This window comes from Macaca fascicularis, chromosome 3 (assembly GCF_037993035.2).
Source record: "Macaca fascicularis isolate 582-1 chromosome 3, T2T-MFA8v1.1".
Classification (NCBI taxonomy): domain Eukaryota; kingdom Metazoa; phylum Chordata; class Mammalia; order Primates; family Cercopithecidae; genus Macaca; species Macaca fascicularis.
The window spans coordinates 3,360,930-3,583,423 of NC_088377.1; the positions used below are offsets into that span (position 1 = coordinate 3,360,930).

At 47.3% G+C, this 222,494-nt stretch overlaps 2 protein-coding genes across 9 annotated transcripts; one reads left to right on the plus strand and one right to left on the minus strand.

Moving 5' to 3' along the window:
- Positions 1–24,419: 24,419 nt before the first annotated feature.
- Positions 24,420–63,411, minus strand: RRP1B (ribosomal RNA processing 1B). The gene is made up of 16 exons (XM_005548578.4): positions 63,181–63,411; positions 52,248–52,330; positions 49,520–49,577; positions 47,953–48,038; positions 46,889–46,950; positions 46,420–46,549; positions 45,276–45,340; positions 44,602–44,783; positions 37,439–37,533; positions 36,415–36,512; positions 35,271–35,290; positions 33,867–33,998; positions 32,544–33,268; positions 30,026–30,178; positions 28,963–29,026; positions 24,420–27,333 (listed from the first exon to the last, which is right to left on the minus strand). Exons 1-16 carry the CDS (start codon positions 63,308–63,310, stop codon positions 27,140–27,142), a joined length of 2,277 nt encoding a protein of 758 aa, XP_005548635.3. The 5' UTR covers positions 63,311–63,411; the 3' UTR covers positions 24,420–27,139.
- Positions 63,412–63,477: 66 nt separating this feature from the next.
- HSF2BP (heat shock transcription factor 2 binding protein) lies at positions 63,478–185,175 on the plus strand. Of its 8 annotated transcripts, none has more exons than XM_005548579.4 (9): positions 63,478–63,586; positions 64,649–64,915; positions 66,559–66,709; positions 75,451–75,554; positions 87,027–87,185; positions 90,383–90,515; positions 104,591–104,708; positions 127,718–127,821; positions 184,400–185,175. In XM_005548579.4, the coding sequence occupies exons 2-9, from the start codon at positions 64,880–64,882 to the stop codon at positions 184,606–184,608; spliced, it is 1,014 nt and encodes a 337-aa protein (XP_005548636.1). In that variant the 5' UTR covers positions 63,478–63,586; positions 64,649–64,879; the 3' UTR covers positions 184,609–185,175. The 8 variants fall into 8 exon arrangements, with proteins under 8 accessions (XP_005548636.1, XP_005548637.1, XP_073890040.1 ...); XM_005548580.4 differs by having other exon boundaries at positions 87,027–87,176; XM_074033939.1 differs by lacking the exon at positions 127,718–127,821 and having other exon boundaries at positions 87,027–87,176.
- The last annotated feature ends 37,319 nt before the right edge of the window (positions 185,176–222,494 follow it).

A 222,494-nucleotide genomic window follows, 5' to 3' on the forward strand; every position in this document is an offset into this window, starting at 1 on the left:
ACCTCCGGGCGCGACATTCTCACCACCCGGAGAACCACGAGAGGGCACGCGGGCGTGGGAAGAGTGCCGAGGCGCGGAAGTGACCCCAGACCCCGGATCCCCAAGGGAACCACGCTCTCAACTGCCTGCAGGGTCCGGAGCCCGCATCCAATCCACGTCCCCTCCCACGGGCCGCGGGAGCTGACAAACACGGGGCCGATGGGACCCAGTCTCCCCCCCACCGGCCTGGGGTGGCGGGCTTCTCCGGGGCGCCCCAGACCCTTGCGGACCCTGAGTACCCCCTCCGGTGGCCCGGCCTGCAGAGGCGCCCAGCCCCCGGCCACATGCCCGGCCCTACATCCACAGGTGCCCGGGCCTGGGCCGCGTGTCCGATCCCAGTCCAACCCAGTCTTCCTGTGGAGGGCCTGCCTTCCACGAACCTGACCCCCTAGGGGATCCCACAGCCTTCACTTCCCCCCCCTGCGCTCTCCACAGACACACTCCCTGCGGCTTCCCTGCACCACCCCAGGGAACAGAGGCCTTTGGGTTCCAGACTTGCAGACATGGTGATTTGGGTCTCTGGGGTCAGTATCACCAGACTAAAGTCTTGGTGACCTAACACAGTGCACTTGCGGCTCTGCAGCTTGGTGAGACCCGATGCCCGACCAGGCGGTGCTGAGGACTGAGGGAGGAGGACATTTTAGAGATCCAGGTTTTAAAAAGAAAGTACATCGTGAATAGTAATAATCGTCCATTAATAATAGCTAACATTGGCCAGACACGGTGGCTCATGCCTGTAATCCCAGGACTTTGGGAGGCTGAGGTGAGCGGATCACCACAGCAAGCGATCTAGACCATCCTGGCCAACATGCTGTCTCTAGTAAAAATACAAAAATTAGCCGGAAATGGTGGTGCGTGCCTGTAGTCGCAGCTACGTGGGAGACTGAGGCAGGAGAATCACTTGAACCCAGAAGGCGGAGGTTGCAGTGAGCCAAGATCACGCTACTGCACTCTAGCCTGATGACAGAGTGATACTCCGCCTCAAAAAATAATAATAATAGCTAACATTTAAGCAGTGCATGGTGGCTTATGCCTGCAGTCCCAGCTACTAAGGAGGCTGAGGAGGGAGGATTGCTTGAGCCCAGGAGGTGGAGGCCAGCCTGGACAATATAAGGTAAACGATCTCTGAAAAATAATAGGCCAGGTGTGGTGGCTCACGCCTGTAATGCCAGCACTTTGGGAGGCCAAGACGGGTGGATCACTTGAGGTTAGGAGTTCAAGACCAGCCTGGCCAACATGGTGAAACCCCGACTCTACTAAAAATACAAACATTAGGCCAGGTGCGGTGACTCACACCTGTAATTCCAGCACTTTGGGAGGCCGAGGTGGGCGGATCTTGCAGTCAGGAGTTTGAGACCAGCCTGGCCAACATGGCGAAACCCAATCTCTGCTAAAAATACAAAAATTAGCCAGATGTAGTGGCACGCACCTGTAATCCCAGCTACTTGGGAGGCTGAGGCAGGAGAATCACTGAAACCCGGGAGGCAGAGGTTGCAGTCAGCGAAGATCACACCACTGCACTCCACCCTGGGTGACAAGGTAAGACTCCATCCCCCACCCCCCCCCAAAAAAAAAAAAAAAAAGCCAGGCGTGGTGGTGCCTGTAATCTCAGCTACTCCAGGGGTCTGAGGCAGGAGAATCACTTGAACCCGAGAGACAGGGGTTGCAGTGAGCCAATATCATGCCACTGCACTCCAGCCTGGGCGACAGAACGAAAGTCTGTCTCAAAAAATAATAGAAATAATAATAACAGCTAACATTGAGCACGTACTGTGCGCTGAGCATATTTCATGCATTAACACATTGAATCTTCACACTACTTTACAGAAGAGTGTAAACTAAAATAAAATCCTAAGCCTCCCTCCACCAAGGAAGGGAACACCAGAAAAACCCTAAAACTGAGTTCCTGGTCATGAGGGAACGGGAGGTCAGCTGCATCTTTTTACTCCCTCCCTTTAGGGTTTACACACAACACTGAACAGCACTAAAGTTAAAATAGAAGCCTTAAGACCCACAGAACAGACTCTGTGGCAATAAGATATCAAATTACAAACAGGCCCTCAGGCCACAGCAGGCAAGGGTCAGCCTTGTACCCTACAGTGAGAGAACGGATTCTGCCCTCACGCCACAGCTGCTTTTTCTCCAGCAGCTAAACACACACTGGCCCGGCCATGAGCAAGATTCAAATGACTGCAGCTCATCCACCCGCAGACGCAAACTGACCACGTTCCACAGCCATGACCACAGCTCTGACTGGGCAGAAGCCTGACTTCAGGAACCTCCTCCTGATAAGGGACCCCCGACCATGGACCGGCTCTGGCTGATTTACAGAGGCTGTGCACTGGAGTGCCTTTGTGTCCTGATTAGACCTCTGACATTTAGGGCCTCATTGCGACACATTGACATGTTAAGACTCCACACCAGAGTGAACACAGGTCGTATGCAACATGCATGTTTGTTTAGTACGTGTGCAGCCAGACCCCCTTCATGAATATTCACCACTCCTCCTGTAACCTGCTGCATATGTATATTTAGCCAGCCCTTTCAGCATAGAGCTCCTTCCCCAACCTCTCCTCCCTTGAAGTACCTGTCTCTTTGGGAGGGCCACTGATACAGACAGGAGGCAGGGAAATACTGCATAGAAGAGGCAGTTCCCCAGCAAAGGCCCCTAAAAAAGAACTTCACATCCCTGTTTTCCCACCTGAATGGTGCTTTTTCCAAAACCACCCTGGCCTGCCGCATCCCCATCTTGTACCCATAAAAACCCAAAACGTCACTGACAGAGGAATGCAGTGGCACAGCAGAGAAGGAGAGAAAGAAGCATCTGAACGTGAAGAGGAGTTCGACCAGGGAGGATTATCTTCTCACTCCATCCCCTTTCCAGCTCCCCATCCTGCTGACAGCCACCTCCATCCCTCAATAAAACCTCCACTTTCACCATTCTTCAAGTCCATGTGACCTGATTCTTCCTGGATGCCAGACAAGGACCTGAGTACCAAAAGGACGGGGTGTAAAAGGCTGTCACTCTGACTCTTCACTAAACTGGTTAACACTTAGCAATCCATGGATGACAATTGCTAGAAGAGAATTAATTGGCCAGGCACGGTGGCTCACGCCTGTAATCCCAGCACTTTGGGAGGCCGTGGCAGGTGGATCATGAAGTCAGGAGTTCAAGACCAGCCTGGTGAATATAGTGAAACTCCATCTCTACTAAAAATACAAAAAATTAGCTGGGTATGGTGGTGTGTGCCTGTAATCCCAGCTACTTGGGAGGCTGAGGCAGGAGAATTGCATGAACCCAGGAAGCAGAGGTTGCAGTGAGCCAAGATCGCGCCATTGCACTCCAGCCCAGGTGACAGTGTGAGACTCCATCTCAAAAAAATAAAATAAAATAAAGAGAAATAATTGTAACACAACCCTAGATGCTACCATGAGGCTGGAGTCCAAAAGTGCTTGCCCTGGCCCTCACACCCACTCACCTGCATGCTCCCCCTGCCATAAGGAGTTTGTGACAGGTAAGCAAGCCACAAACTTGTTTGTGAGTCCCGCAAAAGGCTCCAGGGAACTCTCCTGTCACAGCACCTTGAAGGCTGTAACACTTTGTAAGAAATAAAGTCTCCTCTCCTTTCCCAAACTTATAGATTATGAAGTTAATAAACTAAGGAGAAGTCAGAGGTTACAGAGTCGGTGACAAGCAGTGCTGGGTGAGAGCCCCAGGAATCCACAGAGGCAGCACCAGCCACTGCCATTACTACCCTTTGCTCATCCTACTCTGTGAGTCTCTCGCCCTTGGCTCTTAGGAGCACCTGATGAATCTCTCTCTCTCTCTGCAGTGGATTTCATCCTTCTGCACTTTGATCCATCACCCGTGGTCCCCTCCCCATCCTCAGCCCCCGCCCTCCCATCCTATCACACCTTTGGTCCCAGGCACTAAGAGGAAAGAGCAGGGGAGACATGGAAGAGAGCTGACCAGCCTCCAGGCCCGTGGGCTCCAAGAACCTCCTTCTTGACAGAGGGCCCTGATCAAAACTCTAAAAATGACATTGTGGTGAGTACATTTTTGCCTGTGGTTTCTTGGGCTTTAGAAAGATCTGGTTGCCCATTCCCAGCTGTTGTGCAGATGGCCAGTGCCTGTGGTTCTCACACTGGTCATTTTAGAGTCACCCAGGGAACTGGATACACACACCTAGGCCTAGCCCTGTCCTACCTCATTGAGCCTTGCCCTGAACTTCCTTTTAGCTCTGCAGGTGCTTCTGAGACCACCCAAGGGTGAAAGGCACTGTGTGGGCAGATGAGCTAATTTGCTGTTTTTATGAGCACATGTCAGTTGGCACTAATTATCAGTCCAAGAGCAAAGCTTTTTCCTTGATGACTCAGATAGTAAAGACCTTCTAGACACTATGAGTCTACTGAAAAGATGCCCAGTCCTGGCTAGCCAGGAGATGAATGGGATGCCCTGCTTCGACTGGGTGGGCTGCCACCCCATCCTGTACCCCTAGGTCAGCCTTTCCAGGAAGAGGGCTCTGGAGGGGTGGCCCTCAGCTGGGTGGTGCCCAGGGAGGCTCCCCTAGGGAAGCTGGAGAGACCCAGAGCTGAGCTCTGCCTGGGGAGGCAAATGGATGGGGTCCCGGAGATAGTCAGAAAGTCATTCACTGAGAAAGAAAAGAGGGGACCCAAGAGAACTGACACCAAGCTTGTCTTCCACCAGAGCATTCCAGGCATGACCAGTTGAGTTACGGTGGCAACACAGTGTGCCCTCAAAGGACGGTGAACCTTGGAAAATGTCAACAAAAAGAGTCAAAGTCTGTAAAATATTGAAAGAAATTTATTCTAAGCCAAATATGAGTGACCATGGCCCATGACACTGAAATGGTAGAGTTCCCTGATCCCCCTTGTAGGATGTGCAACAGGGGTACAGCTTGTCTATTGAGCCACCATGCATGTTCAAACCCCTTACGGGAGGGGGAGCACACAGATGGGCAGGTGCAGGAGCAGGGGCGAGTGCCCCGGGTTCCAGCCCCACAGCAGCATCCAGGGGGTGTCTGTGACTGCTAAAGCCCAAGTGGGCATGGGTTACAGTGCACTCTTTAGTCATGCCATCTGCAGATGGCTTAAGTCTGAACCAGCCAGTGCCCTCTTGGTACCCAGGTCCTTGTCCAGCATCTAGGAAGAACCAGGTCACACACAGACTTGAAGGATGAATGTGGGGGTTTTATCGAGTGGTGGAGGTGGCTCTCGGCGGGATGGATGGGGAGCTGGAGAGGGGATGGAGTGGGAAGATGATCTTCCCTTGGAGTTTGGCCGTCCAGCGGCTGATTTCCTCTCTGACCATCCCCCAGCTGAACTCGTCTTGGTGTTCAGACACTCCTCTCTGCCCCACCATTCTGCTGTCCTGCTCTTCTGTTTGTCTCCTCGTGGGGATTTGGGGTTTATATGGGTAAGGACAGGGGGACATGGCAGACCAAAAGGCAACTTTTGGGTAAAACCAGGAATGCGTGTTCCCATTTAGGGCTGTGGGTTTCCAGACTTGAGGGTGGAGGCTTTCCCAGGGAACTGCCCTCTTCTACCCGGTATTTCCCTGTCTCCTATCTGTATCAACACGGGCCTCAGGAGGTCGAGAACATGTGCCAAGGTGGTCAGGGTGCAGCTTGGTTTTAGACATTTTAGGGAAACATGAAACTTCAATCAAATACATTTAAGAAATACATCAGTTTTGGGCTGGGCACGGTGGTTCACACCTGTAATCCCAGCACTCCAGCCTGGGCAACAGAGCAAGACTCCATCTCAAAAAAAAAAAAAAAAAAAAATTAACCGGGTGAGGTGGCGGGCGCCTGTAGTCCCAGCTACTTGGGAGGCTGAGGCAGGAGAATGGCGGGAACCTGGGAGGCAGAGCTTGCAGTGAACTAAGATTGCACCACTGCACTCCAGCCTGGGCAACAGAGCAAGACACCTCTCAAAAAAAAAAAAAAACAAAAAAACAAAAAAACAAAAAAACCTGGTATCAATAGAAAGGAAGGTCTGCCTTAAGATCAAGGATTGTAGAGACTGAAGCTCTTATTTGCAAAGAAAGTCTTCAGGTAGCAGACTTCAGAGAGAATGGGTTGTCACATGTTTCTTATCACACTTAAAGTCTGCATTGATGTTAATGCTGGAGAGGTAGAATAAGGCACATCCCATCCCCACTTCCCATCATGGCCTGAACCAGTCTCTCAGGTTAAATTTTCAGAGTTCCTTGGCTGAGGAGGAAGTCCGTTCAGATGGCTGGGGGGCCTCAGAATTTTATTTTTATTTTACATGACCCATGGTTATGTTGACCACATGTCATGTGATCAATACTTTTTTTAAAAACTAGCTTTTGCCTGGCATGGTGGCTCATGCCTATAATCCCAGCACTTTGGGAGGCTGAGGTGTGCAGAGCACGAGGTGAGGAGTTTGAGACCAGCCTGGCCAACATGGTGAAACCCCATCTCTACTAAAGATACAAAAAATTAGCTGGGTGTGGTGGTGTGTGCCTGTAATCCCACCTACTTGGGAGGCTGAGGCAGGAGAATTGGTTGAACCAGGGAGGCAGAGGTTGCAGTGAGCTGAGATCGTACCATTGCACTCTAGCCTGGGCAACAGGGTGAGACTCCATCTCTAAAAAAATAAAAATAAAAATAAAATAAAATAAAATAAATAAAAAAGTTTGCCTTCAGCCAGTGATAGTAGTTCATGGCTGCAATCCTAGAACTTTGGGAGGCTGAGGCAGAAGGATTGCTTGAGCCCAGTAATTTAAGACCAGCCTGGGCAATATAGTGACACCCCATCTCTGCTGGAAAAAAAAAAAAATTAGCCAGGCGTGGTGGCACGGGCCTATGGTTCCAGCTACTTGGGAGGCTGATGCAGGAAAATCCCTTCAGCCCAGGAGACTGAGGTTGCAGTGAGCCATAACTGCGCCACTGTACTCCAGCCTGGGTGACAGAGCAAGACCCTGTCTCAAAAAATAAAATAAGGCCGGGCGCGGTGGCTCAAGCCTGTAATCCCAGCACTTTGGGAGGCCGAGACGGGCGGATCACGAGGTCAGGAGATCGAGACCATTGTGGTTAACACGGTGAAACCCCGTCTCTACTAAAAAATACAAAAAACTAGGCCGGGCACGGTGGCTCAAGCCTGTAATCCCAGCACTTTGGGAGGCCGAGACGGGCGGATCACGAGGTCAGGAGATCGAGACCATCCTGGCTAATATGGTGAAACCCCGTCTCTACTAAAAAATGCAAAAAACTAGCCGGGCGAGGTGGTGGGCGCCTGTAGTCCCAGCTACTCGGGAGGCTGAGGCAGGAGAATGGCGTAAACCTGGGAGGCGGAACTTGCAGTGAGCTGAGATCCGGCCACTGCACTCCAGCCTGGGCGACAGAGCGAGACTCCGTCTCAAAAAAAATAAATAAATAAATAAAATAAAATAAAATAAAATAAAATAAAATAAGGCCGGGCACGGTGGCTCAAGCCTGTAATCCCAGCACTTTGGGAGGCCGAGACGGGCGGATCACGAGGTCAGGAGATCGAGACCATTGTGGCTAACATGGTGAAACCCCGTCTCTACTAAAAAATACAAAAAACTAGCCGGGGGAGGTGGCGGGCGCCTGCAGTCCCAGCTACTCGGGAGTCTGAGGCAGGAGAATGGCGTAAACCCGGGAGGCGGAGCTTGCAGTGAGCCGAGATTGCGCCACTGCACTCCAGCCTGGGCGACAGAGCGAGACTCCGTCTCAAAAAAAAAAAAAATAATAAAATAAAATAAAATGCAAAACAAAATAGAAAGCTTTCCGTTTGGACACAGGAATGGATATGTTACCAACCATGAGTTCCTGGGCTCTCAATGCAATGAAAATTGACAGGGGGCCAAAGGCTTCATTGGAGCTTATGTCCAGGCATAAGGGAGGCAGCTCAAGGGAGAGAAAGAATCCCTGACTGAGTCCTAGAAAGGAACTGGTTGGGACTTTTTGTCAGGCAAAGGGTGGAAACTGATATCAGGGTAGGGTGTGCAGGCTGGGCTAGGGAAGGCCTCCGAGGCCTGGGACAGGCTGGTCAGCACGTCTGGTTGCAATGGTTATTTTGAGTCACAGGCCAGCTGGCTGTCTGACTGGGGCGGCAAGGCGGTAAATCTGTGGCTCAGCATTCCTTCCCAAGGTGGGGACCCTCTACAACCTTGGTTGATATTCTGGATCTTTTAAAGCCAGTTCCTGAAATTGTTTAAGTAAAAGGCCTAGTTAAATATTACAAGAGCACAGAAGAGCAATATAAATGGCTGTTTTCTTTGAACGACCAAAGTCTCAGGGTTAGCGAGTTTGGTGTCAAGCCAGGTAGTGGGGTGGGGTGTGTGATCCGTGCAAGGCATACACTGGAGAGAATGCTCTAGTGGGGGGTGAACTGAGCCAGCCCTGTCCCCACTCGTCTCAGGTATAACTGTGTAAATAAATGGCCGTTCACACCCTGGCAGCGAATGAAATCCCCTCGCCAGGAGACCACGCCCAGAGGATGTTTGAGCGACTGCTTCCCAGCACCACAGGGTTCCTTAATTACCATAAAGGATGTTAAAAGTCATTCAGGATTTGCTTTTGGCCAGAAGTTTGAGCGGTGTCTTCTCTTTTTTTTTTTTTTTTTGAGACGGAGTTTCGCTGTTGTTGCGCAGAGGCTGGAGTGCAATAGCGCCATCTTGGCTTACCGCAACTTCTGCCTCCTGGGTTCAAGTGATTCTCCTGCCTCAACCTCCTGAGTAGTCGGGATTATAGGCATGCGCCACCACACCTGGCTAATTTTTTTTTTTTTTTTGTATTTTTGGTAGAGATGGGGTTTCTCCATGTTGGCCAGGCTGGTCTCGAACTCCCGACCTCAGGTGAGCCACCTGCCTCGGCCTCTGAAAGTTCTGGGATTACAGGTGTGAGCCACTGCGCCCGACCCTGAGTACTGTCTTAGTTAGCTGGGGATGCTTTAAGAAAATGTCATAGCCTGAGTGGCTTTAAGCCAACAGAAAGTGTTTCTTGCTGTTCTGGAGGCGGAAAATCCAAGTTCAGGTGCCAGCCGATTCGGTCACTGGTGAGGGCCTCTTCCTGGTCCACAGATGCTGCCTTCCAGCGCTGTCTTCACAGAACCTCTTCTTCGTGTGTCCCGGGGTGAGGGTGCTTGTCTCTCCTCTTCTTCTGCCCAGGCTGGAGTGCAGTGGTGCAATCTCATCTCACTGCAACCTCTACCTCCCGGGTTCAAGCGATTCTCCTGCCTCAGCCTCTTGAGTAGCTGGTACTACAGGCATCCACCACCACGCCTGGCTAATTTTAGTATTTTTAGTAGAGACAGTTTCACCATATTGGCCAGGCTGGTCTCGAACTCCTGACCTCAGGTGATCTGCCCACCTCAGCCTCCCAAAGTGCTGAGTGTAATTACAGGCGTGAGCCATCGCACTGGCCTCTCCTCTTCTTATAAGGACATGAATCCCATTCCGGGGGGCTCCACCCTCTGACTTCTGTTAAACCATTCCCCTCCCAAAGGCCCCACCTCCAAATGCCACCATCACACTGGGGTTAGGCCTTCAACATATGAATTTTAGGGGGACACAGACACTCAGTCCATAACAGGTGAGCACCTCTGCCAGACCAGCCTGTGAGCCCTGTGGCCAAACACCGTCAGAGCAGCACCCTGGGCTGGGTGCCCCTACTTCACTGGGGTGCTGCCACCTGGCCTAGGAGGACTCTAGTTGGGCCTTTCTCCCATCAGCGTCACTTTGGCTCCGAGGAACATTGCATGTGAGTGGCTCTTACGGCTGAATTATGTCTTCCCTCCAAATGCGTATGTTGAAGTCCTAACCTCCAGCACCTCCGAGTGTGGCCTTATCTGGAAATAGGGTCTCTGCCGTTGTAATCACTTAAAGTGAGGTCATTAGGATGGACCGTCATCCAGCACGACTGGTGTCCTTATCAAAAGGAAGAAAATGTGGGCCAGGTGCAGTGACTCACACCTGTAATCCCAGCATTTTGGGAGGCAGAGGCAGGCAGATCACCTGAGGTCAGGAGTTGGAGACCAGCCTGGCCAACATGCTGAAAACCCTGTCTCCACTAAAAATATATAAATCAGCTGGGCGTCGTGGTGCACGCTTTCAATCCCAGCCGCTCAGCAGGCTGAGGCAGGAGAATCGCTTGAACCCGGGAGGCAGAGGTTTCAGTGCGCCAAGATCATGCCACTGCACTCGAGCCTGGGCGACAGAGCGAAACTCCATCTCAAAAAAAAAAAAAAAAAAAAAAAGGTAAAAAAACAAAATGTGAAGACATGGGAAAAATCTACAAGCCAAGGACAGAGTCCTAGAACAGATTTTCACTCACAGCCCTCAGAAGGCACCAACCTTGCTGATGCCTTTATGTTATACTCTGGCCTCCAGAACCGTCAGAAAATGCATTTCTGTTGTTTAAACCACTCAGCAGTGGTACTTTCTTTTTTTTTTTTTTTGAGACGGAGTCTCGCTCTGTCACCCAGGCTGGAGTGCGGTGGCCGGATCTCAGCTCACTGCAAGCTCCGCCTCCCGGGTTCACGCCATTCTCCTGCCTCAGCCTCCCGAGTAGCTGGGACTATAGGCGCCCGCCACCTCGCCCGGCTAGTTTTTTGTATTTTTTAGTAGAGACGGGGTTTCACCGTGTTAGCCAGGATGGTCTCGATCTCCTGACCTCGTGATCCGCCCGTCTCGGCCTCCCAAAGTGCTGGGATTACAGGCGTGAGCCACCGCGCCCGGCCAGCAGTGGTACTTTCTTATGGCAGCCGCAGCAAACTCAACCTCCACCTCCCAGGTTCAAGTGATTCTCCTGCTTCAGCCTCCTAAGTAGCTGTGATTACAGGCACGTGCCACTACACCTGGCTAATTTTGTATTTTTAGTAGAGACAGGGTTTCACCATGTTGGTCAGGCTGGTCTCCAACTCCTGACCTCAGGTGATCTGCCCACCTCAGCCTCCCAAAGTTCTGGGATTACAGGCATGAGCCACCGTGCCTGGCCGGAATTTCTTACTACTGGCCTGACAGCAAGAAAAAAATAACTTAAAATCAAGGACTTTTCTTAGATCCGTTAGAGCACTGAGGTCACATGACACATGCCACCCTTTAGATCTGGGGAGACAGGTGAGCAGAGTCACAGCCCAGATCTGCGGTGGGCGACACCCCTCTGGAGCCCGGAACTGGTGGGAACTTTTTTTTTTTTTTGAGACGGAGTCTTGCTCTGTCACCCAGGCTGGAGTGCAGTGGCCGGATCTCAGCTCACTGCAAGCTCCGCCTCCCGGGTTTACGCCATTCTCCTGCCTCAGCCTCCTGAGTAGCTGGGACTACAGGCATCCGCCACCTCGCCCGGCTAGTTTTTTGTATTTTTTAGTAGAGACGGGGTTTCACCATGTTAACCAGGATGGTCTCGATCTCCTGACCTCATGATCCGCCCGTCTCGGCCTCCCAAAGTGCTGGGATTATAGGCATGAGCCACCGCGCCCGGCACTGGTGGGAACTTTTAAACCATAACTGACAAGTTGCTGGAGGCTGCCCCTGGCTAGTCTGAGGGTTAAAACCCTCTGGGGGCCCAGCCTTGTAGAGGGGCACGCTTCCTTCCATACATTTTACCTGCTGAAGCCCCACCAGGTTCTAGCACAGAAGGGTGGAGAAAAATCCGCAGTGCTTGGGGAAGGGTAAGTAACTGCAGTTGGCCCTTGGTGCTCCCGAGTTTTGCATTCTCAGATTCAACCAGGATCAAAGCTATTCAGAGACCCCTCCCTCCCCTCCACCAGAATTTCAGGCAAAGGGCGGCCGGCAGGGCCAAAACACCACAAGGCCGGCTCTGCTGAGGCTGTCAGATGACCTTCTGGCCAATTACGACGGGCGGGTGGCCGGTGCGGGACTGGAGGAAGCCAACGCCGTATCACTGACGTCACTGCCTACGCCAAGCTTGTCCAACCTGCAGTGCAAGACAGCTTCGAATGTGGCCCAACACAAATTCATAAACTTTATTAAAACATTTATGAGATTTTACTGTGATTTTTTTTTTTTAGTCCATTAGTATTATTAATGTTAATGTATTCTATAGGTGGCTCAAGACACTTCTTCCAATGTGGGCCAGGGAAGCCAAAAGACTGGACACCCGTGGTCTACACCATCCTCAGCAGGGATGAGAAAAAGCAGGTACCGGCCACTGACCCAGAATCTGGCCCTGGCAGTGCTGGACTGGTGAGTTTCTCCAGTGGAATCCTGATGACTTGGACATCACCAAGTTTTCCATCCTCACGGATGTGGGTCCCAGACACTCTCATCAATGAGTCTGTGGACGTTGGGAAGTCTCCAAATACCCCGTACGTGTACATCCGGTATCAAGGTGAGGTCCGGAACTACAAGCCCCTCCAGGTAGTGGCCGCCTGTAGCCTTGACGTCTGTAACTTCCCCTTCGATGTCCGAGCTGCTCGCTGACCTTCAGCAGCCGCCCCACATCGTCCGTGAAATCAGCATCTCCCTGTGGCGCTTGCCAGAAAAGGGGAAGTTTGACAGGAGCGTCTTTACGAACCGGGGAGCATGGGAGCTGCTGGGGTGCCGCCCTGCTTCCCGGAGTTCATCGTGGAGTCAGTGCCTGCTGTGTAGGAGTGAGGTCCTGCGTGGTCATCGCCGGTGGCCGTCCTCTGTGTGGTCGGCCTGCTGCTGCCCCTCGTCTTCCTCACCGTCATGGACATCATGGGCTCCCACCTGGCCCCCGACAGTGGCGAGAGGTTCTCCTTCAAGATCACCCTCCTCTTGCGCTACCCAGTCTCCCCGATCCTTGTGCGCGACACACTGCCGGCCACGGCCATCAGCGCTCCCCTCAGGGGTGTCTGCTTTGTGGCGTGCATGGCTGTGCTGGTGATAAGTTTGGATGAGACCATCTTCATCTTGCCACTGGTGCACAAGCAAGACCTGTGGCCACAGCAGCGGCAGCAGTTCCTGTCTGGCTGTGTCACCGCATTCTGGAGAGAATCGCCAGCTACTTTGTCTCAGGGAACAACGTTCCCGCAGGCTCCCAGCCACCTTCTGTTACCTGATAAAGTTGTCCAGGTTCTTGGCATGTTGAACAAAGAATTGAACAAAATGTGCAAAGTAACAAAAGAGCCAAGCCATGAAAGAGAAAGAAACAGGAGAAGCAAGGAAAGCACAGATTTACTGAAGACACTTCAGTGTGGGAGCAGGCTCAAGCAAGCGGCTCAGGTGCCTCTTCTTTAGGGTTTTGTTTTGTTTTGAGATGGAGTCTCTGTCGCCCAGGCTGGAGTGCAGTGGCGCGATCTTGGCTCACTGCAAGCTCTGCCTCCCGGGTTCACGCCATTCTCCTGCCTCAGCCTCCCACGTAGCTGGGACTATGGGTGCATGCCACCACGCCCGGCTAACTTTTTGTATATTTAGTAGAGATGGGGTTTCACCGTGTTAGCCAGGAGGGCTCGGCCTCCCAAAGTGCTGGGATTACAGGCGTGAGCCACCGCGCCCAGCCTATCTTTTAAAGAATGTGGTGACTCAGGCAAGAGACATGGGCACCATGTGCTCCATCCTATTTTGTCTTCAAAGCATCTGTCTGGAGAGCCGCACAGTCAGAGCCAGGGGCTCTGTGACGTTTTGCAGGCAAGTGAGCACGCACGGCTCCTTCCGTCTGCTGCTTGTCTCTCAGATAACTCAAGACACCTCTAACCTTCCTTTCTGTCTCAGGTAAGGGGCCGGGGGAGAAAACACTAAGAAATGTTTCTAAGGGTCACCGCCCAGGGAGCACTCCTTTTAACATTTCTTTTTTTTTTTTTTGAGATGGAGTTTCGCTCTTTTTGCCCAGGCTGGAGTGCAATGGTGCGATCTCGGCTAACCGCAACCTCCGCCTCCTCGGTTCAAGCGATTCTCCTGCCTCAGCCTCCCGAGTAGCTAGGATTACAGGCATGCACCACCATGCCTGGCTAATTTTGTATTGTTAGTAGAGACGGGGTTTCTCCACGTTGGTCAGGCTGGTCTTGAACTCCCGACCTCAGGTGATCCACCCGCCTCGGCCTCCCAATAGTGCTGGGATTACAGGCGTGAGCCACCGCGCCTGGCCTCCTTTTAACATTTCTTACAAGGTTGGTCTACTGATAACAAATTCCCTGAGTGAGTTTTTGTTTGTTGAAGAACATTTTATTTCTCTCTCTCTTTTTTTGAGACAGAGTCTCACTCTGTTGCCCAGGCTGGAGTGCAGTAGTGTGATCTTGGCTCACTGCAACCTCCGCCTTCCAGGTTCAAGTGATTCTCCTGCCTCAGCCTCAGTAGCTGGGATTACAGGCGTGCGCCACCATGCCCAGCTAATTTTTGTATTTTTAGTAGAGACGGGGTTTCACCATGTTGGCCAGGCTGGTCTCGAACTCTTGACCTTGTGATCCGCCCACCTTGGCCTCCCAAAGTGTTGGGATTACAGTGTGAGCCACTGTGCCTGGCCGGCACTTTATTTTTTTATTTTTATTTTTTTGTTGTTGTTGAGACAGAGTCTTGCTCTGCCGCCCAGGCTGGAGTGCAGTGGCCAGATCTCAGCTCACTGCAAGCTCCGCCTCCCGGGTTTACGCCATTCTCCTGCCTCAGCCTCCTGAGTAGCTGGGACTACAGGCGCCCGCCACCTCGCCCGGCTAGTTTTTTGTATTTTTTTAGTAGAGATGGGGTTTCACTGTGTTCGCCAGGATGGTCTCGATCTCCTGACCTCGTGATCCGCCCGTCTCGGCCTCCCAAAGTGCTGGGATTACAGGCTTGAGCCACCGCGCCCGGCCGGCACTTTATTTTTTACACCTTTTTCGTATTTAGATACACAATGTCCCACCGCTGTGTCACAGCGGCCCACAGTTTTTGGTGCAGTGACATGCTCTGCAGGTGTGTAGCCTGGGAGAAGCAGGTTACAGCACGGGGCCCAAGTGTGTCGCGGACTGTGCCAGCCAGGTTTGTGTGAGTGCACTCTGTGATGTCAGCACGACAGTAATATCGCCCGAGGGTGCATTTCTCAGGACAGGTCTCCTCACTAGGCAACCGTGACTGTGCTTGCTATAGCAGCCAGCACAAATCGTGACTGTACCAGCACAAATCAAGCCACTTCTGGGAAACTCCATCGCCAAATACCATCCCTCTGGGGATTAGGTTTCGACACAAGCATTTGGAGGCCTCAGACATTCGGCCTCTAACAGCCTCCACGTGGCAGGTCTGGGGGCCCTTCCAGGACCAGAGCTGGGCAGGAAGGGGGAAGGGGGGAAGGGGGAAAGGCCTTCTGGCTGAAGGGTCCTCACAAAGAGGCCAAGGAGCGGGTCAACAGCGTGGAGGTTTGGGGAACTAAAGATAAGCCCGGGGGAGGTGGGGCTGTGACTGGGACTGAGCAGGCAGAGTGGGGACTTTGTCCAGCAGGTTCAGAAAAAGCTATCACACAGCACACACCTGGCTGCCACCCCTGCCCATGCCCATCTTACAGCGTTTTCATCAGCAGATTTCAGCACATAATCATTGAAGATAAAGTTGCCTACTCCACTGTGTTAAAAATAAATAGCACTGCCTGCAGTTGCTTGTGGGGAACAGAAGCAATGTCTCCTTTCACCCGCAGGGAGCCCGTGATGGGGCGGGGCTGAGCGTCAGGGCTGCGCCTCTCCTGAGTGCTCAAGGTCGGCGTGAACGATTTGCCAGGACGTGGCGCTGCGGTGGCGATCAGGGCCACTCGTGGAAGGTACGAATCGAGTAGGAATCAAATCCGGTAGCTGTCAGTTCAGTACATTTTCAACTTTTATTCTTAAAAACCTGGGTGGAGAAATAATGATAGGATTTAAAGATTGACGGACTGAAGGCTTAGTCACCAGGCAGTGGCTAACGCCAGAAAGAGCTGCAGCAATTTTTAGACTGGGTTCAGAAAGGCACCGAGTCCTAGGAACAAAACGCCTGCACAGGGCCCTCGGGGAAAACACAGGGACTGAATCACAACAAGACGCAGGTGACTCACCGTTCTCTCCACCCAGACTCTACTGCCTAAAAGGGAATTGCAGCAGCATAATCTGCAGAGAAGGGGCTTCAGCTGCCGTCTGCGGACCCCCCCACACCCCCAGTCAATGCTACCTCCAGCACCCAGGTAGGGCTGGCCTCCCTGCCTCAGCCCCCACCAGAAACCCGGGGCTGCCCTTTCCTGCAGCCGGGCCTGTCCTCCTGAGACAGCTGCCTGCTGGGCAGCGGCGGCGTGCTGGCCGTGGAGGCAATGTCTCTTCTGGCGTGTGCTCTGAAGAAGCAGTGGAGAGAAAGTCAGAGGCTGCAGTGTGCCAAACCCCAGGGGGCTGGCCCTGGAAGCCTGGGACGCCTGCAAGGGCCAAGTTAGTGGAGGTGAGGACAGAGGTCCTGACTGGCTTCCCAGCTCTTCTCAGAAGGAAAATGTGCCCTTGGAGATGACGTGGGTCAGAAAACGAGGTGGAGAGAGGCCGACACACTCTGGAAGCCTCCCTGTGTTCTTTTCCCCATTCTCCCTGGGCCCTCCCCACATCAACCAGAAGCCCGTCCTCCTCCACTCCTGCCCGCTGAGCTCAGGTGTGGGCCCTGGGCCCGCTGCCCTCCCGCCTCTGGTCGGTCTTGGCCTCTGACCCTTCCTGCCCCTGCTGCCTGGTGGGTGCCCTCCAGTGGCTCCTGAAGTGTGCACAGGACAAAGCCCAAACCCTCCCCACGGCCCCCACAGCCCTCCCTGGCTGGCCCACCTGCACCCTGGCTGCACTGGCTGTTCCCTCCTCTGTGCCTCACTCAGGTGCAGTTCCCTCTACTGAGATCCCCACCCCAACTTGTTCTCTGGACATACTTCCTCTCAGCTGTAGAATTGCCATGGCTAATATCATAGCTGCAACCACATGGGACTCCAGAGTGCCAGGCGACGTGGGCCATCAGCATACACGCCTGGTTTTGGAAACTTACTACAGAACAAAAGCCTGAAAAATATCTCAATACTTTTTCATATTAATTACATGTTGAAATTATATTTTGGAAATTATTTTAAAAGACTGACAGTTTTTTCTTTTTTTTGAGACGGAATCTCGCTCTGTCGCCCAAGCTGGAGTGCAGTGGCCGGATCTCGGCTCACTGCAAGCTCAGCCTCCCAGGTTTACGCCATTCTCCTGCCTTAGCCTCCCGAGTAGCTGGGACTACAGGTGCCCGCCACCTCGCCCGGCTAGTTTTTTGTATTTTTTAGTAGAGATGGGGTTTCACCATATTAGCCAGGATGGTCTCGATCTCCTGACCTCATGATCCGCCCGTCTCGGCCTCCCAAAGTGCTGGGATTACAGGCTTGAGCCACCGCGCCCGGCCTCTTTTTCTCTTTTAAAAAAAACGTGTCTACAGCTGGGTGCAGTGGCTCACGCCTGTAATCCTAGCACTTTGGGAAGCCAAGGCGGGTGCATCACGAGGTCAGGAGATCGAGACTATCTTGGCCAACATGGTGAAACCCCGTCTCTACTAAAACACACATACAAAAATTAGCCGGGTGTGGTGGCGGGCACCTGTAATCCCAGCTACTCAGGAGGCTGAGGCAGGGGGATCGCTGGAACCTGGGAGGCAGAGGTTGCAGTGAGCCGAGATCGCACCACTGCACTCCAGCCTGGCAACAGAGCAAGACTCAGTCTCAAAAACAAAACAAAAAGTGTGCAAGGAAATCGAAAATGACAGCTGTGGCTTGCATGGTGTTGCGGGTTCCTCCATCTCATCTCCTCTCTGGTCCCTGGACTCCAAGCAGTCCCTGTTATCTTTCTGGCCTGTATCCCAGTGCCTGGCATTGCCTGGGCACTCAGTGGGGGTGCCAAGCATGTTTATCAAAGGAGTACCTGGGACTCCTTGATCTTCACCCACCTTCAGTGAGTCAGTGTGTGGGTGCGTCCGAGGATGGGGCCCTCACCTGGCTGCAGCTGTTTGTGCATTTTTGGGGTTTTATTTTTTATTTTATGAGATAGGGTCTTGGTCTGTCACCCAGGCTGGAGTGTAGTGGTGTGATCTTGGCTCACTGCAACCTCTGCCTGCTGGGCTCAAGCAATCCTCCCGCCTTAGCTTCCCGAGGAGCTGGGACTACAGGTGCGCACCACCACGCCCAGCTAATTTTTTGTTATTTTTGGTAGAGTAGGGGTTTCACCATGTTGCCCAGGCTGGTCTAGAACTTCTGAGCTCAAGCGATCCGCCCTCCTCAGCCTCCCAGAGTGCTGGGATTGCAGGAGGAGCCACTGCGCCTGGCCGGCTGCAGCTGACGCATGTGAGTGTGCACGTGCGTGCTGGTCGGGGCACGGGGGGTGGGCGTTCTCCAGCTTTGCAGGCAGCCCCTCCTTTCCAGACTCCCTGGGAACTTCAAAGCAGGAATGGAACATTCAGAGGCAGCAGCAATGTCCTGGTTCCTGCAGGCTTTGTAGGCTCGGAAAACAAACCTAAATCCAGTCATGTTTCTGCAGTCAGCGTCATGTTTTTAAACAAAACTTTGGCTTGGCTCATGTGTCATTTGTAGAAAAGGGGTATGGAGCTGGGGAGGTGGTACAATAATAATTTATTCTCAGGCGCTGCACAAACCAGCCATGTGTCTGCTGCCTGCTGTGCTAACCCTGGAATTTGTTGATCTCTGGGGTCCTAGGTAGATCCACAGCGTAGAGACTAAAGTTAGATGACAGTGTGCGCTTGTGAAGAAGCAGGAGCTCTGGGGAGAAGACGATGTCTTCTTGGAGTCTGCTGTGTCCCCACGGTGCCAGCTCAGCACCCTGGCTGGGTGAGAACAGGCCGCCTCAGGCTGCCCGCCTGGACACACAGGAAGACGCCAGCCCGTGTGCTGCCCTGAGCTGCACTAGGCCCCAGTCAGGGGAACCAGCCTGTGAGCTCTGGATTTGGGTCCTGAGGCTGGGCCGGGGGGTTATCCCTTCCCAGAGAAAGCTGGAAAGCTGAGGTTGGAGTTGTCATAGCAACCAGGCTGTCAATCACCTGGCTGAGCGCCTGTCAGGGGCGTCGGATATCCAGGACTTCCCACACAGGGGTCCCTGTGACAGAGTGGACAGGCCACAACCCTGCTAGACCATCCCCAGTGCCATCAGAGGTAACCCACTGGGCTGTGGGGTCAAAGTGAGACACACTTTTCAAGAATACAATATTAGAAGAAATGAGGGGCAGACGCTCTGGAAGAGAAGCTTTAGACAAGAATCACTGCACATCCTTGGTTATTTCCTGGTGAGGAAAAATGTTTTGAGAACAACTAGGGGGAAATTTGAACATGAACTTGTGTGACGATCTCCTTGATCTAAGTTGGTTTCCTATAACCGTGGTGATGTAGTTACAGAGAGGAATGTCACCTGGTAATGCAGGCTGGAGTGTTTGAGGACAATGCCATGTTGTCCATAAATTTTTAAAATTTTTTCCTTTGAGACAGGGTCTCGCTCTGTCGCCCAGGCTGGAGTGCAGTGGTGCAGTCATGGCTCGCTGCAGCCTTAACCTCCTGGGCTCAAGTGATCCTCCCACCTCAGCCTCCTGAGTAGCTGGGGCTATAGGCACGTGCCACCACGGCCAGCTAATTTTTGTATTTTTAGTAGAGACGGGTTTCAACATGTTGGCCAGGATGGTCTCGATCTCCTGATCTTGTGATCTGCTCGCCTCGGCCTCCCAAAGTGCTGGGATGACAGGCGTGAGCCACCGCACTTGGCCGGGAACGGGACCTTCTAAAACGAAACATGCACATCCTCTGTCAGCCCGGTCTCTCAGGAACCTGAGGGACATCCTTACACCGGGAGGGCAGGGGCGTGTTTGGCCAAACATTAATCCACACAGAGCACGAGTCCACACTCCTGAAATATTTAGAAACACAAAGTGCTGGCTGCCAGGTGCTGGCGGGAAGGGGAGCAGGGCTGACTGCTCAGTAAGTGCAGGCCTTCTCTTGGGGTGATGAAATGCCTGCCGTAGATGGAGGTGTGGTCTCACAACACTGTGAATATACTAAATGTTGGGGACCAGCCTCAAGACCACCCGTAGGGTACCTGAAGTCCAGTGGCAACAAAAGAATGAGAAAAGACAGGTTAAGAGTTCATAAAGGTGGGAGCCAGGGGGCCAGTTGCAAAATGGAGGCTGTGAAAGGCACCGAGCTCTGGTGTCCATGCTATTTATTGAGTACAATCACTTAGATCTAAGAAGCAGATGTTCAGGGCGAAACGGTATGTCACAGGCGTAATCTATAGCAATAGTGGTTTAAAGGAATCTCCTTTGTGCTCAAACAGCGTATCTTTAACTTATCAGAGAGTAGCTAGTGGGAGCGGCTCGGCTTAACCAGGAGCCTGCACGTCTGTCCACATTCCAGCGCTTTCTCCTTGAACACCGTGTTTACAGATAAGAGAGCGGGTCTCGCGGCCGGGCGCGGTGGCTCAAGCCTGTAATCCCAGCACTTTGGGAGGCCGAGACGGGCGGATCATGAGGTCAGGAGATCGAGACCATCCTGGCTAACACGGTGAAACCCCGTCTCTACTAAAAAATACAAAAAACTAGCTGGGCGAGGTGGCGGGCGCCTGTAGTCCCAGTTACTTGGGAGGCTGAGGCAGGAGAATGGCGTGAACCCGGGAGGAGGAGCTTGCAGTGAGCTGAGATCCAGCCACTGCACTCCAGCCTGGGTGACAGAGCAAGACTCCGTCTAAAAAAAAAAAAAAAAAAAAAAAAAAAAAAAAAAAAAAGAGAGAGAGAGAGCGGGTCTCGCTCTGAGCATGGGAACATGATGGCAACTAGGAGGCTTTCCTCCTCAGAGGCCTCTTGTGGCTTTCCACAACTTATTGTCCCATATTTTTATGGCCAGTTTATATAGGAACCCTACAGGCCCTTTTCCCAACACTAAATGCCACTAAACTGTACACTTTAAACAATGATTATGCCACTGGGCATGGCAGCTCACGCCTGTAACCCCAGCACTTTGGGAGGCTGAGGCGGGCAGATCACTTGAGGCCAGGAGTTCGAGACCAGCCTGGCCAACATGGCAAAACCCAGTCTCTACTAAAAATACAAAAATTAGCTGGGCGTAGTGGCACATGCCTGCAATCTCAGCTTCTTGGGAGGCCAAGGCACGAGAATTGCTTGAACCTGGGAGGTGGAAGTTGCAGTAAGCCGAGATCATACCACCTCACTCCAGCCTGCGTGACAAAGGCTGTCTCAGAAAATAAATTTAAAAAAAGTTATGTGAATTTCACTTCAATTTAAGAAAGGTTCTTGGCTTTTTTCTTTCAGCATTTTGAGTATCTCATCCCCGCCTTCAGCCTTTTTTTTTTTGAGACGGAGTCTCGCTCTGTCTCCCAGGCTGGAGTGCAGTGGCCGGATCTCAGCTCACTGCAAGCTCCGCCTCCCAGGTTCACGCCATTCTCCGGCCTCAGCCTCCCGAGTAGCTGGGACTACAGGCGCCCGCCACCTCGCCCGGCTAGTTTTTTGTATTTCTTAAATAGAGACGGGGTTTCACCGTGTTAGCCAGGATGGTTTTGATCCCCTGACCTCGTGATCCGCCCGTCTCGGCCTCCCAAAGTGCTGGGATTACAGGCTTGAGCCACCGCGCCCGGCCTTTTTTTTTTTTTTCTGATGCGAAGTCAGAAAAAATACTTGAATCAGGTTTAAAAAAAATCTTAATCTTACTGGGGTTCTCTTGTGTGTGATGATGAGTCCTTCTTCTCTGGCTGCTTTGAGGTTTTGTCTTTCAACATTTTGGGTGTCATCATTTCAGCTGTGTTTGGGTGTTGGAGGGTGTGGAGTTACTTAGATGTGTGCCGTTTTTGATCAGTGTACACATCTAAGAAACTCCACACGCTCCAAGGAAGATAAACTTAAAGCTGGCAAGTTTTTGGCCATTGAGTATTTTTTCTCCTGCAGTGTGCGCGCTGGGGCATTTGGCGATCCTGCATTTCTGAGGCTCTGTTCATCAAGAAAAATTTTTTTTTTTTCAAAGCACATAATTTCTATTAATCTACAAGTTTGCTGATTCTTTCTTCTACTCCCTCAAATGTACAGTAACTGAAATAAAAACTTCACTAGAGGGACTCAAGTCTAGTGAAGTTTTGGTTTCTCTTACTGTGCTTTTTAACATCTATATCTCTATTTGGTTCTTTTTAAAAATACCTATTGGTATTATTTGATGAGACACTGTCATCATATTATCTTTCATTTATTTTTATTTTTGAGACGGGAGTTTCGCTCTTGTTGCCCAGGCTGGAATGCAGTGGTGCAATCTCAGCTCACTGTAACCTCTGCCTCCCAGGTTCACGTGATTTTCCTGCCTCAGCCTCCCTGGCTAATTTTTGTATTTTTATTTTATTTATTATTTATTTATTTATTTATTTTTTTGAGACAGAGTCTCACTCTGTAGCCCAGGCTGGAGTGCAGTGGCCGGATCTCAGCTCACTGCAAGCTCTGCCTCCCGGGTTCACACCATTCTCCGGCCTCAGCCTCCCGAGTAGCTGGGACTACAGGCGCCCGCCACCTCGCCCGGCTAGTTTTTTGTATTTCTTAGTAGAGACGGGGTTTCACCGTGTTAGCCAGGATGGTCTCGATCTCCTGACCTCGTGATCCACCCGTCTCGGCCTCCCAAAGTGCTGGGATTACAGGCTTGAGCCACCGTGCCCGGCCAATTTTTGTATTTTTAGTAGAGACGGGGTTTCATCATGTTGGCCAGGCTGGTGTTGAACTCCTGACCTCAAGTGATCCACCTGCCTTGTCCTCCCAAAGTGCAGGGATTACAGGCGTGAGCCACCGCGCCCGACCCCATCTTGTATTTCTTTAAATATGATTTCCTTCAGTGATGTGAACATATTAATAATGGCTGTTTGAAGTTTGTCTACTAAGATTGGCACCTGGGCACCCTCCAAGCCAGTGTCTATTGCCTTTCTGCTCCTTGTAAGTCTGCTAAGACCGGCACCCGGGCGCCCTCCAAGCCAGTGTCTATTGCCTCTGCTCCTTGTAAGTCCGTCTGCTAAGACCGGTGCCTGGGCACCCTCCAAGCCAGTGTCTATTGCCTCTCTGCTGCTCCTTGTGTATGTGACACTCTTTTGTTTCCCTGAATGTCTTAACTTTGTTGAAAACTGGACATTTTTAATAATACAACAGATTTCCTTCTTTCCCTAGGGTTTTTTTCTTTTTTCTTTTTTAAAGACAGGGTCTCATTTTGTCACCCAGGCTGGAGTGCAGTGGTATAATCATAGCTCACTGAAGCCTTGACCTCCCAGGGTCAAGCAATCCTCCTGCCTCAGCCCCCTAAGTAGCGGGGACTATAGGTGCACGCCACCACGCCTGGTTATTTGTATTTTTTTTTTTTTTTTTTGAGACGGAGTCTCGCCCTGTCGCCCAGGCTGGAGTTCAGTTGCGCAATCTCGGCTCACTGCAAGCTCCGCCTCCCGGGTTCACGCCATTCTCCTGCCTCAGCCTCCCGAGTAGCTGGGACCACAGGCGCCCGCCCCTGCGCCCGGCTAATTTTTTCTATTCTTAGTAGAGACGGGGTTTCACCATGGTCTCGATCTCCTGACCTTGTGATCCGCCCACCTCGGCCTCCCAAAGTGCTGGGATTACAGGCGTGAGCCACCACGCCCGGCCTGTATTTTTTTTTAAATGTAGAGACAGGGTTTTGCCATGTCACCCAGGCTGGTCTCAAACTCTTGGACTCAAGCGACTTGCCCACCTAGGCCTCCCAAAGTGCTGAGATTACTGGCGTGAGCTGCCGCGCCCGGCCCAGGGGTTGTTTTTGTTTGCTTGCTTGTTCAGTGTGTGGACTTGTCTGGGATCCAAAGTACAGGTGGAAAAGTTGTTTCAGGGAACGTGTGCCTATAAAGACTGCACCATGCCTGTACTCTGCTTGCCCGATACTGACCACACCCACTGCCAACACCCAGAACAGGCTGTGTGCTGGGTACCAGCCCCCCCGTGCCCGCCTCACCCTAACTGCAGCCCCCTATGCCCGCATCACCCTAGCTGCAGTCACCCGTGCCCACCTCACCCTAGCTGCAGCCCCCCTGTGCCCACCTCACCCTGGCTGCAGCCCCCCTGTGCCCGCCTCGCCCTGGCTGTAGCCCCCTGTGCCCGCCTCAGTTTCCGGGCTGCAGTGGGGGATCTCCACCCAGGACACTGGCACTTCTCCACTCCTCGTCACAAGCGCAGGCCTGTGGGTGATGTTTTAGACACAATGATGAGCATGTGTGTGCAGTCAGGCCTTCTTCAAGCACTCAGAGAAGATCCGCCGAGCAGTGCCCCACCGACTCTGGCAGCAGCAGATAGTGATGAAGAGAATGGTACCCAGAGTCTTGTTTTCAAACCCGACCAACACCTTCCGAACTCTGCTGCTCTGGAACAGCTCCCAGAGGCCTGTTTTTGGCGCATACTGAAAGTCAACATCAAACACAAATTGGAGGGCAAAGACTTTTTTTTTTTAATTGGACTTGGCTTTGACGAGTACTGACAAACCCTGCAGACACTAGTACAATTTGATCGTAAACAAAGCCCTTGCCAGCACAGTCCAGCAAATTCGGAGAAAACACATACAAAAGTTAAAAGACAGCTCGATTTTATCGTCCTCCCAACACTTGCAACTGTTTCCAGATTTTCTGTGCAGTCTTCTTTGTGCTTTCAGTTCAGTCAAAATTAGAAAGAACAACAAACTTGTAAAGTCAGACGCCTAACTGTGCAAAACTGACCAGACCATGGAGAAGGGGGAGGCACCATTTTACAAAATATTATTAAGATCACCAGCATTAATTTAAATTATTTTCTTTTCTGGACTTCCAAGTCCACTTGGCAATTTTACTTAGGAAAATATCATGCTTAAATAGAAAACTGGTATTCTAAACACATTTTCTTTATGTGACATATTCTTGTGTGTCTATGTAATGAGAATTTTTAAAAAATTGTTTTCTTCCTGCTGTCAAAACTTCGGCATTAAAAATAAGGGACTGTAAACCTAGTTGACTTACCCATAAAAAGGAGTAAGTTCGGAGAATGAGAGAAGGACCAACAGAATCCAAGCACCCTGTCACTCCCAGCCCGGACCTCTCAGGCGTGGTTTTGACAGGAGGTGCGTTTATGGGGCATTCACTGGCTCCTCAGAATGGACAGATAATATAGAAATGCTAGGAAGAAACATTCCTGCAACAGTCTGCAGAACAAATGTGCCAGTTTTGCCTTAGAATGTCTTAAGACATCTCAGCAATGTTGGATCATATGGCCCCTTTGGCTATATGACCCATCTTTAAAGCTGAAATAAAAATTGTTAGAAAAATATTCTAGGAGGAATGAAACTAAAAAAAAAAAAAAAAAAAAAAAAAAAAAAGAAAAGTTAAAAATATGTGCTCACCTTAATTGTTTCACTGTGTCAGTTTTGGTTCTGAATGTGACGTGAGGATCCTATCCAATGCAGCTATTAAACCATGCAGCCACCACAGGTATGTCGTACGTAAGACCTCATTACAGTGACGATTTAACAGCACAAGTTAATTTTTTCATGGCTCATCATGACAAAACGATTACAGAGTAGGCGAAGAACAGAGTGAGTGCTTTCTTCTCACCAGGGCCTTCATCAGTGAGTCAACTGCTCTTGACGCCAGCAAGTCAGTCTGATGTTCCCAGGTGAAACCCGCCCTTGGCTCCGTGAGCGAATGAGACCGAGGTAAACCCAATGCAGCTCTGCAACCCCAGGGACTGAAGCCACGTTGTCCAAAGCCATAGCTGGGACCTTGGAGAACCTGGGGCCCTCTGCTGGGAGGCAGCAGTGAAGGGGACTGGCCGGCTTTTGGTGAAAAACCAGGACTCCTGTATGGGGCGCATAACGGGAGGCAGGCGGCTTTCACCTCCAGGCCTGAGCAGAGCGCGGCTGGCTGGGAGAGCAGCATGCCAGCCCAAACCGTGCGCCCGTGCCCTCTTGCTGCGCAGGCGGGAGCTGCGGGAGCTGCGGGAGCTGCGGGAGCATGGAGAAGGCGCGCAGCCTTGGCGGCTCTCCTCCGCAGCCGCTCACTCTGAATCTGCAGCTTCTCCAGCTCTCAGGCCCAGGTCAGACGCTTTCTCAAACAGATCGAGCAATCGCTGCTCAAAAGAAGGCCTCATTTCTGTTTCCCCAACGAAAGCCTGAGTGCCTTCCGCCCGTGTTTGTCACGAATTTACAGGAGAATTGTCTAAACTCTTAAGCGCTCGCTTCCGCGTTTGAGAGGAAAGGTCGCGGAGCGGGAGCGCAGGCTCCAGATACGCACGGCAGCCTCCAGGGAAGATGGGGAGCTGCCCTGGAGCCGGTCAGGCAGTGACTCGGCTGGAACGTGGACGGAGAGAGAGAGAGACGCAAGGGCTTGGAGGAATGAGTGTGCTCCACGCGAGGACCTCAGCAGAGGGCTCAGCACGGGGCGGGGTCCTGGGTAAGAGCTGGGGGCTGCGCTGGCCTCCCGAGAAGACACTTTGGGCTTGCCGTAGAGGTAGGAAAACAGGGAGGGAAACCGGGTAGCGGGGAGGAGAAGAAAAAGCCCCCCGAACACAGAGCCTCTTCTTTCCTCACCCCTACCTGTCCACACCCCCAGCTGAGCACATGTAGAAAAACTATGGTATTGCTGATTCTGTGACAAGAATCTTCCCATCGGTAACCTGCCGAACACCCACAGAACATGGCAATCAAGCCCCACATGCTTTGAAAAGAAAACAGATTGTTCAGACTAACAGAAACCAACTTAGTACAGCAAATACAGGAATGAGGACCAAATTCCGCAGAACTGGGAGCTCAACAGGAAGTGCAATTCCACCTCTCATGTACCAACAGCACTGACTGATTTAAAGTTCCGACCAACGCGCTCTCCTCAGCTTCAGGGAGGGTCTCACTTCCCACACCAACGGGAATCACTGAGGTTACCCAAAAATGTAACATCCTGGAGAGCTCGAACACAAACATGGTTTGTAGCAAAAGATTCAACCAAGACGCCCGCAGCCGCTACAGAGGGGCCAGGACGCAGCAGCCCGCGGGCACGTTCAGAACCTCGTGCACACAACTTAGGGGAACGTAGAAAACCATAAAAAAGGCCCCACATTCGGAAAGGTATAATTTATAGCGTATTCTGTACAAAAGCAGTCTTTTACAAGGGACTCTGCTGCCCCTCAGAAGAAATCCACAGCCCTGGGCCGTCTCCTCGGTGTGGCGGTCAAGGGCTTCTTGGCCACCAGGGGCGAGCTGGCCGGTGAGCTGGCGGGGGTCTTCAGCACCCCGTGGAGGGGCCTCTGCTCAGGGTCGAAGGCCACTCGGGAAGGGCCCGTGGGACTGACCAAGATACTCTTGTCTGTCTTCTTGAATTCTGTCCCAAATGAGAGCAAGGCCCCATGTTAAGCAGGTCCAACAGCTGTCCCTCCAACAGCTCGGACAGTGTCCTGCCTGGGTGCCAACCCTGCCCATTTGCTAGGACGAAGCAGGGCCATCTCAAGGCCCTGCAGACAGCAGGCCTGGGAGCCTTCTGAGGGAAGGAGGGCAGTGAGGCCATGTCCCCTGCCTCAACTCACCCTCCCAAGGCCGCCTGTACAGACCAAGCGGAGCTGCTGGTAGGGTGGCTCCTGGAAGGGTGAACATTGAGGGTGGGGGTGTTTTGGACAATGAGTGAACTAGGCATTTGAGTCTGGGACGAATCTGCTATGTGGAGGGCAGGATTCGTCCTGCTCATCCAGTTGTAAAGGCTAGGTGAGCTCCTCAGGCTCTCTGAGAGTCTCTTTTCCCTAAACATACACGCTCACACTTGTGCATGCACACGCACACACACACATACTGGCACATGTACACACACTCACACATACACACACACACAATTATTTGCAGTTCCCAACAAGAGTCAGGTCCTAAACTCGTTATAATACCTTTTTTTTTTTTTTTGCGATGATGGAGTCTCACCCAGTCTGTCACCCAGGCTGGAGTGCAGTGGCATGATCTCGGCTCACTGCAACCTCTGTCTCCTGGGTTCAAGCAATTCTCCTGCCTCAGCCTCTTGAGTAGCTGGGACTACAGGCTCTTGCCACGACGCCCAGCTAATTTTTATATTTTTAGTAGAGATGGGGTTTCACCATGTTGGCCAGGCTGGTCTGGAACTCCTGACCTCGTGATCCGCCCACCTTGGCGTCCCAAAGTGCTAGGATTACGGGCATGAGCCACTGCGCCTGGCCTATAATACTTTTTAAAACTTTGGTTTCCTTTGTAAAAGCAACTCGAATGGATGGCACCGATATGAAAAGTATCAAGATAGGGGTTACCCTTCTCCGTCCCCCAGGAAGCAAGTTGTTCCGAAGTTTCTCAGAGAGACAGCTACAGCTGATGGACCACTACAATCTCAAATGGCCTCTCTGTGGGACGGCTTTCAGTATTTAGAAAGACACTTGGGAGAACGGCTTTTTGGATCACGTCTCTCCGGGTAGCCTCTCTTAAGAGGTCCCAGGCAACTGGCTGCCCGCTCACCATTGGCACCCCACTCACAGCCCTTTGAGGACGAGGGACACACAGGTGCTTCCTTCTGACTCAGAAATGGGCAGTGAGGGGTGGGCTCGGTGGCTGATGTCTGTAATCCCAGCTCTTTAGGAGGCTGAGGCAGGCGGATCACCTGAGGTCAGGAGTTTGAGACCAGCCCGGCCGACATGGTGAAAAAAGACAAAAATTAGCTGGGCGTGATGGCATGCGCCTGTGATTCCAGCTACCTGGCAGGCTGAGGCAGGAGAATCGCTTGAACCCGGCGGGGGACGGAGGTTGCAGTGAGCCAAGATCTTGCCACTGCACTGCAGCCTGGTTGACAGAGCGGTGAGACTCTGTCTCAAAAAAAAAAAAGAAATGGGCAGTGAGGAGCTCGGACCCCACCTCTCTCCTCAGCGCCTGTGGAACCAGGCTGCGAGCCTCGCCAGGAGCCGCAGCTGTGCTCCAGAGAAACCTGCCGCCGGCAAAACCCACTTACCTGCAGTCATGTTTCTGTTCAGCCCGAAGGTGACTTTCTTGGAGCTGGACGGTGTCTTGTTTAGCTGCAGAAGAGAAATAACAGGAACAAAAGGAGTAATGCAAGTACAACAGAGGCACTTAATTTCCCTGTCAGGTTTTTTTGGAGAACCTGCCCTGGAGGGGACGTCGCCCACACTGCTGCTTACTGAGTGGCACATATAGGGAGAGGCCAAAGGGACCACGGCCAAGACTGAAACCAACCCTGCTGTCCGGCTTCACCAGGACCGCCCTCTGTCTTTCCCAGTGTCCCACGCGCCTCCCCCAGCCCAGGGTCAGTGGTGCTGGCACTCTTGGCCCATCTGCTGCGGTCACAGCCTCATCACCACCACAGGGTTCTACGATCCAGGGAAGAAAGGCAACAGTGAAGATGCCTGAACTGTCCAGAAACAGTTCACCACTGAGAACCCATGAGGAAAAATGCCAAGACCCCCCTGTCTTTGGCTGGAGAGTTCTGAAGTTCTAGCTTGAAGACCATGACATCGATGAGACGATGCCTACAATGGAATCTCACTTTAGTGGACAATGGACACAGTTCCCAGCTTCTCGTGCACAAGGACTCCAAGCTATCTGCACATTCTAACCGTTCACCACAATCAACGATCTTCTTCCTACTCACATTCCCGGAAGCGGATCCAGCCTACGTTAGGAAGCACTTCCTCAAGTTCCTGCTCTGACCCACATTTCTAGAAGTGTGGACCTCCTGCTGCTGACCTGTACCACCTACGTATTAACACTGACATTTCACGAGAAAACTGGTTTCTGCACACCCTGAGCTGGAAGCCCTGGGAGGCAGAATGTGTGGATCAGCCGTCCCTCAAAGTCCCCTTTCTGACTGCGATCCCTCAGGGTGGGTCCCAGACCACCCAGACCTCATGCTACCCTGGCTGCGGAACCTGTCTGCTGTGGGCAGGCTCAGAGGGCCACAGTGGGACTCCAGGCCTGGCATGGGAAGCACTGTCAGCTCAAGCCCATCTGTGCCCTTGTGGTGAAACGTGCTTTGTCACTCTGGGGAGGGTGCACACCTGGACGGCTGAGCCTGGGGGGTGGGTGGCAGGGCTGCTCTTGGCTCTTCTGAAGAACAGGGGCTTTGGTAAGAAGGGGGTGTCAAACTTCACAAAGTCGCTTTCTGCCCTCAGCTTCTGCTTCTTCAGGGAACTGAAAGTCCCACTGCTTCCCTATGTGAGCGAGGGGTGAGAAGCAGAGAGGAGGGGTCAGACAACAGAGCCTGCTGTGTTGCCCACGCACACAGCAGGGGAAGGCCGAGCCCCACAGCGGATCCAGCCCACCCCAGAGCCTGCAGTTTTCTGCACTGCGCTTGCAGACAGCCCTTCCATTCGGCAGAGCTCAGGCTTCACATACAACACGACCACCTATCATGGCACCATGCCAAGAGGGGCGATGAAAACGCCTTCTCAGAGTAAGGACCCACTTTTATCTTCATCTTCAAATTGAGGATTTCAGCCTTTCAAAGCCAATCTGTTAGAGAATAATTCACTCTCCCATTTGTAGCTGAATCGTCACTGCCCTGGCAGCCTGGTGTGGAGGGCAGTGATGCCCATATGGGGGCTGTGGGTCCCTCACAGGCAGGCCCAGGACACTCACTGGGTGTGCAGCGACTCACAGCCACCCAGAGAGAGACCGGGTCTCGTTCTGGGCTCTCAGACGTGTAGGAAACCCAGTGCCACTGATGACACACGGGTGGCTCTGGCAGGAGCAAGTGTGCCGCCTGGAGGGCAGGGAAGCCTGAGGAGCTTCTCCTGTGTGCCTTCCCTCCGCCGGGAGAGGTGGCAGGGGAAAGCTTCCCTCGACCCTGGGACTGACTGAGCAACACCCCATCCTCTTTACAACAAGCTGCCAGGGGCCTGAGAAGACGGCAAGAAAGGCAATATCTCTGGCCCTCTTGGTGAGGAAGCAGCACTGAGGGCATGAGGGACAGGCTGCAGTCCAGGGAGATGAAGGCAGTGTGAGGTAGGAGAGACTCGAGGCTAGAAATGGGCCTCCTGCCGTCTGGCTCAGTGCACTGCTTCCCCTGGGTAAGGCTTTCCTGACCATAAACTAACTCACTAGCCACTTGCAGACACTGTTAGCCCCAAACCAGTACTTAACCAGGTCCACACGTGTCCACTTCAACAAAGGAGATGTCACAACCTCCGCAAAGCGGTGTCTGCAAAGCAAGATCTGACCAAGGTGTGCAAACTCTGTGAAGGGCAGAGTTACTTTCTGCTTTGCAAACCACAGGTCCCTGTCTCTACCGCTTGCCCCTGCCGCTGCAGTGTGAAAGTGGCCATGGACCTGCCCATACGAGTGCATGTGGCTTTGTTCCAGTGAAACTACGTTTGCTGGCCCTGGCCTGGAAGCCCAGTGCACCCACAGGTGGTGTGAAAAGCGGATCAGGGCCAAGCGCAGGGGCTCACACCTGTAATCCCAGCACTTTGGGAGGCCGAGGCTGGTGGACTGCTTGAGCCCAGCCTGGGCAACAAGGCAAAACGCCGTCTCTACAAAAATAACAAAAAATTAGCTGAGCATGGTGATGTTGTCTGTAATTCCAGCTACTTGGGAGGCTGAGGCAGAAGAATCACTTGAACCTGGGAGGTGGAGGTTGCAGTGAGCCGAGATTGCACCACTGCACTCCAACCTGGGTGACAGAGCCAGACCCAAAACCAGATCAACAGCTTGGTTCCTCATTTCTATCTGGCTCTAGAGATCCAAGGGGAAGGAAAGTCTCTCCATTAAGAAGATAAGTGGTCCGGCTAGTGAAGTTTCTTTGGCAGGGAAGTGGGGTGGTGGGGCGGGGAGCTAACAAAAGAAAAGAATATAGAAAAGAAGGTAAGTGAGGCAAGAGAATTTTGGGTTTCCTCTTTTGCCAAAGGGGCCTGGACTGGCCATGGGCTGATGAAGAAAACCAGACCCGCCTTCAACAGAGGCCTAGACTGGCCTGAACACGCTGGGGCAGCAGTGCCTGGCCCATGGATAACCTTCCCAGCTCAGAGCGGGCCCTCCCGAACCCAAACATGTGGTCTAGGGGAGTGAAGGTGACCGATGAGGAGAACCGAAGTACTGGTCACCTGTGATTTCCTCCTCAGTGAAGGCTGTTGTGAACATGCCCTATTCTTTTTTTTTTGGCGGAGTCTCGCTCTGTCGCCCAGGCTGGAGTGCAGTGGCGCGATCTCGGCTCACTGCAAGCTCCGCCTCCCGGGTTCACGCCATTCTCCTGCCTCAGCCTCCTGAGTAGCTGGGACTACAGGCGCCCGCCACCTCGCCCGGCTAGTTTTTTGTATTTTTAGTATAGACGGGGTTTCTCTGTGTTAGCCAGGATGGTCTCGATCTCCTGACCTCGTGATCCGCCCGTCTCGGCCTCCCAAAGTGCTGGGATTACAGGCTTGAGCCACCGTGCCCGGCCGAACATGCCCTATTCTAACTGCTGCTGAGTCCAGAGACCTGGCTGCCAGCCCCCACCCTTCCTCTCAGGAGGCAGTGGAGCCCCCCGGACGCGTTTGAGCGCCTCTGCGGCGAGCTGGCCTGCGGGTGCTCCCACCTTACCAGAGCCTGGGCTTGCCTGGCTTCGGACTCCAGCGCCCCGTTGTGCTCTACCAGGTCTGACATCGCTCTCATTTTCCTCCTCTTTTTCAAGCTTGCTGTTTTCTGGCTGGACAGGCCACAGAGCTCCAGGCTGCCAGGCCCTGCCTTCTTCTTCTGCAGCCTCCTGCACTGGGGCAGGGTGGTGTGGCTGTTCGCCCTCTCCGCGGGGCCTGTGGGAGGGCCTCCCTGCTGCAGTGGAGGCCAGGCAGGCGTGGACAGGCCACTGCCATTGACAGGGACAACTCCAAGCTTCCGCTTCCTTTTTAGGAGTTGGGCTCCACCTGTTGGGGACCCTCTAGGTCCCTGAGGATGACTGCCACTGGGGCCACTCTGAGACATGTCCTCTGGGGGCAACCCTGCTGATGCCGACATTTCCCTGTGGGCCCTTGGACTCTTCTTCCGTGGTCGTTTCCTTTTATTGTGCATGGGGACGGCTGGAGGATGCTCGGAGCCACTCTCCTCCCCGGTGCTGGACGTGGCCTCTGCGCCTGGCTCGGCCACACGTGCCTTCAGGGCTTTCGGCTCAGCGGCCTCAGACTCCCTGCCCCTGTTCTGTTCCAGGGACGGGGCTGCATCCCCTGGGCCTGGACTTTCAGGCTGCAGGTGGTGCTTCTTCTTCTTCTTCCTTCTTCTCTTTTGAAGACTGCTTTCACTGTCCTCTTCCTCTGCACAAAACACTCTGCTTCCTAAAAACACAGAAACCCATCAATAAGCCTCCCAGTGCCGGCTGGGCCAGAGTCCTGCTGGTGATTCTGAGACAGTATGATTGGCGGACACAATTTCCTGACATTCTACCACCAGGAGAGTTTCTGTCTCCCTTGAGGTACTCAGTGTGCCCACTACCTTTGTCGTCTGGTCCTACTTCCTCCACTCCCAACTGTGACTGGAAGCCCTCCTTTTGTCCATTTATAAACACACATAGAACTGAAATAGTCCGATTTCCACTAATTTTAGGGCCCAAAGGTAAAAACCATAGATCTAGACTGGTCATCAAACAGCTGCCCCCCTTGTGCTCCTTGCAGCTCCTGCTTCCCTGCAGAGGTGCCCTGGGGAGCAGGCGGACGTGAGCGGGGTGAGGTGGGGACATGGTTCCACCGAAACAGCAGAACACTTGGTAAACCACCTTTACCTCTCAGCCATTACAAACCGAAGCTTTGGGCTCTGCTAATGCTTTGTGACGGCATGAGCTCCAGTCTCTGATGCCTCCGTGGTGCACGCCGCTCCCCAAGGGCTCAGTCATGAGCCCTCAAGAGAAGGGCCCTTCTCTTCAGCTTCACAGCTTACCTTTCTCCTTTTCCAAGTTAGTTTTCTCTAAAAGTTTATTTCCTTTCTTCTTATGCTTTCCTTGACGGAGGATTTGGTCATCTTCATCAGCAGAAATGTCCTCCGCAAAACTCAGTTGAGATATACTGCTTCCTAGATGCCAGAGTGACACACTGTCAGCTTCCCCAGGCGCTCGAGAGTCTGCCCCAGGGGCCTAAGAGCCCCCTCCCAATTTCTGCCTCATCATGATCGTTCCTCACTGTTTCTCCCACCCAAACCTGAGCGCCGCTGACACAGGAATTACAGACTTAAAAAAGCTTTGTGGGTTTCTCAACCAAGGCAAGGGATCACAAGCCCTCGGTGACACCCTCCATGGCTGGACTCTGGGGGCCTGGCTAATGTGGTCTCTGCATTCCAACCAGCTCACTGGTGCCCTTCCCAATTCCAAGTGTCCCTAGTGCATGAGGGGTATGGGGTGACTTCACTGACTTGTCCAAACGTAACAGCAAATGAAAGGGATCCTGAGAAATTACATTTTACCTTCACAGAGTATCCAATTAAAACCTTCCTAGGCCACTGCAAATCCATCTAGTTAAAACAATAAAAACCAAACCAAAACATCGCAGTATCCACACATGAGAGCAGTCTGCCCTCTCACTTTGGCGGTTAGGGGAGAGCCCAGGATAGGAAGGTGGGCAAGCTGCAGGGGGCCCTAGGCTTGTGTCACTTCCCATGGCTGTACTGTGGTATGACTAGGTAAGGGCTAGTCTTTCTTTCTTAAAAGCTGGGGTCTTGGCCGGGCGCGGTGGCTCAAGCCTGTAATCCCAGCACTTTGGGAGGCCGAGATGGGCGGATCATGAGGTCAGGAGATCGAGACCATCCTGGCTAACGCAGTGAAACGCCATCTCTACTAAAAAAAAATGCAAAAAACTAGCCGGGCGTGGTGGCAGGCGCCTGTCGTCCCAGCTACGCTGGAGGCTGAGGCAGGAGAATGGCGTAAACCCGGGAGGCGGAGCTTGCAGTGACCTGAGATCCGGCCACTGCACTCCAGCCTGGGTGACAGAGTGAGACTCTGTCTCAAAAAAAAAAAAAAAAAAGTTGGGGTCTTGCTCTGTCACCAAGGCTGGAGTGCAGTGGCGTGATTACAACTTACTGTATCCTGGACCTCCTGGGCTCAAGTGATCCTCCCCTCTTAGCCTCCCAAGTGCTGGGACTACAGGCTCATGCCACCATGCCTGGCTAATTTTTTCATTTTTAGTAGATATGAGGCCTCGCTATTTTGCCTGGGCTAAGGACTATTATTTCTTATTAGAGGTTTTCAGTAAAGTTCTTTCAATCTTGTTTCTCAGCATTTGGCATCAACGCCCCCAGTGGGGTCCATATTCATGAAAAACACCGTGAATGATGATTCTCGGAGCACCTCACCTTCAGAGAGGTCTTGGAATCTAAAAATAAAAAATAAAAATAAAAAAAATTAAAAAAAAGTATCAAATGTTCATAAAGAAATCCCTTCTGTCTTCTGTAGACATATGTATTTAATTTTTAAAATACAAGCCATAGTTAAATATTTGTTAGTTCACGTTCTCCTCCAGGAGGGGAGGCTAGACAGGAAATTCCGTGAGGGAAAGGTGGTGCAATACAAAGGCCAAAAAGCTCAAGGCCAGTGCCGCCCTCGGTTACTGTCAATACCAGCAAGGACATGGCAGGCCAACGATGCACCTTGGCACACCCAAATCAAACTAAGAAATGCAATTTTTTGTTTTGGAAGGCAGAAGTAGCTTAGATCTCTGCTTATGTTCAATTCTCCAGTGGAGAAAGGCAAAGCTGTGTTTTGCTTTACACAATTTTTGTGCATTAGAACAAACAAGAAGCATCGAAGCGCAGTGTGGGCAGGTGCACGGGGGAGGAGACACTGGATGGCAGGGACCTCGGGCAAGCTAGGACCACCCTGTGCCCTGGGAACCCAGCTGGGAAATGGGCAGAACTACAGGAGTTACTTTCTGGGGGCTTAACATGGAATACTTGAATGTATGCAAAGTGCTCAGAGTAGTGCCCGGCTCCTAGAGTGTGATCAGACAGTTGTCACTGATGACAGCAAGCCACGCATGAGGCCCTCCGTGAATTCCAGGTCATCATGTCACTATGGTCAGAGTGATGTCAACACTGACAGCTGAATTAACTAACACTTTTGGCATAGCCACATGGGAGGGAGGGGAGAGGTAAAGAATTAAGCCTATCTATCTCAGTAGCACACCAGCAGAAGACACCTAAATAGCAGCTTCACATCAGTTTCTGGTTGGTTCATTTCACACATGAATAGACTTCACATCACTCTAAGGCAGCTAAGAGATGAGTATGGCTGCACTGGAAGAATGGAACCTGAGGGGTGGGACTGCTGTTTCCATTAAGCTTTTCAGTTTACATGTGTCTATTACATTGCTATGCACAAATGCATTAAAGGACAAAAAAAGAAGAAAGAAAAAAGATAAGCATGCAGATGGCTTGTCCCACACCAGGAGATGGGAACTAAAGGAATGATGATGTCAGAACCCTCCCTCCAGTCACTGACTTCTTGATGAGTTTGGAGAGGCGCTTCCTGTTGAAGGGGGGCGTGTTCTTCCTGCTGGTCATTTCCAGGAGTCGATCAGCAACAGCCTTATAGTCAAACTAGGCAGGAAGAGAAACTAAACATAAGTCTGCAGCCAAACAACACTGCCTGACTTGGACATTTACATCTGCTAGTAAGAGAAGCCCCTACTGAAGCATTTGGCAACAGACAGGCTAAACAAGCATATGCTGGGACTTGGCCACCAGGAGCACAAGCACTACCTTTGAAAAATGCGTGTTCTGTTTATTCTTGGGAGAAGCTGGGTAAGTAATTCTTTTTTTTTTTTTTTTTTTTTTTTTTTTAATTGTGATAGAGTACCCACAACAAAATTTACCTGGGTGTGCTTTTTTTTTTTTTTTTTTGAGGCGCAGTCTCTGTCACTCAGCCTGGAGTGCAGTGGCATGATCTCGGTTCACTGCAACCTCAGCCTCCCGGGTTCAAGTGATTCTCCTGCCTCAGCCTCCTGAGTAGCTGGGATTACAGGTGCGCGTGGCTGCGTTTTTGTATTTGTTTTTGAATTTGTAGTAGAGACGGGGTTTCACTGTGTTGGCCAGGCTGGTCTCAAACTCCTAACCTAAGGTGATCTGCCCACCTTGGCCTCCCAAAATGCTGGGATTACAGGTGTGAGCCAGTGCACCCGGCCGGAGGGTATGCTTCTTTTTAAACTGAAGCTAGATTTGCAATCTGTACTTGGCAAACTTTTTTTTATTTGACAAGTGCCACTAGAGCTGGCTCCGTGGTAGAGAACAGAGCAAAGCTTAGCCATTCAAAATAAGTGCTACTATCTCTTTCAAAACCCCATTGTATTTACATTTCCTTGTCTCCAATAAGGTTATTCTCAGGAAGGTGACATTTAGTGACTGAAGGGATTAAAAAGGAGTTTACATTTCAGGCCTTACAGCTTAACTAGCTGTGACCCTAATTCTGTAGTCAGGCTACTCCATAGCAAATCCATATTCTATAAAAAGCAACAACTGCCACCCACCTGGAGAAGGGGTCCTGTGTCCTCAAAGGTTCCGCAGTCATCTCTTCCTCTTTCATCACTGAGTCCATCTTTTCTGGAATGATTTTTGCCCAGTGCTGTCAAAATATACCCAGAGACCAAATTCTTGACATATCAAATACATAGAAGTGACTACTTCCACAGAAGCCACTGTCTAATTAGGTGTCTCTTAACAAAAAAGAAGGTTGGGCATGGTGGCTCACGCCTGTAATTCCAGCACCTTGGGAGTTGAGGTGGGTGGATCACTTGAGGCCAGGAATTCTAGATCAGCCTGGGCAACACGGCGAAAACCCATCTCCACTAAAAATACAAAAACTAGCTGGGCGTGGTTGCGGGTGCCTGTAATCCCAGCTACTCAGGAGGCTGAGGCATGAGAATCGCTTGAACCCAGGAGGCAGGGGTTGCAGTGAGCCGAGATCGCGCCACTGCACTCCAGCCTGGGTGACAGCGAGACTCCGTCTCAAAAAAATAAAAAACGAAAGAAAATTTCCTTCAGGAGAAAAACTCTGCAAAGACATTTATAATTTCCCAGGACATTTTGATTGTTCAGGCTATGGGAATGGAAATAAGTCTGGGAAAAAGCACATGTTTTGCCTTTTGTACCCATAAAACCCCAATTCCCTGCTGCCTTCGATGATTCCCTCCCCCACACACTGTCCGGTTAGGACGAAGGCTGTGGTGAATGGGAAGCTCCTGTCCAGGGACGCAGGCAAGCGGATTGGACACTGTATCGCCCTGGACCACCAGGGGTAGGAGCATGGATGCAGGAGTCTGGCCCTAGTCTCAGGTCAGTTTAGGGCCTTGGTGAGAACCTGTCACAGCAGTACGGTCACTTCATGAGCACGCTTCAGGAAACACAAGTCAATATTAACGCAACTTTTAGCACTTAAAACATTCAGAGTGTTACAGCTTATGAAGAAGCAGATTAAACAGACTCAGGAGAACTCAAAATTATCTTAAACATGTACTGTTTCTGGAACCCTCTAAGCTTATTAGTGGTGTGGCATCAGGGCGAGGCCTGGGGAGGATGGGGCAGGTGCAGCACGCATTTGATGAACGTAACTGGGAGGGAACGTCTGGAACTGCACTCGGAAGAGAGTCTGTGTCCAGGTTAGGCTGACAGAAATGTGGGGAGCAGAGGGACCCAGAGACTACTCCCATGTGGTCCCATGACCACGTAACACTTGCTCCAGGTCCTTAGTCAACTCTGTTATCTACACCAAACTTAAAATCAGACTATTTCTTTTTTTATTATTTTGTTTTAGAGATGGGGGGTCTCGTTATGTGGCCCAAGCTGGTCTCAAATTCCTGGGCTCAAGTGATCTTCCCATTTTGGCCTTCCAAAGTACTAGGATTATAGGCATGAGCCCCCACACCCAGACTAGACTATTTCTTTTATTCTTTCTTTTTTGAGACAGGGGCGCTGGTAGCTCTGTTGCCCAGGATGCAGTGCAGTGACATGATCATGATTCACGGCAGCCTCAACCTCCCAGGTTCAACTGATCCTCCCAGCTCAGCCTTCTGAGTAGCTGAGACCACAGGTATGTGCCACCATGCTTGGCTAATTGTAAAATTTTTATAGAGTCAGAGTCTTGTTATGTTGCCCAAGCTGGTCTCCAACTCCTAGGTTCAAGCGATCCTCCCACCTCAGGCTCCTAAAGTGTTGGGATTATGGGTGTGAGCCACCATGCCTGGCCAGAGTATTTTTTCTTTCTTTTAAAGATTCTTGGCTGGGCACAGTGGCTCACGCTTGTAATCCCAACACTTTGGGAAGCCCAGGCGGGTGGAATACCTGAGGTCGGGAGTTCGAGACCAGCCTGACCAACAGGGAGATAAAAATTTTGCCGGGCATGGTATGGTGGTGCATGTCTGTAATCCCAGCTACTCGGGAGGCTGAGGCAGGAGAATCGCTTGAACCCAGGAGGCGGAGGTTGCAGTGAGCCGAGATTGCACCATTGCACTCCAGCCTGGGCGACAAGAACGAAACTCCGTCTCAAAAAAAAAAAAAAAAAAAAAAAAATAAATAAATAAATTTAATTCCTGAAATTACTTCCTGTTGACAAGGTCTAAAAATTAAAAAGAAAAAAGAAATAGATTCTTTATTCTATCTATCTAGCTATCCGTTTATTTATTTTTTGAGACAGGGTTTTGCTTGGTTGCCCAGGCTAGAGTGCAGTGGCACGATCTCAGCTCACTTCAGCCTCTGCTTCCTGGGTTCAAGTGATTCTCCCGCCTCAGCCTCCCAAGTAGCTGGAACTACAGGCACACGCTACCATACCTGGCTAATTTTTTTTTTTTTTTTTTTTGGAGACGGAGTCTTGCTCTGTCGCCCAGGCTGGAGTGCAGTGGCCGGATCTCAGCTCACTGCAAGCTCCGCCTCCCGGGTTTACGCCATTCTCCTGCCTCAGCCTCCCGAGTAGCTGGGACTACAGGCGCCCGCCACCTCGCCCGGCTAGTTTTTTTTTTTTTGTATTTTTTAGTAGAGACGGGGTTTCACTGTGTTAGCCAGGATGGTCTCGATCTCCTGACCTTGTGATCCGCCCGTCTCGGCCTCCCAAAGTGCTGGGATTACAGGCTTGAGCCACTGCGCCCGGCCACCTGGCTAATTTTTGTACTTTTTGGTAGAGACTTGGTTTCACCATGTTGGCCAGGCTGGTCTTGAACTCCTGACCTCAAGTTATCCAACTGCCTGGGCTTCCCAAAGTGCTGGGATTACAGGCCCGAGCCACTGCACCTGGCCAACCCTGTCTCTAAATAAATAAATAAAACATTTTGGTTTATTCTTCCAGATTTTTAAAAAGCACAAACAGTCCTAGCCAGAGCAATCACACAAAAGAAATAAATAAATGGCATCCAAACTGGTAACAAGGAAGTCAAAGTCGGTGTTTGCCGATGATACAATCATATACCTAGAAAACCCTAAAGACTCATCCGAAAAGCTCCTAGAACTGGCAAATGAATTCAGCAAAGTTTCAGGATACAAAATCAATGTACACCAATCAGTAGCACTGCTATACACCAACAACGACCAAGCTGAGAATCATATCAAGAACTCAATCCCTTCTTTTTTTTTTTTTGAGACGGAGTCTCGCTCTGTCGCCCAGACTGGAGTGTAGTGGTGCGATCTCGGCTCACTGCAAGCTCCGCCTCCCGGGTTCACGCCATTCTCCTGCCTCAGCCTCCCAAGTAGCTGGGACTACAGGCGCCCGCCACCTCGCCCGGCTAGTTTTTTGTATTTTTTAGTAGAGACGGGGTTTCACCGTGTTAGCCAGGATGGTCTCGATCTCCTGACCTCGTGATCCGCCCATCTCGGCCTCCCAAAGTGCTGGGACTACAGGCTTGAGCCACCGCGCCCGGCCAAACTCAGTCCCTTCTACAACAGCTGCAAAAAACCCCCCACCAAAACAACAACAACAAAAAACAAAACAAACAACAAAACCTCAAAAACCTTAGGAATATACCTAACCAAGGATGCAGAAGATCTCTACAGGAAAACTACAAAACACCGCTGAAAGAAGTCACTGATGACACAAACTAATGGAAACACAGAAGCACATCCCGTGCTCACGGATGGGTAGAATCAATATTGTGAAAACGACCACACTGGCAAAAGCAATCTACAGATTCAATGCAATTCCCATAAAAATATCATCATCGGCCGGGCGCGGTGGCTCACGCCTGTAATCCCAGCGCTTTGGGAGGCCGAGGCGGGCGGATCACAAGGTCAGGAGATCGAGACCACGGTGAAACCCCGTCTCTACTAAAAATACAAAAAAAAATTAGCCGGGCGCGGTTGTGGGCGCCTGTAGTCCCAGCTACTCAGGAGGCTGAGGCAGGAGAATGGCGTGAACCCGGGAGGCGGAGCTTGCAGTGAGCCGAGATCGCGCCACTGCACTCCAGCCTGGGCGACAGAGCGAGACTCCGTCTCAAAAAAAAAAAAAAAAATATTATCATCATTCTTCACAGAACTAGAAAAAACAATCCTAAAATTCATGTGGAACCAAAAAAGAGCCTGCATAGCCAAAGCAAGACTAAGAAAAATAATAAATCTGGAGGCTGGGAGTAGTGGCTCATGCCTGTAATCCCAGCACTTTGGGAGGCTGAGGCTGGTGGATCACTTGAGGTCAGGAGTTCGAGATCAGCCTGGTCAGCATGGTGAAACCCTATCTCTACTAAAAATACAAAGACATATTAGCCAGGTGTGGTTGCGCCCACCTATAATTCCAGCTACTAGGGAGGTTGGGGCATGAGAATTGCTTGAACATGGGAGGCAGAGGCTGCAGTGAGCTGAGATCGCACCATTGCACTCCAGCCTGGCTGACACAGCAAGACTCTGTCCCCACCCTGCAAAAAAACAAAAAACCCAAAAAAACCCAGAGACATCAGAATACCCAATTTCAAACTATACTGTAAAGCTATAGTCACCATAATGGCATGGTATTGGTACTGGTATAAAAACAGGCACATAGACCAATGGAACAGGAGAACCCAGAAATAAACCCAAATACTTACACTCAATCGATCTTCAACCAAGCAAACAAACACAAAGTGTAAGGAAAGGACACCCTATTCAAAAATGGTGCTGGGATAATTGTGAAGCCATATGTAGAAGAATGAAACTGGATCCTCATCTCTCACCTTACAGAAAAATCAGCTCGGCCGGGCGCGGTGGCTCATGCCTGTAATCCCAGCACTTTGAGAGGCTGAGGCGGGCGGATCACGAGGTCAGGAGTTTGAGACCATCCTGGTTAACACAGTGAAACCTCGTCTCTACTAAAAATACAAAAAATTAGCTGGGCGTGGTGGCGGGCGCCTGTAGTCCCAGCTACTTGGGAGGCTGAGGCAGGAGAATGGCGTGAACCCGGGAGGCGGAGCTTGCAGTGAGCCGAGATCGCGCCACTGCACTCCAGCCTGGGCAACAGAGTGAGACTCTGTCTCCAAAAAGAAAAATCCAAAAGCAAATGCAATGAAAACAAAAATAGATGGGACCTAATTAAATTAGAAATCTTCTGCACAGCAAAAGAAATAATCAGCAGAATAAAACAGAATAGGAGGAAATATTTGCCAATTATGCAGCCAACAAAGGACTAATACCCAGAATCTACAAGGAACTCAAACAAATCAGTAAGAAAAAAAAAAATCCCATCAAAAAGTGGGCTAAGGACATAAACAGACAATTCTCAAAAGAAGATATACAAATGGTCAACAGACATATGGAAATGCAAATGAAAACCATAATGAGATACCACCTTACTCCAGCAAGAATGGCCATAATTAAAAAAATCAAAAAATAATAGATGTTGGTGGCTAGGCATGGTGGCTCATGCCTGTAATCCCTGCACTTTGGGAGGCAGAGGTGGGTGTATCACCTGAGGTCAGGAGTTTGAGACCAGCCTGGCCAACATGATGAAACCCATCTCTATTAAAATGCAAAAAATTAGCTGGGCCTGGTGGCAGGTGTCTGTAATCCCAGTTACTTAGGAGGCTGAGGCAGGAGAATCGCTTGAACCTGGGAGGTGGAGGTTGCAGTGAGCTGAGATGGCACCACTGCACTCCAGCCTGGGCAACAAGAAGCAAAACTCAGTCTCAAAAAAAAAAAAAAAAAAAAAGATGTTGGCACAGATGTGGTGAAAAGGGAAGACTTTTACACTGCTGGTGGGAATGCAAACTAGTACAGCCACTATGGAAAACAGTATGGAGATTCCTTAAAGAACTAAAGGTAAATCTATCATTGATCCAGCAATCCCACTGCCGGGTATCTACCCAGAGGAAAAGAAGTCACTATATGAAACAGACACTTGCACACGCATGTTCATAGCTGTGAAAACATGGAACCAGCCTGAATGTCCATTGATCAGTGAGTGGATAAAGAAAATGTGGTATATATACCGTGGAATACTACTCAGCCATAAAAAGGAATGAAATAATGGTATCCACAGCAACCTGGACAGAGTTGGAGACCATTATTCTAAGTGAAGTAACTCAGGAATGGAAAACCAGAACATTTTATGTTCTTACTTAAAAGTGGGAGCTAAGCTATGAGGATGCAAAGGCTGAAGAATGATACAATGGGCTTTGGGGACTCAGGGGAAGGGGTGGGAGGCGGGTGAGGGATAAAAGACTACACATTGGGTACAGTGTACACTGCTCGGGTGACGGGTGCACCAAAATCTCAGAAATCACCACTAAAGAACTTATCCATGTAACCCAAACCACCTGTTCCCCCTAAATTATCAAAATAAATAAAATAACCTTTTATGAAAAAAAAAATAAAAGCACAAAAATAAACGTTTAAAAACAAATCTGATGCACAACTATTATATAGCCATAATAATTAAAGAAAACCCAAACAACAAATCAGGCTCCTTCTCCATAAAGTTGGTGCTGCGCTTTAAAAAATACATATATATGTATATTAATATTCCTTCGGTCCTTAGTTTTTAGGAACTTTGCTTTCAAATGGTTATATAACACTTCAAAAGCAGGTAAACTGTGACCTAACCATTCCCCTCATTTTGTGCATTCAGGTAAAGCACTGAGAGTTTGGACAGGTCTGCAACTTCAAAAGCATATTCTACCTTAAGTCTGCAGACACAAAACAGTAGTAAGAACGATGCCAGTCCACAGTGGGCATGTAAACATCCCAAGAAAAAGAACCTTGAAGGAAGTCGTGAGTTGAGAAAGGACAGCCACAGAAACAAGCATACGTCCCTTGAGTAACCGGTAGGAATGAGGCCACGCTAAAGTGTTGAAATACGTCAAACAAAACAACAAAGCAAACAAAAAGCACCAGAAAGCACTAGCAGCGACAATGTAAAATCCTTGAGGACAGTCCTGAGATCCTGGGAGGTACAGAAAGCACTAGCAGTGACAATGGTAAAATCCTTGAGGAGAGTCCTGAGATCCTGGGAGGTACAGAAATGTGCGTATGCCACATGGGACAGGTCTCAGGTCTCCCTATAGCCCTGCTAGGCACCCTCCAGGCACAATGAACCCACCTCTGCTGCTTCTCTTGGGAAGGGCTGAGGCAGAGTCATCAACTCTAGGTTGCATTCAGTAAGATGCCAACAAATATATTAAGAACTGTTTGTCTGAGGAGGATTTTACCAGAAAGAAAGCTAGACTGACCAAGAACATCCTCCTACCTGTCTTCTTTTTACTGACAGCTCTTCTCATGGACACCTCATTTTCAGGTATCTCCTCAGCAGAGAGGTCACCATCGCCCACTTTTGTCTTCTGTTCCTCCATCGTCTCCTCAGGCACAAAAGGAGACTGATCTACGATAGCTTCGAAGACGCCCCGAGCTATGGTCTGCACCAGGGTGTGGCTGAGGGTAGAAGCACAGTAGAGAGCATGAGATTAGAACGAACGGCCTGGCCTTCTGGCTTCAGGAGCGCAGAGGGAAGCCCTGCACACATGGCTGTGGTCTGGAGTGACCCCTACGGGCCAGCAAGCATCTTCGAGGAACTGCCTAAGTGCCACCCAACAGGCATGGGATGCCCAGCAGTCAGATCTTTGGGCGTGGGAGGGCATTCCTGGAATGAGTGAGTCAAATACTGAAGCTAGAAGAGCCAAATCACTGCTCAAAGCTTCGGCCGCCTTCTCCAGCTGCTCTCTGCTGTGAAGCACTGTCCTGGGTACCCGGTGCCAGGATGCATGATGGCAAGCAACTCCCCATGAGCAAGTGCCCGGAGCAGTGGGGACCAAGTGCCACGGAGCAGTGGGGACTAAGTGCCATGGAGCAGTGGGGACTAAGTGCCACGGAGCAGTGGGGACCAAGTGCCACGGAGCAGTGGGAACCAACACGGGGATCACTTACTCCTTAGTCTTCGCAGCGATCTTGCAGAATGGATCAATAAACTTGAGATTCTGATCTGCTAAAAGCTGTAGTTTAGAAAAAGGGAAAAATTGAGAACAGCCTTGCCCTTCTTGACATGTCCTTGAAAAAGGGACCATTCACATCTTTGACAAAGGTGGAGTTAGACCAAGCAATGCCTGTCTCACACAGCCCCAAGGAGCCCCTAGGGAATGTCACAGAAGCCGGGAGCCAGGCTGAAGATCGAGGCCGCCCTCCAGCTACTTGGTATCTCAGTGCAGTGGCTGGAGAAAGGCACCCAGCCCAACATGCACGATCCTATCCGCCCAACACATAGAACAAGGGTGCCCAATCCTGTGACTTCACCGAGCCACGCTGGAAGAATTGTCCTGGGCCACACATAAAATACACAAACACTAACAATAGCTGATGAGCTAAAAATAAAATAAAATGGAAAAAAAAAAAGAAAAAAAATCTCATAATATTTTAAGAAAGTTTATGAATTTGTGTTGGGCCACATTCAAAGCTGCCCTGGGCCCCATGCAGCTCTCAGGCGGCGGGCTGGACAAACCTGATATAGGACATACGTACACTTCCTCTACAAGAGGGGTCACAGGGACAGTGCCTCCACGTGTGAGACAAAATTATTATTGTTTTGAATATAACATATTTTCTTTTAACTAAAAAAAAAATACCTGTTCCCTGCAAAACATCTGTGAAAGAAAAGCAAAATTTGTGCATATTCCCACATCCAGAGAATCATTTGCATACTAAAAAATGTATGTTTCCTTTCCAGCCTTTTGTTTCTTTATGAGTATATACCTTAAAAATGTCTACCATTTGCATAGCTTTTCCTATGGCTTTATAAGCTCCCTAGATCCTGAGCACTCCCGTGTTAGTGAGTTCTTCATTGGAGTCTGTAGCTTGCTTTCAATTCTATTTTACAGGTAAGACTGTCATGTACATCCTCAGTGCACAAATCCCGCCCCACCAGCTGCTTAGGACACATTCCTGGACAGGACTGAAGCAATTCACACTGCTACAGTCGCTGGTCATGCGAAGTGCCACCCCACAGCAATTCACTGGCAACTACTGCAAACACTGGTGGCCCTCTCACCCCATGGGCAGCCTGTCGGCAGCTGCTTACCTCCTTCCCCCCAACTTTGGAGAGTTCATCCAGGTAAATATCAATGAAGTGGAATCTCACTCCATTAGGAGACTGACTCTCAGGACACAGGATCTCCTTCATCAGGACATCCAAGAAAACCTTGATTCGGCTAAAGAACCAAACACATGCTTCTGTTAATGACAGTACGCCAACACTTCTCACTTCCCAAAGAGAAACAAAAATACTCGGTCTGGTACCTACATAGCATAGCAATCAATGCAAGACTAAAATCATTTTACAAGGAAAAAAGCAATCACTTAAATCGGTATAAAATGTTAATTGTCATATATACTTAACTATTTTATGCCTTCTACTGGATTTAAATTCTCTGTAGGTAACAACGCATCGAGCTTCTCATGGTTTTCTACAAGTTCAGAAAACTTGACAGACACTCTACTACCTTTTAAGTTTTAAGGCTACCAGATGCTAACTCGAATAGTTTACTGACCTTTCTTCCCAGCCATTTCGCTTCAAGACTTCAAAGGACTGCCTCAGGACCAGACGAATCAGCTAAAGTTAGGCAATTTTTGTAAAAAAAAAAAAAAAAAAAAAAAAAAAAAAAAAAAAAAAAAGGTAAGAAATATTTATCAGCTCAGCAGAATGAGGGGACCAATGAAATTGGTATGGCCTGGTTCCCAAAAGTAAAAAAACATTCACAACACTCATATTTAACTTCTAGATCAAAAAACATATTCAGAGCCAGGAGCAGTGGCTCACGCCTGTAACCCCAGCATTTTGGGAGGCTGAGGTGGGCAGATCATTTGAGGCCAGGAGTTCAAGACCACCCTGGCCAACATGGCAAACCCTCATCTCTACTAAAAATAGAAAAATTAGCCGGCCGTGGTGGTGGGCGTCTGTAGTCCCAGCTACTCAGGAGGCCGAGGCATGAGAATCACCGGAACCCAGGAGGTGGAGGTCGCAGTGAGCTGAGATCGCGCCACTGCACTCCAGCCTGGGGAACAGAGCGAGAGAGACTCTATCTCAAAAAATACCCAACATATTCACTAACGCTCCCCAAACTCATCCTTAAGAGCTGCAAAAGCTAAAACAGAGAAGCTTTCCAGGACACATTCAAATTCTTCCTTCACACTAAGCCTGTGGCGTGTTTTGCTTCACACATAAACCTTTCCATTGCTTTTAAGATAAAGGACATTCTTTTCTTCCCCAGAGTTTTTTTTTTTTTTTTTTTTTGAGACGGAGTCTCGCTCTGTCGCCCAGGCTGGAGTGCAGTGGCCGGATCTCAGCTCACTGCAAGCTCCGCCCCCCGGGTTCATGCCATTCTCCTGCCTCAGCCTCCCAAGTAGCTGGGACTACAGGCGTCTGCCACCTCGCCCGGCTAGTTTTTTGTATTTTTTAGTAGAGACGGGGTTTCACCATGTTAGCCAGGATGGTCTCGATCTCCTGACCTTGTGATCCGCCCGTCTCGGCTTCCCAAAGTGCTGGGATTACAGGCTTGAGCCACCGTGCCCGGCCCTTCCCCGGAGTTTTTGAAGTAACTGTGGCAGATCTTACCATATAGTATTTGTCCAGGCGCAGCCTGTCTATTCCTTTCCATTCTCGATTCATGGTTTGCCAAAAGGTCTGAATGAACAGGTGTTCTGCAGTGAACAAAAGGCTCTAAATACTTGACTTCCACATCAACATATTAACATATAGCAAGAAAATAATGAAGAGGAACAAACTAGCATTATTTATTATTCACTTTTCTCAGTAATTCTTGGGCAGCTAGAAAATGTTTGATAATTAAAAATACTCAATCATTTCTTTTACATTTATTTTTAAACATCACTTGGACTGTGTAGATCTTTCACTTTTTCATTTTTTAATTTTTGAGACAGGGTCCCACTCTGTGGCCCAGGCTGGAGTGCAATGGCGAGATCTCAGCTCATTGCAACCTCTGCCTCCTGGGTTCAAGTGATTCTCCTGCCTCAGCCTCCCGAGTAGCTGGGATTACAGGTGAGCACCACCACACCTGGCTAATCTTCGTATTTTTAGTAAAGACGGGGTTTAACCATGTTGGCCAGGCTGGTCTCAAACTCCTAACCTCAGGTGATCCATCCACCTCGGCCTCCCAAAGTGCTGGGATTACAGGCATGAGCCACCGTGCCTGGCCTTGATCTTTTGCATTTAAATAAAAACAGAATAATAGGAAGGGCTGGCAACCTTGTAATGTTAGATTTGAATGTTCTCTGGAGCATTTTTCCTTTATCCACTGCAAAGCCACGTTCCTTTCAAAATAAAAAGATTCCTTGTTCTACTTCTAGTGACTCTTCCGACTGCATTGGTACCTAACAATCAGTCCAAAACCATTAATTCTGACACTTATGTAATCCATATAGAAACTCATATTTTTGTCTGATGAGAGGTGTCGTCTGGGTGAGCTACAGCACAAAGCACTCAATTTTTCTCTTCTGACCCACAAAACTGGCACTTTTTTATTCAAAAACAATTTTTGTTGAGTTTTTGGTTTTATTTCTTTTTGCCTAATTCTTTTTTTATCTGTGCAAATCCATTATACATCATATGTAGAATTTTGTTCAATGTGAGTCAGTCAATATTCAGAGCACCACTAGGGGCTGTTGAAATCATTAGGATGGTTTTCCGAAGAGCGTTACGCAGAACAAACAAAGTCTGCTGCCTTTTTCTTCCTTTGTAAGCAATCAATGCCTGACACAGAAGCGCCCTAACTCTTTTCTCTTTGGTTGAGACACCAGGAGCGGTGTCTTCTGTGTATTTATTTATTACCAGTGACGCCTCTGTTCTTGCGGAAGATGAACCTGGCATCCAGAGGTCACCATGGACCCTGCATCTGGCTCTCCAGGCTGCAAGTTAAAGTAACTCAGAATTTGAAGATTCTGGAGGATTGTTATTTCTAGAAGCATTTTCTGAAATCTCTGAGATGTCAAATCGATTCTCCCCAAGACACTCGCCCTCTCACCAAGTCAATGACTAAGTTTATCACAGCTCTGAAAAACAGGAACGGCTTGTCCACTGACATCTACATAATACCGGCGCAAGGTTCCCATTAAACTAGCAGTCGGAAAACTCGGAAGGAAGGAGAAGAAATAACAGGACTCACGAGCTGCTGAGTTGTTAACAGCATGGACTAGCTGTGCGATGGTGTTGGCGAGCTCTTCCTGCAGAGGCGGGGTTGGGGAGAAAAATGGGGGTTATCCTGGGCCAACATGAGATGCTCGTGCCGCGGCCTGCTTCCTCCTCCCACTTCTGCTGGCGGGAAGGTCTGCGCCTCTTGTCACTTCCACTAAGAAGTATGTATCTGAATATCTGAATTTTACCAAATGTGTGATTTCTAATGCTGATGGACTGTCATGCTAACTTGGTATGTCTGCAAGAACTGTGTTAAGCTACATGTTTAAAAAAGCATCTCTAGTTATCGGTTCAAATGAACTAGAAATGAAATAATTTAGTTATCAGTTCTTGGCTTTATAACTATATCTGGCCATGTGCGGTGGCTCACGCCTGTGATCCCAGTACTTTGGGAGGCCGAGGCAGGTGGATCACCTGAGGTCAGGAGTTCAAGACCAGCCTGACCAAGATGGCACCCCCACAGCTCTACTAAAACTTCAAAAATTAGCCAGGCGTGCTGGCGTGTGCCTCTAGTTCCAGCTACTCGGGAGGCTGGGACAGAATTGCTTGAACTCGGAGGTAGACAGTGAGCCAAGATCGCGCCATTGCACTCCAGCCTGGGCCACAGAGCGAGACTCTGTCTCAAAACAACAACAACTAAAAAACCCACATCTAAGCTGGGCATGGCAGCTCATGCCTGTAATGCGAGCCCGAGCACTTTGGCAGGCCAAGGCAGGCGGATCGCTCGAGTCTAGGAGTTCAACGCCAGCCTAGGCAACACAATGAGATCCAGTCTCTACAAAAAAATACAAAAATTAGCCAGGCATGGAGGTGTGCACCTGTAGTCCCAGCTACTCGGGTGGCTGAGGCAGGAGGATCAGCTGAGCAATAGGGAGGCTGGGGCTGTAGTGAGCCATGATTACACCACTGCACATCAGCCTGGGCAACAGAGTGAGACTGTCAAAAACACAAAAACAAAAACAAAAACAGGCCAGGCGTGGTGGCTCACGCCTGTAATCCCAGCACTTTGGGAGGCCGAGGCGGGCGGATCATGAGGTCAGGAGATCGAGACCATCCTGACTAACATGGTGAAACCCCGTCTCTACTAAAAATACAAAAAATTAGCCGGGCATGGTGGCGAGCGCCTGTAATCCCAGCCACTGGGAGGCTGAGGCAGGAGAATGGCATGAACCCAGGAGGCGGAGCTTGCAGTGAGCCCAGATCGCACCACTGCACTCCTGCCTGGGCAACAGGGCGAGACTCCATCTCAAAAAAAAAAACCAAAAAAAAAAAAAAACCAAAAAAACCCCAAAAACAAACAAAAAAACCACTTCACCATAATCCCAGAAATCCTGTGAAACACAAAGACAGCAGGGCAGACCCCACAGAGGTTAGATGCTGGGATGCTCACTGCACACCACGGGAAAGGCCTCCCCCGGCCTGGTCAGAGACAAGGTGGAATGTGAAGGTAAACCCAGCCTTCTGGGCTCTGTCCTGGGTGAAGGGGTCCCTGGAAACGCATGCCCTGCTGAGGTGCAGCAGGCTCACTCTGGGGAGATGCCCCCTGTTCCTGAGGTTTCGTGAGAAAAGCACACTCCTCATCGGTCTCACTCACACGGCACCCGGTCTGTTTTCCTTTGTGGGAGAATGAGGTTCCTGTCCGTTGGTTTTCTTCCTCCACTAAAGCTGTTGGTTGTTACTTTTGAATGTAATATAGAAATATTTTGCCCTGCTCCTACTCAAAATATGTTCAGTAAAATAAAAATAAATTAAAACAAGTTATTACGCAGCATGGGAGAAATGGCAAGGCTGCACATTAAAACCCAGAAAAGTAAAATCTCGCCCTGAGGACTTGTCATCTGCATCAGAGACCTGCAAGCACTTCTCCTCAAGGCTGGTTCTTCTACCTCAGGGGTATCCAGTCTTTTGCCTCCTCTGAGCCACACTGGAAGAACTGTCTTGGGCCACACACAGAACACACTAACACTAATGATAGTGATGAGCTTAAAAAAAAAATCTCACAAGGTCCTAAGAAAGTTTACGAATTTGTGTGGGGCTGCATTCAAAGCCATCCTGGGCCGCATGTGGCCCGCGGGTGGACAAGCTTCCTCTACCTCTACAGAGGCAGATCTGATCTACGTTCATGGGTCAGAACAAAGCTTTTAAAAAGTGAAAGTCACTTCTTTAGTGTTGGCTTTGGTGGTGGGCTCAGCAGGCCCTGCAGAGAGAGACCGAGCCTGCTGCATGTTTGGATGACTGCGCAGGCACACTCGGCTTTAACAGGGAGGCTTTTGCGGAGCGCCTACCGCCTGCTCTCCGTGGAACCCGAAGCCCAGAGAAGCGGCTGCCTTGTCCTGGGTTTCACAGGGTCTTCACTAGTTAGTGCCCCTGTCATGCCATCCCTGACCACAAAAAATAAACTTACCAGAAGACAGAAACTTTAAGTAACGTAAAACCTAGCATGGAACCTATGAAATTTTACAGAGAAATAGTAAATTGACAATGAATGCACATCTTTCATTTTATTTGAAAAGACAATTCACCTAACTGTGTTGACACTGCATCCCTTTCTGTTTGGACAAGAGGTAAGAAAATGACTCCTTGAAGCATGACCGTCAGTGTGCGTCAGTGTATTGGGGGACTGGCACAGTGTGAGTGCTCAAGTCTCTTATCCAGCCACAGCAAGAACCAGGGAGCATGACAAAGGGAATGCACGTTACCTGTAGAAGGGGTTCATCCTGCACCCACATGCAGTAGAAGAGCCCCTTCCAGATTTTTAGAAGTTCTTCCTGACTGAAACCTCCTGGAAGGCAAAACAGCACAAACATCTTAAGAGTCTATGCATCTCCTTTCTTAAAGTTTAGAAAGTGGTGAAGTACCACATACATTTTAATTCTCTTTCATTTGCACGTCTTTGTAAAAAATGGAAGCAAACATTTCCTTATTATTATAAAAGAAACACAAATAAATTACTATTGTACCTGCAGCTTTATCAGCTACAGGGTAGGGTGGCAGTGGTGGCCTGGCCTCAGCGTGAGGAAGCAAATGTCATCACAACACAAAATTCATGAACAAAGTGGCCACTTAGGAAATCAGCTCCCCCTCAAGGCCCTCCCTGCCCACCACGTGCAGCCATCCTGCACAATGACATTTTCGCTGGTCTTGTGAAGTAAAACTGCAAATCTTACAAGAGATGCGGGGGATTTGCTCATATGAAGCCCCAGCAATGGGCAGCCCCACTTCCGAGGAACAGAAAACCAGCCAGGCTGAGGACACAGGAGCTCCGAACAGTACATCTGAAAGTCAAAGGCCTAGGAAAGGGCCTGGGGACACTGACACTACTTTGGAACATTTTTGCAAAAATGACTTTTTAAGGATCCTAGTATAAGGTCAAAAGTGGCTGCCTCCCAATCACCCTCCCTGTAATCGTGATCATTTACTGCAGCATCACCAGGGTTGGCTTTGTTCTGACTCTAGTTACTTAGGGATCTACCTCTGCTTTCATGATCTATGACTAAATGACCAGTCTCGTTCAGCCTTAGATCTCCTGAGTAGATCCCAGGTGTCATAAAGTAGTTGCTGACTGACATAAAGAATCACAAAATGATAAGGTAGGTGTACACTCTTGGAGTTTCCGAGCCTATGGACCATGAAATTCGAACACAAACAGAAACCTCAAGTCTTGATGTGTGTTACAAATGGTCTTTATGAGGATTTTACTAGGAGATCCTAGGAGAAATCTTTTGGAGCAACAAAGTGCTTAAATTAGATGAATGCAAACAAATATTTAGAATCAATGTGATCTTAATACTCCAAAAGATGCTTAAAAAGTGACAAAAAGGGTCGGGCACAGTGGCTCACGCCTGTAATCCCAGCACTTTGGGAGGCCGAGGCGGGCGGATCATGAGGTCAGAAGATTGAGACCATTCTGGCTAACACGGTGAAACCACATCTCTACTAAAAATAAAAAAAAAATTAGCCAGGCGTGATGGCGGGCACCTGTAGTCCTAGCTACTCCGGAGGCTGAGGCAGGAGAATGGCGTGAACCCAGGAGGCGGAGCTTGCAGTGAGCCAAGATTGCGCCACTGCACTCCAGCCTGGGCGACAGAGCGAGACTTTGTCTCTTAAAAAAAAAAAAAAAAGTGACAAAAAGACCTTTTTTGATGGACCAAAGTTTATTTAGTGTATCCAGAGTGCCTTTACCTTAATTTATAGGTATTGATTTCCACTTTACTAAGGGTCTTTCTCCCATCAACAATTTTATAATGGTACATTTCGATTCTTTTTTTTTTTTTTTTTTTGGGACAGAATCTTGCTCTGTTGCCCAGGCTGGAGTGCTGTGGCACAATCTAGGCTCACTGCAACCTCCGCCTCCCGGGGTCAAGCAATTCTCCCGCCTCAGCCTCAAGAGTAGTTGGGATTACTGGCGTAAGCCACCACGTCCGGCCTGCATTTTGATTCTGATAGTTTTCCATGTAAAACCAAGATATCAGAAACTAACATAAAACTAGTTTATTAAAGTGTATTTCCTTTCGCAGTTGGAAAGATGTACCAACTGGTTCTCTTGCCCTCTTGTTATGAACAAATCACGCCTGGGGATCCTCACATGGCTAATGTAAGTATGGTATGAGTGATAAACCCCACTAGAGCTGAGCCAACTGTGGTCATGATTGCAATAACTTTTTTCTTGGTCACAGTGACCTGCACTTATATTTAATCATGTTCAAAGACCACATATATCCCCAGTGAATTAAAGGCTTTGGGCAAGATCATAAATGGCTTCATAAAACATTAGATGAAAAGATATCACCCAGGCGTGGCGGCTCACTTGTGCTTAGGAGTTTGAGACCAGCCTGGGCAACACAGCAAAACCCAGTCTCTACAACACTGTACTCCAGTTGGGCAACAGAGCAAGACCCTGTCTTAAACACACACACACACACACACACCCCAACAACAAAACCAAAAATTGGCAGGGCATGGTGGCATGTGCCTGTAGTCCCAAGTACTCAGGTGGCTGAGGTGGGAGGATGACCTGAGCCCAGGAATTTGAGGCTGCAGTAAGCTATAATCGTGCCACTGCACTCCAACCTGGGCAACAGAGCAACTCTGTCTCACGAACAAACAAACAAACAAACAAACAAACAAACAATATTAAGAAACTTGAAAATGGATGTGTCAGACCATCAACACCCAAACCCACTGACTGATCATTAACATGCACAGGCAATCACTCATCAGATGCCAGAGGTGGTGCCAACAGGAAGAACGCTGCACCAACCTGTGAAGTATTCTTACAAAAGTAAAACAAAACAAAAAAACAAAAACCCAACTGTGTCAAATCTTAACTTTTTTTTTTTTTTTTTTTTTTTTTTGAGATGGAGTCTGGCTCTGTTGCCCAGGCTGGAATGCAGTGGCCGGATCTCAGCTCACTGCAAGCCCCGCCTCCCGGGTTCACGCCATTCTCCTGCCTCAGCCTCCCGAGTAGCTGGGAGTACAGGCGCCCGCCACCTCGCCCGGCTAATTTTTTTTTTTTTTTGAGACGGAGTCTCGCTCTGTCGCCCAGGCTGGAGTGCAGTGGCCGGATCTCAGCTCACTGCAAGCTCCGCCTCCCGGGTTCACGCCATTCTCCTGCCTCAGCCTCCCGAGTGGCTGGGACTACAGGCGCCCGCCACCTCGCCCGGCTAGTTTTTTGTATTTTTTAGTAGAGACGGAGTTTCACTGGGTTAGCCAGGATGGTCTCGATCTCCTGACCTCATGATCCGCCCGTCTCGGCCTCCCAAAGTGCTGGGATTACAGGCTTGAGCCACCGCGCCCGGCCCCGGCTAATTTTTTTTGTATTTTTAGTAGAGATGGGGTTTCACCATGTTAGCCAGGATGGTCTCGATCTCTTGACCTCATGATCCGCTCGTCTCAGCCTCCCAAAGTGCTGGGATTACAGGCTTGAGCCACCACGCCCGGCCAAATCTTAACTATTAATACTAGTTTATAGGAAATACAGGGGACAGAGGAACATGGTAAGTGAGACAACAGGATGCAGTCAACAAACCCCAAATATGTGAAACTCTACAAAGCATATGACCTATGTCCTCCAACAAATAAACTGTACAGAAAAAAAAGATGTAAGAACTGTTAGAATTTAAGAGAGTCTTGGCAGACACATTAACCAAATGCAACGGGTGGTCCTCATTTGGATTGGTCATAAAAAACATTTGAGATGATGAGAAAAACTAAACAGATTGGATATTTCATGCTATTAAGGATTTTTTTTTTTTTTTTGAGACAGTCTCACTCTGTCACCCAGGCTGGAGTGCAATGGCGCAATGGCGCAACCTTGGCTCACTGTAACCTCTGCCGTCTGGGTTCAAGTGATTCTCCTGCCTCAGCCTCCCAAGTAGCTGGGATTACAGGGACCTGCCACCGCGCCCAGCTATGTTTTGTAGTTTTTAGTAGAGATGGGGTTTTGCCATGTTGGCCAGGATGGTCTCAGTCTCTTCATCTTGTGATCCGCCCGCCTCGGCCTCCCAAAGTGCTGGGATTGCAGGCGTGAACTACCACGCCTGGCTGCCACGCTAGTTTTAAGGGGGAAAGTGAAGCACAGCTTTGTGCAGAAGCTCAACTGCTGGTGCCAGAACTTTGTTTTTCTCCACTGCAACCTCTGCTGCCCCAAAGACTGTCTCTATTCTCAGACAGGATCCACTTGTGTTACAAGGTGGCTGGGAGCAGGTACAAACTGTGTGTTCTCTTCAAGTCCAGTAAGGAGAGAGCTAGAGACTCCTAAGGACTGAGCAAGAAGATTTTTACCTGCAGAGGGTCGCTTGGCTTTCCTTGAACCTGTCCTGTGGCCAACGGAATTCTGCTGACTTGGCGGAAGCCGCCTCCTCTCCATGTGGGGTAAGCCCCACCCAGACCACAGAGTCCCTCCGCACCCTGCTTGAAGGTGGAGAGCCTTGGAGAGGAATCACAACGTAGCTGCCCAGCAAGGACAAGGAGTGCCCCGAGCCTGACCCCACACAGTCACCTGGGTCCTTTAAATCCTCTTTTTGTGTTTAAGTTGATTAACGCTCCTGCCCTTCCAGTTACATCATTGTCTTAGTCTGATGCATTGCTACAAAGGAATACCTGACGCTAAGAGGTTTATTTGGCTCAGGGCTCTGCAGGCTGTACAAGCATGGCTCCAGCATCTGCTTCCGGTGAGGACCTCAGGGAGCGTCCTGTCTTGGCTGGAGGGGAAAGGGAGTTGTCATGTCACATAGCAAGAGAGGAGGAAGGTGCCAGGCTCTTTAACAGTCAGATCCCACAGGAACTAGGAGTGAGCACTCACTTAATCCCAGGAGAATGGCACCAAGATTCTCCATGAGGCAGGAGAATTGCTGGAACCTGGGAGGTGGAGGTTTCAGTGAGCCAAGATCGCACCACTGCACTCCAGCCTGAGCGACACAGCGTGACTCTCCATCTCAAAAAATAAATAAACAAATAAATAAATAAAATAACTCTAGCGTGGTGTGGATGTTCTGTCAAGTTGCAACTGAAAGAGTCCTAATTAATAAAAACACGTTTATTGCAAAGAACCTTACCACCACCAAAGTGATATAATCACAAGCTTGTCTTGCTCCCTGCCTCCTGAATCCCAGGCTCTGAACCAGAGGGACTGATGCAACCTGTCTGATGTGCATCTTTCCAGATCTTTCCTGTGCATTTATTTACAGAACAGTTACATGTAGTGCAGAAAAGCACAGTTGTGTGTGTGACCTAAATGGCAAAATATTCTGTATTCTGGTCTTTCTCACTTAAAAACAGCACATTTATCTCCAGATGGTTTTGTAAGTAGACCATTGGGTCAAGCCAACGGTAAGTGATAATGTGGTCTGCCCAGTATCTACTATGGACAGCCCACACCTATAACAGGCAAAGGCACAGTATGATGTGCTACAGAGGCGTTCATAATGGAAAACAGTAGATTCTGACAGTGACAATAGATCCTGGACAGTGGGCAGCAAAGTGGGCTGGGTGAGTAATATGGGTTGGCTATGTCCCCACCCAAATCTCACCTTGAATTGTAATAATCCCCACATGTGGTGGGAGGGACCCAGTGGGAGGTAACTGAATCACGGGGATGGGTTTTTCTCATGCTGTTCTCATGAGAATGAATAAGTCTCATGAGATCTAACGGTTTTATAAAGGGGAGCTCTCCTGCACATACCCTCTCGCCTGGCTGCCATGGATGATGTGCCTTTGCTTTGCTTTTCCTTTGCTGTCTGCCATGATTGTGAGGCCTCCCCAGCCATGTAGAACTGTGAGTCCATTAAACCTCTTTCCTTTATAAAGTGCCCAGTATCCGGTATGTCTTTATTAGCAGCGTAAGAACAGGCTAATACAATGAGAAAAGATATTCTGATTGTCTCTTTTCTAGGAGGCAACAGAGTAGCACGGAAACAAACCTTAGCTCAGGCCCCAGCTTCCTACCAACAAGTGCCCAGTATCAGAAAACTGTCAACTGACTTTTGGGCCTCAGTTCTATCACCTATACTATATGAAAGATTTATCGTTAGGGTCAAGCCCAAGATGTGTGAAACACTGTAAGAATAAAGCACTATTCAGTTGGTGAGATATTACAATAATAATTGTCTTACTTTCTATTCCTAGGGTCTATTTACATTTTGTTCCCTTTTTTCTTTTTCTTTTTTTTTTTTTTTTTGAGACGGAGTCTCGCTCTGTCGCCCAGGCTGGAGTGCAGTGGTGCAGTCTCGGCTCACTGCAAGCTCTGCCTCCCGGGTTAGCGCCATTCTCCTGCCTCAGCCTCCCGTGTTGCTGGGACTACAGGCGCCCGCCACTGTACCCGGCTAGTTTTTTTTTTTTTTTTTTTGTATTTTAAGTAGAGACGGGGTTTCACTGTGTTAGCCAGGATGGTCTCGATCTCCTGACCTCGTGATCCGCCCGTCTCGGCCTCCCAAAGTGCTGGGATTACAGGTGTGAGCCACCGCGCCCGGCTCTTTTTCTTTTTTTTTGAGATGGAGTTTTGCTCTTGTTGCCCAGGCTGCAGCGCAATGGTACGTTCTTGGTTCACTGCAACCTCCAACTCCTGGGTTCAAGCAATTCTCCTGCCTCAGCCTCCTGAGTAGCTGGGATTACAGGCATGTGCCACCACACCTGGCTAATTTTGTACTTTTAGTAGAGACGGGGTTTCTCCATGTTGATCAGGCTGGTCTTGAACTCCCAACCTCAGGTGATCCACCTGCCTTGGCCTCCTGAAGTGTTGGGATTACAGGCGTGAGCCACCACACCCCACATTATTTGGTTCCCTTTTAAAACATCTATTTTCCATTTATGTGTGTGTGTGTGTATGTGTATGTGTTCACTTAGGAATTTAATAAAAACAAGCCACCAATTTTTGAAGTATTCAAAGTAAAAGAGAGAAATACTCATTACTGAATTACTTTCAAAACTCTGAAAGGCAAAGTACATTATCTGAAGCAGTTTGGTTTCACCAGTCTTTTCTTCTCTATTTTCTTCTTGGGGCTAAATGACTGAAACTTAATACAATTACGTTTTTACAACAATACAATATAGGTTTAGTTATTTCAAAATGAATGAGGTAGGCCAGGTGCAGTGACTCACTCCTGTAATCCCAGCACTTTGGGAGGCCGAGGTGGGCAGATCACCTGAGGTCAGGAGTTCAAGAGCAGCCTGGCCAACATAGAGTGAAACCTCGTCTCTACTAAAAAAATACAAAAATTAGCTGGGCGTGGTGGTGCACGCCTGTAGTCCCAGCTACTTGGGAAGCTGAGGCAGGAGAATCGCTTGAACCTGGGAGGTGAAGGTTGCAGTGAGCCGAGGCTGTGCCACTGCACTCCAGCCTGGGCAACAGAGCAAGTCTCTGTCTCTCAAAAAAACAAAAACAAAGGCCGCGTGCGGTGTGGCTCACACTTGTAATCCCAGCACTTTGGGAGGCAGAGGCGGGCCGGATCACGAGGTCAGGAGCTCAAGACCAGCCTGGCCAACATGGTGAAACCCTGTCTCTACTAAAATTACAAAAATTAGCCAGGCGTGGTGGTGGGTGCTCCCAGCTACTCAGGAGGGTGAGGCAGGAGAATCGCTTGAAACTGGAAGGTGGAGGTTGTAGTTAGCAGAGATCGTGCTATTGCACTCCAGCCTGGGTGAAAGCACGAAACTCTCTCTCAAAAAACAAACACACACAAAACAAATGAGGTGAACATCAAAGTGAGACATGTAGACATGTGAAATATCAGTAGGTTTTGAAATCAGCAAATCCAACAGCTACTCTCACCATGTAATGAGCCCAGGAGCCATTTTAGATGGGGGTAAAGTGTTATACTTGAACACGCCCCAGGGTCAGAACATCCACAACTCCTATTTATTATAACTCTTGGGCGGAGAGAACCCTAACCCCATCATTACAAAAAAACACTTTCTTACTGAATCGAATATAGCATTAACCATAAGATGTACTGTTATTTTGTATGTTGCCAAAAAGAAAGCAATGATGCAAATTAAATTGTCACCAGGTTGATTTTAGGATGCCTCTCCATTTTAGTTTAGTTTACTCCCTCTTTATTTTTAAAGTCGCAGAACTGGTAAGATAGGCAGGGACTGTTTTGTCCACTGCTATATTCCCAGTGCCAAGAGTAGCGTACATAATAGTACACGGTTGGCACTCCATAAATGTTTGCTAAATATATGAATGAATGAATGAATTGGGACAAATAAGCTCTTATGAATGAAAGCCATGGAGAGTGATCACTTTAGGACTGTGAGTACCTAACTTGAACAGTTAAAGCATGAGCTCAACATTCTGTTACTTAAAGTAATACAAAGATTTCCAATTTATTTTTAAAATTACAAAGCTATCTATTTATGTTGCTGCAGAACAGCTCATGTTTCAGGAAGAGTGAAATCTCAGATTTCCTTTATGATGCCTAAGACAAGATGCAAAAAAGTTTGAGCCTGTCAATGGGAGTCAAATGTCAGGCCAAGTTATTTCCAAATTTGTGTTTTAATTGTGGTGGGGCATAGCTGTGGCGGAGACCGTGTGTTTTCTTGTCCCATTATCACTGTCCATGACGTTCACGCTGCAGAGTTATTTTTTGAAGGCCCAGTGTACTCCATGCCATGTGGTGGTGAACAAGACGTACAAGACAAGAAACTCTGGGTGTGACAGGCACTAACCAGACAGGACTCTGGAGCACTGGTGTAAACTGGTCTTAGGCCCCCCGCGTAACCTCAGCATCTGCAAATCCTGGGCTGGCTCACCAAAGGGTTTGAGCAAAAGGCTCTGTCTAGGCTGTTTTAGCACCATAAGTATTGCTTCTTGTCTTCTACTTTTGTATAGGCCAAGACCTTTCATGGCTGCATGTACTCCCACTTCTGGCTAAGAAAACAGATGGAAGCTTACACTGTTTTGGGAGTAGAATGGCACATTGATAATTAAGCAGCAATGTAGCTAAGTGCTGCAACAGAGACACAATGGATGTTTTAGACCCTGGAGGAGTAGGGCGAGATGCTAGGGGAGGCTTTTTGAAGGAAGTGATACTGAACTGAATGCTGGGAGTGAAGAAGGTGTGGGATTCTTTGCAGAGTGAACAGGAGAAGCAAAGGCAGAGAGGTGAGAAATTGTGTGCTATACACCAAGATCCATGACTGGTTCTATTGACAGAACATGAAGCAGTCACATGGGGCTTAGGGAGGAAGAGCACCTGAGGACAGATCATGACTTGCAGACACTGAATTTCAAAAAATATTGGTGATGTGGGATCAGATTTGTTTTAGGAAGATGACCCTGGGCTGGTCTGTGGAGGACAGATTCGGGGGGACACAAATGAAGTTAAGGAGACCAGTTAGGGAATATGCAGGTGCAGAAGTTTGGGTGAGATGCAAAGGGCCCACAGTCAGAGAATTTATTTCACCAGGAGGCGAAGGAGGGAGGACTGAGGGACACTGGATGTGGGCCAGGGGAAGAGGATGAGGAAGACAGAGGAGTCCAGGACAATCCCCTGCGTCCAGCTGGAATCCGAATGGCTGGTGGGAACTAGCAACCAAAAGAAGAGAAAACAGGTGGTAGAGGAGCAGCAGCAGACAACAGGCTTTCGGGGAAAGAAAATATGATGTTTTTTGGCATCCTGAGTGTGAGGTGCCAGGTAGAGAAGCCAGGCTAGCAAGGCACATCCCAGTTGCAAGTAGGAAAGGGCTGGGTCAACAATTTAGGTTTAGAAACCACCAGCATATATGGACTACCTGGAACTGTAAGAGTAAACAAAATCTCTTAGGGACATCCCTAACAGAATCAAAGTCAGGAATTTTGGTCTTCATTCCTTTTTCTACCAGACTTCCCAGGAAAGTTTATTTTCTTTTTTTGGGTAGTCTGGTGATTTTTCTTAAAACAAACTGAGAATGCCAGTAATGGGGGAGATAATATCTGTTCTTTTAAGCAGATTCTAAATGTATTAGTACCATCAGTAACTAAATCAAACTTTATCTTAAAACCTCTGTCACACATCGTAGTTCATATCGTATGGGCTCACTCAAGAGTTTACAGAAAATATTCTTGGATCAGGTAAATGAAATCATTCAACAGCAGTGCCGTTAAAATCTACACTACAAAGCCCTGTGTGATCTGGCCACTGCCTACAATCTCCAACTTCATCTCATCACACTCTCCCCGCCCACCCACAACTTAATTGGTCTTTCAAACCACTCCTAGGGCACGTGAAGCTCTTTCCTGCCTCTGCATAGGCGCTTTCCGCTCATCTCTCTTCAGATTTCAGCTGAACATCACCCGAGAGGCCTTCCCAGAACAGTCTATCAAGAAGAGCAACCTCCTTCACTTCTTGCTATTACCTGGTTTTCTTTCTTTCTCTCTTTCTTTCTTTTTTTGAGACGGAGTTTCGCTCTTGTTGCCCAGGTTGGAGTGCAATCGTGCGATCTCGGCTCACCGCAACGTCCGCCTCCCAGGTTCAAGCGATTCTCCTGCCTCAGCCTCTCGAGTACTGAGATTACAGGCATGCGCCACCATGCCCGGCTAATTTTGTATTTTTAGTAGAGCCGGGGTTTCACCATGTTGGATTGGCCAGGCTGGTCTCGAACTCCCGACCTCCGGTCATCCGCCCGCCTCGGCTTCCCAAAGTGCTGGGATTACATGCGTGAGACACCGCGCCCGGCCTACTACCTGGTTTTCATTTCCTTTACTACACTTACACAAGGTCTACTTTATTTGCCTGTTTGCCTCCTTGCTTTATTACTAACAAATCCTCGAGAGTAGTGCTTCTGTCTTCTCTCCTCCAGCCCCGGCACGTAAAGGTGCTGGTCAAAGAAAGGCGGCAATCACCGACCGGACACCAGGGCAAATGAGGGCAGCCCAGTGATTCGAGATGCCGGCTGGGGAATCGGACCCATTGGGTCTTTTCTCAGCTTTCCCGCTTACTGTGACTTTCACAAGTAACGGAACACCCTCAACCCGTTTCCTCAAGTGTAAAAAGGCACTAGACACAGCAAGAAGCGGTTCTGGCAGCGCGGAAACCTAAGCACACGCTGGGTGTCACGACAACACGTGGAAGCCGCGTTCCGTGCCAGGGCCCTGGCCCCAGCCCCGGCCCCCGGCCCGCCATGTGGCGCGGCTGACCGCCGCCGTGCGCCCACCTGTCTCCCTCTGCGTCTTCACGCTGATGTACTGGCGCAGCTTCTTCACCGCCCGGTCCCGAATGCCCTTCTCGCTGGACGCCAGCCGCTGGGCAAACTGGATCTCGGCCGGCTGCATGGCGGGGGCCATCGCGCCCGCTGGAGCATCCCCGGCCGCGCAACCCGCGGTGCAGATGCCGCCAGCCGAGCGCCGCGGAGCAGCCAGCCGCCGTCCGCCAGGGCCTCGACTGCACAGAAGTCGGCGACGGCGCGCGAGTTGATGGCGTCACAAAGGCGCCGCGGCTCGCAGCGCGCTCTGGGAGTGAGCGCGGCCGTGGCCCTGGCAGCGGGCGGAGCGGCCCATCTCTTGTGCGAGTGGCGCCGGCGCTGCCTTTCGGTTGCCAAAATTCAGGCTGTACACGGCGAGGTTAGCCAGGGTTAGGACTTGGCCAGGAAGAGACGGACGGCTGTTTGTAAACGGTCTAGGATTTTTTGTTTTTGAGACAGGGTCTCCCTCTGTCGCCCAGGCTGGAGTGCAGGGGCGCGATCTTGGCGGTGATCTTGGCTCACTGCAGCCTCGACCACCCAGACTCAAGCGATCCTCCCATGTCGACCACCCAAGTAGCTGAGACTACAGGCGCGCGCTATCACGCCCCACTACTTTTTATTTTTGTAGAGATGGGGTCTCGCTATGTTGTCCAGGCTGGTCTCAAACTCCTGGGCTTAAGCAATCCTCCCGCCTCGGCCTCCCTGAGCGCTGGGATTAAGGGATTGAACCACGGCGCCTGGCCACAGTCTAGGATCTTTAATCCCATTTAGCACACCCCGTTGAGCCAGCAGCTCACCTGCGATCTCCGTGGCACGGAGTTTTTAACTGTGGAGCCCCCGGGCCCCAGGGTGGAGTTGAGACTGGAAGGAAAGGCCGGCACTGGGGCCTGTTGAGCGGGTGAAGGGCTCACCTTCCGCCAGCGCCTGCAGAGGCTCGGGCAGGTCGGCGCGCCCCTTACTCTGGAGCCCTAGTGCCAGTGCTGGGGCACCCGCGCCGGCGTCCCGAAGCCTGGAGAGCACGCGCGCTTCCAGGGGAGTTGGGCAGGGCGGGCTGCTTGCTAACTCCAGAGAGGGAAGAAATCTTAGCTTTGGGTTCATCTAAAACCCAAGAACATCCTATATTTTGCGGACTCAGCGGGCGTGCCGGGGCAAGCTAATGGACTAGGTCACTCCACACGTAGCGGGGGTTATCTCAGTTGCTCCGCTCAGTTATGTGGGCGACCTCCCGAGGTGCCTGTTGACACAAAAATTCAACCCTTAACATAAAAGCGCCTGAATCCGAGCGAGGGAAGGCGAACCGCGGAGGCGAGGTTTCCAGCAAAGACTGCCAGTTTGAAACGGTCCCCCTTAGTGTAGCATTCCTCGCCAAACAGGAAAGGACTCTTCCGATTTATTTTACTTGACACTTACATCAGGGGCTGACTTTCCTTCTGCTTTGCAGATAACCCCGGCTAAATTTAAAACCCGGGCTAAGCCAGAAGAGCCAAAGTGGGACCTCGCCAAGACCACTCCTCGCGCTCTCGGCCGAGAATACTGCGCAAATTCTGCGAGGTTTGAGCCTCGCGCCTCTCCGTTCCCGACCCCCGGCGTGGACACGTTCCCGCGCTTTCTGGCGTCAGGGGTCAGAGGGCACGCCGCCGCGCAGGAGAACGGAGCCGAGGCCGCGGCTGCTATGGGCGAAGCGGGCGGTGCTGAGAAGGCCTGCAGGGTCAGTGAGGAAGCCCTGCCCACCGCCAGCGTGTTTGAGCCGTCGCCATTCGCTCCCCTCAGGGCCGCTCCCAGTGCGCTCGGAGACGGCCTGCTGTCGTGTGCTTGGGGGAGGCCTGGAGACTTCCTCCCCGGACAGCGTGAGCTGGGCCGGAGCGGGGCGAAGACGTGGGTGGGAGGCGACTTTCGCCTCCAAACCCACGCGGGGACCCGGTCTGTGAGGCTGCGCGCGGTGGGGGCACTCAATGGCGCCAAAGTGGGCATGGGAGCGTGGGATGGATGGTCACCTCTCTCTGCCCTGTGGAAGCCCAGTTCCCTTCCGAAGGCCCTGGCCCCGTGCTCCGGGACTTAGCGAGACAGCGTCAGTCTCAGAATCTGCCCTCCATCGATTTTTTATTTATTTTATTTTATTTTTTTTTTTTGAGACGGAGTCTCGCTCTGTCGCCCAGGCTGGAGTGCAGTGGCCGGATCTTAGCTCACTGCAAGCTCCGCCTCCCGGGTTCAAGCCATTCTCCTGCCTCAGCCTCCCGAGTAGCTGTGACTACAGGCGCCCGCTACCTCGCCCGGCTAGTTTTTTGTATTTTTTAGTAGAGACGGGGTTTCACCGTGTAGGCCAGGACGGTCTCGATCTCCTGACCTCGTGATCCGCCCGTCTCGGCCTCCCAAAGTGCTGGGATTACACTGCGCCCGGCCCCTCCATCGATTTTATAACTAACTGATTGCATGCGATGGAGAAGGCGCTTGGACTCTGGGGCCAGACCCGTGTTCACATCCTGCTTCCACTCCTTATTATTTGTGCTGCATTGAGAGTCACCAAGCTCCCGTGCCTTAATTTCCATCTGGACGATCTTGGAGGCTTGGGGTGAATAGATGAGATCACGGGCAGAAGGCTTAGCAAACCCAGTGGGAAACCAGTCTAGATGACTTCCTTTTTCTCCTGATTAGTTTGGTGCTGCAATGATAAAAAGTTGCAGGCGTTTTCTTTGACTTTTAGGAATAGAGCTCTTGTATGACTTTTGTTTTTCGTGTTCTTGCTCTGTTGCCCAGACTGGAGGGCAGTGGCATGATCATAGCTCACTGCAGCCTCCAACTCCTGGACTCAAACCTTCTTCCCGCATCAGCCTGCTGAGTAGCTGAGATTACAGGTGCATGCCACCACGCCTGGCTAATTTTTGTATTTTTAGTAGAGATGGAGTTTCACCATATTGGCCAGGCTGGTCTTGAACTCCTGATCTCAGGTGATCCACACGCCTCGGCCTCCCAAAGTACTGGGATTACAGGCGTGAGCCATCGCGCCCGGCATCCTGGGCACGTTTTCATATTTTTGTAGTGACAGGGTCTCTCTATGTTGCTCAGACTGGTGTTGAACTCCTGGCCTCCCAAATTCCTGGGATTTCAAGTGTAAGCCACCATGCCTGGCCTGTTTTCTCTTTATTATTTCTAACGTGAAGCTTTCACGTTAGAAAGCTCCAGCTTTCAAAATGTTTACATATACATAAAATAGATCTATAGCAGAACATACAGTAGGTAGAGACATGATTTGAAATAACAATGAACATAAGAGGTGTGAAAGAAAAGCAGGTTGACTTGGGCTGTTTTTTTTTGTCATGTGAAGAGAAATAAAAGATCTGCTTGTTCTTTTAGCACATAGGTACTAAAGAGGAATTTGTTAAAGTCAGAAAGAAGGACCTGGAACGGCTGACAACTGAAGTGATGCAAATACGGGACTTCTTACCCAGAATACTAAATGGGGAGGTGCTGGAGAGCTTCCAGAAATTAAAGATTGTAGAAAAAAGTGAGTCTTCATTTTCAACAGTCATTGGTGGTAACAGTAATTTGTTCTAGCAGATTTACCTTAGGTAAATAATTGTAAACCAATTTTAAGGTACTCTTGCAGTCCTTGCGATGATACTTGGGAGAGTCTGATGACCTAAGAAAGGGAGGTTTCCTCAATGTAGTGACTTGGACATATGTAAGTTGGTATAAGTTGGTTGCCAGTTTCCTGAGCATCTATTATCAGCTTCTATTTCTCTCTCACTTTCTTCATTGGCAGAAGAATTTTATACTTTTGATAACTGAAAAGCGCTATTCTGAAAATTAAGTACTTACTGTCATAAGTCAAGGTTCTTGCCATCTGGAAACCTTGCATGGAGTTTACTTGTCAGTACAGAGAGCTGGAATTGTGTTCATTTATCTTTAGGTAGATGGGTGAGCCAGTTTCTAGAACTGATTGAAATGTAGGCTTTCAGCCGGGCGCGGTGGCTCAAGCCTGTAATCCCAGCACTTTGGGAGGCTGAGACGGGCGGACACAAGGTCAGGAGATCGAGACCATCCTGGCTAACACGGTGAAACCCCGTCTCTACTAAAAAATACAAAAAGCTAGCTGGGCGAGGTGGCGGGCGCCTGTAGTCCCAGCTACTCGGGAGGCTGAGGCAGGAGAATGGCGTGAACCCGGGAGGCGGAGCTTGCAGTGAGCTGAGATCCGGCCACTGCACTCCAGCCCGGGTGACAGAGCGAGACTCCGTCTCAAAAAAAAAAAAAAAAAAAAATTTAGGCTTTCTGGTGTCCATTCAGACTTTTGAGATTTGAGCTGAGCCATTGTGTTGAATACCAGTTTAGGAGCCTATTGAAGTTCCTGGAGATATTCTGAGATTGTCTCAGCACTTGCCTGATTGAGGCCAAGTCACGATTAAATCAGCCTTTGATGGTTAAGGCCAATTTACTGCATGACATTTGGTTGTTAGCCCTCACTGTGTGCCCTCTAGAAAAGGTGCATCCAGGGGGCCCAGGTAGGTCTAGCACTCATCCAGACAAGAAGATAGGTCACCCCAAGAATATGAGTTTCTGGCATGTGCAAATGTGTCTGGTCAGTGGGCCAGCCATATCCAGTTAGAAGGGACAGTTCTCATGGTTACCGCAGTGCCTCGCCCTGTTTGTATTCTCTCCGAAGTCCTCGGATCCGTTCTTCTCTGCCCTGTGGTGTGCTCTGGGAGGTAGATTTCTGAAGACGGGATTTCCCTGGTTCCCTTGCTGGCTGCCAGTGGGGCTCACCAATGGAAGGTATTGCTGGGTGGAGAGAGAGGTTGGAGTGTTTCTTCCCGCTCCCTCCCTGCTTTGCTACTGTTCTGTGGCAGTAGCTGCATCCCTCCAGAACAAATACTCCTGTCTAGAGGCCTCCTCCATAGTCCTAGCTCTTGCTGGACTCCAGGAATGCTGTTTTCTTCCCCTGCTGCTTTGGCTGTAGGGCTGTTGCTGGTCCCTGGGTACCTCAGTGTCTCTTGATGGTTCCGTTATCTCTGCTCTCCCCTCTGTAAGTGGTCCTTTCAGAAAAGTCTCAACATCTGAGTTGATTTCTCTTTCCCACTGGGACCCTGCCAGATGTATGCCATGTCATTGGTTGCCAAAATGTCAGGTCACTGACTTCTAAATACTTTCCCTAGTTTTGATTTCATGCTCATCCAGCAACTTTCTGAGATTAGTCATTCCTTGTGCATTTGTCTTCAGGAAAGGAAGATAAATAGGCACACACCAGTAGCGGTGCATGTTATAGTCTCACTGTAAATTAATAAACTGGCATTCTAAAAAGTACATCAGGGTCTCATGAGTTAGTTAACATGAATGTCTTTAGTGATCAGTCCCCCTGCCAAAATCAAACTGAGTGAGGGCCACAAACAAATCTGTGGTCACTTGATCACGGTGGGACTTTGGGAGATCTTATCTCATAGTCCTGGCCTCCCCCAGGCTATAGAGTCACCTTTTCCCCCATAATCTCTCTGGCAATTCCTGCTTATTCCGCTTTGCTGAAATTTATCCTTCTGTTTAGCAGCCTTCAAATAGAGCTTGAGGCTCAGGCCTAGGCCCCCCTTCTTGCCTCACCCCATGGCTTCTCTCTAGGCAGTCTCATGTACACTCATAGCTTCAGTTACCATCCTGATGCCAGTGGCTGCTGGATTTAGTCTCTAGCCCAGAACTCTCCAAGCTCAAGGCCTTGTGCCTGACTCCTACTTGGCATTTCTTCCTGCTTATTTCATGATTATTTCAAATTCTAAATGTTTGCCCTAGCCTAATCAGTCTAAGGTCACCAGGAACAGACCCACAGTCTGACAGAGTGAGGTTTATGACTCTGCAATGAGGAAAACCATACCAGAACACCAAGAAACTGGGGGGGCATCTCAACGAAGAAGAAGATAGAGTTGTTATAGGACTTAGAGAGAGAGTGGTATTAGGTGAAGCATAAATGAAGCAAAATAGAACTGTGTCTAAAGGGACCATTATCAAGTCTGACTGTGAAGTGGACCCAGGTCCTGTTTCCTTGAAAACTACAAAGTTCAAATAGACGTGGAACATTGTTCTAGAAATCCCTTACTTGAAGCTCTGCAGTAGCTGGAAATAGGGTTCTTTTCTGTGTCACAGTGACTTAGATCCTGCAGGCAAGAGTGGGATCTTCTTTCTTGTATAATTTCAAACAACAAAATTTCTGCGAGTCTGGTATTTTACAGAATCAGGCTTCTCGGTGAATAAGAAGTAGGCAGTCATTCGAAGAAGAGGTCATTATGACACTTTACGGTTGCATCGTCTTTGAGAGAGATTTTCTGTTAACTTGGCACCTGACTTTATCTGTGTGTGTTATTCCAGCCGGACAGGAGTCAGGACAGACTTTTGCTTTCTCGGTGCAGGCTAATGTTTACTTCCTGTTGTCATGTCTGCCTCATGCTATCCATCCTCTGCCCCTGTCTTACACTGGCCTGTCTCGGTCTCCTCAGAGCACCCCACCCAGACTAGAGACCCAGGAGTCTTCCTTGTTACCTGTCTCTCTTCCTCACCACTCCCCATGAAACCTGTCCACTGGTAAGTCTTGTGAGTGTTACTTCATGGATGCATCCTGAATCGTCAGCCTGCGTCTGTCTCCACTGCTGTGTTCTGTCTTCTACTGGCAGTCTCCTCACTGCCACTCTCCAGTCACTCGGATACACTGTAGCCTGAGTAGTTTGTGACAGTTCAATCTGATGATGCTATTCACCGCGTAAGTCTTCAGAAGCTTCTCTTTGTTTTTCGGATAAAGAACAAAAACCTAAAAAACCCACCCAAACTCACTATCATCCAAAAACCTAAACAAAACCATGCTACAGCTTAAAAACCTTTATATTACTGGGCACAGCCTTGGCCCAGAGTCACTGCCTAATCTGACTACCTTGATGTGATCCATCTTCCTTTGAAATGTTGTCATGGTACCCTATGCTTCTCCTTCAGACACATGGTTTTATTTCCATTTTACTTTATAAGTTGTTGGGAGTGCAGGGCCCCTGATTTTGTCTATCATTATCTCCCTGGCTGATTATAGGGAGCACCCTACTGCATCTGCATGCCCTTCTTTCTTTCTCTCTTTTCCTTCCTTCCTTCTCCCTTCTCCCTTCCCTTCCCTCTCCCTCCCCTCTCCTTCCCTTCCCTCTCCCTCCTTTCCCTCTCCCTCCCTTCCCTCTCCCTTCCCTCCCTCTCCCTTCCCCCTCCCTCTCCCTTCCCCCTCCCTCTCCTTTCCCCCTCCCTCTCCCTTCCCTCTCCCTCTCCCGAGTAGCTGGGACTACAGGTGTGCACCATCATGCCCGGCTCATTTTTGTATTTAACATTTTTTTTCAAAAAAAAAAAAAGCAAACTCCCAAAAAACAAAAACAAACAAAAGGCCAGGTGCTGTCAGCACACCTGTAATCTCAGCTACTCTACTCAGGAGGCTGAGGCAAGAGAGTCGCTTGAGCCCGGGAGGCAGAAGTGACAGTGAGTCGAGATCGTGCCACTGTACTCTAGCCTGGGCAACAGAGGGAAGCTCCATCTCTAAAAAAAATTTTTTTAAAATTAAATAAATGATGAGCAAATGAGGCAAACAAAATGTTAATGGTAGGTAAGTCTGGGTAAAGAGATATATGGGCATTTTTTTTTCTGTATTAGTTTTTGTGAATTTGAAATTACTTCCAAATAAAAAGTTTAAATAACATTGTAAAATAGGGTATTAATTAAATGTTTATGAGACTGTAATTGTTCCCCGGGTACTGTTAGATTCTTAGCAGTAGGATTTGAAAACCACTGCACTATGTTATTTCTAAAGTGTTTGTAGGATATTTTGAGATTAATTTACAGAGTTTGATATGAGGTACCCCCATTTCAGTTCTGGGAAGAATTATTTGTAGTCTGTAGAAATAAGAACTTGAGAAATGTCCATGAAGAGTGGAACCAAAGAGTGAGCACCAAAAAAGGATTATTACTTTGACTCAGAGTTTATTGTGGCCCAAATGAAAGAACATCAAGAGTTTGTCACATCCATATCTTGGCAGGGAACAAAAGGAGTAAACAGTAAAGTGAAGAGATTAAAGTGTGATCAGGGTTCAGGGAACCAGTGCCTGGAGAAAGAAGCATCCAGGAACTGACGAGTGGAGCGCCATCGCCTCCCCTAGGTTGAAGGAGCAGGAGAAGGGAGAGAGGTACCAGACTTGGTGAGAGGCGTTGCTCTGGACAAGATGCTTGACAGCACCTGTGGCCTCACTCAGAAGGATGAAGCCCAGCAGGGAGGATGGAGTGGGGAGACAGGTCCCACCCTTAGTCATCTCCTCCTGTCCTCCAGTTTCCTGCAGGGCTGCTACTGCATCCAACAAGAAGCCATAGGACGAGGGAGCCCTGTTGCTATGGGACTTCACATCCGCCTCTTGGGGCACAGATCAGGGTGGAGATTATCTAGAACACAGGAAAGTAGAGAAAAAAACACTTGGGGAGCTTATGGACAGAGGAGGTGGAAAGGTGGTCAAGATGGAGGGGGAAGAGGCGTGTAGTGCTTGAATATCACCCCTGACCACCCTACTATTCATGTCATGTATGTATGTGTGTCAGTGAATGGAAAGCAAAGTTCCCTGACTCTGGTTTGGGAAATCAACAGAATTAATTTGAGTTCAAGATTGATCTTAGTTTTTTTTTTTTTTTTTTTTTTTTAAATGAGATGAAGTCTTGCTCTGTCGCCCAGGCTGAAGTGCAATGGCATGATCTTGGCTCACTGCAACATCCGCCTCCCAGGTTCAAGCAGTCCTCACAACTCAGCCTCCCGAGTAGCTGGGACTATAGGCATGTACCACCATGCTGGGCTAATTTTTGTATTTCTAGTAGAGATGGGGTTTCACCATGTTGTCTAGGCTGCTCTTGAACTCCCAACCTCACATACCAGGTGATAAAGAAATAGTAAGATAAATTGATGCCGTTTGTGCAGTTTTCTTTGATTAGTGTTTTAGAAACCCTTCTTTTCATTTCTAGCTTTCTGTACCCTCCCTGTGAATAAGTTGAGTATTAAGAGATACAGCCATTCTCATGTTATTAGACCTGTATTAAGAAATGATTATCAGCTGCTTGCAGCAGCTCACGCCTGTAATCTCAGCACTTTGGGAGGCCAAGATGGGCAGATCACTTGAGGTCAGGAGTTCAAGACTAGCCTGGCCAACATGGTGAAACCCCATCTCTACTAAAAATACAAAAATTAGCCAGGCGTGGTGGCGGGTGCCTGTAGCCCTAGCTACTCAGGAGGCTGAGTTGGGAGGATCGCTTGAACCTGGGAGATGTTGGTTGCAGTGAGCTGAGATCGTGCCATCTCCCCACTGCACTCTAGCCTGGGCAACAGAGCAACTCCGTCTCAAAAAAAAAAAAATGTTGTTTCAGAAGATACATAGATGTTTTAATGGTCTATGATTTAGGTTGTTTGTAATATTCACTGTTCATATTATTTCTGTCTCTTGGGTTTAAAAAAATTACAAAAGTAATATATTCTTATTGTGTAAGAATGAGACATACAGATAACCAAAGTAGCTGTGTGTTTTTATTGGTTCAAAGATTAGCAGAAGGAATGTATAAAGAAGTGAAATAAATTTATGTGACAAATATTTTTGTATTGCCTACTATGTTCCATATAGACATTTGGAGGGTAGGCATAGAAGAAAACGTATGCAAATCCCTGCCTTCAGGGTGCTTTTAGGTAGCAGGCACACAGCGGGCCAAGTTGAAAATGCAAGGTCAGAGTTGTGTTCCAAGGCAGCAGCAATGTTCCCATCTGGCCACAAGGCGGCGGCCTCACACAGCAGAAGAGCACTTGCCACCTCCCCAGGAGCCTAGCGTGGATGGGTGTGGCCTCCCTGACTGACCGGAATTCTGAGATTGCCTACCGTAGAGTCCTAGAGTCGGATGTTTTAACCCTGTCCTTTTGGTGTGTTAACTTACACTAGGGTTGCGTACAGCTGTCTAGAACAAGTGATTATGAAATTACCATAATGCAAGAGAGCCCTTTTGGGTGGTCACAGTTAATTCCCACAGGTTTTTATACATAATAAGGCTTGTAGAGATTTCCTATCTCCTTTATCATGTTTGAGTAATATATAGTTTAATAGTAGAAGCCAAATTTAACAGTTAAATGCAAAGAAAAATTTTAAATCACAGAAATTTCGTCTTAGTTTTTCAGTTTGTTCTTTTTTGTCTATGACTGTAGGTGGTATTTCATATATGATGATTGTAGTGTGTATGTGTATAAATAATGTATTTCCATTTGACATTGTTACAAATAATACAAGTATGTAGTTTTTAAAGCATAGTGCTTGCTAGTTGATTTTTTTGGCCAGGATTAGGATAAAATCAAGAATTCCAGTAAAAGTCATTGTGGCATAATATTTCTTAAAAGAGCAGAAGATGAAACTGTGATTTGAGGGAGAGGATATAGTCCAATGGCACTTTGCTCTATTTCTGAGAAACACTTTTTTTTTTTTTTTGAGAGATGGGGTTCTTACCCTGGCTGGTCTCGAACTCCCGGCCTCAAGCGATCCTCCCACCTCGGCTTTCCGAAGCCCTGGAATTACACAGGCGTAAGCCACCGAGCCTGGCCCCTGAGAAACACATTTTATAAGAAGCTTTGCCAGCCAATTGTATACTGTTTAGCTGGTCTGAATATTTACTTTTAGGTTCTAATCTTTCTTCTGGGACAGGGTCTCTAGAAAATTTAGAGACTAGCTTTATTTCTTCCTTCCTTTATTAAAGTTTCCTTTAGGGCTTTGGGGATACACATGTGTTCTAAGCAGTCCCCATAAGTTTCTTATTCGGGCTTCCTCTTGTCCTCTCGGATCCCTAGATTCGAAAGCCCTACCCCTTCTCGTTTGTTTGCACATAATTGAGGAAGTGTTTGTGAGCTTTTTCTCCTCTAGGGTGGAGTAATGTTCCGTTTTCCAGGCGCCTGGCTCTTTGAGGCTTTCTCACTCATCCCAAGTGAGAGTATAAGAATGAGACAGATAAGCAGAGTTGCCTTGTGTTTTTCTCGGTTCAAGGATTAGGAGAGGGAATGTGTAAAGAAGTGAAATTCCTTCATGTGACAAATAATAGGTAGCTGCCTTCCATTACTCTTCATTTTTTTTGCTCTTTCACATTCCTGTGGATGGATTCCCTTGTTTGCTGTTGCTGGTCATGTGTTGCATGTTCATTTTATTTAATTGGTGATGAGAGACCAGGTTATTGCCCAGAAGTAGTTCTTAAAATGTGGGTCCCAGACAGGCAGCATGAGTCTTACCTGGGAACTTGTTAGAAATGTAAATTCTCAGGCTCACCTCAGGGGTTCCAAATTGGAAACTGTGGGTGGGACCCAGCCGACACCGTATTATCAGGTCCTCCAGGGATTCTGATGTACACTGAAGTTTGAGAATCACTGTCCTAAAGCATTGCTACTTTAATCAGAGAAGTTAGACCATTAGCTCTTAGCACCCTCAAATCTTGGTATATGTTGGCATAAAAACTGATGATTTCCTAGCTCTTGAGATCAAACACTTAAAACTTTGTATTATGTATTTGATTTTTTTGAATGTCAGTATTTCTGCAACATAATATTTTAAATTTAAAGTTGATAATGCTTTTACTTGGTTTATTGACATGGATTTTTTTGGGATTTTTGTTGGTTGTTGTTGACTCATCAACTAAATGAATGTGGTGGAGAGGAAGTACTATGTAGTTCCCACTCTTTCACTGTAGCATTTTTTCTTTTTTATCACTGTTATTTCCCTCCTCCAGTGCCGACTACTGCAGTTGTTCCCATTGAGTCAGTCTGCCAGTGGGTGACACTAGCTTTGTGAATCAGCCTGTGCTGGCGCCGTGCACTCCCTGAGCTGCCTTCTGCTTTTCATGGAGTAGCGACAAGTCTGTGCCATGAGACAGTCGGGCTTCTCAGCTCTGCTTTCAATCCTTTAAATAACACATTTTCTTGAAGCCTTGAGTACTGTCTGGCAGTAAAGCGAAGCCTTAAAAACACAGAACAGAAAACCAAAGTCCTTTGTGCTATGGGCTAAAAACTGAGATGAATTTAGAGAACAAGACTTTTAGAATATTGATTATTCAAGAACAGGTTAGAAGTCAAGAAATGCAGATGTTCTTACCCAAGTAATTAGTGCATGTTTTAATAAGTCAAGACTGGGCAAAATAGGTGCTTAGGGAGAGATTAGTGACTTGAAATATCTTAAGAAGTTTTATGTCTCTTTCTCCTAGACCTGGAAAGGAAAGAGCAAGAACTAGAGCAGCTGAAAATGGATTGTGAGCACTTTAAAGCCCGCCTGGAAACCGTGCAGGCCGACAGCATAAGAGACAAGAAGGTACCATGCTTAGGGACAGGCTCTCACCATGCCAGAAAGTGGGATTGGTTTACAGCCTTTCACTTATGATAAGCAGTGGGTCTGAATTTTTTACTCTTAATCCTCAATAAATTGTATTTGTAAATGTGTGTATTCTGAGTGTGTTGGAATGTAGTTGAACAGATGGATTTTGTAAACATTTAACACATAGGTTATTCACTTGGTATGTTTTAACTTTTATGTTTAAAAATCTGCCCTACAACATAAAGGTTCATAATTATCTGAGTTCATTTTGTGTTGCTGTAACAAAATATCTGAGACTGAGTAACTTATACAGAAAAGAGGTTTATTTATGTCGAGATTTTGGTGGCTGGAAGGTTCAAGATTGGGCATCTTTTTCTGGTGAGGGCCTCAGGCTGCTTCAAATGATGACAGAAGGGGAGCGGGCTGTGTGACGAGATCACATGATGAGAGAAAGCAAGAGAGAGAAACTGAGGAAGCCAGACTCTTTACCAGCCTGCTCTCAGGGAAACTAATCCATTCCTGTGAGAGCAAGAACTCACTCACCCTCTAGAGAGCACATTAATCGATTCATGAGGAATCCACTCCCATGACCCATACACCTCCCACTAGGCCCCACCTCTCAAGAGTGCCACATTGGGGATCAAATTTCAACATGGTTTAGATGGGGACAAACCACATCCAAACCATAGCAATAAGAATCTTGAGGGAAAAAAATGTACATAATATCTTATAGTTGGAGATAGGTGTATTAAATCAGAAGTACATGTAATTAATTTGGGGATTATTATATTTTAGCCAGTTATATTTTATATAAATATTAGATAAACTAATATTTCTTAAAAATTGCTTAACTTTTTGTGTGGCATAACTTCCTTTTCCATACAACTAGAAATATTCCGACACTATAAAATTTGGGGCCTGGATATATTTTTGTTTTGAATAATAATGGTACTAACAGGCCAAGTGCAGTGGCTCAAGCCTGTAATCCCAGCACTTTGTGAGGCCAGGGTGGGCAGTTCGCTTGCGGTCAGGAGTTCGAGACCAGCCTGGCCAACATGATCAAACCCGGTCTCTACTAAAAATACAAAAATTAGCCGGGCATAGTAGCAGGTGCCTGTAATCCCAGCTACTTGGGAGGCTGAGGCAGGAGAATTGCCTGAACCCGGGAGGTGGAGGTTGCAGTGAGCCGAAATCGTGCCACTGCACTCCAGCCTGGATGACAAAGCGAGACTCCATCTCAAAAAAAAAAAAAAAAAAAAGAAGCCATTCGAGTAAATGCATACTGAGAAGGAGGAAACAGCCACGGTAAAGTAGCTTGAAATCACTAGGGTTTTGTTGCCCTGGAACTTTGACCTTAAAATGTGGGAATATTTCACCCAGCTATTCCCTATGTATAGTTAAAAATCTTGTTCAGTAGTCCAATTTAATACAGAGGGAAGCTCCTGCAAGGTGAATACAGAGAAGCTCCTGCAAGGTGCCTACAGAGGGAAGCACCTGCAAGGTGAATACAGAGGGAAGCCCCTGCAAGGTGAATACAGAGAAGCCCCTGCAAGGTGAATACAGAGAAGCCCCTGCAAGGTGAATATGGAGAAGCCCCTGCAAGGTAAATACAGAGGGAAGCCCCTGCAAGGTGCATACAGAGGGAAGCCCCTGCAAGGTGAATACAGAGAAGCCCCTGCAAGGTGCCTACAGAGGGAAGCCCCTGCAAGGTGAATACAGAGAAGCCCCTGCAAGGTGAATACAGAGGGAAGCCCCTGCAAGGTGAACACAGAGGGAAGCCCCTGCAAGGTGAATACAGAGAAGCCCTTGCAAGGTGAATACAGAGGGAGGCCCCTGCAAGGTGAATACAGAGGGAAGCCCCCTGCAAGGTGGATACAAGAAGGAAGCTCCTGCAAGGTGAACACAGAGGGAAGCCCCTGCAAGGTGAATACAGAGGGAGGCCCCTGCAAGGTGAATACAGAGGGAAGCCCCCTGCAAGGTGGATACAAGAGGGAAGCTCCTGCAAGGTGAACACAGAGGGAAGCCCCTGCAAGGTGAATACAGAGAAGCCCCTGCAAGATGGATACAGATGGAAGCCCCTGCAAGGTGAATACAGAGGGAAGCCCCTGCAAGGTAAATACAGAGAAGCCCCTGCAAGGTGAACACAGAGGGAAGCCCCTGCAAGGTAAATACAGAGAAGCCCCTGCAAGGTGAACACAGAGGGAAGCCCCTGCAAGGTGAACACAGAGGAAAGCCCCTGCAAGGTGAATACAGAGAAGCCCCTGCAAGGTGAACACAGAGGGAAGCTCCTGCAAGGTGAACACAGAGGGAAGCCCCTGCAAGGTGAATACAGAGAAGCTCCTGCAAGGTGAACACAGAGGGAAGCCCCTGCAAGGTGAACACAGAGGGAAGCCCCTGCAAGGTGAACACAGAGGGAAGCTCCTGCAAGGTGAATACAGAGAAGCTCCTGCAAGGTGGACACAGAGGGAAGCCCCTGCAAGGTGAACACAGAGGGAAGCCCCTGCAAGGTGAACACAGAGGGAGGCTCCTGCAAGGTGAACACAGAGGGAAGCCCCTGCAAGGTGAACACAGAGAGAAGCCCCTGCAAGGTGAATACAGAGGGAAGCCCTTGCAAGGTGGACACAGAGGGAAGCTCCTGCAAGGTGAATACAGAGGGAGGCTCCTGCAAGGTTGCTGTAACAAGGCCATTTCTCTTCTAGCAGCTGCCTTATCTGTAGCCTTTGCTGTAGTCTCTGTCCAGGCCTGTACAGATCATAAGGAAGGACTCTAGAAACTTATTTTATTATTTTTATTTTTTTTGAGTCAGGATCTTGCTCTATTGCCAGGCTGGAGTGTAGTGGTGCAATAATAGTTGCGGTAGCCTCGACCTCCTGGGCTTAAGCGATCCTCCTCCTTGACCTCCAGAGTGGCTGGGACTACAGAGATGTGCCATGATACCCAGCTAAATAAATTTAATTAATTAATAAATTTTTATTTTTTACAAGAACAATTCTATTGAAGTACAATTTTTAAAACAATTTTAAAAATTTTTTATAGAGATGGGGTCTCACTATGTTGCCCAGGTTGGTCTTGAACTCCTGGGCTCAAGTGATCCTCCTGCTTTGGGCCTCCCAAAGTGCTGGGATTACAGGCATGGGCCACTGCACCTGGCTCTGGAAACTTATAGAATTGAGGACCCAGGAAAGAATCCAGGGACTAGATCCTAAGTTAAATTATTGCTAGAAAGTACTTTTTTTTTTTTTTTGAGACAGAGTCTTGCTCTGTCGTCCAGGCTGGAGAGCAGTGGCGCAATCTCAGCTCACCACAACCTCCACCACCTGGATAGCTGGGATTACAGGCGCATGCCACTACTCCTGGCTGATTTTTGTATCTTTTTAGTAGAGATGAGGTTTCGCCATGTTGGCCAGGCTGGTCTTGAACTCCTGACCTCAGGTGATCTGTCCACCCTGGCCTCCCAAAGTGCTGGGATTACAGGCGTGAGCCACTGTGCCTGGCTGCTAGTAAGTACTTCTGTATGAGTGAAAAATCACTAGGAAAAGGCATAAAGTATTGAGTTCAATATGTGAGAAAAGGTCAGAAACAAAGTATGGAACCAAAATCATAAAGTGTGATGTATGAGCAAGCAGCTTCCGAACCCCTAGAGAAAGGCTACTCAAACAAGGAAGACTTTGTTCCTGGCCATGGTGGAGATGTTTCCTCCACAGAGATTTTGTAGGGTCAGTGGAGGAGGTGCACTGGGTCTTGATACCTGCTTATGATGTGAGGAGGCTAGGCCAGGAAAGAGTCCTGGCAGTAGCAATGTTTGGACTCTCGAGGGAAAAGATCCCAGCTTCCTGGTGAAGGCAAAACAGTTGCAGAATATTGGCCAGGTGTGGTGGCTCATGCCTGTAATCCCAGCACTTTGGGAGGCCGAGGTAGGCGAATCACAAGGTCAGGAGATCGAGACCATCTTGGCTAACACAGTGAAACCCCGTCTCTACAAAAAAAAAAAAAAAAAATATATATATATATATACACACACACACACATACACACACACAAAATTAGCTGGGCGTGGTGGTGGGCACCTGTAGTCCCAGCTACTTGGGAGGCTGAGGCAGGAGAATGGCGTGAACCCGGAAGGCAGAGCTTACAGTGAGCCAAGAAACTTTTAAAAGAAAAATTGTGGTTAAGCTAAAATAAGAAATGAACTACAGAAAGATATTGAAGAAATCTTGGGAGTTTTGTGCTTGATAAACTTGTTATGTATGAGTATTCCATTAAACTGGAAAATATACCAGGGTTTGATTATTGTTTCTTTAAAACAGGATTATTGAGGTATATTTTGTACAACAACGTTTTTTCCATTGTAATTGTATATATTGTAATTGTATAGTTTGATAGTTTTTAGTAAATTTATATGACTTTTTTTTTTTGGTTAAAATTTTTGGTCCAATCCCACTGGAAACAAAATAAATTTTTGTATATACTTACAGATTCACTAGAAGTTGCAAAAAGTCCAGGGAAGTTACCTATACCCTTCACCCAGTTTCCCCTAGTGGTGACATCTTGCATAACTGTAGTAGAAGATAAAAACTAGGAAATTGGAATTGGTACAATTAACAGAGCTTTCAAGTTTCACTAGTTTTCACCTGCACTTCTTTGTATTTCATCATTCCTGTATGTACTCATTTGTGTGTGTACATATGTACATAATTCTGTGCAATTTTATGACATTTGTAGATTCATGTAGCTACGACCACACTCACAGAACTGTTCCATCACCATAAGGCTCCTTGGTGCTACCCCTTTATGGCCACATCCACCCCATTCCCTCTGCGTAGCCCCTGGCAATCACTAGTACATTTTCCATCTCTCTAATTTTCTTATCTCAAGAATGTCATAACGTGGAATAACCTTTTGAGACTGACTTTTCCTTGAGACAGGGTCTCACTGTGTCACTCAGGCAGTGACATGCAGTGGCAAGATCATGGCTCGCTGCATCCTCAACCTCTTGGGCCCAAGCAATCCTCCCGTGTCAGCCTCCCAAGTAGCTAGGTCCACAGGCACATGCCACCATGCCCAGCTAATTTTTTTTTTTTTTTTTTTTTTTTTTTTGAGACAGAGTCTCGCTCTGTCACCCAGGCTGGAGTGCAGTGGCCGGATCTCAGCTCACTGCAAGCTCCGCCTCCCGGGTTCACGCCATTCTCCGGCCTCAGCCTCCCAAGTAGCTGGGACTACAGGCGCCCGCCACCTCGCCCGGCTAGTTTTTTTTTGTATTTCTTAATAGAGACGGGGTTTCACCGTGTTAGCCAGGATGGTCTCGATCTCCTGACCTCGTGATCCGCCCGTCTCGGCCTCCCAAAGTGCTGGGATTACAGGCTTGAGCCACTGCGCCCGGCCTGCCCAGCTAATTTTTAATTTTTTTGTGGAGACAGGTTCGCTATGTTGCTCAGGCTTGTCTTGAACCCCTGGGCTCAATTGATCCTTTGGCCTTGTCCTCCCAAAGTGCTGAGATTACAGGCATGAGCCAAGGGTGTCTGGCAGAGACTGACTTTCACTCAGATACATCCAAGTTGCATGTATTGTTAGTTTCTTTCTTTTTATTGCCTCATATTCCATGGTATGTATATGTTGCGATTTGTTTGCAATATGTTGCAATTCCTCCACTGAAAGAAGTTTGAATAGTTTCTACGTTTTTTTTTTTCTACTACTGATAAAGACACTAGTAACATCCATGTATAGGTTTTTGCGTGAATGTGTGTCTTTATTTTTGTGTGATAAATGCCTGAGAGTACAGTTACTGGGTTGTATGGTAAGTGGGCATTTAGTTTTGAAAGAAATTGCCAAATTGTTCTCCCGAGTGGCTGTACCATTTTATATTCTCACCAAAAATATATAAGTGATTCACTTTCTTCATGTCCTAACCAGCATTTGGTGTTATCTCTATTTTGAATCTTAGTCATTTTGATAGGTGTGTTTTGGTTTTAATTTGCATTTCCCTAATAGCTAATGATGTTATGTTGAACATCATTTCGTGCATTTATTTTCTGTCTGTGTATTCTTTTTTATGAAATGTTTTTTTCATGTCTTTTATCCGTGTTCTAATTGGATTTTTTCCCTTTTCGCTTTTGCGTTTGAGCTCTTGATATATTCTAGACACAAGTCCTTTGCTGAATACATGTTTTGCAAGTCTTTTCTCCCAGTCTGTAGCTGCTCTTTTCATCTTCACAGCTTCTTTCAAAAAGCAAATGTTTTAAATTTTGATGAAGTCCAATTTACTGATTTCTCCTTTTTATAGACTATTTTCTTGTTGTTATATCTAAGAATTTTTCACATAGCTCTAGGTCCCCACAATTTTCTCCTGTTCTTTTTTCTTAATAGTTTTATAGTTTTACATTTTGCATTTAAGTCTATGATTTATTTTGAGTTAATTTTTGTAGAAAGTATGAGGGTTAAGTCCAGGTTAATATTTTCTTCTTTGGCTTATCATTGTCCAGTTGCTTCAGCACTATTGCTCAAAAAGACTCTCCTTCGTTGAATTGCTTTGGCACCTTTGTCAAAATTCAGTCATACCGACCTGGGTCTGTTGTAGGTTCTCTACTCAGGTGCTTTGATCTGTTCCTCCACCAATGATACATTGTTTTGATTACTGTAGCGACATAGTAAGCCTTGACACTGGATAAAATGATTCTTCCCATTTCATTCCTCTGTTTCAGAGTTGCCTTAACTATTCTAGCTCCTTTGCTTTTCCACATACATTTTAGAGTCATCTTGTTTGTGTCTACAAAAGCCTTGCTGGAATTTTAATAGAAATTGTGGTGTATTTGTAGATCAGTTTGTAGAGAATTGATATCTTTACTATATTGAATCTTCCAATTCATAAACATAGCATGTCTCTCCTTTTCTTTAAGTTGTCTTTAATTTCTTTCATCAGCAGTTTATAATTATTTTCAGCATCTAGATTTGTGTTAGATTTTTACCTAGTTATTTTCAGCATAAACATTTGTATTAGATTTTTACCTAAGTATTTAATTTTATTTGGAGTAACTGTAAATGGTATTGTGTTTTTAATTTTGGTTTCCATTTTTTAGTTAGTACATAGAAATGTGATTGCTTTTTGTTTGTTTATCTTGTCCCCCAGGCTGCAGTGCAGTGGTGTGATCTCGGCTCACTACAACCTCCACCTCTCAGGTTCAGGCAATTCTCCTGCCTCAGCCTCTTGAGTAGCTGGAATTACAGGTGCACGCCTCCATGCCCGGGTAATTTTTGCGTTTTTAGTACAGACACGATTTCACCATGTTGGCCAGGCTGGTCTTGAACTCCTGACCTCCAGTGATCCGCCCGCCTTGGCCTCTCAGAGTGCTGGGATTACAGGCGTGAGCCACCGCGCCCAGCCCCTGTGGTCTTTTTGAACTCATTTATGACTTCTAGGAGTTCTTTTATAGATTTCTTGAGATTTTCTACGTGGACAGTCATGTCATCTACAAATAGGGGCTGTTCTAGTTCTTCATTCTGCTTTGTATACCTTTTATTTCTTCCTCTTGCCTTCTTGCATGGCCAGAACTTCCAGCACTATAGCACTGTGCTGAATAACAGTGGTGAGAGTAGATGTCTTTGCCTTATTCCTGATCTCAGGGGAAAGTATTCAGTCTTTTAGCATTAATTATGATTTTAGCTGTAGGTTTTTGCAGATGCATTTATAAAATTGAGAAAGTCGGCCGGGCGCGGTGGCTCAAGCCTGTAATCCCAGCACTTTGGGAGGCCGAGACGGGCGGATCACGAGGTCAGGAGATTGAGACCATCCTGGCTAACATGGTGAAACCCCATCTCTACAAAAAAATACAAAAAACTAGCCGGGCGAGGTGGCAGGCGTCTGTAGTCCCAGCTACTCGGGAGACTGAGGCAGGAGAATGGCGTAAACCCGGGAGGCGGAGCTTGCAGTGAGCTGAGATCCAGCCACTGCACTCCAGCCTGGGCGACAGAGCGAGATTCCGTCTCAAAAAAAAAAAAAAAAAAATTGAGAAAGTTCCCCTCTATTCCTAGTTTGCTGAGTTCCTTTTTTCTTTTTTTTTTCTTTTTCCCCAGAGACAGGGCCTCACTCTGCAGCCCAGGCTGGAGTGCAGTAGTGTGATCATAGCTCACTGCAGCCTTGAACTCCTGAGCTCATAGGATCCAGTTGCCTGAACCTCCTGAGTCTATAGGCATATGCCACCATGGCCAGCTAATTTTTTTTTTTTTTTGAGTTTTTGTAGAGATAGGGTCTTACTGTGTTGCCAAGGCTGGTCTCTACCTCCTCTCTCTTGTCAAGTGAACCTCCTACCTTGGTTCCTTAAAGCGCTGGGATTACAGTCATGAGCCACTGGTCCTGACTGAGAATTTTTTTTTTTTTTTTTTTAATCATGAGTGATTGTTGGATTTTGTCCAATAAACTTTTAGAACATTTCCATCACATATCTGTTGCAGTTAGTCCGTGCTCTCTTGCACAGCCCCAGGCAAACACTGATTCACTTTCTGTCTCTTTAGATTTGCCTTTTCTGAATATTTTGTAGGAACAGAATTATATAATATGTAGTCTTTTGCATCTGGCATACTGTTCTGAAGGTTTATTCGTGTTATAGCATACATCATTTATTCTTTTTTATTGCAGAACAAGATTCCATTGGGTAGATGTATCACATTTTCTTCATCCATTCACCACTTGATGGCCGTTTAGATTGTTTGCAGTTTTCTTTTTTTCTTTTCTTTTTCTTTTTTATTTTATAGATATAGGGTTTCGCCATGTTGGCCAGGCTGGTCTCGAACTCCTGGCCCCAAGTGATCTGCTCGCCTTGGCCTTCCAAAGTGCTGGGATTACAGGTGTGAGCCACCTTGCCTGGCCTATTCCAGTTTTTGACTGTTATGAATAATGCCACTACAAACATTTGTGTACAAGTTTTTCTGTGGTCATATGTTTTCATTTTTCTTTTCTTTCTTTTTTTTTTTTTTTTTTTTGAGACAGGATTTCGCTTGGTCACCCAGGCTGGAGTGCAGTGGTGTGATCTCCACTCACTGCAGCCTCCACCTCCCAGGTTCAAGCAATTCTTCTGCCTCAACCTCCTGAGTAGCTGGGATTACAGGCGCGCGCCACCATGCCAGCTAATTTTTGTATTTTTAGTAGAGACGGGGTTTCACCATGTTTGTCAGGCTAGTTTTGAGCTCCTGACCTCAAGCAATCCACCTACCTCCACCTCCCAGAATGCTAGGATTACAGGTGTGAGCCACCACATCCGGCCCTGTGATTCATTTTGAATTAACTTTTTTTTGCATATGAATATTCAGTTGTTTTAGCATCAGTTGTTGAAAAGACTATCCTTTTTCCATTGAATTGCATTGGCACCTTTGTTAAAATCAATTTTTTCAGTGTTTCACTGATCTATACGTCCATCTTTAATACCAATGCCACACTGGTTCTATTTTGGTAGTTTTATAATTAGTTTGTTTTTTCCTCTAAATCAGGCACTGTTAGTCTTCTAACATTGTTCTTCTTTTTCAGACAATTTTTTAGATATTCTGAATCTTTTGCATTTCCATAGAAATTTTAGAATCAGATTATCACTTTGTACAGAAGTCGGCTGAGATTTTGATAGAGATTGTGTTGATCGGTTTGGGAAGAATTGACATCCTACCAATTTTTGAACATGGTATATCTATTTAGCCTCTTCTTTACTTTCTCTCAGTAATGCTGTGTAGTTTTCATTGTATAGGTCTTGCACTTTAAAAAATTATTCTTATTTTTGATGTTACTGGGAATGCTATGATTTTGAGTTTTTTTGTTTTTTTGTTTTTTTTTTTATATTATTGTACTGTGTGTGGAACCCTGCATTGGGGAATATCCTCCTGCACCTACCAAATGTGACTGTAGTGAGGAAAGTCCTGCCTGGTTATTCTCAGTAGTCATTTTGTGGTCGTGCAGAAGAACCACCATACCCTGACTAATTGAGATGCAGACTGCTTAAGTTGTGGGAAAAGCTAGAATTCCAAAAGGAAGTGCTGTGACATAGTTTTCTTGATGTGTCACCATGATTTGTGTTCAGCTACATACACTGGAAGGATGAATCTAGGAGTCCAGATTGTTGTTATAATGAAGACATTAAAAACTCAGAGTTGACAGGTCACATGATGCAGTATTAGCATGTGCCAGAGGTTCAGTGGCCGTTTTTTTCTTAAATACATGTGTGTATATATGTATGAATGTGTATGAATCTCTGTGTGTCAAATGCATTGTCTCCAGGTAACTATGAGCGGGCCACCCTAATCCAAGTTACGAGGTCAACAGTATTGATTTGTGGCCCCAAAGCTCTCTCTTTCCTCCAGGGGGTGAAAAGCCCCCTCTATTTTTGTCTTGTATTCATCTCTGTAAAAGAAAATCTACAACATTTAATATACTTTAACTTTGTGGTTTATGTAACTCATTATATTTGGTATACATGAATTTGACTAGGGTTTTGTATTTTTCAGTTTTTGTCTTATTAAATCAGGAAATGCTATCACCTTTTGAGGGAATTTTAGGTACCTGGTGCTGGTGGTTGGAGAGGACAGAAAGCCCCACATCACTCCAGTAGTGCACTCAAGGTGAATCCTCCAAGTGTGCTTGTGTTGTTCAGGAGGGCCATCAGGATGGCCATTCCCCGTGTTTCCCCTGTGAAGAGAGCCATGGCGGAGACTTACCCAGCTACAGGTCACCTCAGACACTGCTGGTGGGAGAGTAGGAAACTCTTCCTAGCCTCCATCTTCTTGTTAGACTGGCACTGGCTTGCTGCACCAGGGCATGAATAGGACTCCCAGACTTCACAATTCTTTTTGCCCCTCCTCCCATCTTTCCTACCTGGTCTTAGGTTTTAGGTTTTCTTTCCCTGTTTAGCTTCACAGATTATATTTTATGTTTACTGGCACTTGTGGCAATATTCTCATGAGGACTTAAGGATATGTTTATATAGAATGAGTTTTTCTAAAGTACTTTTTTTTACAAATCCTGATGTCCAAGTGCCTTTTATTTGGCGTCTGCCTCTGGCAGATGGTGTTTTTTCAGTGGAGTGAGCCATTTGGAGGAGGCAGTCTCCTGTCTTAGAAATGTTGCTCTCTGGGTAAACTGCTTTGTGAGGTTGTTTTTGTTCAGAAGCCTCGGTTGGTGCTGGTTCTGAGTATAGTCACTTGGGGCTTGAGATATTTCATGTAGTTACTTAAAGCAGATGAATTCAGCTCTGTGGGTTTATCAACCAGAATATAGTAGTATGTTCTTTCCTCAGATATTTCTCAGATGTTTTTGCCTTTGAAATTTCTTCTGTAGATATAGATTATGGCTCTCTTAGGACTGGCTTTCATTTGCAACTATTTTCTATAATTATACATGCATTTCTTTAATAAATACCTTTGTGAAAGAGGAAATGTAATAAAGATATGTCACGGTTGAATGCTATTATTTATTTTTCGATTTTGTTTTGCTTTCAGGAGAAACTGGCTCTTCGACAGCAGCTGAATGAAGCGAAGCAGCAACTTCTGCAGCAGGCAGAGTATTGTACAGAAATGGGAGCAGCAGCTTGTACCCTCTTGTGGGGCGTCTCCAGCAGCGAGGAAGTCGTCAAGGCCATTTTGGGAGGAGTAAGTATGGTCAGTGGGCTCTCTAGATATTGTTGATTAATGCTTGTATAACTTAGAGCATATAGCTTATTAAGGCATTTAAAGACTAAGTCCCTATCTTTCCATTTTCTTGTGTTCGTTCATCAGCTAGTTATTGAATACCTGTCGTATGTGGTTCATTGTAACCTGATGCAAAGTGAATGAAATAAGCCCCCTTCTCTCCAGGAGACCTTGTGGTATATGTGGACATATTACCACTTCAGTATTAATACTTTATATGTGTTTAATAAGATCAAAAGTGCTTTTATATATATTATCTCATGGTTAATATAGTATTTAATTTATTGAATATATGTTCTCTAACATATATACATGTATGTAGATGTGTGTGTGTGTACACACACACACGTACATATAGATGCAGTTGAACCTTGAGCAACATGGAGGTTAGGGGCGCTGACCTCCTGTGCAGTCGAAAACCACATAGAACTTTTGACTCTACGGTTGGCTGGAAGCCTTACTGATAACATAAATAGTTGATTAACACATTTTTTGTATGTTAGATCATCATAAAGATCTTCACCCTCATCATCTTCAAATTGAGTACATTGAAGAGGAGGAGGAAGAGTTGTTGGGTTGGCCTTGCTGTCTAAGGGGTGGTAGAGGTGGAGGAGGTGGAAGGGGAGGCTGGAGTAGCAGACACACTCAGTGTAACTTTTACTGAAGAAAATTCTTGTGTAAGTGGACCTGTGCAGTTCAAACCCTTGTTTTCAAGGTTCAGCTCTGTGTGTGTGTGTGTGTGTGAGCGTGTGTGTGAGACTGTGTGTGTGAGCGTGTGTGTGTGACCGTGTGTGTGGGAGCATGTGTGTGTGACTGTGTGTGGGAGCATATGTGTGTGTGAGTGTGTGTGTGTGTGTGAGACCGTGTGTGTGGTAGTGTGTGTGTGAGAGACTGGAAGCCTGTGTGTGTGTGACCATGTATGAGGGTGTGTGCGTGAGCTTGTGTGTATGTGAATGTGTGTGTGTGGGTGTGTTTGTGGGAACGTGTGTGTGAGAGGACGTGTGTGTGTGTGGAGCGTGTATGTGTGTGAGGAGTGTGTGTGTGAGCGTGTGTGTGTGAGTGTGTGTGTGTGTGAGCGTGTGTCTGTGTGGGGGCATGTGTGGGAGCACCTGTGTGTGTGTGGGGAGCATGTGTGTGTGTGTGGGGGGAGCGTGTGTGTGTGTGAGACCATGTGTGTGTGTGGCCGTGTGTGTGGGAGCATGTGTGTGGGAGTGTGTGGGCGTGTGTGTGTGGGAGCGTGTATGTGTGGGAGCATGTGTGTGGGGGAGCGTATGTGTGTTTGTGTATGTGGGAGCATATGTATGTGTGGGAGTGTGTGTGTGAGAGCATGTGTGGGTGGGTGGGAGTGTGTCGGAGAGCGTGTGTGTGGGTGCGTGTCTGGGGAGGAGCCTGTGTGTGTGTGAGCGTGCGCACGCACATGTATGCATGCGAGCGGGTGTTTATCAGGGAACTTCACGGAAGGGGATATATTTGAAATGGGCCTTGATGAATAGGTGGAAATGGCAGAAAGTGGGTGGGTTTGTTTTAGGACAGTGAGTACGTCAGTTGACACAGTGGAGAGTTAATGTAGTAGAGTAGTGGGGAGATAAAGCTTAGACGTAGGTTGGGATGTGACTTTGGGACTTTGAATACCGCGTTGATGATTCATCCTGTAGGTGGTAAGACTGGATTTTCCCTAAGGGTTTTTCAGTAAAAGAGTGATAGGATAAGAGCAGAATTTTAGGAAGATTCATCTGACAGTGAGTGAGGATGGATTAGGAGGTGGGGTTGTGGCACATCGGGTCTAGACAGGATGACTGATGAGGTGGTCATTCTGGCTGGTCTGGCTGGAGTAAGCTCGGCCCTCTGCAGGGGAGATGGGAAAGAAGGAACATGTATGAGAGCCATGGCAGTTGAGGCAGATGTGATGGCCGGGCAGAGTGTGTACCTGGAGGGGACAAGAGGAGCCAAAAAAGATTGGTGTTTGACTCTGGGAGCACGGCGTGATCATGACTGGAAATGAAGGTGAAGGGGGGGTGTGTGGCAGGAAACCAGTGGGAAATTACTTACTGCTAATAGAAATAACAGTTGTGTTTGACTTTAGGTGGAAAGACTAAATGTGTTTTTAAAAGTTTGTTGAGCTTTATTAGGTTTAATTTACATACTGTAAGACTATAAATACACAATTTAGTGGTTTTTAGCAAATTTCTAGAGTTGCATTAACCATCACCACAACCCAGTTTTAGATTATTTGATCATCTATGAAGTTTTCTTGTATCATTTGTAAATGCAAATATTTCCATTTTTTTAACTGGGTTAAAATGTGCATTGGTTTTAAAATTCTTCTTCAGAACTCTAGCACCCCGAAGGAAGTATCACAAAGGTTCAAACCTGGAAATGCTTTTTGCCAAGTGATGAAGATTTAAACTACCAGAGGAGCTAGTCTTTATCTCTTTTACATGTTTCCATTAAGATTTTGTTTTTGAAAAAAATTATGCTAAAGGTTTGAACACCTCTGGTTTAATGCCCAGAACAAATAGACAGCATGTTTTTCTAGTATATTTTTAATTACATTTTGAGTGAATTCTTCCCATTTTCTTTCATTATCATGTACGTTTGTCCTGTTTCATGTATCTGCATATGAAGAGCCCACCAATCTTCAGGGTAGTTTTTGTTGCTCCTGCATGCCTCAAGCTGCTTTCTCTGTTCTTTTATTTTTATTATTTATTTATTTATTTATTTATTTATTTATTTATTTGAGACGGAGTCTCGCTCTGTCGCCCAGGCTGGAGTGCAGTGGCCGGATCTCGGCTCACTGCAAGCTCCGCCTCCCGGGTTCACGCCATTCTCCTGCCTCAGCCTCCCGAGTAGCTGGGACTACAGGCACCCGCCACCACGCCTGGCTATTTTTTATATCTTTAGTAGAGACGGGGTTTCATCGTGTTAGCCAGGATGGTCTCGATCTCCTGACCTCGTGATCCACCCGTCTCGGCCTCCCAAAGTGCTGGGATTACAGGCTTGAACCACCGCGCCCGGCCTCTCTGTTCTTTTAATGGGAACTTTTAATGAGGGAATAGATTTTATAATATTCTATAATTAAAACTAGAATCTTCTGTATCCTGAACTTTTAAAATGTTTTCACACTGTGTCTGTAAAAGGATATGACACTTTGATTTCCAAACTTTCAGGATAAAGCTTTGAAGTTTTTCAGCATCACTGGTCAAACAATGGAGAGTTTTGTGAAGTCACTGGATGGTGATATCAAGGAGCTTGATTCGGATGAAAATCAGTTTGTTTTTGCTCTGGCTGGAATTGTAACAAGTAAGTGCAAGCATACCTTAGAGATATTGCATGTTTGGTTCCAGACCACTGCAATAAAGGAAATACTGCAATAACAAACGAGTCATATGAATTGTTTTGCTTTCCCAGTGTATATACAAATTATGTTTATACTGTAGTCTGTTATATGTGCAATAGCATTATGTCTAATAAACAATGTACAAACTTTAATTAGAAAATTCTTTATTGCTGAAAATGCTAATGATCATCTGAGCCTTCAGCGAGTTACAAGTTTTTGCTGGTAGAGGGTCTTGCCGTGATATTGGTGACTGCTAACTGATCAAGGTGGTAGTTACTGAAGGTTGGGGTGGCTGTGGAAATTTCTTAAAATGAGGCAACAATGAAGTTTGCCACATCGATTAACTCTTCCTTTCATGTAAGATTTCTATGTAGCGTGTGATGCTATTTGATAGCATTTTTTCCACAGCAGAACATCTTTCAAAATTGGAGTCAGCCTTCTCAAACTTGTCAACTAGGTTTATGTAATATTTTGAATCCTTTGTTCTCATTTCAATGATGTCTTAGCATCTTCACCAAGAGTAGATTCCAACTCAAGAAACCACTTTCTTTGTTCTTCCATAAGAAGCAACTCATCCGTCGTTTCTGTCACCACGTCTGTAGTTACTTACTCACACTGAAGTCATGAACCCTTCAAAGTCATCCATGAGGATTGAAATCAACTTCTGGCAAACTCCTGTTAATGTTGTTATATTGACTTCCTCCCATGAATCATGAATATTCTTTTTTGTTTTTCTGTTTTTTTGAGATGGAATTTTCACTCTTGTTGCCCAGGCTGGAGTGCAATGGTGCGATCTTGGCTCATGGCAACCTCTGCCTCCTTGGTTCAAGTGATTCTCCTGCCTCAGCCTCCTGAGTGGCTGGGATTACAGGCGTGTGCCACCATGCCCGGCTAATTTTCTATTTTTAGTGGAGATGGGGTTTCTCCATGTTGGCCAGGCTGGTCTCGAACTCCTGACCTTAGGTGATCCGCCTGCCTTAGCCTGCCAAAGTGCTGGGATTACAGGCATGAGCCACTGCGCCCGGCCGAATCATTAATATTCTTAATGGCATCTAGAATGGTGAATCTTTTTTAGAAGGTTTTCAGTTGACTTCATCCAGATCCGTCAGAGGAATCACTGTTTATGGCAGCTGTAGCCTTATGAAATGTAGTTCTTAAAAAAATAGGACTTGAAAGTTGAAATTTCTTTTTGATGTATGAGCTGAAGAATAGATCTTGTTTTAGCAGGCATGGAGTCAACATTACTCTCTTTGCACCTCTCCGTCATGGCTCCTGATTGACCAGGTGCATTATCAATGAACAGTAGTATTTGGAACGAAGTCTTTTTTTCTGAGCAGTAGGTCTCAACAGTGGGCTTAAAATATTCAGAAAACCATGCTGTGAACAGGTGTGCTGTCATCCAGGCTTTGTTTTTCTATTTCTAGAGCATAGGCAAGAGTAGATTTAGCATAATTCTTAAGGGCTGTAGTATTTTCGGAATGGTTAAATGAGCATTGACTTTAAATGAGCATTGACTTCAATTAAAGTCACCAGCACCTTTTGCCCCTAACAAGAGAGTCAGCCTGTCTTTTGATACTTTAAAGTCAGGCATTGACTTTTCTGTAGCAGTGAAAGTCCTAGATGGCATCTTCTTCCAATAGAAAGCTATTTTGTCTACATTGAAAATCTCTTGTTTAGTGCAACCACCCTCGGCAATGATCTTAGCTAGATCTTCTGGATAACTTGTTGCAGCTTCTCCATCAGCACTTGCTGCTGCATGTTGTACCTTTATGTTATAGAGACAACTTTTTTCCTTAAACCTCATGAAGCAAGCTGTACTAGCTTTCAGCTTTTCTTCTGCAGCTTCCTCACCCATGTCAGCCTTCATAGAATTGAAGAGCATTAGGGCTTTTCTCTGGATTAGGCTTTGGCTTAAGGGATTTTTGATGATTTTTGATCTTCTATCTAGAATACTTGGGCTTTCTCCATATCAGCAATAAGGCTGTTTTGCTTTCTTATCATTCATATGTTCACTGGAATAGAGCTTTTAATTTCTATCAAGAACTTTGCAATTATAGTCGTAACTTGGCTGTTTCGTGCAAGAAGTCTTAACTTTCAGCAGGTCTCAGCTTTGGCCATGCCTTCTTCACTAAGCTTAATCATTTCTAGCTTTTTCTTTCAGACGTGTACCTCTTTCTTTTGCTTGAACATTTAGAGGTCATTGTAGGGTTATTAACTGACCTAATTTCAATATTGTTGTGTCTCAGGGAATAGCAAGGTCCTAGGAGAGGGAGAGAGATGGGAATGGCCAGTCATTGGAACAGTCAGAAGATTAGTAACATGTATTGATTAAATTTGCTGTCTTATGTGGGTGTGGTTCATGGTGCCCCAAAACAATTACAGTGGTAACATCAAAGATCATTGATCGTGGATGACCATAACAGATGTAATAATAATGAAAAGTTTAAACTATTGCAAGAATTACCAAAATGTGGCACAGAGGCATGAAGTAAGCACATACTGTTGGAAAAATGGCACCAACGGACTTGCTCAGTGCCGGGTTGCCACATTCCTTCAATTTGTAAAAAAACAGTGTCTGCAAAGCACAATAAAGCGAATGTAATAAAATGAAGTGTGCCTGTAATTCTTTTCAGCTATAGTGACTGTTGTAGAGACTGGTGTTTACAGTCAGGGTTGAGAGTGTGTAAACATCTCTGGAGTGTTTTCAGATATTAATGCTGGGGAGCACCCTGGAGAATCTGATTCCATAGATCTGGGATAGGTACCAAGAGGTACCAGGTGTGTTTATTTTGGAAAATCACCCCAGGTGATTCTGATAAATATCAGTTATTAAGAATGAATGATCTGAAGGAAACAGATGAGTTTGCATGTTCTGCATAGTTACGTACCTTGACAGAAAAAAACAACTAAGTTTAGCTGCTTTTATTCAGAATCATAATTTTACTGTCTAGCTAGCTAAAGTAAAAGCTGTAAGCTAAGCGGAAACTGAGCTCTTTGCTATTGTTTTAGTATAATAATTATATAATCTCAAAAACCGAAATTGCCTCTTCAGCAAAATTCTCCTAAAAGATAATAAAGTAAACCTTTCCCTGAGAGTTATGATAAAATTCCATATCAGAACTGTCATAAGGGATAAAGTCCAGGGACTAAATAATTTCTTAGTATAGAGGCCAGGCACAGTGGCTTATGCCTGTAATCCCAGCATTTTGGGAGGCTTGAGGTGAGTGGATCACTTAAAGTCAGGAGGAGTTCGGGAGCAGCCTGGCCAACATGGAGAAACCCTGTCTCTACTAAAAATACAAAAAAATTAGCCAGGCGTGGTGGTGGGCACCTGTAATCTGAGCTACTCGGGAGGCTGAGGCAAGAGAATCGCTTGAACCTGGGAGGTAGAGGTTGTAGTGAGCTGAGATCGCGCCACTGCACTCCAGCCTAGGTGACAGAGCAAGACTCCGTCTCAAAAAAAAAAAAAAAAAAAAAAAAAATGGGTATAGAAAGGTGGAATGTACTAGTGAGTGTTGAGACTCTTTGTTCTGAAGTCAGTGAAATGGTTCAATACATTGCTGTGACTTATCAGCCTTAAATAATGAGATTCAGAAAATAAGACGAAGTACAGAGTTTATTTGTGCACAGAGCTTGACAGTGGCCACTCAGAAACACTGACTTCAAACCAGTGGGGTCAGGGTTCCAAGGTGAAGAAGATTTCACTGATATAGGCAGAGACAGAGAAGTTCCAGCAGGATTAGAACATTTTCCATACAAGACCAGTGTGTGTGCCACAGTGATTTGACTGTTTACAGATTGCTACATTCCAAGGAGGGTTATCTGAGGAAGTCTTATTTCCAGCAGTGTGGTCTTAATTATTTACAGGAAAGAAAAAGACAGAATTTGCAGCTGCATAGCTACATTCCTCACAAGGGTTGGGATAATTTAAAGTCCCAACAGCTTTAAGTTTGAATTATTTAATTTCAGACTGTTTATTTTTTACATTGATCTTTAATCTCTGCTTTATTATTATTTTCCCATGCTGTTCTTAAGAAAATCCTCTGCTGTTAAAGAGAGAGAAAATTTTATTTTCCTTATGGTATTATCCTTCTTTTATTGAAATCCTAATGGGGCAGATCCTGTGTAGACATTTGTTTCTTAACCCCTTAAAACTTGATGATAGTTCTTGCGGGGCGGGTGCTGAGATCGTGATGTTTTCTGGCTCTTACTCCAGTGCAGGGCAGCATTCTGCACGTTCATCTTGGCACCTACAGTTGTAGCAGGCTTGCGTTGCCCTCCCTGTAAAACAATTGTTTGAAGGCTGTCTTTTAACAGAAGGCATTTGCAAATTTAATGATTTGCATTTTCTTCTCTTTGCAAGTGACCCCAAAGGCTTATGACCTATGCGACTTGTCGTTTTGCTGGTTGTGAATTTGAGCTGCCTGAATTGCTGGCTGGCGTGCTGGTGAGGCGGTGGACTGAGAGTGAAGCTGCTCTGTTGCCCAGCATTCAAGCTCAGCGTGGCTTTGTTTTCCTGTGCTTGTGGTGGTTTACATAGGCACTCTTAGGAAGAGTTGGATAGTGGGCACTTGTATTTGCACGTTAATGAATTTGACTGGGAAGAATGTTTTATTAAAGTGCTGATTTGCAGAGGCCTTGGGGGCTTATGAGTCTCAAATACCAAGACTGTTCTGTGGGGATAGGTAATAGAGACCATGGGTTAGCTGTCAAATGGATTCTTTTTAAAATTTTACATACAGTGAATTCATTCTTTAGTTGTTTTTTTTTTTTTTTTAACTTTTTGCCATTCTATAAATTTCTACAAAAGTGTACAGTCATTTGCCTACCACAATTAGGTTGTGGAACTCCTATTCCTTCCCCCAGACTGCCTGCACCACATCTTTCTGTAGTCCAGTTCTCCACTCATCACCAGCCCGAGGCAACCACTGATTTTGTGATTTGTTCAATATTTTAGCTGGATTTTTTTTTTTCTACCTTGTATGGTGTCCAGCGTATGCTCCAGGTGAGCAAGTGCTTGCTTCATGTATCTGCTTGGAGGCTGCTGCCTTTCCTTATTTTTCAGATTGGTTGGCTGATGTCCAGCCTTAGCTCTCTAGTATATTCAAGAAAACCTGTGATTTTGGTAAATTATCTCTCCCTCTGCCCCCAGAAAGAATGGGGTAGCTATCACCAGTTTTTCGTATCCTAAGCTGAAGCTGGAAATCAGGAATTTATGTAAACATTGAAATTGTTAAATTTCCACCCAACTGTAGTCACTTGTTTAGTGATAGGTTAGCGTAGTGCGGAGGAGGTTTTGCCCAGCAGATTTGCTTCCCAGGATGTCAGTTCTCTGGACATCTGCAAGGTGGTATAGTAACATCTGCTCTAATTACTTTACATATTGTGAATTTTCTACTGAACCGTGATGAACGATAGCACATTGACAGCAATGTGATTGTTTCCAGTAACTTGGATAAGAGGGCAAATGAAGAGCATGAAAGAGATGGAAATCTTTACAATCCTGTGAAGATTAACTGCTTAACTTGCTAGTGAAAACTTTTCTAAATGGTTTTTCTGCTTTTCAGTGATTTGAAAATCATGATTGTATTCCTTGTCTGTGGTTCATGTATTCAAATAATATTAGATAATAACTGTAGCATCAAAATTACTTTTTGATGATTGATACTTTGGGGGCAGGACTGGATCCAGCTTAGTCTTCCAGGGACCTTCCTAGTTACAAAGTTACCAGCAGAGCACCTTCGTGTCAGTGACCATGGCTGTTCTTGGTCTGCCGATCCTTCCTCCTCCACACACTCACACCAACACGTGGAGGCAGTGTGGTGTGCAGAAAAGGCCAGGTGGGACTTGAGGCCCCACGTCCACTGCTGCTTCTGCCACTGACTAACCCTGTATTCTTGAATATATGACCTTCGGTTTTTGTGTTCTGAGAAGAGTCTGACACTAGATGACAATTATGGTATCCCTGTCCTAGAATTGTGTGACTCTGCCTGTGGAAGAATAAGGTGCCAGTTTTGACCTTCAACTTACTGGTCTTCTGTAGAGTCTAAGTCAGCAGTGAAGGGTCAATAAACAGGCATTTGGGTTGTTCCCACCTTTTGGCTGTTATGGATAATGCTGATATGAGCATTCGTATACAAGTTTATGTGTGGATGTATGTTTCAGTTTTTCTTGGTATCTACCTTGGGGTCAGAATAGCAGGGTGTGGTAACTCTGTTTAGCTTTTTGAGGAACGGCTAGACAGGTTTCCACAGTGACTGTACCATTTTATGTGCTGGTGGCTGCCTTTCCCCATGTCTTCCGAACAGCCCATCTTTTTCTAGGTGTGCAGGAGTCCTTGTTGCTGTTTTTGGTTCTTTGAGCACCCATTTGTTTCTCATGTACCTTGAACTCTAGGAGAGATCATTAGCGTGGTCCTGGTTTCCCCATTGTGGTTGAACCTCCTGAAAGGTAAGGTTGGTTTGGAGAGAGTTGATTTACAACTTGAGCACTGATCAACATGATTTTTTCCTCTTTTTTTTTGGAATCATCCGTTGAATCATCTGTCAGGACAATAGCTGAACAGAAACTTTTAAGACTCTAGGCAACAGGTAGCAAACAAATATAATTTGAGGCACTATAAGAAGGAAGACCGCTCTGGAACCTTGACTCAGGTGACTGCATCACCAGCCTGGTATTGACTCCGTACTTTTAACATAAGACCCTCTCAACAAACAGCATGAAGTCAGGCTTTTGTATGGGAGTGTCGTCTACAAGATCTCTTCTGGGCATGGACACTTGTTGGACTATGGAGATAACCTCGAGGCTCTCTGGCATCAGGCAGGTGTAATAAAGGGCTGGGGTGAGAGTATTACGTTGATGTACTGTCATGAGAAGGAAAAAGTAATGCTGCTTCATAATCAGTTGACTAGAAGAAAAGTGTCAGGTTCAATTAGCAACAGGGATTATCTGGTTTGTGGTGCCATTAGGTTTCAAGGTGATCTACTACGAGGCCTGAAGACTTTTTTGAGTGTAGCTGAGCTGCAGTGGCTCTGAGACAAGGCAGCTGTACATCCTGGCTCCTGGATCCAGGGACAGGCTGATGGGCAGTGGACTTTTCAGGTGTGCCCTGGAGCAGCATGGCTCACCCTTGACACCATAATTCTCTGTTTTGGGGCCTGTCCTATGCGTTGTAGGTTGTTTGGCAGCATCCCTGGTCTCTCCCCATTAGAGGCATCCCCTAAGTGTGGCAGCCAAAAATGTCTCCAAATACTGCTTGGGGCAGAATCATCTCCCTTCCTCCTCCCATGCCACTTTGAGAACCACTGCCCCAGAGCATGGCATAATCTTTCATGTGTGTAGATGGAAAGATTTATGATAGTCTGGGATATTAGAGGCCGTCATTGAGAGGATTTTGAAAGCACCGAAGGTTTTTAGGTCTCCGTTTTCCATGGATGTGGTTCTTACATTTTCAATGTAGTCTAATCATATAGCAGTCTTCGTAATTCAGAAAAATTGGATATCTATTATCTACAATATCCAATAACTCACAGAAGTTTTCTTAATTGTCTTTCAGTGATTGGTCTTGGAAAATTTGTAGTCTTTCCTTAGATAAGGTCCTTCCTTCTGTTGACAGAGTATAGATTCGATACAGGTCATTGTTCTGTGGAATTGGAGTTTTTCCTTAAAAACATGCTTCTTTTTAGGTAGCTCAGTGAGAAGATAAACACAGCGTTACAGGTTTCCAGATTAATGGAATGTAAGAAGAGATCATGTGTGTTTTAGGTGAGAATGACCCCATGGGGCTCTAGGTGTCCTTTGCATGGGTATAGCTGGATTTAAGACTTGAGAGAAGTAGGCCTGGTGTGATGACTCACACCTATAATCCCAGCAGTTTAGGAGGCCGAGGCAAGTGGATCACCTGAGGTTAGGAGTTTGAGACCAGCCTGACCAACATGGTGAAATCCCATCTCTACTAAAAATACAAAAATCAGCCAGGCGTGGTGGCGGGCGCCTGTAATCCCAGCTACTCAGGAGTCTGAAGCAGGAGAATCACTTGAACCTGGGAGGCGGAGGTTGCAGCGAGCCAAGATTGTGCCACTGCACTCCAACCTGGGTGACAGAGCGAGACTCCATCTTAAAAAAAATACTTGAGAGAAGTAGAATAGAATTCCAGTGAGTGATATAACTTCCTGGGTAATCGTTGATTTTTCCAGGTAAAGGCAAATAAGTTTGCCATCTGTTTTTTTTTTTGTTTTTTTGAGACACAGTCTCACTCTGTCACCCAGGCTGGCATGCACCACCATGCCCAGCTAATTTTTGTATTTTTAATAGAGACGAGGTTTTGCCATGTTGGCCAGGCTGGTCTCAAACTCCTGACCTCAGGTGATCTGCCCACCTCTGCCTCCCAAAGTGCTGGGTTTACAGGCGTGAGCTACTGCGCCTTGCCAAGTTTGCCATCTTTATAGAATGGGACACTAAAGAAACCTGAGCACCACTCTATTCTGTAAAGAATTAGGCTTCAGGTGGGGTGAAGAGAGGATGGTGTTTGGGTAAGATATGACATTGAAGTGCAGAATGATTATTTTGCTGCTTGTTTGTAGATCTTGGACAAATCAATATCCCTGACCACTAGTTTTTTTTTTATTTTTATTTATTTATTTTTTTTTTTTAACAGGTAATGTTAGGTGATTGCAGGGACTGGTAAAAGGAATGATTAGTCCTTTTTTTATTAAGCTGGTCACAGCTGGCCTAAGAGCTTCCATAGCTTTAGTTCTAGATGGTATCAAGGTAGTTCAGGCAAGCTGGGCATGGTGGTACATGCCTTTAGTCCCAGATACTCAGGAGCCTGAGGTGGGAGGACCACTTGAGCCCAGGAGTTCAATCCTACCTTGAGCTATGATTGCACCTGCATTCCAGCCTGGGCAACAGAGTGAGGCCCTGTCTCTTAACAATAACAACAAAGTAGTTTAGGTAAAGATGTAGAAGACTCCATCTGGACTCTTTTGGGCTTTGCTCCAGTTATTCGTGTATGTCCATAGAATCTTTTCCTCGTAGGGATTCTGGGACCATAGGTAAATCTTCGGTTATTTCTTGAATCATACATAGTGTGGGCAAATTAACGTTCAGATCAGCTATACTTTGTATATTTGAGAATTTTCTGTAATTTCTTAAAATCATCTTTCTATAGTACCATTTATCTGCCAATTCCATTTGCAAAATAAATTTGTATCTATTAAATTTTGCAGGGGTTGTGTCCCGGAGAAGGAAGAAATATTCTTCTAATAACGGCCCAGAGTAACAGTTACAGGTTGGGAGAGATGAGTGGGATCTTGCTCTGTCACCCAGGCTGGAGTGCAGTGGTACAATTCTAGCTCACTGCAACCTTGATCTCCTGGGCTTAAGCAATGCTTCCACCTCAGCCTCCCGAGTAGGTAAGACTACAGGCGATCACCACAGTGCTTGGTTAATTTTTTATGTTTTTTGTAGAGATGGGATATTGCTATGTTGCTGAGGCTGTTCTTAAACTCCTGGCCCCAAGGCCCCTACCTCAGCCTCCCACAGTGTTGGGATTACAGGCATGAGCCACTGTGCCCAGCAGTTTGATTGTTTTAAGTTTCAATCTCTTTATTAAATTTCTCTGACAAATTTCTGAATTACTTTTCTATGTTGTCTTGGAAATCACCGAATTTCCTTAAAACTATTGTTTTGAATTCTTGGTCAGAGAGCTCACGTATTGCCATCTTGTTAGAGACAGTCACTGGTTCCTGGCTTTGTCTGTTTGGGGAGGCCATGGTTCCTTGTTTCCTGTTGTTTCTTATGGGTATATGTCTATGTCTTTGCATTGAAAGAGTATTTATTCCAGTCTTGTCTGTCTGGGTTATTTTGGTTTTTATTGGATATGTTTTCTTAGAGATTCTTTGTAATTTACTTGTTGAATTTCTTCCTTTTTTTTCTGCAAGGTTGCTGCCTCTTTATAGGCACTAGATGGTGCCTTAAGCCCAGGTTTACCTTGGCTGTAGAAAACCATCAGAGTGTTGCCCATCCCGAATAGGGGAGGTCACAAAGAGGATAACCTGGCAGTGTGGAAATACTGGCAAGGTGTCTGTGCCCAGGGGACTTGTGGGACATACCTTGTACTGTGTGCATCTGCTGAACGACCACTCTGATTTGGTGTCTTCTCTGGCCAAGTTACAGAGCAGAGTTTCCAGGGCCGGGAATGGTAGTTCTGCTTCCCCACTTTGCCTCTGGCTATCCTCAGGGATAGTTTCCCTTCAGGTACTTACAGTGCTTCCCGTGGGTTGAAGCAGGGACAGGTCTTCTGCCAGGGAACCTAAGATGGTGGGGACAGTAGTTGTTCACCTCCTTCTGACTTTTTCCAGTGTAGAAACTGAGTTGGGGAAATTTTCCTCACGCTTGGTGCTGGGCACATTATGGAGAGGGGTGTCACAGATATGAAAGTCCAGTTGTCTTACTGTGTGTTCGGAGTTTTTTTCACTTGTCTGTTGCCATGGGAGCTGTCTGATCCTCATATTTGAGTTCCGGGATATTGCTGCTGATAATCTTGGAGCTGCTGTATGTTGGTTTTTGGTTTTCTGTTGGGAAGCAGTGAAGCCAACTTACTTCTATGCCACCATTTGGAACCAGAAACTCCTGGTTGCCCATATTTTAATTGGGTTATTTTCCTTTCTGTTACTGAGTGGTAAGAAGTATTTGTAATATGCTAGTACCTTATCAGAGATAGGATTTTCAAATGCAGCCATACCTCAGAGATCCTGTAGGTTTGGTTCCAGATTACTGCAATAAAGCAAATAGCACAATAAAGTGAGTCACATGAATTTTTTGGTTTCCCAGCATATATAAAAGTTATGTTTACAGTGTACTTTAGTCTGTTAAGTATGAAATTAGCTAGGTGTGGTGGTGCAGACCTGTAGTCCCAGCTACTCAGGAGGTTGAGGGTGCAGTGAACTGTGATTGTGCCACTTCACTCCAGCCCGGGTGACAGAGTAAGATACAATCTCAAAAAAATGAAAAAAGAATTTTATAGGTTTAATTTTTTTTTTTTTGAGACGGAGTCTCGCTCTGTCGCCCAGGCTGGAGTGCAGTGGCGCGATCTTGACTCACTGCAAGCTCCGCCTCCCAGGTTCACGCCATTCTCCTGCCTCAGCCTCCCGAGTACCTGGGACTACAGGCACCCACCACCATGCCCGGCTAATTTTTTTTTTTTTTTGTATTTTTAATAGAGATGGGGTTTCATTATATTAGCCAGGATGGTCTTGATCTCTTGACCTTGTGATCCTCCCGCCTTAGCCTCTCAAAGTGCTGGGATTACAGGTGTGAGCCACTGCACCTAGCCAGCTTTAATTCTTATATTCAGATCTTAGATCCATTTTGAGTTAATATTTGTATATGGTATGTGGTAGGTATCCAGCTTCCTTCCTTTGCATGTGGATATCCAGTTGTTTTAGCATCATTTATTCAAAAGATTATTGTTTTATCATTTTTCCATTGATTTGTCTTGGTACTTTTGTTGGAATTCAGTTGACCATAAATGTGAGGATTTATTTCTGTACTCTCAATTCTACCATTGATTTATATGACTATCATTCTGCCAATACCCTATTATTACTTTTATTGCTGAAAATAAGGTGAAATTATTACAGTCTAAAGCAAAAGTATCAGATATAGTACGTCTCAACTCTGTATATCCTTTTCAGCATAAATAATTGACACCAGAATCTTTTTTTTTTTTAATGGGGTCTCACTCTAATCGCCCAGGCTGGAGTACAGTGGCGTGATCATAATTCACTGTAGCCTCAAGCCCCTGGGTTCAAGCAATCCTCCCACCTCAGCCTGGGTAGCTGGGACTATAGGCATGAGCCACTACACCTAGCTAATTTTTATTTATTTTTTTGTAGAGACAGGGTCTCACTATGTTGCCTAAGACTCATCTCAAACTTCTAGGTTCAAGTGATCCTCCTACCTTGGCCTCCAAAAGTATTGGGATTATAGGTGTGAGCCACTGTGCTTGGCCCAGATTCATTTCCTTTTTTTTTTGAGATTGAGTTTTGTTCTGTTGCCCAGGCTGGAGTGCAGTGGCACCATCTCGGCTCACTGCAACCTCCACCTCCTGGGTTCAAGTGATTCTTCTGCCTCAGCCTCCTAAGTAGCTGGGATTACAGGTGCATGCCACCACATTTGGCTAATTTTTGTATTTTTAGTAGAGACGGGGTTTCTCCGTGTTGGCCAGGCTGGTCTCAAACTCTTGACCTCAGGTGATCCACCGTCCTTGGCTTCCGAAAGTACTGGGATTACAGGTGGGAGCCACTGTACCTGGCCCCATTTCTTAAATTATGTAATTACTGTGCTAACCTCTAGAATTACCTATAAACACTTTTAATGAAAAATGAACCTAGAAAAACCATTTTAACAGAAAAATTAACTGGCAGTGTTTTAGTTTTGGTAGATGGTAACAAAGTCAATTCTATAGGCCTTGAATTGACTCACAGGCATTCTAGATAGATTAAATATCAGTAAGCAAAGTACAAATTACCATGTAAAACAAACAAATTCCAACAGATTGACAAGTACTGAAGCTGTCTGTGTAGGAATTTATTCACATTTATTTTACTTTGTAGTTCATGTTTTAGTGGTATTTAGTGAAATGCAGCATTGGCATTTGCAGTTACAATACTGGATATATGATACAGACTTCATTTACCAGTACATTTGTTGTGTTGGGCATTGTTGCTTGCTATTTTTTATATATATATATATATATATTTTTTTTTTTTTTCTTCAGCAATGTATTAGTAATGTTTTTGTTTTCTGTTGCTGTGTAACAAACCTACTCAAAATATAAAGTCTTAACATTTATTTTGCTCATGGGTCTGCAGTTTGGTCAGGCTTGGCAGGGACAGTTTGCTGCTCTCCAGCGTCTGGAGGTGTCTGCAGCGCTGCCCATTGGGAGCAGTGTAATTACTTGGTCTGGTCTTCAGGCCGATTTGCAGGGTCTCAGGCATGAGGAAATGGGATACTTGCTGATCCACAGTGGGACATAAAATTGAGAAAATAAGTTTTCTTCAAAATCAGTTTTCATACTATTTTTTGACTACATATAATTTCAGTTTTGTATCATGGCTAAAAGTTACTAGCAAATACAGATTGAATATTCTTTATCTGAAATGCCTGGGACCAGAAGTGTTTTGGATTTTGGAATACTTGCATTATACCTGCTGGTTCAACACTCTAATTCAAAAATCTGAAATCTGCAATGCTCTGTGAGCATGACCTTTGTGCATCTTTGTCAGTGCCCAAAAATTTTTAGATTTTGGAGCATTTTGGATTTTGGGTTTTCAGATTATGGATCTTATTAAAAGTGAATTTTCACATCCTCAGTCCCAGATAAGACAGTTAGCCCCCACCTTATGTTTGGACTCTGCCTGCCCACAGCTGGTTAATGCAGCACTCCGGAGCATAGTGACTGCAGACATGGTTAGATTCCAGGGCTCTGTTTCACTCTTTAGGTGCTTGCTAATTACAGTGCACATTACTTAATATTTCAGTAACTCTTATGGTTGTCAGTGATTCTTTCTGGGCTGTCACTTTTGTTATAATACTTTTTTTTTTTTTTGAGACAGAGCTTTGCTCTGTCACCCAGGCTGGAGTGCAGTGATGTGATCATGGCTCACTGCAGCCTCTACCTCCTGGGCTCAAGCAATCCTTCTGCCTCCACCTCCTGAAAAGCTAGGACTACAGGTGCACACACCATGCCCAGCTAATTTTTAAATTTTTTGTAGAGATAGGGTCTTGCTATGTTGCCCAGGCTGGTCTTGCACTTGTGGACTCAAGCAGTCCTCCCACCTCAGTCTCTCAAAATGTTGGGATTACAGGTGTGAATCATCATGCCTAGCAGTTTCATTTTTATATGTCTCATTGTCAGCTGTGTTTTCATTAGGTCTTTTGGAAGAAAAACAGCAACAAATACTCTGTTCTGCACAAAATTGTCTAGGTTCTGAAGTCATCTGATCTTGATGCTTTGTTTCATTTTCTGTTGCAGATGTTGCTGCCATAGCATGTGGTCGTGAATTCTTGGTTAATTCAAGCCGGGTGCTCTTGGACACCATATTGCAGCTTCTGGGAGACTTGAAGCCAGGACAGTGTACCAAACTCAAAGTGTATGGTGGATAATGTTAACAAGTTAATTCTATGTACATATTAATTAGACTATGCTGATTGGGCCTCTCTTCAAGTAAACACAGTTAATTTTGGTGGTAGTTCTAAATACTCGAAGAAATAAATTGACTGGAGAAATTAAGGGAGTATACTGTCCCTTAAATAGCATTTTAGAAAATAAATTTAAGGAAGGAATGTTCTTACCTTAGAGCAATCAGTGAGTCCCAAATACTATTGCATGATACTTCATGGTTATGTCAAAATGACTTTAAATAGGTATTTGTGGTGGTAGCACCCCACTTCCAGGTACTAAAATCTGTATTTGTTTTCTATTTTTTATGTAACAAATTATCACCAACTTGATGGCTAAAACACCACCATTTATTATTGCATAGTTTGGTCAGTCAGAAGTCTGAGTGGGGTTGAGAGTTTCTCTGCACAGGTCAAAAGTGAGGTGTTTTCCAGGGCGGGATCTTTTCAGAGACTCTGTGGGAGGAATCTACTTCTGGGCACTTTGAAGTTGCTGGCAGAGTCCAGTGTCTTGGTTTCTAGGACCAAGTTCCCTGTTTCCTGGCTGGCTGGTCAGCTGTGGGTCAGCTGCTGAGGCAGCTTGCATTGCTTCTCACAGGGGCCCCATCTTCACGCCACAGTCACTCATTGAATCCTTCCCACGTTTCCAGTCTCTGAGACTTCCTCTTCGTCTACCAGCAAGGTGAAACTCTCTCTGCTTTTATTCTTTTGTTAAAAAATTCACTTCAAGAAGGCAAAAACTCTGCTTCTTATTTGTGTGTTTAGGCATACCTGGATAAACTCCTTCTGATAACTCTTGAGTCAGTGTACCTTAATTACATCTACAGAATCCCCCTTTCCAGGCAATGACATCATCAGCGTGTGGTAATTTATAGTCCCAGAGATTAGGGCAGGAAATCTTGGGGAGAGGGGCAGTGTAAGATTCTGCCACTCACACCGTTCGTTCTGAGTGTTGCCTTTGACTTCTTAGAGCATCTTTACGTTTTAATTTTTTTTTTTTTTTTTTAAAGAGACCGAGTCTCTACATACATTGCCCAGGCTGGCCTCAAACTCCTAGGCATTCAAGTAATCCTTCCACCTCAGCCTCCTGAGTAGCTGGGACTACAGGCATGTGCCACAATGCCCTGCTGTGGAGCACTTTTTAAAAGTAAGAGCTTCTGTCAAGTCTGTGCCAGGTGCTTCCGACATCTGTGTCATCCTGGCCGCGATGTCTCTTGGTTGTTTTTCCCATGTGAGTTTAGATTTTCCTGTTTCTTCACATGCCAAGTAATTTGGATTTATCCTGGACATTTATGTGATCACTGGTCTTGTTTAAATCCTCGGGAAATGCTGGTGTTTATATTTTCACAGGCAGTCAACCCCTTCGGGTCAGATTCCAGCCAGCCTTTTCTCTGTTTGCTTTGAGTGTGTTGTCCTGTTTTCAGAGTCTTTACAGTGCTATTGGAACTGCCCCTTGTGAGTGCCGCCCAGTGGCCAACAGTTAAGAGTCTTTCAGATGCTGTTTGTGATCAGATCCACACAGGCACAACTTGGGATGAGGCCAGGAATTTATAAACAACTTTGTGGGGTCACTTTTCTGAGCTGTTAACTCTCGGGTACATTTTGGTTGTCTGGGACTGCCTTTTTCAGTCCCCCACCTGCAATGCTGGGGTTTCATATACCCTGCTGTGTCTAAGTGCCTGCAACTGTGCCTTCATCCTGCCCTGCAGCAGGACTTGAGAAGCTCTTAGAGCTTTCAAGTGTAAGGAAAAGATGCCTTTCTCACAGCGTTTGAGTTACCTGGGGGATGCCCCCACTGCCACCGTGCTTGGTTGCTGCCAGGAGACTCCTTTCCCACTCCTTGAGCCTCACTAGAGACCTTCTTCTGGTGCTGTCTGTGTGGCTCAGGGCTACTTCTGGGTTTGGAGCTCCCTTGAGTCCAGGCCAAGGACACTAGAGGAAAAAGTGGTAAACTCACTGCTGGTTTAGTGGTTCTTAAAATTTTCATCATCTTCCCCTATCTGCCTGCTACTGTTTACTTTTCAGAGTCCTCAAATAGCTGCTTCATGTATTCTCTTTGGAATTTATAGCTGCGTTCAGTGGAAGCGAGAATGGAGGGTGTGTTCAGGCCATCTTATCCAGAACCAAGCTTTCTAGTCCATTTCAATATTTTGTACTAACAAATATATTTACATAAATAATACATATATACATATATGCAATTTTTTTTTTTTTTAAAGACAGAGTCTTGCTTTGTAACCCAGGCTGGAGCATAGTGGTGTGAACATGGCTGACTGCAGCCTTGACCTCTTAGGCTTAAGTTATCCTGCCAGCTCAGCCTCCTGAGTAGCTGGGACCATTGGTGCACGCCACTATGCCTGGCTAATTGTTAAATTAAAAAAAAATTTTTTTTTTTTTTGAAATGGAGTCTCGCTCTGTCGCCTAGGCTGGAGTGTAGTGGCGCGATCTCGGCTCACTGCAGGCTCCGCCTTCCGGGTTCACGCTGTTCTCCTGCCTCAGCCTCCCGAGTAGCTGGGACTACAGGCGTCCACCACCACACCCGGCTAATTTTTTATTTTTATTTTTTTAGTAGAGATGGGGTTTCACTGTGTTAGGCAGGATGATCTTGATCTCCTGACCTTGTGATCCACCTGCCTTGGCCTCCCAAAGTGCTGGGATTACAGGGTGAGCCACCGCGCCTGGCCAAATTAAAAAAAATTTTTTTGTAGAGACTAGGTCTCTCCATGTGGCCCAGGCTGGCATGGAGGGTTTTGTTTGGGGGTATAATTTTACCAATTGCTTGTGGATCTAGTTCATTCCTTTTAAGTACCTTGCATCAAAGGAGATGTAATATTTGGATTATCCTTCCCTGACTTTAAGGTTTTACTTGACAAATATAATGCTGTAGTGAACATCCTTGATAAAGTATTTGCTAACCTGAGAGTTCCTCTAGGAGTTTTCCCAGAAGAAAGATTTGAGAAGTAGGACATGGACATTTTCAGTTTGATAAGATACTGCCAAACTGGTCACCATAGTGTACATTTCTACCTGCACCATGTCACTATTCATGTTTCCCACGTCCTTGTCAGCACTTCGCTATTTATTATATTCCTCTAAAGAAAAAAGAAAAAAAAAAATATATATATATGGAAAGAGGGAGAGGTGCGGGGGGAAGAAGGTGAGAGACCGGGTCTTGCTGTGTCACCCAGGCTGGAGTGCAGTGGTGCAATCATGGCTCACTGCAGCCCCGACCTCTGGGGCTCAAGTGATCCTCCCATCTGAGCCTCCTGAGTAACTGGGGTCCCGGCTACTTGGCATGCCACCATGCCCAGCTAATTTTTTTTTTTTTTTTTTTTGAGACGTAGTCTCACTTTGTCATCCAGGCTGGAATCCAATGGCACGATCTCACTCACTGCAAGCTCCGCCTCCTGGGTTCCCACCATTCTCCTGCCTCAGCCTCCCGAGTAGCTGGGACTACAGGCGCCCGCCACCATGCCTGGCTAATTTTTTGTATTTTTAGTAGAGATGGGGTTTCATCATGTTAGCCGGGATGGTCTTGGTCTCCCGACCTTGTGATCCGCCCGCCTCGGCCTCCCAAAGTGCTGGGATTACAGGCGTGAACCACCGTGCCTGGACTTTTTTTTGTATTTTTTGTAGAGACAGGGTCTCATCTTGTTGCCCAGGCTGGTCTCAAACTCCTAAGCTCAAGTGATCCACCTACCTCGGCCTCCCAGAGTGCTGGGATTATGGCGTGAGCCACTGCACCTGGCCTTAAAGAGTATTTTTATCATCCGCCTATCATCTGTGTGTCTTTGTCCTTCTCTCCCTTCCTTCAGATTTAGATTGCCAGTGAGGTTGAGACTCTTCACATGTTTGTACCATTCCAGTTTTTCCTTTGAGTCGCCCGTCTGTGTCTTGTGCCCACTTTCCTGTTGGGCTGCATTTTTCTTAGTGATGTGCTGTAGTTGTGTGTTCTGGATACTAATCCATTGCCTCTTTTGTTTCTGTGGTCTGTACAAGGTCCATATTTATGGGCCAGCTAAAGTCCCCCCTTCAACTTCCAAGGTGAAGCTGTGTGTGAGGGCTGGGTCACTTCTAGCCTCTCTGGTTCCAGTCCCTAGGGCTTTGTGCCTTTGGGTCCTGCTGAGCTCTTGTTGATTTCAGTGGGAAATGGGGAGAATTGCCTTCTGAGCCATTCACTGACTTTCTTGGCAGTCTTCCATTTGGCCACTGAGCAAAGCCGCGTGTTTAGCCTCTATCCTGACTCGGGATCTCAGCATGCACCAGCCTGAGAGAGGCCTTCCCGCTGGGATCTTTGGCTGCCTTCCAACATGCTCATGGCTTGTTCCCTCTCACTCTCATCTCCAAGGCACTGTTCTCTCCTCTTTTCACCTCCCCCACTTCACTAACGCCCACCCTTGAGTCCTCTGGAGCCCCAGGACCTCCTTTCTCCTGCTATAAATCAGCCTCTTTTCTTCCTGGCTGCCCCCTGCCTTCGGTATAGCGTCTCGCTCTCTGGAGAACTATACTTTCACTGCCACTTTTGTGATCGAAGGTTACTAATTTTCAGCAGTTAGTACCTTAGACCCAGAGATAGGGGTTATTTTTTTCCTAGTTGCTCATTTAAAAAAAAAATTTTAATTTTAATTTTAAATTCACGGGGTACATGTGCAGGTTTGTTACAAGAGTATATCGCATGATGCCGAGGTTTGGGCTTCTGTTGAATCTGTCACTCAGATAGTAAACATAGTACCCAACAGGAGGTTTTTCAGTCCTTGTTCCTCTCCCTCCCTCTCTCCTTTTGGAGTCTTCAGTGTCTCTTGTTCCCATCTTTATGTCCATGTATACCAAGGGTTTAGCTCCCACTTACAAGTGAGAACATGCAATATTTGGTTTTCTACTTCTGGATTAATTCATTTAGAATAAATGTTGCTGCAAAGGACATGGTGTTGTTCTTTTTTTTTCTGCCTGTGTAGTATTCCATGACTTATATGTACCAGATTTTCTTTATCCAATCCACTATTGATGGACACCTCAGTTGATTCTATGCCTTTGCTATTTTTGTTTTGTTTAGTTTTGTTTTTGAGACAGGGTCTGGGTGTTCCATCCACACTGGAATGCAGTGGTGCTGTCTTATCTCACTGCAGTCTGAAACTCCTGGGCTCAAGCAGTCCTTCTGCCTCAGCCTCCCAAGTACCTGGGTACCTGGGATTACAGGCATGTGACATAACACCTGGCTAATTTAAATTTTTTTTTTTTTTTGGTAGTGATAGCGGTCTCACTTTCTTGCCCAGGCTAGTCTTGAACTCCTGGACTCAAGTGATCCTTTCACCCCAGCCTCCCAAAGTGCTGGGGTTTCAGGCATGAATCACCACTTATCTTTGCTATTGTGAGCAGTGTTGTGATAAACGTATAAGGGCAGGTGTCTTTTTGGTGGAACAATTTTATTTTCCTTTGGCTATTTACCAAGTAACGGGATTGCTGGGTTGAATGCTAGGTCTATTTTTAGTTCTTTGAGAAATCTCCAAACTGCTTTCCATAGGTGCTGAATTAATTTACATTCCCACCAACAGTGTATAAGAGTTCCTTTTTTTCCATAGTTTTGCCAACATGTTGTTTTTTGACTTTCTAATAAGAGCCATTCTGATTGTTGTGAGATGGTATCTCATTGTGGTTTTGATTTGCATTTCCCTGATGACTAGTGATGTTGGGCATTTGTTCTTTTTGTTGGCTGCTTATATATCTTCTTTTAAGAAGTGTCTGTTCTTGCTCTTTGCCCGCTTTTTAATGAGGTTATGTGTTTTTTTCTTGTTGATTTGTTTAACTTAACTTCCCTATAGATTCTGGGTATTAGACTTTTGTTGGATCCATAGTTTGTGAATATTTTCTCCCATTCTGTAGGTTGTCTGTTTACTCTGTTGATAGTTTCTTTTGCTGTGGAGAAGTTCTTTAGTTTAATTAGGTCCCAACTGTTAATTTTTGGTTTTTGTTGCAATTGCTTTTGAGGACTTAGTCAAATTCTTTGCCTAGCCCGATGTCCAGAAGACTATTTCCTAGATTTTGTTCTAGGACTTTTATAGTTTGAGGTCTTACATTTAAGTTCTTAATCCATCTTGAGTTAATTTTTATCTGTGGTTAGAGGTAGGGGTCCAGTTTCATTTGTATGCATATGGTTAGCCATTTTTCCCAGCACCATTTATTGAACAGGGAGTCCTTTCCTCATTGCTTATTTTTGTCAATTTTGTCAAAGATCAATTGGCTGTAGGTGTGCAGCTTTAATTTCTGGGTTCTGTATTCTGTTTCATTGGTCTATGTGTTTATTTATTTTATTTTATTTTATTTTTTTTGAGACGGAGTCTCGCTGTGTCTCCCAGGCTGGAGTGCAGTGGCGTGATCTCGGCTCACTGCAAGCTCCGCCTCCTGGGTTCATGCCATTCTCCTGCCTCAGCCTCCCAAGTAGCTGAGACTACAGGCGCCCGCCACCACGCCCGGCTAGTTTTTTCTTTTTTTTTTTTTTGAGACGGAGTCTCGCTCTGTCGCCCAGGCTGGAGTGCAGTGGCCGGATCTCAGCTCACTGCAAGCTCCGCCTCCCGGGTTCGGGCCATTCTCCTGTCTCAGCCTCCTGAGTAGCTGGGACTACAGGCGCCCGCCACCTCGCCCGGCTAGTTTTTTGTATTTTTTAGTAGAGACGGGGTTTCACCGTGTTAGCCAGGATGGTCTCAATCTCCTGACCTAGTGATCCGCCCGTCTCGGCCTCCCAAAGTGCTGGGATTACAGGCTTGAGCCACCGCGCCCGGCCTCGGCTAGTTTTTTGTATTTTTAGTAGAGACAGGGTTTCACCATGTTAGCCAGGATAGTCCATTCTCCTGTCTCAGCCTCCTGAGTAGCTGGGACTACAGGCGCCCGCCACCTCGCCCGGCTAGTTTTTTGTATTTTTTAGTAGAGACGGGGTTTCACCGTGTTAGCCAGGATGGTCTCAATCTCCTGACCTCGTGATCCACCCGCCTCGGCCTCCTAAAGTGCTGGGATTACAGGCTTGAGCCACCGCGCCCGGCCTATGTGTTTATTTTTGTACCAATGTCATGCTGTTTTAGTTAGTGTAGCCTGGTAGTATAGTTTGAAGATGGGCAATGTGATGGCTCTGGCTTTGTTCTTTTTTCTTAGGGTTGCTTTGGCTATTTGGGCTCTTTTTTGGTTCTATAAGAATTTTAGAAGAGTTTATTCTAATTCTATGAAAAATGATGTTGGCAATTGAATAGCAATAGCATTGAATCTGTAGATTGCTTTGGGCAGTATGGACATTTTCATGATATTCATTCTTCCAGTCTATGAACATGGAATGTTTTTCCAGTTGTGCCATCTATGATACTTCTTTCAGCAGTGTTTCGTAGTTCTTCTTGAAGAGCTCTTTCACCTCCTTGGTTAGATGTATTCCTAGGTTATTTTTTTGTGTGTGGCTGTTGTAAATAGGATTGTGTTCTTGAGGACTGGCTCTCAGCTTGAACCTTTTTTTTTTTTTGAGACAGGATCTCACTCTTTTACCCAGGCTATGGTGCAGTAGCATGACCACGACTCCCTGCAGCCTCGACCTCCTGATCTCAAGCGATTCTCCTGCCTGAGCATCCTGAGTAGCTGGGACTACAGGTGTGTGCCATCACACCTGACTAATTTCTGTATTTTTTTGTAGAGACAGGGTTTCGCCATGTTGCGCAGGGTGGTCTCGAACTCCTGAGCTCAAGTGATCTGCCTTCCTTGGCTCTTCCAAAAGTGCTGGGACTACGAGTGCGAGCCACCACACCTGGCCTTCAGTTCTGTGTTGAATAGGTGCGGTAAGAGTGGATATCTCTGTCTTATTCCAGTTCTTAGGGGAAGTGTTTCTTCTAGCTGCCCATTTTTATTTTTAATGAAATGTCCCAGAATGCTCTTTAAAAGGCTCTTTCTCTTCCAATCTCATACAAAAATTTTTCCTCCTTGAAAATTCAAGCAACCAGTTGGCTCTCTTCACATCCAGCCTTTCTCATCACTGCTCTTTTCTGACCACCCAGGCATTTCCCTTGTTCACTGACTACTGGCTTGTTGGTGTCCCCCTCCCCATTTCCCGCTATCTTGAATGACTTGAACATGTTTAGGAGTGATTCATTCAACAATCTAATTTCAAGGTCACATGCCTTTCTCAGCTGCCAAGATTTGCTGTGCCCTTCACTGTGGCAATAGTCTGCCTTGGGCCAGACCCTGCACATGGTCATCACGTGGACTGTCTGGTAAACACTGCTCTAGCACTCAGGCAGTACCTCCTCTCCTCCCTGCCTCCTTTTCCTACCATTGTTCCCTCTAAACTGCAAGACCTCCTGCTCCTCCTCCTTCCTCCTGCTGACACCATTGCCTCCATGGCCTCCCCTCCCACTAGCTCACCCAGCCCCAGTGTCCATTACATTTCCTGATGCTTTCAACGTTGGACCAGCCCAGCCATCCTCCTTCTCTGTTCCTACAGCTGGGGCTGCTTAGTGAGGTTTGGGAAGAAGCTTTCCTGTGTGCACGGACTCTTGTCATTTCTCCTGGTTTCCAGCACCTTGGGATCCTCCTCTATGTCCTTACTTATCTCCCACTCATTTCCATAGTGGTGGAGGCAGACCTCGGGTGTGACCCTCACGGCCTCCCTGCTCTGCTCTTCCTCTGCAGGTGGGTGTCCCAGCAGGCGGCTTTACTTCCTGCTGTACGGAGTCAAGGGTATGAGTGTGGCCACCTCAGCTTGGCCCTCCCTTGTTTATGCCACTCACCTTTGCTTTTTCCTTTTACATGTCAGAGGCACATATGGCCTGGATGTGTGTGTGTATGGTGTGGGTGTGGATGTGTGTATGTGGGGGGGGTTGGGGGGTTGGGATGTATTTTGTGTGTGGTGTATGTGTATGTGGGTGTTTTTTGGGGTGTCTGGTGTGTATGGTGTGTATGTGTTTGGGGCATGTTTATGGTGTGAGTGTGAGGGAATGTGTGGTGTGTGTGTGTATATGGTGGGGGAGGTGGGTGTCATGTGATGTGTGTGACTGTGGTGTGTCTGTATATGTGGGACTATGGGGGATTGGGATGTGTGTATTTTGTGTGTGGGGGGAGATGTGGGTGTGGTGTGCTTGGTGTGTGTGGCTGTATGAGGGGGATGTGTGTGTGTGGTATGTGTATGTTGGGGGATGTTTGTGGTATGTATATATATGTGGAGGGTATGGGGTATGTGTGTGTGTGGAAGGTGTGTGGGGGGATATGTGTGGGCATGTGTGGTGTGTGTGTGGTGTGTGTGTGGGTGTGGTGTGTGGGGGTGTGTGGGCTGCATATGTGGGGGTGTGTGTATGTGTGTTGGAGTGTGTGTGGGGTGTGTGTGGTGTGTGTGTTAGGTGGGTGATGTGTGTTTGTGGGCTCTGTCAGTCAAGGCTGGAGCAGTTGGTGCAGTCAGCTGGTGTGTTGTGTATGGTGTGTGGGGTGTGGTGTGTGTGTGATCTGTGGTGTGTGATGTGTGGTGTGTGTGTGGTGTGTGATGTGGGTGTGTGGTGTGTGGTGTGGGTGTGTGGGCTCTGTCAGGCAAGGCTGGGGCAGTTAGTGCAGTCAGCTGGTGTGTGTGTGGTGTATGTGGTCTGTGGTATGTGGTGTGTGTGTGTGTGGTGTGTGTGATGTGTGTGTGGTGTCTGGTGTGTGTGTGGTGTGTGATGTGTAGTGTGTGGTGTATGGTGTGTGGTGTGTGTGGCGTATGTGTGATATGTGTGGTGTGATGTGTGTGGTGTGCGATGTGTGTATGGTGTGTGGTGTGTGTGCAGTGTGTGTGGTGTGCACAGTGTGCAAGTGGTCTGCATATGGTGTGTGTGTGGTGTGAGAGATGTGCGTGTGGTGTGTGTGTGTGCAGTGTGTGGTATGTGTGGTGTGTGTATGGTGTGGGGTGTGGTATGTGTGTGGTGCAGTGTGTGGTGTGTGTGTGGTGTATGATTGTGTGTGTGTGGTGTATGATGTGTGTGTTGTGTGTGTGTGGTATGTGTGGTGTGTTTATGGTGGTCTGTGTGGTGTGTGGTGTATGATTGTGTGTGGTGTGGTGTGTGTGTGGTGTGTACGTATGGTGCAAATGCTGTGTGGTGTGTGTGTGGTGTGTGATGTGAGTGGTGTGTGGTGTGACCGGTGTGTGGTGTATGATTGTGTGTGGTGTGGTGTGTGTGTGGTGTGTACGTATGGTGCAAATGCTGTGTGGTGTGTGTGTGGTGGGTGTGTTGTGTGTGTGGTGTGTGATGTGAGTGGTGTGTGGTGTGACCGGTGTGTGACTGGTGTGTGTGGCGTGGTGTGTGTGATGTGTGCGACAGGTGTGTGTAACGTGTGTGTGGCGTGGCGTGTGTGATGTGTGTGACGGATGTGTGTGACTGGTGTGTGTGGTGTGGTGTGGAGTGTGTGCTGTGGGGTGTGTGTGTGTAATCTTCCTGCCTCTGTATTGAGCCTTCCTCTGGGATGTGCCCTGTTGCCTGTCACCTCTTGCTCCAGTATTTCTAGCACTCCTGCTCCACTGGCTCCTGTTCAGCCTTTTGTCTCCCAGGCCATGGCTGCCCTTTCAAACCACTAGCCACCCTGGGTTTATCATGACATGTTGCATTTTCCCAGAATGCAGAGCTGGCTCATGGTGTATTCCTTCTGCTTCCACCTGAAATCCCTGTGGGCCCTGTAGGTCAGTGGTGGATCAGACTCGATTCTGCCATTGGGCCACATGTCCATCTCTTTTGTGGCAAACACTCATAGGGTTGTACATGGGACATTGTTGCGACTCGGCCTCTGTGAGTTCTTTCAGTGGCATAGCCTCCCCAGCCATATGGTTTCAGGCTGTTGCTAGTTTATCTACCTTTTTAATGAAGACCCTGTTTGTTACTCTCCAAATCTAGGAACTTCCAGCATATGGTGGCCAGACACACCAGCTGACCTTGGAGACCCCTCAAGGTGGTTGGTGCTGCTAGCAGGCTGGCTGGATTCTGTTTACTGTAGTGGTTGTAGCTTTTCAATCTTGACAGCCATACCTCACGGGTAATTTTCCCCATTCCCGTCAACCTCTCAGGTGTCTGCTGGAAATGGCCACTTGACAGAACTGTGTGCAGGGTGAGCTGTGTCAGCCAAGGCTGGGGCAGTTCAGTGCAGTCCGCTGGTGGCATGCCCCCGGCAGGGCCCTGTCTGTTTCTTCTCTGTGTATTTCTCCTTAGTCATTCAGCCATGGGATGACACATGTCAGGAGCGTCCCGCATCGTCACTGCCTCAGTCCCTTTCCTTCCCCTCTGGCCACTGGTCACCCAGGCTTGTGCTCCCAGGGCCTGGTGTGGGCAGGATTTGTGCTGTGCCTGGACCTTGGATTGCAGGGGACCCTGAGTGCTGTCCTGGCACTGAGCTGCATGTGGAGGGCCCAAAGTCTCCTTTCTGTGGCTGTTTCTCCACTGCTGCCACGTGACACTGGCGTTTCCATTCGCCTTGACACTTGGTAACACTTAGGCAACTGCAATTATTATTATTTTTTATATTAGATTTGTGGATTTCTCCAGCCTTTAAAGTTTCCCTCCCTTTTTTTGTACTTCCTTATGGAGGCCAGGTTATTTTTTTTCCTCACTGCCCATGCTGCCTATGATTTTACCAGTCCTTGTTGAGTAGGCCATGAAAGGCCTTTTCACATCTTTGCTAGTGGCTCCTCAGGTCGGACCTGCTGGAGGTGTTATTGAAGGGGATGGCGGAAGGCCCAGAGTTTAAGGTGGTTCTTCACCTGGAGTGAGGAGAGAGGCCTCCAGGGCGGGAGCTACCCACATTCCTAAATGGTCACTTGGTTCTCAGGATGACGCTCTCCCTGGATTTGCAGTTGGGGTGCAGTGTCTATGACGAGACCACCTCTACTTTTACCAAGCCGAGGTAACTGACATAGTGGATTTCACTGTCAGGGGCCGGGGAGTATTTGGCCTGTGTGGGACAACAGTGGCTCAGCAAGGTTGTCTCATCCAGGCACAGGGTGGAGGGTTACAGAAATGCCTCTTGGAGTTTGGGCTCTATACGGTTCCTGTTTCTTGAAGTTACTATTGGTTTATCCTCGCCCAGCATCTTCCCCAGGTGTCACCAGTAGGATGTCTGATCAGTGTGAGTATGGCTTGTGAGAAGTTTCTGGGTTCTTTGTGCAGTTGACTTCAGAAGCAGCTGTGAGCTGTGCAGGAAAAGCAGCTCACCTCTGTGGGCAAATCAGGGTGATGGTATTGTCCCACCTCTCTGTGGAGTAGATGTGTGGCTGCATCTGCAGGGCGGAGCCACCCACAAGCTCCTGTTTTCCAAAGAATTCGTCTGGAATAGTCACAGTGCAGATTGTATTTTTCAAAGATGCTTCCAGAAGTGTTTCCGCAAAATGTCTTAAGACAACAGCAGCCTTTTAGAACTAAGTGTGGAGAGGAAGCTGTAAAGCTTGTACCACACTTTGTTCACTGGTTGCTTTGTGTGTCTGTCTCCCATTTCCTGTAAACTTCTGGAGAGCGTCGAGTCCAGGACAGAGAAAACGCTCAGTAAATGTTACATGATGAGTGAGAGCAAATCACCACTTTCTGGGTGTGGTTCTCCCTTGTTTGTTATTAAAAGTTCTACAGAATGTTACTGTGCATTTTGGTGGCCCAGTCCCTTTTTCACATATGTATTGGCTGAAAAGAAATCTTCAAACATGATGGAGTTTCTAAACAGTTTCCAGTCAAAGCTTTAGTAATTCTAGATAGGAAAGTTATCATCAGGAATCTTGTAAGATAATTTTAAGACATTGCATTACCGTTAATTGTTCTGATGAAGGAAGTATGTTTTCAAGACAAACTCTATCTAGATAATGTTCAAATTCCTAAGTTTAGAGTCCTCATCATTTCCAGATATTAACAAAAGTCAATATCTGGAAGTCATATGGGGCCTGTGAACTAATGTGTATTATTTCCAGGTGGTACAGCTTTCAGCTGCAGTGTGCTTACCCGTCACTGAATTGGTCTCTGTTGAGTTATAAATTGGTAGATGGTACTGTGAACATCAGCTCTTCTGAAAGGCATTTTTGGGTTTTACCCTTTCTAGTTTGGTCATTCTGTGTACGTTAAAAAAAACTCGTATAACTAAGTCATTTGCTTATTTGGCCTTTTCAATAAGGAAAAGGCAAATAACCAAATACACAAATAGGCAAAAGAGAAAATCAGGCAATTTACAGAATAAAACACGCAGCAGCTTCATAAACACGAGAAAGATTCTTGCTCTCCATAGTAATCAGGGGAAAGCAAATTATAACCCATAAGATGCCTTTTCAGTGCCTCTCATTGAAAAAAATCACAGTCTGATGATTACAAGCTTCCGACTGGACGTGAAGCTACAGTGAAGCTTACACCTGTCCATGTGCTGCTGGAGGGTATGTGGAGCCAGCTGGCCTGCGTCTGTGGAGGCTATGTCTGCACATGCCGAGGACAGAGTCCCCGTCTGCATGTGTACTTCAGAGAACGTTTTCCATAGGACACCGGGATGCTTGTACAGAAAATGTTATAGCAGTGGTGTTTATAATAGCACAAACTAGGAAGTTACCTAAATGTCCAGAAGCTGGAGAATAGATAGATAAATTGTGATTAGTTAAAAAGTTGGCATATATCAGTGGAAATAGGTTGGAGCTATAGAAATCAACATAAACGGATCTCGCCATGGTGTGGAAGGTTGCCTGCAGTATGCTGCTGTTGATGCAGACATACAAAGAAAAATGATTCTGCACCTAAAGTATTAGCACTGCATGGCTAGTTTAAATATCAGACGTAGCTGTGGTTACACCTCCCTGAAGCACACCTTTGGGTAGCGTTCACAAAGGGAATTCAACTCTGGTTACAGGGTTTCTTTCTTAACCAGGGGGGTGAGTATTGTATTATTCTTTTTTTTTTTGAGACGGAGTCTCGCTGTGTCGCCCAGGCTGGTGTGCAGTGGCCGGATCTCAGCTCACTGCAAGCTCTGCTTCCCGGGTTTTTACGCCATTCTCCTGCCTCAGCCTCCCGAGTAGCCGGGACTACAGGCGCCCGCCACCTCGCCCGGCTAGTTTTTTGTATTTTTTAGTAGAGACGGGGTTTCACCGTGTTAGCCAGGATGGTCTCGAACTCCTGACCTCGTGATCCGCCCGTCTCGGCCTCCCAAAGTGCTGGGATTACAGGCTTGAGCCACCGCGCCCGGCCTATATTATTCTTTATCTCCTTTTGTATGTCTTCATTGTAACATAATATATACGAATTAACATACAGACATTTGAGGATGACGTGGTAGAGACCACAGGTTTTTAGGTTCTAACTTGACTGAGGAAAGAGTCACAGAATCTAAGTCTGTTAGGTCATTAGTTACTGTATTCGGTCTAATGAAAAATTGGTAGGCCTCTTAAGTGTCTGTCAAGAATAATTTGGTCTAAAAATGTAGTATTGCTGTGCCAGTTGCTTTCTCAAATTACATGCAGTCTTTTGTAGGAATTTTATTACTTATTGTACTGTAGAATTACTTTATGGTGCTAATTTGGCTCTCTTAGGTTTTGGTCAGTTTAGCATGACTGACTGGCTTGTTTCTGGGCAGTGAACTTCACAGATACTACTTTTTCTTGCTTATTTTTATTGCTAGTTTGTTTTGAAGTACTGGGTGTGTTTATTCTGTTACTCGTAGGTTACAAGTTATATTTTCTTTCAAGATGAAGAATAAGGTGGTCAAGTTGTCACTTTTACCTTTAGTGACTCAGTTGTGTTGGCCTATGGAGGAGTGCTGTCTTGCTTTTCACACTTTGAGCTTGTTCAGCCCTGAGACCTTGTGTATTTAGGTAAAGAGAATTTGCTTTTTATTGAAGATGAGTTACTCGTGTTGCTTATGTAGCATTTCGAGTTCACCAGTACTTTTATTTTAGCCATCTTTTCAGTTCTTTTAAATGTCAGATGGATCTGAGATGATCGAGACTGCAGAGACTGGGAAGTTGCTCTTTTGGAGCCCATTAGCCCCATTTATAACAGGCTTTCTGCTGAGGTTTGTGGTAGGAAGCAGAATTTGCCTACTTTTTTTTTTGTCATTGGAAGGAAAAGCCTAACTCTTAGTACACTAGTTTGAGAAGTAACATTTTCTTTCTTTCTTTCTTTTTTTTTTTTTTTTTTTTGAGACTGAGTCTCACTTTATTGCCCAGGCTGGAGTGCAGTGGTGCCATCTTGGCTCACTGCAACCTCTGCCTCCCGAGTTCAAGTGATTCTCCTGCCTCAGCCTCCTATAGCTGGGACTACAGGAATGTGCCACCATGCCCAGCTAATTTTTGTGCTTTTAGTAGAGATGAGGTTTCACCATGTTGGCCAGGCTGGTCTCGAACTCCTGACCTCAAGTGATCTGCCCGCCTCAGCCTCCCAAAGTGCTGGGATTACAGACCTGAGCCACTGCACGTGGCCAAGAAATGACATTTAATATTTCAATACTAGAAGAGTAAAATGAATGGGCAGTCTCTTTAGACTTGATAATTGGAAACTCGATACACTATTTACAGATATTTTTGGTTGGAATAGAAATATTATATTAGACAAAACACTTGCATAAGAAACAGAATCTTTTGGGTTTATTTTTTTGCTAACTCTTGTGTGACCTAGTGTGACCCAGAAGTCTTTGGTCTTCTGTGAGATGTATCTTGGCAGTGACGTGAGGTCTCAGGTGGCGACATGGTTGTTGTAAGTATGTGTTTCGTTTTAGCTTCTTAAGGATAACTGATTTTGACCAAATATAAAAATGTAAAGACCTCTGCCAACTTGGGGGTTGTTTTTGCCACCTTAAATCTAAATGGCAGTCAGCAAAGAATTTCAACTGGCCATCTTTTCAGAAGGTTGCCCTACATTACAGTTATTACCAGATGCTAGCTTTGCTTTTTAAGACATACAAAAGATTGGTTTATCTTATTTTCATGCTGTAAGGCAGAGGTCAGCAGACTTTTTCCATAAAGTGTCAGACAGAAAATATTTTAGGCTCTTGGGGTCATATGATATCTGTTGCAGTGACTCAGTTCTGCTGTTACTGCCTGTGTGAAAGCAGCCATGGGCAATATATTTAATTCTAAGGAATTCCACCTCTCTGGGTTTGTGATCTGAAGCAGGAAGTTTTCTCTTCTTGGAACACTGGATTCGACACCTCACTAAATTCTAGTTAAGGTCCTAAATTTTCCTCATGAACACTACATTTGAGTAGCCCTTACTACCTCATTAAACAGGTTACTAGTGAGTAGCTTTTGAATGCGTGTAAAAATTGTCAGTGAAACTTGGAAGAACTTGCAGTGTGGCTTATTTTGTAGCCCGCTGGGATGCTGAGGACCTTGTTTTGAGAACTGAGCACCCTGCTCTGGAGGGTGCTTGCATAGCTCTGTCTTTTCTGGCTCCATAGCATTGCCAGGGACTTTGAAAGTGCCCATGGTCAGCCAGGGACGGTGGCTCACACCTGTAATCCCAGTACTTTGGGAAGCCAAGGCAGGCGTGTCACCTGAGGTCAGGAGTTTGAGACCAGCCTGGCCAACATGGTGAAACCCTGTCTCTACTAAAAAAAAAAAGTACAGAAATTAGCCGGGTGTGGTGGCACAGGCCTGTAGTCCCAGCTACTCACGAGGCCGAGGCAGGAGAATTGCTGGAACCCGGGAGGCAGAGGTTGCAGGGAGCCAAGATTGCACCACTGCACTCCAGCCTGTCTGTCTCACTTGGCCACAGAGCGAGACCCTGTCTCAAAAAAAACAGCAACAGAAAAAGAAAGTGCCTATGGTCACATGGGAGAGAAGGAAGACCTTGGCTTTTATATATTTTGATCTTAATCACTGGCAGTTGATTCACTTTTCAGTAAAAAATTTGAGTCCTTATTGCATCCAGTCTTACTATACTAGTTTATGAGATGATAAAGACAAGGCCGGGAGCTTGCTTTTGACAAAATTTAGTGGGGAAACCAGAGACTTTAATAGAAAACTATAATAGAAATTTTCCATGGCACGCATGTGTTACATGTACCATAGTATGTTTAGTTAGTCCCTTAACAATGAACTTGGTCAGTGTTATGATTTTTTCCTTTTGCCTTAGGCTCCAGTATGTCTTGGCATGGCACTGTTAACCAGTTCCATCTTTATTTAAAAATTTGGACTGGGCACAGTGGCTTGTGCCTGTAATCCCAGCACTTTGGGAGGCTGACGTGGGAAAATTGCCTGAGGCCAAGAATTCAAGACCAGCGCTGGCAAGATGGCAAGACCTCATCTCTACAAAAAATTGAAAAATTAGCTGGGTATGGTGGCACGTGCCTGTAGTCTCAGCTACTCAGGAGGCTGAGGCAGGAGGATTGCTTGAGCCTAGGAATTCTAGGTGGCAGTGAACAATGACTGTGCCACTGCACTCCAGCCTGGGTGACAAAGTGAGACCCTAGCTGTAGGAAAAAAAAGTAAAACATTAAAGTTTTGCTTATTAGGGCATTTTTTATATATTTTTTAAAATATTGAATTACAGTGTTAAAAAATATGGGCTACTGGGTATTTTGATACTCCCTTAAATTTACACCCAAAGCAAGTGGCTTACTCTCCTCATCCTAGCCGGCAGTGCTAGTTCAGTGTTTATTTGATAGCATGTGTAGTGGAGGTGGCAGAAGGTAGGTTGTGGGGGCTCTGGACTCTGTTATCTTTTCCTGAAGAGAATTATGTGTGTTCTAGCTGGTCGTCAGCTTTGCCTGACTCATACCTGAGCTCTGGCTCCCTGGACATGGTCTGAAGCAGAGCTGTGCCTCATTCCTCTGCCTTGCAGCTGTCCCTCTTTCTCTGCCTTACACTTGTGTCATTTAGAGGTCGGAACCTTAGAGGGTTTTCGTGCACCTTTAGTGCTCACTTGTTCTGAAACCCTCCTTTCTAGGTGTCTTCTTCCCTTTCTTTCCACCCTGGTGACCCTGGACTCTGGTTTTACTTTTGAAACTGGGCATCCCTAGCCGGGCGCGGTGGCTCAAGCCTGTAATCCCAGCACTTTGGGAGGCCGAGACGGGCGGATCACGAGGTCAGGAGGTCGAGACCATCCTGGCTAATATGGTGAAACCCCGTCTCTACTAAAAATACAAAAAACTAGCCGGGCGAGGTGGTGGGCGCCTGTAGTCCCAGCTACTCGGGAGGCTGAGGCAGGAGAATGGCGGGAACCCGGGAGGCGGAGCTTGCAGTGAGCTGAGATCCGGCCACTGCACTCCAGCCTGGGCGACAAAGCGAGACTCCGTCTCAAAAAAAAAAAAAAAAAAAAAGAAACTGGGCATCCCCAGGTTTCTGATTGAGGGCTGGCTGCCTGGTGCTGTGTAGCCCTGCCTAAACCTCAATATATTTGCCCTCTTTATCTAAAAAAAAAATTCTTTTTTTTTTTTTTTTTTTTGGGACAGGATACTGCTCTGTCATGCAGGCCGGAGTGCAGTGGCTGGCACCATCACAACCCTGCAGCCCTTGACGGCCCCGGGCTCAAGTGATTCTCTTGCCTCAGCCTTTCGGGTAGCTGAGACTATAGGCATGTGCCACCATGCCTGTCTAATGTTTTTTTTTCCTGTTGTTGTTTGTTTTTTAATGAAGTGATGGGATCTTTTTGTGTTGCCCAAGCTGGTTTTGAACTCCTGGGCTCAAGCAGTCTTCCCATATTGGCCTCCCGAAGTGCTGGGATTACAGGCATGAGCCACCCCTCTTCTTTCAAGGGGGCACTTCTCTTCATTTTCTGCCTGCCTTTGGCTGCTTTCCATTCCCCTTAAATGGTTCCTATATTTTGTTCAGAATTTGTGATTCTTACTAGTGGGACGGTTAGTCCAATGCAAGTTATTCTGCCATTGCTGCAGCTATTTTTTTCTGGAATAAGTATTTAAGGCTGTGTGTGTGTGTGTGTGTGTGTATATATTTCACTAGCATCACAAGTTTTATTTTTGTATATTCATTCTTGTTCAGTTGCCCAATTTTCCTCATAATTTCTTTGACTTACTCTTATAGAAGTGTACTTTTAATTTTCTTTTTTCGTTTTTTTTTTTTTTTTTTTTTGAGACAGAGCCTCCCTCTGTCACTCAGGCTGGAGTGCAGTGGCGCGATCTCAGCTCACTGCAAGCTCCGCTTCCCGGGTTTACGCCATTCTCCTGCCTCAGTCTCCCGAGTAGCTGGGACGACAGGCGCCCGCCAACGCACCCAGCTAATTTTTTGTATTTTTAGTAGAGACGGGGTTTCACCGTTTTGGCCCGGATCGTCTTGATCTCCTGACCTCATGATCCGCCCACCTCAGCCTCCCAAAGTGCCGGGATTACAGGCATGAGCCATCGCGCCTGGCCACTTTTCTTTCTTTTAAAATTATTATTATTTTTAATTATTATTTTTGACATAGGGTCTTGCTCTGTCACCCAGGCTGGAGTGTAGTAGCACTATCACAGCTCACTGCAGCCTTGACCTCCTGGGCTCAAGCGATCCTCCCACCTCATCTGCTCCAGTAGCTGGGACCACAGGGGTGTGCCATCACGCCCAGCTGTTTTTATATTTTTTGCAGAGACGGGGTCTTGCCATGTTGCCCAGGCTGGCCTCCAACTCTTGAACTCAAGCCATCTGCCCACCTCAGCCTCTGAAAGTGTTGTGATTATAAGTGTGAGTCACTGCACTTAGTCTATTTTCTTTTCTGTTAATGTAGCTACCTCAGCCTTCTCTTTCTTCTTTTTTCATTAGTATTTGATATATCTTTTCCCATTCTTTTACTTTCAACTTTCCACAAACTTTTTTTTTTTAGAGTCTCACTCTGTTGCCCAGGCTGGAATGCACTGGTGCAATCTCGCTTCATTACAACCTCCGCCTCCTGCGTTCAAGAGATTCTCCTGCCTCAGCCTCCCTAGTAGTTGGGACTACAGGTGCACATCACCACATCTGGCTATTTTTTTCGTATTTTTAGTAGAGACAGGGTTTTGCCACGTTGGCCAGGGTGGTCTTGAACTCCTGGCCTCAAGTAATCTGCCCGCCCTGGCCTCCCAAAGTGCTAGAATTACAGGTGTGAGCCACCACTCCTGGCCCCTTTCTGGAGACTTTTGTTTCAGGTGTGTTTCTTTGAAACAGTCCATGGTTGCATTTTGTTTTTCCTTTAACAATCTATAATCTATGCCTTTTAATAGGAATATCCTGTTCATTAACATTTGTGATTAATGAAGTAATTGGATTTATTTATTCTGTCATATTTTGTTTTTCTTTTTATGTTTTTTCTGTTATCTTTCCCTCCCTACTTCCCTTTCTCCCTCGCTTCCTGCCTTCTTCCCTTCCTCCCACCCTCTTTCTTCCTTCTGTCTCTCCCTTCTTCTTACTCTTTTTGTTCCTTTTTTATTCTTTCTTTCAACAGGGTCTTACTCTGTTATCTTTCTTTCAAAGTCACTAAGTTCTGAGTTCATTTTATTCTTCTAGTGTCTCGAAAGTTTACCCTTGTTTCTTTCAGTGATAGCCCCTGTTTTACAGCATGATTTGATGCATTTGGTATACGTGAAAGTAATTAACGTCTTTCTCACCTAAACAGTTGAAAGATCTTAGAATGCTCTAATATTTACATCCTGGATTACATGGATTCATGGACTGTATCTTAGCTCTGTTGAAAAGTTTCAGAAATCCCATAGAGTAGACATTTCAATGACTGCTTTTACCCCCCAGTGTTTACTTCTGTACACTCACATCCCGTTACTTACTCCCTCCTGGTATCTCAGAACATTCTTCTGACGTCATTTTCCTTTTTCCGAAGTCTGTCCTTCAAATTCTTTCAGTTCAGATCTGTTTGTTTAAAAATGTCTGAGATTTTCTTTGACAGTATTTTTACCTCTTTTGTTGAAACTCTTTTTGCTGGGTTTACAATTCTGTGTATTATTTTCTCTTTATACTTGGTAGATATAGAGAGCCTAGCTTTTGGTGTAATTACTCTTTTATTGGTAATATATCCTTTCTCTCTGGCTGTTTTACAAAATTCGTCTTTAATTTTCTAAAGTTTGATTGTGATGTGTGTAGATTTGTATTTATTTTGTATCTTTCTTGAGATTTATTTGTGCCTCCTGAATCTGAGGGTTTATATTTACTCATTTCTGGAAAATATTTTTGAAATATTTTTTTCCTTCATTCTTTCTGTTCTTTCTTTGTGGACCGTATTTGGAAGAATATTGAACTTTTCATCTTCCTCTCCTTGTACTTTAACCTCTCTTTCATCTGTTTTTCTTTCTTGCTGTAGTTTCTTAAGGTCTATTTTTCTGTTTAGTATTTCTGCTTTTCCATGTGTCTAATTATCCTTGAGTTTTACATTTTAATTATTGTTTTCCTTTTTTGTAAATTCTGTTGTTATTTTTGAATTGGCTGGTCATTCATAATAGTAATCCTAGCTTCTTGATTATATTTTTACTTTCTTTTAAAATTATCTTCACCCATTAAACGTATCAGTTTTCTCTTCTGCAGTTGATACTTCTAGTATCTGAAAAATTTTTGGTTCTAGCCCTGTTATTGGTTCTTTGCGCTGGCTGTTACTCAGCTGGTCTTCTTTTTCTCATGAGTCAGATTATGATTTTTGTTATGAACTCTCATTTGCTAGTATGTATTTGGGGGAATTATTTGAAGACCAGGTTGAGGATCCTTTCCTTTAATGTCCAGGAAGCTGGGGGAGCTTCTTTCCCACTCTGTTTTATGTTAGAATTACTGGCCTGGGGATTTTGAGGCCTGCCAGAAAGTGAATTCCTGCTAAGCTTGAAAGTTCTGTCTCTTCTGGTGTCTGCGGGGCCTGTGAACTGAATGCCCATGTCTCTCTGAGGCTTTTCCCTCTGTCCCTCTGCGTGAAGCCACTGTAACTGAAGCTCTGGTCTTTTGGAATCGTAGCATCTTTTGCACTTTCCTCTGAGATTTTGTGCTCTTACTTTGTTCCTGATCAGAGATGTTTTCCTTTCATTTCTTGCAAACTCATTCTTTATTTCAAAGGCTTTACAAAAATATTTGTCTAGCCTTTTTATTGCTCTGCAGTGTAAAGTGTTTGGGTTCTCTGTATTTTGCAGTATTTGCAGAAACCGAAGTCCTGTAGTTTCTGGCTTTCACTAGACTCTGCATTGCCAGCCATGGTTCAGTCCTGAAACAGCTTGTAAAGTCCTGTCCTATTCAGTAAACTGCTCTGTTGGTTTGAGGGATGGTTGGGTTGTAGTACTCTTCGTTCCTTGTACTGTGATTATGCAGTCCTGTGGCCTGACCTGGCTACCTGGATGTCATGCGTGATGTTCGTTGAATGAAAATATGTCATTAGGTTTTAGATGGCTGAATTGAACTTTGAGAGTACAGTACTCTTACAAATTGAGAGTAACCTGTATATTAATGCAGGATTGGTCATAAAAGAGATGAATCATGGCCGGGCGCGGTGGCTCAAGCCTGTAATCCCAGCACTTTGGGAGGCCGAGGCGGGCGGATCACAAGGTCAGGAGATCGAGACCACAGTGAAACCCCGTCTCTACTAAAAATACAAAAAATTAGCCGGGCGCGGTGGCGGGCGCCTGTAGTCCTAGCTACTCGGGAGGCTGAGGCAGGAGAATGGCGTGAACCCAGGAGGCGGAGCTTACAGTGAGCCGAGATCGCGCCACTGCACTCCAGCCTGGGCAACAGCGTGAGACTCCGTCTCAAAAAAAAAAAAAAAAAAAAAAAAAAAAAAAAAAGAGATGAATCAATAAATATGGTTTGTGAAGTTTCCCGTGGGACCCTCTCTGCGTTCGAGACTCTGGATTATGTGAGCGTATGAAAGGCGGTATTATGTGATATCATTGCTGAAGTTTCCCATTTTCCTGTAGCCTCACATAGACAGATATTACTTCACATACGTTATATTACAATGCTCATTATCCAGATTGTAGAATTGGACATCTAAAATGTGAGGGAATAACTAAATATGTTAAGTTCCTCTTAACTAGGAGATATGTTTAGGGTGAAATGTAGTGTGGATGGAGCATTCCAACACCTTTTTCTTTTACATTTCAGGCTGATGCTGATGTCCCTGTACAATGTAAGCATCAATTTGAAAGGCCTGAAATACATCAGCGAGAGTCCAGGGTTCATCCCGTTGCTGTGGTGGCTTTTGAGTGGTAAGCAGGGTGGTTATCTCTACAGCTGCTTGTATGGTTTATGCAGTAGTCTTCCCTTATCCACGGGGGATACGCTCCAAGCTTCCTAGCAAGCTTCCTAGCAGATGCCTGAAACCAGAGATAGCACCAAACCCTCTATGTATACTGTATTTTTAAACATTCATACATCTGTATGATAAAGTTTAATTTATAATTAGGCATAGAGATTATCAACAACAATAAAATAGAACAATTATAATAATAAGCCAGCACCGCTACTCCTGTGCTTTAGGGCCATTATTAAGTAAAATGAGGGTTACTTGAACACCGTTGCTGTGGTACTACAGCAGTTGACCTGATAACCTAGATAGCTACTGAGTGACCTAAAGGGCGCATAGCATATGCTGGACAAAGGGATGATTCATGTCCCTGATGGGATGGAGTGGGATGGCAGCATGAGATTTCATCATACTATGCAGAATGGTTTGCAATTTAAAACTTAAGAATTGTTTATTTCTGGATTTTTCCATTTGGTATTTCCAGACTTTGGTTGACTGTGGCTAACTGAAACTGTGGAAAGTGAAACTACAGATAAGAGGGGCCTACTGTATACCTGTTCTTCTGTAGCTGAAGGAAATTTTTTTTGTTTGTTTGTTTGGTTTTTGAGACGGAGTCTCGCTTTGTCTCCCAGGCTGGAGTGCAGTGGCCGGATCTCAGCTCACTGCAAGCTCCGCCTCCCGGGTTCACGCCATTCTCCTGCCTCAGCCTCCCGAGTAGCTGGGACTACAGGCGCCCACCACCTCGCCCGACTAGTTTTTTGTATTTCTTAGTAGAGACGGGGTTTCACCATGTTAGCCAGGATGATCTCGATCTCCTGACCTCGTGATCCACCCGTCTCGGCCTCCCAAAGTGCTGGGATTACAGGCTTGAGCCACCGCGCCCGGCCTGCTGAAGGAAATTTTAAAGTATTAGAAAGTAGGATTGATTATAAGATGTTATTTCTTTTTAAAGAAGTCAAATTTTAGAAAATTCCTTGGTATGTTAGGTTTACTCTAGTTCTGTTTCTGAAGTATTGCTTTCAATTTGGATATGATTTACTGGTGTCCCTACAACACAAAGAAAAATTGTCTTATAAAACAGCTGATAAACAGCATTAGCGTATCCCATTCTCTATTAACAGCACAGTACTATATGTGGGTATGTGGCTCTATCAGATAAAATAGAAGACCCATTGTTAAATAAGTTGGGTAAAAAGAAATTGGAAAGACACCGCAGCTCTGAAGGGAAGTACACATGTAGAGTGTGTATGTGTTTTAAACTTTCTTTAAAAAGCTGTCTTTACTGCAACCTTTCCTCTTCACCCTGAACTACCACTCTAACCTAAAGTTCTGTCCCAATTTCATCATAATTTTTAACACTGTATGTTGTTTAATGAGTATATATTTGACCCATGTATAAAAATAAATTAATTTTCCTTATTTTTTCATAATTCAAATTAACCTCTAATTTTTAGAGTCAGTTCCATTTGGTGGTGATTGCTTTTTTAAAATAATAGCTTTATTGATATATAATCAACATGTAATAAGTTGCATATATTTAAAGTGAACAATTGATAAGTGTTGATATAAATGTCCACCTGTAAAATTATTATCACAATCAAGGTAATACACAAACCCATGACCTCCAAAGGCACTTTGTGCCCCTTCGTGGTCCCTCCTCCCTGCTCCTCTCCCTGCCTTCCGGAGAGAGACTTGCCTTCTTTCTGCGCTGTAGTTAGTTTTCATTTTCTTTGATTTTATATAAGTGGAATCATAGTTTGTATTCTTTTTTGCCGAGCTGCTTTCACTCAGCATAATTATTTTGAGATCCATCCATGTTGATTTTGAGATCCATCCGTGTGTCTATTAATAGTTCATTACTTTTTATTGCTAAATAATATTCCATGTTATGGATATACCACAATTGGTGTATTCATTCAGCTAGTGATGGGCATTTGGGTTGTCCCCAGCTTTTGACTACTGTTCATAAAGCTGCTGGGAGCATTCTTGTACACGTCTTTGCATGGGCATATGCTTTTGTTTCTCTTGGGTAAATTCCTAGAAGTGGGATCTCTGGGACATGTGGTAGGCGCATGTTAGTTTTTATGAAACTGCCACCTTTTTCCAAAGTGCTTGTACCATCTTACATTCCCAGCAGCAGTGTGTTAGTGTATGGTCATTCTCTTAAATTTTAGACATTCCAGTAGGGATACTGTGGTACTTCACTCTGGTTTTAATTTGTATTTTTGTTATAACTAATGATGTTGAGTACCTTCTCATGTTTTGCCATTCATGTAACTTCTTTGATGATAGCTGTTCATATATTTTACTTATTTTTTAAAAATTGCATAGATTCTTACTGAATATTGAGAGTTCTTTGTGTTTTCGGTTTGTGTCCTTTGACAAATGTGTTGGAAAAATAATTTTTCCCAGCTTGTGGCTTGTCTTTCATTCTCTTAAGAGCATCTTCTGAAGAGCAGAAGACCTATCTTAATTGTAATAAAGTTTATAATTCTTTTTCTTCGAAGAATCATGCTTTTGTTTTAGAAATTTTTTCCTAGATCAGTGTCACAAAGATTTTCTAATGTGTTTTCTCCTGGTAGCTTTATAGTTTTGCATTTCACGTTTAGTTACATGATTCGTTTTTAATTGGTATCTGTTTGTGTGAGAGTTTTTTTGTTGTTGTTTTTATTTTTATTTTTTGGTTTGTTTTTTGCATAAAGTTTTCTATCTAGTTGATCCAGTACCATTTGTTTTGAAGACTTTATTCTCCAGGGAATTGCCTTTGCACCTTGTCGACAATCAGTTGACAATACATGTGAAGGTCATTTTGGATTCTGTTCTGTTCCAGTCATCTATTTTTGGATCATTATGCCAATACCATGCTTTATAATAAATCTTGATAGCTTTATAATAAATCTTAAAGTCAGGTAGTATAAATCCTCCAACTTTGTTCTTCTTTTTCAAGGTTGTTTTGGCTATTTTTAAACCTTTGGCCTTTCCATATGAATTTAAAAATCAGCTCGTCACTGGCTACCGAAAAGAATCCTGTTGGAATTTTTATTGGGATTGTGTTGAGTCAACAGTTCATTTTGAGGGAGAATGGACACTTTAGCAATATTGAGACTTACAATCCATGAACACAAGTGTATATCTTCATTTATTTAGATATTGTCGAGACACAAGGGTCTGTCCTGTTTCTTCATGTGTTAAGAGCAGAGGAACTGACCTTTGTTTCTGGCTAGCTTTTAAAGGATGTGTGTATAGCAGACATCCTTAGAGGACAGAGATGCAGTTTCCTTCCAGAGCAAAAAGGGTACGTTTGTTTATATCTATCTAGTAGAGATAATGTTTCCCTCTAGGGCAAAGTTCAGCCAGAGCTTGGGGTTCCTCTCCTGTGACACAGCCACACAGCATGTGTGTGGCCTTGTGGAACTGGATCTTAAACTGGCATAAATGCTGCTGCTCTGGCTATGGTTGTTGCTGTAACAAGTTCTTAGTCTCAGACTCAAGAGTTTGTGTCTTCTGCCAGCGTCTGTAAGACTCTAGCATGCTAGCTTGTTAGCTTGCAAGTAGGGTAAAGCCCTAGACCTTCCATAGTTTGAGGGCAGGTCCAGGGGGCTATGCTTGTACTCCGTTGATAACACTTACCCACCAGGGTTGGATACTTGACCAGACAGCTTTTTTCCTCTCAAGAATCGTAGAATCAGAGGTGATTCCTAGACCTGACCTATAAGGTAACTATCCGGGCTGGCTGTTATGGGCCATGAGCCAGCAGACATTGCCAGTTTATGGGAGAGGATAATTAAATAAGAATACCTAGTACTTCTTGAGTACCAGTCATGGTTTTAAGTGCATTATGTTTGTTACATTTATGTCTCTCGGTACCCCGTAAGGTAAGTATTGTTTCTGTATCATAGATGAAGAAACTGAGGCACATAGAGGTGAGTAAGGCGCCAGGGTTATATAGCTATGGGGTGGCGGTGGTGGAGCTGGGATCTGAGACCCCGACTGCCTGGCTCCAGACCCTGTTTCCCAACCATTCTATAGGACTGCTGCTCAGCAGGACACATCTCCGGGGTGGAAGCCTTAGTGCTGGATGACTTCTTATTTTACTTTATTTTTTTTTAGATAGAGTTTCGTTGTTGCCCAGGCTGGAGTGCAGCGATGCAATCTCGGCTCACTGCAACTTCTGCCTCCTGGGTTCAAGCGATTCTCCTGCCTCAGCCTCCCAAGTAGCTGGAATTACAGGTGCCTGCCACTACACCTGACTAATTTTTGTAATTTTAGTAGAGACTGGGTTTCACCATGTTGGCCAGGCTGGTTTCAAACTCCTGACCTTAGGTGATCCACCCGCCTCGGCGTCTCAGAGTGCTGGGATTACAGGTGTGAGCCACTGTGCTGGGCCAGTGCTGGGTGACTTCTCATGTTTAGTTGACATTAGGTCTGGCTTTGCTTGACTTCTGAGTCAGTTGCCCTGAAACAATATGCCCATCTCTACTTAGGCTAATTTGTACCCAGTAATCCTATTTTCTCATAGAAAGAGGAGTTGAGGCTAAATATTCTCGATGGCCCTTTTAGCTCTGGTCCTCTGGAAGTTTCTGGGGCTGAGTGAAAATTGTGATGAGTTTAATCTTAATTTATGCAGCTCTGTCTGTGGCAAGCAACCCAAGTTCCTGCCACTCATCAGAGATTGTGTTCTTTGACTCAGGTGGGCTTTTCCTGCTTAAGCTTTGGGTTATGGATAATATGAGGTGTTTGTTAAGTTGTGTTAATGCAATTTTTTTTGCTTCTGGGACATCATCCCAGGCTTTCTTTTCCTTTCTTTCTTTCTTTCTTTTTTTTTTTTGAGACAGAATTTCACTCTTGTTGCCCAGGCTGGAGTGCAATGGTGTGATCTCTGCTCACCACAACCTCCACCCCCCGGGGTCAAGCAATTCTCCTGCCTCAGCCTCCTGAGTAGCTGGGATTACAGGCACGCACCACCACGCCCGGCTAATTTTGTAGTTTTAGTAGAGAAGCGGTTTCTCCATGTTGGTCATGTTGGTCTTGAACTCCCGACCTCAGGTGATCTGCCCGCCTTAGCCTCCCAAAGTGCTGGGATTATAGGTGTGAGCCACCATGCCCAGCCATCCCAGGCTTTCTTATCCGTGAAGATAATTACTGGTTCTTTCAACACAGTGAGCACAGCCCAACCCTCATAAATTCATTTCTAGGTCTTACTTTAGAATCATTTGTTCTAAAGTCAAACAAAACAAGATGTGTTTAAGCCTAGGATGTTTGACTCCTGAGTTATGTATGGGATTACTTTAAATTTTAAATGATAGAATTTCATATGTGTTTTAGAAGGTGAATATACAGTTTACTATAGAATAGGAAAATAGGAACAAAAATAGTTCTTGGTGCTTGGTGGTGGTGCTGGTGGTAGTGGGACTGTTCTCAGAATTTAGACTGTTTTCAGAATCTAGACTGTTTTCAGAATCTAGAATCATAACTGCTTAGGACTGAGAGATAATTTGAAAACTGGCTTCCTCTATTCCTTTGCTTTTAGATAGATCTGGTTTATGAGAATATACTGGACAGATAAGAATCTCTAATAATTTTTAAAAGATCGAGGAAAAGGAGAATTGTTTGAACCCAGGAGGCGGAGGTTGCAGTGAGCCAAAATCATGCCACTGTACTTCAGCCTGGGCAACAAGAGTGAAACTTCGTTTAAAAAAGATCAAGGAAAAAAAAGATCTCATTATCCTTTTCAGTAATCAGTTCCTACTTGTATCAATTTCTGTTAAGAAATTTGATATATTTTAATAAGAATATGAGCTTTGGACTCATTCGACCCAGATTTGAATTGCAGCTTTCCTGCTTGTGAACTTACCTAAACTTTTAGAATCCTGCTTTTCTCATCTATAAAATGAGAATTTCTACCTCAAAGATCTTAATGTATATTAAAATGCAATAGTGTTTAGGCCAACACCTAATGTCGTAGGTGTCACATAGGTGCTAGTTTTCCTCTTTTATTTCTAATCTAAATATCTCATGCTTTTGGGATAAAAGACTTGAAATGAAAAAAAGAAATCTCATGCTGCAGTGAAAGCTCATTTTCTTTTGTTTGCTTGCTCTAAAGGTGGCAGGTTACTTTCAAGTATCTAGACTTCTCTGATTCAGAGTATGAGACCAGTTGCTATTAATCATCCCTGACTAAATCGTCTTGTTTCCTTTAACCTTTGCTAGATTTCATTTGTCTTCCCTTTGTTCAACTACATGGCTGGCTTTTTCCCAGGCTTTGTCCACATTCTTCACATTCCTCTTCAGCCACAGAACTGGCATAGAACTCTAGCAAATAGCTGATGAGAACAGAGTGTATCGAGATGGTGGCCACATGTTATGTAACTGTTAATGCAGACTAGTATTGTGATCACAGGAAACTGCACTTCCTACCATGTTTTCAATGCTAAAAAGGCAGATAGGCGGTTATTTCCATCTTACATCTATTTGGCTTGTCTGAGTAACACGAAGCATTGATCAGGTTCTACCAGATTTGTGTCTTCAACCCAGACCTCTGTCCCAAGCTCTAGCCTCATAGATTGAACTGTCTACTTGATATCTCCACATGAACATCTAATAAATGTTCACATTCAGTGTGTTCAGACTAAACCCCTAATCTTCCCTCACACCAAATTCTAATCTCTGTTGATTACAATTCTGTTTTTCTAGTGTCTCAGACTTTTAAAAAACCTTTGAATGATTCTTGACTCCTTTTAATCTCTTACACCTACGTTCAATTTGTTAGGAAGTCCTGATGGCTCTGCTTTCAAAACATCTCCAGAATCTAGAATCTGGTCATCAGCTAGCATTCCCACTGAGCGTTTCTTTCTTTTCTTTTTTTTTTTTTTTCTGAGACAGAGTCTCGGTCAGTCACCCAGGCTGGAGTGCAGTGGCGTGATCTTGGCTCACTGCAACCCTCCGCCTCCTGGGTTCTAGCGATTCTCCTGTCTCAGCCCCCCAGTAGCTGGGATTACAGGTGCCTGCCACCACGCCCAGCTAATTTTCTCACCTGGTTTTGAGCCACCATCACCTTGGGTTGAGAGCTTCCTCTAAGTCTCCCTATATTCCATCCTTCCAGGCCATGAATTGGGAGCCAGGGTTATGATAGAAAAATTCCTGACCACCTCTCCTTACTGAACATTCAAAATGCTGGGTGAGACGCAAAAAAATTTTTACTTATTTGATAGTGTCTTACAGTGTCACCCAGGCTGGACTGTAGTGGAGTGATGCTAGCTTACTGTAAAGTCAAATTCCTGGGCTCACGGGATCCTCCTGCTCCAGCCTCCTGAGTAACTAGGACTACAGGCATGCACCACCATACTTGGCTAGTTTTTAAAACATTTTTGGTAGAGACGAGGTTTCACTGTGTTCCCCAGGCTGGTCTTGAACTCCTGGTCTCAAGTGATCCTCCTGCCTTGGCTTCCCAAAGTGCTGGGATTACAGGTGTGAGCCACTGTGCTTGGCCGCAAAAAAAAAAACCAAAAAACTATCTATATATAAAATATATATTATATGCAATATATAATATGTAATATATATATTATATGTAGCATATATTACATGCAATATATGTGATATATGCAACATATATTAGATGTAATATATGTAATATATATTATATATAATATATACAGTATGTAATACATATTACATATATAATATATATAATAGATTACATGTGATATATATGCAATATATGTAATATATCACATGTAATATACACACACACATACCTAGAACATGAAAGTCAAGTGAAAGTGGGAGGACAGAGAGGTTAACAGAGAAATTAGCTTCTTGCTTTGAGGGTATTTTTCAAACTTGTCCTTTAGTTTCAATGGCTCCCAGGGTGTGGGGAATAGGAGACAAAGCCCCGGTCCCACCCTCAGGTGAGTAGCCTGAGAGGAAACTCCCAAGGGTATTTCCCAACAGTGTAGGGGTAAACTGAAGATACTCGCTTAATCCTGAGGTTTTTTTAGGAAAATTGTTTTGACTTTTGGCATTGAGTGTAGTGGTGGAAAAATCTCTTCTGAGAATTAGTAGGCTGGTTTTCATGCAGGTTTGAAGCTTTTATTCAAACCACCTAGGTGGTCCCTAAGAGAGTTAATTTTTGTTATCAACTTGATTGGACTACGAGATGCCCAGACATTTGGCCAAACATTAACTCTGGGTATGTCTGTGAGGATGTTCTGGATAAGATTAACATTTTAACCAGGAGGCTGAGTAAGCAGATTGCCTTCAGCTAGGTGTGTGGCTCTCATCCAGTCAGTTGGAGCCCCAATAGAATAAAAAGGCTGAATAAGCTTACTGTTTGAGGTGGGATGTGGGCCTTTTCCTGCCTTTGGGCTCAAACTGAAACACCACCTCTTGGGTCTTGAGCCTGCTGACTTTCACACTGGCACTACACATTAGCTGTCCTGAGTCTCCAGTGCATGGACTGCAGATACTAGGACTCCCTCATCTCCCTCAGCAGGCCCTTCATCTCCCTCTGCAGGCCCTCATCTCCCACAGCAGGCCCTTATCCCCCACAGCAGGCCCTCATCTCCCACAACAGGCCCTTATCCCCCACAGCAGGCCCTCATCTCCCACAGCAGGCCCTCATCTCCCTCAGCAGGCCCTCATCTCCCGCAGCAGGCCCTCATCTCCCACAACAGGCCCTCATCTCCCACAACAGGCCCTCATCTCCCTCAGCAGGCCCTCATCTCCCACAACAGGCCCTCATCTCCCTCAGCAGGCCCTCATCTCCCTCAGGAGGCCCTCATCTCCCTCACCAGGCCTTCATCCCCCACAGCAGGCTCTCATCTCCCAGAGCAGGTCTTGATCTCCCTCAGCAGGCCCTCATCTCCCTCAGCAGGCCCTCATCTCCCACAACAGGCCCTTATCCCCCACAACAGGCCCTCATCTACCACAACAGGCCCTTATCCCCCACAACAGGCCCTTATCTACCACAACAAGCCCTTATCCCCCACAGCAGGCACTCATCTACCTCCGCAAGCCTTCATCTCCCACAGCAGGCCCTCATCTCCCACAGCAGGCCCTCAATTCCCAGAACAGGCCCTTATCCCCCACAGCAGGCCCTCATCTACCACAACAGGCCCTTATCCCCCACAGCAGGCCCTCATCTCCCACAACAGGCCCTTATCCCCCACAGCAGGCCCTCATCTACCACAACAGGCCCTTATCCCCCACAGCAGGCCCTCATCTCCCTCAGCAGACCCTCATCTCCCACAACAGGCCCTTATCCCCCACAACAGGCGCTCATCTACCACAGCAGGCCCTCATCTCCCTCAGCAGACCCTCATCTCCCACAGCAGGCCCTCATCTCCCTCAGCAGGCCCTCATCTCCCACAGCAGGCCCTCATCTACCTCTGCAGGCCTTCATCTCCCACAGCAGGCCCTCATCTCCCACAACAGGCCCTCATCTACCACAACAGGCCCTCATCTACCACAACAGGCCGTCATCTACTACAACAGGCCCTTATCCCCCACAACAGGCCCTCATCTCCCTCAGCAGGCCCCTCATCTCCCTCAGCAGGCCCTTCATCTCCCTCAGCAGGCCCCCATCTCCCACAACAGGCCCTCATCTCCCTCAGCAGGCTCCCATTTCCCTCAGCAGGCTCCCATTTCCCTCAGCAGGCCCCCCATCTCCCTCAGCAGGGCCCCCGTCTCCCTCAGCAGGCCCTTCATCTCCCTCAGCAGGCCCTCATCTCCCTCAGCAGGCCCTTCATCTCCCTCAGCAGGCCCCCATCTCCCGCAACAGGCCCTCATCTCCCACAGCAGGCCCTCATCTCCCTCAGCAGGCCTTCATCCCCCACAGCAGGCTCTCATCTCCCAGATCAGATCTTGATCTCCCCCAGCAGGCCCTCATCTCCGTCAGCAGGCTCCCATTTCCCTCAGCAGGCCCCCCGTCTCCCTCAGCAGGCCCTTCATCTCCCTCAGCAGGCCCCCATCTCCCGCAACAGGCCCTCATCTCCCTCAGCAGGCCCTCATCTCCCGCAAGAGGCCCTTATCCCCCACAGCAGGCTCTCATCTCCCATAACAGGCCCTTATCCCCTACAGCAGGCCCTCATCTCCCTCAGCAGGCCTTCATTTCCTAAAGCAAGCACTCATCGCCCACAGCAGGCTCTCATCTCCCAGAGCAGGTCTTGATCTCCCCCAGCAGGCCCTCATCTCCCGCAGGAGGCCCTCATCTTCCCCAGCAGGTCCTCATCTCCCTCAGCAGGCCCCCCTCTCCCTCAGCAGGCCCTTCATCTCCCTCAGCAGGCCCCCTCTCCCTCAGCAGGCCCCCCATCTCCCTCAGCAGGCCCCCCATCTCCCTCAGCAGGCCCTTCATCTCCCTCAGCAGGCACTCATCTCCCTCAGCAGGCCCTCGTCTCCCACAACAGGCCCTTATCCCCCATAGCAGGCTCTCATCTCCCTCGGCAGGCCCTCATCTCCCTCCGCAGACCCTCATCCCCCACAGCAGGATCTCATCTCCCACAACAGGCCCATATCCCCTACAGGAGGCCCCCATCTCCCTCAGCAGGCCCTCATCTCCCTCAGCAGGCCCCCCATCTCCCTCAGCAGGCCCCCCATCTCCCTCAGCAGGCCCTTCATCCCCCACAACAGGCTCTCATCTCCCAGATCAGGTCTTGATCTCCCCCAGCAGGCCCCTATCTCCCTCAACAGACCCTCATCTCCCACAGCAGCCTCTCATCTCCCTCAACAGACCCTCATCTCCCACAGCAGGCTCTCATCTCCCTCAACAGGCCCTCATCTCCCTCAGCACACCCTCATCCCCCACAGCAGGCCCTCATCTCCCACAACAGGCCTCCATCTCCCACAACAGGCCCTTATCCCCCACACAGGCCCCCATCTCCTGCAGCAGGCCCTTATCCCCCACAGCAGACCCTCATCCCCCACAGCAGGCCCTCATCTCCCTCAGTAGGCCTTCATCCCCCACAGCAGGCTCTCATCTCCCACAACAGGCCCTATCCCCCACAGCAGGCCCTCATCTCCTGCAAGAGACCCTTATCCCACAGAGCGGACCCTCATCTCCCTCAGCAGGCCTTCATCTCCCAAAGCAAGCACTCATCCCCCACAGCAGGCTCTCATCTCCCAGATCAGGTCTTGATCTCCCCCAGCAGGCCCTCATCTCCCGCAGGAGGCCCTCATCATCCCCAGCAGGTCCTCATCTCCCTCTTCAGGCCCTCGTCTCCCTCAGCAGGCCCCCGTCTCCCTCAGCAGGCCCCCCATCTCCCTCAGCAGGCCCCCCATCTCCCTCAGCAGGCTCCCATCTCCCTCAGCAGGCCCCCCATCTCCCTCAGCAGGGCCCCCGTCTCCCTCAGCAGGCCTTCATCTCCCTCAGCAGGCCTTCATCTCCCTCAGCAGGCCCTTCATCTCCCTCAGCAGACCTCCATCTCCTGCAGCAGGCCCCCATCTCCTGCAGCAGGCCTCCATCTCCCTCAGCAGGCCTTCATCTCCCTCAGCAGGCCCTTCATCTCCCTCAGCAGGCCTCCATCTCCCACAGCAGGCCCTCATCTCCCACAACAGGCCAATATCCCCGACAGGAGGCCCCCATCTCCCTCAGCAGACCCTCATCCCCCACAACAGGCCCTTATCCCCCACAGCAGGCCCCCATCTCCCTCAGCAGGCCCTCATCTCCCACAACAGGCCCTTATTCCACAAAGCAGGCCCTCCATCTCCCTCAGCAGACCCTCATCCCCCACAGGAGGCCCTCATCTCCCTCAGTAGGCCTTCATCCCCCACAGCAGGCTCTCATCTCCCACAACAGGCCCCCATATCCCACAACAGGCCCTTATCCCCCTCAGCAGGCCCTTATCCCCCACAGCAGGCCCTTATCCCCCACAGCAGACCCTCATACCCCACAGCAGGCCCTCATCTCCCTCAGTAGGCCTTCATCCCCCACAGCAGGCTCTCATCTCCCACAACAGGCCCTTATCCCCCACAGCAGGCCCTCATCTCCCTCAGTAGGCCCTCATCTCCCTCAGCAGGCCTTCATCCCCCACAGCAGGCTCTCATCTCCCAGATCAGATCTTGATCTCCCCCAGCAGGCCCTCATCTCCGTCAGCAGGCTCCCGTTTCCCTCAGCAGGCTCCCATTTCCCTCAGCAGGCCCCCCGTCTCCCTCAGCAGGCCCTTCATCTCCCTCAGCAGGCCCTCATCTCCCTCAGCAGGCCCTCATCTCCCTCAGCAGGCCCTTCATTTCCCTCAGCAGGCCCCCATCTCCCGCAACAGGCCCTCATCTCCCACAGCAGGCCCCCATCTCCCTCAGCAGGCCCTCATCTCCCGCAAGAGGCCCTTATCCCCCACAGCAGGCTCTCATCTCCCATAACAGGCCCTTATCCCCTACAGCAGGCCCTCATTTCCCAAAGCAAGCACTCATCGCCCACAGCAGGCTCTCATCTCCCAGAGCAGGTCTTGATCTCCCCCAGCAGGCCCTCATCTCCCGCAGGAGGCCCTCATCTTCCCCAGCAGGTCCTCATCTCCCTCTGCAGGCCCTCGTCTCCCTCAGCAGGCCCCCCATCTCCCTCAGCAGGCCCCCATCTCCCTCACCAGGCCCCCCTCTCCCTCAGCAGGCCCTTCATCTCCCTCAGCAGGCCCTCATCTCCCTCAGCAGGCCCCCTCTCCCTCAGCAGGCCCCCCATCTCCCTCAGCAGGCCCCCCATCTCCCTCAGCAGGCCCCCCATCTCCCTCAGCAGGCCCCCCTCTCCCTCAGCAGGCCCTTCATCTCCCTCAGCAGGCCCTCATCTCCTTCAGCAGGCCCTCGTCTCCCACAACAGGCCCTTATCCCCCATAGCAGGCTCTCATCTCCCTCAGCAGGCCCTCATCTCCCTCCGCAGACCCTCATCCCCCACAGCAGGCTCTCATCTCCCACAACAGGCCCATATCCCCGACAGGAGGACCCCATCTCCCTCAGCAGGCCCTCATCTCCCTCAGCAGGCCCCCCATCTCCCTCAGCAGGCCCTTCATCTCCCTCAGCAGGCCTTCATCCCCCACAACAGGCTCTCATCTCCCAGATCAGGTCTTGATCTCCCCCAGCAGGCCCCTATCTCCCTCAACAGACCCTCATCTCCCACAGCAGCCTCTCATCTCCCTCAACAGACCCTCATCTCCCACAGCAGGCTCTCATCTCCCTCAACAGGCCCTCATCTCCCTCAGCACACCCTCATCCCCCACAGCAGGCCCTCATCTCCCACAACAGGCCTCCATCTCCCACAACAGGCCCTTATCCCCCACACAGGCCCCCATCTCCTGCAGCAGGCCCTTATCCCCCACAGCAGACCCTCATCCCCCACAGCAGGCCCTATCCCCCACAGCAGGCCCTCATCTCCCTCAGCAGTCCCTCATCTCCTGCAAGAGACCCTTATCCCACACAGCAGGCCCTCATCTCCCTCAGCAGGCCTTCATCTCCCAAAGCAAGCACTCATCCCCCACAGCAGGCTCTCATCTCCCAGATCAGGTCTTGATCTCCCCCAGCAGGCCCTCATCTCCCGCAGGAGGCCCTCATCATCCCCAGCAGGTCCTCATCTCCCTCTGCAGGCCCTCGTCTCCCTCAGCAGGCCCCCCGTCTCCCTCAGCAGGCCTTCATCTCCCTCAGCAGGCCCTTCATCTCCCTCAGCAGGCCTCCATCTCCTGCAGCAGGCCCCCATCTCCTGCAGCAGGCCTCCATCTTCCTCAGCAGGCCTTCATCTCCCTCAGCAGGCCCTTCATCTCCCTCAGCAGGCCCTTCATCTCCCTCAGCAGGCCCCCATCTCCCGCAGCAGGCCCTCATCTCCCACAACAGGCCCATATCCCCGACAGGAGGCCCCCATCTCCCTCAGCAGACCCTCATCCCCCACAACAGGCCCTTATCCCCCACAGCAGGCCCCCATCTCCCTCAGCAGGCCCTCATCTCCCATAACAGGCCCTTATTCCACAAAGCAGGCCCTCCATCTCCCTCAGCAGACCCTCATCCCCCACAGGAGGCCCTCATCTCCCTCAGTAGGCCTTCATTCCCCACAGCAGGCTCTCATCTCCCACAACAGGCCCCCATATCCCACAACAGGCCCTTATCCCCCTCAGCAGGCCCTTATCCCCCACAGCAGGCCCTTATCCCCCACAGCAGACCCTCATCCCCCACAGCAGGCCCTCATCTCCCTCAGTAGGCCTTCATCTCCCACAGCAAGCACTCATCCCCCACAGCAGGCTCTCATCTCCCAGATCAGTTCCTCATCTCCCTCAGCAGGCCCCCACTCCCTCAGCAGGCCCCCATTTCCCTCAGCAGGACCCCCATCTCCCTCAGCAGGCCCCCCATCTCCCTCAGCAGGCCCTCATCTCCCTCAGCAGGCCCTTATCCCCCATAGCAGGCTCTCATCTCCCTCAACAGACCCTCATCTCCCTCAGCAGGCCCTCATCTCCCTCAAAGGTCCTCATCTCCCTCCGCAGACCATCATCCCCCACAGCAGGCCCTCATCTCCCTCAGCAGGCCCTCATCTCCCTCAGCAGGCCCTCATCTCCCTCGACAGACCCTCATCTCCCACAGCAGCCTCTCATCTCCCTCAACAGACCCTCATCTCCCACAGCAGGCTCTCATCTCCCTCAACAGGCCCTCGTCTCCCTCCGCAGACCCTCATCCCCCACAGCAGGCCCTCATCTCCCTCAGCAGGCCTTCATCCCCGACAGCAGGCCCTCATCTCCCACAACAGGCCCCCATCTCCCACAACAGGTTCTTATCCCACACAGCAGGCCCTCATCTCCCTCAGCAGGCCCCCCATCTCCCTCAGCAGGCCCCCCATCTCCCTCAGCAGGCCCCCCATCTCCCTCAGCAGGCCCTTATTCCACACAGCAGGCCCTCCATCTCCCTCAGCAGACCCTCATCCCCCACAGGAGGCCCTCATCTCCCTCAGTAGGCCTTCATCCCCCACAGCAGGCTCTCATCTCCCACAACAGGCCCTCATCTCCCACAACAGGCCCCCATATCCCACAACAGGCCCTTATTCCCCTCAGCAGGCCCTTATCCCCCACAGCAGGCCCTTATCCCCCACAGCAGACCCTCATACCCCACAGCAGGCCCTCATCTCCCTCAGTAGGCCTTCATCCCCCACAGCAGGCTCTCATCTCCCACAACAGGCCCTTATCCCCGACAGCAGGCCCTCATCTCCCTCAGCAGGCCTTCATCTCCCACAGCAAGCACTCATCCCCCACAGCAGGCTCTCATCTCCCAGATCAGTTCCTCATCTCCCTCAGCAGGCCCCCACTCCCTCAGCAGGCCCCCATTTCCCTCAGCAGGCCCCCCCATCTCCCTCAGCAGGCCCCCCATCTCCCTCAGCAGGCCCTCATCTCCCTCAGCAGGCCCTTATCCCCCATAGCAGGCTGTCATCTCCCTCAACAGACCCTCATCTCCCTCAGCAGGCCCTCATCTCCCTCAAAGGCCCTCATCTCCCTCCGCAGACCCTCATCCCCCACAGCAGGCCCTCATCTCCCTCAGCAGGCCCTCATCTCCCTCGACAGACCCTCATCTCCCTCAACAGACCCTCATCTCCCTCAACAGACCCTCATCTCCCACAGCAGCCTCTCATCTCCCTCAACAGACCCTCATCTCCCACAGCAGGCTCTCATCTCCCTCAACAGGCCCTCATCTCCCTCCGCAGACCCTCATCCCCCACAGCAGGCCCTCATCTCCCTCAGCAGGCCTTCATCCCCGACAGCAGGCCCTCATCTCCCACAACAGGCCCCCATCTCCCACAACAGGTTCTTATCCCACACAGCAGGCCCTCATCTCCCTCAGCAGGCCCCCCATCTCCCTCAGCAGGCCTTCATCCCCCACAACAGGCCCTCATCTCCCAAATCAGGTCTTGATCTCCCCCAGCAGGCCCTCATCTCCTGCAGCAGGCCCCCATCTCCCTCAGCAGGACCTCATCTTCCACAACAGGCCCTTATCCCACACAGCAGGCCCTCCATCTCCCTCAGCAGGCCTTCATCCCCCACAACAGGCTCTCATCTCCCAGATCAGGTCTTGATATCCCCCAGCAGGCCCCCATCTCCCTCAGCAGGACCTCATCTCCCTCAGGCTCCCATCTCCCTCAGCAGGTCCCCACTCCCTCAGCAGGACCCCATCTCCCTCAGCAGGACCTCATCTCCCTCAGGCTCCCATCTCCCTCAGCAGGTCCCCACTCCCTCAGCAGGCCCCCATCTCCCTCAGCAGACCCCCATCTCCCTCAGCAGACCCTCATCCTCCACAGCAGGCCCTCATCTCCCTCAGCAGGCCTTCATCCCCCACAGCAGGCTCTCATCTCACAGAGCAGTTCTTGATCTCCCTCAGCAGGCCCTCATCTCCCGCAACAGGCCCTTATCCCCCACAGCAGGCCCCCATCCCCCACAGCAGGCCCCCATCTCCCACAATAGGCCCTCATCCCCCACAGCAGGCCCTCATCTGCCTCAGCAGGCCCTCATCTCCCGCAACAGGCCCTTATCCCCCACAGCAGGCCCTCATCTCCCACAATAGGCCCTCATCCCCCACAGCAGGCCCTCATCCCCCACAGCAGGCCCTCATCTGCCTCAGCAGGCACTCATCCCCTACAGCAGGCTCTCATCTCCCAGAGCAGGTCTTGATCTCCCTCAGCCGGCCCTCATCTCCTGCAGCAGGTCCTCCATCTCCCGCAACAGGCCCTCATCTCCCTCAGCAGGCCCTCCACCTCCCTCAGCAGGCCCTCATCTCCCTCAGCAGGCCCCCCATCTCCCTCAGCAGGCCCTTCATCTCCCTCAGCAGGCCCTCATCTCCCGGAGGAGGTCTTCATCTCCTTCAGCAGGCCATCATCTCCTGCAACAGGCCCTTCTGATCACTGGCCCAAGATGAGACTTGGCAGTGCCAGCTATGTAGCTGTGACCACAGTGGTGATTTTAGTGGTGGGTTTGTGCTCTGAGCTAGGCCAGAGTCTTTCTCCAGGAATTGTCTGACTTGAGCTGCTGAAGAACAGTGTTTTTTCCCCATTTTTGGGCCATGGAACTATTGAATGTGACTCTAGAGCTGCCTGTGGCCATGTTCCTGGCCACCTGGAGAAAATTTATCTGTGTTCTCAGTTGCTGATGCCAAGACATAAATGCTGACCTGAGATGCAGAGGAGCCCTATGGCTTGCAGTCAGCTTCATCCCTGCCCAGGCTGTGCTGTTTAGCTTTTCCTCAGATTTTGAGTTACTCCAGCATCTTTCATAAGTGACTCCTTTGATCTTTCTTTCTTTTTTTTTTTTTTTGAGATGGAGTCTCACTCTGTCGCCAAGGCTGGAGTGCAGTGGCACGATCTTGGCTCACTGCAAGCTCCGCCTCCCAGGTTCACGCCATTCTCCTGCCTCAGCCTCCTGAGTAGCTGGGACTATAGGTACACGCCACCACACCTGGCTAATTTTTTGTTTTTTTAGTGGAGATAGGGTTTCACCATGTTAGCCAGAATGGTCTTAATCTCCTGACCTCGTGATCTGCCCGCCTTGGCCTCGCAAAGTGCTGAGATTACAGGTGTAAGCCACTGCGCCCGGCCCCCTTTTACCTTTCTTAAGCTAATTTAAGCATCATTTTCCTTCCCATGAGGGCAGTGTGCCCACTTGCCCAACTTTGATTCCACATATTTTCCATGGCACCAATTGCCTTTGATAATGGCATCTGAATCCCTTGAGTGTCTGGAATTTGGCTATATCACATAACAGAGAAAGGCTGAGGGGTTTAGTAACTAGTGAATATTCAGCAATGTGTTGTCATAATTCTTTTCAACCCAAGTACGTGGCATTGTCAGTGTATTGTATATGTTATGATTCTATTAAGCAACTTCTTTATTCCACGAGCTGTGGATGGCCATTTGATAGAAAAGCAAAATATTTAATATCAGATCTTCACCGACAAAGAATTTTACATGTAAATGTTTTATTATGTTGGTCAAGTGTTTCTCTTAATACTTTTGTATTAGCCCAGTGTTTAGACTAACAGACACTGTGGGCTAATACGAGATGTGATTTGTATCTTTTAAAAAATTTCTCAAACATTGTTGTCTTGAAACTTGTCCTTCAGAAGGTCCAATAGAACAAAGATGTCAGCCTTTCCACAAGAGAGTGCTGGGACTGTTTTCTTTGATTAATCAACGCTTACATGATAGCTTTAATAAGAAACATAATTTAAATGTTTGATTTTTCACTGTTGATATAATTGAGTGGTCAAATGGCCACTTTGTATGTCAAAGGATGTCAAAAAACATTTGGCTTGCATATGTCCAGTCCAAGCTGAGCGCAACTGAAACTTTACTGTAGTCTGGTCAGGATACAGTTAACTCATAGGCACGTTGAGAAAGGGGAGTGAGTTTACATGAAGATGAATTTAGTGTGTGACATGGTCAGTTTGATGTCATGGTAAAACAAAAATCCAAATGGAAATGTCTAAAAAGTAGTTGGAGACAAGAAGCTTAGAGTTCACAAGAAACTTGCTATTGACATGGGTTTGGGAGTCATTCTGAAAAAAAGTGACAAACAGAGAGACTGGCAGTGTAGGGAACATCACACAGCCAGGCTGGCAAAGAGGCCTGAGCAGAGGGATGGAGGGCTCATCAGAGCCCTGAGCTAGGAGACACAGGTCGAGGCATCAGAAGGCAGGCTGGCCCCTCTTCTCCTGTGTTCTGGTTTGTGGTTCTGGGTGAGTCCCTTCACTTCCGTGATATTCTGTCATCCACAAAATAGAGATAGAAACACTGTTCCTATCTCTATTTGGAACAGGGTGGCTGTGAGAATTTAGTGGAATAGCAAGTGGAAATGCTTTATACTTTTTAAGAAGAGAGACAAAAACCATTTCTTTGAGAAGAATACTATGGTTGTTAGAGTCAGAACTCAAAGAAAACAAGAATGAGGACAAGCCTTTGGCAACAGAGAATTATCAATGAACTCTGAAAAGGTTTCCCAGAGAGCACAGGGTCAGGCACAAGGGCGGCTTAGGAGGAATGGGCGGAGAAGAAAGAGGGGTGGGTAGTAAGGGTGATGCTGCTTTGGGGATTTGTTGGTGAAAGGAGAGTTTTGGGTGTTTGTATTAAGGGTAATCAGATTCTAATTTTCAGCATTTCAGTCTAAAATGAAAAATAAGAACAAGAGTTAACTATTTTACTTCAAAATACACTGTGACTTTCTTCATACTTTCTTGGGCTAGGAGTTCACTGTCCCCTGCAGTTCATCTTTAGACAGTGGCATCTGTGGCATCAAAGTAGGTTACTAAAAGGTAATGCTTGCTCCATTTTTGTTGTTTGTTTTACTGTAAGCCACAAATATTGGAATAATTTTTACAATGATTCTTTCTGCATGAATTCTTCATTATTCTTTAAGAAAAGATGTCATCGAATGTTCTTCAGTAACTCATTGATGAAGGATCCGTGTGCTTAGGATTATTGTTCTTTGTGAGATTAGAAAACCACAGCTAATGAAATCTTCTGTATGGTTTGTAAGTCTTCCAGCTGTGCACACAGTCAACTGATGACAATCTTAGTTACATAATGTCTTGGAAACCCTTTCTATTCAGATGTCAAGGGAAATCCTTTAGGAGATGAAAATTGGGGAGTTAGCATTTGTCAAATATTTGTGGATTATGTTTCTTGGACACAAATATACCATATGTGTAAGTGCTAAAATTGTTAAGAAAAACTTGGACATCCTGAGCCCTGTCAAAGTCCTGATATCCCAGAGGCAGTCCCGGACGGCTGGAAGGCACACAACTAGTCTTCTCTTCTGGCTCATGCCCCTCCTAAGCCAGAGTGCCCTGCCAGGCCACAGAGACCTGGGTGGAGCAGACTGCCATAGCCCTGGACAGTCACACAGCTTCAGCCCAGAAACAGCACAGGGTGGGGGCCCCAGCACCATCTCATCTGGGAGGCTGTGCGGGAGAGCTCTGCTTACATTCTCTGGGGCTGTAGGACCCTTCAGAGGCTTTCTTACAGTGTCAGGTGACAGCACGCTGAGGTTATCATCTATGCGTTGCGCAACACTGAGCCATCCATGAGAGAGTGGTAAAGGTGGTATGGTGCCTGAGCCCGTCACAGCATAGAGAAGGACCTATGTTGCCTTTCTTCATGATTGATTTGGTTGCATCTGTGTAGAATGGACACCATGAATGGCTTATCCCTCACCCTTTTTCCCTTTCTTCATTTCTAACAGAACCCCAACTTTATTCAGGGCTCCATCCTCTCTTTCTGGGTCGTATGGATCATATGACTCAGGGAAAGAGAAAGGGGTTTCAGAGAGAAAAAATAGAGAATGCACACAGACACACACATCCATCTCTAGGGAATCTGCATCCCTCTAGGGAATCAGCATCACCCTTACTACCCGCCCCTCTTTCTTCTCTGCCCATTCCTCCTAAGCCGCCCTCGTGCCTGACCCTGTGCTCTATGGGAAACCTTTTCAGAGTTCATCAATTCTCTGTTGCCGAAGGCTTCTCTTCATTCTTGTTTTCTTTGAGTTCTGACTCTTAACAACCATTGTATTCTTCTCAAGGATTCTAATACGTGAGACAGGGTTGAAAATGAATGGTCTGAGCCAGCTAGCCATCTTACTGTGTGCCAGTGATGGGTTTAGGGTTCAAGGCATAAGGTTGTCAGTACATCGCATCCTTCTGCCAACAGTACATGGTCCATGTCACGCTTGTTCGTGTGAAGACAGTCCACCAAACAGGCTTTATGTGAGCATCAAGGCTGTTTATTTCACCTGGTTGCAGGCAGGCTGAGGCTGAAAAAGGAGTCAGCAAAGCATGGTGGGATTATCATTAGTTCTTCCAGGTTTGGGGTAGGTGGTGGAGTTAGGAGCAATTTTTTGTGGGCAGGGGGTGGATCTCACAAAGTACATTCTCAAGGGCGAGGAGAATATTACATACTGCCTTCTTAAGGGTGGGGGAATATCACAGAGTCCATTATCGCAAGGGCGGGGAGGGTGTATTGTCATAAGGTCAGTTGATCAGTTAGGGTGGGGCAGGAACAGATCACAATGGTGGAATGTCATCGGTTAAGGCAGGACCTGGCTACTTTCACTTCTTTTGTGGATCTTCACTTGCTTCAGGCCATCTGGATGTATACGTGCAGGTCACAGGGGATATGATGGCTTAGTTTGGGCTCAGAGGCCTGACGGTCCAGAGGTGGGTACATGACCTGAGTAGCTACATCTCCCGAGGGATCAGGTAGAGACTTCTTCGCTGGAGATGAATAAGGAAGCCTGTGGCCCTGAATGCCAGCCTTACAGTTGATGCTGTCGGGGCAAGCAGAGAACATAACCCAGGCCTTCCCTAACATAATCAAGACATTGGATACATCCCTGGACTTCTTGTTATAAAAAATAATACATGTGATTACATTTAAGCCACTTTGAGTTGCAGTTTTGTACTTTCAGCTGAAGTACTTTGTATTTTTAGTTGAAGTATTTTGGCTGTTTCTGTAGTAATACAGTCACGAAGTGTCCTAAATCAATTCCAAGTTTCTTGATATGCAGAATAGAGGGAAATAAAGAAGGCGTGATAATTGGAGGTAACACCTTCATTTTCTTAAAAACATATCCTGCCAGCACCAACTTACTTGCTTTGCTTTTCTTAAAATATGAAGACACCAAATGCAAATAGAGAGGTGAACAGAGCCCCCCGCATGTGGTTGAGAAGTGGAGGTCGAGGGATGGGGTGCTGGAGTGCCAACCTGCATGTCAGCTGTGGGTTTGGGGCAAGCTCCTTGACCACCTGAAGAATGATGTCGCTGACATCACTTCAGAGCAATTATGAGAATTAAATTCGTTGACCTACATAGAGCACCCAGTCCAGGCACTGGTGATAGGCTTAGGTTGAACCACATGAAATTGCTAGTATTTATTCATTTTAGACTTATGAAAATGACAATTTCACGTGGTTTAGCTGAATAATTTCATTAATAATGATAGCTGTTATTAATAGTAAGTGAAATTGGGAATTGAGGATGTCCGTGAGCATAACCAAAGCATTAATTTAGCTTCAAATAATGTTTGGTGAAAGTTTTTAAAAACTGAAATTCTCCATGTTTCACCTCACTTTGCATGTTTTAAGACCTTAGTCAAAGAACCTACAAATTTAATTTTTCAAGACTATGCAGAGTATTTAATTCGTAGGAATATGGAAGGTTATAACTGTGTCATTCTTTAAAATGCTTAGTGTTACCAAGGCAAGCTTTTCATCGATGTGCTAGTGGAGGGTTGCCTTCTGTATAGGGCTGTGCAGACTGTACATGACTGGTGCTTTGTCGTGAACAGCAGTGGAAGCAAACGTGAATATATCACATTCACTTGTGTATTTACTATGTGACAGCCCCTGGACTAGAGCCTTTCCTTATGGGATTGGTGTAATCTTTATGCCAGACATATTTTATATGTGGGGACACTGAGGCTTAGTAGTGTAGAGGCTCTGTGTGACAACTAGTTATGACTAGTAAGAGGTGAAGATGACTTAAATTCATGGTTATAGACAAGTTTAAGGCTTGCAGACAATCAGGAAGTCACAAAACAAATAGGAAACCATTAACTTCTTTTACCCTTAGAAATTGAAGTCACTGAGGTCTTGGCCCAGGAGGATGGCCTCACATCTGAGATTGATATCATTACATACTATTGAATATGAGAATTGATGCCATTACATACTATTGAATATGAGAATTTGGAAATGACTTTTTTTTTTTTTTTTTTTTTTTTTGAGACAAAGTCTTGCTCTGTCATCCAGGCTGGAGTGCAGTGGCACGATCTCAGCTCACTGCACCCTCTGCTTCCCGAGTTCAAGAGATTCTCCTGCCTCAGCCTCCTGAGTAGCTGGGATTACAGGCGCCCACCACTATGCCCGGCTAATTTTTGTATTTTCAGTAGAGATAGGGTTTCGCCATGTTGGCCAGGCTGATCTCAAACTCCTAGCCTCAGTGAGCCACCCACCCTAGCCTCGCAGAGTGCTGGGATTACAGGTGTGAGCCACTGCGCCTGTCTGACTTTTGAATGATATTTTAAATATTCTTAGCACTAATCTTGGCTATTCTTTTAACTATAAATAGGAAGAAAGCTAGCTTTAGGAGTTTTTTAGTCTATAGTGGGATCCTAACATTAGCTCCCGCTGTTGTCCGGCTGGGTTTGTTAAGATGCACTTCCTATTTATTTGGCAGGATTACTTAACAGTAGTGTGTTTCATTTTCTTTTGGGCTAAAGACTTCCCTCCCAAAGTAAAAACGCAGTAATATGTGTGAAAGTAGTTTGTAAGTGGTAAATTGCTAGTCAAGTGTAAGTTATTTTTATCATCCTCTCCTTCTGTAAAGAATCAGGCCTTCAGAGGGTGCCGGCAGTTTGTCCCACAGTGTTAGGTATTGGCTCCCCACTTCTTGCAGTTGAATAGCTACAGTATCTTCTAAAGTTTTTAAAGGGAGTCTGAAAGCTTAGGTGGCGGGTGTAAATCTCTGTGACAGGTTTATGAGTTTTTCCACGGAGATGTGCAGGCTTCACAATAAATTGCCCTTGTTGTCCGCATTGAAAGGATGAGGCTGCGTCACCCCGAAAGGTGAGCGTGCTTGTGCGGCCCAGTGGAGCCTCGTGTTTTCATATTCTGTAACTTTTGTGGCTGACTTAGTGCACCTGTTATCAGAACTGTGACATAAATATCCTGTAACATTTGAGAAATTCCAAACCCCGGAGGTCCAAACATTTTGAGTTCCATTTCTTAAAACAGGAAGAAGACATGAAGGAGCTGCCTGAAAAGCACAGCAGGAGCCCTGTGAGCAGCAGGAAGGGGAGGGAAGGTCCTACTGCTCCTGTGCCCTGGTCGCCTGTGCGCATGCGGTGAGCCCTGCGGGTTCTATCGGGCCTGGGAGTGGAAGGAAGCAGAGCCTGAGGCCCTGAGCTGTGTGTCCGCCGTGGCTTGTCCTGCTGGCACTTTTGAGCCATCCCCTCATTGGGAGAGAAGAGGAAGCAGCTGGGTTGACGGCACCCCCTGTCCCTAGGAGGCTGAGCCGTGAGGAAGCCATTGCAGAGGAGGGAAAAGCAAGATCAGCCTCAAGGACAGCTGCTCCCCACGGAGGGTGGCCCTGTGTGCTCTGGGGTCTCAGTGTGCATGGATGTTGGGGTTGGGGAGGACTGGGCCCCAGCTTTTACTGGAATTGAAAAAGGGCTTAAACTCAAAAAGAGGTTTAAGAACCATTGCTCCCAATATAATCACCCAACGTGTAGATTTGCTGTCTTCAGAGGAGTCAGCTAGTGCATGGCAACTGATTGATTTTTTTTATTGTTTCAAATTTAAGTGCTAAATTGAATAGTTACAGGTTGAAAGAGCGAGATGACATAGTTGTGCTGTTTTCCAGGGGAAGGCAGGATGCTGGCAGTCTGGTAAGAGATCCTGCTGGGCCTGTGGTCTGGCCTCCTCTCCCTGTGAGGGCCCCACGGTGGTCTTGGTCATGAAAGGCTGTCCCGGCCCTGCTCTCACAGAGTCTCATGGAGCAGAAGCCCGTTGATGGCTTGACCTCGAGGCTGCTTTGCTAGTGACTGGGATGCTCTTGTCCCATGTAGACAAGATGACTTCTTCCTAGTTTCCAGCGACTTAGCAAATGAAGCTACTCATCATGAGGTTGCCCCAAAAGGATGGGAATTGGGCAAAGTGGAAGGATGTGGGGAGCCAGATGCAGATGAGCCCCGAGATGCCCAGCTGTCACCCTCCCCCAGCACAGTGCCCACTCCAATGATGGCCCCTTCCCGTGCTGTCCTCCACGCCCTCCCCCATGCTGCAAGGTTTCCCTTCAGTTCACAGGGCCTTCCCCCCAGGGCGCCACCAGCACAGTTTCTCTGTCCCCTGTGAGGGAGAGGGCAGAGACTGAGTCCTGGTCGTTGCCCTGTGCTCCGCTGTGACCCGGAGCTGGGGAAGTAGCAGTGTTTCATCTGTACTTATCACATGAACGAAGGGATTTTGGTCTGGCCTTCTGAAGGTTACAGCAGGGTCATTTTGATTGGAGTTTTGGGTAATTCAGGACTCTTCATATGTTACCGGTTGGATATCTAATTTATTTTCCAAGATTTCTAATTATGTACCTTCTAAGTTTGTGGGTTTTCCTAATTTCACTCTGAGATGGTAGCATCGTTGACAGGTTCTCAGGGGGAGCCTTGTGCTCCTCTGGGCTGTGCCTGTAGCTCTGTGAATGGAGCACCCCCACATGGGCCCACCACACAGCTGGCTCGGCAGTACAGCTGCAATGGGGAGTGGGCAGCGTCAGCCCCCCTGTCACACTGGGTAGCAGCAATGGAAAGGTGGCTTTTCGGTAGAGCTAGTAGGCTCTAGCCTTTCCCTTCACTCCCACCATGCAAGTCCAGTCAGGCCATGTGTCCTCTTGCTCCTGGCTGTTGTAACTTCCAGAATGTCTCCTGTGTCCTGCAGACTCTGACTGGGTCCAGACTGTGAGCATTTCTTGTTGAGTTACCATGGGATCTGTTGGTGGTTCCCTTGGCTTTGGTCCTAGTCGCTCTGATTCAGCCCTCTCTCTCCCCTGGCAGGGGAGCCAGGATCAGCCCTGCTTTTCTGACTCCAGAGCACCATGCTTGGCTCACCCATGCAGAGCCGTGGCAGCGGACAGCTGGGGGACACACGTTCTTTCATTCACTCACTCATGGGCTGATTCGTGGATTCACCAAACACTTAGTGCCTCGTAAGGACCAAGTGCGCCGCTAGTGTTGTAGAACAAGGGAAACTTCTTAACGCTCACAGATTTAACGTCTGTTCATTGGTGTACTCCAACCTAAGTGTGTTTTGTTATTGTTTAGCATTGTGAAAGTGGAATTGATTTGGGTCTAATCCAAGAGTTTTATAGCATAGAGAAGAAAAGTCAAAGATATCAAGAACATCTAAGCCCCGATGTCCAATTTATCCAAAGACTGGAACTTTTTCACTTTGCTAAACTTTCAAATATAGGAAAACGTGTGTGTGTTTCAGAGGGCTCTGACTCTGAAGACAGCTCATTGGAAAAGGCAGCATCTGCAGCTGTCATTTTTGCCAGACGTCGTTGGTTAGTTTTCCAGCAGAGAGGAGAGAGCTCAGCAGCACTCGTCCTTGTCCTCTCAGACACCTGAGTGCCAGGGAGCAGCTCGAGAGGAGGCGTCGCTGCTGAAGCCCTGAGGGAGTTCTGTCCACTGGCTTTGTGGTGGGCCTTCCCTGTGTGCTCTTGTGCTGGGTGTAGGAAATGTGGGTGACTTCGCATGCTCCCTCTCTGCTGCACTGCACATCTCTGTTTCTCTCTCACCTGCTTTCCTGAGGGTGCGTCTTGCCCCAGGCTCCTGTCCACAGCAGGCCTCTTCTCCAAGGCTACGTGTTCTCTGGGCAGATCTTTCTCCCAAGCTCTGGGCTAGCACGTCCAGTGCCTGTGCCTTTCCTTCACGTGGATGTCCCACAGCGACCTCATGACTCCCAGAGCTGGACGTGTTGTGTTTCCCCTGGGGCTCGCCCTGTGCTCTCTCTTCTACATCCTGGCTAATGGTGTCCCCTCTCCTCCCCCAGGCCTGGCCTTTCCCTTCACTCCCATCATGCGGGTCCAGTCAGGCCATGCGTCCTTTTGCTCCTGGCTGTTGTAACTTCCAGAATGTCTCCTGTGTCCTGCAGACTCTAACTGGGTCCAGACTATGAGCATTTCCTGTTGGGCTACCAGGGGATCTGTTGGTGGTTCCCTCGACTTCGGGCCTAGTCACTCTGATTCAGCCCTCTCTCTCCCCGCCGTTTTGTTAGACCGATCTTTCACAGTCAGATCACATCACTGACATCCCTACTGAAAACCAGAAGGGGCTCTGATCAGAGTCCATGATCCGGCCTCCTCTGGCCTCACCCCTGGGCATCCTACACAGGCTGTGGTCACACATGACCACATCCTCATCACCATGTCTCTTTGCTCACACTCCTCAGATCGCCTTGTTGGGTTTGGACTCAGAAAGGTGAGAGCTTTTCAGGAGAGAAACACTCAAAATGTGAATTTGAGAGAGCTCTATTTTGAGCTGTGATATGGAGCAGAATTGATTCCATCTTCAGGGTAGAGCATGAGCGTGGCAATGAATGGAGGAGGCTGAGCTGCCACACACTCCTACTGGCCTGTAGAAAGGGAAGGCAGAGTTGCTGAGGGGTTCGGAGTTGCTCAGTGAAGGGAGAGCCTGGAAAAGGAGGGGAAAACAAGACCAAGAGGCTGAGGACTGAGTAGAGGCCCCGAGAGCCAGTGTCCAGATGTCCGGGTTCCTTGAAGAAAGCAGAATCAGTGGCATCGTGGTGCTAGAAGCCGTATTGAAGGAAGGCTAGGGATGACAAGCACGGAGGGAGGGCCCCGCGAGGTATGCAGTGGCAGCAGGCAGGAGGGAAATGACCCAGTGGCAGGGCAAAGCTGCGTGGACAGAGGGTGGAGGGGCTGCCCAGGTGTGAGTCAAAGCAGAGGGACTTCCACAGATGCTGTGGGGTGGGAGAGGCTTTGTGGACTTTGTGGGACAGCATTTGTATCTGGGTACCTCTGGAGGATTTCTGATCCAATTTGCAATAAAGAGAATGCTTATGTGTCTTTGTTTTAAATATACACAAATAATTCAGTATACGTGACTAATCTAGCATATGTACATATATTTAAAGTGAGGGATATAAGTATTGCTTTGCCCTGCATTGTGTTACCACAATAAACAGAAACATATTTGCTGACACAAACTCTAATATTTAAAACGTATTCTCCACAAACTAAACTTCCCAGAAAACCAAACCAAAAGGTAATTCTTGAAAAGATAATTATTGCAGGCCATAAGTATGTGATAATCTGCATGGCCAAAGGAAGCAGAGTAGCCAATGAGAGCCCTAATAGTTACTATTAAATTTCTACCTGTTTTACGTGTATTATCCAATGTGCTATATAAAACTCTTTGAGATGGATGTACTTTGTATTATATTGACAAGGAAACAGGTTCAGAGAATGTAAAAGCTTTGCTTGCCAAGGCCAGTTAGTTAGGCAGTACCCCATTTGGCATTCATATCCTGGCCCCTGATCATAAACCCTCTACCTCAGCTTGTGTGTTTTCTCCTATGCCATGCCGAATTTATAAATTAAACCTACATTTAATTTGAAATGTAAAAATTATATATTGCCTTCATTTTAATAGATGATATACCATTCTGAGAATTCTGCTTGCCAGTGGTATTTCTGTTATGGTTACTGACATCTGCTTACTTTAATGTATTTTGACGTGTGGAAGTGGGACTAATCTGGTAGTGGCTCAGGCTCTGCATATGTATCAGGGCTGACCCATCTGCCGTGCAAGTGTGTTTTAGAAAAGGAGCAAATTCCTGGCTGGGCCAAGTAACACCTTTTCCACTTCTCCTCTGTGTGTGATCTGTTGTCTACAGTATCATGTTGAAAAAGTTGAGAAGCGATTTTGGAAAGAGGGAAGTGAGGAATCTGTTGCCAGAGTGTAATTGAGAAACAGATGAGCTAATGGAAGAAGCCAAGATGTTACATTCCATTATAAGGGAGTTTTAATTTACTGTAAAGGTTGAGGGAATAGCATCTTTTTGGAAAGAAAAAGTCAGAAATATAAAATAGCCTACTATATAAAGTTTTACGAGTCCATCTCATAATCATTTAAATGGGTAAATACTTTATGTTCCTAGACCTTCAAAAGCCAACTTGAAACCACTTCCCGGAGAACCTTTTCAGATTTCACATCCTCAAGTTTGATCATTCCTTCTTCTGTATCCCATGGTGAATATTACAAATAGAGTCGTAGTTATACCTTCTGAAATGGTTTCATTGGAAAATCCCTTGCTGGGCCTGGTAGCTCATGCTTGTAATCCCAGCAGTTTGAGAGGCCGATGCAGGCGGATCACCTGAGGTCAGGAGTTCGAGACTAGCCTGGCCAACATGGTGAAACTCTGTCTCTACTAAAAATACCAAAATTAGCCAGGCGTGGTAGCGAGTGCCTGTAGTTGCAGCTACTCGGGAGGCTGAGGCAGGAGAATCGCTTGAACCCGGGATGCGGAGATTGCAGTGAGCTGAGATCATGCCACTACTGCACTCCAGCCTGGGCGACAGAGGGAGACTTGGTCTCAAAAAAAAAAAAAAAAAAAAAGAAAAGTCCCTAACTAGGTAAGAAAGTAAGGATTCGGTAAGGGAGTAGTTGTGTTTCTTTTCTGTCTTCCACAAAATACGCTGAGGGAGCTTTGTGTCCCCCCTTCAGACAATGCTGCTGAGCCAGGCAGGGGCTGAACCTGCCCTGGTCGGGGGTGGTGCCATGGGAGGGTGCACTTCAGCTTGGAGCACACTCACGAGAGTTAGTCTGCAGGGAGTGGGCCCGCCTGTTTATTACCATTGTTGTCGAGCTCCCAGCACTTGGGTGGGTCAGAATGCAGGGAGGGAAGCACCCCCATTTGTTGTAGTTGTCAGGCTCAGAAGTGAGCGAGACAGAGTTCTTTCCCTATGGAACTTATATTCAGGTAAGGGGACTTGACAGTAAACACATGTAATGGCATATATCATATAGTAATGCAAATAAAAATGGAGTGTCGTGAGGAACAGGCTAGAGAGTGTTGGGCGGAGCTGCTGTTTTGGATATTTGAGTGGATACCTGAATGAAGTGAAGGGCAGCCTGTGCCGAGATCTTTGAGCAGAGCATCACAGGCCAAGGGTGGCAGGGGAAGGGTCTGAGGCAGCTATGGGCAAAGGAATATTGTAGGAGTGACTAAAGGCCAGTGTTGCTGGAGGGGATAAAGAGGGAATTTCAGGAGTCGGGGCCAGAGGAATAGCTGGTGCTGGGAATCATCATGGTCTAGAAGGTATTTGTAGCCATGGCAGGGGACTGCATTGCTGAGGGAGTGATATGGGGCTGAGGATGAAGCTGTGGGGCCAGCATTTTCAGTGCAGATGAAAATGATGAGGGAGCACAGAACAGCCAGGTGAGGTCGGAGGAAAGCCAGGAAGATGCAGTGTCCTCCAGGGCTAAATGGAAATGGTGTTTCCACACGCAGCTAGGGACTGTCTTATGCTCCTGAGCTGGGCAGGTAAGCCTACAGGCGGGCAGGTGAGAGGGCCCAGCTGTGTGAGTGGGGCTCAAGGCAGCCACTTGGTCTCTTCACCTTCATTAGTGACTCATAAATGAAACTCACAGTAGCCAGCATGACTTTTATTTTTTATTTTATTTTTTTGAGATGGAGTCTCACTGTGTTGCCCAGGCTGGAGTGCAATGGTGCGATCTTGGCTCGCTACAAACTCTGCCTCCTGGGTTCAAGCGATTCTTCTGTCTCAGCCTCCTGAGTACTTAGGACTATAGGCATGTGTCACCATGCCCGGCAAATTTTTTTTTTGTATTTTTAGTAGAGGCAGGGTTTCCGTATGTTGGCCAGGCTGGTCTCGAACTCCTGACCTCCTGGCCTCCCAAAGTGCTGGGATTATAGGCGTTGCACCGCCCCTGGCCACCAACGTGACTTTTAAGTAACACTCTCAGTCTTAGAATCCTGATGGGGAGGTGGTGTCAGAATCTAAGATGGTAACACTGATGTTTGTGTGTGGCTCACAGATTGAAGGCTATTCTAGGAGGAGTTCCAAAAATGTTCTGAATAATGACAGTATTTTGTGTGTACTTATCACACACACAGCTGAGTGCCTTGAAGGGGAGAGCAAACTTTGGTTTTCTGTGAGTTCTGGTACTCTGGTGAACGTGTAGTGCTCTGGAGACCTCCTAGGCCGTTTCCATTTCGGATGTTGGTCATCGGGCAGGACTCTGTGGAAGGAAGAGGCAGTTTTCACAGCAAGGAAGGGATAGCCGCCAGCCCACACTCTCTTCTGCCGCATTGAATTATTGAGGGAGAGACCGGTTTTCTTCTGGATGGTGTTATTTTGTTTAGCAGATTCTTGATGAATATTTGATTTTGGTAGAGAGAAATTTTCTTCTGTAGAGGACTTTTCAGTTTATTATTACTTGTTCTCTTCATCCTTCTTAGTTCCACACAATGGCAACTACCTATTCTTTTTTTTGAGAAGATTGGCTGGAATTCTTTTTGTAATCTCTAAATTCTTTTTTAAGAATTAGCTAGATAATTTTTCTCCAGGGAAGGGATTCTTTTGTTTTGCATAAGCGTATCTTAATATATATGACTTTAAAAATCAAATTATGTTCTAATTGTAATTTAACATCTTTTTTTTTTATTATACTTTAAGTTCTAGGGTACATGTGCACAACGTGCAAGTTTGTCACATATGTATACATGTGCCATGTTAGTGTGCTGCACCCATTAACTCGTCATTTACATTAGGTATATTCCTAATTGTATCCCTCCCACCTCCCCCCACCCCACGACAGGCCCTGGTGTGTGATGTTCCCCACCCTTAACAGGGTCTTGTGGTTAGTACTTTTGTTAATTTGCCTTGAAATTGATCTGTTTTATCAAGCGCCCTTTTTATAGTTTAAATGTTCTCCAAGAACAGGCTGAAAGCACACCTGCTCTCCCATTTCCCATGCTTGTGTGTCAAGGATTATTGTCGATTTCCACAGGCATGTTGCCTTTTTGTGTTAGTTTCACTGTTTGTCAGCTCTTTTAGATAAGACAGGGTAAGGTGTTGAACCGTCCAGAACCTCATTGCAGATGGCAGCAGCAAGACCAGTGCACTTCGGTGAGGGTCACTCATAAAAAGAGCAGAAGTAAACATCATCTATGAAAGTATTATTCTTACATGATAGCACTAAATCTACTCAAATTGCTACTTTAATACAAAGGTTCCTATGGCAATATTAAATGTGAATCTTATTGGTTTTAATATTTAAAGCTCAATAACTCTTTTTTGGTTAGAGAATCAAATAATTAGTTTTGGTTGGTAATATGGTTTGGCTCTGTGTCCCCACCCAAATCTCATCTTGTAGCTCCCATAATTCCCATGTGTTGTGGGAGTGAACTGGTGGGAGATTATTAAATCATGGGGGCAGGTCTTTCCTGTGCTGTTCTCCTGATAGTGAATAAGTCTCATGAGGTCTGATGGTTTTAAAAATGGGAGTTTCCCTGCACAAGCTCTCTCTTTTCCTGCCGCCATCCATGTAAGATGTGACTTGCTCCTCCTTACCTCCTGCCATGATTGTGAGGCCTTCCCAGCCATGCATAACTTATAGTCCCTTAAACCTGTTTTTCAGCAGTGTGAAAATGGACTAATACAGTAAGTTGGTACCAGGAGTGGGGTGCTGCTGAAAAGATACCCAAAAATGTGGACGTGACTTTGGAACTGGGTTACAGGCAGATGTTGGAACAGTTTGGAGGGCTCAGAAGAAGACAGGAAAATGAGGGAAAATTTGGAACTTCCTAGAGACTTGGTGAATGGCCGTGACCAAAATGCTGATAACGATATGGACAGTAAAGTCTAGGCTGAGGTGGTCTCAGATGGAGATGAGGAACTTGTTGGGAACTGGAGCAAAGGTGACTCTTGTTATGTTTTAGCAAAGAGACTGGTGGCATTTTGCCCCTGCTTTAGAGGTCTGTGGAACTTTGAACTTGAGAGAGATGATTTAGGGTATCCGGTGGAAGAAATTTCTAAGCAACAAAGCATTCAAGAGGTAACTTGGGTGCTGTTAAAGGCATTCAGTTTTATAAGGGAAGCAGACCATAAAAGTTTGGAAAATTTGCAGCCTGACAATGCGATAGAAAATAAAATCCTATTTTCTGAGGAGAAATTCAGACCAGCTACAGAAATTTGCATAAGTAACAAGGAGCTGAATGTTAAGCCCTAAGACAGTAGAGAAAATGTCTCCAGGCATGTCAGAGACTTTTGCAGCAGCCACTCCCATCATAGGCCTAGAGGCCTAGGAGGAAAAAGTGGTTTTGTGGGCCAGGCCCAGGGTCCCTGTGCTTTGTGCAGCCTAGGGACTCAGTGCTCTGTGTCACAGTCACTCCAACCATGGCTGAAAGGGGCCAGTACAGAGCTTGGGCCATGGCTTCAGAAGGTGCAAGCCTCAAGCCTTGGGTGCTTCCATGTGGTATTGAGCCTGTCAGTGCACAGAAGTCAACAATTGGGTTTTGGGAACCTCTGCCTAGATTTTAGAGGATGTGTGGAAATGCCAGATTGTCCAGGCAGAAGTTTACTGCAGGGATGGGGCTCTCATGGAGAACCTCTCCTAGGGCAGTGCAGAAAGGAAATGTGGGGTCAGATCCCTCACACAGAGTCCCTACTGGGGCATTACCTAGGGGAACTGTGAGAAGTGTGCCACCATCCTCCAGACCCCAGAATGGTAGATCCACCGACAGCTTGCACCATGCACCTGGAAAAGCTGCAGACCCTCCACACCAGCCCATGAAAGCAGCCAGGAGAGGGGCTATACCTCACAAAGCCACAGGGGTGGAGCTACCCAAGGCCAGATGTGAAACATGGAATCAAAGGAGATCATTTTGGAACTTTAAGATTTGACTGCCCTGCTGGATTTTGGACTTGCATGGGACCTGTAGCCCCTCTGTTTTGGCCAATTTCTCCCATTCAGAATGGCTATATTTACCCAATTCCTGTACCCCCATTGTATCTAGGAAGTAACTACCTTACTTTTGATTTTACAGGCTCGTAGGCAGAAGGGACTTGCCTTGTCGCAGATGAGACTTTGGACTGTGACTTTTGAGTTAATGCTGAAATGAGTTAAGACTTTAGGGGACTGTTGGGAAGGCATGATTGGTTTTGAAATGTGAAGACATGAGATTTTGGAGGGACCGGGGCAGAATGATATGGATTGACTCTGTGTCCCCACTCAAATCTCATCTTGTAGTTCCCATAATTCCTATGTGTTGTGGGAGGGAGCTGGTGGGAGATAATTGAATCATGGGGCGAGTCTTTCCTGTACTGTTCTCATGATAGTGAATAAGTCTCACAAGATCTGATGGTTTTAAAAATGGGAATTTCCCTGCACAAGGTCTCTCTTTGCGTGCTGCCATCCATGTAAGGTGTGACTTGTTCCTCCTTACCTTCCACCATATTGTGAGTCCTCTGTAGCCATGTGAAACTGTAAGTCCATTAAACCTCTTTTTCTTCCCAGTCTTAGGTACGTCTTTATCAGGAACGTGAAAATGGACTAATATAGTTGGTTTATAAAAGTAGTTTTAAAAAATTCAATGGGATTTTTTTTCTTGACCCATTGAATTTTTTCTTCTTTACTGCAGAGAAGTGTTGTAGAGATGTCCTTCATGTTGTTTCCAGAGTAACACACATTGATATTTATGTGTAAGAGCTGGTGGGTACGGTAATCATCTGAGAGAAATAATCAGATGTCAGTGTAGGGCAAGGGCAGCTGCCATCAGAAGAAACAACACTGTGAAAGGCCAAAAAGATTTATGAAGAACTTGACAGAAATAAGAGATTTTTTAAAATGCTTGCTGGTCACTTGGAACAAATAGCAGTGTACAAGGTGTGATTTGAATGAATACTTCTTAGATTGTAGTTGAGAACATTGGTGGCTTTCAGGATATTTTAAAATTATAGTTTGATGCTCAAGGCACCTATTTCTTTAGCTTAAAGGAAAAGAATCTGCAAGGAGCAGAGGAAAACCAAGTAGATTTTATTGTTTGACTGAGTGTGCTGTGGCAGATGACATGTAGCTTATTTCAAATATGTTTGGCATTGTTTATTTTTAGAATTTACCTGATATTAGATCTTAGTCTACTAGACAGTGTGGGAGCACGGCATTGATAGACAGCCTGGGCTGGCACACCCCATGAACAGTAGTCCCTGATGCAGGGTATGGACAGCAACTCCTACCTGACTGGGAAACTCCACGCACTCCACATGCATTAGGCCTCACTGTGTTGCAGGCACATCTCAATGGGTCCAGCCAACCCTGCTCACCACAGTGGTATGTGTTCAGGTGCAATGGCAGCCGGGAGTGTACACAGCACTGGTTTGGATCTGTGAGGGTTACTGCCTTACATAACTAGATTCAGACAGTACAAAGTACTTGATGAGATGATAGTTGTGATCATGAGCAGTTCTCAGTGCTTCCTCTGTGCTGAACCCTATTAGAGCACTTTCCACGCAGTAACTCGCCAGCCCTGCCAGGTCAGTGCTGATTCACCCAGGGAGCAAGTGGCAGAGCAGGATGTGAGCCCAGGCAGTGAGGATCCTGGTAGAGCCAGGAATCGGAGTGGACATGTCAGTAAGGGCTAGGATGGGTGGGCAGGGGTTGCTGAACCGTGTTGCCAAGTTCATGGGTCTGGGAACACGAGTGCAGTTGACCAGGAGATATGGGAAGGACTTCGGCAAATCTTTCTTTTTCTTTCTCCTTTCTTCTCTCTGTCCTCCCCTTCTATCATCCTTCTCTTCCTTTATCCTTCCCTTCATTCTGTTCTCAGACTTTTAAAATATATAATATTTTACATATTTATGGGGTGATATGTGATATTTTGTTACACACATAGAATATATACTGATCAAGCTGATCAAGTCAGGGTATTTGGAGTATCCATCACCTTGAGTATTTATCATTTCTTTGTAATGAGAACATTTCACATTCTTCTAGCTACTTTGAAATACAGTATACATTGTTGTTAACTATCATCACTCTACTCTCAAACATTAGTACTTACACCTTCTATCTAACTGTGTTTGTGTTGACCAACGTCTCTCATCCCCCTTCAACCCACAGACCCTTCCCAGCCTCTGCTGTCAGTCACTCTGCCTTCATGAGATCCCTTTTTAGTTTCCACATATGAGTGAGAACATGCAAAATTTGTCTTTCTGTACCTGGCTTATTTCACTTAATGACCTGCAGTTCTATCCATGTTGCTGTAAATGACGTGATTTCATTCTTTTCTAAGCCTGAATAGTATCCCACTGTGTATATATACCACGTTTTCTTTATCCATTCACCTGTTGACAGACACTTGTAGGTTGACACTCTTGGCTGTTATGAACAGTGCTGCAATAAACTTGGGGGTATCCCTTTAACATATTGATTACTTTTCCTTTGGATAAATATCCAGAAGTGGAATTGCTGGATCACATGGTAGTTCTATTTCCAGTTTGTTGAGAAATCTCGTACTGTTTTCCGTAGTAGCTATACTGATTTACATGCCTATCAACAATGTGTGAAAGTTCCCTTTTCTCCATATCCTCACCAGCATCTGTTTTTTGTCTTTTTAGTGATAGCCATTCTAACTGGGGTAAGATGATATCTCATTGTGATTTTGGTTTGCATTTCCCTGATGATTAGTGATATTGAGCATTTTTAATATACTTATTGGCCATTTGTATGGCTTATTTTGAGGAATAACTGTTCAAATCGTTTGCTCACTTTTTAATGGGATTATTTGTTCTTTTATTTGAGTTGAGTTCCTTTTAGATAGATACCCTTTCAGAGGAATAGTTTGAAAATATTTTCTCCCATTCAGCACATTGTCTCTTCATTCTGTTGTTTCTTTTGCTGTGCAGAAGGTTTTTAGTTCAATATCATCCCATTTATCTATTTTTGTTTGTTGTCTGTGCTTTCGAGGTCTTAGCCATAAAATATTTGCCTATACCAAATGTCCTGAAGTGTATTCCCTATATTTTCTTCTAGTAGTTTTTAGTTTTGGGTCTCTAACATTTAAGCTTTAATACATCTTTAGTTGCTTTTTAAATATTTGGTGAGAGATAGGGATCAAGTTTCATTCTTCTGCATATGGATATCCAATTTTCCCAGCACCGTTTATCAAAGAGACTGTCCTTTCCCCAAGGTATGTTCTTGGCATCTTTGTTGTAAATAGTCGGATTTATTTCTGGATTCTAGATTCTGTTCCATTGGTGTGTGTGTCTGTTTTTATACCAGTACCATGCTATTTTGGTTACTAAAGCTTTGTAATCTGTTTTGAAGTCAGGTAATACGATGCCTCCTGCTTTTATGTTTTCTTTTTTTTTTTTCTTCTCACAATTGCATTGGCTATTTGGATTCTTTTGGTTCCATGCAAATTTTAGATTTTTTTTTCAACTTCCGTGAAAAATGACATTGGTATTTTGATAGAGACTACATTGAATCTGTAGATGGCTTTGGGCAGTATGATGATTTTGATGCTATTAATTCTTCCAATCTTTGAACATGGGATGTCTTTTTGTTTGTGTCCTATTCAGTTTCTTTCGTCAGTGTTTTGTCATTTTCCTTGTAGAGATCTTTCACCTCCTAGGATAAATTTATTCCTAGGTATTTTAATTTTTTGGTAGCTGTTGTAAATGCGATTTCATTCTTTATTTCTTTCTCAGCTTGTTCATTATTGGTATATAGAAACACCGCTGATTTTTGTATATTGATTTTGTATCCTGCAGCTTCACTGGATTTATCAGTTCTAACAGTTTTTTGGTGGACTCTTCAGATTTTTCTAGGTAGAAGATCATATCTTTAGCAAAGAAGGACAGTTTGACTTCTTTTCCAATTTTGCTGCCTTTTATTTGTTTATCTTGTCTATTGCTCTGTCTAAGACTTCCAGTACTGTGTTGGATAAGAGTGGTGAAAGTGGGCATCTTGTGTTGTTGCAGTTCTTGGGTGAAGGGATTTCAGCATTTCTCACTTAGTATGATGTTAGCTGTGGATTTGTCATATGTGGCCTTTATTTTGTTGAGGTATATTCCTTCTATCCTTAGTTTTTTAAAGGTTTTTATCATAAAAGGATGTTGAATTTTACCAAATGCTTTTTCAGCATCTGTTGAATGATCATATGGTTTTGTCCTTTGTTTTGTTGATGTAATGTATCATGTTTATTGATTTGCATATGTTGAGCCATCTTTGAATCCCTGGGATAAGTTCCATTTGATAATGATGTGTTATTTTTCTGATGTGCAGTTGGATTCAGTTTGCTAGTATTTTGTTGAGAATTTGTAAGTCTATATTCATTAGGAATGTTAGCCTATAAGTTTCTTTTCCTTTCCTTTTCCTCTTCCTCTTCCCCTTCCCCTTCCCTTTCCTTTCCTTGTTGATGGAGTTTTGCTCTGTCACCCAGGCTGGAGTGTAGTGGTGCTATCTTGGCTCACTGCAACCTCCACCTTCCAGGTTCAAGCAGTTCTCCTGCCTCAGCCTTCCAAGTAGCTGGGATTACAGATGTGTGCCACCACACCCAGCTAATTTTTGTATTTTTAGTAGAGACGGGGTTTCACCATATTGGCCAGGCTGGTCTTGAATTCCTGACCTCATAATCCACCCGCCTCGGCCTCCCAAAGTGTTGGGATTACAGGCGTGAGCCACTGCGCCTGGCCTAGCATATAATTTTCTTTTTTTGTTGCATCCGTGTCTGGTTTTACTGTCAGGATAATGCTGACCTCATAGAGTGAGTTAGGGAGAATCCCTTTCTCTTCATTTTTTGGGAATAGTTTTAGGAGAATTGGTGTTAGTTCTTTAAAAGTTTGGTAGAATTTGGTAGTGAAGCTATCCAGTGTTGGACTTCATTGGGAGACTTTTTATTACTGATTCAATTTCATTTCTTGTTATTGATCTGTTCAGGTATTCTATTTCTTCCTGATTCAATCTAGTAGATTGTATGTGCTTAGGAATTTATCCATTTCCTCTAGGTTTTCTAGGTTGTTAGTGTATAGTTGTTCATAATAGACTCTGGTGATCTTTTGTATTTCCATGGTATCAGTTGTAATGTGTTCTTTTTAATTTCTGATTTTGTTTATTTGTGTCTTCTCTTTCTTGGTTAGTCTAGGAAGTGCTTTATCAAGTTTATCTTGTCAAAAAAACAACTTTTTTTGTTTTGTTGATCCTTTGTGGGTTTTTCTTTTCTTTTTTTCTTTTTTCTTTTTTTTTGCTCTGATCTTTATTATTTGTTTCTGCTAATTTTGGGTTTGGTTGATTTTTGTTTTTCCAGTACCTCGAGGTGCACTGCTAGATTATTTATTTGAAATCATTCTACTTTTTTTTTTTTTTTTTTTGAGACAGAGTCTCACTCTGTCGCCCAGGCTGGAGTGCAGTGGCCGGATCTCAGCTCACTGCAAGCTCCGCCTCCCGGGTTTACGCCATTCTCCTGCCTCAGCCTCCCGAGTAGCTGGGACTACAGGCGCCCGCCACCTCGCCCGGCTAGTTTTTTGTATTTTTTAGTAGAGACGGGGTTTCACCATGTTAGCCAGGATGGTCTCGATCTCCTGATCTTGTGATCCGCCCGTCTCGGCCTCCCAAAGTGCTGGGATTACAGGCTTGAGCCACCGCGCCCGGCCGAAATCATTCTACTTTTTCTGATGTAGGCATTTGTTACTATAAACTTCCATCTTAGCATTGTTTTTGCTGTATTCTATAGGTTTTGGTATGTGTTTCAATTTTCATTTGTTTTCAAGACTTTTTAAAAATTTCCTTCTTAATTTCTTTCTTGACTCAGTGGTCAGTCAGGAGCATATTATTTAATTTTTATGCATTTGTAATTCCAAAGTTCCTCTTGTTATTGATTTCTAATTATATTCCACTGTGGTCTGAGAAGAGACTTGATATGATTTTGATTTTCAAAAATTTGTTGTTGCTTGTTTTGTGTCCTAACATATGGTCTATCCTGGAGAATGTTCTATGTGCTAATGAGAAGAATGTGTATTCTGTAACTGTTGGATGAAATAGTTCTGTAACATCTGCTAGGCTTATTTGGTCTAATGTGCAGTTTCAATCCAATGTTTCTTTGTTAACTTTTTGTCTGGGTGGTCCAATGCCAAGAGTGGGGTGTTGAAGTCTTCAACTATTATTGTATTGGCTTCTGGCTTTCCCTTTAGATCTAATAGTATGTGCTCTATCTGGTGCTCTGGTGTTGGGTGCATATATGTTTAGAATTGTTATATCCTCTTGCTGAATTGATTTTTTAACATTATATAATGACCTTCTTTGTCTCTTTTTATAGTTTTTGACATAAAGTCTATTTTAACTCATATAAATAAAGCTACCTTTGCTTGCTTTTGGTGTTCATTCGTGTGGAATATCTTTTCTTTATCCCTTTGCTTTCGGTCTATATGTGTCTTTACAAGTAACATGAGTTACATGTAGGAAATACGTAGTTTCCTTTTCATTGGGGTCTGTTACTAGAGAGTTAGTATTTTTTAAAATTAATTCAGCTAGTCTATATCTTTTAAGTGGAGGAATCTAATCTGTTTATATTTAATTTTATTAGTGATAGGTAAGGACTTAACTCCTGTCATTTTGTTGTTTTGCAGTTGTTTTGTATAGTCTTTGTTTCCTTCTTCCTATCTTGTTTTTTATCATTGAGGTTTAGTGTGTTTTTTTAGTGAAATAAGGCTTGATTCTTTTCTCTTTCTCCCTTGTGTATCTGCTGTACCAGTATGTTTTATACTTTTGTGAGTTTTTAAGAGAGTGTTTATCATCTTTTCACTTTCAGATGTAGGATTTCCTTGAGCATTTCTTGTAAGGCCAGTCTAGTAGTGATGAATTCCTTTAAGTTTTTGCTTGTCTGGGAAAGACTTTATGTCTCCCTCATTTCTGAAGGATAGCTTTGCTGGGTATAATAATCTTGCCTGCCAATTTTTTTTTTTTTTTTTTTTTTTTTGAGACGGAGTCTCACGCTGTTGCCCAGGCTGGAGTGCAGTGGCGCGATCTCGGCTCACTGCAAGCTCCGCCTCCCGGGTTCCCGCCATTCTCCTGCCTCAGCCTCCTGAGTAGCTGGGACTACAGGCGCTCGCCACCGCGCCCGGCTAATTTTTTGTATTTTTAGTAGAGACGGGGTTTCACTGTGGTCTTGATCTCCTGACCTTGTGATCCGCCCGCCTCGGCCTCCCAAAGTGCTGGGATTACAGGCTTGAGCCACCGCGCCCGGCCTTGCCTGCCAATTTTATTCTGCCTTCACTTTGAATATTACATCCCCTTTTCTTCTGGTCTGTAAGGTTTTTGTGGAGAATTTTCTGCTAGTCTAATGAAGATTCCTTTTTATGTGACTTGCTGCTTTTATCTTGCTGCTTTTATAATTTTATCTTTGTGTTTGATTTTTGACAATTTGACTACAGTGTGCCTGGGGAATAATTTTTTTTTTTTTGGTTGAATCTATTTGGGGACCTTTAAACTTCCTGGACCTGGATGTCCATATGTCTTCCCAGACTTTTGAAGTTTTTCGCTATTATTTAAGTAGGATTTCTATACCTCTTCCCTTATCTGTCTTCTCCTTCTATAATTCTCATTATATGAAATTCATTTGCTTAATAGTGTCCCATAAGTCTTGTAGACTTTCTTCACTCTTTTTCCTTCTTATTTCTTTCTTTCTTTCTCCCCTCTTGACTGGGCAGTTTCAAGTGACCTGTCTTCATATTTAGAGATTCTTTCTTCTGCTTGATCAAGTCTGCTGTTGAAGCTCTCTATTGTATTTTAAATGCAATTCATTGAATTCTTCAGCTTCAGGATTTGTTTAGTACTTTCTTATGATTTCTGTCTTTTTGTTGAATTTCTTGTTTAGATCATGAATTCCAGATTTTGTTGAATTGTCTATATGTATTTTCTTATGTCTCATTGAATTTCCTTAAGATCATTTGGAATTTTTCTTTTTGGCAATTCACTGATTTTCTCTTTGTTGCAGTCTTCTGTTCCTAGAAAGTTATTATGTTCCTTTGGTGGTGTCCTATTTCCTTGCTTTTTGATGTTTCCTGTGTCCCTGCATTGGTATCTGTACATGTGGTAGAACAATTGCCTTTTCCAAATTTTCTAGCATGGTTTTTGTAGAGAGAGACTTTTACCTGCAGTTGGGTTTTAGTGTGCCGTTTAGGAAGGGTGTAGTGACTGTTTCTGGTTAGGTGCAGTGGTATAGTTTCCATGAACCTTTTTCAGCTGTGTTCAGCGTTAGCCTCAGTGGCCCAGGCTATAGAAGTTTGTTATAATGGTGGTGACTGTGTAAGTTGTCGATGTCCTTGGTATCAAGGACTTTTGGGGTCATCCTAGTCTCATTTTCCCTGCAATGGGGACACTTAGCTGAGGGGAATCCCTTTGATGTCAGCTCTGACATGGCCTACAAGCAGCTGCCCTGGTGCTGGGTTCCAGGTGTAGGTGCTTGTAATGGTTGCAGGGCTGGGTCACAACCCCTGTTGTGGCATGTGGGTCTTGGGGTACAGGTTTGCTTTCTACAGCAGGGTTGGGTGTAGGTGGCCCTCAGAGCCAGGATCTGTGACTCTGAGGCACCCTCTAGCAGCTTGGGCCCAGGGAGCCAGATTGTAACTATGACTCCACCCCAGGGGGCAGGGCAGGGTACAGCACTGGCCGAACTCTGAGGAAGAAGGGGTGCTCTAGGGGCTTGGGCCTAGGGAGCAGGGTGTGGCTGCAGTTCCGGAACCTAAGCCAACAGGTCCCAGGGGATGTGACACTGTGTAACGATGACTCAAGACCCTGGGATGGTGGGGCTTGTGAGTATCCCAGACTCTGTAAGGCCATGTGTGGCAGGAGAACGTACCCCAGAATGACAGAGCACAGTTGCCATTGGGGCCCTGAGGAGGGTGGGAAGCAGTGTATCCATGATTCCACTCTGTAGGGGGAGAGGTGTCTCAGCAGCTCAGACTGGGGTTGGGGCTAGTTCAGCTCCAGGGAAACAGGCGATTGAGTTGTTTGGCCTGTAAGGTGGGATGTCTGGGTTCAGCTACTTCTGTTTCTCTGGGATGTAGGGCACTGCCTCAGCTCAGCCCTGGGGTGTGCAGCTGCTCCGCTCAGCCAGGGCTCTGATTCCCCTTGGGGTGGTTTGTTGCTTCCGCTCGGGCCTGAGGGACGGGACTGTCCTGGGTGGCCCAGGCATCATTTTCCTGGATGCAGAGTGCTTCTTCAACTTGGGTTCCAGGAGGTACAACTGCTCTGAGCAACCAAGGTATTGTTTTCCCCGAGGCAGTTTATGGCTTTAGCTCCAGCCTGAGGGGGCGAGAGCGGGTAGTGGAGTGATCCCACCTTTGCTTGGCCCCACAGAGAAGGTGTAACAGCTGCCTGCAGCTTGGCTGGGGGATGTGGGGCCACTGGGCTGGGGTGGCTGGGCAGCGGGTTAGCCTCAGGGGTGAAGGGGAGCTGGGGCTGCTCCCCCAGGAACAAGACACTCCACGGTAGTTCCAGTTCCAGGAGGGCACCGCGAGGGCCATGGGGGCAGACACAGTGTCGATTCCTTCTCCGGTGGGAGCACCGTCGTGTGGCCTCCAGGCAGCTCACTCCACCCTGGGCTTCGTGCCTGTGAGGACTGCAGGGGACCCCAAGGGTGAGGGTGGTGGGTGTCCACGGTGTTGGTGGGGGCTGCTGGGGTCCTCTTGATTACCTCCTCACTGAAGGGAGATATTTTCCTGGCTTCTAGCTGACCCTGGTTAGGGGATGGGGTGGCAGGGTTCCGGCGTTTCCTTATGTTCTTTTTGTGACTCTCATGAATTTCTGGGCTCGCCAGGGTTTCCATCACTCCTCTAATGCACTTTAGCATTCTCCCTCAGTTGTTTCTCTTAACATGTAGTTGTGTATTCATTGTTCTGGCTGTCTCTGTGAGGGGATGAGTGCCAGGCACTTCTAGTCGGCTATCTTGATGATGTTACCCAGATTGGGTAGTTTTGATTGTCCTATCTTCCAATTTATTGATTTATTTATTTTTAGTTTTTGCCTCTGTCCCCTCCATTTGGTCTTCACCAAGATTTTAATTTAAGTTATTTTACTTTTTCCGTTTTAATTTTTCCATTTTGGTTTTCTTTATATGTTGTTTTTTTCTCATTGGTTTCCAGCATAGTTGCTCACTAAAGAAATTTTATGAGGGCCGATTTAAAACCACCATAAATAATATCGGATAATGTGAACATCTGTGTCATCTCCGCTGGTGTCAGGCAGTTTTCTTTTTCATTTAAGTTGCCTCATGTGTCTTTAAACTCAAAGTTCAGCCATGACTATTGTAAATGTTCTCAGTCTCAAGTAATGAGGTTTTTCATGATTAGACCTGAGCTCTGTGTTATTCTCCTGCCTATGTTATGAGCAGAGTTTTGGTGCATATCAGCCATTGACATCCTTTTCATCTGTGTTCTCCTCAAAGGCTGTCACCCTGCTGCTGTGTTTTCCTTAGGATGATGTCCTCATGAGGTTGTTCCATTTGGGTTGTGCCCTTGACAGCATTTGTCTTATGGCTAAAGTGGCCTGTTTTATTTTACCCTTTCATGGGGCTCACCTAGCTATCTCTTCAGCTTGACTAGTGATTCGATTTGTCCAGAAATTTCCTTATCATTTGTATACCGTGCATCCCAACAGCCTTAGCCACATAAAATAAATCCTTTCTATTCATTTAGCAAATATTTACTGAGCCCTTACTGTAAGGTGGTGAACAACGCAGCCAGTGTTCCGCTTTCATGAAGCTTTCAGCCTAAGGAAGAATACTTTTTTTTTTTTTTTTGAGACGGAGTCTCGCTCTGTCGCCCAGGCTGGAGTGCAGTGGCCGGATCTCAGCTCACTGCAAGCTCCGCCTCCCGGGTTTATGCCATTCTCCTGCCTCAGCCTCCCGAGTAGCTGGGACTACAGGCACCCGCCACCTCGCCCGGCTAGTTTTTTGTATTTTTTAGTAGAGACGGGGTTTCACCGGGTTAGCCAGGATGGTCTTGATCTCCTGACCTCGTGATCCGCCCGTCTCGGCCTCCCAAAGTGCTGGGATTACAGGCTTGAGCCACCACGCCCGGCCTAAGGAAGAACACTTATTCCTATTTCATAGAATAATTATTATTGAGAGAACTAAAATAGGTTAATGGGCCTGACAGTGAGTGAGTGATAAGAGACGGCCTCTCTGAGGAGAGAATATGTAAGCTGAAATTTGATTCTTTTTTGGAATTTCCATTTCTGTTTATATTACACATCTGTTCTTGCATATTTTCTACTTTGCCATTAGAATTTGTTATATATTGAATAATATTCTCCCCCTCCCCACCCCCCGTTTATATGTTGAGGTTCTAACCCTCAGTCTCTCAGATTGTTAATGTATTTAGAGATAGAGCCTTTTCATTAAAGTAAAATTGGGCCATTAGGGTGGACCCTAGTCCAGTCAGACTGGTATCTTTATAGGAAGAGAAGATGAAGACACATGGAGAAACCCCAGGGGCCTGTGTGCCCGGAGGGACGGTCACATGAAGAGGCAGCAAGAGGGTGGCATCTGCAAGCCAAGGAGGGAGGTCTCAGAGGAAAGCAGGCCTTCTGAGAGCTTGATCTCAGACTTCCAACCTCTAGAGACTGTGAGAAAATAAATTCCTGTTGTTAAGCCACCCAGTTTGTGGTATTTTGTTATGGCAGGCTGGGCAAACTAATAGCCATTAACATATTAATCATAGTTATTTTAACTTCCCTATCCGATACTTCTAAAATCTGACATCTCTGCAGCTGGTTCGGATGCTTAGCTTGTCTCGTCAGACTGTGATTTTTCTTTCCTTTTAGAATGCCTTGCAATTTCTGGTTGAAAGCTGGACATGATTTATTGGGTAATGGGAACTGAGGAAAACAGGCCTTTAGTGTGAGGTGTTTTGGTAATCTGGCTAGGAGTTGGGCTGTGTTTACTGTAGGGGACAGAGGTTTTATACTCTTCTAGCATCCTTGTTTATGCTCCCCTGTTCCCTTTAGGTTTCCCTCAAATTCCTCCTTAGATAGAATTGGTGTCTTTCAGCTGTCTCAGCTGTAACCCCCTGTTTTAAAAATCCCTGTTGTGTGTTATTATGCTCTCTCATCTCTGTTGGTATGATTCAAAGTGTGTGTGGGGAGGAGAAGTATTTATCATCTCAGTCTTTTAGTGGGCCTGTGTCTCTGGGCTTTGATCTTCAAAAGTGTTTCTTAACCCCCTCTCCTGCTTAGGTAAGTCAGGGATGGCAGAGAGGCCTGGAGTGGGAGAAAAGCCCTTCCCTTTAGGTGAGATAAGGCTCTGGTGAGGCCTTTCCCTGGAAACAGGGTGTATTCGTAATGGCTGCTCTGCCTTTCCCCCTGTCAGAGCCATGAGGGAACTTTCTTGGCACTTTACTTTGAGAACCTCATGGGATTCCTAGAGACAAAATCCACAGAAATATGGGGGCCCCTTAAGGTCGTGACCCCCAGGAGTTCCTGATTCTCATGGTTGTCTACCCTCAGCTTCCAACAATTTGTCATTTAAATGTTCCCACCAGTATGACTACAGCAGCTTTCTCTCCAGGGAAGCAGATCTTGTTGTGACTCTCCGGATTTCATGGTGGCATGATTTCATGGTAATTCTGTGGCTTAATTTTTTGATGGGTCCAAGAAAAGTCATTGATTTGTTTGTTCTGCTTTTCTTAGTGTAAGGATTGAAGTGCTGATTTCTAAACTCTTTGCATTGTTGACAAAAAGTGTCAAACTCTGTAAAATATTTGAAGGGATTTATTCTGAGCTAATTATGAGTGACTGTGGCCTGTGACACAGCCCTCTGGAGGTCCTGAGAACATTCAGCTCAAGGTGGTTGGGGTATAGCTTGGTTTTAGGTATTTTAGGAAGGCCTGAGACATCAATCAAATATATTTAAGACTTACATTGGTTTAGTTTAGAAAGGTGGACAACCCAAAGCGGGGGCTTTCAAGCAATAGGTAAATTTAAACATTTTCTGGGTGACAATTGGTTGAGGTTGTCTGAAGACCTAGGATCAACAGAAAGGAATGTTCAGGTTAAAGATAAAGGATTGCGGAGACCAAGTTTTATTGTGCAGAGGAAGCCGTTAGATAGCAGACTTTAGAGAGAGCAGGTTGTAAATTGTTTTTTTATCAGACCTAAAAGGGTACCTGGCTCTTAGTTGATTATCTCCTGGATCTGCAAAGAAATGAAGGAAAACAAAGTGGGAAGGGGATTCTCTGTAGAATGTGGATTTTTCCCACAAAAGACTTTGCAGGGCAATTTCAGGGCATGGCAAGGAAATATATTTTGGGGTTAAGTATTTTGTCCTTGTCTCATAATGTTATGCCAGAGTCAGAATGAAAAGTAAGTCACAATACACAGGGTCAAATAAAACTCATCTGCTGAGAATCCATGGTTGGTAGGGCATGACTCCCCACACCCCTTAGGCAGGAATTTGGGCAAGATTAAAAAAATCAGAGCTTAGTCCTCAGCATGTGGGAGTTGGAATTGCTGCACTGCGTGAGATTTGAAAGGAGCAAGACATGTGAAGATTGGGGCAGGAACATTCTGGTTAAGAAAATGGAGAGCAGGCTGGCGCTCCTGGGGCATGGTGCAGATAGATGAGTGATGTGATGGGAGCGCTGGGAAGCAGCAGGGCTGGATCTGGCGGGGCTTCATCAGCCAGGACGAGGACTTGGGGCTCCATCCTGAGTGCAGTGAGGATCTGTGGGAGAGCAGGGAAGGTATATATTCTGATTTCTGTTTAAAAAGTTTAAAATACAAAAATTAGCTGGGTGTGGCGGCACATGCCTCTAGTCCCAGCTACTCGGGAGGCTGAGGCAAGAGAAATCACTTGAACCTGGGAGGCGGAGGTTGCAGTGAGCTGAGATCGTGCCACTGCACTCCAGCCTGGGCAACAGAACCAGACTCTGTCTCAAACAGACAAGCAGTTGAATTCTGGCTGCAGCATGGCAGATGGATAGGGGTAGGAAGAGGCAAGAATGCAAGATTAAATAAGCATACCACCGAGAAGACTATTACAGTAGGGGAAGCAGAATAGCTTAGACTAGGGTGGTGGTTATGGGCTTAGGGCGTGTTGGGAGGTAGAGTTGATAAGATATGATGTGAGAGGAGAAGAGATGAATCAATAACAATACCTGCATCTTTGGGTGGGCAAATGGTAATGTTGTTTACTGAGATGGGGAAGATGAGGGACAAGCACAGAGATTCAGGAGTTGGGGGTTGGCCTTGTGAAACCTGAGTTGGCAGTACATTCCCAAGGGGAGTTGTCCAGGCAGGTTTTTGTGGCTATGAAGTCTGGAATTCCAGGGAAAGGCCGCAGTTGGAGACATGGTTTTGAGAGTCACTGGTAGATATATGGGATTTGAAGTCACGGAGTAGACGAAGTCACCTAAGGAGAGTAGAAAGATAAGGAAGCCTAGGACAGAGCCCTGGGCTAGCATCTAAAGGAGAAGTATAAGGAGGAAATGGCGAAGAAGGAGTTCTACGGAAGCCAAGAAAAGCCAGAGGAGTCAAGTGAGATGAAAGCTGAACAGTGGCAACATGGAAGACATTGGTGACCTTGAGAGAAGCTGTCTCAGGAGTGAGCAGATGGTAGCATGACTGAAGGGTGAAGGTGAGGTGGGGCGGTAGCAACAAGAGACAACTCTTGGAATATTTCTGGGAAGGGAGTCAAAAACTGGGCAGAACTGGAGAACAGTCTGGGGTCAAGGAAGATTTTTTTTTTTTTTTTTTTTTTGCCTTCTTGTTCTTTGAAGCTTGGAGGAATGGGCTTATGTTGCTGCTGGATGACTCCATGTTCCTAGGTCCTAGGGAGCATGGGGCATTGCCTCAGATGTGGCTGACATGCTCTGGAATCCATACATGCTTTGGAGGTGGCCAGGGAGCCCACAGGAGGAGAGAATGCTCAGTGTGTGCCCTGAGAGCTTTGCCACTGTCAGGAAGCACCTGACAGGAACAAGTTTGATTGTATTTGACACATGCTGGCATTACCACAGAAAGTTTTAGCAACAGGTAAGAGGGAAAATCTGTACTCTCAACTTCTTTTTTCATACTTCCTATTGAAGTTTTCATCTCTGCTCTCAGGCATGTAATTTCTAAGACTACTGGTTGTTTTTTAATTGTCTTAAAAAATAGCATCCCATTCTTGTTTAACAGATGATATAGCTTCTTTTACCTCCTTGAGGAAGATATTAATAATAGTTTTTTAAAACTTTTCTTCTCACTGCACAATCTTTTCTTTGTCCTCCTTTTGTTCTTGTTTAAAATGATAGCCATCTATCTTTTTCTCAGGTGTCTGGCAATGTGTGGTTGTCTGGTCATGTTTAACAGTGGGGTTTATAATGCTGATTGGAAGCTGTGAGCATATGGGTGGAGCTTCTGAATTTTTCTGCAGTGTGAGCTGGTGCATCAATTAATTGGGAACCCATAGGTCAGTATCTTTGACTGTGTTGTCTTGGATTGTTCAGATTGTCCAGAGAAGACTCACCTACCTTTCTTTCTGGAGGGATGAAGGCCTATAAACTCTGGAAACAAAGTAGGGATAGAGGGAATGTCCTAGAGCTTGTAGGTATGTGTTTATCTAATCCATGTGTTTTCCAGACAGAACCTCCATCCTCAATTGTGCCTGATATTTCATCTCCAGAAATTCTTTAGAAAATAAATGTCCAGGCCGGGTGGGGTGGTTCACACCTATAATCCCAGCACTTTGGGAGGCCAGGGTGGGCGGATCACCTGAGGTCAGGAGTTCGAGACCAGCCTGGCCAACATGGCGAAACCCCGTCTCTACTAAAAATATAAAAATTAGCCGGGCATGGTGGCAGGTGCCTGTAATCCCAGCTACTCGGGATGCTGAGGCAGAAGAATCACTTGAACAGGGAGGCAGAGGTTGCAGTGAGCTGAGGTTGCGTCACTGCACTCCAGCCTGGGTGACGGAGTGAGACTCCATCTCACACACACAAAAAAAAAGAAAGAAAGAAATGTCCAGTCTCTACTAGGGAAGGGGCATTTGTCCAGAGGCAGGGAGTAGGGGAGAGAGTCCAAGGATCTAATTTCTTATTATTTTTATTTTTTAATTTTTTTTTTTAAATTTTTGAGATGCAGTCTTACTCTGTCGCCCAGGCTGCAGTGCAATGGTGTGATCTCAGCTCACTGCAACCTCTGCCTCTGGGGTTCAAGTGATTCTCCTGCCTCAGCCTCCCAAGTAGCTGGGATTACAGGCGCCTGCCACGACACCTGGCTAATTTTTGTATTTTTAGTAGAGACAGGGTTTCACCATGTTTTTCAGGCTGGTCTGGAACTCCTGACCTTAGGTGATCTACCAACCTTGGCCTCGCAAAGTGCTGGGATTACAGGTGTGAGCCACCATGCCTGGCCACCTTCTTATTTTTAATATAAAGCCAGATTTGTTGAGTTATAATTTACATAGAACAAAATTCACTTGTTAGTAGACAGTTCTGTGAGTTGTGACATAAAACTGTCTCAGCATATAACTCATATGTTGAGTTACATGGTAAGTATGTGTTTAAATGTATAGGAAATTGCCAAATTGTTTTCTCAGGTGGTTGTACTATTTTATTTTATTATTTTATTTTTATTTTTATCATTTTATTTTATTTTATTTTATTTTATTTTTTAATTTTTGAGACAGAGTCTCGCTCTGTTGCCCAGGCTGGAGTGCAGTGGCACGATCTCAGCTCACTGCAACCTCCACCTCCCGAATTCAAATGATTCTCCTGCCTCAGCCTCCCAAGTAGCTGGGATTACAGGCGTGCACCACCACGCCCAGCTAATTTTTGTATTTTTAGTAGAGATGGGGTTTCGCCATGTAGGCCAGGCTGGTCTCAAGCTCCTGATCTCAGGTCATCTGCCCGCCTCGGCCTCCCAAAGTGTTGGGATTACAGGCGTAAGCCACTGCGCCTGGCGTGGCTGCACCATTTTAAATTTTCACCAGTAATCTATGAGCATTCCAGTTGTTCCTCATTCTTGTCAACACTTGGTATTTTCAGGTTTTTATTTTTTAATTTTACCCATTCTAATAGGTGTGGATTTAATTTCCATTTTTCTAGTAGCCATGATGCTGAGCATCTTTTTGTGTGCTTGCCATTTATGTATCTCCTTTGGTGAAGTGTCTTTTCAAACACTTTGCCTATTTTTATTGGGCTCTTTTGTTGCTGAGTTTTCAGAGGTGTATGTGTATTCTGGATTCAGGTCCTTTATCAGATACGTATTTTGCAAATGTTTTGTCCTCATCTGGTGGCTTGGCTTTTCATTGTAACTATCTTTTGAAGAGCAGATTTTAAAAATTTTGGTGTGGTTAATACATTTTTTGGTTGTGTGGCTTATGCTTTTGGTTTTGTGTCTAGGAAATCTTTACCTAATTCAAGGTCACAAAGATTTTTCTCCTGTTGTCTTCTAGAAGTTTTAAAATTTGGGGTTTTACATTTAGGTCTGTTATTATTTTTTGTATAATTTTTGTATGTTAGGCAAGGTATAGATTGAAGTTCTTTGTTTTTGCATATGGATGTTCAATTTTTTCCAGTACCATTTGTTGTAAAGGTTATTCTTTCTTGATTGAATTGAATGTATACCTTCGTTGAGAGTTCACAAAGCTGTGGTTCATTTTTGGATCCTCTAACTTTATTTCACTTATCTCTTTGTCTGTCACTTGACCAGTACCACATTCTTGATGACTGTAAATGTTGAAATCTGGCACTGTGATTCCTCCAACATTTCTCTTTCTCTAAATTGTTTTGTCTGGCCTAGTTCCTTTGCTTTTCCAAATAAATTTGAGAATCACTTGTTGATTGCTGCTAAAATTTCAACTTGGATTTTGGTTGGCATTGCATTGATTATATAGATGAATTTGGGGAGATCTGACATTTTAACAATATTGAGTCTTCTGCTCCATAAATATGGCATATTCTCTCCATTTGTATGTCTGTGGATCCTTATATCTGTTTTGTCATTTTTCAGCATAGAAATCTTGCACATAATTTCATGAGATTTATACTTAAGTGTTTCATGTTTTGGTGCTATTATGTAATACATGGTAGTTTTTAAAAAGCATTAGATTTTCAATTTTTTTTATTACAAGTATGTGGATACAATTGACCTTTGTATGTGTAATTTGTGTTCTGTGACCTTGCTAAACTCAATTAGTTCTGATAACTTTTTTTGTAGTTTCTTTGAGATTTTCTGTATAGACAGTCATGTCATCTGCAAATAGAGACAGTTTTATTTCTGCCTTTCTAATCAATAAATCTTTTATTTCTTTTTCTTGCCTTACTGCACAGGCTAGGATCTCTACTATGATTTTTGAATAGGGGTGTGGTAGGATATTCTTGCATTGTACTTCATCTTAGGAAAGAAGCATTCAGTCTTCTACCATTAAGTATGATGTTAGGCTGGGCGCGGTGGCTCAAGCCTGTAATCCCAGCACTTTGGGAGGCCGAGACGGGCGGATCACGAGGTCAGGAGATCGAGACCATCCTGGCTAACACAATGAAACCCCGTCTCCACTAAAAATACAAAAACATTAGCCGAGCGTGGTGGCGGCGCCTGTAGTCCCAGCTACTTGGGAGGCTGAGGCAGGAGAATGGCGGGAACCCGGGAGGCGGAGCTTGCAGTGAGCCGAGATCGCGCCACTGCACTCCAGCCTGGGCGACAGAGCGAGACTCCGCCTCAAAAAAAAAAAAAAAAAAAAAAAGTATGATGTTAGCTGTGTGTTTTTTGTAGATGCCCCTAATCTGGTTCAGGATGTTCCTTTTTATTCCTGGTTTGCTGAGGGTTTATTATAATTATTATTATTATTATTATTATGAACAGGTGTTGAATTTTGTCAAAAGACTTTTCTGCGTTTATTGAAGAGATAATTTTTTTTCATCTTTAGTCTCTTGTTATGGTAGGTGACATTGACTGATTTGCAAATAATGAGCCAGCCTTCGATTCCTAGAATAAGTATCTATTGGCTGTGAAGTATTATCCTTTTTATATATTGCTGAATGCAATTTGCTATTTTTTTGTTTAGGATTTTTGTGTCTTTGTTTATGAGGGATATTGGTCTGTTCTTTATTTTAACATCTTTATCTAGTTTTGGTGTCAGTGTAATTCTGGCCTCATAAAAAAGTTGACTTATTTCCCCCTTTTCTGTTTTCTGGAAGACTTGTTTAAAATTTCTATTATTTCTTTTTTAATTGTTTGATAGAATTTGAGAATGAAGCCCTCTGAAATGTTATGCATTGCATGACTGTTTACCTTTAAATAATAGTCTGCTGCTTCAGGTATAGTGTAAGTACCTTAAAACAGTGTTTTCCCATCTATTAATCATATTTATTTCCGATTCTTTTTCTGAAATTCGTGTATTATTATTCCAGGTTATCTGTGTGTCTGCTTCTGTTGATTGTCACTTGACAATGAGCCTTTTGTTTCCTTTGCCTTCTTGTTTTGTTTGTTTTTGAGACGGAGTCTCACTCTGTCGCTCAGGCTGGAGTGCAGTGGCACAATCTTGGCTCACTGCAACCTCCTCCTCCTGGGTGTCTTAATTTAATTTAATTTAATTTGGGAGAGCTAAATAGTTAAACATGAGGCCAAAGTACATAACAAAGCAGCAGCCTTTTATTGCAAATATGCACACACTCTCGGGCGAGGTCCTCCGGTCCTCAGGTATGGGGCCAGGGAAGTCGAGCTGGCGTTCTCGGGTGAGGTTCTCCGGTCCACAAGTAGGAGGGGCCGAAGAAATCACGCCGGCTCCTGCGGGTGGCAGACTTTTATGCATTGGTACTGGAAGGGGGAGGGCAGTGGGCAGGATAAGGGCGTCATAGGGGCATCTCCGTAGGCGTGGCCGGGTAAGTTTCGATCTCTTCGGGTTGACGTCACCTGGCGCATGCTTGGTTGTCCTGCACTTTCCTGGGCACGGGAAAGTTGGTGATGAAGAACCCGGAAGCAATCGGGACTGTGCCATCTTGTTCACTTTCCTCCATTTTGTCCCTTCTCCCTCACCCAAACACTGGGTTCAAGTGATTCTCCTGCCTCAGCCTCCTGAGTAGGTGGGATTACAGGTATGTGCCACAACACCCAGCTAATTTTTGTATTTTTAGTAGAGATGGGGTTTCACCATGTTGACCAGGCTGGTCTCAAACTCCTGACCTTATGATCCACCCGCCTCGGCCTCCCAAAGTGCTGGGATTACAGGCATGAGCCACTGCGCCTGGCCTCCATTGCCTTTTCATTGTAATTTTTGATTTCAGTGTTGGACATTGTGTGGAGGGCTGTAGGCAAGGTCAACAAACGTTTTCTGTAATGGGCCAAATAAATATTTCGAGTTTTGAGGGCCACATGTAGTCCCTGTTGCATATTGTTCTTCTGGTTTTTACTTTTAAAAAATTACCCTTAAAAAATGTAAAACCTGGCAGGGTGCAATGGTTCATGCCTGTAATTCTGGCCCTTTGGGAGACTGAGGTAGGAGGATTGCTTGAGCCCAGGGGTTTGAGACCAGCTTTGGCAATGTGGTGAGACACCATCTCTACAAAAAAATACAAAAAATTAACTGGGCGTGGCCACATGTACTGTGGTCCCGCTTTCTTGGGAGGCCGAGGTGGGAGGATGGCTTGAGCCCAGGAGATTGAGACTGCAGTGAGCTATGATCGTACCACAGTACTCCAGCCTGGCAGACAGAGCAAGAACCTGTCTCCAGAAAAAAGAAGAAAAAAAGTAAAGCCATTCTTAGCTTGCAGCCTGTACAGAAACAGGTCATGGGCTACATTTGGCCTCTGGGCCATAGCGTACCCTCTCTGTAGGGGGGAATGAGGTGGGTAGATGGTGTTATACTCAGGAATGGCCACTCCTCTTGTTCTGCGGGGCTGTCGTTGTTGGGGAGTTGAGGTGGGTCTGGGTTTTGTTGTTGTGTATGTACCTTCCATCCCACTGGCTTCAAATTCCTCTAACCTTTCCTTGAGCTTAGGATGAGGGCTCAGTTGCCAAAGCGTCTTCACCCATGGCTTTTGGCCTTGCCTCTGTGTCTGCCTTAGCTGCCCCTTATCTTTGGCAGGTCTCTACTAGAGAAAGTTCCTCTCCCTTCCCCCAAAGTAGGAGGACTCTAACAGTCTGACTTAAGATGGCTCCTAGACCCTCCCTGAGGGCTAGAGCAGATTGCCTTTTAGCTTCCCTGGCCACAGCAGTCTTCTGATTCTGTAGGTGAGAAGCTTCTTGTTAGGGCTTAGTGCTGTGGCGGCTCCCACTGAGAGACTGTTCAGTCTGCTCTTTCAGTCTACGTCTTAAAAGGTTTTTCTTTCTTTCTTTCTTTCTTTTTTTGTTAAGTAAATGTGCTAAGAAAGAGGTGCTGATTTTGAGCCTGGTTCCAATTACAGTACCCAGTCAAGAAGTGAATTTACAGCATTGTAAAGGCTGCCAGTAGAGAGGAATGGTAAGGAAAGTTGGCTCCACTCTGGTGATGAATTGAAGCTTCTAGTGGGTTGTCTAGCTATTTTTTAGTGGTTGCTACAATGTATGCAAAGCTACCAGATTCTATGACTCCTGGGGCCATTCCCATGGAAAATAAACAATGTGAATTTTATATACCCAGTGACATTGTGTAAACTCAGTGGCCCTGATACGTGCTGCATGTGTATGTGGCCCCCGAGGGACGTGCTGCAGTTGGAGTGAAAAAGAAGTAATACTTTTTAAAACAATGTTATAAGTGGACAGAATGCTAGTGTCAACAGAGTAAACTCTGTAAAATAATTGAAGAGATTTGTTCTAAGCCAAATATGAGTGAGGTCGTCAGAACATGTGCCCAAGGTGGTTGGGGTGCAGCTTGGTTTTATACATTTTAGAGAGGTGTGAGACATCCATCAAAAACGTTTAAGAAGTACATTGGTTTGGTCCAGAAAAGTGGGACAACTCAAAGCCGGGGGGTGTGGGGCTTTCAGGCTGTAGGTGAATTTAAACATTTTCTGATTGATAAAGACCTGGGATTGATAGAAAGGGAATGTTCAGGTTAAAGTAAAGATTGTGAACATCAAAGTGCTTTTTGAATTCTTATAGTGGCTGCCTTAGAGACAATAGATGACAAATGTTTCTTATTCAGATCTTAATCTCTTTAGGACTGGGAGGGTCTCAAAGAAAAAGATCTAGCTATGTTAGTAGAGATTCTTTACAAATGCAGATTTTCCCCCACAAAGAACAGCTTTGCAGGGCCATTTCAGAATATGGCAAAGAAACATATTTTGGGGTAAAATATTATTATTTTCTTCCTTGTCTCATACTGTTATGCCAGAGTCAGGTTGGAGAGTCACGATATATAGGGTTAAATAAAACCCATCTGATGAGAATTTATGATTTGTAGGACATGACTCCCCAGACCCCTTAGATAGGAATTTGGGCAAGATTTAAAAAAATCAGAGTTTAGTCCTTACTAGCAAACGTAGAAAGCCCTCATCTTTCTAGTTTAGCACTTTAAAATTGTATGACTGTAGTATTTGAAGATGATGGTTATTAGACTATTGAGTTTTTTGATGCTGCTTTTATGAGCTAAGCTTTTATATCATTGACTCTGTTTCTAGATTAGCCTGTAGTTTTCTAAACTGTCAAACCTGTTATTCAGAAAGGCCAGGAACCCCTTGAGGGGTAGATTGCAGTAGAAAATTTTATTCTAGGCCGGGCGTGGTGGCTCACGCCTGTAATCCCAGCACTTTGGGAGGCCGAGGAGGGTGGATCACTTGAGGTCAGGAGTTTGAGACCAGCCTGACCAACATGATGAAACTCCATCTCTACTAAAAATACAAAAAATTAGGGAGGCATGGTGGCACACACCTGTTATCCCAGTTACTTGGGAGGCTAAGGCAGGAGAGTCTCTTGAGCCTGGGAGGCGGAGGTTGCAGTGAGCAGAGATCATGCCACGGTACTGCAGCCTGGGTGACAGAGCGAGACTCTGTCTCAAAAAATAAAGCAAAAAGAAAAAATAAAATTTTATTCTAACCGGAATCATTACCTTCCCCCTAGACCCAGATGCAGAGGTGTGCCTTCATGTACTGAGGCTTGTCCAGTCTGTGGTTCTGGAACCTGAAGTCTTCTCCAAGTCGGCCTCTGAGTTCCGGAGCTCCCTGCCCCTGCAACGCATCCTGGCGATGTCCAAGAGCCGCAACCCCCGCCTGCAAACCGCAGCCCAGGAGCTCCTGGAAGACCTCCGCACCCTGCAGCGTGATGTGTAGGTGCGCTCGGCCGCCAGGGTTTTGGTGACAATGCCGGTGTCCCTTCTCCTCCCCAGATCCCTCATTTGACACTGCAAAACCGTCACATGTGCCATGTGTTAGAGTTGGCAAAATGTGATTGGCTAGAGATGGACCTGAATTGATATGTATCCCACATAACTTGCCTTGGAAGTGAGAGTACTTGTAGGTGGTTGGTTAAGCCTGCCAAGGAAGAGGCCATGAAAGAACCTGGCCTTCCAGGAAAGTGGTCCATGTCTGCTGGCTGGAAGAGGGCTTGCTTAGGGCAGTTTCTTGCTACTCAAAAGACCATGACTGATAGGTTCACCTATAAAACAGGGAAATTAAATAACCATCTACCCCATTGGTCAGCATTTTCCTGAGATACATTTCTTTGAAAAGCAATTCATTCTCTCTCTAGTAATTGTAATCAATCACCCCAAAATGTAAGTTTACTTTTATAACCTTTTGGTGAACCTGCTATTTCGGATGACACTGGACATTTTAGTTCTATATTTTTTGTGCCTGTTTTATTTTTGAATAAAGAAAGTCAGAAGAGTTGTATTACAACCCCTGCTGTCTAAAATCTAAACTTGATACTAGGAAGTTGATCTTTGCATGTTACTATGTTACTCTTGGTTGGTGGAAAAAAAACTCTCCTTAAACTGTTCCGGGCCCTCTGGCTATAAACTTAGAAGTCCTATTTTTCTTACAACAAATACTGTAAAAACAACTTGTATAATAGATTAGAACACATGCAGTTAGTTGAGATTCTGTAAATGAAATGATAGTTCCAGCTCCGTTTTTGTGCATGGGTGTGCCTGTATGCCAGGGCCCTGCCGTATCTGTCTTATCTACCTACTGGTTGCCATCCAGCTTGTTTTCTAGGCCACTGGCAGAGAACAAGGGAGAATGCACTTCATTTCTCACGGATACCATGATTGGTGAGAGTTGCCATTTGTATTAGTCTGTTTCATGCTGCTGTAAAGAAATGCCTGAGACTTGGTAATTTATAGAGGAATGAGGTTTAATTGACTCACAGTTCACTGTGGCTGGGGAGGTCTCAGGAAACTTACAATCATGGTTGAAGGGGAAGCAAGGCACCTTCTTCTCAAGGTGGCAGGAAGGAGAATGAATGCAGGAGAACCTACCGAATATTTATAAAACCATCAGCTCTCTTGAGAACTCACTATCTTGAGAACAGCATGGGGGAAACCACCCCCATAATTCAGTCACTTCCACCTGGTCTCTCCCTCGACACATGGGAGTTACGGGGATTATAATTCAGGCTGCGTTGTGGGTGGGACACAAAGCCTCACCACATCACCATTTAAATCAATCCTTAGAGTCACGTTAGTGAACACATTCCCTCCTTTTCCTGGGCCGCTTCCTTCGGTGTGATGCTGAAGGGCTGCTGGGCTCTGGGCATGCTGTAAGAGCAAAACAAATGCAGGTGCACTCCACCAGTGGCAGCCCCATCTACAAGAATAAGCTGTTTGGTTGCATATGGCATTTAGAGTAACTTCATTTTTCTTTTAAGTAGATTTTTATAGGCAGTGTGCAATTTAAGGCTGAGGCTGAGTGAAGAAGTGTAGAGGAAGGCACAGTTGCTTGGATTTCACGAGCCAGCATATTGTGGAACACTAGCTCATCTGAGCCAGGGGAATGTTGCAAAAGGCAATTTAAAATTCATGGAGGCAGAAATCGATCCATCTGTGCTGTGTGCTTCTGTAGGTCCTGATTATTGGTGAATAAAATTGAGAATGTTGTGTTTCTATGCTTAATAGCATGGTACTATCTTCTTTTTGATTGCTGTTTATTTAATAAAGTAATGAGAGATGCTGCCTCTAGAACTACAGGACCTTTTCCCGCCAAAGATGGGGTCAACAGTGTATAGAGAGGAGTGAGCGTTGGCCAGACTCTTGGATGTTGTGTAGTTTGGCTAATTAGTGGATGGATGTGATTAAGAAGGATCATTGATTTTCTCCTGATTTTGAGGTGCTAAGAATAGCGAGAGTTCTCATGAAAACTCTCTCAGGAAGAAACATACAACAAATCCGTATTTTGAATGTATGTCCCAGGAAAAGTACATAAGGCCAGTTTTAAGGAGTGACCTGCCTCCAGCTCTTCATATGAAGGTCAACAGGAATACATAGGTTCTTTAATTTTTCTACAACTAGTGATCTAAAGAAAATGTCAGTTTTTGAAAAGGTATTCATAAAAGCATGTGCTTTGCAGAACTTGTGAATTTTAAAATCAAAGTGAAATAGTGCATATATTTTGAAATGTTTGTTTGTTTGTTTTAGACGGAGTTTCCCTCTTGTTGCCCAGGCTGGAAGTGCAATGGCGTGATCTTGGCTCACTGCAACCTCCGCCTCCTGGGTTCAAGCGATTCTCCTGCCTTAGCCTCCTGAGTCACTGGGATTATAGGCACCTGCCACCACGCCCAGCTAATTTGTGTTACTTTTAGTAGAGACAGGGTTTCACCATGTTGGCCAAGCTGGTCTTGAACTCCTGACCTCAGGTGATCCACCCACCTCGGCCTCCCAAAGTACTGGATTACAGGCATGAGCCACGGCGCCTGGCCTATATTTTTATTTTTTATTTTTATTTTTGGAGACAAGAGTCTTGCTTTGTCGCCCAGGCTGGAGTACAGTGGCGCCATCTCGGCTCACTGCAGCCTCTGCCTCCTCGTTCAAGTGATTCTCCTGCCTCAGCCTCCTGAGTAGCTGGGATTACAGGCTTGTACCACCATGCCTGGCTAATTTTTGTACTTTCAGTAGAGACGTGTTTTCACCATGTTGTCCAGCCTGGTCTAAATTCCAGATCTCAAGTGATCCGCCTGCCTCGGTCTCCCAAAGTGCTGGGATTACAGGCGTGAGCCACTGTGCCCAACCTTGAAATGTAATTTTAACAGAATTCCTCTTACGTTTATTAAGTTAAGGAACTATTTTTCTCCTTGGCACCGTCAGTTTGTATGTAAAGATGTGAAACCTGGCAGGCCAGACGTCAGACTTGACTCCCTCCTTCCTCACCCCTTCCCCCACACAAGAGGCTCTGAGCAGGCCTCTTGCTGTCTGGCAGCTCATTAACCATCAGTGCTGCTTTCTCTTCAGTCTGAAAAGAGCAAACCCTTGTTCTGACTGTGAGCAATATGGAGACTTTTTGTGTGGCTTTGGAGACCTATGCCTCCTCATGGCATAGCTTGGGATAAGCCTCATGCCACAGAGTTCTTCTTGTTCCATACAGTTATATCGCCTGTGCCATTCACTCATTCCAGAGGATTTTAAAGTTATAGTACCAAGCATAGGATCACAGGTCTGGAGCCTGAAGAAAATTAGAATAAGGCTGGAAGTCAGGCCGTGGTCAAGGAAGTGTTGACGAAAAGAGTCAAACTCTGTAAAATATTTGAAGAGACTTATTCTGAGCCGAATGTGAGTGACCAGTGGCCTGTGACACAGCCCCAGGAAGTTCTGGAAACATGTGTCCAAGGTGGACGGGCCACAGTTTGGTTTTATGCATTGTAGGAAGACATAAAACATCAATCAATAGATGTGAGATGTATAATACATTTGTTTTGTCTGGAAAGGCGGGACAATTGGAGGGGGCGGGTGGTGTGTTCCAGGTCACAGGCAGATTCAAAGATTTTCTAATTAGCAATTGATTAAAAGAGTTATTATCAGAAGACCTGGAATCCCTAGGAGGGAGTATCTGTTGTGGGGACCAAGGTTTTTATTATGCAGATGAAGCCTTCAGGTAGCAGGCTTCAGAGAGAATAGATTGGAAATGTTTCTTATCAGACTTAAAAAGGTACCAGACTCTTAGTTAATTCTCTCCTGGATCAGAGAAGAGGAAAAGAATTCTCTACAGAATGTAAATTTTTCCCCACAAGAGACAGCTTTGCAGGGCCATTTCAAAGTATGTCGAAGAAATATATTTTTGGGTAAAATATTTTGATTTCTTTCAGGGCCTGGTATCTGTCATGTGATGCTATACTAGAGTCAGGCTAGAATTTGGTGTCTTATTGCAACAAAAAGTCTCAAGATCTCTGTTTTAATGTTTATACCAGTCAGTTGTACCTGGATTCCAGAGGGCGGAGGGCATAATGAGGCATGTCTGACCTCCACTTCCCATCATGACATAATGAGGCTTGTCTGACCTCCACGTCCCATCACGGCCTAAACTAGTTTTTCAGGCCAACTTTGGAATGCCCTTGGCTGAGAGGAGGGGTCCATTTGGATGGTTGAGGGACTTAGAATTGTATTTTTGGTTTACAGAGTTTTTGAATAAAGCTTGTAAATGTGCCTGCTCATTCCATTGATTTGGCTGGACCTGCCATTAGCTATTTTGCCACACATTAATATAAATGGAAAAGGTTGATAAAAACTTTTGCAGACTTACTAATTTTCTGAGAAGTCCTGAAGTTTGCTTTGCTGTCTTCCATGGCATAGATGCTGAGAATGCCTCAGAACTTCTCCAGCTAGTGTAGGATCCTGAGTAGAGACCCTGATACAGTGTAGGATGTGGCATCCTGTAGGGCATTGCAGGGTCTTTGGATGCTTTTTGAGTCCAGGCTCAGGTAAGAAGGGCAAGAGATAACTGTACACCTCTGTCTTCACAAACTCTCTCTTTAAGAGCTATGGCTGCCTCTCTGCTCTGAGAACGCACACATTTAAATTTATCTCCAGATGTAGAATAAGAAATCGGAGTCTTTGAATGTGCTAATTAGTGCATCTACAAAATGAAAACTGTTGTTACTGTCCTTTTTAATTTGTAATTTAAAAAGTTTTAAAATTGTTAAGTATGCCTAACATAAAATTTATGTTTTAACCATTTTAAAGTGAAGAATCAGTGGCATTAAATATGTCACAGTGTTTTATAATCATTACCATTATCTGTTTCTGAAACTTTTCTTCATTCCAAACAGAAACTCTGTACCCATTATATAACAACCCGTTCCCTAAACCTTTCTCCCCTGGCCCCTAGTATCTGCTCTTCTCTGTCTCCATGCATTTGACTACTCCACGCACCTCATAGAAGTGGAGTCATACGATCTGTGTTCTTTTGGGTCTGGCATATTTCACTTAGCATCGTGTCCTCAAGGTTCACCCGTGTTGTAGTGTGTGTCAGAACTCATTCCCTCTTACGGCTGTATCATCCAGTGTGTGGACGCAGCACCTGTCGTTCATATATCCATCTGTTGAGGGACCCTTGGCTTGTTTTCACCTTTTGGCTGTTGTGAATAGTATTGCTGTGAACACTGGGGTACAGGTATCTGTTTGAATTTCTGCTTTCAATCTTTTGGGGTGTGTACTTAGGAGTGAAATTGCTGAATCACATGGTAATTCTTTGTGTAACTCTCTGAGGAACTGCCACCTGCTTTCCACAGCAGCCGCACCACTTTCCATCCCCACCAGCAGCAGTGCTCGAGGGCTCTGGTTTCTCCACGTGTTCATCAACATTTGTTATTTTCTGTTTTATTGATAATAGCCATTGATAATGGGTGTGAAATGCATCTTATTGAGGTTTTCATTTTCATTTCCCTAATGATGAATAATGTTGAGCATCTTTCCTTGTACTTATTGGCCGTTTGTATCTCTTCTTTGGAGAAAAGTCTATTCAAGGCCTTTGCCCATTTTTGAGTTGGATTGTTTGCTTTCTGTTGTTGAGTTACAGAAGCGAACGCCTTATCAGATGTGGGATTTGCAGGTATTAACTCCCATTTTCTGGGCTTCTGCATTCTATTAATAGTGTCCTTTGATGTGCAAGAGTTCATTTTGGTTAAGTCTAGTTTATTGATTTTTTTCTTTTATTGCCTATCTTTTGGTGTCATATCCAAGAAGTCATTATCAAATGATTTGGTCACAAGAATTTTCTCCTGTGTTTTTTTCTTCATTTTGTAGTTTTATCTCTTCATTTTAGATCTTTGATCCATTTTGAGTCAATTGTTACATACCATTAAGCTAAGGGTCTAGCATCATTCTTTTACATGTGGATATTTCAGTTTTCTCACCACCACTTGCTGAATTTTATAATTATTATTTGAAAATGTTATTACAAATGTGATTTTCAAAACTCAAACACTTATGAATACTATGCTCATATGCTCGCCATATTTTTAAATTATTTGGTTTCATGAATAGCCTTTTTTTTTTTTTTTTTTTGAGATAGGATCTCATTCTGTCACCAAGGCTGGAGTGCAGTGGAGTGATCTCGGCTCAATGCAGCCTCTGCCTCCTGGGCTCAAGTGATCTCCTGCCTCAGCCTCCAGAGCAGCTGGGACTCTAGGTGTGTGCCACAATACCTGGCTAATTTTCTGTATTTTTTGGGGGAGATGGGGTTTCACCATGTTGTCCAGGCTGGTCTCTAACTCCTAGACTCAAGTGACCCACCTGCCTCAGCTCCCCAAAGTGCTGGGATTATGGGCATGAGCTACTGCACCCGGCCATGAATAGCCTTTATTATAGGATTTTATATTGTTCTAGTGGAGCTCCCTAAGTTGCTGCTTTTCCCACCATAAATGTGTGTTTAATGCTCTTGGATCATACTCAGCACAAAATGACTGTTAGCTGGAAAAAATGACTCCCACTCACATAGTCTTTTTTAATCGAAGTCATACTTGCAGCCCAACTTTTCAGAGTAAATGGTATTATGCAAAATATTACTGTTTCGATGTCTGAGAGCAGTGCAGGCTTTGGGAAGAAGTGCAGAGGCCCTGTAAATGTGGGCTTGGTGTATGTTTGAAGGGCAGCAGAGAGTGCTCGGGTGCGGGTTGGGAGACCTCTCGCCTTGCTCTGTGCGATGGCTATAGGGCCTGGGGCAGGAGCAGCCTCTGATTCACACTTAAAAATGTAAAAAATAAAAAAAAAATTAAAAAAGTAGAATCTGCCCTTAAGATTGTCTGATGACCACACTGTCAGCCTCTAGTCATTGCTACCCTCCTGACCCCTAGCACCTCAAATGGCAAAAGTCCTGGAGACTGCTGAAGTGAGTTTGTTTCCAAACGTGCCTCCCCAGGGTAAAGCTTTCACTCTCCCCACAGACTCCAGCCACACCCAGATCTGAGGCCCAAGTGTGCACGTTCTCACTGGACACTGTGCCCAGCTGCCATACACACACTTGGTCCTGCATAGCGTGGGCTGACGTGAAGGTGATAGGTCCCTGCTGGAGTGGGGCCTGCCACCTGCCCACCGGGGAGGAAAGCATCTCCTCTGCCATCCCGTGCCTTCATGCTCAGTCACTGGCACCAGCAGCCTTTCTTCTGGCCATGACTCGTACCTACTCTCTTTTTGGATCATAAGCCCTAGAACTGTGGTTCTTAGCTGTTATAGGGTCATGGGCCACTCGGAGAATCTGAGAAACCTTCTCTATACAAAAATATATGGACATGCTTATCTGATGTTTCATCTGCAATTTCTGGGGGTTTGTGGGATTCCCCTCAGGATCATTTACTTTTTGATAAGGAGCCCTTTGCCCTGGGCTTGTGGAATTTGTGTGGCTTAGTGTAGTACCAGGCACATAACCAGGCACTGGAACATTGAAAGCATTTAATGATGTCTACGATACTGTAAGGCGTCCCACATTAACGGCAGTCCCATAGCTGAAAACAAAGCATTGGCTTCCTGGTGGCAGTTCAGAACCTCTGCCTGATATCCTTCAGCTCAGTCAGTCCTCACAGCCATCCCGCGAGGTCGGCATCACCAGCCACACACTGCAGGTGAGGACACTGGACTCGAGTGACAGGATGCGGTTAGATCTGCGCCTCTTGGTGTCACCTCCCTTTCCCTGGGCCCATAACCTTATCTAGGGTCCTTTGCCTCCAGGCCAGTGTCTGTCCTGCGCCTGGGCATTTGCAGTTCTGGCGATGAGCTGCTTCACCCCCTGGGAGAGGGTCTGCAGCCACTCTGGCCAGTGTGCTGCTCCGTTTCCACCAGCAGGCCCATGGGGTCAAGAGGGAGGGAACAGAATGGGGAGTAGATGATGTGGTGGGGGGCAGTAACCCTTGCTCCCCACCAGGCTGGTGTTGAGACAAGATGTGCTGATACATGACAGGTTCTTGTGGCTGCCTGATCACACAGGAACATTTAGAAAGAAGAGGGAGAGTTGGCCAGGTGCGGTGGCTCACGCCTGTCATCCCAGCACTTTGGGAGGCTGATGCTGGTGAATCACTTGAGGCCAGGAGTCCAAAACCAGCCTGGCCAACAAGGGGAAACCCCATCTCTACTAAAAATGCAAAAATTAGGTGGGCATGGTGGCATATGCCTGTTGTCCCAGCTACTCAGGAGGCAGAGGCAGGAGAATCGCTTGCACTGTGGAGGCAGAGGTGGCACTGAGCTGAGATCACAGTACTGAACTTCAGCCTGGGCAACAGAGCAAGACTTCATCTCAGAAAAAAAGGGAGAGGCCGGGCGCGGTGGCTCACGCCTGTAATCCCAGCACTTTGGGAGGCCGAGGCGGGCGGATCACAAGGTCAGGAGATCGAGACCACGGTGAAACCCCGTCTCTACTAAAAATACAAAAAAAAAAAAATTAGCCGGGCGCGGTTGTGGGCACCTGTAGTCCCAGCTACTCGGGAGGCTGAGGCAGGAGAATGGCGTGAACCCGGGAGGCGGAGCTTGCAGTGAGCCGAGATCGCGCCACTGCACTCCAGCCTGGGCGACAGAGCGAGACTCCGTCTCAAAAAAAAAAAAAAAAAAAGAAAAGAAAAAAAGGGAGAGACAGAGATTAATTATCAGTATCAAAAGCCTTGATTTTTAAAAGGTTCTGTTCAGTATCTACAGCAGTTTATAAAATTATCATTCCTGTCTCCATGAACTGCATGCTCAGGGATCACTACAACCTGTCTTACCTTGCTTAGAATCATTGAGTAGTCCTCTCTTTCAGCCTTTCTTTTAGATTCCACAGAGCTGAGACAAACTAGGGCAGGAGCAGGACAAATTCTCCTCCCTGCTCTAGGCCAGAAAGCCAGCACAGGACATCACTAGGCTTAGAGTTAACAGGACCTCTCCCTTCGAGATGTCCCCTGCTCTGGGCAGGTGGGTGGTTGCAGCCCAGGGCTGACATGACCAAGCCAGAGCGGGTGGGGAGAGGGGTGGGTAAGAGCATACCTTGCAATAGCAGGTGCTTCTGCTCTGTTCTTTTTTTTTTTTTTTTTTTTTTAATCCAAATACTGATAGAAGAGAAATAAAGAGGCATCTGAAACTTAGACGAGGTTAAGATTACTTAAGGACAGAGTGGAGTGAGCATACAATTCACAAAGTGTGCATTTTTCCTGGGAGCTGAAGCTCACCGCTTAGGCATCAGAGCTGTTTTTTGAAAGAACCATTTTAATGGAAATTCTTAAAAAATATATCGCGGCCGGGCACGGTGGCTCACGCCTGTAATCCCAGCACTTTGGGAGGCCGAGGCGGGCGGATCACAAGGTCAGGAGATCGAGACCACGGTGAAACCCCGTCTCTACTAAAAATACGAAAAATTAGCCGGGCGCAGTTGTGGGCGCCTGTAGTCCCAGCTACTCGGGAGGCTGAGGCAGGAGAATGGCGTGAACCCGGGAGGCAGAGCTTGCAGTGAGCCGAGATCGCGCCACTGCACTCCAGCCTGGGCGACAGAGCGAGACTCCGTCTCAAAAAAAAAAAAAAAAAAAAATATATATATATATATATCGCATGCTTACTTTTTATACACTGTACTTGGAACATTTTCCTCTTCTTGATGAATCAGTGTCCTTCCCTCCACCACCCTCAGCCAGGGAAGTAAGTTTTCCAGAAACTTAGTGCTACACTTTGGCATTTGAGCACACTTCCTTCAATTATGAGAGTAGAAGGCTGTTTTCTCACATTTGGATGAAGTTTCTTACCTCTGTGTACCTAAGGTTCTGTGAAACTCATTGTAAAGGGGCTGGGGGTGCATGTGTTGGCTTAGGTACCTGTTCCTTCGAGGTAGTTTTGGTTTGGTCCTGAGCCCAGGACAGGGAGGCAGCACCTGAATGTTCCATGAGCTATTCTGCTGCTTGGAGCAGTAGCCTGTGTGTGTGCTGTGTTGGGGTATGTGTGCTGTATTTAGGGGCATGTGGGTGTGCTATGTTGAGGGTGGCAATCAGCAGACTGGGGCCTTTCTGTTCTCTCATCAGGTTGTGAACCCAAAAGTATCTGAGACTTGCCTCAATCAATTGAGAAAGCTAATTTTGCCAAGGTTAAGGATGAACCCGTGACACAGCCCTGGGAGGTCCTGATGACATGCGTCCAAGGTGGTCGGGCCACATCTTGCTTTTATACATTTTAGAGAGATATGAGTCATCAGTCAATGTGTGTAAGATGTACATTGGTTCAGTCCAGAAAGATGGGAGACTGGAAGCTGGGAGGAGTGGGAGGGCATTCCAGAGCATAGGTAAACAAGAGACAGAAGGTTGCATTCTTTTGGGTCTTTGATCAGCCTTTCACTGAATATACAATTTACATGTGAGAGGCAGGTAGAGGAATAATCACTTATGCCTAAGTCTGGCTCAGTGAATCTGCACTTTTTTTTTTTTTTTTTTTGGAGATGGAGTTTTACACTGTTGTTGCCCAGGCTGGAGTGCAGTGGCACAATCTCGGCTCACTGCAACTTCTGCCTCCTGGGTTCAAGTGATTCTCCTGCCTCAGCCTCCCGAGTAGTTGGGATTACAGGCACGCACCACCATGCCCAGCTAATTTTAAAAATATTTTTAGTAGACACAGGTTTCAACATGTTAGCCAAGCTGGTCTCGAACTCCTGACCTCAGGGGATCCACCCGCCTCAGCTTCCCAAAGTGCTGGGATTACAGGTGTGAACAACTGTGCCAGGCCAAATCTGCATTTTTATACATAAACAATAGGGCAGAGGAAGCCATCAGATATGCATTTGTCTCAGGTGACCAGAGGGATGACTTTGAGTCCTGTCCTTTGTCCCACACCTGTGAAGATAACTTACCAATTGACATTGCAAGGGTGAAAATCAACAGAACTGTTTTAGGGTATAGATCTTGAGGCAAATTGTGAAGGAGGTATGTAGCTTTTTTTTTTTTTTTTATCTTTGTAGCTATCTCATTTAGGAATAAAATGGGAGGCCTGACGCAGTTCCAGTGTCGACTAAAAGAGTCAAACTATCTAAAATATTTGAATAGATTTATTCTGAGCCAAATATGAGTGACCAGTGGCCCGTGACACAACCCCAGGAGGCTCTAAGATCATGTATCCAAGGTAGATGGGGTACAGCTTGTACATTTTAGGGAGACATGAGACATCAAGTACATGTAAATGTACTTTGGTTCTGTCTGGAAAAGTGGGACAACTGGAAGGTGGGGGCTTCCAGGTCTTAGGTAGATTCAAAGCTTTTCTGATTGGCAGTTGGTTGGAAGAGTTAAGTTATTGTTTAAAGACTTAGGAATGTCTGGGTTAAGATAAGGGTTTGTGGAGACCCTAGGTGAAGCCTCCAGGTAGCACGCTTCCAAGACAATAGATTGTAAATGTTTCTTATCAGACTTAAAGACCCTGTTCTAACAGTAATTCCAAAAGGGAAGAGGGTATAATGAGTCATGCCTGACTTCCCTTCTCATCATGGCCTGAACAAGTTTTTCAGGTTAGCTTTGGAATGCCCTTGCTGAGAGGAGGGGTCCGTTCTGGTCAGGGGACTTAGAATTTCATTTTTGGTTTACACCAGCTTGACTTTTCCCTTTGGCTTAGTGATTTTGGGGTCCCGAGATTTATTTTCTTTCACAAAGTCTTCCTGGTCTTCAAGAAGGTGCCTTGAGAGCCCTTCCTTGTGCCGCTTTCTCCTCGGGGACCCCTGCCCCTGTGGCTGCGGTTTACCCTGGGTGGAAAAGGCACCCATGCCCAGGCTGGCTAGAGCCCCTGCCACTCAACTGGCTGGGCCCCAGTATTCCTTGGGTGTGCTTTCACTACCTGTCCAAGTCACCCGCCAGGGCCCCAGACTCCCCTAGCACATCTCCTGGGCTGTGTCCTTCCCTGGAGGCTGCTGAGCTGCCCTGGACTCTCCCCACAGTCACACCGTGGTGGGATCCACCCACAACCCCGGCCCTGACCCACAGACACTTATTGCCTGAATCAGGTGTGGACAGAGTTAAGTTGTTTCAGTGATGTTCCTGGCAATTCAGTGGAGATGGCCACAGATCTGTGTGTGTGTCTCTGTGTGTATGTGTCTGTCTTTGTGTGTGACTGTGCCTGTGTGTGTGCCTATCTGTATGAGTCTGCATGTATGTGTGCATGTATGTCTGCATGACTGTGTCTGAGTGTTGTTTCTGTGTCTTGTCTGTATGTTTCTGTGTGTCTCTGTGTGCATATCTCTCTCTGTGTCTGCGTCTCCGTGTGTGGGGACTGCCATACCTTCCTTCCCATGCTAAACATACCTGCGTCTTGACTCTAGTCCGGCAGGCTTCCCTCGCTACACCTCTGCCTCAACCCTAAGGAATCTGGCTGACACGCATACTAAGGTTTTCTAAGGGAGTCGGCTTTTGGCAGTGTGGGCTGGAACTAGGGTTTAGGGGAATGTTTCTCTCCCATTTGCTTCTGGCTCTGCACCCCTGTGTATGAGGGGACAGGAGGGCGCTGTGACTGCATCCCTCCCATGAGCCCAGAGGATACATTTTACCCTGTGGGCATTGAAGACAGGACCAGGTTTCTAGGGCTGTATACATCTTTTTAACTGTTTTTGGCTACAGGTCAAGTGTAGATGTGTCAGGGGTCAGAGACCTCTGGGTCCTGCAGGACAAACCTGAAGCTGTCTGCTTATGGGAGTGAAATGTTCATCAGATTTGCATTTCTCTCTTAAAACCCAACAACCTTGTCACTGGAAACCTGAGTGGAAGTCTGGCTCAATGCAGAAGCCACCATGCTCTCCTGCCAGCTCCGGAGGCTGTCTTAGGATCCAAAGCCCCTTGCTTAATCCTGTTTTCTCTGCTGTGCTGGGAGAAAATCCCCTTCCTGGGAAATTACCAGAAGAAAAGCTCCGTCTTAAGGTTAAAGGAACTAGAATCACAAGGGGAATCAGTAAACCCCGCTCCCAGGCCAGGGACGCAGGCTTTGGGATGAGCGATCTGGTCTTCAAGGCCAAACGCTTGCTCACCAGCCTTCTTTCTCCTCCGCACTCTGTCCAGGTTTGGGGACACTGTCTTAGGCCCCTTTGACGTCATCAGCACAAGAGACTCAGAGCAAGGAACAAAACTGCCTGTACTCGCCAGGGCTCCTGATGCTATCGTCTCGTAGGAAACCCTGAATGAGGTCTGGGCAGGTGAAAAGCCTTCCTGTTTGTCCTCTCAATTAGTCACACTTGGTTCTGAGCCAAGCCGTCTGCTCCCGTGTTAATCCCCAGCCTGGGAGGGCAGGCTGCAGCCGGCAGGGTTTGCACAGCCCACACTGCAGGTTGCAAGGTGGCTTCTCTTCCCTGTGTTTTGCAGACCCTGCCCTTATTCAGCACATACTTTCTTGTTTCTGAGTCCTTCCGAAACATTCTGGTCTGGGCTGCACTTTGTGCTGTTTGGGAGAGACAGCCCTCACCTCAGAGGGCAGCTGGAGACCTCCTGTGTGAGGAGGGCTTGGCCTCCTTCCCGGGGTCTCTGCTGCTCAGGCAGGGGGGCTCCCTCTCCCTCTCCATGTGCTTGTGGGTGGGGGCAGAGCTCCCGTCCTTGCCTCATGTAGAAGAGATGGTTCCAGGCCACATAGGCCTGAGCTCGTCTGCAGCATGGAGTGGCCTGACCACCAAGCAGAGAGCAGGAGAGGCAGAGGCAGCGCTTGTGCTTCGGGGTTTTTAGGGATTTATGAATGTGCACACCAAGAACAACAAACAAACCAAAGTTCAAGTTATTTCTCTTTATTACAAATCTCCATGTAATATAGTCTCTTTCAGAGGAAGTTGATTAAACTCTATTGCACCAGCTTCTGAAGAATGCATTGTACGAAATAGCAGAGCATTTCTTGTGGCTCCCAGATCTGCCACCTGCAGTGGGGCCAGGCTACCCCACAGCTCCCAGGCCTCTGGGCACCATAGCTGTCTTCAGGTGCTCCAGCTCAGGACGTGGCCATTCAGAGGCGAGATTCAGCAAGCTCCTTCCAGGCTGGGGCACATCCTGAAGCCCCATCAGAGTAGCCCCATGACAGTGGCTTAGGGGTGTGGGCTTGTGTCCTCCGCATGGAGGAGGGGAGCATGTTTTCCCAGCAGCTCAGGTTTCCAGGGCCCCTCACCTGCCAGGTGTGACAGTTTTTCGTACTTAAAACATCACTTAACTATCAGAGCGGTATACTGGGGCAAGGCAGGGCTGTGACAGAGAGCTGAAGTGATGTGCGATAGTTACAAACAGTGTTCACCTTTGACCTTGGGACATGTGACATGTTTTGCCCAAGTTTTCATTTCTCCCTGATTGCATTTAGCTTGGGATCCTGTTAGAATTCATCTGCATTTCCATAGCACACCCTGAGCCCTCGAGAGGCAGGACGAGGGGTTCTAGCCAGGGACTCAGATGTTCCTGCAGACACTGCACGCTGGAGGCAAGCGACACCACCAGGGTGAGCCTGTCCTGATGCAGTGTCCCCAGAGAGGCTGGGCCAGGGCAGCAGATTTCCCCTGCAACAAGGCATGGGGCCCCTCCTGTCCCCTGCCCCTTGGGCCTGGGCCTCACAGTGTGAACTTGTCTGGAGTTTACCTGGTGCTCTGTGGCGGCATGGAAGCCTGTTCCTCAGGTGTCTCTGCCATTTACCCCTCTGTCCTCTAGAGAGCGCCCACTGGGTGACAGGCCGACAAGGGTCTTGCAGAGTCTTTGGTCAGGCACCCTGAGAGCTTGGAGCCCTAGGGTCTTTCTCCACATGACACCAACAGGCCTGTCTCTTGTGGAGTGATGGGTCTGGGCACTGGACACTTCTTATACCTCCTCACAGCTTCCAGGCCTATCTTTGCGCCAGCCACTGCTGTATGCAGGTATCACCAACAGCCCCGTTTGCCCTCTCCTGGGCTTCTCAGATCGGGCAGGGTAGGATACCAGGACCATACCAGGCCAGTACTCCTATGAGCAGAGCATGTGCAGACAAGCTCCATTCTCCCCAGCTCCTCAGAGGGTCCCTGAGGGACAGAGCCTCAGTTGTCCACAGAGGAGACCAACTCAAGAATGCAACTTTGGGGCTGACATTTCCTCCTTTCTGCTCCCCTGGCCATTCCTCTTCCTGGGGGTGGTTTCTAAAAACCACAACAGAGCTTTCTGCATAGGAGGAGCCCTGCCTTGGGCTCTGCTCTGGTGGAAGCCAGGTCCAGGAGGAAGTCCTGTTCCTGCCCCAGTGCAGGTCAAACAAAGTATGTATCCCTGATCATTCGTGCACTTGCTACATAATTTACACTTATCGAGCCCAAACAACCTGAGGAAGGAAATGCACAAGCCAGTAAGCACATGCGGCAGCGACCCAGCTCTCCACAGAGCAGTCCCCCTCCTCCTCCCCTGCAGGGTTCTCCAAAATGCTGGGCACAGTGAGTGTGACAGATCAATATCAGAACCTCTGTGCTCTGGCCCTGGGTCAGACCCTACAGATTCAGGGATCCACAGCTCAGGGGGTTGAACTCAAACCAGTCATCAGAATACTCAGCAGATGTTTTCTAAGCGCTAGTGTGTGCACGTACCACACATGGCCTGTTATCTGAATGGTCTCACGTGCGCCTCCCTATACACATACTCAAGTTCAGTTGAATACAGATGTTCAGCTTAGCAACCATTATTATTCTGTAGATGAGGACACAGATTTTGAGGTTAAATTTTAGAAAGAGTGGCTGGGGTTTGAATTGGGCAGTTGATGGTAGATGCTGGCCATAATGGAAGGATTTTGGGGCTTGGAGTGAAGCACAGATGCAGAGGGGACACTTTTGGTACGAAGAGGCTCTGGCAGTTGCGGTGATGTCTGAGCTGGACTTGGAAGGACACACACGCTCTGCCAAGGAGTCAGAGAAGGAGCTGTGGTGGGAAGAGGGGCTTCTGGGCAGAGGGATAGGATGTGCACCGTCAGGGTGTCACTTGGAGGGGAGGTTGGGGCCAGCAGACTGGGAGGGCCAGCGTGGCCTCATGGTTTCTCTACCTTGTGCCCCCACCAGGCTGTGTTCTTTACGTCCCCAGTGTCTGGACCAAATAAGTGCCATGTCCAATAAATGTTGCCGAACTCAAGTGAAGGCCACTTTCCAAGAGGACAGAAAGTTCTAGAGGGAGGCCATCGCAGAGGGAAGTTGGGGAAACAGGAGGATATCTAGCTTTGGTCTTGTTCTGTTGGGGTTGGATTTTTCTTTTCTTTATTTTTTTGTTTGTTTTTTTCTTTTTTAGAGACAGGGTCTCACTCTGTCATGCAGGCTGGCGTGCAGTACCACAATCATAGCTCACTGCAGCCTTGAACTTCTTGGCTCCAGTGATCCTCCCACCTCAGCCGCCCAAGTAGCTGGCACTACAGGTGTATGCCATCACACCTGGGTAATTTTAATTTTTTTTTATAGAGACGGGGGTCTCACTGTGTTGCCCAGGCTGGTCTCAAGCTCCTAGCTAGGCCTCCCAGAGTACTAAGATTACAGGCTGACTTTTTCTTGTTTTTTTTTTTTTTTTTTTTTTTTGAGACGGAGTCTCGCTCTGTCGCCCAGGCTGGAGTGCAGTGGCCGGATCTCAGCTCACTGCAAGCTCCGCCTCCCGGGTTCACGCCATTCTCCTGCCTCAGCCTCCCGAGTAGCTGGGACTACAGGCGCCCACCACCTCGCCCGGCTAGTTTTTTGTATTTTTTTAGTAGAGACGGGGTTTCACCGTGTTAGCCAGGATGGTCTCGATCTCCCGACCTCGTGATCCGCCCGTCTCGGCCTCCCAAAGTGCTGGGATTACAGGCTTGAGCCACCGCGCCCGGCCCAGGCTGACTTTTTCTTTTCTTTCCTATCTTTTTAGAACGTCTGAGATGTATGTCACAATGGATGGCCAGATAAATTGCTCTGGTGAGGCTTAATTTTTTGGATAATTACCCGGCCTCCATTGGTCACCCAGTGTGGATGCCTCACCACCACATTGTGGAAGAATGATTGTGTGTGTTGAGGTTGTGAGCCCAGAAAAGGGAGAAGAGCAAGGCCTCCAAGTTCTCGCTCCAGAAATTCAAGGTCATTGGACCAGCTTCTCAACCCAGCATTTCTTGTCTTGCCACCTGGGAAGCAATGGCTGTCACACTTTGACAGGGTTAGTGCAGCGGGAATGACGGAAACAAGCCCATGGTTGCCTTCTTTCTTGGCAAAAATCACCTTGGCATAAATGCTTTTTCTTTCAATATGGCCGGATATAAAGGGCTGGGCAACCCTGGCCCCGTGTGTGGGAGAAACTGGCTGGATGTGAAGAATGGGGAGGACAGAGAGGCCAGCTGCAAGGTCATGAGGGCTGGCAGACGCCTATGTGGAGGGCACTGTCTGAACTCTATACAGAGGACTGACCTTCTCCTTGGCGACAGAATGTTCTAGCATCATACTGGAGCCTCCCACTGCCCTTGGACAGGCTGCACCTGAGCTCAGTTCCTCCTGGAGCCCAGCCATTCATTCCCAGCCCTCAAGACCAGCCATCACCAAAGGCCTACTCTTCCTAGAAAGTTGTCACTAGAATTTTTTGGAAGGCCTAATCCTTTCTTGGGATATGGGAGGGCTGAGTATCTCCATAAACACTGGCTTAATACCTGCATCTGTTTTTCATATTTAGGATTATAGACCCATTCAAGTTGGCGATGAATGGTTATTGCAGCATTTTGGGGAACTCATTTCTTATCCCCTTGTGTCCCAAGTGCCTCTTCCCCATTTCACTGGTTGGGATCTGCCCTGGCCCTGAGGACCAGGAAAGGGCCTGAGAGCTGGAGGAGGCTGAGGGAGGCCCCCAGAGGGGCCCTAGCTGGAGTCATGCTCTGGGCAGTCTGGAGAGTGATTTGGGATGAGCATAGCTGGGAGCTGGAGCCCTGGACAGGCTCGAGGACCTGCACCCAGGAACCTCTGGAGTTCGAGGGTGGGTACCTGGTGCTGGGTGGGGGTGGCTGCATGTACGTGTGAGTGTATGCGCATGTGTGCTCATACACATAGACTTGTGAGTGTGTGGAGGTTTGTGCATGTGTGCACGTGTATGAGTGTATGAATGTGTGCATGCGGGTGTGAGTTGCAACTCCACAGGGAGGTACAGCTTCAGCTTCACAGAGCCCCTCTGTCAGGAGCCTTCTCTCCCAGTGTGCCACCATGGGATGCTCTGAAATGGGGTTCTCTGTGCCTCTCGTGCCTTGCGTGCTCTCGGAGGAGCTGCTCCATGGCTACTCGCCATGTGCACAGATGTATGTCAGTCATGGTGCTTTCATCTAAGCGGGGACAGTTCAGAAAGGAAATGCCCTGGCTGCCCCTGCCGCCCCCCATCAGCTTCTCTTAGTGGCCTCAGCCACCTGGTGCTAGCTTCTGGGCAACCTGAACTAGTCCTTGTGGCCCTTCCAGGCTGCCCAGCCCCTTGGCCTTGCCACCCCTCTGAAAGGTCCCTTTGGGAACCCCTTGCCTGCCCGTTTCTATTTTTCTTCTCACTGGTTCTAAGACCACACCCCAGCAAGCTGGCTGCACACCCGGACCTGGCACAGCTGGTCCTGCCCATTGGCACAGCAGCCCCCTGTGCCTCGACCCGGCTGGCCTTCTTCCTCCCTAAAAAATTTCCATGGCTGCGCCATGTTAGAGCCACTCCGTTACGAACACCCTTCATGTTCTCACTGCTTGCCCACTGTCGCGCTTGTCTGGCAAAGCTGGCCCTGGTGTCACTCAGCTCTGCCCCTTCTGGGCTGTCCCATGCAGCTGCACCATGGCGGGAAACAGCTGCCCCATCTCAGGAAATATTGACAGCACATGTCCCCCATCAGTCCACTCCTGCCCTTCGGATACCAGCACCCCTTCTGCCACCCCTTGCCTCCCCTGACACTTGGATACACTGGGGTCAAAGTTCCCCTGCCCCCAGCACCAGTGCTTCTTCCTCTTTTCGCCTGAGCCAGCTCCCTCCCAGGACTCCTCCAACCACACTGGCCTCCTTTCTTGGGTATCTCAATGTGGGCACTGCCCTGGGCTGGACCCATCTCCAGAGCAGCCCCCACACTCAGTTCCAGCGACAAATGCCACCAAATTCTGATCAATGTAAATCTTTTTCTTTGGCACATTTGGATGCTAAACAGACGTTTCATGCTTAATGTGGCGCATCATATATGGTGAGGAACTGGCTTATGCAACTGTGGGGGTGCTGGTTAGGCAAGTCTGAAATCCAGGGCAGATGGGAGACTGGAAACTCTCAGGCTGGAGCTGACATTGAGTCCACAGGAGGAATCTCTCCTTCCTCAGGGAAGTTTCTCTGTCACTCTCAGGGCCTTCAGCTGTTGACAGGAGGCCCACCCAGATGTTTGAGGACAATCTCCTTTACTCAGAGTCACCCGGAGCGACCACATGCCCTCCTAGCAACTCCTAGAGTAGAGTTTGGCTGAGTAACAGGGTTCTGTGTCCAGGCCCTGTGGACTCATAAACGGCAGAGCCATTTGATTTCCTCCTTCAGTGTCCGTCTCACCAGACTCTTTTTCCACTCTCAGTCATTCTCTCTCCAGCGGCTTGTTGGATCTTTTAGAAATAGAAATCAGAGCAGTCATTCCTTCCCTGGCTGAAACTTCCCAGTGCCTCCCCAAGGTACCAGGAGTCAGCTGGGCTGAGCCTGTACTCTGGGCCACACTGCACCTGCTGACTCAGCTAGCCCTGATGGTTTGGGGTTTCCCTTCCCTGCTGCTGTCTGAGTCAGTGTCGGGAGTGAGCATGTGTCACCCACCAAGGACCCTGCCTCTTGGCTCCCTCTAGTCACACCTGTTCAGACTTGCCTGTTTTGGGGCTTGCCTGTTTTGGGGCTCCCTGTTTAGCAGGGAGGGGGTTGTGGCTGAGGGAGGAAGGCTCTGACCCAACGCAAGCTGCTGGTGGGCCAAGCTCTCAAGCTGAACAGACCTGCCTGGCTCCTCTCTGGCAGTTGGAACCTCACCAGACCCCACATCCTTTCTGCCCTTGAATTGCAAAGATTCCCCTGGGGACCTTCTGGAAGTGTCTGTAAAGCACCCCCTCCCCCGCATGGATAGCCCCATCCTGGGCCCCGTGCTCTCCTGCACTGATCGCCTGGCTGGTATCAGTCAGTGGCTGCCTTGCAGGGAGGCAGTTAAAAGGCTCAAGGGAGCCTGAAGTTTTTCTTTTGAAGCAGCTCTTCCTGCCTTCCCCCTGTGGTCTCGATTTGTTCTCTGGCTCCACGTAAGGGCACCTTCCGGGTCTCAGCAGAGCCTCAGCAAGTGCTGTTGGTGCCGTAAGGGACCCTCACCCACTAGGGAACCTTCTGGGTCTCAGCAGAGCCTCAGCAAGTGGTGTTGGTGCCATAAGCGACCCTCACCTCCTGCATCAGCCAGTGTCTCCCAGCCTGTCTGTGAATGTTGGCGGCTTGGGATTGTGGAGTCCTAGGTAGGGAGAAGGAGTCAGGCTGGCAGGACCAAGGGCAAGCAAAAAGAGAAAGCAGATAAGCTATAGATCTGACTTTCTTCATGGTCCAGGACACGCAGGTCTCCTGCTCAGGTAACTCATGATCTTCCTGTGCCGAGCTACATCCAGACACCTACAGGTTAGCTCCCGGCTGCCTTGGCGTTACCAGTTCTGCATGTCGCCCTCTGCAGCCTAAGAAACACCCTATAAAATCCCCAGGAAGCCTTTGTTTCTTTACAGTTGGCTCCTCTTCTGCTGATTCTGCGCATTGCAACCTTGCAACGCATTTTCATACTTTCTCTCATAAATCTGCCTTTCTTTGCCTACGACTGTCTTGGTAAATTCTTTTACCCCAGCACCACCGGCCCAGATTGTTGCTGCTCACCCACCACAGGGATGTTACCTGATGTTGCAGATCAGTGGCTGCAGGGGCAGAGGAGCCTAGAAGCCCTGTTGCTCTCTCAGAGATTCGCAACAGGCACCAATTAAAGGCTGAGAAATCCACAGCAGAGACGCCTGCTTACTCTGCTTGGCCCAGCATTTCCCAGGCCTGTCTGACCATTGGGCCACCCTAGTCCAGCCCCTTCTAGTCCGTGGAGCATGAGTTGGGAATCACTGATCAAGACCAGACTTTCAATTTGCAGGAAATGTAAAGGAGACAGAGGTGCCAGAGGTTCAGGGACTCCCCAAGGCTTGTATAAAAGTCAAGAGTGACATCGGCCAGGGGACAGTGTGCAGTGGCAAGGAAGGCATCCACAGGGTGTCCCAAGGAGGTCATGCCAGCCAGTATGAAGATGCAGGGCAGATGGCAAGCTTTTGTGCCCAGGGGACAGTATAGGGCTGAAAAGGGACAGTATGATGTGCAGCTGTGGATCTAAGACTCACTGGTGAGAGGAACTTCCACCTCATCCTGTCTGTTCTTGGAGAATTCTCACTGTTTAAAGTTCTCAGCACGGAGTTGAAAACACCTTTGTCTAACTCTTCCCCAGTCATCCTGGCCATGTCTTCTGGAGTTGCAGAGACAGTTTTGGTCCCTCTCACACCTGGCAGATTCTTGAGCATCTGAAGATGGCTTTCCTCTCCCCTCCTTCTCACCAGCAGCAACGGCGCTTCACGGAAGACACTAGGGAAGACAGCCCTGGAAGAGTGACTCCTCGAGAATAATTGCCACCTGGAGGGAGTGCTGTCCTGAGGCCCTAGCTCTGACCCACAGCGGGGTCTGGTCCATAGGAAAGAAAAGCCACCTCACCTACTTTCCCCGCACACCCCTGGGCCGGGCAGAGGGCAGGAGATCCTTGGCAGGACTTTGCATTTGAGCTGGGGACTTGCCTGGGCTCTTCTCTTGTATGTGCACGAGCAGGATGTCACCACCAGACTGTACCCACCTACCTCCAGAGGGGCCTCCTCTGGGGCACACATTCAGAATGATGCTTGTCAGGGGGGCCTCTCCTGCCAGACACCTCTGTCCCTGGGAGGCTTCTTTTACCAGGCATCTCTGTCCCTGGGGGGCCTCTCCTGCTGGACACTGCTGTTCTTCGGGGGCCTCACCTGCCGGACACCTCTGTTCCTGGGGCCTCACCTGCTGGGCTCTGCTGTTCATGGGGGTCCTTGCCTGGGAGTCTGAGCATCTCACGAGTCTAGTTTTCCTTCTGTTGAGGCCAGTGGGGTAGGTAGAGGGTGGGCCCATCCAGGTGTTCCTCCCAGGGTTGGGAAAGAACAGAGAAGCCTGGGGAGGGGCCTCCCTGCCAAGCTCAGGGCCCTACCAGCCACCCACTGCTGTGCCAGGGCCAGGACGTTTCCTGGGCTCAGGAAGCTGACCTGAACAGTAATGCTGCACCCGCAGAGTGGGTCAGAGCGTTTCATCATGGAGCTTCACCACGTGTTTCTGAGACGGGCTGGAGAAAAGGAGATGAGCATTAGGAATGGTTGCCACATCTATAACTCAGAGTGGGATCCAAGAGAAAGGACTTCCTTTTTCCTGCCTCTGCTTTTGCATCTGCCTACTCCATGGGCACAGGGGAGGCTGCTGGCCTGGGTTCCAGGTGTTTATTAGGAACAAGGGGTCACACAGGCTAGGTTACACCCTGAAACCTCCCTCTGGCTCTCAGGTGTGATGCTGCGTCTGCGACCAGGAACTCGGGGATGAGGGGCAGAGTGGGAGCCTCCTGATGCCCCAGGCTTCCAGCACTGAGCATGGAGCACAGCCTCACCCCTCGGGCTCCTGGAAGCCTTTCCCATTCTGGGCACAACATGAATTCCTCTCTGGGTAATTCAGCAGTGAAAGGCATCTGCTCTTCATTGAAGGTAGCTGTGCACAAACCTCAAGGCTGAAGAGTCTAAGGTGTCTTGTGAGCACAGGGTCAGCTCACAGCAGTTGGGAGACGATCCCTCGGGCTGGCTGGGGGAGACCTCAGTGTGAAAGACACAGCCCAGAGCGGACGCCGTCTCGTAGCAGGGCTTTTTAAGGAATCAGAGAGACCGATGGGGTACAGAAGGGTGTTTATGCTTCAGGTGCACTGGCCCAGTCAGGTTAACATCCAAAGGGCTGAGCCCTGAACACAGAGTTAAGTTTCCTTTTAAGCATCTCATGGGGTGGGGGGAGATCTGTACAGGGGGAAGCATGTTACACAAATGAGAAACAAAGACAGTTATTTAATTAATTGAGACATGCATTATGTCATTTCTTACTTTTTAAGGAGAAACATGTTTTGCGACTCGAGTTTATCTGTGACCTCGCAGCTGCACAGCTAGGGAATCAGGGTCTCCACACTGCCTGGGAAAGGGAGAGAGAAGGCTCGCTAGCCACAGAAAAACAGGCCGTTAATTTGTAAAGACTCCAGCTCTTTCTCTTCCTCAGGGGGAATCGGGTTTTCTTACATACAGCTGAGTTTCTGCTTACACGTTCTTTAATTTCTCTTCAGTCCTGTTCCAGTCTCACAGGGGCGTTTTAAAGTAAAAGAGCCAGGTGACTGCTGTCTCAGCAGTGGGGACCTCGCCACACGTGCTCTGTGAGGGCAGGACCGGCTGTCCTTTAGCCTGGCACAGCAAAGAGTGGTCCAGGGTGGCGCAGTGCCAGGGTGCCATTGTCGCCGTCTCTCAGCCTGCACAGGGAGTGGGGGTGGTGGAGCCGGGCTGTCTTGGGGGGTGCTTGCCTCTGGCGTTGTCTTCTGCCCTGGCCTGTCTAGATGGGATGAGTCATGGTCTTCCAGAGAGAGCCTTGCCTGCCCTTGTGTGTTGTTTTGAATGGCCTTGCCTGTGTGCCTCGGGGGCCTGTGGTGGCTGTGGGGCATCACTGGTGCGCTCCTATCTCGTACAGATGCTGCAGCACTGAGTTACTTGGCTGAGAGGGAGGGAGGGACAGTGGGTCCGCAAGCAGCTGTTCTGACGCCGCTGCCGCCCGGGGCTTCTGCACCCACGGGGCCGTTCTTGGTGTTTCAGTTCACTTGTTCCTTGAGGCTGCACTGTCCTGCTGGTCACATGCCTGTGAGAACAGGGCTGGCCCATCCTGGCTCTGACCTTCGAGTGCCAGTCCAGAGCCTGTGTCATCACAGGCCACATGTGTGACTTGCCGACTGCGCCTATGAGGGGCCACTTGGCTGGCCTGGCCTTGTGGTCACCATAGTCTGGTCGGCTCTGCCCCTACCCAACGCTCTGTCCTCCTGAGCCTGGGCTTTGGTGCACACTGGCCTCGTGAGTGCTGGGTACCTCAGTCCACTTTGGGCCACTGAAGAATCCTGCCCTTTGGGTCCAGCTTGCATTTGTTCAGTTTGTTTTGGGGTACCCCTTGAGGCCCCTCCCTGCCTTGTGAGATCAATGACTCCCCACAGAGGTGTCCTTTGTGGTTGCCATTTGCACAGACGGGTCCCTTGGAGCTTGCGGTGTGTCCTAAGTCACGAGCGGAAGGCAGGGCCTCTCCCCAGTGGTGCTTTTCTGGGAAGAGTTTCTCCCACGAAGGAAGAGCCTGCACACTTGGCGGCAGCGGGGCAGACCCGGGCTGCCTTTCCCCAGAGCAGGGCACCAAGCGAATAGCCACGGACCTACAGCAGCGAGGTGGCTTCAGCAAGACCCAAGAGCGGCAGCCAAAGACGAAAGGGTTGGTACAGTCTGAAAGTTTGCAAGCTAAGAACACATGCTTACCAAAACCACCTGAAAGAAATTTAAGTAAAACATCCTACCAATCAGTAAGAAAAAGACCTACAACCCAATGGAGAAACACACGTATGCGACTAGCAGGCATTTCTCAGTGACTTGGCTGGCAAACATGGAAAGAGATGGTCAACCTCTTTCGTCTCCAGGGGCACGCAAATCTGGATGGTAAGGAGACCACTGTGCACCCACCAGATTGGCCGAGCCTCGGAAGTGCAACCTGTGGAGCCTGAGCAGGATGTGGCTTTACCAGTGCTGCTGGGAGAGCAGCAGTCTGAATATTTGGGAAACCCGTTTGGCGCTGTGTGTGGTGTTGAACATCACGTGCCCTTTCTACAGCAGGTGTCCTCCAGGCACCCCCGGGAGAAGCTCAGGCATGTGCTCACATCTCAGGGCAGCTCTTTTGGGAGCAGCCCCAACCAGACACAGCCCAGCGCCATCCCAGAGTTAAGGAGCACATCATGGCGCGCTGCACACTGAAACCCTACATGGCTCTGGCCTTGGTGAGCGAAGGCCACAGCGACAGCACCAGATAGCATAAGACTGAGTGAAAATGACAAGTCCTGAAGACTGTGTGACTCTGTCCCATACGGCTTAGAAACAAGCACAACAAGCCGTGTGTTTTTCGGCAAGTGTGTATATATGTGGTAAAACTTTTAAGAAAAAGGAGAAGGAGAAAACTCCAGATGAAGGTTGCCAGGCAGGGTGGGAATGGGAGGGAAAGAAGCATGTTGATTGCTTTCTCTGCTGTCCACTTCTTGGAGGGGGATAGGTTCACAAGTGCTTATCACGTTATTAAAATGAATGAATGAAAATACAAGGGAGCCTTACATGAACAAATGGTGAACCAAGGATGGCATCGGTTCACTTGAGCCCCAGGATCCCGAGAGAAATGCAGTGAGGACTCGCAGGTCCATCCCGAAGAAACAGCCACAGTGTGTTCCTTTGCGGTTTCCCATTATCCGCCATGGCAGGGCAGAAGTACAGAGGGCCCTGCCACGTGGGGACCCACAGCCTCTATCTCTACTGCTCCCCCTCATCTGCGAGCACGGGGCTTGTAAAGTCAGGGCCTGTCCTCTGCCCTCCCCCAGAATGACTGACGCGTGTGAACGAATGCCTGGTTCTGGTAGGGGCTGCTTGCTGGGCCTAGGTTCTGAGTGTCTCCACCCTGTGTGCCTGCAGGAGGCTTCAGTGGATTATTGCTTTCTGTCCTCAGAGCAACTGGGTGAGGGCACGGTCGCCGTGTCCCGAGACAGATAGGGAGACGGAGGCTGGGTGAGCTCCAGGGCAGGCGGGCAGATGGGGGAGCCCCTGTGATGTGGGCGCTGGCAGGCTGAGGACCACCTCGTGGCAGGCAGCACCCCTCCTTCCTTGGTTTCTCTGCAGTGGAGGCCCTCAGTCCTCCTGCAGCCTCCACCACTCCTCATACTGCAGCCAGAGAACTGTGCAGGCCTTCAAAAGCCCGAGCGAGTCTCCTCTGCAGCCAGTGGGGGTTCTGGGTGACGCAGGTTCTGCAGGCTCTGGGCCTGTTCTCTCTGGAAGGTTCCAGGACAGAGGACAGGATCCAGGAGGGGAGGGGAGACTTGTCCGGTTTTGTGGCTGGGGAATGTGAAGCACAGCAGGGTGGTGGTGTTCCCCCAGGGCCCAGGCTGCTGGGAGGCTCATGATTCTTGTCTCTGCTCCCTGCTGGTTCTGGGAACAAAGGAAACTGGGGAAGCTGGGCGTTTCCTAGAGAAATTTCTTTAGAAACCCAGATCGGGTGTTGGATGTAAACCTGGGGGAGTCTGCCTGGTCTCCTGGGCTGTGACCTTGTGGAGCAAAGGTGGCAGGAAGTGGAAGCAGAGGCAGGCGGCCCGAGGTGCAGAGTGGGCCAGCGGGGTCCTGCTGCCCCTACTGTCCCCAGGAACCACTGCCTGGGGGCAGCTTCTGTCAACACCCCAGGCCAGAGGCCAAGGCCTCCTTACCGTAAACCTACCGTAATCACAGTGTGGTGTTGAAATTAGGATAGACAGTGTATCAGTGGAACAGAATGAGTTCACAAATAGACCCACAAATACAGACACACATTTCCAACAAAGATTCAAAGATGATTCAGTGGAAAAGGGAAGTCTTTTTAACAATGGAGCAGAGACAATTCACTGGCACAAAAATGGAACTGCATACTTTTTCACTACATACAGAACCTTAACTCAACAGATCATAGACCCACATATGTGATCTAACACTATTAAATTTCTGGAAGAAAACAAAATTTTTGTAAACTTGAGTTAGGAAAAGATTTCAGTACATTGCTGTCAGAGGACGTTTGCAGAGAGCTCTGTTCACTGCAGGGGGAGCTGCAGGTCTGCACTGCTTTGTTCTCTTGGGGCAACCACCCAGGCCCCCTCTGCTCTTAGGGGAAGCTGCCACCCTGGCCTTCGGGGCTGACTGGAGGCACATATCACTGCTTTGCATCCTGTCCACCTGTGCCCAGCTTTACACACCTGCAGCAGGGGCTGCGAGGGGCGAGACGCCAGCTCAGGGCTGTGTGACCAGCAGGTGGATTTAGATCCTCATCTGTTTATGCCAGCGCCTGCCCCTGGCTGCTGCCCACCCCCTCGCCTTCTCCGGCTCTTGCTTAAGAGGCCAGAGTCTGACTCCACGGAGGGCACAGCACATTCCTGAGTGCCATGCTCACTTGGCATCTCTGAGCTACATTTTCTGCAGCTCGAAAAGGAGGTGTGAGGGATGTGTCCTTTTCCAGCAGCTAGCGCTTTGGAACGCACCACACATCTTCCTCTTTGCTTGTAGATGTGACTCTTTAGAAAAACAAGGTAGCATTCCCCAGAGCAGGATCCTTGGAGAGAGTGGGAGGGGGTGATGGCACTTGTTGGACATGGCCATTCATAAGCATAGGTCATGGAAGGGGACAGCAGCCAGGATGGAAAATTAAAGCCCACATCCCTGGGAAGGCGAGCCAGGAGGTCTCACAGCTGCTCCACCTGCAGCAGGCACCGGTCTTCACAGTGTCCACAGAGCCTTGGCCTGGGAGCTAACGACTCCCCTGTAGCCCTGGAGCTTGCTATAGTGGGGAGCACCACAGACCCCAAACTTCCTGATTGCTCTCGGTACAGACGAAATGCGCACGAGTCTTCCAGTGGACATGTGGGTAATTTAGGCAGGAAGCATTGTGAACGAAGACAAAGAGGATTTTGGTTACATGTTTTCTTTGTCCAGCGTGGCTACCTAAGGTGACCACGAGTTCTCGTTCAGCTGGCTGAATCACTGCAGGCAAGGGGAAGGACAACACCCTTTGCAAACACGTCCTCTTTTGGCCTTGGGAGGCAGCATGGGAGTGTCTGCTGAGCTGCCGTGGCCTGTTGCGGGAGGGGCTGGTTGTTGAGCCTCAGTCCCCTGCCCTTGCTGTGCAGCCTGCCCGGGGCTCACCAGGGTTCCTGTGACGGCTGTCTGTGTTCCTCAGAGCTCCGCGTGAGACCCCAGAAGCAGAGTAAAGAGCCCCAGGGCTGTACGTGGGCAGCAAGGAATGAAATGCTGAGTCCTCAGGGGCAGTTTGAAGATAGAGGGATAGAGGCCAGTCCAGGTGGAAGGATAGAGAATGGTCTTCCAATAGCAATGTGTTCTGAATATTTTGAAACATAGTTAGGTTACCTTGGTGAATTCCCCTGTTTTCTCCAGAGCACTTCTCAATCTGAAGTTACATATTTACTTGGGAATTTACTTACTTGTTAATGGATCGAACTGTATCCCCTTGATACTGAATTCCTAACCCGCAGTGCCTGTAAGTGTGACCTTGTTTAGAAAGAGGGTCTTTACCGATGTAACCAGGTTAAGTTGAGGTCAGACTCAAGTAGATTGATGTTCGTGATCAAAAGGGGAAGTTGGACATGGAGACACGTGGAGAAGACACAAGACGTGTGAAATGGAGGCAGAGATCAGGGTGATGCTTCTAGAAACCAAGGAATGCCAAGGGTTGCCAGCAGCAAGAAGCTGGAGGCTGGGGTAGCTTCCTCCTCACAGCCACAGGGGGAACCAGCTCTGCCAACACCTTGACCTTGGGTTTTCCGACCTCCCAAACTGCAAGACAGATCCATCCCTGCTGTTTGGGCCACCTGATCTGGGGTGCTTTGTTATGGCAGCCCCAGCAGATGCAACACTACATCACTACCCGCCTCTCCTCTGGACTGGGGACACCATGCAGGTGGCAGCCACATCCACCCGTCACCAGGCACTCAGGGGTGACTCCAGAGGTTTGCAGACTGGACAGACACAGGACCCTCCGTCCAGCCTCCTGCGGATTAGACGCCTCTCAGTGATGCCTCTGCACCTGGGTTGGTGAGGGGGTTGTGCTCTCTGTGTGGGGCTGGTGGGGAGCAGGCTGTCGGCTCAGGCAGCCTGCGCTAGCACCGGGGTTTCATGTGCTGAAGGTGGTCCTCTACTGAGAATGACCTGACATCCAGGGGTGGTCTCTAACTTCCGGGAGCAGCACTGCCACACTCCTGCCCTTCATGGTGGGGGCGGGGAGCTGGCGTGGGAGTCATCTTAAAGGCCCTTTGAGCCCCTGCTCCTCTGCATGTGTGTGCAGGCGTGTGCTGGGCACAAGGGGTGGGGCAGTTGTTTCCTGAGCCAGAATGTGTGTGGCCCACGCTCCCTCCACTCCAGCTGCATTGAGTTTCCGTCAAGCTTGCTTTTCAAGGTGGCATCCACCCCGGAACTCCTTGCCATGCCTTCTAGGCTGCTGCTGGGAGGCCATGCTGGGGTGGGGGTGGGATGGGGGTGCAGAGGCCCCTGTAGGTCAGTGGGGGTGCAGGGAAGGCTCCCTGACAGGAAAGAACACAGGCAGCACCCCCAGGGCCTTCTGTACCTGCCTTCACTGTAGCCCCATTCTGCCCACAGCAGAGGCTGAGAGAGGAATGGCTGTGCAAAGCCCTGATTTCACCGTGTCTGGCTTGCAAATGTGCCATCGATTTGAAAACCATTCCAGTGAAAACATGGTTAAACATTTCCTAGAGACGGGCTGCTCCTCACTCCCCAGCCTCCCCTTGGGGTCAGTGAATCCTTAAGCAGAATGAGGGCTGCCCATGCTCTACTGGGAAGAGCTGCGGTGATGGGGGCAGGCGGGGATCAGGTGTTACAGCTTTGGTTGTGTGGCTGGGAGTCTTCCTTAGCCATGCCCTCCTGAGACTCAGCCAGACAGTTGTAAAATGGCCATTTCAGGAAGGGCCTGGCTGTGGAATGAAGCTGAACTCTGAATGCAGGTGACAGCGCTCTGAGGGGCGCGCACAGGCACATGCGGAGTCTGGAAGCTTTGCCTGGTGGGGGAATCTAAGCCAGACAGTCGACCAGTTGCTGCGGCGGGGCGAGGGTCTGGAGCCCAGCACGGTGGTCTCATCAGTTGGCCCCACTCCCAGGCCGCAGGTAGATGGCCCAGGGCTGATGCTTTGAGTCATTGCCAGGCAGTGTGCAGCATGTCTCTGACCCCTCAGATGTGTCCGTAATTACTTGGCATGCCCTGTGGGCTTCAGTGTCAGGCTCTGCCATCTGGCCATGTTCTCCTTGAGCAGAGAGTGCCAGTTTTCATACACAGGCTGTGAGTCCAGACCAAAAGGGGTCCATGGCGAGGGACAGAGGCTGGCCTCCTTGACAGCTCACTTTGAAGATCCAAGTAGGCCACAGTCTCCGGCCTGACCATTAGGGCTTTGAAAACAGAAGGAAAACTCCACCCGTGGACCAAAGTTTTCCTGCTCTTTGAAAGGATCTTGGTTCCAGATTCCACCCTGGGGAGGTTCTGGAATCAGCCCATCCTAGAGGCATTCTGGGGAGGGGTGGGAAAGTCAATAAGCAGGGGTGGGTAATTTGTTCCCTGGAAGCTCCTATCTAGCCCCAGGGAACAGCCCCACTGGCCACCCCCAGGCTCCAGGACAAAGAGCAAAGGTGAATGGGTCCTCACTGCCTCTGGGCAGCAGAGAGAGGCTCAAGCTTGCATCCCCCCATGTGATAGAGGCTGCGGCTCCTGCAATGTACACACGGACATCCTTGCCTGGCCACTTAGAGGGTGGCCACCTGAGCCTACGACCTGCTCCCCACCAACCCCACCAGCACATGCCACTGTGCCTTGTGCTCAGAGAGCCCTGGGGCCCCCACCAGCCTCCCACACGCTCCAGCTGCCCTCGCTGGACCTGTGTGTGTTTCACTCCTCTCATTTGCGCAGTAGAGATGCTGCTCACGCCCTCCAGCAGGCTCACGGAGACTGTAAAGCTGAAGCGTGCTCACACTTAGCTCCTGGAACAGTGCCCAGCATACCCCTGGTGCAGTCCAAGTGTGGCCCGTGGAGGTGGAGTCTTTTGCCCAAGGTCATGGAACGGGCAGTAGTTGAAACCGAATTTGAACCCACAGCTGTCATGGCAGCAACTGCTTTCGGGTCTGCATGCTCTTATGGGAGAGCTCCAGTTTGGCCTCCGCCCTTTCCGCCCCCACTCAGCCTTTTGCAGGCCTCACATCCCTCCAAAGCCCCTGGTCTCGTGCCCTTCTTTATTCCAAATTCATGGACATCTCCTGTTCACATGCATGCAGGGACCGTGTCCCAGTAGCATTCATGCACATTGGCACTGACTGAGCCAGGCTGCGGTCCAGCTGCACGGCGGCAGCCTGCAAATGACTCACAGGTAGGCTCAGCCCTGCAGATGCCCTGGGTGGGCCTCAGGTACAACTTGGACAAGGTCTTCCAACTTCTGCTGGGGGCTTTTTGAGTCTCACCCAAATTCTCACTCTTCTCACTCTGAGCAGTGTCCCTGTTCTACCCTCGCCCCATTCTAACCGGGCTTGGGGAGGAGCGGGGAGGCTCCTCTCACAGGGCAGCTTTTGTCCCTCTCTTCTCCCACCCCAGAAGGTGCGCCTGGCACCGCCCATCCTGGCTTCCTTGGTTCTGAGCCTTCCGGGGACATAGACATGGGGCTGACTTTGTCTGGGCCATGGGAGCCCCAGGCCAGGCCGCATCCCTCTCCAGGCTGTGCAGCCGCCGTCCCTGCTCTCAGCCGTCAGTCACTACATGACAGATGAACAGCAGTTGGAGGCTCAGTGCCCAGGTACGGTGCCCTCTCTTATCCTCAGGGGATGCATTCCAAGACCCCCGGTGGATGCCTGAATCCGCAGATAGTATTGAACCCTAGATAGACCATGTTTTGTCCTGTACATGCATACATGTGATAAAGTTTAATTTATAAATTAGGCACAGTAAGAGACTAACAACAGTAGCTAATAATAGAACAATTAGAACAATAAGCCAGCATGACTCCTCTTCTGCGTTGGGCTGTTATTAAGTAGGATAAGGGTTACTTGAACTCAGGTGCTGTGATACCTCGAGACTTGGTCTGATCATCAGGGCAGCTGCAGCCGGGCACGGTGGCTCACACCTGTAATCCCAGCTCTTTAGGAGGCTGAGGTGGGCAGATCACTTGAGGCCAGGAGTTTGAGACCAGCCTGGCCAACATAGTGAAACCCCATCTCTACTAAAAACACAAAAATTATCTAGGTGTGGTGGTGCGCACGCCTGTAATCCCAGCTGCTCTGGAGGCTGAGGCAGGAGAATCACTTGAACCTGGGAGGCGGAGGTTGCAGTGAGCCGAGATTGTGCTACTGCACTCCAGCCTGGGTACAGAGCAAGACTCCGTCTCAAAAAAAAAAAAAAAAAAAAAAAAAAGACAGCTACAATGTGACTAGTGGGCAGGTCAAATAGACACTGTGGAGATGCTGGACAAGGGATGCTACACGTCCCGGGTAGGACAGAGCAGGATGGCAGGGATTTCATCACGCCACTCAGAATGGCGAGCAATAGAAAACTTGTAAATTGTTTATTTCTTGAATTTGTTACTTAATATTTTCAGACTGCAGTTGACTCAGGACACTGAACCACGGAAAGTGAAACCGTGGATAAGGGGGAACAACTGTGCTTCCCAAAGTCACAGTGTGCTTAGAGGGGGCCCTCCCACCCCATCCTCCCCTCAGACAGAGACTGGGTGTTGTGCGGGTTTCTACTGGGTCCTCTGGGAGGGCAGAGCCTGGGGTGAAGTAGCCCCCAGACTCCGTCCACCCCCTCCTGCCTCTGGAATGTAGCAGGGGGAGACAGGCCTCCAGTTCCATGAGTTCCTGCCCTGGACCTGCCCAGCACCCTCATGCCCACCCCCATTCTCACTTGGCCAGCACCCTGACCCCAGCATACTCACGCACATGCATGTTCCCTGTGCCTATGCTGTCCATGCACATACATCCTGAACCAGGCACACACATGCACACACATACACACACGTGTGTGTGTGCACTTGCACTGTGTTCACACCCTGTAAACACACCTGTGTGGATACGTGCATGCATAGACATGTTTCTGTACTCGAAGTGGGTTCTGAGACAGTTAACAGCAGGCATTCGGGTTCTTGGGCAGGAGCACTGCTGTGCTAAGGCTGGGAGGGCCTGGGTTCCTGCAGGCATTGCGGCCTTCCTTTTTCCAGACTCGCTCTAGGTCGCCCCTGCTGTTGACACCTGTGTCAGTGCAGACACAGCCCTCCCAGCTGGGCAGCCGAGTCTGAAGGCTGCCTGCGCGCTGGCCCTTCTATCTCTGCTCCAGCACATGGCTCCTCTGCAGAGCCACCTCTTCGTTGTCACCTGCTTCCTCCTGTTCCAGAAGCCACCCCTGAGCCACGGGAAGCTCCCAGCACCTGCTCTTTTACTTTCAATTTGCTCCTCTTCCGCCCTCCTCTTTTATTTCTATTTGGAGAAGTATGGAAAGCCAAAAAGTACAGTGACTAAGAGCAACGCTCATATTCCCGTCACCCAGAATGAATAGAATAGCCTGTTATGTGCGTGGGGCGGTGGGAGGTGGTGTGCATGTGTGTGTGTGAGGGGTGGGGGGTGCATATGTGGTATGTAGAGTGTGCGCGTGTGTGGTGTGAGGGTGTATGTGTGGTATATGTGTGTAGTGTGAGTGTGTGCAGTGTGTGGGTAGGTATGGTGTCTGCATGTATGGTGTGTTTGTGGGGGGGGTGTGGTGTCAATGTGTGTATGGGCTGTGTGTTGTGAATGTGGTTGTGTGTCGGGGTGTGTGTGGTATATGTGTGATGTGTGTGCATGCATGGTGCGTGGAGTGTGTGGGGTGAGTGTGGTATAAGTGGTGTGATCACGTGTGGTATACGTGTGTGCTGTGTGTGATATGTGTGCATGTATGTTGTGTGTGTGCGTGTATGGTGTGTGATGTGTCTGTGATGAGTTTGGTGTGAGTGTGCGTGTGTGGTGTGAGCATGTGTGGTATAAGTGTGGTGTGAGTATGTGGTGTGTGAGCGGGGGGGGGACAGGAAGGGATCAGGCCAGTGCTGTTGTTACAGCTCTGACTTCCCCGTAAGTGATTTCTGCTGCATCCCAGACACCCCCCAGCTGGCCCTAAGTTTTGGAAAAGTGATTTGGGGGTGAATTGCACTACCTTTAAGTGATTCTGAAGTTCTCAGTGGCTCAGAAATGCAGGGAGATGACGTTGGAAGCTTCCCTCCCTCTTGTTAGGACAAATCCCGTGATTTGCAGACCTTGAAAGTCTGGATCTGGGACCTGGACAGACCCTGGTGCCCCTGGGGCCCTGGCTGCAGGGGAGGAGAGGCTGGCAGTGTGGTGCACTGGGATGGAAGGTCACAGGGTGGGCACAGTGTCCCCTGCAATCCGTAGCGCATTCCTGTGGTTCCGTGGGTGGGTGGACAGGACAGGGAGAGTCACAGGTGGGAGGAGGCCTGGCCCCCTGTCCTAGCCCTGCATCAGTCCTGGCTGGTGGCATTTTGGCTGCCCTCCCCCACAATACCAGCCTTGCCCCTCCCCCAAGCCTGGCTGTGTCCGGAGCTGCCCTCTGGGCTCTGTGGGCAACGTGAACATGTGGCCGCCAAGAATAGCGCCTCATATTTAGACAGCAGCCTCCTCTGCTCCCGGCCTGCCCTTTCAGGCCCTCTGCGGGCGGACTGGCCATTTGTCCCAAGTCCCTTTCAGGGTTCTGTTGGTGGAAGGGCCTCTGTCCTGCCCACCCCTTCAGCTAAAGGCGTCTGTCCTAGGATCACACCCCATGCTTCAAACAGGACTCAGAGGGCCTTGTCCTCCAGCCCAGAAGCCACCGAGTTCTTTAGTGTAAAGTGTAAAAAATGTTTGCACACCCAGCAATTTGTGTGTCTGTGTACATTTAAAGTGATGTATTTGTTGTATTCCCATTAGCTAACGTCTTAAGGCACAGTGTATGCTTACGGTGAAGTTTATAACAGCAGATGTAACGCACCATGTGAAAGTGTTAACCTGGTCATCTCAGAGGTGACTTCCTAATCCTGGGTTCTCAGATTGGCCTGAGTCTGGGTGGTGATGGAGATAGCAGTGGCTTCCGGGAGGTCCCTGCACTGGCCCCACCCAGGGAACCATGGAAGGATTGGATCTGGGCCACCTGGGTCTCCTCTGGCCCCTTGTCCTGGCACCTGGGAGCAGGGGTGTTGGGAGGAGGAGGCTGGGCCTGGGCCAGGGCCAGTGGCTGTGTCTCAGAGGTCCAGGCTGCCTCCTGCCCCATGTTCCAGAAATCTCTCCTATCCCCAGGCTGCCCTCATTCAGGTCCCTTTTCACACTTGTATGACTCCAGCGGGCTGATTCAGTACCGAAGAGTGTTCCCAGCAGCTGACAATGACTGGAACTTGGGGAACGTCTCCATGGCCAGACAGGGCCCTGTTGAGGTGGCTGAGGCCACAGCTTAACACCGGCAAACCATTTGCTGGTGGTCACAAGACGGGGTGAGTAGCAGCTGCACATTCCTGCAGAGTGAGCAGGCATTCCCAGCTGGGTGGATGAAGGCCCTCCAGCCTGGATGTGGGAGCTCGAACTGTCCCCTTTGCCCGGCACACACTACTGCACCCCATCGGCTACAATGCATTGCCTACCACGGGGTCTTCACCCACCTGCAGCTCTGCTCCGATTCCAGGCTGGGCCCTTCTTCCTCTGGCCACTGTACCTTTATTTTTTTAGCCTTTGGCATATTTGTTTTTATTACTGTAAAATACACAACACAATTTTTACCTTCATGGCTGGGTACGGTGGCTCATGCCTGTATTCCCAGCACTTTGGGAGGCCAAGGCGGGCAAATGACTGAGGTCAAGAGTTCAAGACCAGCCTGGGCAAGGTGATGAAACCCCATCTCTACTAAACATAGAAAAAATCAGTTGGGTGTGGTGATGGCCACATGTAGTCCCAGCTACTTAGGGGGCCGAGGCTGGAGAATCACTTGAACCCAGGAGACGGAGGTTGCAGTGAACCAAGATCGTGCCACTGTACTCAAGCCTGGGTGGCAGAACGAGACTCCATCTCAAAAAAAAAAAAAGTTACCATCTTAAACCTTAAGGCTCATCCATGTTGTAGCATGTGTCAGAATTTCCTTACTTTTTAAAACAGAGTAATATCCCATTTTGTGGATGGACCACATGTGTTCAGGTGAGTACCTAGGACTACAGTCAGAGATGGAGTCTTACTATGTTGCCCAAAGCTGGTCTCAAATTCCTGGCTTCAAGTGATCCTCCCACCTCAGCCTCCCAAAGTGTTAGGATTACAAGTGTGAGCCACCACGCCTGACTGAGTTAATTTTTGTATACAGTGTAAGGTAAAGATCCAACTTCACTTTTAGAAAACATATAAATGGATTTCCAATTTTCCAAGCACTATTTGATGGAAAGACTGTCCTTCCCCCATTAAATGGTGTTGGTACTCTCATCAAAAATCATCTGACCATATATGCAAGTGTTTATTTCTGGGCTATTGTATTCCACTGGTCCATATGTCTGTCTTTATGCCTGTACCACACTCTATTGATTACTGTAGCTTTGTAGTAAGTTTTCAAATGTGGAAGTGTGAGTCTTCCAACTTTATTCTTCTTCTTTCCATATTGTCTTGATTGCCGGGCATGGTGGCTCACTCCTGTCATCCCAGGACTTTGGGAGGCTGAGGTGGGAACGTTGCTTGAGGCCAGGAGTTTGAGAGCAGCCTGGGCAACATAGAGACCTTTTTTCTACAATAAACAATTTTTTAAAATTGGCCGGGCATGGTGGCTCACACCTGTAATTCCAGCACTTTGGGAGGCTGGGGTGGGTAGATCATGAGGTCAAGAAATCAAGACCATCCTGGCCAACATGGTGAAACCCTGTCTCTACTAAAAATACTAAAATTAGCTGAACATGGTGGTGCACACCTGTAGTCCCAGCTACTTGGGAGGCTGAGGCAGGAGAATTGCTTGAGCCTGGGAGGTGGAGATTGCAGTGAACTGAGATCACGCCACTGCACTCCAGCCTGGGCGACAGAGGGAGACTCCATGTCAAAAAAAAAAAAAAAAAGTGGAATGGTGGCATATGCCTATAGTCCCAGTTACTCAGGAAGCTGAGGCAGGAGGATCAACTGAGCCCTGAAGGTTGAGGCTACAGCGAGCTATGATCGTGCTACTACACTTCATACTGGGTGACAGAGCAAGGCCCTGTCTCTAAAAAAAAAAAATGGAAATACATTTTTTAAATAAGAAAAGATTGGCTTGACTATTCAGAGTCCCTTGCAATTCCATATGAATTTTAGAATGGATTTTAAAATTTCTTTAAAAAGTGCGGTTGGATTTCGGTAGGTAGTTATTGTGTTGAATCTGTAGATTGCTTTGAGTAGTATTAACATCTCAATATTAAGTCTTCTAATTCATGAACATGGGATGTCTTTTAATGTCTTCTTTAATGTTTTTCAGCAACATTTTGTAGTTTTTATCGTAGAAATATTTCACCTCCTTGTTTAATTTCTAAGTGTTTCATTCACTTTGACGCTACTACAAATGGACTTGCTTTCTTCATTTGGTTTTGGGTTGCCATTTGTTAGTGTACAGAAATGAGCTTGATTTTTGCAGGTTGATTTTGTATGCTGCAACTTTGCTGAATTCATTTATTAGTTCTAACGGATTTTGTGTGTGTGTGTGTGTGTATAATCTTTAGTTTTTGGTGCACAAACAGGATTTTACTTCTTCCTTTCCAATTTGGATGCCTTTGTTTGTCAGCATGTGTGAGTGATAGTGTGTGGCAGGGGAGTGCTGTGTGCATGTGTGTGTGCGCGCACGCATGTGTGTTTGAGAGAGAGATGGGTGAAGTCAGCTGGCTGGCCTGGGTGCTCTCTGGGGCTAAAGAGCATCACTCCTGGGAGTCCCTGCTCCACAG

Bases quoted from the DNA above. Each gene is read 5' to 3' on its own strand.
- RRP1B (XM_005548578.4), bottom strand. From the start codon at position 63,310: ATGGCCCCCGCCATGCAGCCGGCCGAGATCCAGTTTGCCCAGCGGCTG. The intron at 48,039-49,519 runs GTGAGTCCTGTT...TGTTCACTGCAG, and splicing joins TGTTAACAACTCAGCAGCTC to AACACCTGTTCATTCAGACC. The intron at 33,999-35,270 runs GTGAGGTGCTCC...TCTGGCATCTAG, and splicing joins ATTCCAAGACCTCTCTGAAG to GAAGCAGTATATCTCAACTG.
- HSF2BP (XM_005548579.4), top strand. From the start codon at position 64,880: ATGGGCGAAGCGGGCGGTGCTGAGAAGGCCTGCAGG. The intron at 66,710-75,450 runs GTGAGTCTTCAT...TCTTTCTCCTAG, and splicing joins ATTAAAGATTGTAGAAAAAA to ACCTGGAAAGGAAAGAGCAA. The intron at 127,822-184,399 runs GTAAGCAGGGTG...CCTTCCCCCTAG, and splicing joins GCTGTGGTGGCTTTTGAGTG to ACCCAGATGCAGAGGTGTGC.